The sequence below is a fragment of the Parasteatoda tepidariorum genome, chromosome 4, assembly GCF_982258835.1.
Source record: "Parasteatoda tepidariorum strain Cologne lab strain chromosome 4, Ptep-v5.0, whole genome shotgun sequence".
Classification (NCBI taxonomy): domain Eukaryota; kingdom Metazoa; phylum Arthropoda; class Arachnida; order Araneae; family Theridiidae; genus Parasteatoda; species Parasteatoda tepidariorum.
In genome coordinates this window covers 81,874,484-82,135,764 of record NC_141758.1, presented here as the reverse complement: position 1 = coordinate 82,135,764, position 261,281 = coordinate 81,874,484, and the positions used below count along the sequence as shown (strand labels likewise).

General features: G+C 29.4%; 6 protein-coding genes and 1 pseudogene across 11 annotated transcripts in view; 3 read left to right on the top strand and 4 right to left on the bottom strand.

Moving 5' to 3' along the window:
- The first annotated feature begins 30,272 nt into the window (after positions 1–30,272).
- On the top strand, positions 30,273–117,331 carry LOC107439403 (uncharacterized). 4 transcript variants are annotated; one of them, XM_087161476.1, is made up of 4 exons: positions 30,273–30,370; positions 87,054–87,174; positions 88,003–88,818; positions 116,198–117,331. In XM_087161476.1, the coding sequence occupies exons 2-4, from the start codon at positions 87,118–87,120 to the stop codon at positions 117,281–117,283; spliced, it is 1,959 nt and encodes a 652-aa protein (XP_087017602.1). In that variant the 5' UTR covers positions 30,273–30,370; positions 87,054–87,117; the 3' UTR covers positions 117,284–117,331. The 4 variants fall into 4 exon arrangements, with proteins under 4 accessions (XP_087017602.1, XP_087017601.1, XP_087017603.1 ...); XM_087161475.1 differs by lacking the exon at positions 30,273–30,370 and adding an exon at positions 82,243–82,465; XM_087161477.1 differs by lacking the exon at positions 30,273–30,370 and adding an exon at positions 82,381–82,516.
- Positions 117,332–126,951: 9,620 nt separating this feature from the next.
- LOC147811834 (uncharacterized) lies at positions 126,952–130,644 on the bottom strand. The gene is made up of 3 exons (XM_087162232.1): positions 130,035–130,644; positions 129,136–129,846; positions 126,952–129,012 (listed from the first exon to the last, which is right to left on the bottom strand). The coding sequence occupies exons 1-3, from the start codon at positions 130,548–130,550 to the stop codon at positions 126,952–126,954; spliced, it is 3,288 nt and encodes a 1,095-aa protein (XP_087018358.1). The 5' UTR covers positions 130,551–130,644.
- Positions 130,645–182,304: 51,660 nt separating this feature from the next.
- Positions 182,305–198,790, bottom strand: LOC107457244 (ankyrin repeat domain-containing protein 13C-A). 2 transcript variants are annotated; one of them, XM_087161473.1, is made up of 13 exons: positions 198,383–198,790; positions 195,656–195,697; positions 195,386–195,490; positions 194,097–194,228; positions 193,946–194,012; positions 192,526–192,670; positions 190,523–190,654; positions 189,442–189,509; positions 189,272–189,365; positions 187,187–187,333; positions 186,189–186,217; positions 184,298–184,398; positions 182,305–182,677 (listed from the first exon to the last, which is right to left on the bottom strand). In XM_087161473.1, the coding sequence occupies exons 1-13, from the start codon at positions 198,492–198,494 to the stop codon at positions 182,544–182,546; spliced, it is 1,308 nt and encodes a 435-aa protein (XP_087017599.1). In that variant the 5' UTR covers positions 198,495–198,790; the 3' UTR covers positions 182,305–182,543. The 2 variants fall into 2 exon arrangements, with proteins under 2 accessions (XP_087017599.1, XP_087017598.1); XM_087161472.1 differs by having other exon boundaries at positions 192,517–192,670; positions 198,383–198,778.
- A 220-nt stretch (positions 198,791–199,010) lies between these two features.
- LOC122268235 (28S ribosomal protein S15, mitochondrial) lies at positions 199,011–207,748 on the top strand. The gene is made up of 6 exons (XM_087161471.1): positions 199,011–199,400; positions 199,911–199,986; positions 201,781–201,829; positions 203,763–203,847; positions 203,945–204,006; positions 207,326–207,748. The coding sequence occupies exons 1-6, from the start codon at positions 199,130–199,132 to the stop codon at positions 207,665–207,667; spliced, it is 885 nt and encodes a 294-aa protein (XP_087017597.1). The 5' UTR covers positions 199,011–199,129; the 3' UTR covers positions 207,668–207,748.
- A 1,187-nt stretch (positions 207,749–208,935) lies between these two features.
- On the bottom strand, positions 208,936–211,558 carry LOC122270924 (uncharacterized). The gene is made up of 4 exons (XM_087162230.1): positions 211,318–211,558; positions 210,879–211,251; positions 210,258–210,337; positions 208,936–210,167 (listed from the first exon to the last, which is right to left on the bottom strand). Exons 1-4 carry the CDS (start codon positions 211,556–211,558, stop codon positions 208,936–208,938), a joined length of 1,926 nt encoding a protein of 641 aa, XP_087018356.1.
- Positions 211,559–231,313: 19,755 nt separating this feature from the next.
- Positions 231,314–232,120, top strand: LOC147811833 (uncharacterized). The gene has a single exon (XM_087162229.1). The coding sequence runs from the start codon at positions 231,314–231,316 to the stop codon at positions 232,118–232,120; it is 807 nt and encodes a 268-aa protein (XP_087018355.1).
- A 15,592-nt stretch (positions 232,121–247,712) lies between these two features.
- Positions 247,713–261,281, bottom strand: part of LOC122272369 (RAD50-interacting protein 1-like) — a 35,325-nt pseudogene continuing 21,756 nt past the window's right edge. The window contains exons 9-15 of the transcript XR_015433410.1: positions 260,104–260,241; positions 258,144–258,340; positions 257,244–257,304; positions 254,338–254,533; positions 251,897–252,077; positions 249,600–249,718; positions 247,713–247,985 (exon numbers count right to left, since the gene is read on the bottom strand). The product of XR_015433410.1 is annotated as an RAD50-interacting protein 1-like (transcript). The remainder of the gene's footprint in view (positions 247,986–249,599; positions 249,719–251,896; positions 252,078–254,337; positions 254,534–257,243; positions 257,305–258,143; positions 258,341–260,103; positions 260,242–261,281) is intronic.

The window sequence follows — 261,281 nt, the reverse complement described above, 5'->3', positions numbered from 1 at the left end:
TGAAATTGCATCACGATTCTCCTACTGCTGGTCATTTTGGAGAGAAAGGAACTTACCAACGTATTTCTCAGAGATACTATTGGACCGGCATGAGATCTTATATTGAAAATTATGTCAAGAAATGTCCTGAATGCTGTCGTTTCAAAGCAACCAATCAGAAACCTTCTGGACTCCTAAGAACCCCGGCGTACGCTCAACGATTCGAGACTTTGAGTATAGATTTATTTGGACCGTTACCAGAAAGTAAAGAAGGCCACAAGTGGATCTTTATTATTGAAGATTGCGCAACTAAATGGGTGGAACTGTTTTCTCTTGTCTCAGCCACTGCACATGAGTGTGCAACTAAACTTATTGAAGAAGTTTTCCTGAGGTACGGAATCCCAAGGAAATTAATTAGTGATAATGGCCCACAATTTGTTAGTGCTGTGCTGCAACAGGTTTGTTGTACACTGGACATTGATCAAATCCTAACTCCACTTTACCATCCACAAGCAAATCCAGTCGAAAGAAAAAATCGAGACTTAAAACCTCGTCTTGCTATCCTTGTGGGAGATTCACATGATTCTTGGTCTGAAAAACTACCAAGCATTCGTTTCGCTCTTAATTCTTCTAAATCAGATACAACTGGACATACTGCTGCATATTTGCAGTTTGGGCGTGAATTGAGGACAATTGATGATGTAGCCTACGATCTAAAAGCTGTTCTGGACAATGATAACTTTGTTCCGGAAATTACGCCGTACTTGAAGAGATTGGCCTCAATCTCTAAGACTGTTAAGGAACGCGTTGAAATGAAACAGGACCAGAGAAAGACTTATTATGACCGGAACCGTAAAAAACTGTATTTTACTCCTGGCCAAAAGGTTTGGGTTGCTTTACATCCAATTAGCAGAGCTCACAACAAAAAAACAGCAAAATTTATGCCAAAACGCGACGGCCCTTATGTGATCCTAACTCAAAGATCACCAGTTTCATACGAGGTGACCAGTTTGGACAGTCCTAACACACCTATAGGAACTTACCATGTTTCGGCATTAAGACCGTTCGTTGAAATGGAGACTACTCCAATTGCTCCTCTGCGAAAAAGAGGAAGACCGAAGAAAAATGCTGTTTTAAAAGCGAGACGCTAATTAAAACAGAGGGGGAGGATGTAATGCCTGGTTTGCCCGAAAGAGGGAGCTAGGGAAAACTTCACCCATGATCCTCTCGGATTTTTTCTGTAGAACGTTTTGTTTACAAGTAGATGTGTATATGTAGTACAAAAATGTTGTTTGATATTTGTTAGTGTTGTGTTTGTATTTTTTTATATTAATTAAAATGTTTGAAAAATAACATAGAGAGCTAGCCTGGTTTATTATACATAGATTTTTCTGAGCTATTTTAAGAAATCATGTTGTTTTCTGCAGAATGTGAACGTCTTAGGCCAAAATATTAAATTAAAGTAAAGTTATATACTATAAAGTGACGAATTTGTCTTTATCCAGGCTTATGAATGACAGGACATTGAAGTGTTACCAGAAATTTTTTTAATTGCTAATACTTTAAGGAGGGAAAGCAAATATTAAACTAATGCCAAGTTTAGGTATGATTGGAATATGCTTGGATGTTATCAAAGTTATTTATTTATTTCATGATTGATTATTACACAATTTTATTCTGTACGTATCAGCAACAAATTTTTTTTAATTATTTGTACAGAGGATAAAAAAAAATTAATTTAAGTTATTTATGGTCCATCTAACATAAAGGCTTGAGTTACTTACTCTTAACTTAAAATAACTGTTTTTTAAACTTTTTAGCTAATATGTCATTTTCCTGGCATTCAAGATTTGGTGAATTTCTATTTTATTTTTCTATTGAGCAAATGTCCATAAACTATACTGCAATCTGTAAGATATTAATAAGTTTAACTAAAGAAGTGTACAAAAAAAATTCTGATTATTTTAAAGACTTTAAATTTGAAGAAATTTTTTGGTCCAATTGTCATGTTTCAAAAGAATCACCCATACACTGTAAAAAAACTCGGTTAACGTTTATCCAATACTTGGTGCAAAGTTTGCTAACTGCACCATAAGTAGGATAAATCAAAAATTATTTTATCTAGGTTGCACCATAAATTGGAAAATATGATCAAGAAATGCGTTTATGGCGCAATCGATTGCACCAAACTTTCGTACTATGACAGGCACGTGACCGATGACTTATTTTGTAGTTGTTGATAAGATGGACGATGTTGTTGAATCTTGATATCATCTCATGCAAGTTGTCTTTGAAATTGTCAATTTCTTTTGAAGGTAAGTAAACTTTTCTCAATTATTTGCATTAATTACAGTTCATTTCTTTAATATCAACTTTAAAAATTTTGTTGTCTGTTCTGAAAGTGTTAGCTTCAAATTTCTTATAAGAAACTGTTTCGTTGTATGAATAATTAAATATTTTAAAATCTATATTAGCTCTTTTTCAGTAAATAAGGAGATATAACGATTTTATGTGCACAGAAAGTGCATTTACAGTTTATTTGGCTAAAGGAGCATAGCTTTCCGCCAAATTCACTGCCGGTGAAAATTTTCTAGGTTCGTGTTTTTATTTAATTCTTCCGATCAAAAGTATTCGTATGTGTTTTCTGTTAGGATTAAAACTTTTTATCAATATCTCTGCTTTTGTTTTGATTTTCATGTTCTACTTTGCTCATTTTCGTTTGTAATGCCACATAATTACACGAATTTTGGTCTATACATTCTAAAGTGCTTCTGTTGTAAAATTTTCAATGCGAATTATTCACCTCAAATTAATACTAACCGTTGTCATGGAAACTAGATTTCTCTTTACGCTCTCTGAGTGCACGAGGTAGGAGAAAAGCATAGTGAGTAATATTGGCGTTAAAGAAAACAAAGCGATCTTTTTTTTTAATTCGCCAAGAATACCTTACTGAAATTTAGAACAAAACATCGGCAAGAATAAGATTTGTTTTGGAACATTTAGAAATTAACTGATTTCTTATAATTTTTTCTTAAAATATATTTTATTATTTATATTTTTTAACTAAGAGAAAATTTTTTTCAATGAAACAAAGTATTGTATTTAGAAAGATAATAAATACATCTTTTTTATTAAATACATGTAAAAAATACTTTGATACTCATAGATACTCTGCTTTAGATGCTTATTTTTCTATGTTTTTCTATTTTTACTTATTTATTTAATTTTTTGTAGCTTTAAATATATTAATTTATCCCACATTTGTGTTTTGCGGGTGAGGGGAAGGATAATATAACCATGAAATTGAACGTTTTCATTGATCCTCAAAAATGTCATGCGTATTCTTTATAATATTTACAGTTGTTTTTGTTTTTTTAAATAATTTTTTTTTTGAAAAGTTTCATTTTAATTATAAAAGTGAAATTTTTTTATTCTGAAATATATGTGCTTCTATGAAACAAAAGACCTTTAGTTAAAAAGGCAATCCTCACAAACAGTATACATGTGGAGTTTTAATACTATCCACATGACTACTGCTTGTGTGTTAATCATCAGCCAGATTCCACCCTCATAGACTCAACATGAACTCTTTTATCTATACAGGTGATGATCAATTTGTTTATTTATTATTTTGACTGTTAACAGTTCCTTCAGTAAATTTTTTACTGTGCCGCTCTGCATAAAATTCAATTCACAATTTCTCAAGTGGAGAAATTCTATTTTGGTGTTTTAGCACATTTTAACAAAAATAATAATGATAATATTTTAAAATATCAATATCTTTCATTCCTTTCCGGGATCTTTGTGGGTAAAAGGAGGCTTAAGATAAAAATCCCCCTCCCCCCTGTATAAATAGCTGGTCTCGAAATTTTTGTTTTTTAAGGTACTGAAATGTTTGAAATTTTTTTTACATGAGAACTACAATTTCTCAATTTTCTTTATATTGTATTTTAAAAATAGTAATTAAAATATGACTTGCTTTGATTTATCTTTCTATGTTTTAAAAAAGTAAGGATTCAAATTTTGTTTCTTCTGTACATTTTATTAGCATAAATTACATTATTTTTAATCTTCTTTCATTAGCATAAAGATGCCAACAACTTCAAGGATTTTAATTGAGAAAGAGACACAGGAAAAAATATTGTTATACCCAGTGCCGAACCAATTGATAAAAATATTTATTCTGCCAAAATCACCAGAATTCCAGAAGGTTATAAACAGTTTTTTCACACCTGAAAAGTGCTAGTTTCAAGTGCTAGTTTCAACAGCTTACAAACAAGGAATGTGTATAGTTTCAAGTTTTGAGAAAGAAGAACATGTGCTTGGAAAAACAATTATTCTTCTGTAAATAGGCTCCAAAATTTTATTTGTGTGTAATCTGTTTAAAACTTGTTGTGTTTTTTACAATCAACTAAAAAATGTGATATAGTTAAAGTAATAGCATCAGAAAATCTATAATAATGAATATGTAATAAAAATATTGTTTTTTCTTAAATACTCACCATCATTTACTAATTTATAAAAAAAAATTACAGTATTTTTTTCCAAACTGTGGGAAATTTTACTCTTTTTATCAAGTAGTAAATTATGCTTGTAAAAAAGTAATTTAGCTATATTGTAGATTTTAATTCAGATGAGGCAGAATATATCAAGAAATTTAGTATCTTATTAAAATATAGAAAATTATTTTCAGATGATCCCAAATTTCAAAACTCTAAACATTGGGGCATAACATAATTTTTATTTTAAATTACTGTAAATTTAAAATAAGTTTGAATTGAATGCACTCTCTTAGTAACAAAAACATACTATCGATCATATTTCTGAGTGAATATTTTATATATTTTTTTAATGAATGCTGTGATATGTATAAAAAGTATAATATATTTAAATTTTAAGATTTTGCTTAAAAATTATTACATTCTGTCTATGTATACAAATATCAAAGTGATTGTAAATGAATAAATTATGTTTAAATATTGATTTGTATATTTTTTGTTAATATTTCCAAGTTATTTATTATTTTTACATTTCTTAATTTACTTCAAATTTAATGTTTCCATACACCAATGTAATTAATATTGGAATGTTTCCTTAATTAGAGATTGGGGGTTAACCAATACAATATTAGTCTACTTTTTTATATAAATTTTTGCTTGTGAAAGTAATATATTTTCATTTTTAAATAATAAAATAATTTCAAAATACATAGTAATAAGAATTTGATTCAGCCTAAAATTAAAATTCTTTTTATTTACATGCGGTATTAACTCTATAGCATCTGTTCGTGCTTTAAATGAAATGTAAAAAATGATTCAAATTTTACATACATCAATTTGAAGAAAGAAAAAGTTTTTATATGAACGAAAATATTTATAAAGCGCCAAAAAGCAGATAAAGTTAGCATCATTAATAAATATTTATTGAAAAAAGAGAAGATAATTTAAATCAAATTATAATTTAATTATTTAAATATATAAAAATTCAAAAAGCTATTTTTATTTTAGGTGTATTATTTAATATATATTTATATATATATATATATATATATATATATATATATATATATATATATATATATATATATATATATATATATATATATATATATATATATAAACTGCTGTTTGTAGAAAATGCAACACCATGAAAGAATCATCAGAATCAAATGAAATTTAATGCAGAAACGACTTGTACTGATACAAATAAATGATGAAATTTTCAAAACAAAAGAAACAAATTAAGCGTCCGAAATCAGTATTTGGTGCAGCCACCACGCGCTGCAATAAGTGCTGCTATACGACGTGGCATGGAGTCAAACAGATGTTGAATATCTGCTTGAGGAAGAGAATTCCATATCGCTTGTATGCGCAATCAAAGTTCGTCTTTGGAAACTGCAGGACGCGGATCACGAGTGAGACGCCGACCAACCATATCCCACACGTGCTCAATAGGCGACATATCCGGCGAATAAGCAGGCCAAGGAAGAAGTTGCATGCGTTGTGCTGAACAGAAGTCTCTAACAGTCCGCGCAACATGTGGGCGTGCATTATCCTGCTGAAAGATAGCTCCAGGGATGCCTTGAAGGAAAGGAACGACTTCGGGCTGTAGCACTTCACGGACGTATCTGTTGCTATTGAGATTACCCTCAATTCGTATCAAATTGGATCGTCCATGATACGAAATCGCACCCCAGACCATAACTCCGGGTGTTCGACCACTATGTCGTTCAATAATACACTCAGGAAGGCAGCGTTGACCGGCATAACGTCTAACACGAACACGGCCATCATGGGTCCACAAATTGAAGCGTGATTCATCTGAAAAGACAACTTGGTGCCAATCAGCTCGCCAGTCTCTGTGCTCAAGAGCCCACTGCCGACGCAGCCGTCGATGATCCGCCGTGAGGGGAATCCTGTATAATGGCACCCTTGCACGCAATCCACGGCGCAGCAGACGACGACGAATTGACGAAGCCGACAATTGTACACCTGTAGCAGTAGACCAATGTGCTGCCAGCTGCCTGGAGGAAGCTGTGCGATCATTCACCGCCATGCGGAGCAGGTGTCGATCATCGCGCTCTGACGTCACCTTCTGTCGTCCAGTGCCTGTTTTTCGAGTTGTTCGGTGCTCGTCGGTCCACTGCTTCCAAACTCGCATCACTGTGGAACTGTTCCGCTGCATACGAGCTGCTATTGCGCGATAGGAAAATCCTCCTTCTCGAAGGCCGATTATCCTCCCTCGTTCAAACTCCGTAAGTTGCTTGAATTTCTTATTCTTCCGTCGTGGAGGCATACTCAGGTCTCACTAAACGTTTGCCACTAACAAATAATCATAGACTATTTTCAACGTCCCGCTACAGCACTTTATTTATACGCTTTCAGCATCAATTCAGAGGGCGCTGCGCGCGCCACGCACGCGCGATGGCTCTGAAACTTTATTAATTTGCATAATATCCTATAATTGACATTTGCTGCGAATTTCATTTGATTCTGATGATTCCTTCATGGTGTTGCATTTTCTACAAACAGCAGTTTATATATATATATATATATATATATATATATATATATATATATATATATATATATATATATATATATATATATATATATATATATATATATATATATATATATATATATATATATATATATTACATAACACATCTAAAATAAAAATAGTTTTATTAATATTTATAGATTTAAATAATTTAATTGTAATTTGATTTAAATTATCTTCCCTTTTTTCAATAAATATTTATTAATGATGCTAACTTTATTTGCTTTTCGGCTCTTTAAAAATATTTAATAATGGTGCAACCTTCCTCGCTTTTAGTTCCCTTCAAAAATACCAAAGCATGGTGCAACCTTCCTCCATTTTTAGCTCCCTTCAAAACACTTATTTTTGGTGCAACCTTTTGCCGCTTTTAGGCTCTTTCAAAATTCCGATTTTTGGTGCAACCTTCTCTCGTTGTTTGGAACTAGAGAAAGCACCAATATATAGTAAAACTGAGCACGACTTAATGTAGCCAGCAAATGAATACCAATATTTGGTGCAGCATAGTTCGAAATTTTTTACAGTGTATATTCGTTTTGAGGAATTGTGATCGTAATTTTTTTGATAAGCATTAAATTCGGAAATGCGTCAGTTATGAAAACTAAGAACTTGATAGATGAATTAAATTGCAATATTTCTTTTTTTTTCTTTTCAAATGTCTAATTTAAGCAGCTGAAAAAGGAAATTCGAGTTTCCAATTCATCTGTTTTGTAGCAGATAAAAATAAAACTCCCGCACCTAATATTAGAAAATATCAGAAAATCGATAAAATCTAATGTTATCTTGCTCAACTTCTAACTTTAGATAGATACAAGAGGTCGCTGTTTATTGTATTATATAATATTTGATTCTATGCAAACTAATATTATCAAGCGTTCGCCGTAATATTATTTTGCATTAGTTTTAATGCTATATAATATTAGATTTTGTATTTTCTGATATTATCTTGCTTTGCTTTTTTTTAGGAGTAAGCAAGGGGAAGATTTGAATGGTAGTAGGCGATATAATTATTTTTCTGTATTGCTGTGAAACAGTAAAACATAGAACATTAGTTATACAATGTCATTCCATGCATTATTTACTTAGTAATTCAGAAATAGTAAATAAAATTATATTAGTGAATTCTGCTACCATCCATTTTCCTCCCTTTTACTCCAAAGAATATTTTATGTTCAGCTGATATTTTTTTATTGTTTTAAATTTATTTAAGAAATACTATGTTGCAACTTTTATTGGTATTTTTTTCTTCTTACAACGAGTTTTCTGATGAATCATTATTAATTTTCAAGTCTTAAATTATAAAATTCATTCTTAATTTTTTTTTTTTAGAAATGAGTCTATTTTATCAAAATCGGAATTGAGTTAGTTTTGTAAAATTTGTAAAACATGCTTTATAAAAGTCGTAACTTGAGCAATTTGTAATTTTCTAATTATCATTCATTACTTATATTCTGAAATAATATAATAAAAAAACCACAGTACATAAATAAATTTAAATTTACATCTGATTTGAGTTGAAATTGACGTTTATAACTTCCAAAAATATTAAACTGGAATATTTTGAATTTTTAAATTATCTTTTGTAATAATCGAGACAATAAAGAAAATTTAAAAATATTCAAATTACTTACTTGCATAAATTTTTCACTGAAATAAAATGGAAAAATAATTACGTAACATAATCCTTTTAGAATCTGAAATTTTACTTAACAAATCACTTGAAGCAAAACTCAAACTCACCCGTAGAAATATTTTCTGGGAGTGCAACCAAGAAAACCTTTAAGAATTTTAATTAAAAATTTTGCCAATTATTTCTTGTAATGAAAAAGTAACTTCTGCTGTGCCAATGTGAAATTGGCACATCAGAAATTTTTACGATTTGATAATTAGTTTAAGGTACTATGTATTAACCAACAATTTTAGCCAAAAAATTTAGGTAACATTTAAATTTCAAAACCAAAAAGGAGTACTAAAGTTTGCATTATATCAAAATTAAATTTGCACTAATATTTAATTGCACGCAAGAATAGACGAAAAAACATAACATCTTTTTTTTGCTATAAGCTGCCTTTACTATTAATGATAAAAGTTTTACTACTATGAGTTACTTTTTGAAAATGTTGCAATCATAAAATTTTTGTCCAAAAGCAATCAATTCGATTGTTTGTATTTATCTGATAAGAGATCAGGCATTAATAACATAATAAAACAAACATATCATTATATGTAAATGTCTTAAATGGGACTTTAAAAAAAAAAAAAAAAAAAAAAGAAGATGCAATCGCAAAACGTGTTTTCACAAAGTATATACAAACCTTATAGATGAAAGTTTAAGCATTATTCTTTTCTACATTGATTGGGAATTTTCATTAAAATATAAATGTCTTTCAGCTTAAAATGAAATTTTTAGGATTATTTATATTATTTTAAACATAATAAGAATGAAAAAATAAGCTTTTTGTCTCAAATGAACAATTACGTGAAAATTTTCTACATTTAAATGTTATTCAGCTTGAAGTCAAAGAAAGTTTTAAGATTCAAATTATTTTGCAATTATATTATTTTAAACATGATAAAAATAAAAAAGCAAACTTTTCGTCTCAAATTTCAAATAAATAATCATGTGAAAATTTCTGAAATTAAAATAATGAAAACAATGCTGATAATAAAAATACTTAAAATTTTGAGAGACTTAAATCAGCGTTAAAAGAAAATTGTTTCCGGTTTCATGCTGACTGATTAAAATAACCAAATTTTAAATATATTCAATTGTTTTCATGACACTTAAGCACTTATAAAGATTTGCTAACGTTACATTTTATAAAATTTTATCAATAGAAATATCATACCTGAGAAATCAAATTTTTTTAAATGTTGAAGATTTATTACAAAGGCGTAGAATAAATTACACACTACAGTAATGAATGAAAAAACATCTAAGATAAACATAATTATTTCGGTTACATGTAGTTTTCATCCTCGCATCGTGTTTGACACCCCCCTTCCAATCGCTGAAAGGGAGTGGCTGGGTAGGGCAAAGGGGTTAGTGTATGTTTGTAGTCATTGTCATGCCAAGATATAGATACAAATTTCGCCTGAGTGGGGAATCGCAACTTGGTAGCGCATAACGTAAAAATATACCCCTATTCTCCTGAAAGAGTTGACTGCGCGTGCTCGAGAAATCGAAACTGCAAAATAATGGAAAATCGCACTCCTAAGCAATATTGATATCATAAGTAGAAATCGATGTTTATAAATACTCATTCCACAAACGTACGAGTTCGCAGCAGATTATTTTGCCAAAATATTAATCTAAAAAAAAGATGTAGATCCCTTTCTCTCTCACAAAATCGCAAAACTTATCCTCTATAGCCGTTTATTTTTCTTGGCTAAATATATTATGACATTATATTTCCTGCAAACATCAAGAGAGGCTAAAAACCTTATATTAGATACAACCCCAGAAGTTCAATTATTTGTATTCGATTTTTATAATAAAAATAAGTAAAATATGAAAATAGTGGTTTTTTTTCCATCGCTTTTTTTTAACACAATGCTAAAAACATTAATTGCAGAAAATGCTTGGTAATGAGCTTTCCTTAATTCCAGCTAATTCAAAAAATTTATTACAAGCACTTGATAATGACTCCCAGTTCGTCCGTCCCAAAGTGGGAGCTTTGGTTGGAAGTGTGGAATTATCTATAAAAGTAAAGCAATTTGTTTCATACAAAATCTTTTTTTCTGCTTTATATGTTCATTATTAAATGCAATAATTCTAAGAAATTGAGAAGAAAAAGAAATATTCTCAATCGACATAGCAGCACCCAATTGGTTTAGTCCTTAAATTAAATTATATCATACTTTTTCATGAATCGTACTTATTGCATTAAATTTAATATATATTTGAGCAACTCGATATTAATAATTTGGAAAATTTATTCTCTTTTAATTCTGATTTATTCTCTTTAGAGGAACATCGTACTTAAAAAATTCCAAAACTAAAGGAATCTTATTTTTAAATTTTTTTTTTCTAGAAATCATATGAAAACTTCATAAGAAATTTTTTAGGACATCAAAACTTGGTCAGTTTTTCCCAAAGAATGTTATTTTCTGTTACTAAAACATAGCATATAAACTTTTTTTTTAATGAAGGTTTGGATTGATATTCATTTTAAAGTTGGAGAAATTTATTTAATTCTTTCTTTTTTATTTAATTGTCGTTGATTGAAATCATTTGAAGCATTCAGTGAATTAAAATTATTTTTACATCATATATTTAATAGATATTTTACAGAGATATGGGACTTATTTTAACTATTTAAAGAAATATTAAAATTATTTAAAAGAATTTAAATAATTATTGAAATTTTTTTTGAATTGTTAAGATCTCTTTAATATTATAGTTTTAGCAAGGGGTTCAGACTAAGACTAAAACATTCTAAAAAAATTTTTTTTTGTATGTTCATTGACAAGGGTCATGAAGTTCATTGACAAGGGTCAGGAAACTTTTTGAGTCTATCTAACCATTTATGTTATTAATTTTAATCTATTTTTATTATTTTATGAGTTATTAGACATCAAAATGGATCCGGGACTTTATAAACACCCAGTATAATAACAATCAGGCTTGTATTACAGACTAAGACTAAAATATACTAAAGAAGAAAAAAAAATTTTTTAAAGAGGTCTGTCTAATATGGCTTTACCTAAGCTAATTCTTACTCATACCTTAATCCTAACTTCATTTTTATCAGCTCTAATTCATTATCCAAATACTTATTATACACATTTATTCCATATATTAATATTACATTAATAAAGGCTTGTTTACTTGTCATGATTTTTTGATCTAAGAATATTTTATTTCGAATTTCAATCGGGTAAAAATTTTGTGAGTTGGAATTTTTAAGATTTCAAAATTTTTGTAAAACACTTGTATATTTAAAAGTGCGTGATAAAAGCGCATGATGTTCATGGGTCAAGTATTAATTTTACTTTATGCTGTATTATTTTAGATTAATTCTTATTCACTGACTTATATTTTGATTGTGAGAATCAAGATATGTCATAATCTATACATAATAATAAACGCGGCTGTGTGTTTGTGTGTGTGTCTGTAATCACAATATATCGCCCCAGAAGCCTCGCCCGGGCACGAAACTCGGCCCATAATTGTGTTTTGACATAATGAAGAAGTATTTTTTTTCTTTTTCAAAAATTTTGATTAGTTATTTAGTTATCAGTCATTTTGTAAGTCTATGCTTTTCGTCTGCTTTTTCGTCTTCAAAGAGCCATAGTCAAAAAACTATTAAAAAATGCATATACTTTTCCCCACTCTTATAAATGTATGCTAATGCGAACTTCACAATTGAAATATTAATTTTCGACAACTTAAACCAATAATATACGAAGGAATTAATAATTTAATTATAAAGTTCGCATTAGTTTACATTTATTAAAGTGGAGAAAAGTTTAACTTTTGTATTAAAAATGTGGCAACATATTCGATACGTAAATAGAACGCTTCGCTTTGATATATTTGTCGCTGTTCATAATTGTTATAATAAGTTTTTCTTCTTCTTTCTACGCTCTATTTTTTTTTTTTCTTAAGCGAAGACGATAATTTTTATAGCGATAATGTAGTACTTTGTACAACTAAAAATTCTTTTCACAACACTTTAAAAATATTTACTTTATTTTCTTTATATATACAGAGAACAGTCGGCAAAGAATTCGATTAGGTTGAAAAACATTTCGCTAAAAAGGAACGAATTCCAAAAGAAAAAATAAACAACTTAGAGAATAAAAATGCTGATGCCAGCCAATTTTTTGAAAGTTAACTTAGAAATAACAAACCAAACGATGTTAAATAACAAACCAAACGATGTTAACAAAATGACGTAGAAAGCGCAACTAGATCAAAATTATACAAGCACAACTAGATCAAATTATAATACCTGAGTGCTTGACGTAACAGATATAGAAATAGAATTTGATACCATAAAAAATTATATAGAAATAGAAATTGATACCATAAAAAATTTATTCGTTTTCGTGTTCTTTTCATGTATTTAGCATTTTAGTTTTTTTTTTCTTAAGCGTTGTAGCTATATAATTTCAAACATCCTCAAGAGCTATAACACATCTGCAGCAGAACTGGATATGAAGACAAAATTGCTGGACAGGAACACTTTAATTGTCCACTAATCTTCAGATTTCCTGCTATGTTTTAAAAAACTTTATTTGTGAAAACCTTCAGAGTGGCGGACAGCTGGCCGCCTTAGGTGGCTAGTATGTTAATAAATTCTTAATAAACTTCGTAATTTCTTAATAAAATTAGTAGGTGCAACTTTCATAATTTCACTTCATGAGTAGTACAATTTTCTTAGTTTAGAAAAAGGAAGATTGGCAAAATAAATGTGTAAATAGATTTTTATTTTTTTGAACAGCTTTTTAAATAGTGTTTTTAGAGTATATTAATAATTAGTATTTTTTAGATGTCAAAATTGACTAATTAGGGGATTAATTATAAAAAAAAACTTGTCAAAATGAAGAAATAATATTTATTTTTATTTATTACTAAAAATCCATTCGTTTATAGCTAAGAAAAAAAGGATTAACTGATTATAAAACAAGATTAAAAATTTAGAATATGATATAAAATTGCTCGATATTTTTTTTAACTGTATTTACTTTAACCGAACTTTAATTTTAACTCAAATAACTTCAATATTTTCATACTTCAAAGTATCCGTAAAATACACTTTACAAAAATTATAAAATAGTATTATTACTTAATTGAGATTTCAGTGTTTTCATTTTTTCTTTTTTTCCTTGAGCAATTTTCATAATTATGCTTCATATTATTAAGTGAAAGTTTTATTTAAATATTTCAACAAAAAGAAGTAAATAGAAGTAAAATTTTCATTATTTCTTTCAAATTTATGAAAAATTGCAAACTGAAATTCAACCATCAACTTCGAAATAAACTTTGTAAAAATAATGAAATATTAATTTTAACTATTTTCTTTCTATCAATGCATTTCATTTATACATTTTTCAATGCAAATAGCTTTGGATAATTTCAACCAAATAAGAATAAATTTCATAATGCAATCCATTTAAGAGGCCATTGCATTTAAAAATCTTTCATTCTTAGGTATTTCAATTTTAAACTTTTCATATGTTTAGTCCCACTTCAACTCCGTATCCTTGTTACTTTGAACCCAATCCAGAAGACAAGGGAATTCCTGAACCAAGTGTTGGGAGAAATGTGTCTTCGTCGAGTACTTTTTGATGGAACTAACCCGCATTTATGTTACATGGAGAGGAAAACCACGAAAACATATCATGGTTAGCCTGACGGCAAGGGGACACTAACCCTTGATCCGTCTACCGCTTAGGATGTTTATTCCGCTGAGGATATTGCACAGTGGTTAGTGCAAACCGGATGCGGAATCCGTATCAACCAGCCATCCCTGGGATTTGAAACCTGTTCATCTAATTTGAAGGCAAACGCTCTTTTCACGAGCCATCATGGCTCTTATCATAAGATTGAAATATTCAGTTTAGTGAAGTTCAATTTAATATTCATTAGTTTGCAGTTCAGTTAAGTTTGCAACCATGTTAGTGAGAAAGTTTTTATTGTGGTTTTAAAATGTTATGCAGACGACTTCTTTCTCCTATTTCTTTGTCAGAAAGTAGCAAAAGATTTTTTTAATTCCTTTTTTGGGGTATATTGCACCAGTTTTTTTTTTAAACTTTTTTCACAGACTATTCTATAAAAGTACCTAAAGAGCATTTTTCTGATTTTAGGTTTAAGCATTAAAACAAGGTTTAAAAAGGTTACTTTTCTAAAAACTTACTAAAACAAGTCAAGCAATCATAACTATTATATGATACTAACTTAATTTGAAAAATATTTGCAATTTTAACCATGTTTCTATAACCCTAAAGCCTATATTACACGAGAGGAAATATGTGCAACTGTAAGTGTAACCGCAACTGTAAGTGCAAGTGTAACTACAATTTCTCCTAAAATTGGGTATAATATGAAAAAAACACAACTACTTCGATTTAGTAGGAACAACATATGACGCAATGCTAAACGAATGGAATTTAGTTGTTGTTTATTTAGTTATTGTTATTAGTAGTTGTTGTTATTTGTTTTAGTTGTTGTTGTTTATTTAGTTGTATTTAGTTTCAATAACTTTTCTTTATAATGCAATAAAATCTGGCGAGCAGCTATTTAAACGATCAAACACTTCGTTTGTTTATTTGTGGCTTGAAGTTAGGCTCGCAGAAAATGCCGTTCATGGGTTAAATTTAGTAGGAACAACACAACCTGTGACGTAGGCTATATTATACCCAATTGCTCGAAAAATCCTCGTGTGATATAGAAATCACGGTTGCACGAAATATCTGCAACTGTTCAGGCAATTTCTTATATGAACCAATCAGATCGTTTGTTTTTTATGACGTTTCAATTTTACGTGATGACGTATACAAATGTAAATAAAAATGGCGGCGACGTTGGTGAAGAGGATGATCGGATTAAATTTTTTTATAGACGAAACGGAACAGTTTTTTAGTTTAATAATAACATTTCCTTTAAAATTAAAGCATTAAAAATACTTTCACACGATGAGATAACCTTCTCAATGCAGTTGATGTACTTCCATAACAGGAACCTGCACATCATTTTAGTATCGGTGAGTATAGTATACTATTTTCTAGATAAATTTTCTTTTAAAATATTTATTTATTTTAAGCTAATAAAATTAAAACTTATTATAATTTGTTCCGATCAAAGTTTTAATTACTTTAAATAGAAATAATTTCTATTTTTATAAATGTAAAGATTTATACTGGCGAAAAGCTTTACTTTGAAATATTCGCCAAGCAACTCGCCAAACTTTGTTGCATTATTATAACATAAAATATAATAATGATTATATTTCTTTATTTTTAAATTTTAATCTTTACTTTTGTTGATTGTAAAAGCATGTGTCCGAATATTTGAAATTTTTTTATTATTTTAATTATTTGTGAAATACTTATTTTATTCTTCCCTAACAATTCTTTTAATTTTTGAAAATCTCATTTTAAAACAAGTTAGAAAATATGTGTGGTAAATATTTACCTTGTCTCTCACAAAGTTACCCCATTTTCTAGTAATTATTGAAAAGTACTTAAAAAAGGTAGTGTATTATATACAGGAAGTAATTATTAAAAATGCAAATTCCCAATCTCCTTGTCTGTTTCTACACTCATCCCCTCTATTTCTTTTCCTTTTTTTTTTTTTTTTTTTTTTTTTTTTGGTGTATGATGATTTGCATAATATTTTATTTATAATTATTCAAAGTCAACTAATGATACTTTACTTTTTATTTATACTTCACACTTTTCTTTTGATACTTAATTTTTCTACAATGACAGTAAGTATGAAAGTGTACCTTACTAATTTTTCAATGTACTTACATTTTTAATAGTCTTCGTCTATAAATACAATTTATTTTTCTTAAAACAAATTTCAATCCAAACATAAGAACTACAAAACCAAATATACCTGCCATCTTTCATTAGTGTAAAGAATAATCTTAGAACTATAATCAAAATATCTGTCAAACTTAAAGTAAGTTTAAAGGGGATACCTAAGGACTTAAATGATTTCAAATTAATGGTATTTAATCTCCCTTATTCTAATAATGTGTTGGTAAAATTTTATCATGAAAGTGTTTTCTTTCTTTTATTTCAGATATTTCGTATAATCCTGTAAGGTTTGTCTGGTGAAGAAGGAAAGAGATGTAATACTGTTTTTATGAAAGAAATTAAAAAATAGGAAATGAAAATGAATAATGTTCTAATTGTTTCACTTGACAATAAATGTTTTATTTTTTAAATTGATTCTTGTATTATATAAAATGCTAAACAAAACACGTAAAAGGCTATAACAAAGTAATATGATACGTAAAAAGTATGTTCTTAATAAAATATTGTTTTTTTCTTAGTTATTAATAAATTTTAATTTATATACTATAAATTACAATAAATTTGTCCTAAAATAAATAGTATAATTTTTAATTAAATTTTCTTATACCAATAATGAATGTTTTAAATTTTACAATAATAATTTGTAAGTATGACATTGAAAATCCTCTTATATTTTAGAAAAAATAATTTTCATAAAAGTCATATTCCTGATATGCAATGTGTTAATGAATAAAATTGATGATCCCTTAATGCAATGTAAATTAATTTGATGACAATAAAATTCTGAGGCATTGTAGTATAGACAAGTCTGACATTATATATTATGTATTTTTTAGACTAAATTTTAAAAAAAATAGAATTGATTTGATAGCTCTAATAGTTTTGATGTTATGAATATTTTATGAGTAAAAGGTAAGTCAAAAATTGTATTTTTCATACATTAAACCCTCATTTCTTCTAAAGAATTATTTCAAAGGACTATTTTTTCTTAATTAATCTTAAAAAATTAAATTTGAAGAAATGCCTTACTTGTTTAGATAGCAATGTCAGTTGCAAAAATTGGTATAAGTCATAAAATTGTCCTTTCTTCACATGAAACTTTTATAAATTTTCGAATTGCTAAACTATTAAATCAGACAGCTTGGTTTTATACTCATTCGATTTAGCGTATACACAGATAATGATACGCCACTTGCCTAACTAGCATGTTAGATAGTAAATATATATAAATAAACTATGCGTTTACAGGGTACGGAGCCAAATCTTTCAACAAAAAATAAGCAACTTTTAAAAACATTTTAGGCACTAAAAAAATATTTTTAAGCACTATGTGAATTGACAAAATGCAAAATAATTTTCTAAGACTTTACATGATCATGATAAAATAACTAGAATTTGACAAAGAACTCTTTTCTTGATTATATTAGCCATTAAAAAATGATCAAAAGATTTTTCGGTTCGATTTCAAAGGATGGAAAATGAAGCCTAAAATTGAGAAGATCTTGCAAAATGGAGAATCGTCAAAATTCTAGATAGTATTTAAGTCCATCCCCCGTTCACCCCCTTATCCTTTTAGGGACGCAACATGAAATTCATCGATATCTTAATATCATCTTATATTATGAAATAGAAATCATAAACCTTTTTATACTATGCTACTTCACTTAAAAAACCCTTTTTAAAAACGCTACGCACCATATTTTAAACCTTAGTCACTCAAATCATGATAAAAAAAAAATCGTCAAAATTCTAGATAGTATTTAAGTCCATCCCCCTTTATCCTTTTAGGAACGCAACATGAAATTCATTGATATCTTGTTGTTGTAGTTAATTTACGTCGCAGTAGAGCAGCACGATGGGCTATTGGCGACGGTCTGGGAAACATCCCTGAGGATGATCCGAAGACATGCCATCACAATTTTGATCCTCTGCAGAGGGAATGGCACCCCCTCTTTGGTAGCCCGACGACCTGCACGCGAAGTCGAGCACTTTATGGTAGAACAGTTTAACGAGGACCAATACCGCACACCCTCGGTTCCTACGCAGACTGATCCAAGTGGTCACCCACCCGCACACTGACCGTAGCCAGTGATGCTTGACTTCGGTGATCTGCTGGGAACCGTGTCTTAACGATCAGTCCACTGCGGGACCATTGATATCTTAATATCATCTTATATTATGAGGTAGAAATCATAATCCTTTTTATACTATGCTACTTCACTAACGGGGAAATAAAGTTTTCAGAATTTTTATTTGCTGCTGAAAAAAAGACTTAACACAAATACAAATGTAAAAAATTTAATCAAAATCAATCAATATTCTACAGCGTCTGTGATTTCTTTTTCCTCCCTTTACGAACGTCGTTGAGAAACTATGATATAATAGAATCATTTGATAAAATAAAATATGAGCCAAAAGTAAACATAAATAACAAAATATGGTAACCCAATTACATGCAAACGTTCAGGCAATTAAGCAACCCTATCGGCAACTCCGAGCGGAGGAATTGCGCTTAGAGTTTCACTTACACTTACGGTTGCACTTATTTTTCTCTCGTGTGATAGAGGCATAACTCAGAATTTTATTGTCATCAAATTAATTTACATTGCATTAAGGGATCATCAATTTTATTCATTAACACATTGCATATCACTTTTATGAAAATTATTTTATTGAGGATTTTCAATGTCATACTTACAAATTATTATTGTAAAATTTAAAACATTCATTATTGGTATAAGATAATTTAATTAAAAATTATACTATTTATTTTGGGACAAATTTATTGTAATTTATAGTATATAAATTAAAATTTATTAATAACTAAGAAAAAAACAATATTTTATTAGGAACATACTTTTTATGTATCATATTATTTTCTTATAGCCTTTTACGTGTTTTGTTTTGAACTTTAAATAATACAAGAATCAATTTAAAAAATAAAACATTTATTGTCAAGTGAAACAATTAGAACATTATTCATTTTCATTTCTTATTTTTTAATTTCTTTCATAAAAACAGTATTACATCTCTTTCCTTCTTCACCAGACAAACTTTACAGGATTATACGAAATATCTGAAATAAAAGAAAGAAAACACTTTCATGATAAAATTTTACCAACACATTATTAGAATAAGGGAGATTAAATACCATTAATTTGAAATCATTTAAGTCCTTAGGTATCCCCTTTAAACTTACTTTAAGTTTGACAGATATTTTGATTATAGTTCTAAGATTATTCTTTACACTAATGAAAGATGGCAGGTATATTTGGTTTTGTAGTTCTTATGTTTGGATTGAAATTTGTTTTAAGAAAAATGAATTGTATTTATGAACGAAGACTATTAAAAATGTAAGTACATTGAAAAATTAGTAAGGTACACTTACATACTTACTGTCATTGTAGAAAAATTAAGTATCAAAAGAAAAATGTGAAGTATAAATAAAAAGTAAAGTATCATTAGTTAACTTCGAATAATTATAAACAAAATATTATGCAAATCGTCATACACCAAAAAAAAAAAAAAAAAAAAAAAAAAATAGAGGGGATGAGTGTAGAAACAGACAATGAGATTGGGAATTTGCATTTTTAATAATTACTTCCTGTATGTAATACACTACCTTTTTTTAATACTTTTCAATAATTACTAGAAAATGGGGTAACTTTGTGAGAGACAAGGTAAATATTTACCACACATATTTTCTAACTTGTTTTAAAATGAGATTTTCAAAATTTAAAAGAATTCTTAGGGAAGAATAAAATAATTATTTCACGAATAATTATAATAATAAAAAAATTTCAAATATTCGGACACATGCTTTTACAATCAACAAAAGTAAAGATTAAAATTTAAAAATAAAGAAATATAATCATTACTAGGAAGCTCCGCCCCCTACTCGCTGGCGCTCGCCAACCCCCGGAACTGTTTTCGCAGTTCATTTCGGATTGCTTCGCAATCCTATGCTCGCTCATTGGATACGTTCTTAACGTCTAGCTTTTGTATACTTTTTTGAATACTGAAGTTCCGAAAACTTTTCACTGTGGAAAATTCTAAACCTGTACATTTCAATATTAATTTGAAATTGCAATTGTTAATTTGGGCATTTGGCGATGCAGCACTTATAGAATTGAAAGATTTGTTACGTCAAGCTCTCAAGTATCATAATTTTGATCTAGTTGCGCTTCTATGTCATTTTGATTTATGTTGCTAAGTTAACTTTCAAAAAATTCTATGGCTGGCAGCAGCATTTTTATTTTTTAAGTTGTTTACTTTTATTTCTTTTAGAATTCCTTTTTTAACCTAACAGAATTCTTTGCCGACTGTTTTCTCTATAAATGAAGAAAATGAAGTAAATATTTATTTAGTTGTACAAAGTACTTCAGAAAAGCGCTTTCGACAAAATACTAAAATAGAGATCTACTACTCACTTCTGCCTAGCTTAATAGTATGAGATTGCCGCAGCTGAATTGAACAACCTGATAATGCTCACTCTGGTTAATATTTCCGTTTTTAAAAGCGCTATATGTTGAGCCACCTCATCTAGATTTGCCATGTGACATTTTTAGCAGCAATCATCGGTCTATTTTCTAACGTTGCCATTCGGGGAGTTGTAATGAGGCTTTTTTTTTTGGTGCCGTGTAAGAGAAATATATATATAGATTATATTTTATGTTATAATAATGCAACAAAGTTTGGCGAGTTGCTTGGCGAATATTTCAAAGTAAAGCTTTTCGCCAGTATAAATCTTTACATTTATAAAAATAGAAATTATTTCTATTTAAAGTAATTAAAACTTTGATCGGAACAAATTATAATAAGTTTTAATTTTATTAGCTTAAAATAAATAAATATTTTAAAAGAAAATTTATCTAGAAAATAGTATACTATACTCACCGATACTAAAATGATGTGCAGGTTCCTGTTATGGAAGTACATCAACTGCATTGAGAAGGTTATCTCATCGTGTGAAAGTATTTTTAATGCTTTAATTTTAAAGGAAATGTTATTATTAAACTAAAAAACTGTTCCGTTTCGTCTATAAAAAAATTTCATCCGATCATCCTCTTCACCAACGTCGCCGCCATTTTTATTTACATTTGTATACGTCATCACGTAAAATTGAAAATTCATAAAAAACAAACGATCTGATTGGTTCTTATAAGAAATTGCCTGAGCAGTTGCAGATATTTCTTGCAACCGTGATTTCTATATCACACGAGGATTTTTCGAGCAATTTTAGGAGAAATTGCAGTTACACTTGCACTTACAGTTGCGGTTACACTTACAGTTGCGCATATTTCCTCTTTTGTGATATAGGCTTTATACTTATTTGCAGTATAACTCGGTTGCACTTATTTTTCTCTCGTGTGATAGAGGGATAAGATAGCCATGAAATTGCAGTATAATATGCACGTAATTCAGTAGAAAGATTATTTGTATGCAAATTGTAGAAATAAAATGTCGTTGGTGATGCAAGTGTACGTAAACCTTGTGGATCGGCGCGCGCAGGTCAAAACTGTGATAAAAGGATGAAGAGCACCGTAGTTAAAGACATTCGCTGCAAATGCAAGAGATTTGTTTTGTGAAACATGTCATCAAGAAATAATTTAGACGACTTTTCTCGAGGAAGAATGATTGGGAAGCTTGAGGAGGGGCGTAGTGTGACCAGTGTCGCCGAAGAGTTCGGGATCAACAAAAGTGTTGTTTCTCGTGCTTGGAATGTCTTTAAAACTACTGGTACAGCTGTTCGGAATGTAGGTGATGGCCGTCCAAGGAAAACAACACCAAGAGATGACCGTTACATTGTCCTCCAGGCGAAAAGAAACCGTCTTCAGTCAGCGAGCGCCATATCTCAGTAGATGTGCACAGCCACAGGACGATAAGTATCAAGATTTACAGTGGCCAGACGCCTCCACAAAGGTGTCTTATTTGCTAGACGTCCTGAACGCTGCATACCTTTAAAAGTTAGCCATCGGCAGCACCGTTTAGAGTGGTGCAGAGAACACGAAACCTGAACACCTCATCAATGGAGTCGCGTCCTCTTCACAGATGAGAGTCGTTTTAGTGCTACAAGCGATTCTCAACGTCAGTTGATCTGGAGAGAGGTTGGAGCTCGATTTCATCCCAATAACATCGCGGAAAGAGATCGTTACGGTGGTCCTGGAGTTGTCGTCTGGGGTGGCATTATGTTGAACGGGCGGACTGAGCTTCAGATCTTCGATCGAGGTTCCGTAACTGGAGACCGCTACTGCAATTAGGTAATCCTACCCCATGTGCGTCTGTTCCGAGGGGCCATTGGACCAGACTTAATTTTCATGGATGACAATGCCCGGCCACACCGTACTGCTAATGTTTAAGTGCTACTCGAAAGTGAAGATATCACATGAATGGATTGGCCAGCTTACTCTCCAGATTTAAATCCCATAGAGCATGTGTGGGATGCATTAGGGAGACGTCTTGCGACACGACAGTATCCTCCTGGTAACACACATTAACTGAAAGATGCGTTAAAGGAGGAATGGAGACGTTTACCCCAAGAACTCCTAGATAATCTGGTGCTTAGCATGGAGAGACGATGCCAAGCAACAGTTACAGTAAGGGGAGAGCATATCCCATACTAGGGAACATCTGCCAGTTGTACTTACGCTTCTTCAGGCAATCATGTGTAACGCCACTATATGTCAAATAAAGCCTTTTTTTGTTCCATACCCTACTTTAAGCTTTATATTCATTTCTGCGCCATTATTCTTTTACCATCGTTTAAGTACAAAATAATGTACATCATATTCAAATTTCATGTCAATCGGATGATTACTTGTAGAGTTATGACAAAAAACTCACTTGTTGCTTAAGTTTTGCACACCAGTGTACATAAAGTATGTATATATGGGTCATTATCACAAAAACAGTCATTTTCATGTCCCCAGTATATTTTATGTTTGTTTTACAGCTTACGAAAAAAAAAATTCAGGGAAAGTGTCCTTCAGAATGCAAGCTAACAAAAGAATAAAAATAAAATTATCAATTTTTATTTTTTATTTATTTTAGGTAATTAAAATATACCAATATGTCATTCCCTCACTTGTCCCCACTGCTGATTTAAAAAAAGAAAAAAATTGTTTCTGAAATAAAATTTCTTTTTTTACAAATTCGTGTTTTTTATTTCAGAATACTGAAATATAGAATTCAGAAAATCAATCTTAAATTTAATTTCTGATAAAAATATTAACACAGCACTATTTTAAACTTTGTCCCCAGTGTTTCGCGTCATTCCCTCACAACAATGTTCCTATCACCTGCAATCTTCTTAGAATAAAAATATTTTAATAAAAACTTCAGAAGTTAACAATTGGCATGATAGAACAAAATTACAGTATGTTTCCATCTTCAACTTAAAGAAGCTTTGCTGTGGAATAAATTTGAATGAATCAAACCAGGTAAAATTTTTTACATTTGTCATTCCCTCATGTCCTTTTTTAGAGTAAAATAAAATATAACTTCATCGAGAAAGTGGATAACTATATGTTGCTTTCTTGTATGAATATAATTGTATGTGATTGACTTCAGAAATTAATTAGGCCTAACTGTTATTTTTAAATTTTATTGAATTCGTCATTCCCTCACTAGTGTATAAAGTGAGGGAATGACGCTGAAGTGAGGGAATGATTCAAGATGAGTATATTATTAAATTTTTTTTTTGTTCAATCGTGCCAGCCAATTTTATTTCCCAAACCTGTAAAAACTATTAAGTATATAAGACTAATTTATAATAAATATTAGATATACTTAGTATGTTATTTTCAAACTTTAGGTAGATGCAACTTAGATAAAAACATGCATTAAAATAAAATATCATTCCCTCACTATTAGTGTCATTCCCTCACTTTTTAAATAGTGAAAATAATTAATTTACTTAATAATTAATTTGAAAAATAAATTAAAAAATTAATAAATTAATTTATTAAATTAATTAATTTATTTATTAAATTATTTAATTAATTATTAATTATTATAAATTAGTTATTTAAAAAATTAATTAATTTAAATATTAAGTATAATTTATAGGATATATACTTTCCTTATAATGCCATTACATATTTCTATTAATATAAAAAGTTTCAGAGCTTTTTATTCACTTTACTTTTTTGGGATTTTATGAACTGAAAAATGACAGTTTTCGTGAGAATGACCCATATATACTTTAAAATTGCGGATAAACGAAGCAAAATTCTTCCCTGTTTCTGGATACCGGATAAATGGTTCTCTGCTGTATATGTATAATTTAGTCTCGGCTTCCAATTTGCGTTTCTGCCCAGATCGCTAAAAACAATGTCGTTTACAAACTATTTTATTGAACCTTTATCTGGACAATATTTTTAATTCCAACATGTAATTCTTAGTTACGGCGTGTCATTAAGCTGAATAAAATATCTATACATATTTGCTGGGCGTGTGCCTATTTTTCTATCAGTTATTTCATAGTCTAATTAAATATTTCAGAGCACATTCTACTCTTATTAGATTTCATTCAAAAAACGCGAAAATTTAAATTAGTTATCGAAAACATATTTTAATTTTAAGAAATTCAAGGTTTGAAGATAAGGTTTTTAATTCAAAACATGCAGTAAGTTCCATGCACAATTTAAACTATGTGAAGAAAGAAACAAAACAACTAGCTTTTATGAAAATTATTGTACTATGTTGGAAAAAGGCATTAAAATTAAAACAAAATTCATATTAATTCATAAATTATTACCCGAAAAAACTACTATCATTATATAGTAGCAAAAATGCTTGAACTTTGTTGCCTTGAAATAGATGCGCTTGAATTATAGCAATTTCTTTTTAAATCCCTTAATGATTTTTAAATATTATTTACACGAAAAATATTATAAGGATTTTTTTATTGAACCGGGTTGCCACAGAAAAAAATGAGCAAAGTAGTTGCTTTTTGTTTCCTAAAGCAGTAAAATAGTTTCCCAAATGAGAACAAAATATTTTCAATAATATGACTAAACTTATACTAAATGATTTAATTCTTCTATACCATGATCCCTTTAGTCAAGTTGTGTGGAGAATATGATATTTTTTATAATAACCGTTGAAAAGACAATCAAGAAACAAAATAAACTTACAATGGAATCTGTGCAAATTGAACGCATTAAAAAGTTATAACTCAAATTTGCAGTTCAAAATTTTTAACAAAGTTTTTTTAAAAAAAAAAAACAAATACACACACTTTATTCTCTAATTGTAAACCATGATTACATTTTATTAACGTTACACTAATATTGCAACTAAAATACACATATTACTCGTGCTTCATTTTTACACTTTGCTGGAGTAGCACTTTCAAAAGCCTATATCTTTCTTTCTTATCTTTTGCAACCACTCTTATTGGCAATATTAAACCCACCATCACTTCAATAAAACACACTCATGAATACACTTCAATAATTACATAATTATGAAAAATCAGAGAAACATTTAAAAACTTTATCTTGTAAGTAAGGTCTTAATGAAACATCAAAGCGATTTTCTTATCAGTTTCACAAAAATAAATTTCTTTTTTTGCTATTTTCGATATTTGCTACATTAAAAAAAAATCAAGCACAATTTTTTTCTCTGGTTTGAATTTTTTTTTTTTGAAATATTAGCTAAGTATTGATAATTAGCTAAGTATTATTAATTTTTAAATGTAAACCAATATGATCTGTTTTATTCATTGGTCATTATTATGCTAGTTTTTTTTTTTTTTTTTGGTTTTATTCAAATAATATTTTAAGTTATCCTGATTGATTCAGTTAATTCTAATTCAAAAAGTCTTTTACAAATGTATGTGGCATTTAAAACAAATTTTTTTCCAAATGATATTTTTATAATTTATTTACATATACAATCGTAAATGATGTGGAAAAAAATAAAATCCAGTATTAAATATAAAAACCATTGAGGATATTTTGAAATTAAAAATTTGTTTAATTAAAAGTATCAAAAATATTTGCAACGAGTTAAACTTCAAACACGAATTTGTGATATATAAAAATAATAATAATAATAAAAATCACGAATTACCCTTATGGCTTGAACAACGACAGCGAAATTTTGTAACTAAAAACTCTAGCACGAAATTCTTAAATAAAGTACGTCTACTCGGCACCCTTGTCTTCTGAGTTGGGTTTAATGTAAGAGGGTAATAAAAGGTAAAAAATTAGCTGCAGAGAATTTTTTTCCAAATCTAGTTCAATATAACACAACGGTTGAAAATACCATTTTCTAAAAAGAGATAAATTATAAAATTTGAAAAAAAAATTATTGTATTATTTGTGTTGCGAATTGTAATTTAGTACAAAGAATATTATAAAAGAGAAGAAAATGTTTTTTTTTGTTGAAAAACTAGCGTACAATTTTGTTTTTAAAATGTATAAGTTTGCAATTCCGAAAAAAAAAATGTCATAACCAAAAAGCAAAGAAAAAAAATTGAAAAAGCAATTTTTTTTAATTGCAATGCAATTTTTTTTAACAATATTTAAACTACCAATTATTTAAAAAATGCTAGTTTAAAGTTAATTTCATGTATTCTACCTATTTATTAAAGTTTATTTATTGTACGTTATTTTGATACTTATTGTACCTTTGAAACTAAAAGATTTTTAGTAGTATAAAGGTACGTATTTTATCAATTGCAAATATAAAATTAAATAATTATAAATAATAAGAAAGTAACAAATTAATCATAAGTATAATAAAACTTTTATAAATAATAAAATAAATAAAAATGGAAAGTTTCAAAATTTTGTCAAATTAAATAACACGCATTAATTATTAGTTCGTTAAATCTGAAAGCTCTCTATAATATATGTACGTGGAACCCGCTTAAAAAGTTCCCTTTTAAGAAGTTTTCCCGCGTAAGAAGTTATTTTTAAAAAAAACCAATTACCATAATGTTAAATTTACTTTTATAAGAAGTTTTTTTCCCGTTTAAGAAGTTTCCACTCCTAATTTCAATTTTTTAAAATTTTATTTAAAATGTCTTATTTAGTTTTAACTTGCCCTTACTTATGGGTACTGACCACTGACCTTCATCACTCCTTTGTTACAAAGAAAGGTGACTTATCAGGAACAGGTGTGAGCAAAGGAATGTGAACCTTTAGATGAACTATGAAACTGATAAGAATGTAGGAAATAGCTTTGTCATTGTGTCCACCTTAAATGAATAGCCTGGTGACTCACGAACTTCACTGCTGTCCACACCCATTCAATAACTGAAGAGAAAGATACATCTAAACATTTAGCAGCATTTCGTTGAAAATTTTCTTAGTGTAGGCGCTTATGTTATCTTAAAAATCATCGTAAAAAGTTTGATTTTTGTGGAAAATGTCCTGTAAAGGCATTAAGCGTAAAGCTCTATCTATTGATGACAAAGTAAAAATTTTAAAAGCTGTTGACAGCTATCCTCAATTAACACGAGTTCAAATAGCAAAAAATTTAGATCTTCCTGTTACTACGTTAAATGGCATTATTGCTAAGAAAGACATCATCTTAAACTCTTCTTGTTCCGGTGCATCCCAGAAAGTAAAAAAAGTGAAGAAAGGAAAATACGAAAATATTGAAGAGAAACTGATGATATGGTTTAAACAAGCAAGATCCGCCAACATACCTGTCAACGGAACTCTTCTTAGAGGAAAAGCATTAGAGATTGCGGAGAAATTGAATGTTGATTTTACGCCTTCCAATGGATGGATTGATCGGATGAAAAAAAGAGCTGGTCTAGTTTATAAAACAATTAAAGGAGATTGTAACAGCGTTGATTTACAAGAAGCTGAAGAATGGAAAGCTAAATTACCTGAAATTATTTCAGGGTATCAACCAAAGAACATTTTTAACATGGATGAATGTGGACTGTTTTTCAATCTTTTACCAGATAAAACTTTTGCCTTTAAAGGTGAACCCTGTCATGGCGGAAAAAACAGTAAAGAACGTTTGACAATTTTAGTTGGGGCCAGTATGAATGGTATAGAAAAATTACCGATTTTAGTTATCGGTAAATCGAAAAAACCAAGATGCTTTCGAAATGTTAAGTCACTGCCTTGTGATTATGACAGTAATCAAAAATCCTGGATGACAATTAAAATTTTTGAAACGTATTTGAAAAAATTAGACAGTAAGATGCGAAAAGAAAAACGAAACATCATAATCTTCGTAGACAACTGCGCTGCTCATTCCAAGGAGAATAAGTACACTAACATCAAGTTGCAGTTCTTACCACCAAATTCTACTTCTGTTCTACAACCAATGGATCAGGGAGTTATTAAGGTATTTAAGCAGCATTATAAAATGCGACTTGTGAAACGGATGCTGGAAGGACTTGAAAATACTGGAGAGCTAAAAAAAGTCAATATGTTAGAAGCGATTGAGTTAATTGTATCAGCATGGGAATTAATAACACCATCTGCCATTGCTAACTGTTTTCGGAAAGCTGGATTCTCTGACGGAGATACAACTGAAGAATATCTCTTAGAAGCTGAATATGAAATATCAGATGAAGACGAAGAAACAAACGTAAATTTTGTTAATGATTGGAAGTCATTCAAAAATAAACTTAATTTCACAGCATCGTTTGAAGAATATGTATCCGTTGACGACGAAATTTTACCTTGTGATATGCTGACATTAGAGGATATTTGTGATGTTACAAATGATACAGAAGAATTCAGTGAAACTGAAGAAGATATTGCTAAACCACCTAGCTTTTCTGATGCCAGGAAAGGGCTGGATACTTTTAGGAAATTTATTTACACTGTTGAAAATGTACCCCCGGAAATGTTTAAATTTTTACAGCAGTTGGACAATTTTCACTTAAAGGTAGGTGAGAAAAGACAAAAACAAACCACTTTACACGATTTTTTCTCACAGAAATCTAGTCAATTATTGTAACAACGTATATTACATTGTATGAAACAAAAAATAAAGTAGGTTACTTTGTTTTTATTTATTAGCAATTTTTTTTCTAAATGAATATTAAAATTCAATATTTATTTCATTAGGCTGAGAATTTAATATAAGTTACACAATTTCAAATTTTTTAGTTTTTTATTAATGTGTTTTTAAGTTTCACCGTTTAATAAGTTTTCCCGTTTAATAAGTCGTTTCTTTCCACTCCCTTGAAAAACTTCTTAAACGGGTTCTACTATATATAATTTCTAAAGTTTTATAATCTAGTGATGATATTTCTAACTGAATTAATTACACTTATTTTTTTAAAAAAAAAAAAAACATTCAAAGTATGATTTTCAGAAAAGGTAATAAATAAAGATGTATTTGATTTGTAATCTGATGTTTTTATTTATTTATCTTTATTTATTTAAAGAATATTTCTTTTTTTCGCAAACTGTTAGTAAATATAGTTATAAGTGAACCGATTCTCTTATAATAAATACAATAATGCAAACAAGTTTAAAACAAATACTCCATATTAAATTCTTGAAGAAAATCAAAGATTAAAATAAATAGATATTTATTTCAAACTATATAATTGTCAAAATGAAAAAAGAGTTCCATTCCCTTTCAGAAACAAATCTGTGAGAGAGGTCACAATCCCCAAGAGAAGGATTAAAAGGATAAACAAAAGCCATTGGTCACTTTCTTATAACTATCAATACACAACGTCACTTACTAGGGGGAGGGTCGAAACCTTTTTTCGAGGGTGGGGATTCGCTGCTCTCTTCGGGGGTTGCGCCTTTAGGATTTTGGGGTCCATGGTACGGACACGAACTTCCTCTTATGATGATGAACATTAGGGGGTTTTGTTGTCTTAAAACGTTTCTACAAAACAAGGGTAAGTGAGTCTTCCTAATGTGTATTTTATTTATTAAGTATTTTCTGAATTATGTATTAAACACTCATATTTTATTTATCGTTTAATATAAGTTAATGAATGGTGTTTTCAATAGAAATGGGAAGAAAAAAAACATGCTCTTTATGATGCAATTTACCGTCATGATTTCGGGAGACAAGTTACATCTGCTTTTAATATTTTATTGCGCGAGGCGATAATTTCAATCAGATAATGTAATTTTTAATAAAATTTAGGAATTTTTAATTAAATTTAGGAAGAAAAAAATCTTTTAAATAAATAAATTAACAAAAAAAAAGTTTTGACATTTTTTCTTCTTTTTTCAAAGATGCGCATCATTGTTTGACAAAATACATTTTAAGACTGAACATTTATTCCATCTTATAAAACCGACACTGTTTATTGAGACAAAAAATATTTTGCAATTAAATATTAAAAAATAAGCAATTGTTGTTTTTTTTAAAAAAATTAATGTTGCATATCAGCATCAAATAAATTCTCATCCATGATTCGTCTACCTATGATGATATTTTACCTCAGCGTTTTGATCAGTGCGAGTCACCAGTAATGCTGAAACAGGATGTACATTATTCATGTCTAGTTTAAAATGTTAAAATAAAATTAGTTAATATTTTCTAGCATTTTATAATACAATTGGTGTTAGTAAATTAATTCCAAATGTTTTACTGCTTACCGCTACAACCTCTTAAGTTACATTTTTTTCAACCTCACATAATTCATAATATTAAGCATAAGTTAAAACTACTACTATCTGTAATATTTTTACAGCTATGCTTGTTAAAATCGAATTGTTGATTTTTTTAATAAAAATTATCTACATTTATCCTCACATAAGCCTCACATAATTTAACGTCACATAATTCATAAATTAGTTAATATTTTCCAGCATTTCATAATACTATTGGTTTTAGTAAATTAATTCCAAATATTTTCCCACTTACTGCAACCTCTACTACTATAACTACAACCTCTAAATATAACTACAACCTCTTAAGTTATATTTTTTAACCTCACATAATTCCTAATATTACACATAAGTTAAAACTACTACTATCTGTAATATTTTTACAGCTATGCTTGTTAAAATTAAATTGTTGATTTTTAAAATAAAAATTATCTACATTTAACCTCACATAATTCATAAATTAGTTAATATTTTCTAGCATTTAATAATACTATTGGTGTTAGTAAATTAATTCCAAATATTTTCCTACTTACCACTACAACCTTTTAAGTTATATTTTTTGACCTCTCCTAATCCATAATATTACTCATAAGTTAAAACTACTACTATCTGTAATACTTTTACAGCTATGCTTGTTAAAACCAAATTGTTGATTTTTTTTAATAAAAATTATTTACTTCTTTAATAGTCTTACCTACAGAAGCATTAGATTGCTAAAAATTGTCAATTTTGAAGAGGGTGCTTTATGATGACTGCCCTTAATATATATGCTTTTAATATGCTGATTATCTCGTAGATAAATAAGCAGTTAAATGAATCTACAGTCAATTGTTAAAGTTAATAAATAATCAGAGATTAAAGAAGCCTATAAATTATTTTGTAAATCAATAAATGGTAGGTTTTGTGTTATTTTATTTATCATATCATCAATCCGATTTTCTTTCATTTATTGATTTAATGACTCATTCCTTTTCTCTTTCAAAGATTAATCCGTGATCCATTCATTTTTCATTGTTTTCTGATTGATTCGGTCATTTGTTCACTGATCCGCAAAATCATTTAGTTGTTGATTTAATGAGTCTCTTTATTATAGGAGCAGGGCCGTCTTAATGGCAAGCAGGGCCCCCGGGCAACGAAATGTTTTGGGTCCCTATTACATTTCATACTGTTTAAAATAGAACTAAAAAACTTCACATGCATAAAATTAAGCATTTTTAAGATATGCAATAATTTTAACAAAGTTAAACACATTTTTATAGCCCCAATAACTCAATGCACATAAAATAAAGCATTTTTAAACTAGGCATAATTTTTCCTAAAAAAATGAGATGCTAACAAATTGCAATCCTCAAATAGTAAGTAATTTTCAAAACGAAGAAGCTAATTAAAATAAGTAAATTAAAAAGCATAGGGGTATAATTTTTTTTTTTTTTTTTTGTATTTTATATTGTAACCGTCGCTGAACAGCCGACCCAATTTTTGGGTTTACGTCAACCAATGTTCAATTCCGCAGCCTTGTAATTTTGAACCAATCCAGAAGACAAGGAAACTCCTGGATCAGTACCCCCAGAGGTATGACTTGTTATGGGAACATGGAGGACTTTGTGACTCGACAGACTTAACGTGCATTAGTCACCATTTACTACACGGGGAGTTTTCGGCCGCCGGAGATCGAACACACGAACATGGGCCCAGTGCCCTACCAATCAAGCTATCCCGACCAAGGGTTAAACAATTTTTTCATTTTTTATTATAACCGTCATTGGGGGCCGGGATAGCCTGGTCGGAATTGTTACCAGATGAATATGGGCGCTGGGCCCATATCCAAGAGGTCGTGGGTTCGATCCTCGCCAGCCGAAGACTCCCCGTGTAGTAAATGGTGACTGATGCACGTTAAGTCTGTCGAGTCACAAAGTCCTCCATGTTCCCACAACAAATCAATACCTCTGGGGGTACTGATCCAGGAGTTTCCTTGTCTTCTGGATTGGTTCAAAATTACAAGGCTACGGAATTGAACGTAAGTAGTCGTAAACCCATGAAATTGGGTCGGCTGTTCAACGACGGTTATAAAATAAAATAAAATATAACCGTCATTGAACAGCCGATCCAATTTTCAGGTTTACGACTTCTAATGTTCAACTCTGTAGCCTTTTACTTTTGAACTCAATATAGAAAACAAAGGATCTCTTGTATCAAGCATCGGGAGAAATTTTGCATTCGTGGAGTACTTTTTCAGTGGAACTAACCCGCATTTACATTACATGGAGATGAAGACCACGAGTGCCTCCCACTGTTAGTCTGACGGCAAAGGGACTCTAACCCATGATTCGTCTGCCATTGAGGATATTTCACGTCAGCACTGTGGTCCGTGCAAGCCGGATGCAGATTCGTATCGACCAGCCATCATTGAATTCGAACCCGGTTCACCTCATTGGAAGGCGAACGCTCTATCCCTTGAGCCATCGCGGCTAGGGTATAGCAATTAAAAAAAATTAAAAGGTATGAATTGTTTCGTCAAACTATTAAAAAGTCAGTTATTATAACATTAATATTTAAACATCTTTCAATGCATATCAGACGTAACCAGTTTAAAAGTTGCTGTCGTATGATTCGAAACACTTTCAATTATTACTTTAATTACCTGTAAATACTAAACAGAGTTGGTGGTTGTCAAGCATATTTAGTTGTTGTTGTAGTTCATTTACGTCACACTGGAGCTGCACAACGGGCTATTGGCGACGGTCTGGGAAACAACCCTGAGGATGATCCGTAGACATGCCATCGCAATTTTGATCCTCTGATGAGGGGATGGCACTCCCGCTTCGGTAGCCCAATGACCTGTACGCGAAGTCGAGCACTTTACGGTAGAACAGTTTAACGAGGACCCATACCGCACATCCTCGGTCCCTACGCAGACTGATCCAAGTGGTTAACCACCCTCACACTGACCGTAGCCAGTGATGCTGACTTCGGTGATCTCAAGCATATTCAGAGGCATTATCACTTAGGGAGTTAAGCTCCTAAAAACTTCATTTTAACGAAAAAAAATAGATTTCGGCTGACTTTTTATTTTTCCTAGTGATAAAATATTCAAACTATTGGTGTTTGCATGGTAATGAATCACTATTCTTAGGAAAAAAATTCGCACTTTTTACTCTAGCATATATCCCAGAAAGCATGCAACCTTACGGCTACCTTCTGTCAGAATTTTCTTCTTATTGTCGAACGAAAGTGTTTGTACTAAAAACGTTTTTTTAATAAGGCAAAAATATTGCAGTTTTTAAACCTTTCATCCTAAAAGGATTACAAATTATTTTTTAAATAAGTGTTTTCTAAAGTGTGACTTTTTTTCTAAATAAGTGTTGTCACTTAAGTAAAATGGTCACTTAGGTCCATAATGACGGTTTAGCTGACGTCACACTAACGATAGGATCAAACTGCATTGCTCATTAAAATTTCATGACAAGGTGGATTTTAGCTGAGCATGCAAGACTTTGTGAGAAGAAACCTTATAATTACCTAGGTTTAAGAGTATTTTCCCCTTGAGACTAGCTTTACTAAAGGATTTTTTTCACGCTTGAAAACTCTAAGTCAACCTCGATTTAAGGTTTTTATATAGAAGGTTGTTTTCCAAGGTTTTGGACTAGGGTAATGTGCGTAGAATAGAGCAGATTGTCACAGATCTCGTTTTAAGGTTAGAAGATTTACACGTAAGCCGCATAACCAACCTTTTTAGGTTTACATTAAAGGTTAATTTTTAGGTTACTATTTGGGATTTATTTTAAAAATTGTATAATGCAAAGTTGTTTATTCTTAGTTGCTTTTTTTTATACAATTTATAAAAAGTAAGATTCTCAAGGGCCCCCCGAGTGCCTGGGGCCCCTGGGCACTGCCCGGGTGTGCCCATGCGTAAAGACGGTACTGTATAGGAGTACTGATTTTTATTAGAGAAAGTTTGAATTATTAGTCGGATCTTCCTTTGTATTACTCACCCTAATGTTATTTTATTTTATAACCGTCGTTGAACAGTCGACCCAATTTCATGGGTTTACGACTACTTACGTTCAACTCCGTAGCCTTGTAATTTTGAACCAATCCAGAAGACAAGGAAACTCCTGGATCAGTACCCCCAGAGGTATTGATTTGTTGTGGGAACATGGAGGACTTTGAGACTCGACAGATTTAACGTGCATCAGTCACCATTTACTACACGGGCAGTCTTCGGCCGGCGAGGACCCTAATGTTATGTCATTTTTCTAGAGGAGTAATTTTTTTTTCTAAAAAAATTATAATAATTTTTTTTAATTATATCCAGGGGCTCTCGCGGGCTGCACATGAAAAGTTAGCTGGCCTCAAATCGTATCCCCCTTATCTCCCCTATCATTGTCTATTATTTTTGGATTGTTGACTTTGCTTTGTCTTCCACTATTGGGTGATTTAACTGTTCCTTACTGCTATCATGACCCATGAAATTAATTTATTTCTTAGAAAAATATTTCACAAGTATGTATGCTTGAAATAGTAATGTATAAAAAGTTTTATTCATAATCACATAAAATCCTGAAAGAAAATTAGAATTTCTAATTAAGTTTTTACCTTGAAATTACCTTATTATGTTAAATTCTTATACGTGTAATTGGTCAAATTTAATTGGTCACCTTGTGGCAATAAATTAGTTTTGAATTTAGTAGTTTTTCAATTTTGATAAATAAACCAGCTATATAGGCTATGTTGTTTTATGAGTTATTAAATTGTGTCGCAAATCATTGTTTTTACTTTACAAAAATTCCAACGCTGAATTAAAGGCAGCTTAAAATCGATTTAAGTAAGCACTTTTAGAAAACCAACAGACTTCTGAGTGAGGTAGTAAACGATCATCATTTTCCAAACAAAGTTGAGCAAATAATATCTCATTGAATGCATTTTTTTTATTTACTGCTTTAATGGCATTAATTATTATCAATTTAAATATTATTTTGTGCTACAATTTAAGCAAAATTTTTTGATTAAGGTGGTGGTCAATAGACCAAAGTGGTGGCCACCACTTAGGTGTTAACTGTCTAATCTCAACTTATAAGAAAAATTTTTTTTTATTCATGTTTGTAATTATTACTTAAATGCAGGTTTAAAAAAAATGCCTTATCATGCGAACGAGGTTTTGAGGGAATTTCAAGCAGCGAAAGGAAAAATTTTCGGTTACAAAAAAATCCTATAAATCTTTTTATTCTTATAAAATGTGTCAGTTTCATTCAGCGTAACATTTCAACTAACATTAAATCTCAAGCAAAATAATTAACTACAAAATGTTTTTAAACACAATGAAATGGCTTTACTGATAACACTGAATGTTGATCTCAATAATTGGCTATAAGATGGATAATAGGCTGCCGTGATTAACAAAAATAAAGATGCATTATTCTGAAGTATACAGCAAAATTTCCGAGGAATTTTTCTTTTAGGGATTAAGATAACTTAGTCGTTGGTCGCCTACATGCTTGCAACATAACATTTCAGTGCAAAATTGTAAGTGAAATGTTTGTTTTTCACTTTTCTGTTATTGATACGAGAACTCAAAAATGTATTTTATTTATCTCTATTTCGAATGTTCATTGTATCCGTGGAGACTCAGACAGAAAGTAAAGGTTTATTAACAAAGAGCAGACTAATACATGCAAATTTAAAAAGAACGCCTTCTAAGGCGTCTAAAGAACGCCGGTATTAAAAAGAGGAAGACTTTATAGCAATTCTTCCCTGGAAAGGACAACAATCTTCCCCTGCGAGAAGGATTTTACTTTTTAACACCTATAACAATATAAATAAAATTATTAATTCTCTTAATACAAATTTCAAATTAAACTTATTTTTTCCAAAGAGAAAATTAACTTCTCAAAAGTTACAGCTTTAGTTAAAAAATCAGAAATATTATTAGTATTGTTATAAACGGTTTTTAATATTTTATCTTTAATCATACCAGTATCTCGCAAAAAATGAAATTTAAGATTTACATGCCTGGTTTTGTTAGAAGATTTACCATTATTCAACCAGTCTATAGCTGCTTAGCTATCAGAAAATATAGTAACATGAGCATTAATAAATTTTCTGCAGTTAATCTCATTTAACATATTTATTAACCGAAAAAGATCTCGAGCTGTGTCAGCTGCAGCAAATAATTCAGCTTCACATGTTGATAGTCCAACACATCTTTGTTTTCTACTTTTCCATGTTATAAGAGAATTACCTATCATAATTACACAACCAGAAAAAGATTTTCCTCCTTCTGCGTTGCTCCAACTAGCATCCGCACTATAATTAAAAAATAAAAATAAAAAATTCTTTTCTGTAAAACATGACCCTATCTTTGGAACAGTTCAAATATTTCAAAACTCTTTTACTCCCCACGTTTTCCCGGAATATCAAATATATTTCGGAATTGATTAGGCATATGAAAATAAAACACGCATCCCAATACTAAATTGTTTAGGTTCCTTTCCTGACCATTAGGTTCCTTTATTTTTACGCGGTGTAAGATTCGAAATGTGAGATCTAAAATTTATCGCATCAGCCCAAAAGTTTAATGGGAACTGACTTTCATACAATAATGTCCTAGCCCTTTCTACTAATACTCTTATGGCTCGCTCAGTACGTCCATTAGACGAAGGATTATACGGTACTGTACTTTCATGTATGATGCCGCATTTTTCTAGAAAACTATCAATCTTGTTATTAACAAATTCTAAACATTTATCTGTTCTGAACCTTTTGATTTTCTTTCTCATTTCATTTTCATACCTTTCTTTGAACATACAAGAAATTTCAAATACTTTATTTTTATGCTTCAAAAAATAAGAAAAGTACATCCCAGAAAAATCATCCTCAAGAACTAAAAAATATCTTGAATTCCGTAATGAATCAGAATTTAGTGGGCCTACTAGGTCCGTATGAATGAACTCTAATATTGAATTACTTTGTGCAATATTAATTGTTGGATGACTCTTATGGGTTACTTTACATATGTCACAAGATTCACAATAGTAAACTTCAAAATCTTTAAAATTTATGCCAAGGACATTTTGCATTTTAACCATTGTGGATTTAAATAGCAAAGTATCTTATGCCAAATATTATAAGTATCTAAATTACTTACTTCATTACATTCTAACTCAGAATTATTTACATCATTATAATCAAACAAATTAGGTGAAATGTTATTACACGGTTCCATTAAAATTTCAAAACTATTGTTTACTTTACAGCTTTTAAAACAATGCGATTGTCAATACTTAAAATCAAAATATCATTACCATTAGATTCAATTTTATAACATTTTCCAATTAATTTAGATATTGAAATTAAATTGTTTCGTAAATCTGGTTCATATATAACATCATATATACATTGATAGATTTTTTCTGTAATTATCAGCTGTTGTAGTAGCTTTTAAAGTACCAATACCTTTAGAAATTAAATTTGACTTCTTACCTGCTAATTGTATTTTTAAATTAACATGACTTATGTTTTCAAAAAAGTTTAAATCTTTTGCTATGCGTGAAGTAGCACCAGAATCCAGAATGAAAGTAATTTTGTTTTTACCTGTAGAACTAGAATTTACGTGATGTTGTTCTAATTCAGCGGAAAGTGCGAAATTTTCACTACAATGTTTATCTTGATTTTCAAATGCACAAAAAACGTTATTGTTTTTCGTTTTGTTCAAGCCTGATTTATAGTTCGAAAATGTTCATATTTCTTGAGATGTTGGGTTTTGACTTCCTTCGTTGTTGTTTCGGAAATAGCAGTCTTTAATTCGGTAATATGTTTTATGACAGATGAAACATTTCTTCGCGCTTCTATTTTCATATTTATGTTTTACTTCAAAATCTTCTGTTCTTCTAGGAATATCATTTTTTAATTTTGATACGCTTTTTTCTTCATCTCTCAGTATTTCTAAAATTCCAACCATTTACTTTTCACGTTTGGTTTTCAGGATTTATATGATTTTTCAAAATCTCTAACAGTATAAAAAACAAATTATCTTTCTGAAATTTCCAGTCCCAGTGACGAACACTTCGTTTGAAGTCCACGTGATCTTGCAATATAGTCTGAAACATTTTCATTTTCTTTCATTTCAAGATTTTTTAGTTCCTTAATTGCATCGATTTTGCTATTTTCGGTTTTACCAGTAAATGTGCTTTGAATTTTTTCCAGTAGAATTTTTGCATCGTTGGCGAACTGGAGACTTTGGTCGTCAGAAAGTTGAATGTACGCTACAGCGTCATCATTGTTACCGCAATTTTGGATCAACGGGGGCCTCTTCAGAAAGGACATTTGCAATTTTCTTGTGTGTTAGCAAAGCCTTATCTTTAATACGCCACTGATAGAAGATGTCACTGTTAAGCAGTGAAATACTCGGCAGATCCCTATTCATTTTGGAATCTAAACGATGTAAATCACGACGAAACTTAGTGAAACTTTTTACTGCGCCATAATTCTCAAAACCACGCTCTTCTACCAACTGTAGTCCGTGGAGATCGAGATTCAGACAGAAAGTAAAAGTTTATTAACAAAGAGCAAACAAGCATACAAATTTGAAAAGTACGCCATCTAGCGGTATTAAAAAGAAAAAGACTCCATAGCAATCCTTCCCTGGAAATGACAACACATTGCTTACTTAAAAATAACACGCACAAATTGTTCGCTTAGTACATAGGTTCTCAACCTTTTTAACGCTGCCACGAGGGCGCAAAAATAAGAAATCTAGATCCTCTGGTGGGCTGTTTCTGAGTCTGGGGGAAGAATTCAAGAAAGGGCACCGCTAATCCCTGAAACAAGTCAAGTGATGGGTGTTAAACATCCCGGAGAGTTTTATTCTCCCTCTGTTATTCCAGTTGCTATCTTTTACACCACCGCAGTTCGGGATAATAGAAATACCACTGGTGGAGGATTCCCATTTTTTTTTACAACTGAAAAAGCGCGGGAAAACTTCTTTGGTGGTTTTATACGATTCAGTGAAAAAAACTACATTCCGAATGTCACATGTTGACTATTTATGGTGTTTTACAAACATTCAGATTAAGTGTATATATATATATATATATATATATATATATATATATATATATATATATATATATATATATATATATATATATATATATATATATATATATATATATATATATATTTGCGGTTTAAAACAAATAAAAAAAAAGAAAACTATAGATTACAGTGTCAATATCCATTCTAAACTATATTAATAATTAAAATTTCCATCATAAGAGTATTTTTATTGAATTTTTTTATCTTTCCCGCGTTTGATTTCGATTTAAGGTTATTTAAAAAAAATTTTTTCGTTCTATCAAACATTTTTTTATCATATATATACTTTAAAATTATTGTAATTGTGGTATGTCATTGCTCTCTGGTTTACATTACTATTTTCAACGTATTATTATGAAACATTTTAACATTTCACTGATTAAAATGCAAAACTATTATTACGCATAACTATTATTAGTTAAAAAAAACCTGCTCTTTGAGATATTATTTCAACAGTTAATTCAGTTTTTGAAAATTTCAGTTTGGTATTACAGGCGTTATTTATATCAGTTATTAAAGTTATATCTATTTTTTATAAGCTCTTTGATGCCATATTAAAACGATTGGTTTATTTAAATGTTTCCGCAAAAGATAAGCAAGTTAATGAGGTGTACAGTGATCATAAACACACTTTTATTGAGATAAAAAACGTCGGAAATTTCGAAGACCAAAGGGAAAAGCTCGGTTTATATCCATTTTTCACATAAATAACGAATAGATCATGCTCTTTCGCATTTATAGGATTACTATGTTTTAAGTGTGAAATCAGTTTTTCCCGAGAGTTATCATGCAGTGAAATTGGGTCATAGTGCGGAAAAATCTTATTTTTTGGGCGAGTAAAATCGATTTTTCTTTGAATCTATTCTTATATGCAAAATGAGTTCGTTTTCGTGATCTTAATTTAATTATAAATATCTATATTAAACATTATAAATATCAAGATTTTACTTATTAAATATTTGTAGCATTGCAGATAATTTATAATTTTATCGAAAGATTATAAATCTTGGGAAAGGATATAAATAGTTATAATGTCATATTTTTGTAGACAGGCCTCTTGAGTCTGAGTTATTAGTGAAGGGATTTAAATCATAGCCGATGGAAGAAAACATAGGAAATTTAATTTGATATTAACACTTTGACTGAATTATTTTATTTTCATCTATCGACTTATGAAAAATACCGGTCACTTCAATAAATGATAAATAATTTTTCTCTTCATTCATCAGGGTCATTTATTTATTATTGTTATTATTACTAATAATAATGAAATAGAAAAGCAAGGTAAATGACGATAATTTTGCCCTAACTCCCAGCTAATTTGAAAGATCCTCTTTTTTTCAAGAAAGCAAGATCATTTCGATCGAAAATATGTTATTGTAGCACCCACATCGCTAAGCTACAACAGCGCCACCACATACAAGCCAGTGAATGCTCAGACTTCGAACTGAATGGACCTTATACTTATTTCTCCTTTTCTTAATTAATTAAATTTATATTTGTTTGTCCGTGTGCTATATGTATATTAATAAAATATTTGGCACTAAGCTTTTTCCCTTATTTTAAACCCCCCGAGATCTAGCAAGGGCCACACTGGCGCCCAACGTCTTCTGTTCGAAAATAGTCTGAGCGTTTGCTCAATAATTTTTTCAGGTAGAAAACCAGGGAAACCCTTTCCCGTTCATCAGTTGTTTCGGAAAATCCCTTTCCTGCAAGAAAACAAACGATTTGTTCTGTACCAGTGGTACTGGTTTTCCTGAAGATTGAATAAAAATACTGTACAGGGTCCCGCATCCGTTGATAAGTATACTTTTATAGTAAAATATTAAGTTAATTATTTTCAAACTATTGAAACTTTATGAAAATATTAGTGTTATGTTTAAAGTGTATTTGTGCAAAAGCTTAGAAACTGCATTCTAAATATTTAAGCATTGAATTTTCTTCTTAAAAGAGAGTTTATACAAAGTTTTCGAAAACGGAACTTATGTTGATGATTATCAAGAACTAATGTCTTATTCGAATTATATATATTTTATACTTCCTAAAGAGCTTATCCAAAGCTCTGTAATATATGTGTATTACTTTGAAAAAAAAAATAAGATAGTAAATTGCAAACGCTCATCCGAGTTTATTTTGTTGTTATTGCACAGTTACTTTTTACACGATTAAAATTTGTTAACGTATTTCTGAATATAAGTGCATTATTTTAATCATAAAAAGTATTTAAGAATTCACCCCGAATTCTATAGTTTCAGTTAAGAAAGTAACAACTGTTCTTTTTTTGTTTCTTGAAAGTGATAAAAGCAAATATTTAGTTTCATAAAACATTTTTATATTTATTGAATGTTTATTAAAGATGGCGACGTAAAGTTAGAAAGTTTCAGTTTCACTTTCAATCGCCCACGCAATAATTCTTAAGAAGTATATTCATTCCAACCAGGAAGTTTTGGATTAAAATTACTATTTAATTCATGAATAAATGAGAATAGCTTATTTATTACTGTTATTTTGAAAAAATGTTAACCCAGTAGAAGGTTTATGAAATGAGTATTTTATTTTATTTTATTTTATTTAATTTGGTGGTTTAAGATGTCATTAATACTAAGCTCTCGTAACATTTATTGAAATAAATTGGATGTTTTGATTTCTCAAAAGTATTAAAAGAAGAAATCAGTTCTTTATTTTGTGCTTATATTTAATAATTATAAGAAAAAGATACGTGTTATGATGTAAACATTTAGTGTCATCTATTAAATTGAACTTTATATTTCTTTTGAACAAATATTTTACACATTAACACACTGTTTAATTTTTACAAAATAAATAAATATGGTATGTTTTAAAAGTTATAAATTTCATAAAACTGTAAAAGTATTATAATTTGGTTTTCAAGTCATGTTCTCTATTGCTTCTTTTAATGATTTTTTTTAATCTTCAGAATAGAGATTTATTATTTTGCGATCTTTTTTTTAGCTTTTAAAGAAGATTATTAGAACTTTTATTTTGGTTTTATTTTCGTATAGTAGTGTTTTCTGTGTTTAAGAATGAATAATTTTATAAAAAATTATCTTGAATCAGTATTCATGCATAAAAATGAAGGTTGTTACTACAGTTAAAAATAATATTCCTTCATTGAATTTAATTCATCGTTCTAAGTAAATATAATTTTATTTCTATCATTGAACTTAGTATTTTATGTGGTAAATACAACTTTTTAAACATTTTTGCAATTTTAAAACTCTTCAGAAAATGTGAATTTATTACATGTTTTCATATTTAAATTTCAAATATCAAATTGGAAGTGAAGGTAAATTTAATTTGAGGTATTTTAACTGATTTTAAAATAAATAAGTGGTACTTATATTAGAATTTATAGGACACTATAAAAAAAAACACGAACTTTTACAAACTGTTATTTTAAATATAAACTTTACTGGCATTGCAACTATTACGAAAATTTCGAACTATTCTACATCATGGCTTACCTTGCGAAAGGTCGAAAAGAAGACTTACGACGATTGGCACAAGAATTGGGTTTGGACGTAGGGGACAATCTAAAAGTCATCCAACTAAAGGACTTAATTGTCGAGTCTGAGGGGTACGATGAAGAGCTAACAAAAAATTTATTAACCACTTTAATAGAAGAGAGAATTTCCTTTGAAAAGGCGTCTGAATTACAAGATATCGCTACACAAAAGGCAAACGAGCAGGCTCAAATCTCTAAACAAAGGGAAATGGAGCAGGAGCGAATCGCCAAAGAAAAAGAAATTGAAGATGAGAGAATAGAAAAAGCAAGAGCTCATGAACTTGAAACTCTTAAGCTACAACTTGAAGCCCAAAAGTTGTCTTCACTTTCACCGGCATCACCCGTTCTGAACGCCGATTCACCAAAACTTGAATTGAAAAAGTTGATCCCCAACTTTAATGCAAAAGAGGATGACATGTCATTGTTTCTCAATCTCTTTGAAAGGCAACTAAAGTTTCTAAAAGTTCCAGAAAAACAGTGGGTTGCATATTTGGTAGGAGTCCTACCCAGTGACGTTGCAAAGATCATCGCTCGAGAACCAGATGAAAAAGCTGAAGATTACAACTTTATAAAAGATATCTTACTGAAAAGATTCAAGTTAAGTGCCGAGCGTTTTCGACAGTTATTTGCAACTCATAAGAAAAACCCTGATTGCACATGGAATGATTTTTATTTTGAACTTCGAAGCTATTTCGAAAATTGGATTAAGGAGGTTAATGTTAATACATTTGAAAAGCTAAAAGAACTCATAATAACTGATCAGATAAAAAAGAAATGTCCACCAGACTTCAAGGAACATTTTTTGGATGATTGGAGTGAAATCATCTCGCCAACTGAACTTGTTGAAAAATTAGACGCATACGACAATCTTCGTCATAAAACAAAAAGAGAAGGACCAGTGGTTACCACTAAGAGACCATTCACAAAAGCAAGAGAAGACTATCCCAGATTCAACTCTGCGAAGAAAGAGGTCTTGGTCAGAAAATTCGAGAAGCCCAAGCAAGAAGAACACTCCTCTGTTTACTGCTATAATTGTGGCACGCCAGGATTTATCATATCGAACTGTCCAAATTGTCCTAAAACTGAAAAGAAGATTTCAACTCGTTTCCATAGCATCCAGCTGAACAGTCTGTCAACATCCAGCCAGATGGCAATCCTCGAAGTAAACATCAATGGAATGTGGGGAACAGCATACGCAGATACTGCTGCAACTCATACCATAGCTGGTGAAAGCCTTTATCACCTCCTTAGAGAACAAGGGACTCGTTTCGAAAAGTCAAACCTTACCATGACTCTGGCCGACGGTAGCCAGTCAAAAAAGGAAGTTTTCAAAACCTATGTAAATATCTATCTGGAAAGAAGAAGATTTTCAATGCCAATTTTCGCCATTCCAGAGGCCCAAAGAAATAATACTCTGCTTGGAATTGACTTTATAGAAAAAGCAGGAATCGTTCTAAATCTCAAAGAACACTCGTGGTACTTCAGTAATAGGCCATATAAAACTTTCCCATTTGTGATACTCGATATTTCAGAAAATCCTGATGTACTTCAACCGGAAGTCAAAAATCATTTATCAGCAATTGTGGACGACGCTACCCCAGCGAATCTCTGCAAAAGTCTGCCAGAAGCTGAAGACCCTTTCTTTGAAGTTACGAATAACGTTACACCAGCAGAAAGTTTTCCACTCCAAACAGGGGTTACAGAACAGTTTGCCGACTCTGTTGAGACTAGTAAGGCAAAGAATTCTACTTTTCTTCAACCACATGAAGGAAAAAACCTTAACTCTAACCAGAGAAGACGACTCAATGCTTTATTGAATGACTACGAACATATCTTCCGTCCAGGGGGAGATGCTACACCATATATCGAACACCGAATCGAAACAGGGAATGCAGCTCCAGTTGCATCGGCACTCTATAGACTCTCTCCTGCCAGAAAAGAAATCTTAAGAAAAGAAATTGAAAAACTCCTTGCTACAGGAGTTATCGAGGAATGTGACTCTCCATATGCCTCACCTGCAGTTCTCATTCCAAAACCAAATGGAGAATTCCGTTTATACATCGATTACCGAAAGCTTAATGCGGTCACCAAAGCAGATCCATACCCATTACCTCGTATGGACGACCTTCTCCACAAAGCCAAACATACATCATACATGTCAATTATTGATTTGAGTTCCGGTTACTATCAGATAAACATGCATCAACCAGACAAAGATAAAACTGCCTTTGTATGCCAGTTTGGGGTTTTCCGATTCAAAAGAATGCCCTTTGGTTTAAAGAATGCCCCTGCAACATTTCAGAGGCTTATGGACATTTTTCGAAATGGCTTAAAGGTAAACACCCTTGCTTATTTAGATGATATCATAGTAATGTCACCCACACTTGAAGATCATCTCGAAGATCTGCGTTTAGTGTTTGAACGTCTTCAACAATTCAACTTGTATGCTAACCGAGAAAAGTGCAATTTCTCTTGTTCCAAAGTCAAATACCTCGGACATTATATTACCAACTCCGGTATCGAAGTAGACCCAGCCAAAGTTGAGGCCATTGCTAGTATCCCGCCACCAAAGAATGTGAAACAGATTCAATCCTTTTTACAAACATGCAGCTGGTATCGAAGATTCATTCCTCAATTTGCTGCGATTTCTTGTCCTTTGAGCAATCTTACCAAAAAGCGGACCACGTGGAAGTGGGGTAAAGAGGAACAGTCTGCATTTGAATTCCTTAAGAAATGTTTAGTTTCTCCACCAGTTCTCAAGCAACTTGATGAGTCACAACCTTTTGTCATACGATCCGATGCATCCAATTATGCATTAGGTGCTGTTCTTCTTCAGGGACACGGTCCAGATGAGCATCCGTTAGAGTATGCAAGCCGTTTGCTAACCCCAGCAGAACGAAATTATTCCACAACAGAAAGGGAAGCACTTGCTGTGGTCTGGGCACTCGAAAAGTTTAGAGGATATATCGAAGGAGCGGAAGTTACTGTGGCATCTGACCACCAGCCCTTGAAATGGCTTCTGAGCCTTAAATCCCCTACAGGTCGTCTTGCAAGATGGGCATTACAGCTACAATCCTACAACTTAAAAGTTGAATACATCCCTGGTAAAGCGAATGTCATTGCGGATATGCTTTCCCGTCCTAATTGTGTGCATGAAAAAGCGACCTGTGAAATCTGCACAATCATCGTGGACTTACCATCTAAAAGAGCCAGTGATGTTCGAGCAGAACAGTTGAAGGATGAAGATGTGAAGAAAATAATAGATAGCTTTGAAAGTGGTTCAAGAGACGAAAATTTTGCAAATTGGACTCAAAGAGGTTATGTCATGAACCAAGGTGTCTTATACCGTTACGCCCCAGATTCTGATTCAGAAGAAGCGCAGTTAGTCGTCCCCATTCACGAACGAGAAAGAGTGATGAAGGAGCATCATGATGCCCCAACCGCAGGACACTATGGTGCAGAGGGCACATTTCACAGAATTTCAACCAGATATTACTTTCCTGGAATGCGCAAGTACATCATTGATTATGTGAAACACTGTCCCGATTGCAATAGATTTAAGCCAAACAATCAAAAACCTGCAGGTCTGTTAAGAACCCCAGTACACTCTCAACGTTTTGAAACCTTATCGATTGACCTGTTTGGTCCACTACCCGAAACATCAAATGAAAAAAAATGGATTTTCATCGTAGAAGATACCTCTACAAAGTGGGTAGAACTCTTTTCCCTCCAAAATGCCACTGCGAAGGAGTGTGCTATTGTTTTAATGGAAGAAGTATTCCTACGGTACGGAATTCCGAGAAGACTCATAAGTGACAATGGACCTCAGTTTGTCAGCTCTGTACTTCAGCAAGTATGCCATCTTCTTGGCATAACCCAAATTCTTACTCCTGTTTATTTTCCACAGGCAAATCCCGTGGAACGGAAGAACCGTGATCTGAAACCGAGATTGGCAATCTTGGTTGGTGATAAACATAATGAATGGGCACAGAAACTCCCAATGATTCGATTTGCCCTAAATACAGCAAGGTGTTCCTCCACAGAACACACAGCTGCTTTTCTGCAGTTCGGACGAGAGCTTCGAACTCCTGATGACATCCAACATGATCTACGAACTATCATCAACAATGACAACTTCGTTGCCGAAATTACCCCGTATTTAAGAAACTTCGCTAATATCTCGAAGGAAATTCAGGACATTGTTGAACAAAAACAGGATCAACGAAAGAAATATGCAGATCGAGAAAGAAGAAAATGTCCCCAATACACACCTGGTGATCGCGTCTGGGTAACCTTACATCCTCATAGCAACAAGGCCAAAAAGATCACCGCTAAATTTGCACCTCGTCGAGATGGACCTTATGTGATACTAGCGCAACGTTCTCCAACAAGCTATGAAGTAGCAAACCTTGATACACCACACGTTTCTCTTGGAGCTTATCACACATCTGCCCTGCGTCCTTGCCATGAAAATTTCCAAGCAAACGTGCCAATCAATCCTATAAAAAGAAGAGGTCGACCTCCTAAAACTCCTAAAACTCCTACAGTAAACAAATAGCCTATTACCCAACAGTTTTCCTGGCTCCTCACCGAGACGTCGTCGGAGCCAGAGGGGGAGACTGTAGCACCCACATCGCTAAGCTACAACAGCGCCACCACATACAAGCCAGTGAATGCTCAGACTTCGAACTGAATGGACCTTATACTTATTTCTCCTTTTCTTAATTAATTAAATTTATATTTGTTTGTCCGTGTGCTATATGTATATTAATAAAATATTTGGCACTAAGCTTTTTCCCTTATTTTAAACCCCCCGAGATCTAGCAAGGGCCACATTATCTAATAAATTCTTTTTATTTTATAATTTTTTAAGATTTCTTAAAAAATTATAAACTATAATAACTATGTTAATTATTTAAAAATAATCATACAGAATTTTTAAATTAATTTTCTAAGTAGTATATAATAGCTTAAATTATTCATTTAAAAAATATTTTATGCGTTAACGGAACTCTAAAATTAAAACACATTTCTTAGCACATTTATCCCATGAACTCTTAGTTAGAAACTAAAATGCGTTCTAAATTTCTAACAATATTTTTCGTCAACTTCCCTTATGTCTTTTTAAAATAGTTCCAAAAAAGCGAAAACTCAGAAATATTTCAGTTAATGTGTTACAGTTGTAATTGATTAACATAAAACAATCAGGCTCATTTCTCTTATTTTGCATTAAATTTCGTGAAAAGTAAGCACTTTATTGAAACTGCGTAGCAAATATAAAAATATTTCTTCTTCCTCTTTTACATTATTTTAAAAATATAGTCATTCACAATTGACTTCAACTTACTCATGTAATAGATTTATAGAATTTTATTGTTCAAAAATTTAGGTTTAATCTTATAAAAAGTTACAAATCTGAGATATTTAAAGAATTTCTAGAACCTATAACTAAAAGTTGAACTGTGTGCAGAATGAGGGAACGAAACATGAAAATTGCCACCAAAGGATGAAGAATTTGTAAAAAAAAGTCAAAAATAGCGTTTATGATTTCAATTTCTTAAACATAGAAAATACATTAGTAATTATAAATTATATATTTATAAATGTGACATTTAAAATATTTATTAATCCTAAAGTATGAATAAATACTCCTGCGTAGTATTAAGTATATATATTTTTCTTCGGAAATGCAGATATTTATTTAAAATCATGTAAGAACATTTTTTTTAAACTGCAGGAATTATAATCAAAATTTTAAAATTCCAATAACTATATTTATAACACGAATTTTAAATATAACCTAAAAAAAAACTATTTATTTGAGTTTATGTAAAATATATTGCTTTGATATTTTATTTCAATTTAATTTAATTTACTTAAAAGAACTCTTTTCGATTCTGATTATTCCATATTTTTTATATACAATGGAAAATATTCGTTAAATTATATTTGTAATAACGAAATCAATTTGTTCAAAATATAACTCACAACTAGAACGAAAAAATTTGTACAAAAAAATAGCAACAATGAAACTGACTAAAAAAGACGTAAGAAAACGGCGGACAAACAAAAAAGTACCCAAACTTGGAATAGATGTTTGAAGGTAGGTGGGAAATGTAAGGAAACTTTTCTCCCCTAAAAGTGAGACCTCTCGTAAACACTAAAACAATAAAACACGTCCCGCTGTAACTTGATCCTGTCTCTTAACTGAGGAGGAGATTTTTTCCCCCATTCTTACACTGCAGGTGTCACATGCCCACCACAGGACCCCAAGTTCAGATGTGACAACTGCTGTCACAGCCCCCCGGAAAAGGTTAAGGAGCAAAAAACATTTCAACGCCCCGCTTTGTTATTTAGACTAGAGCATGTGGACGGAGGGACGTGTGCTGAGTTATAAGAGACAAAATTTTTGAGCAATATTTTTACGCTTTAAATTTGTTTGGTTTAAATTTGGCTTTAAATTAACTCGATAATTTTCTCATGGCAGGTAATCACAGTCTATTTGTAATGATCAAAATAAATACGTTCAATGAAAAAAAAATACAACAAAGAAACCTATACTTAAAAATAATAATTTATTCTTAATTAGATAACTAAAAAAACACCCAAAATAATTTTTTATACTAAAAAGTAATATCAACGAAACATTCAAGTAACTATGTTAGTGGGATGATTGTACTTAATGGTTCAGACAGTAATTCCTTAACGCTCTGTTTAATACTTTTAGTGAGATGAAGACGCAAATACCCTCGTTACATAATTTCGAGTCGAATACTCCTTTTTGTGACAAGATCCGTAACAGCAATGAATCCCCGTTCGACAAATTAGGAGGTAGGGAAGACAATTAAAAAAAAATTAACGATTGTCTACAGTCCAGGATAGAGACGACTGATGCTACCTTTTAGCAAAAATTCTGTGAGACGATCACCATTTTAAAGTTTCATTAGTTAAAAACTCGACCAATTCCTCGTAAATCTGAACCTCTTCTGCTTCAATATTTACAAAAGGGTTCAAAACCCACAAATCCATTGAGGGACTTCTAGGGAACAAAACGTCTTTAAAAGGGTCAGAAAAGTTCATGTGCCAAGAGTCAAGGTGTTGACAATATTCTTATGCGTCATCAAAGAGAATTTCGCCTGCTTGGCTGAACTCTTTCCAACCAAAATTCTGCTTCCACAAAATGAGTTTTTTTTTAGAAAGGCTGAAATAACTGATTTTGTAGGGATCAAATTGAGTTCGTCGCCTTGAAATTTTAAATTAACCGCCATTAAATTTACAGATAAATCAGCCAAAGTCTTTCATAAATTCTAGCAATCTGTCTCTCAGAGCTACATTTCTGTTTTTGAGGAACTCAAGCACAGTGTCGACAAGATTCCAGTACCTATTGAGACAGAAGCTTTTGAAAAGCCAGTGAATCTCGGTGTATAGTAGCAAGCGTCTGAATAATCAATCGTAGACAGCATTACTGTGAATTTTGTTCACAGCAGATATGGCATATTGCAATGATTGATGCAAACGATCACTGAGATTTTTTTCTACTAAATGCTGTCTGTCAATCACGCAGTGAACAGTTAAAATATCTGGTGCCACCCTTTCCAAAAGGACGATAAACCCACGATGTCGACCCACCATTGCAGGAGCCTATCAGTGGCAATGGACATAATATTCGAAAGAGGAATGTTTTTCTCTTTAAAATAATCTTCGACAGTATTAAAAATGGTTCTAGGGGTGTTTCACCGAACATACCACCTGTGGTCTTTACCCCCACCCCTACAGAATGAAAGGAACTCCTGAGGTAGGTATACTGACATCGAAAACAAGCGCAGGGGTTAACATAAGATTGATTTTTGGCATAACAATATGAAGTCAAAAATCTCGCCAGTGATATGTTTGTAAACTACACCTTCCCTCTTACACACGAATTAGTTGCGCATGCTCGACAAATCGAAACCAAAAATCGAAATACTAGATCAGTTGTGACTAGTATTGACAGCACTGATCTAGTAACTAGGTTTACTCTATATCCACGCCCTCGAGTGAGCTGTGGTGCTTCTTTATTGTAATTTAATCCTTCTTTTATAAGTTGTAATGATTAATATTAATTCATAACATTCTGTCTCGTTGCAGAAAAATAGGAAAATTCGCAAATTTTATAACACATTTTTTATCTCGAATTTTTTAAAGATTTATAATTTGTAAACCTTAAAATTAAACAAAAAAAGAAACTAATATGTTCTTAAGATTTAATTCTTTATATTCAAATTCTAATTTAAAATTCAAATACTTGAAATAAAAAAAATCTCAATTTATGTACTTACAAAAAATAAATAAATTAAATTAAATAAATAAAATAATGAACATTTTAGTGAGCAATCTCAGCTGCCCAAAACATTAATTTTCATATAAAGCACAAGAAATTGGAAAATGATAATAATTTCTGATATATAGTCTCATTATTATCTGTTAGCGTTCAATTAGTTTGTAAAAAGCGTTTTTCTGGTTTTTCTACGGCAAGGCCAAGTGCCGCCAATTTTTTGGCGACCTATTTGGATAGGTCGCCAAGGGGTAGGAGGAAAAAGAGAAACCCGATCATGACATCACGACGGAAAGGGGGAAGATGGGGGAAAGAAAAGGCGCTCTCTAAGAGGAGAGGGCCAAAAAAGAACGGTGTTACCGTCGTGATATCAGGAACGGGGAGGAAATTGAAATAACAGGTACAGAAGATAGAAAAAAAATCGCATGCAAAATGTAAACTTAGTTCAAGAGTGAAAAATCTGGGTTTTAAAGAAACAAGGATAACGAAGTAGAAAATCAAAGATAAACATAAATAAACACTTACTAATGGAAACTCTATTCAAGTAGGCTAATCCATTTTAAAATTGTTAAGTTTTAACTGTTAATTCGAAATGGAAAGTTTGGCAAACGTAATAATTTTTATATTTATTGCATATTAAATACTATGCTTTTAAGGTAACGTTTTCAATGAAACAAAACTATTTTTTTCTTTAAATAACTAATTGAATTAAACTTTCTCGGAGAAATTTCTAATTAAACTTCAATTTATGGTTATCGATTTCTAAACAAAATAATTATTATATTAAAACTGAATACATAATACTTTTTCTTCCAGTATTTAAACATTATAATACTCTATACAATTTAGATCTTATTTAAACAAATTAAGCAAAGTAAATGGTGTTTTTTTTTAAACATAAATTTTAAGCAAAATCATACTAACTTTAAATTTATATTTACTTTTTAAAAAAAAACAATAATTAGTAAAAAATAAAGATGCATTACGTCTAAATTATACACTATAAAATTTTTAAAATACAGGGAAAAAAACTTACTTCATTTACGAATAAACATCGAGTCGAAAGAGAAGGGGGAAAATAAACAGTAACTTTTTAATAATCTTAAATTAACAAATCTTAATTAACAAATCTTAAATTAACAAAAAAAAGGAGTTTGAAATTAAGAAATAAAATTATATTTATTACAAATTAGACAATTTTAATAAATTATTAATTCAAATAAAAACTCTTAAAAAAAAACAGTTTGCAAAACTTTCCACTCAGCCATATTGAAAGACAGAAGTGCGCGCTTTTCTATCGAACCAATCAAAACGTTAGTTTTGGCGTGTTAGGCGGGAAACTTGCCAAAGCATCACATGATCTTTTTCTTAGAAGGCATTCCTCCCACAGCTGCTCTGGGGAAAAAATTCATCAAGGTCAAAGTTCATCTTCCAGAAAGGACCGTGAAATTATCACGCCGCCTTCAATGGGACTTTGAGGAAAGGAAATTTATTACCATTGCAATGCTTTCATGACTGAAAAAATATTCCTTATCAACTAAATTTTTTATGACTTAAATTATTTCGTAATAGTAACTTCCATTAATAATTAGGGTGAATAAAATTCAAAATAAATTACATTTTTTTAGAATAAGAGCATTCAATCAAGTAAAAAAGTATGTATTACGACAGCGATTCCCAAATTTTTTTCGATTATGAAACCCTGTATGATCCAACTTTTTTCGACGGAACTCCGATTTTGAAAATGTAATAATTTTACGCATGTAACAATTTAAAACGCCTTATGTAAACATTTAATGCATTGATATCCACGAACTAATTTTCAGAGGCACTAAATAGTTTAAAAATTATTGAACTCCTAATAATTAACATTTCAACATATTTTTTGCTCAAATAATTTCTCGGTATTAACTTCTGTTTCGAATTCTATAAATAACACTTATAGTCTTCAATTAATTATTAAAAAGAAGTTTTATCTAGTGTCAACAGAAAAGGGTTAATGGGTTCAATCATTTAATCTTTTTTCATGGTTTTTCAGAAATCTAGATTCTGATATTTTATTAATACTTCAGCGAGCCTCGGGGGGGGGGGGGGTGCCAGGAAGGAACTGCCATGTAATAAATCAATTATATGCATTTGCCTTCAATAAAATTGACCCAACCTAATATTTATTTCTGAGTTCAAAAATTGATCTCAGAAATAAATATTGGGAATAGAAAAAAATATTCATATAATAAACTAGTTTTAAAGTCCTGCTTTCACGAATTCGCCTCTCCCCTTCTATGACTTCTCATTTATTAATTCCATATAGCTGATTACGACCTTAAAGGTTTTTAACAAAAAGGATGGAAATAGTGCACTTAATCGTCGTTGAAGATTTATATATTTGCTTACCAATCTGCAGTGAACGTTAACACATCTTAATTACATATTAACTGAAACTGAAAAATAAAATTAAAAAAATTTCTTTTTTATTATTCACTTTCGAATAAGGTTCCTTAGTTTAAGAAATTTTAAATTGTTACTTTTATACATGTAATATAAAAGAAATATGATAAAAAGTCATTAAGAGTGGTGAAATACGATTCCTCTAAATTTTTCTCATCAATCCCACAATTTCAATTGAAAAATTCTGATGTCGGTGAAAATCTTCTTGTTTTTCGCATTTGATAAGTTATTTATTTTCTGGTTGTCTTTCTTTGAAGATTGAAGTCTTTCGAATTTTCTATTTTGAAGAATTCAAATAATAAAATCAATAATACAGAAAGTTACATTAAGATTGAGAAGAAGGACACATCCATAAAATATTATTAAAAAAAATTAATTTCTGACATAATAAACTTTTTTCGGGAAATTTTATTATTCGTGCTTACATAAAACTGAAGCACAACGGAATAAAATTATCTATTGGTAGCGATGCAATGTGTTCAATTTCTCTCCGGTTGAGTTCCCTTACCGTCAGGCTAACAATGGACGGTTTTTCTCTTCTCCCACGAATACGCGTTAGTTTTAACTACAAAATTCTTCACGAAATCGAATTTGGTCGACTTGATAAGGTTGCTGGGCTTGACTTAGGAATCCTCTTATCTTCTAGGTGTAGTTGAAAATGGCAAGGTTTAACATTAACAGCTGCAAATGCTTTAGGTAGCTCCCATCGTCCATCATAAGTTACGTCTGTAGTTTATGGTTCATTGTAGACCTCGCCCAAACTTCAGCTGTCAAGATAAGGATAATTGCTTTCAGGTGCGTTAAAAAGCCCCCCTAGAACGGACTTGGCTTAATACTCTCTTGGCATGATATAGTTATATTCTCTTGGCGCTTTTCTTATAACAAGGTTACTATTTTTCCTGGTATGAAGAAGGATTTTTCCTTTCCGCAAGAGTGAGATCGAAGTCTTAGTCATGAGAGGGAAAAGTCTTAGCTATCAGAGGGAAAATTTTCTAAGAATGAAAGAAGCGAAAGAGATGTACCTTGACTTACCGCCATTTCATGAATAGCTTATCTTGTCTAGCGAATTGAAATAGATTTATGTAGTGTTTCTGCAATTTTAAATAAACTATAAAATTAAATAAAATTTCAATTATCAGAACATTTTTTTCTAAACATTGGAAGTCGTTATTAACAATCGCATTAAAGAAATATTTGAAGTCTTTAGGAATTTTTTTAATTGTACTTCAAATCTAATTTTTCATTGAGTACAATTATCACGTCAATTAAATTTAATGAAATCGATCATAATGTTATTATTATGATTAATAATTTTAAACCATAAAATTTATCGTCTGTATGAATGAGGTTTGAAAATGCAACACATATAAGAATTTAACATAATATAGTAACTGCACCGTAAAAACATGATTAGAAATAATAATTATTTTTCTCAAGATTTTATGAGATAATGATTGAAACTATCCAAGCCGTGATACAGACTTGCGAACTAAAGAACTAAATTAAATTCATGTTCAGTACAGAACTGGGAAATCATTCAATAGTCTTTAATGGTATTAACAAAATATTTTCACGTCAATTTTATTTATTATTATTAAGCACAACATTGTTAAATGCGGTTTTATAATTAACTCTCCTTTTTTCCCAAATCCAAAGTTTTTTTCTTACTTTTTCAAAAATCTTGATCCTGAAGCTTTTCTTTTTAAAACTTAGTTGTTCTTTTTCGCAAATAAATTTTTCTACAATTTATTAGCTTTCAGAAAAATCACCTTTTACTAAAATAAATTAACTATAGTTAGTTGGTTTTTGTCATACGAAATGAAGGATTGTAAATCAATTTGCCCAATCCAAATTTTTTTTTAATTTAAATAAAATTATATTTTATACAAAAAGAAGAAAAAAATACAGAAAACCTTTTTTTTCACATAGAATATCCCAATAAACAACACCCGTAAACTACATTTTTAAAATTCTTCTAAAAGTAAAGTTGAACTTTTAGTTTTTATTAGATGTCACAAAATAACATTGAATCATGGAAAAATCTAATAAAAACTGGACCAATAATTTATGAGGTAGGAGACATTGAAAAAAGTTTGAATAGCAGAATTAAAAGAAAGTAGTTTAAATCCAATTAGAATTATTTCTCAAGAAATACTTTAGTCGTGTTTAGGTCATGAAATTTCTCATACTTAAAAAAAATGTTTCAAAGCTTTCAAAGAACAGCAATGAATTACAAACGAAAACAAGTATTTTTGAACACCCTATGCCAAAAAATAAAGCAATTAATTTGAATGAAAGATTAAAAAAAGATTGATGATGGATAGATGAAATAAAAGATTTTAATTTGCATTGATAACTTTGGTTGTTAATTGCAAACCCCTCCATACTTAAAATTTGAATAAAATAGTAATTTTTTTCTTGTAACTTTTCGGGCTATAACTCCTCAGATAATCAACGAAATTTTCGGAACCATTTTCAATCACTATTGAAATTGCTATTTTTAAGTTTATATAAAAAATTGTTACAAATTTCTCAAGATATGGGGTTTTAAAGTAGTTTTTTCAGACTATGCATGCGCGGAATAGTTTTAGAAATGTTTTTATATATTTAACATTTTCATTTATTTAACATTTTTATATATTTATTATATATTAAACAGGTGATTAAGAATTTAATGCATTCTTTAAAAAGTAATGAAAATCACGTCTCCACTCCAAATTAATCATCATGTAGATTAGGGAGAAGATATACCATGTGATTGCTATTTAATCATGGAAGACAAGGAAACCCTTAATTTCAGAACTAAATTTCTTGTGAAAGGTCTTTAAGAACTGAGTTTGCGTTACTTGAGTGATAATTCTATTCATATTATACAACTAATTCTATTAATATTAATTTTGTTAAATTTTCATGTGTACTAAAAAAAATATACAATTCTAAAGTTCAATTGTTTTAAAATTTGTCTACCATATTAAATGTAATGACAATTAAATGTGGCCCTAGGACGACTAAATTTTTATTGCTAAATTAAACTCTACGAATGACCTAAGTATTTCTAAAGTTATAAAATAATCTTAGTATTTCTTGAGAAATTAATAAAAATGTCAAAATCTAAAAGTGTCTCACCCATCATTGTAGGGCAGTATGTATTATTGTTACTCAATAGTTGTATTCTCTGTTGAATAATTACTCGCACAAACATGTGGAAGTAGAGCGTCTATCAATAATCCACAGTAAATCATTCTTATCTCTAAGAATATTTTAAAGTCACATTAAATTAATTTTGATAGACTATAATCAAATGATCACTGACAAAGTGTCCATCTTAAAGGTTTAAAAGACCTCAAAAATTAATAATTTCTGATTATTTTTTTAATTTTAATTTTTATCTATTGAGAGATATTTAGAGATTATTCTAATGCACAAAATATTCGTAAAGGTTCGTAAGCATTAAAATTAGTCTTGAATGTATGCACAAACTGTAATTTGTTTCAATTTTTGAATTTTTAATTGATTGACTTGTATAATCAATAATCTGAAGAATATGTAAACTACTATTAATTCCATTTCACATAGGATCAATATTTCCCCCCCCCCCTTTAAGTTTAGAATATTTGGTAAATTTGACTTGACGACTTTTATTAAACGATTAAAAAAATAATGGCCTATCGGGGAATATTCACGGGCGGGTATTCAGAACATCTGAAAGAATTTTTTAATTTAATGAATCCAAAAAAACTGGTATTTATAAGGAAGTAATTACTGCAGACAAAATTTAACTGCGTGGAACAATCAGAACTATTAAAAGAGGATAAAGTATCTGGACGAGCATCACAAAGAAAACAAAATGGCGATACAAAAGAACATTAGCGAAATGTAATAACAAATGAAAAAACAAAGATGTTGACATTGTTTGAAATATGTATTTTTTTTTTAAATAATTACATGCTATACAACTTTTGATAAACCAGTACAGTTGTAAAGCTCAGCATACCCACGCGCCTTGTCAGGCGCATGGGTATGCTGAGCTTTATGACGTATTATATGATCATTTTCTAGAATTAAGGAAGCTTTGCAATCATCTGAAATACACTTATAATAGATTTTCGCTCTGTGTTTCATCCTTATTCTACATAAAAATGCATTAAATAAAACTAATTACCACCTCGAATTGATTCGACATACTCAAACTGAGCCATTTTGTTTGCATGTAAATCTTGGTGCCAACCTTAAAAAGTGATAAAGATAGTGGTGTTATCTCTCCCCTCTTTTACAAACAAAACTGGAAATTCAACTCCTTATCAACCCATACCCAATATAACAAGTGCTCATAAAGGAATTTTTTTTTGTTTTGTTAATTTTTAATACTTTTTATTCCAGTACTGATTCACTCTTTCACTTATTTTACACTACAATATTTTAAATCGTTAATTTTTTAACTGGAATTTTTATATTTTTCTCATTATTTTAGAATAATTGAAGTCAAAATAAGTGAAAATATTATATTTAGCATTTTAATAATTTATGATTACGAAATACAACATGAAACACCGTTGTTTTTCCTGCGTTAAAATTAAAATTTTCTAAACATGACACTTCCAAACAATCTTCAAATGTGCACATATTTAGATTTAAATTAAAAAAAACAATTATTCATTATTGAAATTACAAAATTAATTATTGATATACTTTTGAGTAAGAATTATTGATACAATTTTAGAAAAAATAAAAAAACTTTCGAAACTCGAACGCTTTTAAAAAAAATGCACAAGTTATTTCCTGATAATCTAAACGAATTTTTAGTAACTATTCGAGTGCTTTTTATAATTAAAAAATACCTAAATATATATTTGCTTATAATTAGAGCATCAGAATTTTTTTTTTTTTTTAAACGGACACCAGTCTCCAATCTACGTCAAAAGATTATTAATATGCTACCTTTGTAATTTTTCGCCTACATTTTACGACGACGACAAATGAATCAACAGCAACGAAAGCATTCTTTGAAAAAAAAATTGAAAGCATTGCTTTATAAAACTGAAGTGCCACAAATATCTTTTTCTTTTTTTTTTAAATCCTTCTCTTTATTATTTTGTAAAAAAAAATTTTTTTAACCGAGTCTTTTAATGTTTATGAGTTTTTTGAATATAACATAGTAAGAAAATTTTAATCATAAAGCATCTTTTATGGTAATATCATGTTACTATTCATAAAGCACCTTTTATGAACGGTAGCATCTTCACTTGAATTCCATAAATAACTATCATTGTGGTTTACTGATTTTTTTTTTTACTATCATTTTGAGGTTTCGAAAGAAAATAAATAAAAAAGCAAATGCTACTGTTTGATTATTCCCAGCATTTTCAATCGGATAATGCAATGCAGTATGCCCTTTAAATTTAAGTATAAAAAATGAACGAAGACACACGATATGTATAATCTTCAAAAAGTTAGCATCGGAGTAATGTCTCAAATCCCTAAAAATCCCTTGCGCATCCGAAAAATTCAACAAGTTTCACTCTCCCACTAAAGGAAGAATTAATCAACTATGGCTCTCAAAATCGAGGTAAATCCGTTTTCCATTTGAGACCCTTTATCGTCGTTGGCATCATAAAGATTTGGCGAGTAATGATCAACGGGAACAGGTGCGGTTTTTCAATAGAACCCCTCCGCCCACTCCATCAATCATTCAGGTAGGGGAGAAACTTTTAGGCGAGACCTATAAGACAGCGTAGTTTATACATATATACACCTAGATTTTTTTTTTTTTCTGTTTAGTTTTGAATAACTGGACCCAGCCAAGTTTTAGGACCCGCTACGTATTATTAGCATTTAATTATTATCATATTATTAGCCTAATTATTAGCATTTATTTATGATGTGCTTAAACTTCAGGTGTAGCCAATAATTCCAAAACTCATAGCTTTTCCAAAATGAAAAATACTGAAGCTGAATAGATTTTCCCGAATCGACAAATTGTTTGGTTATTTGCGGAACAGATCAAAATACCGTGTTTTTTATTATTATCAAATCAGTAAATAATTCTTTTCTTATCAAGTCGACTCCAGAAGTTGATTTTCTTAGATAAAAATATTTAAATAGTCAGGGCTGATTGTGCTCCGGAAAAAAATCCGGATTTTTCGCTAACAGAGTGATCTTCGATCTCCGGAAGTTTCCGGAGATCGAAGGTCTAAGACGTTTCAAAATATCATTGATCACAGAAGTTTCCGGAAATCAAATTTTCAAAGGTGGAACTTAAAAACACAGTTTTTTTCATTTGTTTGTAAGGGAGAGCCAGAGAGATACTTTATAAGCTTATATTCATGATAAATATTCATTTTTTATCAGTAATTAGTTGTTACAATCATAAACTCCAGAAAAACATATTTGTAAATTTTAATTACTTCTCATGGTCATCATAGGTATGTGTAAATGGTATAGGTATGCGTAAAATTTTAAAAATAACTCTTAAATATAAATAAAAATTTTAAATATAAAAGTAAACTCAGAAATGTTGAGAAAAAGGAAAAAAAACCTTGTTTACATTTGTTTCAATTTACGCTTTTTCTTTTTTTGTTTTCTTTTTTAAACTCACGACATTTTTTGGAATTTTGACTTGGGCTCACAATTACCCCCGAATAGCATTCATTACATCCTGCTTCACTTGTAATCTTTATTTTGTCACACTTTATTAACGTCATTTTTTGATCAACGTATCTACACGCTCTGTAAGATAGCCTATTTCGAAACTTCTGTGCTTATGATATTAAACTATACATTTATGATTTAAATTAATCTTAGCAAGTGTTATTTTTATAACCATAAGTTTAATGACTACAATGAAGATTTATAACATAATTTACCCAATTGTAAAAATATAATATTCTGTATATTGTATATACCAGTTATGTAAGTCGACCCACTATATTTTTGATTGCGCACTTGTAATTTTTGGTATGTCAGGTGTATAAGTTGACTGCTGAAAAAACCAAATAAGAAAATTTTTAAAACGAAAAAATATGAAAAAATTTTTTCTTAAAGTCAATAAAGACTATTAAGTCTAGAAAAAAAAAAACTATTAAGTCTAGTATCTGCAAAATTTTCTTTAGTTAAAAATATTCCACATTGTACTCACTCGCATTTATGTTACATAAAATGAATTGTAATTACTGTAAAATCTAATAAAAAATGTGGAATTTCGAATTCTTTGGATGAGGGTGGAGAAAATTTTGTGTGGAACTCAGTAGTTTAAATTTGAAGCTTTATGGTATTTTTCTAAAAGTTTTTTATTGTGTTATATTTTTTGAAATAACTTCTCTTATTTAAATTTTTCTATCTGAAAGTAATTTAAAAAACGATTTTTGAAAAAAAAAAAAAAAAACTTTAAAAGTAAAATTTATTGCAAGCATATTAAGAATAGTGTTGTAAAGGGCAAATTGATACAGAGTTATTCATATCTATCTCATTGAGTGAAATGCATCGATATTTCATGATCAACGAATGTCCGACTTTATTACTGGTGCATAAGTGCCTGATTTACGTCAAATTTTGAATTCTTTTATTATTATTTTTTACTCTTTGTTTTATTATATTTTATTCTTATTTCTTTTATTATTTCTATTTTATCAACCTTATTTTTATTATTATTATTTCCACCATACAACTAAGATTTTTCTAATAAATGATTATTATTAAATTTTATATTAAATGAATCTCCTACAATGTCAGATATTAGATTATTCAAGATTTCAAGGTACTTCTGCCATGGGGATTTATGCACCTTGAACTCTTTCTCGACATAAGAAAAAAAAATTGTGCCAGAAACACACGAAATAAAGTGCCTTAAAAAAAAACTGGAAAAAATAAATGAGTGATAGCTAAAAAATTTTCAAGACAACTGAAAAATGCTTAAATTTATCTTTCATTCGTAAATTCGATTCTTGAGTTATTTTTTTCACCAATATATATTTCCTTTAAATTAAATATTTTTTAACTGCTTAAAATATCTAGTTTTATCCCACATTTGCGACCACTTTGAAAAATTTTCCAGACCGTGGGAACCCTGCAGCAAGTAAAATAAAATTTTATGCGTTTTTTTCAACTTTTTAATTTTTTAACTTAAAGCAACTTTAAAATAGTTATTGATTAACATAAAGGAAATGAGAGATAAATGTGCGAAAGATTTTAATAATAATAAAAAATTGGGAAAAAATGCTATTACAGTTGACCGTCTTAATAGAGTATACTACAAATAAATTTCTTAGTATAAAAAAGTCGATTTTTTCTTATCAATTATATTTTTTAGATATTTTAACTCTTCTTTCTTCTCAACATAAAGTTTATTCTATAATAATTTATGCTTTTTCCAAAAATAAATTTAATTTTTTCGATTTAACAAAGTCTTAACAATGCGCGGATACTTCGAATTTACTTCACCAGTTTTTAAAAAACCCATGCAGGAATTTTTAATACATTTTTTTACAATTAATCGTTTTATATATTTAGTTAATCTTTAAAACAGTTTTTCATATTTTTCGAACCATAGTTGTAGAGTTGGTAGTTGAAATTTTCGACTCCGAATTTTTCAGAAAGCCAATCACCGACTTATAATATATTGAAATTTTCATTTAATCTTAGATTCAAGACATGCATTTGTAAAAAATATTAATGCACAATCACGCATAACAAATAAATGTCTTAGCCCAAGCTGATTCTTTAATAAATATTGAAGGAAACTAACCATGATACATTAAATTTAATTTTTACCTTTAGAACTTAGCTTAATAAATTTGACTTAGGAATTTTATGAGCTGAAGGATACCTTATTTGTTAAATATTTAATTAAATAATTTATAAGTATGTATTATTTGCTATGAAAATCGGTGCAATGTTAACATGGATTGTCATGAAATCATAATTATAAATACATTTTTAATTATAAAAGTGTATTAGGATGTAATTATTTAAAAAGTAAGTAATTTTACAAAAAAAAAAATTTTTAATTATGCGTCAATGATATGAACCTATCAATCTAAAAGATATTCGTTAACTTTATTATTTGTAATGTATTTATGCTTTTAGAAATAATTACAGCTCCATAGACAATATTAATTTTAAAATAATCCAAATCAGGAATTAAAGTTTGTAAAAATACGAAATACTAGTTTTGAAAGATCGCCTTGAAGGTGAAAATAGAATGAATTACAAAGAATAATTAAAGTAACAGAAACATTTCGTTCCTCTTTACAATTTTCTTTCTATTTAAGTTCCCTCCCCCCCCCTTTTTTTTTCTCAATGGTGATTTATATTTTCGCAATTAATATTATTTATTTTCATTTAATCATAACGTTTTGCCGTTTCCAGAAAATCAATAGCTAGATTGTCCCTCAGTCTCAATAGCTTTATGTGTACTTTTTTAATATTTTAGTAAAAAAAAAATAGGCTCAAAAACGTTTAAAGATTATAAATTAATTTTGTAATAAGTAATAATTTAAACGATTGTAGTAAGATTAATAAAAGTAATATTTCTATCCTCATGATTATAAACATTTGTCTAAATCATTTTCATAATCGGAGTTGGGCTAATTTTTTTACAATTCCGATTTATGGACATGATTATTTTGAATGCAGAATTTATTGAAAAGTTAAGAAAAGGTTATTTAGTTTATTATTTTTAGTTGAGTCAGATTACAAATTCTCTCTACGACCCAGCTCTTACTTGATTTTTGTATTTATAAACTTTAAGAAAAGCTTTTTATTTTTTTAATTTTTGCAACTGATTTTGCTCGATTTGAAGATTTAATTGATTACACCAATTAAATATTTTTCCTTGAACAAATTTCAATAAACTACACTGCGGTCTGTAAGATATTAATAAATGTAACTAAATAAATATACAGAAAAAAAATGATTATTTTGAAGACTTTAAATTTGAAATTTTTTTTTTTTTTCAATTGTCATGTTTCCAAAGAATCACCCATAACTGTCTAATATTAACATTTCAAGTTACTTATGCTTACATATAAATCAAATGCCTTTAGTCTGAATCTATTGTCTGCAACTGGATCGCAATATTATTAGGCTTGCTTAATTTTTAGTGGGATGATAAGTGGTTATGAAGAAAGTTTGAAATAAAAAATTTATGATAGAATTTTTAAATAAAAATGAAAGTTTAATGCAAGCATTACTTTTTATAAGCATTTATGGAGAAAAAAAATTTGCTAAATCTATGTAAATTATAGGAAATTTTGCCATTTATAATGGACATTTTAAAGGAATTATTAAATATATTGTAAGAAATGGTGTATTATATTTATATAGTATTTGACTATTTCGAAACCAAATCTTATCAATGAAGACACAAGAAGGCCTCCCATCCATTATCATATGGTACTTGGGAACCTAATCCCCGCACCATGACGAAAATGCTACAGCGGATGTTAGCAATAAAGCCCTGACCTTGGAATTTATGGTTGTTGGTTGATAATAGATTACTAAAAGTTCAATGTAGATTGTTAAAAATTAAATTTATAATTATTATATAAGATTACAAATGAGATGAGCTAAATTATAATCATTAAGATATATAACCTGAGTTTCATGTCAAAATTACTGAGTTAAATAAATTGCAAGTTGCATTTTATTTAATAATAAAAAATACTATTTTCGACTATTCGAATTATTTGTAAACATAGCATAATTTCTCTTATTGTTTATTATACTTTGCTTAGTTCAAGCCTCTCTTTACAAACTATTTAAATTAAACCCCCCTCCCTCTCTCTCTCTCTTTCCATTTTTAAATTGAAAATAATACAGAGATGAATGTGCTCCGGAAAAAATCCGGGTTTCCAGATGTTTCGCTATCCGCGATCAGGAAATCCACAGTCCAGAAGTTTACAGAAATCATCGATCACATTTATGTATAAAAACTATTGTATATTTTATTTAAAAATATTAGAACTAGAATTTATTCTTGGCATCTCTTTCATTCGTAAATATTTTTTCTGGTAAAATAATAAATGTGATTAGAGATAAAAGTAAACTAAATACATAATTATTAATTTAAATTATGCTGCATATAATTTATGTAGACTTTCACGTTGTGAAAATATCAATGATTTAAATTTATAAAGATATTAATTTTTTGAAATGCGTCATTAATGATTTTCTCAGGAAATTTTCAGGACTTTTTAATTGGGCTCACAATCACCCCTAATAAGAATAGGGGTGGAAAATAAGACACTACTCGTAAGTGGAATAAAACAAAATTTTTCATTTGTCATGCTGCTCGAGAATATTTCAATTAAGAAGTTAAAAAATTCTGTAGAAAATTTGCAATTAGTTGTGGTGCAGCTACATTTTCTTGCAACTCTTAAATCAAGAAATAGATCCTCTTTTGTATTCTTAGCAATTGCAATCGGAAATCTTCCGTTATAAATAATGTTGCTTGCTAGTTGAAGGCATCACATATGATTGTGATTTTTGGAACTTACAATAACACTGTATGGCTAGATTAAAACAAGAGAAAAACAAGCTTAATTTCCTGATACACAATTAATTAAATAATTTTTTTATACATATTAAATTGGATTTTTACTTACTATATTGTAGATTTAATAAGATAGCTTATCCATACGTTTTTAATGTTTATTAACACATCATTGTTCATTTTAATTGAAAGTTTATAACAGCAAAGATATATTTCATTAATAAAAACTAGTTGGACAAAATATTACTCGTACTAAGATGCAGTTTCCGTGTTTTGAGAGGCACATGTAAGATATGCAATTTAATCACTGCAGGTGCACATAATTTAATACACGATTTAAAACGCAAAATCATACTCGTTTTTCTAACTAAACATTCCTTCAGATTTTTGACTTTATAGCTTGAGACGAATAACAAAACATTTCTAACAGTGTTATTGATAAAGATATTGAGCCATAAATACTAAATAAAAAGACTCATTCTTGTATTGATATCTTTGTTAATGAATATATTCGGACTTCTCTTTTTGAATTAAAATTTGCCTGGTTTTTGGGAAAGTACTGCACAACTTTCTCAGATTTTTTTGTCCACTCTTTTTGGAAAGCTTATTACGTGTAAAATAATAAATTATATTGATTTTTGAAAAGGGCTGTTTTAAAAATACAAGCTAGAGTGGATACGCAATGCATGCGAATCGTCAGACATAATTTCCATCCTAGAGCCTTTGATACATCAGATACTGTTCAAGCAATTTTCAGTTTGCTTCTATGTAATAAAATAATAATAAATTCGAACTCATTGAACTTCATAGCTTCGAATATGGAAAAATCATTTTAACACATTATTTTACCCAATATAAGATTTCTAAAAATGCAGAAAAGGAAAAGTTACGTTAAAAATACATCAGGGAATAGAAATCTTAAATACATATTTAATATCATAATAAACAAATAGCTGTCTAAGAAATGGGTAAATAAAAAATGCTTTATAAAAATAAATAAACTTACCTTCCTCTCTCCTTTGTCATTGTCTAAAAATGGGAAAAAACTGCTTCTCCCCCCTCTCTATTATAAAATAGCGGCTGACAATGAAGATTTTATTTATTTAATTATTTCAACGAAAAAAACATCTTAAAATTTCCTTTAAAGAAATGTAAGGTCAAGAGGAATTTAAAAGAAATTACACAAGTGAATGAAATGTTTCTTATGAAACTCGTCTCTTAAAGAAAAGATTAATATGTCATTAAATATTATTGTTTGAAGTTTTTGATTATCGGAATATGTCTCACAAAAGTGGGATACTAATTTATTTTATTTTGTTAAAAAATCTTTAATGTTACGAGATGTTTAAAATATGATTTTTAACATTATTGAAAAGAAAGCTCATTCGTTTTTACGGGACGTGGTGTAACGCATGATACTCGTCGCCTCTAACACATGATCTTATGAAAATGAAAAAAACAAATTTGAGATAGTAATAATTTCTGTTATATATGTCAGGAACAATGATAATTACCATATTAGCGACTTGGTTACATTTAAAACGAAACATAGGACTCAATGCGTTTTTTTTTTTTTATTTATTTATTTATTTTAAATATTGCGACAGTTTCAGAATTGAAAATATTCATTAAAAGATTCGGGGAATTTTTTGCAAATTTTCATAAGATCATGTGTTAGAATTTTCATAAGATCATGTGTTTTGTGCTTTTATAAGATCATGTAACACAAATATTAAAACACAAAATTCTCTTTGCAATATTTAGTAATAATTTTAATTAAATCTTTCGATTTTAGTTCGAATCTTAAACTCTAAGCTGGAATTTAATTTTAAAATTTTATGACTGGGAAGAGCATTGACCTGATGTCGTATTCTGATGCATTGATTGTATTGACTTGTTTGGGGTTCTCTCAGAAATGTTTTTTATTTTCAATTTCTTAGTAAAAAAAAATAAAAAATAAATAATTAAATAGATAAATGAAATATTTTTTTTACTGATTTGATTTAAATTTTAACAAAATCTTTTTATCGCGTTTAAAGTTATAGTTTTTTTTAAAATTAAACTCCAAATTTATAATTGAAATACGTGCAATGGAAACTAGTATTACTAGTACTAGTATTATACTTTTGCGAACAACTTTTTTTCCAAGTTTAAGTGTTGTTTATTATGATGAAAGTTGAGATTGTTGACAATGTAATTTTCTCTATAAATCAACTACAGATATTTCTTAAGATGCAAGCATTCATGATGGATAAAACAAATCAATTAGGTTAAAAATAACATAAATGCTAAAGAACAAATAAAAGCAGCAAAAGTTCTCTTAGAGCCCTAAAATGTAAATTACATTTTACTTTTATATATACTAAAGTGCAGGTTGGTATAATCAAACTGAAGAAACAAAGAAACACTGTATTGACTTATGTCAAGACACTGTAACTAATTTTATAATACATGTTTATTTAAGTTTTTAAAACTATATACTAAAATATCTGAAATATATTTCTTATTAACAAAATAGTTCACTGTTGCCTTCTAAGGATAAATTATTTTAAATGTATAATTTGCTTTTGTAGATCCATTTACTAAGATATTCTCCAATTAATTATTTTTTATGTAAAAATATTGATTTTTCTGTGAAGATTTTCTTATTATTTATTTTGAATCTACCATTCCTTTTTTTTCTTATACTATTATATAATATCTTATTTAGTAATGTTATAAGAAATTGCTCTCTTTTTTAGTCGTATAATTATGAAATAAGACTTGGTTCTTGTACTTTATCACTTTTGAAATTGCATTTAAAGAAAACAATGTTAAAGTAAAGTGCTGCGTATGATAATGAAATATATATAAATATTTTTTTAAAACTTTTATAACTTTTGAAACTGTAAACAAATGAATAAAATAATAAGGTTAAAGTAAAGCACTTTAAATGTATTAATTGCTTTCTCAGGTCTATTCCTTGAGATCTATTTTAATTTATTATTTGCGTAAAAGTATCGATTCCTTTGTGAATAATTTCTTATATATATTTCCAATTGAAAATTATCACCTTTTTCTGATTAAATGTTTAATTTGACTGTACTGTTTATTTTGAATGTATAAAGTGTTTCCTTAACTCATTTCTCAAATCTATCATAGTTCATTATTAGCGTAATAATATGTATTTCATTGTGAAGAATTTTTATTATGCATTTGGAATAAGAAAATTTAATCTATTCTTTTCGTCCTAATTACGCATCTGAAATGCTGAATTTAGCGATAAAAGCAATAAGTAATGTATTGCAATAAAAATACATTATAAAATTTCGTTACATTTGAAATTGCAAACTTTTAAGGTAATTGCCATAAGATCATCATCCTAATTAAAAAATAAGGTTAAAGTAAAACATTTAAATGTCTAAGCTTTCTTAGAAACGTTTTCCTCAGATCCATCTTAAATGCATTTTGTATTGAAAAATGCATAGTTCATTTAAATCTTCATCCTATTGAAAAATGAATAAAATTTTTAAATCAAATATGAATTATATTTCAGAAACAAAGAAAAGAAACTGTGGTGCATTGGAATAGGAAAATTTAATCTATTCTTTTCGTCCTAATTACGCATCTGAAATGCTGAATTTAGCGATAAAAGCAATAAGTAATGTATTGCAATAAAAATACATTATAAAATTTCGTTACATTTGAAATTGCAAACTTTTAAGGTAATTGCCATAAGATCATCATCCTAATTAAAAAATAATAAAAATAAGGTTAAAGTAAAACATTTAAATGTCTAAGCTTTCTTAGAAACGTTTTCCTCAGATCCATCTTAAATGCATTTTGTATTGAAAAATGCATAGTTCATTTAAATCTTCATCCTATTGAAAAATGAATAAAATTTTTAAATCAAATATGAATTATATTTCAGAAACAAAGAAAAGAAACTGTGGTGCATTGGAATAAGAAAATTTAATCTATTCTTTTCGTCCTAATTACGCATCTGAAATGCTGAATTTAGCGATAAAAGCAATAAGTAATGTATTGCAATAAAAATACATTATAAAATTTCGTTACATTTGAAATTGCAAACTTTTAAGGTAATTGCCATAAGATCATCATCCTAATTAAAAAATAATAAAAATAAGGTTAAAGTAAAACATTTAAATGTCTAAGCTTTCTTAGAAACGTTTTCCTCAGATCCATCTTAAATGCATTTTGTATTGAAAAATGCATAGTTCATTTAAATCTTCATCCTATTGAAAAATGAATAAAATTTTTAAATCAAATATGAATTATATTTCAGAAACAAAGAAAAGAAACTGTGGTGCATTATAAGACTTTTTAAAACTATTATTCAAATGTTATCTCATTAATTTTGAGTCAAACAGATTTTTTTTAAAAAAAAGAATAAAAGGATTAATAACTTTAGATAAGACGTTTGCAAAACGTGTGTTTAATCTTTAGGAACTGACACCGTACGTTATTCAAGAACTAATATTTTGTATACGTTATTTAAGAACAAGAAATCGGAACCGGTTACTTAATAACTGATATATCTTAACCGATAAGTTCTAAGGAGTAGTCAGGGAATTTGAGCCAATGAGAAGGAAGAGGCGTAAACGTCATGATTCCAGGAAAACTGGTTCCCTCCGCCAGAAACGTTATCTTCCTTCCTCGGCGACTCTTCGCCAACTTGCCGTAGTTATGATAATATCCCCAATTTACAGATAAATCAGCCAAAGTCTTTCATAAATTCTAGCAATCTGTCTCTCAGAGCTACATTTCTGTTTTTGAGGAACTCAAGCACAGTGTCGACAAGATTCCAGTACCTATTGTGACAGAAGCTTTTGAAAAGCCAGTGAATCTCGGTGTATAGTAGCAAGCGTCTGAATAATCAATCGTAGACAGCATTACTGTGAATTTTGTTCACAGCAGATATGGCATATTGCAATGATTGATGCAAACGATCACTGAGATTTTTTTCTACTAAATGCTGTCTGTCAATCACGCAGTGAACAGTTAAAATATCTGGTGCCACCCTTTCCAAAAGGACGATAAACCCACGATGTCGACCCACCATTGCAGGAGCCTATCAGTGGCAATGGACATAATATTCGAAAGAGGAATGTTTTTCTCTTTAAAATAATCTTCGACAGTATTAAAAATGGTTCTAGGGGTGTTTCACCGAACATACCACCTGTGGTCTTTACCCCCACCCCTACAGAATGAAAGGAACTCCTGAGGTAGGTATACTGACATCGAAAACAAGCGCAGGGGTTAACATAAGATTGATTTTTGGCATAACAATATGAAGTCAAAAATCTCGCCAGTGATATGTTTGTAAACTACACCTTCCCTCTTACACACGAATTAGTTGCGCATGCTCGACAAATCGAAACCAAAAATCGAAATACTAGATCAGTTGTGACTAGTATTGACAGCACTGATCTAGTAACTAGGTTTACTCTATATCCACGCCCTCGAGTGAGCTGTGGTGCTTCTTTATTGTAATTTAATCCTTCTTTTATAAGTTGTAATGATTAATATTAATTCATAACATTCTGTCTCGTTGCAGAAAAATAGGAAAATTCGCAAATTTTATAACACATTTTTTATCTCGAATTTTTTAAAGATTTATAATTTGTAAACCTTAAAATTAAACAAAAAAAGAAACTAATATGTTCTTAAGATTTAATTCTTTATATTCAAATTCTAATTTAAAATTCAAATACTTGAAATAAAAAAAATCTCAATTTATGTACTTACAAAAAATAAATAAATTAAATTAAATAAATAAAATAATGAACATTTTAGTGAGCAATCTCAGCTGCCCAAAACATTAATTTTCATATAAAGCACAAGAAATTGGAAAATGATAATAATTTCTGATATATAGTCTCATTATTATCTGTTAGCGTTCAATTAGTTTGTAAAAAGCGTTTTTCTGGTTTTCATTTATGCTTAATGGAAATTCTAATTATTTTCTTTCAAAAAGTCTTTCAAAATGTGATTTTACTCCTCTGTTTCAATTACAAGTTATTTTGTTATCTGCGTTGTGTACAAAAAAGTGAAAAAAGTACAAAAATAAGAAGAGCATTTCACAACATTTACTAAGATGATAGACTATATATCCAGGATGATAAAAAAAAATATTGATTATTAAAAAATAATTTCATTGCTATAATAAACACTGAGAAGAAATCCTATTATATATAGGTTAATATATAGGTTATATATAGGTCATAATACATAGGTTACTACAATAGCTTTTATATTACTCTGATACTTAAACTGCAAGTTACTTTGATTTTTGGGTCGTGTTAAAAGTTAAAAATATAAGAAAAGTGTCTCACAACATTCATTAAGATGACAATTTGTCTGTCAAGGATGATCAAAAAAATTAATGGTTAAAAAAATAATTTCATTGCGATAAAGAACATTTAGCTAGAATCTTATTACCGTTCAGGAATCTAAAACACTTTTTTGTGGTTTTTCCTTGCATGTAACGCAAAATTTGATTATTTTTATTTAGTCTTAATTGAAATAAGTTATTCTTATAACTTTAATGATTATGATTGTACTCCAAGTAACTTATGAGTAATTTTGATTTCTGGGTTGAATTAAAAATAATGACGTTTCCTTATATTCACAAAGATGATAAACCATCTATTAAGGATGGGAAGAAAAAAAAACTTGATTATTTAAAAATAACTTCTTTTAGATAATGAATATTTGGCTGGAATGCCTATTACCGATAAAAACAATCTGAAAACATTTTTGTAGTTTTCTTTAGCATGTTACGCAAAATTTGATAATTTAATTTTATTTAAAATAGATTGTTTTTATAGCTTTCATAAGTATATAATTGTATTTCGATACTTAAATTGTAGCTTATTTTGTTTTACTGGTTGAGTTAAAAAGAAGAGCTTTTCGTTTATATTCAATAAATTGATACAATATCTGTTTCATAATTTTATAACCGTCGTCGAACAGCCGACCTAATTTTGTGTTTACTCCTACTGATGTTCAACTCCGTAAATTCAATTTTAAATCCAATCCAGAAGACAAGGATAGTCCTGGTTCAGGTATTGAAAGAAATTTGCCTTCGTGGAGGACTTCTTGATGGAACTAACCAGCATTTGCGTTACATGGAGAGGAAAACCACGAAAACCTCCCACGGTTAGCCTGACCTCAAGGAGACTCCTGATCTTCTGAGCCACAACGGCTAGGCCTAAATAATAATCAAAAATGGTTGCTTATAAAAAATTATTTCATTGAGATAAGGATGAACATTTATTTGAAATCCTATTACCGCCAAGCAATCCGAAGAACAATTTCGCGGTTTTCCTTTGCGTGTAACGCAAAATTTGATTATTTTAATTTCAACTTAATCTTGGTTAAAATAAATTATTTTTGTAACTTTTATAAACATTGTTTTACTCCGATATTTAAATTGTGCGTTACTTTGATTTTTGGGATGAATTTAAAATTACAAAAAAATATGAAGAGCATCTCGTTATTTTCACCGAAATAATTGGCTGTCTGTCAAAGACGCTGAAAAAATGATTTATTGCATAAAATTCGTTACGATTACTGAGCATTTCGCAGGAACTCTTTAAGCGTCAAGCAATCTGAATGATATTTTCGTGGTTTCCCTTTACGTGTAAGGCAAAATATGATTGTTTTCTTTAAAAAAAAAAAGACATTCACAAAGGCAGCAATGGTTAAATATTTACATAAATTATAAGTTATTTTATCTTTTTTCCTTGTTAAAGCAAAACAAAATGAAGAGCATTTATTGATAGTGGGCAATTCATTAGCAAGGTAGATAGTCTTACGCGGACTAAATTATTATATATATATATATATATATATATATATATATATATATATAAAAATTTAACAAATATAATATAACGTATATAAATTTAACAAATTTACGGTTGCATGGCTTATATTTTGTTTAAAAAAATTTGTCCTTTATGTGCATTTTTAATTATAACGATTTTAAAACTAAATGTTTAATTATTCACATCCAGCAGGAAAATTAATTTACGAATTTTATCTATCTTTAATTAAAATTCTTAAAAGTATCCTTACTATTCGTTACAACGCCATCCTCACTGGATGCACTTTTACACGCGAGCGGCAACGTGATTAGTGAGTTTTGAGGATTTCTGTCGCATCTGAAAAAAATCACATTCAGTGCAAACGGTCCTTTAAAAATCTAAACAATTCTGTTGTGTTAGTCATGAGCGTAGCCAGTGGAGATCACGGGAATTATTTTTAAAAAACTGCTCGTCTATTTTAAGTTTTAAGAATACATTTATATTTAAATACATATATATAAAAATAAATATGCATATGTGCAGTGCATAATAAAACGAACCACCCGGAATTACTTTTGGTCGAATAGTCGGATCTTAATATTTTAAGACTCAACCTAAATGGCTCGGTTGAAGGGTGAGCTCAAATTTGCTAATTAATAAGGGTAGACGATATTTTAAGTTTCTAAACCAAGCACAAAAACATTTTTTCTCTAAATGAACATACATTTTCTTTGACGGATTTCGATTTTTGATATCCCTAAAAGAAGGAGGTAATCGCTATCTCGTAAATATGGTTGGACTCTTGTACGTACTTTAACTTTATGCGTATTTTAAAATATCTCGAGAACATTTTAAATGAAATAAAAAAAATTGCATTGAATTATAATATTCGTTTATCCAAAGGTTATTTTATGAAGGCTTAAGTAAGTAGTACTAAATATGCTAACATATGTATAAAATATTATACTTATATAATTTAATCATTTAGCACTTTATTAGAGAGTATGATAATTTTTTTTAAAATTTTCTTTTAATATTATTAGTTAATTAAAATATATTATCAAATATCACAATTCTTTTGTTTTTATTTTTAAGAAATTAAACTTTACTTTGTTTTTCGTTCATAATTCGGTCATTATTCAATTTGATTCAATTATTTATGTGAAATAATAATAATAAAAAAATGGTGTTTTGAAAGCGTTTTTTTTAACTTTATTTAGCACTTTGTTTTAAACATACAAATATTTTTTAAAGAACTTATTTTTTTTAATTTTCTTTCTATACTGTTGGGTAAATATATTGATAAATTTCAATTTGATTTATTTTTAAATTAAGAAATCTTTCGTTATTTTCGTGATCATTTTTAGAAAATGTAGCAAAACTTGTAGCAAAAATGTAGCAAACTTTTTCATTTAGAATTTGAAGATTACGATCGAACTTAATAATTATGTAATTATTTATGCAAAATAGTACAAGGAGACATTGATTTGTAAAAAACGCTTTTTTTTAAAAATAAACAAAGTTTTTAACACTTTGTTCTAAGCGTATAATGAATTTTTTAACAAGCTTTTTTTTAAATTTTCTAAATTTTCTTTCAATAATTTTAACTAGATATATTTATAAAATTCCCTTCTTATTTTTAAACTGATAAATCTTTCAAGGAGAGAAAATTTTGAGAAATTATAACAAAACTTATGTTTACTTTTTAGTTTAAAACTCGAACCTTGCTCTAGTCAAACGAACTTAATTATTTATGTGAAATAATAATAGTACATAAAAATTAGTGATGTTTCAAAAAGCGACAGAGAGGGTGTTTAGTACTGGGGGTAATGTTCGAAAAAACAGAGCATCTTTTATCATTTAAACATTCGGAAATGTTGATATATTTTTATTTCAAAATAAAAATTTCATATGAAGTTTCAATTTCGCTCAATTGGCTATGGCTCATTTAGTAAAATTATTTTTTATAGCTTCAAACTTTTTTTTTTCAAAATTTTATTCACTTAAACTAATTGATTTCCGAATAAATTCATAAACCTATCGTTTTAAACTTTCTTTGATTTCTAGTTAAAAGCTTAGTAAAGTATCTAACTTAAATTAAGACTGCTTATACCAGGGGTGGCGAACCCTTTTGCACCAGCGTGCCATTTTTTCTAAAAAAATTGTTTAATGTGGTCATAGACGTACCATCAAATAATTTTGATTTCGTGATTATTGGCAAAACTCTTTAGATACCATGGAGAGAGAAAAAATTTTGCAATGTCTCAGTTATACGCATAATTCAACTTAAAGTAACATCAGTGTGACTTCTGTTGTAGCAAATCAGATGACAAATAACTTATATTAGATTGTATGTTAGTTTCAGCAGGACTGTTAAACTTTTTTGCTAGTTATTTATTGTTAGCTTGTTTTTTATGGTAATTAATTGAGTTTTTTTTTGGCATAAAATGTTAATTTTTTTGTTAATAATTTTTTTTGTGAATTTTAATTTAATTGTTAATATGCTTCATAGTGAACTTTGTGATGGGTGGCGTGCCCAAAATATTGCGTCGCGTGTCATGAATGGCACGCGTGCCATTGGTTCGCCATCCCTGGCTTATACCTTATAAACGATAAAGAGGTGCAAATATTGTATCTACACACATTTTTTCAATAAATATTTTAAGCAAGATTTGTACATTGTAGTCAATTTATTTAATATCTTTTTTAGCAAAACATATATATCTTCAAATTTATAAATTGATTTAAATCAATTTGAGCCTGGAGTTTTGATAGAAATCTGATTTTCTGTGCCTTACAAGTAAATGAAATTAAATAATACTATATCGCGATACAAAATACAAAAATACTATATCGCGATGCAAAACTGACGATGCATCACGATATATAATTTCTAATATCGCCCAGTCCTAGTCATGACTATTCGTTTTGAGCTCTTTTGGGTAATTTATTATATCGTGAGAATTTTATTTTATTGATTGTTCAGATTGCTTACAGTCAGAAACTAGCAGAAATTAATTATTTTTTATTAAATATCAGCTTTCTTTAATTTTTAATAAGGAATAATATTTTATTCTAAATAGACAAATTGTTCTTTCTATTACACTTAGACTAAGATTTTCATGTGTGGAAAACTTTAAATTGCAACTATGAATAATTAAATCAGTTTTCCATAATTCCTCCTTCACCATTTTAACAGAGTTAAATCAATTTCCTTTTTGAGTTATCTGAAGTGAAAGTATTAGAGTCTGATAAAAAAATTTTGTAATCTATATATATATTTCTCTTACACGGCACCAAAAAAAAGCCTCATTACAACTCCCCGAATGGCAACGTCAGAAAATCGACCAATGATTGCTGTTAAAAATGTCACATGGCAAATGTCACATGAGGTGGCTCAACATATAGAGCTTTTAAAAACGGAAACAATAACCAGAGTGAGCATTATCAGGTTGTTCAATTTAGATTTATGCCCTAAAAACATGATAATATTTAATTTAAACTGGCTCAACATATAGCGCTTTTAAAAACGGAAACAATAACCAGAGTGAGCATTATCAGGTTGTTCAATTCAGATTCATTTCAGATTCAGGTAAACATGATAATATTTAATTTAAACTCAATTAGGAATTAATTAGGCCGGCCTTCTCCGTGACTATAAATAAGTCAGAAGGTCAGACTTTTGAGAAAATCTGTTTAGTATTGACTAAACAAGTTTATAGTCATGGACAACTTTATGTTGGCCTGTCAAGAGTTAAGTCATTTGACAGCCTTTCAATAATTGTTCCAAGATGCCAAATCTATAATTGCGTTTTCAAAGAAATTCTAAATGCTTAGTGTTAATTTCTTAGAGCTTTGCAGAAAGAAAATGTTTTTTGGAAAAAATTTAATTGAAACTTCTAATGGCAGTAGGCAAGGGGAACTGCCAAAATCAGAACTCCCCGATTAGAAATGCAGCATGGCGACCTCCACGTGGTATTTCTCGGGTAATGCTAACAGCCATGCATTTTAATTTATTGTGTGTAAAACATCCTTATTTTGTTCTAAAATGTTATGTACTTTATCGCAAATGTTAATTAATATAGAAATTGATTTCAATAATGCTGATCACCAAAATATATTTCATTTGGCGATAAAACAATTTTTTGTGTTCTTGAAAATGAAAGACTTTTTGAGGGTTACTATCTCACAAGGAAAAGTTAGGGTTTAAAGTTTATATTTTTAAATAATAAAATTTTTTTCTAAAACTTTCAGAATTTCTAGCATTAACTAATTTATTATACACATTTAGTTGAATTTAGGTGAGTAACTGCAATATTTGATAATTTATTTTGCTAATATGTTTCTCATTTAGCTAATGTTTTGATTTTTTCACCATGTACAATCTAAATAGCTAATATACTTTTTTAAAAGCCAATAAGAACATTGATAGAATTCTTCTACATAAGTACAATACTACGTCTTTGATGATAAAATACTATGCCTTTGATGATAAAATACTATGTCTTTGATGATAAAATACTATGTCTTTGATGATAAAATACTATGTCTTTGATGATAATATACTATGTCTTTGTGCTAGACCATTGTGTTCATTGGCGAGCGAGCGCAGCGAGCCATGGTTCACGGCGTGAACCACATAGGATAGCGTAGCAATTCTCGGAGGTTGGTGAGCGTTAGCGAGCAGGGGGCGGAGCCTCCTAGTTATTTTATATTTCTAACAATAATCAACTGCGACATTGAATACGCTTAAAAGCAATATTATTCAAATAATATTGCTTTTAATTAATATTGCTTAAAATTGTTATAATTTCAAACAAGTCTATTTTTGATGCTTTTTTTAATGGCTAGGCCAAGATGTTTACTCACATTAAATAATATTTCTATTTAGAATCGTATAAAAATAAATCGAATAAAAAATATAGAATACTTTATTTCATATCGTGTGCTAATTCGGGTTAGGAAGCTCTTTACCGGCACAAAATGAAGCAGGAGAATAATTATAGTTCTTCAGAAACAAAGATGTCTGCAAAGAAGTTATAAAGTGAATGGTCTTTACTTAAAATAAAAAAATAAACTTTCGTGTCAAGAAACAAAAATCAATCAAATCGGATGGAGAGGACCCTTGATCAGCGTAATATCTTGTTTTTAGGATATAACCTTTTTTAATGTCATTTTAGAAATAAAAACTTATTATACCTAATATAACCTTTTTTAATGTCATTTTAGAAATAAAAACTTGTTATACCTAATATAACCTTTTTTAATGTCATTTTAGAAATAAAAACTTGTTATACCTAATATAACCTTTTTTAATGTCATTTTAGAAATAGAAACTTATTTTTTAAAGTAATAAACAAACAAAACCAAATATAATAAAATAAATTAATTATAAAATAAATTAATAAATAAAGTAAAAAGGGCTCACGATACAAACTTTAAAAGAAAGTTTTGAGATTTAGTTTTTGTTTTAACCATTGAAATTATCAGCAAATGCATTAATAAAGCAAACGTCTCAGTAACGTAGCTTGTGATCTTTTTTTCCTCAGAATATGAGAGTTCTCGAGAATCATATACACATTTTCCTGGTACTTCGGCAGCAGACGACTACAAGCAAATATACCGGTTGTGTTTTACGAAAGAGCCATTCCTTCCTATAAACTTACCTCTTTGGCGATCATCATTTGGCATATAATGGGGCGAAAAAGAGTGCCAATCTAGTAGGTAATAAAACCTAGACTTAGTTGAGAGTATTGTGATTGATCATCCCCATGCCCATGAAAAGGGGGAAGCAGAGATATTCGGTGAAACACCCCTGACACGATTAAAAATAGATTTACCTTTGATATCTATATAATCAAGCTTCTTGCAAAAAGCATATCTTGAATAATGTTTCCTACCTTTACAAACCGGACCTATGCCTGTAGTAAAGCCTACATTACCTGGCAAGGTTGATTCATCAATTTGAAGGGAATATTCGATGGATATCAAAAATTTGCATAAAGAAATTTGAACGTCTTCGGCCATCTCATCATTTCGTCACCGTACTGAATCGTTGCTTATGAGATGTTTTTTTATTGCACTGGATGCCGCTGGCTGGTGTAAAACAGTTTCTTAAACTTCCTTGACAACCGGTAGTATCAACTCTACTTCTATGGTATGAGCTTTCCCAGATTTAGCAATAAATTTTTATATATTATAAGAAGCTATCAAACCATCGTCGCATTTTTGTGATGAGGTTGCTAGTAACCCTGAGACCGAAGATGTCTTCAGAAACGTGAAACAAGATGTGTTTGAGAAAAATGACAAATCTATAAGTTTTTTGCAAATGCTGCTGCTAACGGTATGATTTCATTACCTCATTAGATAAAACTTTATTACAAAGTAAACACATGGGTAATTGGGAGTTCAATAGTGATTGTACAAATCCTAACTTCAAGCACGTGGCACTGAATTGATGACACTTCTTTTTGTCAATCGACATTGTTAGTGTAAGCAAAATACAGACGATGAAAGAAAATCAACTATTTCTCAAAATTAATAAATAATTTATGATAAAGAACTAATTCGTGCACGTACCTGCCAAATAAACTATGAGATCTAATCGAAACTGGGCAAAAAACCGCAAGGAAGCTTAAGAAACACGGGTCCAGTCAAACATTCATACTGAAAGCGCATGCTCTTCAATTTCCACCAAATGGCTTGAATGAGTCAGAGGCAAAAACTACTGACTCATGTGCTGAGCTGTGTTGGTTTGGATCGAAGAATAGGTGTCTTTTAAGTTCGTTTTATAGCTGGTACAACGGTGTATCGGATAATACTTATTTATTATGTTAATTTTATCTTTTTTTCCTTAATATTAATTTTAGATTAATTTTATTTATAAATAAATCTTAATTCAATAATTTTATTCATAAGTTTTAAAATTAAATTTGAAAGACAAAACATGCTCATCGCCCCCATTCCGCCCAAAACATATCCAACGCCCCCCCCTACCACCCAAAACAAGTTCACGGCCCCTCAGCATACTTCCACCGCCCCCGTTGAGAACCAATGGCTTAGTATATATTGGTCACTTAAACATACGAAAAATTTTTTTTTGCAACATCGAAAAGCTAGTAATATTTAACCTGTTACAAACATATTTTTTCTAAATCTAATATAAGCATTTTGAACAGTATCTTATTATTTGTCATACTTTTTTATATTAAGTAGTATAAAGAAGTAATAATAGGGGCTCTATGGCAGAAAAAAAAGTTAAAAAAGACAAAATATGTTCTATTAGGAATATCAAATAAATTTTGATCCTTGCAAAAAATTTTAGAACTTAAGTTATTAAAATGATCATATATTATACTGCAATGTTTAATAAAAGATATTTTAACTACGCTCTGAATTCTTGTTTTAGTACTACTTTTATGCACGCTTTTAGAATGTTTACAGATATAGCAGAAACAATAAAAAAGTTTTCTGAGGATGGGAAATATGTTTCCCTTTAGAAAACAGGGAGGAATTTTTTTTTTTTATATATAGAGGGTAAAAACCATGGTAATTACCGTGCCAAACCTGTTTGGTGTGCGTTTATTACCCCGTTTTACGAGGATTAATTTCCTTTCCATCATCAACGATAAGTCTAATGCCAGCGTAGGTTTTCGATTTTACTTGTGCAGGAAGATAAGTCGATTGTAATAATCGAGAAAGTGAGGCTAGAGCGAATCACTTGCGAAAAATCGTAATAAGTATTGGTCAAAGTTCAATGGTATGACCGCACGGAAAGTGACGCATCATGGGTGCCTCAATCTGATTGGTCAATGAAATGAGGCATTTGTTTAAGTTAGCAACTGTCCTTTCCAGTCTATTTCGAGTGAGCTATGCCCGTCAAGTATTGATTTTCTCAGGTGACACATTCTATATCCTTTCACAAAGAGTTCAATTCCTTTTCTACATATTTCTTACATAATACAATAACAGACACAAAGCCATGTACAACATAAACAGAATAATTTTGCATCCAAGTAACAATACAATATATTACGCTTACAATACAATAGATAAACAAATAATAACTCAAAGTTGTGTGAAAGAAGTAAACTAGAAAGAATTATATTTCAACAAATTCGATGTGTAATACGACGTTCTATTTAATTAACTTCATGTTAATTAACATTCTTAACATGTAAAGAAGCTAAATTTTAACACACCATTTTGCTTATAAATTAGCTGTCAATGACGTCTTAGGTCACATGTTTGGGTACCTGTTATCTTCTTCATGAAGTGTAAGTATCTAATTGCCAGATATAAATTTGCTATTGTTATATCGGCCGGCCATATGTGCCACTAGTTTCCAACCTCACAGACTTAAAATAATATGTGGTAATCAAGAACATACTTTTTGTAATTATATTAGTAATGGAGTGAAAGAATATTTTTGCCTGGAGTGGATAATTAACTCTTACATTTTAGAGAAACTTCTCCTCTTCTGACGCATGCAAGCGTTGAACATCCGTTCGACAACTAAAGCATGACGTAGCAACTTGTTTGACCAATCAACAATTTGTAGTAGGTCGCCTGCTCTACCCATAGGAAAAATCCCCGCCTCTTTTTCCCAGCAGTCCGAAGTGAGAGCTGTACGTGAACACGCAGTTGGACGTGAACGGTGGATCCACCGGCGATTTCAGAGGACGCCAAAATGTAAATTACTTTAATTTATTTTTTTAAAATTCTTCCTTAATAATTGCCTAGGTAATTCAAAATTTTAATGAATAATAATGTTTTTCTAAATTTGATCTAACAAGTAATGGAAAACGTGATAATTAATTAGTTTTTTTTTTCCTCCACGTGCACATTTTTTTCCCCACGTGCACATATTTTTTTTATCAACTCTCTCCACTCCAGTTATTATTAAATTATTTTTGCCTTATATATCTTTTGTATAATCATGCGTATCTTAATAATTTATCTACTGATTTTACTTTGAAAAAGTAAATGATTAATGTAACGAAAGTCATATAAAGAAGTAGTGTTGGAAATCAACTCGGGGTATATTTTAATTGTATCATTGATGATTTTATATTGATTCTTGAAATTATTTATGATTACTAATTTTATTTTTCTTAACATGCTCTGAATCTGGTTCTCAAATGATATTTTATTCAAATAAACTTTAGTAAATTAACTTTTATAAGATAATTAATTGTTAATTGCATAAAATTTAATTTAGCAAAAATTTATTTTTCTCAAGAGCTTAAAATAAAATTTATTTTTACACAGCGCAATTTAAATAAGATATAAGAATTAACAAAATTTGAGATTTAATAATGCTTTTTAATGATAATGTTAGATTTAATAATGATGAATAGCTGACTCAATTTTGTGTTTACGACAACTGATGTTCAACTCCGAAGCTTTTGTAATTTTGAACCAATCCAGAAGACAAGGAAACTCCTGGATCAGTACGCGTATTGACAAAACATACCGTAGATAATAAACGCGGCGATTGCAGGTTGAATTGGCGATGGATTACGCGTAAATGTGGTGGGAGAACGAAATTACATTAACCTAAACAGTGCAATTCGATATTCTTTTTCTCCTCCTCCTCGACTAGCCATAATAAATAAAAATAACTCATTTATTCTTTTTAGAAGAGAATTAAAAAAGAAAATAACCTTTTTATTGTCAGGATCACTTTACAAATACCCTGTATTCATATTTTATTAAACGCTATAATTTATATTTTATAAAACGATCTAGTTTTTTGATATAACAGATTCAATTTTCAATTTTTTTTTTACAAGAATTGTGTCTGCGGAGAAATAAAAATAATTCAGTACTACTGAACCAATCACAAAAAATAACATAACATTTTAATACTATGTTTTATTGAAACGCTATTTTGAAGAATTAACTCTATTTAACTTTTATTGCAAGAAAACATAACCTGTTTTATTTTAGTGATATTTTCTATTAAATCAATATTCTCTATAAAAGAATAATGTAAGCTTTTTTATAAAGATTCTTTTTTTAGAAATTAATAAAGACATATTATTTACTAGAAAAAAACTAGAGTATTCAAAAATGTTATCACGCTTTAAAGTAATAGTTTTTTGTAAACGAAATAATCAATATTTTTAAAATAAAGTTTGAAAGCGTTTGTTTCATTACTAGAAGCATTCCTTATAAAAAAAAATATATTAAATTACTTTTTTTGCATAATTTGATTAAATAACTTTTTTTGCAATGAGATGAGATCTTAATCTTTGTGAAAAATTGATTCAATGCCTTAATGTATATAAAAGTCGGTAAATACTTCATTCATTATGGAGGTCATAGATAACTTGATACCTTTTCAATATAAGAATAATAAATGCAATTAATAGAAAATGCACAATTTTAAAAAAATATTTTATTTACATATATTGCGTAGAGGTTATTCTGCAACTATCATACGTAACATAAATTTATAGATTCCTAAGTACTGTTATATGACTTTGGTAATTAAAAATATAATTAAAAAATAATATAATTAAAAAATAACATAATTAAAAAATAACTTAATTAAAAAAATAACATAATTAAAAAATAACATCATTAAAAAATAACATCATTAAAAAATAACATAATTAAAAAAAATAACATAATTTAAAAAAATTTCAACCTTTAATTACTTCATGTAGTCAAATATTATTAATAATTATAATTTTTAACAACTTTTTTGGGCACAAATTTTTAATTCTCGAACTTAAACTATCCTTCATATAAAAATATCAGAAAATTTATAAAAGAAAAATTATATTTTAAAATTGAGACATTGACGACAACACAGGTTAGATGTATGTGCTGAGTTTAAATAAATTATATGTTATAAAACTTACATTTAAGATTTAGATCAATTTATTATCAGGTCATAAGAGTGTTTTTTAATAAATAAATGTAGTGATTATTTGATTTACAATTGTAAGGTCCTGGGTGTTTAATGTTAAGTTATACATTTCTTTAGAAATAATATTTGAAATATGCAAAGCAGGTCGGCATTCATTTCAACTTAAAAATCCTCAACCTAACTTTCAATAACTATAGTTAAATAAAAAACAAAAGTTTGATAAAAAACTTTAAAAGAAATACTTTTAGATAAATTCTTTCTAAATAATATTTAAATAAAACACAATCACTTCGCCTGAGTGATTTTGTAAGGAATTCTAAACTTTATAATTTTGCAAGTTAGGTGAAAAGCAAATATCTACAATGGTGATAGGGAATTAAGGAAATTCTAAATCTAAAGTTTGAGTCCTAGAACGTAAACATCTGATCATTAGATCAAAAGTTAGTTTTAGATTTTTCGTTTATTGCTCACTGTACACTAAAACGTGATTTTTTTTCTTTTGAAATTTTGATTTTAATGCCCTTACTTCAACCTCCTTCGAGTTATGCTTACTTTATAAATTTAATCTCAACTTTATTTTTCTTTTCACTTTTAAACTGTAAAAGACTTTTTCTCCATTTGTAAATTATGAAAAAAGTTATTAATCTGATTGCGTAAACAGTTAATTTATTAAAATTGAAGATTCTCAATTAATTCCTTTTAATAGTTATTTATATTATTAATAATAATTATTTGCACAAAATTATAATAAAGGAAAGTTTGATTAGAAATTTAAAAGTTCTTGCTGAAATAATTAAGGAATTTCTATTGACAAATTCAAGTAATTTTTTTCCGGAGCAAAATGCATTTTCATTTAAAATGGAACAGTACTGACTTAATATTTATACGATAAAACACTCTCTAATCGCTAACAACGATAACAGGAAAAAAATTTCGTTTTTTTTTTTCTTTTCCACAAAAAGTTTAGAACTTAAAATGTTGTTCTTTCATTATAAAGCAATAGTATGATATTCTCGTATCATGTAAAACTTTATAACGAAGTTGCTTATCTACCGTTTTACAATTATAAAATGAAATGATTACTTAATTCTACTTCATTTTAAAATGTAATACTCAATTGTTCAATGAATTTTACGATTATTTTTATAAAACTGTGTATAATGAACATTTCAACTAAAATAATTAGTACAAATGAGCTGCTAAAAATTCTCTTAAACATTTATAAATATTATACATTCATAAAATTCAGCTTTTCGCATTATTGCTAAATAATCTATACGTCGAAAAATAGTTAAAGAATTCCATAATAACCGAAAATTAAATAAAATTTAAAAAAAATTGTAAATGGTTATCGAGCAGAACCATTACGTTTAATTAAAACAAAGTGACTGCTGAACAATAATTTTTTTTTAATCTTCTAAGTAAACAAACTTTATTGTAATAATCATTTCATTATTAAGGATTAGAGGTTATTATGAAATTATTAATATTAATTAGTGGATGAGTAGGTAAAGAAGTTCACTACTGAAATACATTTAATGAAAGTTATGAAAATTCAGAAGGGGCTATGGAGGTAATATATAATTTTTTTTATCTTAGTTTTATTACGACCTTCTAAAAAACGCTAATAAACACAGTTATGTTAACAAATACAAACGATTATGTCGGAGCTATAACAAAAAAATACGCTTTATATTTCATTTAATGCAGAAGAGTCTAATGAAGATCAGCTTATTTGAAACTCTGAAATGCCTCACCCAAATATAACTTGGTGAATGATAGATACGTGATACCAAAAACAAAACAAAAACATAAGCACACAGCTGTTTGGCGATTTGCGAGACGCTCCTTCAACGCCGATAGAAATTTTCGCCAACCCTTTTACAATCTCCTGTATGTTTTGTCAATACGCGATCAGTACCCCCAGAGGTTTAATTTGTTTTGGGAACATGGAGAACTTTGTGACTCGACAGATTTAACGTACATCAGTCACCATTTGCTACACGGGGTTTCTTCGGCCGACAGGGTTCGAACACACGAACTCTTGGACATAGGTCCAGTGCCCTACCAGCCAGGCTAACCCTGCCTTCCCTACACTTTTATAAACACATTACACTTGATTAATTGAAACGGATAAAAAATACTTTGTCTAATATACATTTAAAGATTATTAGATACATTGTTTCTGCTCCAATTCGTCACGTATAATTTGTCATAATGTAATTCAAAGTAGGCGTAAATTGTAGTTGCGGCAATTTTACTAATAGAAAACTTTTTTTGAGATCATTCGGGATAATCTGGTTGATCGAGAGTTTACTTTACAAATTAATAAGGTATGGCTATAAAGTCTCGTAATTTCTACATAGTGTTTGCTTACTAATAAATCTTTTTTCTATTTAGAAAACTAGTGTATACTTGGTTTAGTGAAGAAGTTGTGTGGAACATTTATCTGAAGTTATATACGATGTATCGTCAGGCCATTCTTCAAATTCTCCCTAAATGGCATTTTTGGAACAACAGAGTAAGTAGATTTCCACTGTTAAGTAATTTAGGATCGTTGTACTGGTAAACCTAGTAACGATAATGAATCTGCTCAAGATGAACCTAACCTAAAGCACATAAAAGAGAGGGGGGGGAATTCCCTGCATATCAACATATAGGTGTACTAACAACGCCTTCTATGACTGAAAGCCTCCACACGGTTTTTTGTAGGTTGTCTGATCAGACCACTATGAAGACAAACCAAGTAGAGAAAGAACCATTTAATTTAAAATCTATTAAAAATCAGAATTGGTAGCAAAAATGTGTCTTAACATTTGTTTAATTTATGAATATAATTGGGTTGTTTTATTTACTTGTCAACCACTATAGATTCAGTTCTAAAATATATATAATAAATTTCTCTCAAGTATTTTTAAAATAGAATTTGGGTACATGCGCACAAGTAGTTGACTTTTTAAGTACTCTGCGCAGACTTCTTGTAAAAAACCGTGTGGAGGCTCTATTTAGTGGTAAAGTGTTTTCTTCAATGTAACGGCGCTTTCTACATTGTTATGGCGTTTTATAAATGGAGTTAATACAATTGAACATTTAAGTATAATGGCGCATAAAGAAAGAATTCTTGCTCGCAATTCATAATTTAATTACTATAATAACGAAATATAAACATTCATAGACTTAAAATAAAGTTACACAAATCTCAACTTTTTCTGAAGGTGTAACTTTGGTTTAAATTTTACAGCTATTTTAATGCAATAAATCTTCCTCGGATAATTCAGGGCAAAAAATATCATTAAACTTTTCATTGACAGGCATTACCGGGTCTTAATTATAATTTTATTTTATATAGGTGTGTTTTTCGCATGTGCGACTTAAGGAGAACTTTCAGAAGACCTTAGAAGTCATCAAGGAAAACAACAGAGCTCAAAAATTCTGTAGTATTCTCATAAAAGCTAAAGAAGTCACTCAAGAATCTGATTATATCTCTCTTCACCCTCCCGTAGAAATTTCCCTGAACAAAGATGAGTTAGAAGCTCATTCAATTATCTGCGAGCTAAAAGAAATCATTCATACAGATAAGCCTGAATATATTCTAATTGATACAATCTTAAAAGCGCTTAGAAATAGCTCCAATGAAACACGTCAGCAGCTTATTTCACTTCTTTTTAGTATTGATACGGTTAATTTCTTGAATCCCAAGACCCAGAGTTCAAAAGAATACTTAAAATCTTTTATAAGTGATGTTGAATGCTTTTTTAGAAATGCAAATGAGATAAATCCTGATAGGATTTTAGATACCCAAGGAGCTTTAAAAATGGTTGAAGATAGATTATTTGATCATTTTGAGAAACATGAGTCAAATGATGGATATCTGCCTACAGTCTTTATTGAGCATTCAATCTCTTATCTGCAAAAAATAGTGCTCAATGTAATTTTTGACGAAGGTAATCACTCTGATGATCATAATAGAGAAATCGAAGCTTTAATGTCTGATGCTGTTTCACTAATTTCAACTAGGTTGTTACTACTGCACAGTGCCTCAAAATCTATTATAGAGAAATGTTTATTGGCACGAAGATCTTCACTTGCTATTGACGGACATGATTTTGATTGCGAAGAGTATTATTTGCAGCAGTTTAGATATTGCTACTATTTTTTGGACGAGGTAAATATGAACTTTTTTGAAATATTTTTTTAAAAAGTGACTATTTCCTTGAACACTTATATTTCGTGTGCCGTTTACAGGGGTAGGGTAAGTCAAGCTTTACCTTCTGTGAAGCCCCTCGGTAGATATTTCGCCTCTCTATACAGCATTTTTGTCTTGATAGTTCGTTCACCAGGAGTTGGCACTTGGCTCCGCCTTCATCACGTGGTACGCAACGATACTATTTCGCTATTTTTGAGAGAAGGATGAGAACAATCTTAAAAAAAGTTGTTATTTTGGCGATCGTATGACAAAAATATTTCGCAATCTTTATGTACATTTTCTTAACATTAAATATTTTATAAATCTGATGATATTTCTCTCTTTGGAGTGAATAAGTTTGTCTTTTTTAAAGCATTTTGCTGGGCACACAGCCGTTTTTAAATTTAAAATGTATTTAATTGGATAGAGTAACGAAAGGTATAATAGCAGATGATAAAGCGAAGTAAGTGACTTAATAAGAATTCACTGTTAGTGTTTGGCGTGCATGAACGGTTGTTTCAGTTTTAAGCGCGGATATGTTTTTCCCTCTTACTCTCGCTCTGAAATGAACTCTTCTTCCGAGGAAATTATGGAGCAAGTGTCAACCCCTGGTGAACGAACTACACTTTATGTAACAATACTAATATAAAATTAATAATCAGTTTTCCCCCTCAACCAAATAATTCCCACAGAGTAGGTGGCCCTTAAGCCTGCCAGCGAAAACATAGAGCCACGCAATTATAATCAGTTTTGCAACTTAGTCCTAGATTGTAAAACAATTATTACTGCAATTTTATATTAATAATTATTACAATCAATTATAAAATAATTATTACAATATTTTTTCAATTAAGCAAACCATTAGTTGTCATCAAATAAAAGGTTGAAAAATAATTATTACAGCAATTTTTTCAATTAAGTTAACCAAGGCTGGGATAGCCTGGTCGGTAGGGCATGTCCAAGCGGTCGTGGGTTCGATCCTCGCCGGCCGAAGACTCCCCGTGTTGTAAATGGTGACTGATGCATGTTAAATCTGTCGAGTGTCAAAATCCTCCATGTTCCCATAACAAATCAATACCTCTGGGGGTACTGATCCAGGAGTTTCCTTGTCTTCTGGATTGATTTAAAATTAAGATTCTACGGAGTTGAACATCAGTAGTCGTAAACCCATGAAATTGGGTCGGCTGTTCAACGACGGTTATAAAATAAAATAAAATTAAGCTAACTATTAGTTGTCAATAAGTAAAAGGTTTGGTTGATAAACTATTATCGAAAAAGTACTATTAAATTAATCATTTATCTTGGGGATAATTTACAATTTAAAACATTATTTTATCAAAAGTAAAATATTGAATTTATGGGCCCGAGACGAAACAATAAATTTGTATAATGGAAAGTACAATTACTACTGCATTACCTTTTTTTTCCATTTGCGAAATTAACTCTATTGATATACAGTTATTTTAAAGATGGCAACGACAACTGAAAATCTTTCTTAGACAGTTTCGGTTCTTCCTTTTAAATAAAAAGAAATTAAAACTGCAAAGCACAGGTATTACTTTTTAGTACTTTAGTATTAAAGAGCGTATTTTTCTCCACTAGAATCTGTTATCAATTTTTAACCTTCTGTAAAAATAAAGCAAAGCGGAGTTCCATGTTATCGTTTATTCAAAATCAAGAAGCGAAAGCTACAGAAAATGAAATTGTTGCGCTGATTGGATAATAAATTGAAATATGAATACGATCCTCTGATTGGATGAAAACAAACTGAAATAGGAAAAAGAAAGTTGAGAATCGAATTAATGATTCAATGAACTGTTTGCTTCTCTTAGCATCAAATGAATCATTAAGTCAAATGAATCGATTCTTTCGAACTGTATCCTATCTCTTAACATTATTATTGCCTCAAAGAGTTGATTTGTGTGTCGATTTTTAATACTTTAACATTACAGTATTTAAATGATTCTTTGAGCTGGTTGTTCGACTCATTTGAGCGATTTTATATCTTTTATCATTAAAAGAACTGTTTTGTGAAACTAATAGATTCTTTTCAGTATTATCTTATCGTCTAACATTAATGGGTACTTTTGGAGGTTAAGAAGAGGGGCAAGTCATTTTTAGAAAAAGAGGATTTTTGAAAGGAAAAACAATTGTTGAATATTCAATTCGCATCTTAATGTTTTCAATTATAAATATAAGTGTATAACCAGTAATTATGTTACACAGAAAAAAAAAATATTTTTTTGAATTTTTTTAAGGGGTGGGATGATTTCCTATTGTTAGGTAGTAGGCTACTGTTATCAATCAATCTAAATTAAAACGTTTAAAATCTTATTTTTTTAAAGAAAACTATGAAATGTACCTTCACTGGTTGGTTTACCGCACATAGTCTCAATCTTAAAAGAAATTTTTTAATCATCTGTCCGGAAGTGTTTCGCATAACTATTTTACCAACTATTTAATTCAATTTTAACATTTTTGAAATTCTTATTCTTTACCCTACAACGTTTATTATTTCTTCATTAATATACTAATTAATTTTTTTAGTACGTTAATTTAGGTTTTCTTTAACGTAAAGTTCCTTTTTAAATTATAGTCTAGTTTTTTTTTTAAAGAATTATTGTCTGCTAGCTAAGAATAAAACCTTGTTAAGAAATAAAAAACATTCCGCTGTTAAAATTATTTAATGCAAAACAGCTGCTTGTTTACTAAGCATACTATTTTTTTCGAAAAAATAACATAAATTATAGATTTTTTTTTTTTGTGACTTCAACATAGATTATCTAAAATAGTGTTGATGTTTTATTAGTCAATACAAAGAGTATAAAGTTACTGAATATAAAAAGCTGTCGAATACGTAGCCAAAATTTTTAAGCATCTTAATATATCTCAGTACCTTAAATGACGTCTTAACCCTCCTGGCGTCAAGCCCGTTATTTTACGGGCTTGATTTCCATGCTCAAAGCGGCTTGCCCGTGTTTTCACGGGTTCACGATCTGCCTCTAGAGCGGCGAACCCGTCTTTTTCTCCTCTAGAATATTTCCTTCCCCCTCAACCTCCTACTGCTCACAAATTGAGAGGCGTATAAGCTGTCATCGTAAATCACTCACTGTGCTATAGTATTTCTGTTTGAATAGATGTGAATATTTTGCATTCTTTTTGATTTTTGAACCCCCACTCAAACTAAAAGTTTACCTTTAATAAACAGGTTATTTTTTTTTTTGTTCAACTTATTCGATAGATTGAATTTTATTCAATATTTATTGCTTAATTTATTATACTAAATCTTTAAATGTTTTAAATCGTTTTGTATTTTTAAATTTCAAATATTTTTCGAAAATTCATTTAATTTTAGTGTAAATTCCAGCAAATTATTTCTTCTCTATATAATAATGTAATATTTAATGAACTAATTTATGAATTTTTAATATTACCAATTTTCTATAATATTTAACTAATTTAGTTAAATTAATTAATTGTTTTTTTTAAAAAAAAAGATTTTTTTTGCTTACAAAATATATTTCAAAACAATTCTTGCAATTGAAGTTAACTCTAAAAACATTCTCTCCTCTTCATGTAATGTTCTGGACTTTCTCGGCGTTTGTCTAAAATCCCATCACCTATGACACTAGTTTTATTTGTACTTTAGTTTAATGATATTGAAACATTTTCATGGATAGAGAGGAAATCGAAATTCTTTTCATTTGTAAATACGTTTTATTAAATTAGTAAAATTACAAGCTGTTAAAACTCCAAATAACTAAGTGAGTTTTAATATACCAAATATTTTTTTTCCATCCACCCAAATAATCAAATGAATTGTAAATTTTTTTGTCACTCACATTACGATATACATTTTGAAGAAAATGATTTATAGCTTGTTTTAGTAAAAACAAATAAGTTTAATAATAAATTTAAATTTTCTTAATAAACTATATTAAAAAAAATTACAAGCTGTTAAAACTCCAAATAACTAAGTGAGTTTTAATATACCAAATATTTTTTTTCCATCCACACGAATAATCAAATGAATTGTAAATTTTTTTGTCACTCACATTACGATATACATTTTAAAGAAAATGATTTATAGCTTGTTTTAGTAAAAACAAATAAGTTTAATAATAAATTTAAATTTTCTTAATAAATTATATTAAAAAAAATTACAAGCTGTTAAAACTCCAAATAACTAAGTGAGTTTTAATATACCAAATATTTTTTTTCCATCCACACGAATAATCAAATGAATTGTAAATTTTTTTGTCACTCACATTACGATATACATTTTAAAGAAAATGATTTATAGCTTGTTTTAGTAAAAACAAATAAGTTTAATAATAAATTTAAATTTTCTTAATAAATTATATTAAAAAAAATTACAAGCTGTTAAAACTCCAAATAACTAAGTGAGTTTTAATATACCAAATATTTTTTTTCCATCCACACAAATAATCAAATGAATTGTAAATTTTTTTGTCACTCACATTACGATATACATTTTAAAGAAAACGATTTATAGCTTGTTTCAGTAAAAACAACTAAGTTTAATAATAAATTTAAATTTTCTTAATAAATTATGTAAAAAAAAATTACAAGTTTTTAAAACTTCAAATAACTAAGTGAGTTTTAATATACCAAACATTTTTTTCCATCCTTGCAAATAATCAAATAAATTGTAAATTTTTTATGTCACTCACATTACGATATACATTTTAAACAATCCGGAATTTGAAAGTTGTTGTTAACGAGGGTGAATACAGTGTTGATTAAAAATAAAATCTTGCTAACAAATACCAACTGCACCGAAATGACCTTACTTTCCACTCCCCCTAATATTCCATTAATTTAACACAATCAAATTAAGTATTACAGTACTGTCATTCGTACTAGAATATTCATCTATTGACGGTCTAAATACTAAAGTAAATGATAATTCTAGTTACGTGATGATCTTGTTAAGTTATTGAAATCGTTTTTAGAAGTTTCATTTGAAATAAGCAATAAACAAGCCTTATTGTGATGTAAATATAATCTAGACTCCGCTTATAAGTGTTCGGATGAAGTGAGTTTCGCCTATCGCTTTCTTTTCTATTTATGATCAAAAATTGCATTAAGTTAGAGAAATGTGAAATGCAGAGAAGATTTGTCACTGTAATTTCTGCGATTCTTTTAGAGAAATTCTCGACTGCAGGAAAATAATAAAACTTAAAATAAGAGCTTCAGTAAATTTAGAATGAATAATAATAATATTTGGGAATAAATATGAAAGACATGATGTTTTTTTTCATTCTTAGGAATTGTATATCTTTGAATTCATAAATGACGGTGTAATTTATTTTATAAGGCATAATGCAACCTCTTATATGTTTTCGTTTTAAGTGATAACAAGTTCTTGCGCCCTACCATAATCTCAAGTATATCCATAACCCACAAGCTCCTTAAATACATTGCTAATTACTATAAATAAAATATTCTTAAAGTGTTACTGTTATAAATAGTAAATATAGTGGACAGGGAGGCAAGTTTTATTACACGAAATATTTCTTAGCACATATAATTTGAAACCATAGAGTAATACGTATAATACTTTTTTCTTTAAAAAATTTAATTTTTTTAAAAAAATTGTTATTGCAACTTTTCATTAGTTGATATGTTACAAAAGTAGTGCAATAAGGTTTAATTTTTTTGCAAATTTGAAGCTAAAGATCCCGAAAACTTTATTCCTAAATTTGATCTGCTTAAATGTATTAGTAATAATTCAAAAATAAAAAGGAAAATTAGATGAAAGATAAAATTATACTGATAACCTCGTTAGAAATACAAAATATAGCAACTTCATTAAAATTCATTTATATATAGCTTACTTTATTCAATTAAATAGTATTTATAAAATACAAACGAAGTTATGCAATAAAATATTTATTTAAATGAGAAAATGTTAAACAGGTTAATGTTAATTAAAATATCAGTTGAATTATGTTTAAAACATGTGTAAAAATTACAAATTCTCAATTGTATGATATGCTTCAAAAGTTCATAGGTTCAGGTAGTTTCAGTTCTTCCTCCGCCACCCCCCTAGAAAAGAAATCCTACCCTTATCTATTCTGAATAGAAGGAGTGACTAGTTCGATGACGTTCGACTTAAAAACCTGAATTTGCAATCCCATAGCTCATTTCCTATTATACGTCAGTCATTTCCTATCTCTTGACTTTGAAGAGGGATGAAAGAATGGAATTCGGGGGAAAGCAATATTTATATTTTAATAGATTTTTATACTTATACACATAAGTTTTTTTTAATTTTTTTTTTCAGCTAAGTTAGGTTCTATAAAGAAAAGAAAAAAAGCAAACATATCCTACTTATAAAAATTAAATATAGACTAATGAATATAAGAATATAAAGTAATGAATATATAAACTAACGAATAAAAATATAAAACCCCATATTCATTCTATTTACCATTTCCAATTTTGAAAATATCTTCCTTTTTTTGTGTAATTCTTTTCTATGTCATTTAATTGCCATACAAAAGGTGTGCACCTTGAATAATGCATAATCGTAGTACTTTTTTATGACAAAGTATTTTTATGTCATGTTTACAGGTTGTAATTATTGTCAGTTTGTTTCACAGAAAAAGAAAAGCAGAGCAACGATTTTTTTTTCCGATTTTGCATGCACTATATTCTATTCTATAGGCGGAAAAAATTAGTGTTGTCAGCTAGAAGTATAGTTATTTACCTTTGAGTCGGAGACAATATATCTAAATGGTGTCTCAGAAACATATTTGGAATAACTGATTCTATAGGTCATCATGGTGCAAAGAGTTAATTTTTTTCATGAAAAAAATTTACTTGATATTAATTATACTAAATCAATACAACCAAAAATTTTTAAAAATATGTTTATTTTTGTATATTTAAATTCTGTTACTGTGACGTACTTTTTTTACAATATATATTATCGTTTGATTTATATTGTAAAAATCATTCACACGAAATTAAAGCAATTGACAAAATAGCAAAGAATCAATGCTATGATAAAAAGAATCAATGCAAGAAAATGATAAAAAAGATAATAAATTAAAAATATTTTGTTACTGTTTTTTTTCCGACTGCATATTTATTGTGTTAATTAAAATATAAACCTTGAATCCGAATAAGTAAATGATTTTCCTCAATTAATAGTATTTTTTAAAAAAAAAGATTAAAAAATTAAAAAAAAATTTATTTTGTTCTTATACTTTCATTTTGCTTGAAAATTTCAAAAAGAAATTATGTGATCACATAAACCATTGATAAACACATTACATAAAAAAGAATTCGCAAAGAAGAGGACCTGTGTATCCCCTTCTCAGTTTTCCAGAAGAAAGAATAGCAGTTTGAAAGATAAGTTTCCAAGAAAATGAAGATGTGTCTGTGGGAAAGGATTTCTACGGGACTTCGAAAAGTCTTCAATTTCACCTATGTCTAATCGCATCCAGTCTCTAGTTTGACAATGCACAGGTAAAGTTATGGGTAGTGCAGTGAAACTATAATTACGTAGAATTCACAATATATTTTACTAATTTTTGTTACTAATTCTTAAGAATAAATAGATAAAAAGTCAACTACAAAATTTTTTATTAGGCATTTGTAAAAGAATTTTTGACATAATTTAGAAAAAAATGTGACCAGACTATTTTCCGGGCGAGACTTTAAAATTTTCCCGATGGGAGGGGGGGGGGCATGCCCGACAGGGGTACAATTCCCCCTCCCCTGATCCCGCCCTTGCTTGAAAAAATATTCTTGCAATGATTCTTGTACTGATATTTCTGTATATTCGGCTTATATGCGATACCATTCCTTGCATGCGAAGATTAGATTAGATTTTGATTCTTGTACTGATATTTATTCCTTGCATGCGAAATTTAATAAGATTTTGATTTGTTTTCATTCTTAATATTATTTTTACTATGAAAAAATATAATGAAAAATGCAGTTTTGCTTAATAACTACTAGTGTAAATAGAAATTCGTATTTTTTGAAGTTTTATAAATCGCTATTAGAATACCTAACGATTTTTACTCAATCGCGTAAACGATGAATTAAAAATGGATATTTCGTTTTGAAACAGTAGCGCTTAACAAAAGCTTTTTCTCCCTCTCAAAGAAAAAGAGCCATTATACATGAATATATAATATCCACTGAATTGCCGTTATATTTCGTATCTATAGTACTATTATATAAGTACTATATAAGTACTATTAATTATTTCTTTAAATTCAAAGATATCATTAATATGGATTAAAAAGGTAAATATGATTTGTTACTAACACGTATATCAACGAAATTGTTCTCATCCTACATGAACTTAGAACTGAAGTAAATTAAAAAGGATGCACATTTTTTTTTTAAAACTTGGCAATTGTATCTGGGAAATAACAGAAATCAAAAGAGCTAGGAAGGAAAAAATATCAGTAGAAAGAACCTATTCAGTACCATCACAGGGGATATTGATAACAACCTTTGATGTTATATATCAACGTTATCATTGTCAAAGCTCAAAGGACAAGAAAAAGTGTAATTTAACCTGAAAGCAATAATCTTATCAGTAAAAATGTCTTCTTCATTGCTTGATATTTCAGAGGAAAGTGCAATGTTGACTACAGTTCAAAAATGACTTTCGGAAAAGTGAATCACATACGCGATTCATCCATCAAACTGTCATGACCCACCTGGACCTCCTAGACCGATAATCACCCCTTTTAACCACAAATTGAAGTGGAAAGGGGAAAGCATACCTTTTGTCCGACCCTCGACACTTTTGGCAGCATCTTTCTAAAATGTGTCTGCCGCTTGTTAAGAAACTAAGAGAGAGGGAAACGCCAGGAGGGTTAAAAGGGACATGTTACAAATCTTCACTTTCGAGAAAGAAAAAAAAGAAAAAAAACTATGTCAATTATAGAGAGATTGTTCTAATTGCTTCCAAATTGTTGGATTCTCCTCTTTAGGCAGTCGGGAAAATTTCACGGTATTTGATAATCGGTGATTGATATTCTAAAACCAACAAAACACTTATTTTCGTAAAAATGTTACATACTTTCTTTTAACTTTAACCGCTTCAACTGTAATTAAATGACAGTAAATAATATTTGGTTAGAGTATAAAAAAATTCGTGTTGTAATTTTATCGTACTAATCACTACAGTGGTTTTTTTTATATGTTTTTGTGTTTTACAAAAGAATTATTTTGCTAATAAATTGGAATAGTTAGCACAATTTAAGTATTTGAATACATTACTAATTTTACATGGCACAATACAAAGTTTGAGCGTAGTTGGTTAAATAGTTCCTGAGAAATGAAATTTTAAATGTACGACTTTTTGAAATTTCGATTGCTCAGAAACTATTCAACTGATTTCGATCAAATTTGTATTTAGCCATGTGAAATTATATACTTCAATATGATGCAAAAAATTGTATACCTCACAGTTCAAAATTTTTTCGACTATTTAAATAAACTAATAAAGTAATAATAAACTGTCTGCGGTAAGTGTGCGGGTGGTTGATCACTTGGATCAATCTACATAGGGTCTGAGGGTGTGCGGTATTGATCCTCGCTAAACTGTTCTACCGTAAAGTGCTCGACTTCGCACGCAGGTCGTCGGGCTATCGAAGCGGGGGTGCCGTCCCATCTGCAGAGGATCAAAATTGTGATGACATTTCTTTGGATCATCCTCTTGAATGTTTCCCAGACAGTCACCAATAGCCCATTATGTAGCTCTAGTGCGACGTAAATCAACAACAACAAGTGTATTTAGTTTTTTAAAAACACACACCAATTAACGTAATATCAGTTGCACCTATGATTAAAATTAATTCAGCATCATTGGTGTCAATTACAATAGGTTAATTTTTTATTGTTTATATACATGAGTAAGTACTTTTTTCCGTTAATCTAGCATTTTAAAACAATACTTTTTTTAATTTGTACCTATTACCAAAATTAATCAATTGTAATACTCGATAATAATTAGTAAGAACATTAATATTTTCGTAATAATTTTTGGCTAGCGAACTATCAGTGCTTATTTCGAAGGCCACACAAAATCGTCAAACTAGTATTGATGCCAGTAATGCTAAATTAAATGTGTCAGTATAGCCATTATATGTACTGTGGTAATGAGTGGCTATTATACCAAGATGCGTTATATAGATAGTGTGGTAAAACAAATTTTACCGCCCTCTGAAATGGATTAAGTACCCTAATATCATCTCCCTACACACTCCTATCACCTAATATACAACCTTCATGTTTTTATTATTATGTGTTGTTTATTACGGCGCGTCTTCATACTATTAGGTTTAACATAATCTGAGTTCAACTCACTAAAAGAAACATAAACTATACCCATAGTATCGTTTAAAAAGTGATATTCAAAATTTACCATAATTTTCCTATGACTTAATAGATAACTTTAGTTTTATTTCATTGGTTCTTGTAGATTTTCTACTAATTAAATTTATAGAAACACACTTTAAAAGCGTAAGTATCAATAAAAGAAACACATGGTTTCATGTACATTTAAAATGCTAATTCGGTGACGTCATTCCCATGCATCACGAAATTATCAACGTTGATATTACTTCTGATTAAGGTTCCTCTACAGTTATAAAATATACGACCTTTTTAAGGTTCGATTTTTCAAAAATTCGATTTCTCTATGTAAAATTAGATACTTTAAAGTGATGTAAAAAATTTTATGCCTTATAATTCAAAAATTTTTTGACTATTGCTAGATGAAATAATGAAAAATAGTAAATATTTACTAAAATTTATTTTTTGCATAGGTCAATCTTTGATTAAACGAATTTTATAATTGTGTGTAAAGAATTTTCAATGTGCTTAAAAAGTTCTCCAGATATGGCGCCATACACAAAAAATAAAATTAACATTAAAGGATCCAAACTTTGGATCGCTCTCCTGACCAAACTATGGGGACCATATTTTCCAGATTGTTGCTACCCCCTATATTTTGGGATCAGAAACCAGAATCCGTTGAAATAAAGTATGTTTCAGAAAAAGTGCACTTTTGCGTCTGATTTCATAGCTTAAAATATTGCCTGCATCAATTAATTAGCCTATTTGAGACCACTCCCTCAAACCGTTAAGATGGAGTCCTAGAACGGAAAGATCTGATAATTAGATCAAAAGTTATTCAGAGTGGCCAGTTTTTTATTTTGCTCTCTGTATATACGCACACAATACGTATGATCTACTTATATAGACAAGAAATCTTCAGATTTCCTTATAATTAAAAGTAGTTTTAAGTAGTCAGCGTTTCCCAAGTTTTGTTCCCCGGAACCCTAGGGTTCCGTGGGAGAGTTAAAGAGGTGCTGAAAGTAAGCTGTAATTGAATTAACAATAAAAAGAAAATTCACTTTTAAGAAAAAAATGCAATATACAATTTTAATAATAATGTCATGAATAAATTATGAAAAAGAGATGCATTTAAAAAAATGCAATGACATTTGTCGCCAAGCTTTTCAAATCAAATTTACCTAATTTACTGATAAAGAAATATGCTTCCCTAATAATCATATTCAAAGAGAGAGGGGAAACGCCAGGAGGGCATCTTAGTTGCGAAATTAAATTTTTAATTAAATAACCACGTGTGATTCACTAATTATGTCATTATATCTTACTCTTTCTTTATGCAGATTTTTTTCCGGATAATATATGATACTAAACTATTTTGTTTAATTTTTTACTTTAGCACGATTCCTAAGATATTATTGTAGTATAATTTGTTATCAGGAAAATACCTTATTTTGTTAAGTAGGAAAATGCTAAAAATTGAATATTGTAGTATACTAAAAATTGAAATTTGTAAGAAGATTTCGAAACCGTGCCAATTTTAGAATCATCTGATTTTTTTTTTTAAAAAAGCAATAAGAAATACGCAATTTCCGAACTTATTTTGATAAAAAAAAAAAAATGCCATGAAAGCTAACATACTTTTTACAGAAACTGTGAAAACCAATTTTTTCTATATTTCGTCAAAGGAGGATAAGAATGATATTGCTCCAAGGGACATCTCAATAATTTCGCTATTTTCAGAATGAAATCTGTTTGATTGAAACATATATTTGATCGAGTAAAAAATTAACTTTTATTACTTATCTAAGCTTATTCCATTTATTTAATGATAGCGGTATCAATTTTAAGAATATGCGATGGAAGCCCCGTTTACTATTATACTACAGGGTTCCCGCGGCCTTGAAAAAGCCTTGAAAAGTACTTGAATTTCATTTTGATTTTCAAGGGCCCCTAGAAATACTTGAAAATGATATTAAATCCTTGAAAATTTCGAAATGACCTTGAAAAGTATCGAAAACTCAGGAAAACAGCCATATTTCCAGTATTTCTATGTTTAACTTTTGACGCGCGTAAGTGTGATAGAATGATTTCCCCGTCTTTCAGATGATGACACGTACTGTTTGATTTTAGGATTTTATGTACGTTTGGCTGATTTTAGGAATTTTAAATATTGGGAACTGCGCCAGATTCTGACAAAATCTCGATTCTTATTCAGGCGATTTTAATATCAATCACCGATCTTCGTATTATACTTATTTAATTATTATGTGTTGCAGGGATGAAAGACTTCCACAAAAAAGCGGAAATCCGCTTTTTTTCCCCAATTTTGAAAATTTCCGACCATGTTCCAAAAACTAAAATTTTTGGGAAGTCCTATTGGAGAAACCCAAGCCGCCCGAACGATAGTCGGATTACCGGGACTTCTGCTATAAAGTGGAAAGGAGTCTAAGCGTTTCGTTACGAGCGCCGATATTTTTTTTTTTTTTTTGACTGATTTTTGGAATTTTAAATATTAGGAACTGCACCGGAATTTGCTAAAATCGCGATTTTTAATCAAACGATTTTAATATCAATCATCGATTTTTGTATTTAACTGATTTAAAACTTACGTGTTGCAATTTTTTTACGCGATTTAAAAATCGTACTAGCAATTCCAATTCACTCAATTTCAAAATCCAATATCGCGATTTGTATTTAAGCGTTTTTAAAACCCAATATCGCGATTTGTATTTAAGCGTTTTTAAAACCCAATATCGCGATTTGTATTCTCGTGAGTTTAAAATCCAAATTTACTCCCTGCGATTCGTATTCACGTGATCTAAAAATTATGCATCGTGATTCTTATTTTCGCGATTTAAAAATTCAATATCGCAATTTGTATTTTCGTGTCTTTAAAATCCAACAGCGTGATTCGTAATCACGGGATTTTATAAATCCAAAATCGCGATTCATATTCACGCGATTTTATAATCCAAAAACGCGATTCATATTCACGCGATTTTAAAATCCAAAAACGCGATTCATATTCACGCTATTTTAAAATCCAATATCGTGATTCATATTCACGCGATTTTAAAATCCAATATCGTGATTCATATTCACGCGATTTTAAAATCTAATATCGTGATTCATATTCACGCGATTTTAAAATCCAATTTCGTGATTCATATTCATGCGATTTTAAAATCCAATTTCGTGATTCATATTCACGCGATTTTGAAATCCAAAATCGCGATTAATATTCATGCAATTTTATAAGCCAATATCAAGATTCATATTCACACGATTTTAAAACCCAATATCGCGATTCTTGAAAGTAGAAGTAAGCTTTCTCTTGAATTAGTTACTGTAAAGATGTGATATATTTTTCATTAGTAAATAATTTAATAGTCGCGCCTTCCTATAATTGCTTAATTTTTTTTAATATAGTAGTGGTCAAAATTTTAAAATTATATTTAAGAAAAATTTAAAGTTAACTGTCTAAATGCTTCTGCCACTTTAAATATTGAATAAAAATCTCCCAGCATAGTTAAAAGTTGCTTTTATAAATCTCAGTATCATATAGAACACTCCCCCCTCCTCCTAGTGACCTGCGTTGTAAAAGTTCTGCTTTTTTTATTTTTGTCCACTTTAATGCCTGGTGTTGCAATTCGTTTTCGCGTGATTCAAAAATCGTACTCGCAATTCCCATTAAAGCAATTTAAAAATCTAATATCGCGATTTGTACTTAAGCGTTTTTTTAGCGCAATTAGTTTTTCCGCGAGTTTAAAATCCAATGTCGCTATTCGTATTCACGCATTTTGCGATATCAAACATCGATTTTCGTATTTATACTCGATTTGAAAACTACTCATTGCAATTCATATTCACGTGACCATGTCAAGTGCGTATGATCGATACTACTGAAAAAAAGTTAATTCAAGTATGAGTAGTTAATTAAAAAAGTCAGTGACCAAAATTGTTACTAAGAATCTATCAGAAGGTATTGGGGTGAAAGTTGGCATCTGTTTCAATTTAAAATGGTTGACTGGTAATAAATTTAAAATGATAATCAAGCCGCAACATCCAATAATTGATTAATTTTCTTAAATTGAAAAGTGGTCGAAATTTCAAAATTATATTTAAGAACAATTTAAATTTCACTGTCTAAATGCTTCTGCCACTTTAAATATTAAATAAAAGTCTCCCGGCAGAGTTGTTTTTAAATATCTAATTGATATCACAGTATTACATAGAACATTCCCCCCTTTTACCCGAATCTTTGCTTATTCAGGCTTTGTATACCTAGCTTAAAATAAGCCTTAATGCAAAATTCAAACCTGACGTTTTTATGCATCATGAATTTTATTCTCGACTTGATGCCAATCACCCTTGTTTTTTTTTTGTTGTTTTTTTATATATATATACTTAGATCACTTTCCGAAATCAAGAGAGAGAGCAATGGAAGTCTTATTTTTCAGTACTGCTATTTTCGACTAACATTTATCGTCAAAACATTTTAGTTAAAAATGTTAAATTTTAGTCTATCTTTAACTAAAATTTAAGTCCTTGAGAATTTTATAATAAGTCTTAAAAAGTCCTTGAAAAGTACTTGAATTTTATTTTTATAGTAGAGCATGAACCCTGTACTATAAAAGCATTAAATCATATAGCTTGAATAATTTATTTTGAGCAAATTATTTAATAATTTTAAGCAAATAAGGGTGTAAAAATAAACTCGATCGAAATACTCTGAAAGTATACCCTAAAATATATGTAGAATAAACTTTGGAATCGATATATAAAAAATAACTTTTCAAACAACTTCGAGTAGTTCGGAAACGCTAGCTTGTTTGAAATATTTGTCCTTGTTACTATTTAATTTCGATTCCTGGTGCTAGGGGACATTCCATTTTCACATTCGACCTTTGAAAATTCAATTGTAAACGGAATTTTTTTATGTCCTTAAATTAAAATGTTAAGGCTTGCAACAAAAAAAAGAAAAAAAAATTGCACTGCATTCATATTTTTTACAAAGTACTGAATTATTATTATTTTTCTATCGAAAAACCTGTGCTTATAACTTATGTAAAACTTATTCTAATATCGATGGAAATAATTTTATATGTTGTGTAACTAAATGGATAATCCCAAGAAACTGAATCGAAAAAATAAAAGCTTCATTGATTTTAAAAATAATAGATGATAATAAAAATAGACATGTTTTGAGCGTCCAATAATAAAACTCACATGTTATTCAAGCCTGACAAGTCTTGAGAATGGGCGATTATATTTGAACGCTCGAAACATGTCGACTTTTACTTCCCTCTTCATGTTTTTTGAAACCAGTTGAGTTTTTATCAACAGTTATAAGTTATACTGTTTTACATTTGGATGTTGATCATTAATTTGATAAGGATTTTACACTCGTTAAAGTAAACATATGCATTTTAATATTTCAACAGGATTCATGTGGTCTTTAAAAACATAAGAGCATCAATATTGCAAAAGTTATATTTAACTTAAAAATTAAAATTTTGAGACCAGATATTTTGAGTTAAGGAAATTAAATATTTTATCTTTTAAGTTTTTGTGCCCCCATTTCAGTATCTTAAGTACCTTACGAACTCTGTTTAAAATGAGAGTATTGGATCAGATATATATTAGAAAAAATAATCATAGTTGCAGAATTTGGTGGTAAATGTAGCTTATCGTAATTGAAGAATATGCTGTGTGACAGACATTTTATGGTGAATTTGAGAACGTAAGTTTCAGAATGTGTCGAAACATGAGGATGCTATTTGCTAATCATCTTTATCATCTTTATTACCTAAATATCTAGCAGAACGAAGCGATTGTTTAAACAATGAATTATACAATATGAAACACCATATTATTTCAATGTCTTATTCTTAAACATAACATATTCCAATGTTTTTGAAATGCCAGTAAACATTCAGCAATTCCTTCAGTTATAGAATAAAAGAAATATCGTAAATTATAGAAAACCTTGTGAATGTGTATTAGAATTACTATACAACCAACATTTTATTTTTCAAGCACTTTTTTTTTTGTTCAATCTTTTTTGCCTCTCGATTAAAGCTGAAAAATGATTATCCATAAAATTTTGTGTACAGTTATAATAAGTTATGTTAATTTGTTTTTAGTATGAAATCCTCGAATAAATATAGCAAAGACAACATAATCTAAATAATATCAGATAAAAAGGTCATGTATTTAAATTCTAAAAACTTAAAAAATCATAAATAATTTATAAATTGATTCAAATTTTCTTTTCAAAGGAGCCGAGCAATTTTCCGAGCAATCACAGAACATTATTTCAATTTTTTTACAGAGCTTAGTTGCTTAGCACCCTAGTAAAATTAAGTATTCCTCCTTTGAATTAGTCAATGGTGGGTTATCTTGAAATATTAATTTGCGCTGGCGACTTTTTTTAGCTGTTTTCTAGACTACCACCAAATATATAAACCTTTATTGCGACCCAATTTTTTTCTAAATTTTACTCCCCCCCCCCTAATAGAAGCGTCTAGATTCCAAATATGTAAATATATATATATATATGTCCAAACTTTGAATCGCTCTCCTGACCAAACTATGGGGACCATATTTCCTAGGTTGCGGCTTCCCCCTATATTTTGAAGATAAGGAATCCAAATATGTAAAAATATATATATATATATATATATATATATATATATATATATATATATATATATATATATATATATATATATATATATATATATATATATATATATATATATATATATATATATATATATATATATATATATATATATATATATATATATATATATATATATATATATATATGTTTATTCAGAGAAAGTACGTTTTTGTGTCTGATTTCGTAACTTAATTAATAGATAGCGCTGATTAATTAGCATATTTTAGGTCACCCCCAAGAACTATTAAGATTGACACTTAGTTCGGGAAAATCCGATCATTAGAACGAAAGTTTGTAAATTGTTTTTTTTTTTATTTTTTTTTTTTATTTTTTTTTTTTTGTGGACGGCACATAAGTTAAAAATAAATAAATTGAAATAAATAATATAAATAAGTTCAAATAAGCTGAATTATGGATTACCTCGAAATGAAAATTTAGAAAAACTGCAATAAACGTTGAAAATGGTTATTAAAGAAGCATATTTCTTTATTAAAGAATATAATTATTTTAATCGGAAAAGCTCGATGAGAATTACTAATGCTTGTCGTTTTCATAATTTATTCATTATATTGTTGCTAGAAATATTATATTTTATTTTAAAAGATGCCATTTATTTTTAATGGTATTTTATTAGAAATAATTTCTTAAAGTAACCGAAAGATTAAATAAATTATAGATTGTATCTAAATATAATCTGAGGTTTCAATACTCATCATTAGCTATAAAAAAGTACTAACTCGTGGATCCACTGTAGCTTTTCTGAGGTACCATAAGGTTCCGTGGAACACCATTTTGGAACCTATGTCTTAGACATTGGACTTCAGGGTGCAGAAGCAGGTTGTTAAAGTTAGGTGGGCAGCCGTCTGCGGCTGTAAAAAGTACTCACTATCAGAACTCCTGCGAATCTTTACGGAACCCAAGGGTTCCGCGGAACACCGTTTGAAAACTGCTGTCCTAGGCAATACTAATAATTTTTTTTTTAGTTTTAATGTCTTTTTATTGTTATTATATTTGTATAAAGATACAATTTTATTTCAAATATTTTTTTTTGTTATAAAATTGATCTTTATATTAAAAATATTAATATCAATAATTAATAATAAGGATATTAGTAAAAAACTTAAACGGTAAATTCACAAATAATAACGTAAAAAAATCAAAATGCATGACGCGAAAGAAACAAATAAATAATTTAAATTACGTTTTCAATTTGATAAAAAACCTTTTTAATAATCAAAATAAGCTTAATTAAAAACAATAGATTCAAAATCCGAACAACCAATTCCTTTTAATCGATCAATATTAGTCCGGGGCACCCATTCCTCCGAGGCTGGTGGGGAAATTCCGTACCTCCACTACCCAAATAAATTTTCGCTTTAAGAATACAACAAAAATGCATTGATAAGAACATATACCGACACATTTCTTTTTATTAAAATAAAAGAAAAAATTTTACTAATTTACGAAGCTATGAAAATTTAATATTTCATCGTTTGCCAATTTGAACTTTATTTTCAAATGACAAACTACAGTACGGAAAAACAATTATATAGAGTGATATGACATATAACTGATCACCTCCATAAAGAGATTTTAAAAATAGCCGCCTCCCACCCCTTAAAAAAATTCAAAACAATATATATATTTTCTGTGTAACATAATTACTGTTTTTTTTTTTAAAACTCCTCTTTTCTAAAAATGACTTAGGTTACTTGCCCCTCTTCTTAACGCCCATCACTCTGTAAGTACCCATAAATGTTAGAGGATAAGATAATACTGAATACTTTATTTTTGCGGGAGTTTAAAAATTGATAACAGATTCTAGAGGAGAAAAATACGCTCTTTAATACTAAAGTACTAAAAAGTAATACCTGTGCTTTACAGTTTTAATTTCTTTTTATTTAAAAGGAAGAACCGAAACTGTCGAAGAAAGCTTTTCAGTTGTCGTTGCAATCTTTAAAATAACTGTATATCAAGAGAGTTAATTTTGAAAACGGAAGAAAAAAAAATGGTAATGCAGTAGTGATTGTACTTTCCATAATTCAAAGTTATTGTTTCTTCTCGGCCTATAAATTTAATATTTTACTTTCGATAAAAATAATGTTTAAAGGTATAATTTTCACTGATTAAAACTCAATTAAATTGTAAATTATCCCCAAGATAAATGATTAATTTAAGAGTACTTTTTCGATAATTGTTTATCAACCAAACCGTTTATTTGATGACAACTAATGGTTAGTTTAATTGAAAAAATTGCTGTAATAATTATTTTATTATCTGGGACTAAGTTGGTTGCAAAATTCGATCATTAGAACAAAAGTTATTCAGGGTGATATCTTTTTTTTTTTTTTTTTTTTTTTTTTTTTTTTTTTTTGTGGACTGTACATAAACTAAAAACGAATCCTTCATTAGACTGCATGTAGCACAAGAACTAGGAATCTAACTTTCCGACATAAAACCTAATTTTAGATTATTAATGATAAAACGATGAAAATTAGGTCATTAATAACAGCTTCAAGGCATTGTTCAATTGCTATTAATTCACTTTTGAAGACCGATGAGAAGTCAGGGTTGAGGAAGCAGATCCCCTGGTTTCTCAATGTAGATGCCACTGCCTGCGTAGTCGTCCAGTTTAGGCAGATAGACAGTCTATCCCCTGGTTTCTCAATGTAGATGCCACTGCCTGCGTAGTCGTCCAGTTTAGGCAGATAGACAGTTTATCCCCTGGTTTCTCAATGTAGATGCCACTGCCTGCGTAGTCGTCCAGTTTAGGCAGATAGACAGTCTATCCCCTGGTTTCTCAATGTAGATGCCACGGCCTTCGTAGTCGCCCAGTTAAATGCCGTCCGTAAAAATTTTTATAGCATTGTATGGGATCTTTTTTATGATTTCTAAAGTCAACTGTCAGAGATGAGCTGGAATGAAGACCTTCTTGGTGAGCGGGGTAGTAAAATCGAAGTGGAAATAAATTCTTGGGAGACCCTCTGAGGGATTCAGGCAAAATTTTAAGGAGTGGGCCTCTATTTCATTATAAGGCAAACACAGAAGCTTAGCCTGACTGAAGAAGCTGTTTTTCTTAAGTCTTTGATTGTTATTCCAGTTGTTTAAATATAGGGATGTTCTATTATGCTGACCGTTGTTATAATGTTTGGTAAGGTTGGCCTTTCTTCTAGTTTGGAGAGGTTGCAAATTAGCCTAATAGAGAACTACTTCTCTCGGACAGCTGCGTCTTAGTTCAGTAATATTTCTAGCAGCACTGAGTTGAAGCTTCTTCAATTTACCCAAGTTGGTGACTGAGGCACAGTTATAAACAGGGAAACCATACTGTAAGATGGGCCTAATTAATGTCCTAAACGCATCCCCCCTTCTCTTCCTAGGTTTCCTTAGGGTCAACGGTCTGATGGACCTTGTCTGACTTTGTCAAACATTTGGAGGAGCTGTCTTATAGGTCTCGCCTAAAAGTTTCTCCCCTACCTGAATAATTGATGCAGTGGGCGGAGGGGTTCTATTGAAAAACCGCACCTGTTCCTGTTGATCATTACTCGCCAAATCTTTATGATGCCAACGACGATAAAGGGTCTCAAATGGAAAACTGATTTACCTCGATTTTGAGAGCCATAGTTGATTAATTCTTCCTTTAGTGGGAGAGTGAAAGTTGTTGAATTTTTTGGATGCGCAAGGGATTTTTAGGGATTTGAGTTAAAACATTACACGACATTTCCGAGTGTTTTTGTCATGGGTACCGTTCAAATGACGAGGGGGGGGGGAGGACTCCGATGCTAACTTTTTGAAGATTATCTATACATATCGTGTGTCTTCGTACATTTTTTATACTTAAATTTAAAGGGCATACTGCATTGCATTACCCGATTGAAAATGCTGGGAATAATCAAACTGTAGCATTTGCTTTTTTATTTATTTCCTTTTGAAACCTCAAAATGATAGTAAAAAAAAATCAGTAAACCACAATGATAGTTATTTATGGAATTCAAGTGAAGATGCTACCGTTCATAAAAGGTACTTTATGAATAGTAACATAAAACTCATAAACATTAAAAGACTCGATTAAAAAATTTTTTTTTCAAAATAATAAAAAAAAAAGATTTAAAAAAAAAGATATTTGTGGCACTTCAGTTTTATAAAGCAATGCTTTCAATTTTTTTTTTTAAAGAATGCTTTCGTTGCTGTTGATTCATTTGTCGTCGTCGTAAAAATGTAGGCGAAAAATTACAAAGGTAGCATATTAATAATTTTTTGACGTAGATTGGAGACTGGTGTCCGTTTAAAAAAAAAAAAATTCTGATGCTCTAATTATAAGCAAGTATATATTTAGGTATTTTTTAATTATAAAAAACACTCGAATAGTTACTAAAAATTCGTTTAGATTATCAGGAAATAACTTGTGCATTTTTTTAAAAGCGTTATTCGAAAGTTTTTTTTATTTTTTCTAAAATTGTATCAATAATTCTTACTCAAAAGTATATCAATAATTATTTTTGTAATTTCAATAATGAATAATTGTTTCTCTTAATTTAAATCTAAATAAATGCACATTTGAAGATTGTTCGGAAGTGTCATGTTTAGAAAATTTTAATTTTAACGCAGGAAAAACAACGGTGTTTCATTGTTGTATTTCGTAATCATAAATTATTAAAATGCTAAATATAATATTTTCACTTATTTTGACTTCAATTATTCTTAAATAATGAGAAAAATATAAAAATTCCAGTTAAAAAATTAACGATTTAAAATATTGTAGTGTAAAATAAGTGAAAGAGTAAAAGTGTGAATCAATACAGGAATAAAAAGTATTAAAAATTAACAAAACAAAAAAAAATTCTTTTATGAGCACCTATTATATTGGGTATGGGTTGATAAGGAGTTGAATTTCCAGTTTTGTTTGTAAAAGAGGGGAGAGATAACACCACTATCTTTATCACTTTTTAAGGTTGCCACCAAGATTTACATGCAAACAAAATGGCTCAGTTTGAGTATGTCGAATCAATTTGAGGTGGTAAATTAGTTTTATTTAATGAATTTTTATGTAGAATAAGGATGAAACAAAGAACGAAAATCTATTATAAGTGTATTTCAGATGATTTGAAAGCTTCCTTAATTCTAGAAAATGATCATATAATACGTCTTAACCTCAGCATGCTGAGCTTTACAACTGTACTGGTTTATCAAAAGTTGTATAGCATGTAATTATTTTAAAAAAAAATACCTATTTCAAACAATGTCAACATCTTTGTTTTTTCATTTGTTATTACATTTTGCTAATGCTCTTTTGTATCGCCATTTTGTTTTCTTTGATGCTCGTCCAGATACTTTATCCTCTTTTAATAGTTCTGATTCTTCCACGCAGTTAAACTTTGTCTGCAGTAATTACTTCCTTATAAATACCAGTTTTTTTGGACTCATTAAATTAAAAAATTCTTTCAGAATACACGCCCGTGAATATTCTCCGATAGGCCATTATTTTTTTAATCGTTTAATAAAAGTCGTCAAGTCAAATTTACCAAATATTCTAAACTTAAAGGGGATGGGGAAATATTGATCCTATGTGAAATGGAATTAATAGTAGTTTACATATTCTTCAGATTATTGATTATACAATTCAATCAATTAAAAATTCAAAAATTGAAACAAATTACAGTTTGTGCATACATTCAAGACTATTTTTAATGCTTACGAACCTTTACAAATATTTTGTGCATTAGAATAATCTCTAAATATCTCTCAATAGATAAAAATTAAAATTAAAAAAATAATCAGAAATTATTAATTTTTGAGGTCTTTTAAACCTTTAAGATGGACACTTTGTCAGTGATCATTTGATTATAGTCTATCAAAATTAATTTAATGTCACTTTAAAATATTCTTAGAGATAAGAATGATTTACTGTGGATTATTGATAGACGCTGTACTTCCACATGTTTGTGCGAGTAATTATTCAACAGAGAATACAACTATTGAGTAACAATAATACATACTGCCCTACAATGATGGGCGAGACACTTTTAGATTTTGACATTTTTATTAATTTCTCAAGAAATACTAAGATTATTTTATAACTTTAGAAATATTTAGGTCATTCGTAGAGTTTAATTTAGCAATAAAAATTTTGTCGTCCAAGGGCCACATTTAATTGTCATTAAATTTAATATGGTAGACAAATTTTAAAACAATTGAACTTTAGAATTGTATATTTTTTTTAGTACACATGAAAATTTAACAAAATAATATTAATAGAATTAGTAGTATAATATCAATAGAATTATCACTCAAGTAACGCAAACTCAGTTCTTAAAGACCTTTCACAAAAAAATTAGTTCTGAAATTAAGGGTTTCCTTGTCTTCTGAGTTGGCTTCCATGATTAAATAGCAATCACATGGTATATCTTTTCCCTAATCTACATGATGATTAGTTTGGAGTGGAGACGTGATTTTCATTACTTTTTAAGTGCATTAAATTCTTAATCACCTGTTTAATATATAATAAATATATAAAAATGTTAAATGGATGAAAATGTTAAATATATAAAAACATTTCTAAAATTATTCCGCGCGTGCAGTCTGAAAAAACTACTTTAAAACCCCATATCTTGAGAAATTTTTAACAATTTTTTATATAAACTTAAAAATAGCAATTTCAATAGTGATTGAAAATGGTTCCGAAAATTTCGTTGATTATCTACGTGAGTTATAGCCCAAAAAGTTACAAGAAAAAAATTACTATTTTCTTAAAATTTTAAGTATGGAAGGGTTTGCAAATAACAACCAAAGTTATCAATGCAAATTAAAATCTTTTATTTCATCTATCCATCTTCAATTTTTTTTCAATCTTTCATTCAAATTAATTGCTTTATTTTTTGGCATAGGGTGTTCAAAAATACTTGTTTTCGTTTGTAATTCATTGCTGTTCTTTGAAAGCTATGAAACATTTTTTTAAGTATGAGAAATTTCATGACCTAAACACGACTAAAGTATTTCTTGAGAAATAATTCTAATTGGATTTAAACTACTTTCTTTTAATTCTGCTATTCAAACTTTTTTCAATGTCTCCTACCTCATAAATTATTGGTCCAGTTTTTATTAGATTTTTCCATGATTCAATGCTATTTTGTGACATCTAATAAAAACTAAAAGTTCAACTTTACTTTTAAAAGAATTTTAAAAATGTAGTTTACAGGCGTTGTTTATTGGGATATTCTATGTGTAAAAAAAGTTTTCTGTACTTTTTTTTTCTTTTTGTATAAAATATAATTTCATTTAAATTTAAAAAAATTTTTGGATTGAGCAAATTGATTTACATTCCTTCATTTCGTATGACAAAAACCAACTAACTACATTTAATTTATTTTAGTAAAAGATGATTTTTCTGAAAGCTAATAAATTGTCGAAAAATTTATTTGCGAAAAAGAACAACTAAGTTTCAAAAAGAAAAGCTTCAAGATCAAGATTTTTGAAAAAGTAAGAAAAATTGGATTAGATTTGGGAAAAAAGGAGAGTTAATTATAAAACCGCATTTAACAATGTTGTGCTTAATAATAATAAATAAAATTGACGTGAAAATATTTTGTTAATACCATTAAAGACTGGAATTATTTCTCAGTTCTGTACTGAACATGAATTTAATTTAGTTCTTCAGTTCGCAAGTCTGTATCACGGCTTGAATATCAATACATAGAAATAGTTTCAATCATTATCCCATAAAATCTTGAGAAAAATAATTATTTTTTCTAATTATGTTTTTACGGTGCAGTTACTATATTATGTGAAATTCTTACATGTGTTGCATTTTCAAACCTCATTCATACAAACGATAAATTTTATGGTTTAAAATTATTAATCATAATAATAACATTATGATCGATTTCATTAAATTTAATTGACGTAATAATTGTACTCAATGAAAAATTAGATTTGAACTACAATTAAAAAAATTCTTAAAGACTTCAAATATTCCTTTAATGCGATTGTTAATAACGACTTCCAACGTTTAGAAAAAAATGTTCTGATATTTGAAATTTTATTTAATTTTATAGTTTATTTAAAATTGCAGAAACACTACATAAATCTATTTCAATTCGCTAGACAAGATAAGCCATTCATGAAATGGCGGTAAGTCAAGGTACAGCTCTTTCGCTTCTTTCATTCTTAGAAAATTTTCCCTCTGATAGCTAAGACTTTTCCCTCTCATGACTAAGACTTCCACCTCACTCTTGCGGAGAGGAAAAATCCTTCTTCATACCAGGAAAAATAGTAACCTTTTTATAAGAAAAGCGCCAAGAGAATATAGCTATATCATGCCAAGAGAGTATTAAGCCAAGTCCGTTCTAGGGGGGCTTTTTAACGCACCTGAAAGCAATTATCCTTATCTTGACAGCTGAAGTTTGGGCGAGGTCTACAATGAACCTTTGGAGGATAAGCTACACAAACGATGACAAATCTTCTTTCCTCTAATTCTGAGAAAGGTTGCTATTTGGTGATTCCTTATTTCGCTGCTTATCTTATTTGCATTTCTAAATCATGATTTTTATAGAGTCAAGTAATTTCTTAAATTCTGATATATTGTATTAGAAGTATCATTATGCATAATAATTCTTTTTATGTGAGGACAAACATTAGCTATTTTAAAACTTCCCTCTAGTTAAATTGCAAATTTAGTATTCCAAATAATTTTGCTGAAAGGCAGTTTCAGGTAAAAATAGTTTAAAATAGAGAATTCTAAAATAAAAATGTAGAATTCTCAATTATTTTATGATTTAATTAATATTATATTAGTATTATTTTTATTAATATTATTTTCATTAAATAAACAATAAATAAAATCACCCTACAACTCTAATTAGCGAATTGTTCATTCTTTTTTTAATTCTGTAATTTCACGTTCGTAAATGTTTTTTTCTTACTTCACAAAAGAACTTAGAATATTTTTCCATTCAAAAAACAGTGTTATAAAAATAGAGTTATACAAAAATACGCATAATTTAAACCTTATTAAAAACAGTTATTTGTTTTTTACTATAATACCCATCGTAAAATTCATTCACTTGTCAATAGTATGCTATCTAATTAATATATTTTCAAAAAAACAGAAAAAAACTTTTGTACTTAAATGAGAATTAAAATTCATCCATAGTTTTTAAATCTTGAGAAAATACTGAAACACAAAAACTAAACTGGCTTTATCTCTGCAAAGCATTTTTATATTATTTATTATATTTCTCTCTTTTGACAATTTGCTCTTTTTGGGATAAGCTGTTAAAACAACAGTTTTTATTAAATTTAAAATATATTGGACTGGCTGGAATTACGAAAGGTGCAATATTGGATAATAAAACTAAGTAAGTGTCAGAGGAAAAAAAATTCAATGATTGTGTTTGTCGCACATATAAAGTTGTCTCATATTCAAGTGGTCAAATTTCACTTATATGGTTTGTCTATTGAAAGAACTCCCCTCGCCACGAAGTCTACGGCCATCTGCTGCTATGGAAACAAGAAATAGTGCATTTATAGAGTGGAGCATCTTTCTTCCTTGGTTCTCTTTCTCCTGCCTGCCCGACTCAAAAACTGTCTTAAATAATGACCCAACTTACCCTTGAAATAGTTGAACCTCGTAACTATAGTCACCGCCACCACTCCAGACGAATGGCTATGGAGAGTTTTTTACAAAGACAAACTATACATTGTCCACTGGACATGCGCAATATCAAACTCCATCTACATCTGGAAAATCCTCATACATTTGAGTGTGAATGGGTAAAGGCATTGATGATTGATTATATTTAAAACTAAACACCCCCTACAATGCCCCTACATTACCTGAACACCAATTTCTTATCTTCAATACATAAAAATTTTTAAATATTCCTTATGCTTATAAGGTGTCAAAGCCTTTGTAAGTAATCACGATAGCAACGCTCGATTACGCCATCTGGGGAGAAAACCGGTTCCATGCTTTTTACCCTCCTCCTTTCCCTCTCCTCCTGTTTTCAATTATGTAGGAATGTGTGTACTACGATTTTTTTTTCTTTTTCTTATTATTTTTCGTATTTAATCATTAAAAGTATTTTTTTTAAATTTCTATTTCTCTTTCTTTTAAAATCACGGCATTTTTTATAGCCATCAAATCTTGAGAAACTAATTTTTGGCATGCTCAAATTGAGACAAAATTATTTATTTCCTCGAAATAAGTTTTTCAATTTTTAACTTAAATATTTTTCACAAAATTTCAAGACACCATTCCAACGAAGAAAATCTGTAATTTGGACAGTCGTTATTTTTATACTATTTTTTGTTTCTTTTTAGGTGCCTTTTTATTATATGTCAAGAAAAGAGAGACTCCTGCAGCACTTGAAAGACACCAAGAGTAGTAACAATGCCTGGGAGTTTTGTGAATTGCTTAGCTCTATAAATAAACTTAATTCGGATACTGATACGAATAAAATATCTTTAAATAGTGATTTACTTATGTATCTTCATAAAGACATAATTCCAACTGAAAAACTTAATTCGTATACTGATACGAATAAAAAATCTTTAAATAGTGATTTAATTATGAATCGTCTTAAAAACATAATTCATACTGAAAAACCTGAATATAACATAAATAAATTTATCTTGATGTCCCTAGAGAATAGAACTCATGACTTAAAAGAAGTAAGTGAGTTTTTATCTCGATTTCTTTTGGATATTGATAACTTTGACTGTGGAAAACAGAATTCAGAAGAGTATTTAATGCATTTCATTCAAGAATTCAAACGTCTTATCAATTTGTATGGTTCTAGTCTTAGTAAATTTTATAGTTATAATTTGCGTGACAGAAACTTTAATGCTTTAGAAGAAATTTCTACTTCTTTAATGGATATTACAAGGAGCTGTACAGCAGACCTTCTAAGAGCATTACGCCATAAATACCAATTGCATTTCTTGGACGAAGAGAAGAAAAAAATTGGATTTTTGATGGTAGAGGCTATTACACCTATTGAAAAATATGTATATAGAACCGGTGGTAATCATACCTACGGTAAGATAAAAAGTTTTTTGTTGTTACGAAGATCCTCCCTTCAGTACTTCAGAGATTTTTTGGATTCATTTCCTGTTGATGAAACTCCATTAAAACGTTTTGATATGAACAGGATAGATTTGTGCATCGAGGCATCAGATAGGAATATTGATATTATGTGTAAACGTGCTGAATTTTGGGCTTATCTGGAAGATGAGGAAGATGAGGATGGGGAGGGTTATTTCAGTGATTACGAGGAACACGATGACCTCAAAGAAGATGGCGCATCTACAATGCCTGAATCACATGGGTGGTGGGCTAAGTGTTCTCAAACCCTAAATAGTTTAAGGATTAATCAATTTCTTAATCAACTTTGTTATTTCTCTTGAGCTGTAATATGACATTCTAATAAAAAGAAATTTCCGTATGTAACAATACTCTGGATATTGAACTTTGTTGTTGTTGTTATGAATATAGGGCTGCTATTGGCGACTAAATCGTTTATTTTAAAGCAATATCATCTAGGGCGACTAGTTTAGTAGAAATATGAGTAAAAACAACTAATTTACAATGAGTTGCGTAAAACCGGCGACTTTTTTTTTAGCCAATTAGCGACTAAAATGAACAATTGCTTCATGAGTTTCCTCCTCCCCACTTTTTTTTGCAGCGCTTTCGTTTTATCGGAACTTTATTCTTCCTCAGTCAAATGCAACACAGACATGTCTTACCAATCAGACTAATGAAATTGAATTGCTCCTCCTGCTTCAGGAAGCTAATGTAATATCTCTGAGGATTACGTTTTTTTACCCTCTTTTAATTTAAACGAAGAGCAAAATTAAAACAAATTGTCTTTAAATACACAAAATGTGCAGTTAATTTTTGTAGAGCGATTTAGAATAGAAAAAAAGGTACATGGTGATATATATATATATACAGTCAGTACCGCCTATATGGTCATCCTATTTTTCGAGTTACCGGTTATTTGGTCAGTTTCCTTTTTATTTTCTTTTGAAAAAAAATACATTTTAAGATATTTCTTTAGACAGGAAGCCAAGAAAAAGGACCAGAAGGTAAGCACATTCCTTCGACCCCCGGAGAGAACTGGAATTTCCCCCTCTATTTAGTCACCCTACCCTCTTTTCTCTTTTACATTCATTGATGCCCTTACCCTCTCCTCATTTGACCACTCGCATTCTTTTCCTCGCCCAAGGGCAAAAGGTCTTTTGATCATTTGAAGTTATCTCTCAGAGCTTGAAAAGCAGTTGAAATTGAGAAAAAAGAACATTTTTATTGGATTACTGAACAAATAACGTATCCATGCTTTCATGACGGCTTCGAAAAGAAAGAATTTAACAATATCGAAAAAAAATGAATTGGTTGAAAAGTTTAAAAAATCTAACCTCCAAAAGCTACTTTTGCCAAAGAAAATTCTATACCGAGAACAACTTTAAACAACAATTTAGAATCCAACCGTAGCTCTCCAGAGGTTTCAATTAGCGACCGAGAAAGAAAACGTCAGCGTGTGTCACCTTATGAGAATGTGGAGAAGGATCTTCTTTCATGGATCAAATGTACACGATCACAATATGCTCCTATATCCTGGAATATTCTAAAAGAAATAGCTAAAGAACTTGGAGAATCAAATTTTTTTGCAAGCAATGGCTGGATACAGCGATTCAATGCAAGAAATAACCTATTCTATAAGAAATTGTGCGGAGAAGCTGCTGATTTTGACAACAGTTCTTTAAAAGAGTAGAAAGATGTAGTGTTGCGAGATATTCATGAAAGATATGAACCTGCTAACGTGTTCAACGTCGATGAATGTGAACTTTTCTATAGGATCTTATCCGACAGAACCCTTTGCTTCAAAGGAGAAAAATGTATAGGCGGAAAGAAAAGTAAGGAATGCTTAACAGTTTTGTTATCTTCAAACATGGATGGTTCGGAGAAAATGATTCCTTTGGTGATTGGAAAATTTCTGAAACCGAGATGCATGAAAAATTGTAAATCTTTGCCCCTTTTGTACGTTGCCAATTTCAAAGCATGGATGACCCAAACGATCTGGGGAAAAACTCTCAGAAGGTGGGACCTACATTTTTCAAAGAAAAACAGAAAAGTTGCATTGATTGCTAATAACTACACTGCTCACTGTCCTGTTGAGGGCTTGAAATCGATTGAACTCGTATTTTTTCCTCCAAACAGCACATGTGTGTTGCAGCCTCTAGATCAAGGCATAATTCAAAGCTTCAAGTCTATGTATAGAAAGCTTCTTCTACGGGATATGATTACCGCCATAGACAGAAAAGAAGAATTTCACGTTTCAGTTTTGAACTCACTGTTCTATATTGACCAAAGCTGGAACATGGTGTCGTCGAAAACTATTGAAAATTGTTTCCGTCACGCGGGGTTCCACAGTTCTTCAGACTCTTCGTTATCATTAGAGGGCTCTGAGGAAGATGTTCCATTAGCTGAAATGGCAGAAAATCTTCGAAACCGAGGCTATGCAATGCCGGACGTAAATTTGTATTCCCAAATAGACGTTGATGTCCTCACTAATTGTGAAGCAACTGTGGAAGGCATTGTATCTAATGTCTTAAATCTGAATGCTGAAGGAAGTGACGATGAGGATGATACTGAATGCAATAAAAAGTCTGTATCAACAGCTAATGCTCTTAAGGCTATAGATGACTTAAGGTGTTTTTTTGCAAATTCAGATGCAGCAGGATGAACATTTAAAAACTATCAGACACTTAGAAAAAGTTATTTTAACTACCAAGAAGAAGAAACAGACAAGCTTATTGGAATATTTTTTTTGAACATGTACAGTCCGCAAAAAAAAAAAAAAGAATCACCCTGAATAACTTTCGTTCTAATGATCGGATTTTCACGAACTAAGTGTCAATCTTAATGGTTTCTGGGGGTGACCTCAAATATGTTAATTAATTAGTGCTAACTATTAATTAAGTTACGAAATCAGACACAAAAACGTACTTTCTCTGAATAAACATATATTTTTTTTTACACATATTTGGAATCTAGACACTTTCTACTAAAAAAATTGGGCCGCAATAAAGGTTTATATATTTGGCGATAGTCCAGAGAACCGCCAAAAAAAGTCGCCTGCGCAAATAAATATTTTAAGATAACCCATTGACTAATTCAAAAGAGGAGTGCTTAGTTTTACTAGGTTGCTACGCAACCAAGCTTTGATAGTAAAAAAATTGAAATAATGTTCAGTGATTGGTCGGAGAGGTTTAATTTATTGTTAATAGAAAATATCTCGAAGTTTCTTGGCAATAAACAATTTTTTTAGGGGATTTCTGTCCAAAAAGCAAAAAAAATATTATTTTAATCTCCTTTGAAAAGTAAATTTGAATCGATTTATAAATTATTTATGATAGTTTTTAGAATTTAAATACATGAACTTTTTATCTGATATTATTTAGATTACACTGTTTTTACTATATTTATTCGAGGAATTTATACTAAAATCAAATGAACATAACTTATTATAGCTATATACAAAATTTTAGGGATAATCATTTTTACAGCTTTAATCGAGTCTTCTAGGCAAGAAAGTTTGAAGGAAAAAAAAGTGCTTGAAAAATAAAATGTAGATTGTATAATAATTCTAATGCACATTCACAAGGTTTTCTATAATTTACGATATTTCTTTTTTCTATAACTCAAGGAATTGCTGAATGTTTAGTGGCATTTTAAAAAGATTGAAATATGTTATGTTTAAGAATAAGATATTGAAATAATATGTTGCATATTGTTGGATTCATTGTTTAAAAAAATCGCTTCATTCTACTAGATATTTAGGTTACATCGTTTTCTTTGGATAAAGATGATTAGCAAATAGCATCCTCATGTTTCGATACATTCTGAGACTTATACGTTCGCAAATTCACCATAAAATATCGCACTTGATTTGCCACTGCCCAAAATTTCATGCACAGCGTGGCATGGAACTCCAGAACAAAACAGAACACCAGCTATACTCAAATTTTACATGCAGAAGAATTATTAAAGAAATCATCAAAATTACACTCGAAGACATGTTAAATCCACCAAATTCAAATAACAATATAACCTAGCTGTCACTCATTCTCATATACTTAATTTTTAAATGCATTTTAAATTCTGTGCTTCAGTTTAAAGTTAAGTTAAATTTATTTACTATGCTTTTTGCTTAAGGCATTTCACCATAACTTTGTATTTTATGTTGTAAATATTTTCATATGTTAATTTACTCTTTGTATGTCTATGTTAATTTATTCTTTATATGTCTATATATTTGTTGCTATTATAATTTTTCATGTTTTATGTATGTTTTGTCTGTAGAATGTTTGTTCTACTCTCGTGTGCCCTAAATTGGGCGGGACGAGGAAAAAATAAACAATAAAATGTCGCACAGCATATTCTTCATTTACGATAAGCTACATTTACCACCAAATACTGCTACTATGGTTATTTTTGTTTTCTTATATATATCTGATGCTCTCTTTTTAAACAGAGCTCGTAAGATCCTTAAGATACTGAAATGGGGGCACAAAAACTTAAAAGATAAAATATTTAATTTCATTAACTCAAAATATCTGGTGTCAAAATGTTAATTTTTAAGTTAAACATAACTTTTACAATATTGATGTTCTTACGTTTTTAAAGACCACATGAATAATGATGAAATATTAAAATGCATATGTTTACTTTAACGAGTGTAAAATCCTTATCAAAATAATGATCAAGATCCAAATGTAAAGCAGTATAATTGGCGATAAAAACTCAAATGGCTTCAAAACATATGAAGAGGGAAGTAAAAGTCGACATGTTTCGAGATTTCAAATATAATCGCCCATTCTCAAGACTTGTCAGGCTTGGATAACTTGTGACTTTTATTATTGGACGCTCAAAACATGTCTATTTTTATTATCATCTATTATTTTTTTAAATCAATGAAGTTTTTATATTTTCGATTCAGTTTCTTGGGATTATCCATTTAGTTACACAACATATTAAATTATTTCACTCGATATTAAAATAAGTTTTACATATGTTATAGGCACAGGTTCTTAGATTGAAAAAATAATAATTCACTACTTTGTAAAAAAATCAATGCAGTAAAAAAAAAACATTTTTTTTTTGCTGCAAGCCTTAAAATTTTAATATAAGGTCATAAAAAAAATTCCGTTTACAATTGAAATTTCAAAAGTCGAATGTGAAAATGGAATGTCCCCTAGTACCAGTACATCGAAATCGAAGAAATAGTTACAGATAGTAGATAGTATTCGAATCGAAATTAACTAGTTACAAGGACAACTTTTTTACACAAGTTAGCGTTTCCGTCCTACTCGAAGTTGTTTGAAAAGGTATTTTTTATATATCGATTCCAAAGTTTATTCTACATATATTTCAGGGTATACTTTCGGAGTATTTCGATCGAGTTTAATTTTACACCCTTATTTGCTTAAAATTATTAAATAATTTACTTAAAATAAATTATTCAAGCTACATGATTTAATGCATTTATAGTATAATAATAAACTGAGCTTCCAACGCATATCCTTAACCTTAATACCGCTATCATTAAATAAATGGAATAAGCTTAGATAAATAATAAAAGTTAATTTTTCCCTCGTTTTAATTTTCAAGGAATAATATGTTTCGATCAAACAGATTTCATTCTGGAAATAGCAAAATTATTGAGTAGGTCCCTTGGAGCAATATCATTCTTATCCTCTTTTGACGAAATATAGGAAAAATTAGTTTTCACAGTTTCTGTAAAATGTACACTGGTTATCATAAATTAAGGAAAAATCACAAAAATAGCGATAACTCTTTCAAAAGTAAGCCAAACCGTGCAAAATTTGCATATGTTGTCCACTAAGAGTAGCTGAGTAAAATTGCAATATGCAAATTAGTGGCGCTGCACTCGGCTTACGTCATCTGCCTGGAGCATAAAAGTCCAAGTTTGAGAGAAAGCACACAAATTTTACTGTGATTGCGACATTGAAAATCTGAGATAGCCAATTCGTAATAATGACCTCTAGGCATCATTTGCCTGAAGAACTACGATGGAGAGCCATCGGGAGACTAGAGGCAGGGCAGAGTCAATCAGAAGTGGCCAGATGGCTAAATGTGAGTCCATCTGTGGTTCATAGACTTTGGAGGCAATTTCAAACCACAGATTCGGCATCTAGGAGGTTCAGTCAAGGACGGCCAACTGTTACGACCAGTGCCGATGACCGATATTTGACATTAAGTGCACGCAGGAATAGAACCGCTACTCCGACACATCTTAGATCCTCTCTTGCTGCAGCCACCGGAAGGTTGGTGTCAACGTCAACTGTGCGCAGAAGGCTCCACGAAGGTGGTCTGTATGCGAGACGACCAGCCATTTGCGTGCCGCTCACATCACGCCATAGGAGAGACCGTTTGCAGTGGGCCCGACAACATGTCCACTGGACGTCAGATCAATGGAGGCCTGTTCTCTTTACGGATGAGTCGGGGTTTAGTCTAGAAAGTGACAGTAGACGTTATTTGATATGGAGAGAACCTGGGACCCGTTATCATCCATCAAACATCCGTGAAAGAGATGCATACGGAAGAGGCAGTGTCTGTGTTTGGGGAGGCATATCCTTAGGAGGGCGCACATACCTCCATGTCTTTCCAAGGGGAACCGTGAATGCTCAGGTTTATCGAGACAACATCCTTGATGCTTATGTGCGCCCATATGCCGGGGCAATTGGTGATTGCTTCCTGTTACAGGGCGATAATGCAAGACCACACAGAGCTCGCATTGTTGATGATTATCTTCAACAGGAAACAATTACTCGCATGGAGTGGCCAGCTCGATCCCCGGACTTGAATCCTATCGAGCACGTTTGGGATGCTCTAGGGAGGCGTGTATCTGCCATCAATCCGCCCCCTCAGACCCTTGCCACGCTTGCAACTGCTTTACAAGAGCAATGGCTCTCACTTCCTATTGAACTGATAGACCGCATAATTGAAAGCATCACACATCGCTGTTTGTGCTGTATTGCTTCTAGAGGCAATCATATTCCATATTAAAGGTACTTTTTCTATTGCAAACCGATACTTCCAATTTGTTTATTTTATACATGTGCTAATTTCTATACTACTATTAATGTCTGATAATTTCTTTTTATGTTGTTTAATACCTTACTATGTGTTGTATATTGTGGGTAAGTTTCATAAAATTCCATGTGTAATTTCTTGAGTTATCGCGATTTTTGTGAATTTTCCTTAATTTATGATAACCAGTGTATGTTAGCCTTCTCGCCACGTTTTTTTTTAAAAATTTTTTTTTATTAAAATAAGTTCGGAAATTGTGAATTTTTTATAGCACTTTTTTTTAAAAATCAGATGACTCTAAAATTGGCACAGCTTCGGAATCCTTACAAATTTCAATTTTTAGTATTTCCTGCTTAACAAAATAAGGCATTTTCCTGATAATAAATTATACTACAATAATATCTTGGAAATCATGCTAAAGTAAAAAATTAAACAAAATAGTTTAGTATATTTGTCATGTGCACTATTGCTTTAGAAATATATCCAATGTAACAGCAACAAAATAATATTTATTAATATTTAAAACGATAAACAAAACAATTATGAGCATATTATAAGGGCCCTCAGCGGCCAAAATAGAATTATAAAAATATTCTCTTATCGAGGAAAGACCAGCCTACGCGCCGGCTCCTCTTCATCCTTCTATTCTTAAATCTTTAATTGGGTTAGTGATTAACTCGCCCTCTAGCGGTGAGCCAATCACTACAATATTATCAGGAAAAAAAATCTAATTGGTATCATAAAGAGTAAAAGATGTAATGAAATAATTAGTGAATCACACGTGGTCAGATAATTAAAAATTTAATTTCACAACCAAGATAGTAGGACGACATTTAAGATACTGAGATATTTTAAGACACTAAAAAAATTGGCTACGCATTCCACAGCTGTTCGGTATCGTTATCCTCTTTGTAGTGACTTATAAAACATCAACACTATTTTAGATAATCTAAGTTGAAGTCACAAGAAACAAAAAAAAAAAGACAATCAATAATTTATATTCTTTTTTCAAAAAAAAAAATAGTATGCTAAGTAAATAATCAGCTGTTTTGCCTTAAATAATTTTAAACAGCTGAATGTTTTTAATTTCTTAACAAGGTATTATTCTTAGCTAGCAGACAATAATTCTTTAAAAAACAACTTGAGTATAATTTAAAAAGGAAACCTAAATTAAAGAAAATCTAAATTAAAGTTCTTAAAACATTTATTAGTATTGTAACGTATCATAAGCTATATCAAGAACTGTTCAGTTTTTTTATTATAAAAAACTTTTATTAACAAACAACACAAACAGTAACAAATATACAGTACCCGTAACGGGATAGTGAAAGGATCATAAACAACTAGAAAACCCCGTAACGGGATATACGGAAACTCAAATTCCACAATAAAACTAATCTTAAAAATAATCAACAACTTTCTTTTGGTGTTCTAATTTTATCGTCTGTTTTTTATTTTTTTAAATTTATCTCTTTATGTGTTTATTTATTTAATTTATGCTTTTGCCAACCAATTATCTTTTTAATATTTTCAGACTTTACAACTCCTCTCCCCTTGGAAGAACTTTTCCATAGAAAACAAGGGAAAAGTTTATTATGAACTTTTTTTGTGTCCTCTAAAACTTTAGGTTGAAACCAATGCATTATGTTATAATCAAAACATTTAACTTTTAAATTTAAATTTTCTAATTGTCAAATTAAATGCAAGATACAATTTTTACATTAGAAGTGATGTATGTACAATAATTAACTTTAAAACTTAAAATTTCTAAATTATTTTTAGACTCTTGCAGTAGACATTAATAGACAATTCACTTGTAACTCAATTTTGATATCAAAGTAAAATATTCGAAATAAAATTAGAATGTAAATAAATATTATAATTTAACTTCACACAAAATAAATACAAATTAACATAACTATTTACATATGTACAACAATATCTAAAACTGAAGCTAACCAGATTTTTTTTCAAAGTGCTTATTTTTTTTATCTTGGTATGACTATTTTTTTTTTAATCCAAACAATATACTTAACATTTTTAAGCTTCACATAATTAGATTCTACTCAATCTTGTTAATATTTATATGCATAAAAAATAACATATTTAAGAACACTAGCACTTTTCTCTACAAACAAATTCGCTTAACACCTATATTTCATTTTCAATATAATCATTTTTAAACACTTTCTTAAGTTAAACTTAACTGGTTCAATTTCAAAAACTTCAATACATTTTTATTTTATATTTTCACTTTAATTAGAGCTTTAATTCAAACTTTAATAGCAACTACTTTCTTTACGAGTTATTTTTTTTTTAAATAAATAAATCATACATATGAATAAGGAAATAAGACTAATCTGTATCAATATCAATAAGAAAAACAAACATTATTTACATATTCCTCCCCATCAATTAACTTTTGTCTAATTCAAATCAAGAACTTAAAGATACTCTACTGAGACAATCTGCATTCTTGTTCTTAGTACCAGCTCTATGCACAATTTTAAAATTAAACGGTTGTAATGCTAAAGCCCAACGCATAAGTCTGGCATTTGAACTAGCATTTGTTTTAAGCCAGGTTAGCGGGTGATGATCAGTCTGAATAGTAAACTTTTGCCCATCTAAATAGTGTCGTAATTTTTTGATGGCAAAAATTATACTGGCGCATTCTTTTTCGGTAGTACAATATTTTTTTTCGGACTCATTAAACTTTTTACTCAGATATATTATGGGGTGTTCATGGCCTTCATTATCTAGTTGTGTTAATATCACACCCATACCCATTTCCGAAGCATCTGTTTGCAAGATAAATTCCTTTTCATAGTTGGGAGAGAAGAGTATAGGTTGGCTCGTTAATTTTTCTTTCAGTTTCTTAAAGGCTTCTTCGCATTCAATCGTCCAGGTAATTTCTCCCTTTTTTGTTTTGCCTTTTAAAGGTGTAACCCGGTGTAAAGGTTTAACCTGTTAATGGTGTAACCAGAACAGAGAACATTGGTATATATCGACTGTAATAGCCCGCTAGTCCCAAAAATGCTCTGATCTCAGTTTTGGTCTTAGGTACAGGAAATTCGGCAACTGCTCGTGTTTTTATATCAGAGGGTTTCCTATAGCCTTGTCCGACAATATGTCCTAGATAAAGAACATGATCTTGCGCAAAACGGCATTTTGAAGGTTTCATTGTAAGTTCTGCTTCTTTGATACGCTGCAATACACAATTAAGATGTTCTAAATGAAGATCCCAGGTATCTGAGAAAATTGCTATATCATCAAGGTATGGCACTGCAAATTCTTCTAAACCCTTTAGTAGTCGTGCCATTAATTTGCTAAAAAAATAAGGGGCATTCTTCAACCCAAATGGAAGTCGTAATGGCCTATAAGTTCCGAAACTGGTAACAAAAGTAGCTAATTTTTGAGCGTTTGGACTAAGCTTAATTTGCCAATATCCCTTGGCGAAATCTAAAAGACTGATAAATTTTGCCTTGGCTACCTCTTCAACTCGGTCTTCTATGTTCGGAAGTGGGAAATATTGTGTTACCGTTATTTCGTTGAGACGACGGTAATCAATGCAGGGCCTTGGATCTTTATTTGGTGCTTCTACTAGGATCATTGGAGAAGTATAATCACTCTCACCTAAATCAATAATTTTTAAGTCCAACATTTTCTGTACTTCAGTTTTTAAAATTTCGGTTTGTCTGGGTGAAGTTCGGTAAGGCTTGGAAATAATTGGCTTATTTGTACTAAGTTGAATGTCATGCTCAATTAAGTTAGTTTTTCCTGGGTTATTTGAAAAACTTTTCGAATATCTTCTTAAAATATTCCTCAATTGGTTGATTTCATGTCCGTTAAGGCGATTATCTAGGTGACTGTCTTTAATCATTTCGGATACATCAAATTCATCTGGTGAAATATACACTTGTGGAAAGTCAATATCTTGTTCTAAAGATGAAGAATCGTTTTCTGCACAGGATAGAAAATTAATTATTGCAGGCCGTTTATAATATGGTTTAAGCATATTTACGTGATAAATCTGTGAACTCTCTCTTTTTCCTGGAATATTCACTAAATAATTAGTTTCAGACATTTTGCTTTCTATCTTCCCCGGGCCAATCCATTGAGCAGACAATTTATTAGCTCTAGATGTAGCCAAAACAAGAACCAAATCTCCGGCACTAAACTCTCTCCTAATACTATTTTTATCGTAATACGATTTCCTTTTTAACGCTGCATCTTCCATCTTGTTAACTGCAATTTCTTGGCATCTTTTTAAACAGTTTATTAGGTGAAAAACGTATTCCGTCGCAGGAGATTCGTCTATTTCTCTTTTGGTCCACTGTTCATACAACAAAGTTTCAGGAGTACGCAAATTTTTTCCGTGTACTAACTCTGCTGGCGAAAATCCTGTACTTTCATGTGTTATAGTTCTCAAAGCCAAAAGGGCAAATGGTAAAAACTTCTCCCAGTCAGAACTAGACTCCAAACAAAGTACCCGTAAGATCCGCTTGATAGTTCTATGAAATCTTTCTACGGGATTCGACTGTGGGTGATGAACGGAACTATGCCGAACCTTTATGCCAAATCGATCAAAAAACTCAGTTGTTAGCATGCTCATAAAAGAAGTTCCTTGATCGCATTGGACTTCTCGTGGGAAACCAGTTCTACAAAAAATATTAAGTCGGGCATTAGTCACCGACACAGATCCTATATCATTCACTGGGATTGCTTCTGGATATTTTGACGACATACAAATGGCTGTAATCAAGTATCTTTTTCCACTTGGCGTGGTGGGAAGAGGACCAACTGCATCAACGTTTAGTTTTGAGAATATTTCCTGTATGACCGGTACAATTTTTAAAGGAGCCTTTTTTTTATCATTTGGTTTCCCCGCTTTTTGACAACTATCGCAGGTTCGTACGAATTCTTCCATCTCTTTATAGCATTTTGGCCAAAAATAATATCGCGCCAATCTATCTTTGGATTTGGTTACGCCAAGGTGTCCGGAAGTACTTTCATGACATAACTTTAAAATTCGGCTTCTAAATTTCTCAGGTATAACTAAAAGTTTTTTTTCTTCTCCTAATCGTCCTTCTTGGCATTTAAAAAGAAGTTTTCTTTCAACCAGATAGCGATGTTTTTAAAGTACCACAGTTTTAAAAACTGATTTTAACTCGGCACTTTCCTGTTGAGCTTTAACGAATTCATCGTGATCTACCTGTATTAAAGAAGGTTCATCAGAGTTGGCATTTAGAATTGGTAATATCTCTTCCATTTCTGAACTGACGGCATCCGTTTCTAAAACTGGCTCGTCATCTTTTTCATCTAAAATAATTTCTTGATTTTTATTATCTTGTTCAGAAGAGTTTTCGGTATCGTTCGAATTTTGTTGCTCATATTCTTCATTTTCTGCTTTTAAACGAGCTTGCGATCTGGTACTAACTGCGTTCAACTCTGAAATTTGCATTGGCGTCATTTGCAGATTTGGCAATCTAGCCGCTGTTCTATTCCCAAGGAGATATCGACCTTTATCCAACTCACTTCTAACCACAGCCGCTTTGGTTACAATGTTTCCAAACTGACCAGATAACGAAACTTTTGCTAATGGTAAACAAGTTGGGCCTTCATCTAATGGTTGTTGTACCCACACAGTTTCGCCAGTAAACATATCTGGAGTCACATATTTTCTGCATATGATATCAATAGTTGCACCTGAATCTCGAAGAACTGGCATCCTAACTCCATTTACTTTCGCCATAAGAGTGTACGGAGTTAGTAATTTGTCTTCTTCGTGTCCTACTCCGATTCGATTAACTTGAGCGGGTGGCTTTTGGTACTTAAGCTTCGGGCACTGAGGTCGTGATTAGTAGATCCACATTCGTAACATTTTAAAGGCGTACGTCTATCAAATTGATCATAATTTTCTTGCTTGTACTCATATTTTCTTTTATTTTCTTCATTTCGGCTATTCTTTGAAGTAGCTCCCTGTGAATTTTTCCGTGTGGCATTTTCTTCTCGCCAATTGAATCTCCGATTTTCAGAATTTACCTGCAAGTCAATTCGTTTGCGACTTCCACGTACATTCTCGTACACGTCAAGTATTTCTGCCAGCTTTGTAGATGAAGTTATTTTTGACCAAGTGTCTATAAAATGATCACGCACTTCATTGGGAACTCTTCGTTTAGTTTGATCAGTAACCATTAGATCCAGCAAGATTTCAAAATCTTTTACTTCCAATCCTTGAACCCATTCGTTTAAATAGTTCCTTAATTCAAAAACGAAATCTTTCCAACTATTATCGAACTTCTTTTGATGCTGAATAAATTTGATCCTAAATTTTTCTGGACTTAGTTTAAACCTCTTCATTAAAATTTCCTTAACGTGATCATAGTTGCACGTTTGTTCTTCAGATTCTCTTGCTATTAATTTTGTTATGTCCGGTGAAAGAAAAGATAATAAATGAGTAACCCACTCTTCTTTTGGTATTTCTGCTCGTTTTGCTTGACGCTCAAAAATTACCAAATAAAGACTGATTTCATCTTCCTTAGGATCAAAATTCTGCATTAACTTATGAATATCCAACTTATTCCGCAGAGTAGTACCAATATTTTGACTTGAAGGGCCACTTAATTGGGCACTAAGCCTTAATTTCTCGAGTTCAAATCGGCGTTCTTCTTGTTTTTGCCGTTCTTGGCGTAGTTTTTCTTCCTCTTCTTCTTGGCGTTTTCTTTCTTCTTTTTCTTCTTGGCGTTTTCTTTCTTCTTTTTCTTCTTGGCGTTTTCTTTCTTCTTTTTCTTCTTGGCGTTTTCTTTCTTCTTTTTCGATACGATTTTCTTTAATTGCTTCTAATATTTCTTTAACTAGATTCACTTCGTAATTTTCAGATTTTTTTATTAGATTTATCAACTCACATACTGTAACATTTTCACTAATAGTTTCACCCAATTCCTTACATAATTCTACCAAATCACACTTCTTTGCTCGTCCCAAGAAAGCCATAAGGAATAATATTTGAAGCACAATTCCTTTAAATCAAATGGTAAGTCAATCCCGACGCTGCCACCAATTTAATATAGCTGTAACGTATCATAAGCTATATCAAGAACTGTTCAGTTTTTTTATTATAAAAAACTTTTATTAACAAACAACACAAACAGTAACAAATATACAGTACCCGTAACGGGATAGTGAAAGGATCATAAACAACTAGAAAACCCCGTAACGGGATATACGGAAACTCAAATTCCACAATAAAACTAATCTTAAAAATAATCAACAACTTTCTTTTGGTGTTCTAATTATATCGTCTGTTTTTTATTTTTTTAAATTTATCTCTTTATGTGTTTATTTATTTAATTTATGCTTTTGCCAACCAATTATCTTTTTAATATTTTCAGACTTTACAGTATATTAATGAAGAAATAATAAACGTAAAATGGTAAAGAATAAGATTTTTAAAATGTTAAAATTTAATTAAATAGTTGGTAAAATAGTTCTGCGATACACTTCCGGAAATTTCTTTTAAGATAAGGATGATATAGAGTAAACCAACAAATGAAGGAGCATTTCATAGATATTTCTTAGAAATAAGATTTTAAACGTTTTAATTTGGATTGATTGGTAACAGTAGCTTACTACCTAACAATAGGAAGTCATCTAACAATGCATTTAGTTACCTGGTCTTTGAGTCTTCTCTGGAAAAAGTTTTGAATTTGTTAGTATCTGTTCAACGCCTTGTTTCTTTGACAAAATTATAAGGTCAGTGTTTGTTGTTATCCGTTTAAACTACAATTAATTGCATATAATAATGCTTTTTTTTTCTCATTGTGAAAAAAAGAATTCAAAATATGGTCATTGAAGTTACGTTTTATTTATTTTAAGCATCATAACATAAGCAAGTACTGAGATTAGGGAGTGTTTATTAACTGGATTACCGAACGATGAAAAATCAAAGAATAAACAAGTGTTCCTTTACTGGGATTTTTTCAAATTAATGAAAATAAAAGAAAATTTTAATTTTCTTGTACCTTTTGTCATATTATAAATCAAAATTATGTTAAAAATAAATAAAAAAACAACTTCTAACCAGTGAAGGAACAGCCATGTTCCTTCACTCACTGAGAATATATTTCCCAGTGAATGAATAGTATGTGTGAAATATGATTTTACATGGATAATTACTAGTTCAGCGACATAGAGGACTCCCAAAATTCAGTTAAATGTTGTATGAATAGTTCCTATAATAATTTCATTTAAATATGCAAATTTAATTACTAAATTTATTTAAGGAATTATAATAATAATTAATTTATTATTTATCTTTATAAATGCAGTGATTAGTTATTACATCATACCTTAGACACCTTAATAAACTATGTTTATTAACTAAATATAACAACTAAATATAATAATAACAGCTTGAATGGAAAATTTCTTTGCAGGATTTTGTGCCAATAATTAGCTAAATTATTATCTTATTGCCGTCTTTAATGTCCTAACGGGAACTGGTAGGAAAAATCCATTTAAAGACAATTATCTAGGTGAAAAATGGATGAAGTTTTTTTTAAGGCGACATTCACCGATAACTCAGTGCAATGCGAAGATAATTTCAAAAGGCAAAACTTCCCTTGGAGAATAATATTCGAAATACTGGTTTTAAGAACTTCAGAAGAATCTTTGGGAGGGAAGTAGCCCTGGCATCCTTTTATAAAGTGATTGCAGTTACAATGCGAATGAAACAAGGGTTGAATACTGCCCTTAAACGGGAAAAATCTTCGGCCTTAAAAATTATAAGGATTTATATTCTAAAGTACTCAGGAAAGAAGAAGTACCTCCATTGGTAGTTTTTCCTTACAGAAGAATTCGTTGAGATATTACAGAATCAGTCTCTGCTACATATTTCATTGGAAAAAGCTATTCATGAAGTGAAACGATGACCGCAGCAACATTTTTCAAATGTATTGCAAATGTTTCTACCCATGGCTAATTAAAAATGCAATCAAATTCCATATTTTGCTTCTTCTGGATAGGTATAAATCTTATATCAATTTGATACAGAGCAAGTTTTGTTCCTCAAAACAAATTTTCTGGTTTAGTTTTCTACCTAATTCATGGAAATCTCTCGTTAGATCTTGAAAACAAAAGAATTGTAAAACAATATGTCTAGAAAATTTTACATCCATTTTTAAATAATATTTGAGGCATCAACTGATGAAGTTAAAATGCTTTTATGAAATGCGATATTTTTCCATTCGATGTAGAAAACGTTGACTGTAAGAAATGCATGCAAAGCAGACACCAAGAGTTAATGAGTAAGACAACTTATCAACAAAACACATGCTTCGAGAGTAACGATGCGCTATTTCTTCAGAAGCTTGAGAAGGAAATCTCACAAGTTATGTTGCAAATTTTTAAAGGAACATTGACAGAAAAGTTTAATCTCCCAAATATCCAATAGCCTGTGCTTTTCTCAATATTGAAGAATTTATTTCAAAAAGAACAATTGTATAATCAAATTTTGGCTCTGAAGCTGAGACAACTAACATTAATAATGAAAGTATCTTGAAAACTGATTTTGAGATAAGTCCTCTTGAGGCATTGTTAGTTGCAAAAACAATTGGTTTCATACGTAACTACTAGATATAAGTCAATGAGAGATGGGTTTTACTCAAACTTCGAAACTCCTTTTTCTCATTTACTATCTAGTGAGGAATTCTGGAAATGGAACTGGAAAATCAAAAGAAATTTCGAAGATACATTTACATTGGCCAAAAATTTGGAAGAAAGAGGAAGGTTAAGTCAAAAGAAAAAGAAATAAATTACTCATGACGAAGCGAAAAAAAAAACTTAAAAAGATTTAAAAAAAAGCTTAAAAAATATGGGGAAAAGAGTAAACACAAAAATGATCGAATTATAATAATAATAAAAACATCATCGGATTACATAATGATAAACATTCATAATTTAGAACGGACTATTAAACTGTGAGAAAAAAATGAAAATTTTTTTTTTTAAATTATGTATTCAAACATATTTTACTTTCCATTCCATGACTGAAAAAAAGGTAATATTTTCCACATTAACTATGGTTATATGTCGTAATTCCAAGAAAAATCTTGTTTTTAGACATTTGTGTGGCCTATGGATTCCTAACGAGCATCAAACATTCTCAAAATTAAGTGTTCATTCACTGGAAAATTTAGTGTTTATTCACTGGTAAGAACTGTTCCTTCACTTGGTCATCTTACTACTTATTATTTAAACCACCAAAAGCTTAAAACAATATTATGTAAGTTATCTAACTTTTTTTTACATAATTTGCATTTAATAACAAATATGTCGACACCATCATTTAGCTAAAATAACAAATTTTGAAATTTTTATGAATTTTTTTTAAAGGCACTCTAAGCTTAAGTGTTCCTTCATTGTTTAGTTTACCCTATAAGATGTTGAGAAATGTGCGATGTTGTGAGAGATGTTTAAAAATGTTGACTACGTATTTTTATTAATATTTATAAAATATATATTCAAGAAATTGATAAATATATTATTCCAAATCTATCCATACGTATGTATATTATTGAAATTGTATCAGTTATTGAAAAACAAAATATAAAAAATAATCACAATAAGCACAATCTGGTGTATTCTATCAGAAGCACGCTTTTTTAAAACTAGACATTTGTTGAATAAAGTGTTTTTTATTCATAATTCTTTAATAAATTGCAAATAAATTATTAAATGACTAAAAAAGAAACATCGTATTTTATAGTGTGAAAGAAATAAAAATAAAAAAATTAGCAAACGATTATTAGCGAAAAAAATACGAATGAAATTTTACGCTACGCGCGCGAAGTCAAGTTCCTCCCAAGCTTATCACATTTTAATATTAATCGCCCCAATTAGTTATTTCTTTATGGTCGCCAAATTAATTTTTTTAAAAATAATTAATTTTAATTTTTCTCAGCTTCTAATAAATAAAAACAGTTGAAACTTTAGATTTTTCAATTGAAAAATATGTAGATTAATATGGTATAAAAAATTCATACCTTATAATTCAATATTTTTTCATCCTCACTTTAATTAAATAATAAAAAATAATAAATAATTGTTAAAAATTATTTTTTGCATGAAATTATCTTTGGGTAAATGAGTTTTATTAGTGGGTGCAATTTTTTTTTGAATTGCTTCATTAGTTTCGAAAATATGACTGAAAACGCAAAAAGCGAAATTAACATTAAGGGGTACGAGCTTTGAATCGCTCTCCTGACCAAACTATGGGGACCACATTTCCCAGATTGCAGCTACCCCCTATATTTTGAAGATAAGAAATCCAAATTTGTTATAAAAATGCATGTTTATTCAGAGAAAGTACGTTTTTGTGTCTGATTTCGTAACTTAATTAATAGTTAGCACTAATTAATTAGCATATTTGAGGTCATCCCCAGGAACCATTAAGATTGACACTTAGTTCGTGAAAATCCGATCATTAGAACGAAAGTTATTCAGGGTGATTCGTTTTTTTTTTTTTTGCGGACTGTACATATGCTAAGGTAAAGAATTAAATTTTTCTAGAAGTATAAAAATTATTTTTGCATTCTTTCTTATTATGCAATGCACCTTAATAATTAATTTTTAAACGTTTTTGAAAGTTGAATTATTTGTTTAAAAATACATTCTGATTCCAGAATATATTCACGCCATATTAACTATACTATATATTTGGTTATCGCATATATGGTCATAATATTCTGGTCCCATGAGCTGACCATATAGCCGATACTGACTGTATATATCTGAACATGTCTAGTTGCATGAATAAAGAACCAATTTTCTGGTTTAAAATCTATTTAAAAATTTTTTTCAAGGTGATTAGGTTTTTGTGTTGTCATTTTCCTGGCTTCTTGAAATTATTAATAACATTATGTTACATGGATTTTTCTGAGTTATTTTAAGAAATCCTGTTGTTTTCTGCAGAATATAAATGTCTTAGGCCAAAATATTAAACTAAAGTAAAGTTATATGCTATAAAGTGACGAATTTGTCATTATCCTGGCTTATGAATGCCATGACATTGAAGTGTTACCAGAAATTTTTTTAACTTCTAATACTGTAAGGAGGGAAGGCAAATATTAACCTAATACAGTCAAACCCCGCTATAGTGAACCTTCAAGGGACCGAAGTTTTGGTTCACTATAACCGGGAGTTCACTATATCCGTTATGCAGTCAATTTAACTAATGGTTCCTTAACTCCTCCCTTTTATTACACATTATTCAAATAAATGGCTGTAAAATATCATGTAGCGGCAAAAAATTTGTTATTTTTCATTACTCTTCGTCTTGCGTACAAAAAAATTTGTAATCTTCAGCTGATGAGCAATCCTCACCATCAGATATGGAAACACTTCCCGACTCTCAGATAATTTTTCCTGAATTTCTGTTATTCCGCTTTTTAAACCTGTCTAACCTGCCATTCGAGCACATAAAAGTAGTTTCATAAAATCGCTTAGCAAATTCATCGACATTTGCCAGATACTGGAAGATTGCGGCTTCTTCGATTGGTGAACCACTTCAGCAATGTTTTTTCATTATCCTTGTGATCTGCTTTTCTCAACTTTTTTCCACCATCTAAATTTTTTTCATGAGCAGAAATCATTAATTGCCTTTTTTTTCCATATGTTACAAACTGCAGATTTGGAAAGTTTATATTCCCTGCAAATATCAGCTTGATTGCATCCACTTTAAATTTATCTGATTGTACCCATTTTATCATCAATGGAGAACGTTTTACGTTTACTGCTGGACATAGTTAAATTTGAGACACTTGTTTGCAAGATTTATTTTAACTGAACTGAAAGCAAAAAAGAGTTGAAATGATGGCCTTATCAACTCATATTAGTGTCCAACTGTTTGACCAATAATGAATAATTACTCATTCCTTCTGAAAAAAATACATATTGATCCCGGTGACACCTTACAGGTGCATTGTCTGCCTGGATTGGAAACATCTGCTTGGTTTGTTTAGGGATGGGAAAGTGAGATAAAAGAAGCAAACAAGAAAAAATGCTTATCGCTACATTCCCCTCTATAGATGGTTTTGAAAATTGGTATATGTATTTAATTTAAAGTAGAAATTTCAAAATTATTAAAAAAAAAAATTTTTAAAAATCAGTCGAAGACAGAAAAAAGTTCACTATATCCAACTTCCTCACTTTTTTAGTTCACTATATCCACAAAAAATAACATTATCCGAGTATAGCAAGGCACGGGACCGAACATTTCGTTCACTATATCCGGGAGTTCACTATAAACCGTGCTCACTGTAGCGGGGTTTGACTGTGCCAAATTTATGTATGATTGTAATATGCTTGGATGTAATCAAAGTTATTTATTTATTTAATGATTGATTATTACTTATTTTTATTATTACTAATTTTATTCTGTACATATCAGCAACAAATTTTTTTTTGATTATTTCTACTGAGGATAAAAATAATTAATTTAAAGAATTTATGGTCCATCTAACATAAAGGCTTAAGTTGAGTTACTTACTATTAACTTAAAATAACTGTTTTTTAAACTTCTAGGCTAATATGTCATTTTCCTAGCATTCAAGATTTGGTAAATTTCTATTTTATTTTTCCCTCGAGCAAATGTCCATAAACTACACTGCTATCTGTAAGATATTAATAAGTGTAACTAAATAAGCGTACAAAAAAAAGTTTTAGATTATATTGAAGACTTTAAATTTGAACAAATGTTTTGGTCCAATTGTCATGTTTCAAACGAATCACCCATATATTCGTTTTGAGAATCATTCAAATCCGATAAAATCTAATATTAACCTGCACAATTTCTAATATTGGAAAGATACAAGAGGTCGCTGTTTGTTCTGCATTATGAAATATTCGATTCTATGCAAACTAATATTATCTAGCGTCCGCCGTAAAATTATTTCGCATTAGTTTTGCTATACAATATTAGATTTCTGATATTATCTTGTTTTGCTTTTTTTGGAGTAAGCAAGAGGATGATTTGGACGGTAGTAGAATAGTTCGGCGATATAATTTTGATTATTTTTCTGTATTGCTGTGAAACAGTAAAACATAAAACATTAGTTTTACAATGTCATTCCATGCATTATTTACTTAGTAATACAGAAACAGTAAATAAAATTATATTAGCGAATTCTGCTACCATCCATTTTCCTCCTTTTACTCCAAAGTATATTTTATGTTCAGCTGATATTTTTTAAATATTATAAATTTATTTAAGAAATACTATATTACAACTTTTATTGCTATTTTTTTCTTCATACAATGATATATATATATATATATATATATATATATATATATATATATATATATATATATATATATATATATATATATATATATATATATATATATATATATATATATATATATATATATTGTTTTTTTTTTTTTTTTTTTTTTTGGAAATGAGCCTACTTTATCAAAATCGGAATTTAGTTAGTTTTGTAAGATTTGCAAAACATGCTTTATAAAAGTTGTAACATGAGCCTTTTGTAATTTCCCAATTATCATTCATTATATATATTCTGAAATAATATTATAAAAAACCACACTACATAAATAAAATTAAATTTACATCTGATTTGAGTTGAAATTTACCTTTATAACTTCCAAAAATACTAAAATAAAATATTTTGAAATTTTAAATTAACTTTTGTAATAATCAAGACAATAAAGAAAATTTAAAAATATTCAAATTACTTACTTGCATAAATTTTTCACTGAAAGTAAACGGGAAAATACTTACATAACTTAATCCTTTCAGAATCTGAAATTTTACTTAACAAAACACTTGAAGCAAAACTCAAAGGCACCCGTAGAAATATTTTCTGGGAGTGCAACCAGGAAAGCCTTTAAGAATCTTAATTAAAAGTTTTGCCAATTATTTTTTGCAATGAAATTTTTACGGTTTCGCATCAGAAATTTTTACGATTTCATGAATAGTTTAAAGTACTATGCATTAACTAACAATTCTAGCCAAAAAATTAAGGTAACATACAAATATCGAAACCAAAAAAAGTAGTAAATTTTGAATTATATCAAAATTAAATTTGCACTAATATTTAATTGTACACAAGAATAGACGAAAAAACATAACATCTTTTTTTTTTACCATAAGCTGCCTTTACTATTAATTATAAAAGTTTTACTTTTATCAGTTACTTTTTGAGAATGTTGCAATCATAAAATTTTTGTACAAAAGCAATCAATTCGATTATTTGTATTTTTCTGATAAGAGATTAGGCATTAATACCATAATAAAACAAACATATCATTATATGTAAATGTCTTAAATGGGACTTTTTTTTTAAAAAAAAAAAAGATGCAATCGCACAACGTGTTTTCACAAAGTATATACAAACCTTACAGATGAAAGTTTAAGCATTATTCTTTCCTACATTGATTGGGAATTTTTATTAAAATGTATTATTCAGCTTAAAGTCAAAGAAATTTTTTACGATTATATTATTTTAAACATGATAAAAATAAAAAAGCAAGCTTTTTGTTTCAAATGAATAATTACGTGAAAATTTTCTACATTTAAATGTTATTCAGCTTGAAGTCAAAGAAATTTTTAAGATTCAAATTTTTGTACAATTATATTATTTTAAACATGATAAAAATAAAAAAGCAAACTTTTCGTCTCAAATTTCAAATGAATAATCATGTGAAAATTTCTGAAATTAAAATAATGAAAACAATGTTGATAATAAAAATACTTAAAATTTTGAGAGACTTAAATCAGCTTTAAAAGAAAATGGTTTCCGGTATCATGCTGACTGATTAAAATAACCAAATTTTAAATACATTGAACTGTTTTCATGACACTTAAGCACTCTTAAAGATTTGCTAACGTTACATTTTATAAAATTTTATCAATACATATATCAGACCTGACAAATCCAAATTTTTTTAAGTGTTGAAGATTTATTACAAAGGCGTAGAATAAATTACACACTACAGTAATGAAGGGAAAAAGATCTAAGATAAACATAATTATTTCCCAGCATAATAATTTTATTGAAAAACAAAACATACTATAAAATAAACTTCAACCAATTATAAATGCAATACATTACCTTCATTGTTTAAAATTGACGTCGATAACCTTTTTGTAAAACACAAATTAAAAATACATAATTGTTTTTAAATAAAAATAACTTTTTTTTCATGACATTTGCAAGTCTTTATTTACTTGAAAATATATTTCCAAGCAGTCTTAAAATGTTTTTATGAAAATGTTCAGCAACAATTTATAATGTGTGTACGAAAAGTCACATGAGGATTTTCGCCACAGCAGATTTATAGCGGTCCTTGCTGAATAACTACACTGGTTGCTTCATTCGTTGTAAGGATGGAACTGAGAACTATCCATCATAGTGTGCAATTTCCCTTCATCCAACTGTTTTTCTAAAATATTGAATCGGCTCAGAGAAGAAGTTTCTTTCGAAAACAAACAACTTTTTCATAGTAAATCTTCTTGAAATCTTCTTTCTCAGAAATTGTAAAAGAAAATCAATTTTACAATGATAAAACCAAATTTAAAATTATTAAACAATGTTATTTATTTGAAACTTAAATTAGTTTATTTGAAAATGCTGAGTATATTCCGGTATCGATACTTGTGTCAAAAAAATCTCGGTAGAGTCACACATAAAGTAACGGGGAAAGTAACATAGTGGAAGGGAGATTAACAAAAAGAGGTTTGCTCATAAACACTCCCAAGCATTTTTTTTTTTTTAAAAATTCAAACTGCGTAACTCTTTAATCCCTTTTACTAGACCTGAAAATAAATACTCGCTATGTGACAAGCCAACAAAAAAAATTGGCGAAAAGTGTTAAATAAGGAATTGCTCATTTTAAAATTCGATTAATGTAAAAGAATATCATTGTAAAAGGGTACTATGAGAATTCAAAATCATCAATTCAGGGTTTGAAAAATCACGTAAAGGGAGAATTCTCTAACAATTCACATATTTCAAAGTTGTAAATATAAAATATAGTTCGCCCCTTCCCCCAAATATTTTGACTTAACGTTCTTTAAAAATCTGTAAGCATACCTAAATTTTGTCAAACAAAATTTTTTTTTATTGGTTAACTAATTTTTACGGCATTAGGATTAATTCTAATAGGAATTTACTTTGAAAAAATAATTTAATCAAAGCTCTACATTCATCATCACCATTTTGAATAAACCATATTATTGTTTATTTTTAACCATTTACCAACTAATACAAATAATGATGCATCAAAAACATACAGATCAGTCTACATTCAAGAAATTTAAATAAAAATGTTGAATTCATTGCAGTACAATATTTTAAGCATGAAATTTTAATATGCTAACAATATTGTTCGTATTAAACTTTAAACATTCTATTGGTTTTAACTGCGCTAAAAGTAGAAGATTATATATATATATATATATATATATATATATATATATATATATATATATATATATATATATATACAGTCGAACCCCGCTATAGTGAACCGTCTGCGGACTCAGTAATGTGTCCACTATAACCGATGGTTCACTATATCCAAATTTTTTGAAGAATATTTTTTGCATAAGACAGTTGAATGATTGAAAATTGGCTTTGCAATTTTGCATAAGTTATTTAAAAAATTATTAAGTAATTAACAGATAATTAAGCAAAAATTGATGGAAAAAGTAATTACGTCGCTAAATATTAGTTTTATTTTCACTTTTTATGAAAAAAATTTGTGATTTTTGATTGAACACAATTTGATTTTAAATTGAGTTCATCAATTTTCTTATTTACAATGTGCAAAGAATGCAAGATTTTAACATTTTGAACAAGATTTCGAACCATCTTAACAAAGCATCTTCTACGTTTTCTCTTTCAGCTCCACGCAGTTTTTTCGATGAAACCATGTTTTTGTCGTATGCCGCAAGAATTGTACTTCGATTTTTCCAAATGTTTGAAACTGTAGATTTTGACTAGGAAAATTCCTTACACAGTGCCAATTGATTGGTTCCATCATCAATACGCTTTACAATTTTAACTTTGTCCTCTATCGAAAACGCTTCTCTTTAGAGAATTTGCTATTTTCACTGCTTTTGAAATAAAAATCTTGTCTGAAATAGATAATGTAAGAATATGAAGAGAGCAGCTGTAGAATGAGTTAAATTGTTGCCCTTCTTGATTGTTAAGGGGTGATTTGTAAAGAATATGGTTTGAACAGATAAGAAAATTCCAAAAATTCAGCAGGTGGCCAAGTTAACTAGTTGTAGAGCAAGCTTGGGGAAAAGAGATATAGCGAGGCTTGTCAGGGAGGGGGGAGTATAAGATAAATGATCTGTTTGACATTTATTACAGTATAGTTAAAAGTGATAAGCATAAAGGAGAGTAATATGACACATTTTATAGGAATGCATTCATTTTCAGTCCCAACACCTACAAGTTTAAAGATGGAGGACTGAAAAAGATATTTAAAGAAATGAAATTTGAGTCCACTATAACCGAGTTTCCAAGTTCTAAGCTGTTCACTATAAGCGTTAAAAATAACATTATTTAAATAGGAATACGGACGGGACCGCTAAAAAAGTTCACTACATCCGAGTGTTCACTATATCCCAGGTTCACTATAGCGGGGTTCGACTGTATATATATATATATATATATATATATATATATATATATATATATATATATATATATAAGTTTATATATATATATAAGTTTATATAAAAGTTTTTTGAATTCACTCGTTCGCAAACTACCATTAACATTATCTTGCGCTTTCTGGCATAAAATTGCATTGGCTAAAAATGATATTTTAAGTAATATTTTACTTATAGTTTTCTTTCATAAATAAATGATTATTTATGAATAATATAGGATGCCCTTTCATAAAAAAGTGGTGCTGGACCAATCGTAATGAAATAGATGATAATTTTAAAAAAATCGAATGTTAGATTGAACATTATTTAATGTTATATAATATTAGTTCTAATATTAGAAGATAGGATTCAAGAGGCTTGCGTTTTCTAGCACGGCAGTATTATATTGCATCTTTCTAATATTAGATCATATCTTTTTGCAGCCTGGGTCCCTGTTTTCATGCGCAGTGAGAAAGAATAAGGGTCCATCAGTTAACAACAATTTCGGTTCGATTTGGAATATTGAAGTTTGCACGGACCGCAGACCTCCTATTTTCCCTACTTCTTCTATTATTTCAGCATTCTTCCTTTTTCCCCCTTCCTGTTATTTCCTATTTTTCTTTTTGTAAATCATCTCATCTCTGCTATTCCTTCTTTAAAAAGCATAGTGACAGCCAAGAAAACGGAATAATGGCTCAAGGTCAAGTATTGCAACTGTACTTGTTTTTCAATTCATTCATTTTGAATGGGGTGTGAATAGCAGAACGCGATAGAACATGAATTCTTTTTACTACGTCAGCTTCTGTGTCTGCTTGCCAATTCATGTTTCACTGGAGTGGAGGAGAAAAATAATTTGCACAGCTTTCACGTGTTTTTCCTTCTGATTTTGATTATTGTTTCAGGAAAATATTGAAACCAAAGTTGAACTCTAGATAATATTAATAATCCTGAGCAGAATCACGGCGACATAGTCGCAGAACGTTACAGAGTTTTTGCAGAAGGATTTTCCCTTTAAAAAGTAAAAAAAAAATTAATTTTTCTTTCTGCAGAAATTTTTGAAAGTTTTTTTTCACTCACCAGAATTATATTAAAAAATTCATTTATATGCAAAAACATTATCGTGTTGTTTTCGATTATGGATTTCGATTGGATTCCGGAAAATTTTTATTTTATTTAAAATGTTTCCAACCAGATGAAATCGCCAAACCAAAAAGCTTGGATTACGCATGTTAAATTGCCAAGTGTCTTACCTTTCTTGGTATTGAAGATCTACAAATCAGAGATGAATGGCTAATTTTGCAGTCTCAACTGAGTGAATTAAAAACAGATCATCTATGAAACAAATTCAACAGGATAAGTTAAATATCCTACTCTCGGACTTTTTGTTAAAGCTTGTCTGGCTTATCTCACGGCAATAGCGATGTTTCTCTATATTTTCCAGGGTACTTTCTCAAGAGAAAGCATCAATGTCTGAGAAAATGGAAAATATAGGCATATTTTAAAAGATGGTATCCAGAAATTTAAAAATGTTTCTGCAGTACCAATTACAAAAAAACTTTTAATCATAACCTGTAATTCGTATACACCTGTAAATCGCATAGTGCCTGTAATTCGCATTTTGCATATTTAGAAGAACAGAAAAAGGTTTAGGTAAGAGAAAAAAAGAAGGGATTAAAAGTTTTGATAAAAAGGCTCAAGTTTTAATGGAGAAACATCAAGAGATGCAGTTGTCTGCAGACTCTTTACTTCAAGAAGGAAATGAAGGTTTGAAAGATGCCATTAAAAATAATCATAGTGTTCAAATAAGAATTGTTCAGGGATTATCGGAAGCTGCTGAAATATTGCGAGTAAAAGAGGGAGAACATGAAATTGAATCGGTTAATATTAGTAAACTTGTTCATAAAAGGAAAACAAATTTAAATGATTTCTATACTAAAAACCCTCTAGAAAATGTTAAAAAAATAATAAATTTCAGATTTTATACTACCTTGTGTGTTTTTTTCCCCATTTCATTTTCAATAATAAAATTCTTAATTTTAATCTATTTGTACCTGTATAACAATTTTCCTTTTATATTATTGTTTAAAATTATTTAAGTACTTTTAGAATGCGGATTCTGTTTATTATATGCTAAATTTTTATTTTATAGTAAGGTTAAAGAAATTTATGTATGAAAGTAAATGTCCTTTCTTCTTCATTTTTTATAATGCCTAGAATTTTTAGTCCCTAGCTTTTTTTTCAATATTGTTCAATATTGTCAATATTTTAATTGCAACTATTGTTTCTTATATGTTATCTGAAGCTTTATGCTTCATAAAGAATAAAGCTAAAAACAGGCATTTTTAAAATGTTCAAAAATTTTGGAAATTTTCTACAGCTGTTGGATTGAAGGTAGTTGTGATAGCTTTTAACTAATTGTTTACATAATTATTATGTTGAGCTTCTTTTTTCTTTTTTTTATCTATGGGCATTTAGAGTTTTATATATTTTTTTTTCTAATATATTTTATAATTTTAATATAATTAATTAGGTCAGTTTTTTTTAAAAAACAATTATTCACTTCTTAATAACCGTTACTAGTTAGCTTAATTCGATAGATGGCACCACCACGGTTTACCGATCTCACGTACCTAGATACGTCGTGGAGGAAGGAACCAATCAAAATCCATTTCAATAGTATCGCATATAGATTTTGGAATTAATGGCACTGAAGACCAAAGAATGAGAAAGCAGAAGCAGGAGCTAAGTGGTAGCGTCGACACTGTGGATCGCCATTTTTTTCATTCTAATGATTTTTCTTTCAATTGTAGGTTGCTGTCTATTTTAGCCATTTCTTTTGGCTTGAGCCTCCCCGGGGATGGAACCGAAGCGCGTCAACGAATCGATAAGTCTTATTTTAAAAACTTAATTTTTCCTCTCTTTTTAAATTAGAATATATTTTTTTTTTTATCTAAGCCCAATTTCTTTTAATGATTGATTAATTTTAATGATTATGTGTGTTATATCTGAAATGTTAAGCTGCCTGATCCAAATGTTCCAACTTATTTTACTCTAGAAGAAATAAATTTAATTATGTTTAAAATTTAAATCCATCTTAATCTCAATTATTTTGCTTTATCTTATTATTAATGTTTCTACTATAGTTCATCTTTTTTAGCCACGATGTTCCAAGATTTTGTTAGGGTTATCGTTGGTACCGTATGGTACATGTTTTCGAATAATTCCTTAGTAACTTTTTCCATATGTTGTATCTTAAATTTTAAGTAACACAACGCATTTTTTTTATTATTCAATAATCTAAATTTCTATTTTTAGATATTAATTCAAATTGTACTAACCACTAATTAGTTTACCTATACAACATATTTGGTGCCGCGACCAACGCAATACTTACTCACACGCGATCAGATTTAAATGTATAATGAGATTAGATTTTTATTTTAGAATAAGAATTTAAATGTTTTAGTTGCTAATTTATGTTTATAATTATTTAGGTAGTTATTAAAACTTAAAGATGATTTATGATTACGATTATCGTAAAATTTTTCGGCGTCGTTATTAACATGAGCACGTGGCTAGTGCAAACATTTTCTTTAAAAAATATCTAAATGAATTAACTAAATATTTAGTTTTCAATATGAATAGAGTTGCAGTTTAAAATAAATAATTTTAATACTTTAATTTGTTGGATCAGTGCAAGCTCGCGTATGCTTTGTCGGGTTTATACATCTGCTTATATTCCCAAATTGTTCTCTCTCTCTCAGTTTATGTTAATATTTTTGTATAATATTATTGATTATGTTTATATATTTTGGGGGAAAAATTATTATTTGATAGATTGGTTTACAACCCCGCTCAATTAATGTGTTTACATGAAAAAAAATTTTTTTAACTGTTAACGTTTGCAATAAATTACTAAATTTTCCTAAGTAAATAATTAAGCTAAATAATTTTGATGTATACGTACACCGTTAGATAAATTTGAATTATTAGTAAATTAAATAGTTAGGGAAATGATAAAGACTATTTTGATAATTTTTATTATCAATTTGAATTAAATTGATTAACCCTTCAGTGAGTTCATTAATTAGTGATAGATTATTATTTATTTTTTTTGAATGAATTAGGCACTTATGTTGGTAGAAATTTATTGTTGCTTTTGTATTTATCTAGAGTTTTGATTTTGCGAACATAATGGCAGAACCAGTCCCACCCCAAATTTTGTTAGCTACCAATACTTTAGCTGAATATCTCCAAGTTATCCCAAATTTCAGCGGCTCAGGACCCATCGGTCCTTTTCTTGATAAAATTGATGAAATTGCAGATTATTGCGCATGGCAGGATAGAGACTAACTATTGGCGTCAAAATTGAAATTAACGGGTGAGGCGTTGGAGATTTACAATTCACAAAGGGATTTGAGAAGAAATCAAAATTATTCAAAAGTCGCAGAGGGTTTGCGTACACGTTTTCAAACTACTACATCGATAGCCACGTCAATTACTAGGCTTACTTCAGCATATCAGCTTCCAAATGAGTCCGCTCGACAATTTCTTTTCTCGATAAGAGGGATTGTCTTATAATTGCGTTACAGAAGGACCAGCTGGTTTTGAAGACTACCGTTTGCAACACCTATTGTCAACAGCAAAGCAGGGTATAAAAGGCGAAATATTAAGAGGTATTGTTTCGTCTGGAATAAATACATTCGCAGAATTTAAGCAACACGCTATGAACTTCGAGGAAACTTTGGCGATCGCTCGCCCAGTAGATATCGTCAATGCATTGAGACCTCAGGAACAGGGCGAAATAATAGAGCTTCAAAGGCAAATTGATGATTTAAAAGAAAAATTAAGAGAATGCCAACTGCGAGAGGACACAAGTGATAACCGAACCCGTCATATTGACGACCGACGCGAAAGGAGAAATAACGAACGAAGCCACAACCGTACACAAATTAAAGAATGTTTTAGATGTGGTGATAGGTATTTACGAAGAGATTGTAAAACATTAATGTGTAATTATTGCAAAAAACGTAATCATACCGAAGATAGGTGTTTCAAAAAGAACCGGATTTTAAACTAATTAGGGGTGAGAAGTCGCAGGTGCACGTTTCTCCAAAGGAGCCCCTCATTGTACCGGGCTGTGCTCTGTCCATCCTAGGATTTTCCAACCTGAAGGTGGGGTAGAGGGTCATAACAATAGATATGATCCATCAATGTGTCAAAGGGGAAAATGCATTGTTATGAATAGATCTTTGAAGTGGGGACTCTTGAATTTTAACAAATGTCCATCGCCAAGCATTTGGCGAATGAAACATCTCTTTAGCAGCCCCTAAAGATTATACCACCACGTGTTGTCAATATAGTGTTTTTAGCAATCAAGATGGATATATTTTTTCAAAATTTGGTGAAAAAAAATCCTGAAACATGAAAAGTACCTCTATTATTTTCATGGGGAATTGAAGAACAAGATAGCTTGTTCTTGTATCAGAAAAGAAAACGGGTGTAGAGCATAAAACAGCAATTTTTTGTTAATTACTTGATGGTTCATTACACTATCACTTCGTTTAACAAGTCCTATACATCTATCTGAATCGTTTTAGTTTTGTTTCTTCCTAAAAATAGATTAAAAAAAAGATTTTGTTTTTAAAATTCTCGTTACTCTTTTCAGCACATTTTGTTAAGATTTAATTTTATTTGTTAAAAATTTATAAATATAACTTTCTATCATATAACTGTTAAAATTACTAAATGTTTAAATTTGTTGTTAAAATGTTTAAATTTCTTGTTAAATGTGAAATTGAACTGTTTATATTTTAAAACGTTTCGATACAAATATTAACTTTTAACAGCATCAAATCATTGTTTAATTAAAATGTTTCAGTTTTTGTACCTCTTGACATGAAATCAAGTGTTAGTACTCGCGTCCAAAATGAAAATTTCGAGAAAAAGAAAAAAATAGATATAATTTTAAATTAATTAAAAATAAAATTTATACCTTTCAGAGGTTTTAGAAACCTATAATAAGTAATGAAAAATTACAAGTTTTTTAACACCCTATGCCAGATGCCAGAAAATCAAGCAATAAGCTTGGAACTTGTACCAATTACTTAAGTTGTTGTTTTAGTAACTGCATAACATTTCGTAAACCTAGCGTAAATATTGCTCGAGATATGATTGTTTTTTTATTAAAAAAAAGCTAATTATTTGTTTTATGGTTTTTTGTTATAACTTTAAAACTATTCAATGGAATTAAACAAACTTTTTGTTGAAATTTAAAATTAATTACAAATGTATTAAAAAAAATTGCGAAAAACCGCGCAAGATGTGAGTATTTCAAGTAGTTCTTTTATGCTGCGCATGCGCTAGAAAGGAATTTAAAAAAAACATGATCTGATTTTATAAATTCAAAAAGTTTCAAGCAGTTCAGGCCTCGTAGTCCATTAAAGAAAAAAAGATCACGCAATTTTTTTTTGAAATAGTCTACATACACCATACTATTTTTAAAATTAACTAAGATAAGACACAGTTAATAAGATTAATATTTTAAAAATATAAGTTCAATGAAATTTTTGGGAACAATAATTTACTAGACTTTTAATATTAGTTAATTTTTTAAACTACTCAATTTTATACAATATGACTTTGTTTAAATTTGACAGTAAAATATTGTGTTTTAAAAACAGTAGATATCAGTGTACAGAATTACATAGAAAAAAATATAATTGTAATTAATTAGTAAACATGATTGTTGTAGAATATTTCATTATAAAACAATATTGATGTAATTTTAATTTTCAGGAAAGATAAATTACCACTGTAAAAAAGAGAGATTGTTTACTTTTTATATTAAGAATACATTTGAACAAGATAAATAATCAGTGGCGTGAAAACTTTTTTTTGACTGGGGGGGGGGCGATGCCAAGTCCCGCCCGATTGTCCGATTTAATATTTTCAAATTAGTTGTATAGTTGTATATATTGTTACGATTAAATATATCTGTTTCATAGTTTTCCCATTTATCCTCTATCAACAGCATTTATAACTTCAACATTAAAATTTTTAAAAATTAATTCTTTAAATTCAAAAAAATTATTCATGAAAACTTTCACAAAGTTAATTAGCAGAATTCGACCATCCTATAAAATTAATAATTAATCATATTAGAAATGTATAAAGAAAATTTTTAATTGTGAAAATAATTTTTACATTGCAGTTCTAAATTTAAAAAAAAAAAAAACACACACACACATTAAGAAATATTTTTTATGTACAGATATTTTGACTGGTATTTGTTTTTATTCGGCATCGCCATTTTTTTCGCATGTTCTTAGCTGCAAAATTTTTGTAACTACAAATCATTGAAGACGACTACTTTACAAGTGATTCATAAGAAGGCGGCCATCAGTTTCATCCATCTAGATTTGGCTTTATTTCGCTATTCTGGCGCACACGCTTAAAATTTTTATGCGGCAGTCGATCTTGAGCTGATAGGAGGGTAGTTAATCGAAGGCAGGTGGTGTGAGATAATTATGGGGTTAAATCCAGGTAGGAACTTCCGAGGATGGATAGAGCTGTACCCATTGTACCAACCTTAACTATTAACACAACACGTTACCATTCAGTCTCTTTACCAACAATTAATATTAATAAAACAGATTTCCCAGTTTTATTAGACAGTGGCTCATCACTAAACATAATTTCGGAATAAATTTTACCCACTTTAAACTGTAAATTATATGTTGAAAAATGTAATCTAAACGTGCAAAATTTTTCAGGGTCAAGTGTTAAAATAAACAAACAAGTACTCATTAAATTTCGTATCAAAGGTTTTAAGAAATTTTAAGGTTTCAAGATCAATCAAAGGTTTTAGAAATTTTATTTTAATTTTATTTTTTTAATTTAAAGAAATTTTTTATGTTACTCCTCGCTTGGGTTCATCTGATTATTATGCTATTTTAGGGACTCCATTTTTGAGCAAAAATAAATTTAATTTAAATTTCGATACTCAAACTCTAACAAATCAAAACGTAGCCATAAACTTCTTGAGCCTTTCTAATACTCTTGATTCCTGTAATGTATGTGTAGAAGACAAACAGATCAATCTTTATGCAAAAAGTAAATATATCATTCCTCCAAATTCTGAATCTATAATTTTTGTAAAGCCTAGATGTAAAGTTGAAATTCATTCAGATGAAGTATTTATTCAGCCTAATATGAAATTTTTAAGTAATGGATTATTAATAGGTAGATCAGTTAACACTAAATTAAAAGAAAATACATATCCAATTTCGGTAATTAATATTAATGAGGATCCTTATCACATAAATAAATTGAGTAACCTGGCTTTTATTGAATGTATAGAAAACGCACCTAAGCTAAATTGTAATGTAATTGAACAAACATTAGAGGATTTTGACTTTTGTGGGAGTGATATCAAACTGGATCATTTAGATGCTGATAAGCAGGAAGCTTTAAAAAATTTTTTGGAAAGTTAAGAAGATTTGTTTGCCACGGGTATTAGAGATCTTAATGGGTGCGATACATTGTATCACAAAGTAGACTTAACCGATGATGTACCAGTCAGGCAAAAACATTACAAAACAGCACATCACCTTAAAGGTGAATTGGATCGTCAAATAAATGAGCTTTTAGACCATAATATAATAAAGAAAAGCACTTCCCCATATGCAGCTCCGGTAATTTTGGTAAAAAAGAAAGATGGCAGTTATCGTTTATGTACAGATTTTCGGAAACTTAATATCAAAACTCAACCAGACTCTTTTCCGATTCCAAACATCACTGAACTCGTAGACAATTTGTCAGGTTCTTACCTATTTACGACCATACGACCCTAGATTTATGTGCTGGTTTTTATCAAATGAAAATTAACCCTAAAGATACCTATAAAACAGCTTTTGCTACAGATACTGGACTCTACGAGTGGAATCGCGTACCTTTTGGCCTAAGAAACTCCCCAAATTCTTTTCAGCGCCTAATGGGAATCGTCTTAGCAGGCCTTAAGCCTTGTCAAATTGCAGTCTATCTGGACGACATTATAATAGCATCTAAAAATGATATAAACGAACATGTAAATAAATTAAAATTGGTTTTTGATAGGCTCAGGCAACATAATTTAAAATTGAAACCTAGTAAATGTAAATTCCTTATGACCAGTATTTAGGATTTCAAGTAACTGACGGTAAAGTTTTCCCTGATGACTCTATCAACAATTGATAAATTTAAAATTCCAGACAGTAACACCAAAGTTAAGTCATTTTTAGGTCTAATTGGTTTTTATCGAAGATTCATTCCAAATTTTGCACAAGTAGCCCTTCCTTTAACTAAATTGACTAAAGAAAGCACGAAATTTGATTTTAATAAAGATGCTTTAAATGCATTTAATAAACTTAAATGTTACTTAAAAAATTATCCATGCCTATATTTACCGAATTTTGAGAAGGAATTTGTATTAAGTACGGATGCATCAAAATATGCTTTGGGCGCTGTTTTGAGCCAATACGACGAAAACAAATTTTTGCACCCTATCGCATATGCCAGCAGAAAACTGAAAGACCCTGAAGTTAGGTATTCCACAGTCGAGAAGGAATTATTAGGAGTCGTCTTTGGTGTTTCTTACTTTAAACAATATCTCTTGGGAAAGAAATTTACTATTTCTAGCGACCAGGCTAGTTTGTCCCACACCCTTAAATTAAAGGACCCAACATCTCGAATAGCACGGTGGGTAATGACTAGACAGCGGATTATATGCACTAAAAAACGGACAAAATATGCATGCAAATATGCACTAAAAACTTGAATATATGCTCTTAAAACTAGAAATATGCATTTAAAATGGAAATTAAAAGTTCAACTTATTTAAATACTACTGCTTACTTTTTCCAACAAACAAAGCTAAAACATTTTTTTTCTTAAAAAGAAGAAAATCAAAATATTTCTTACTTGAATCTACACATTTCTGAAGAAAAAGCCTAAAACTGAAGTATGATAAATGAGAGAAGAAAAATCATCGCATTTTCCGGAAAGATTTTATTAAACTGAATAATTTTTGTTGCAATACACAACTAAGTGTTTTTCCAAATTTTCAAGGGTGAATTGATGTCGTCGGTCATCAAAGATCATTTTGAAAGCAGAAAATGACCTCTCCACGCCAACCGATGTTATTGGACAAAACATTGGTTTTACTTTCTCTGGAAGTTCAGTTCCGTTTCCATTAAGAAAATCATTTATCTTCTTCACTGCTGCAAAACCCGAATTTTTGTTTTGAACGAAACACCATTTTTCTTTTACTTTCTTCCCAACTGAGTCTGGAAGAGCATTGATGCACTGTTGAATTTTTTCAATTTCGGATATGGCCTCAGCCAGGGGAAGACCTCGTGTTTCGAGCTTTATTATTTCTCCACTTAAGAAAGAAAAGTGAGTGTCAATTATGGCCAAGTCCTTCTGCAAAGAGATATCCTGTAGTAATTCTTTTGTGACATAAACTGAAGAAGCACAGGAACTGTCAATTGCATCTACAACTGACTTTATTGCATCAAAATTATTAGCGTAAAAACGTGCAGCTTCAATCCATGTACCCCACCTAGTTATCACAGGCTGTGGAGGTAAGGGCAAATCAGGATACATTTCTTTATACAATTTTATGAGCACAGGTGCCTTGAGAAAAACTTTCTTGATACTGGAAATTAATTCATTCACAGAGGAGAATACTTCTTGAACAGTCTCAGCCAGTCTGTGAACAGCATGAGCCAAACATGTGATATGAAGAATTCTGGGATAAAAAATTTCCAGTGCTGCTGCAGATTTGACTATATACGGTGCGGCATCACTGACAAAAATCAAAACATCTTCAGAACCATCTCTATCAGGCCATAATAATCTGATAGAATCATTGACAAACCTTGCTATGGTTGAATGATTGACTTTTTCAAGGGCTTTGCCTGTTAGAAGATGTGGTCGAGTAGGCATATTATTCATTTTTCCACAAATAAAATGAGCAATATAGCGACCGCACTTATCTGTCGTCTCATCGACTTCAATCCATATAGGGCCATCTCCAATATCTCGTCGAATACCATCCAGTACTTCGCTATATATCGGTTGAAGGTAGTTCTTTCCTAAAGTCGATTCATCGAGAATGATCTGATTGGTACAATATTTTTTTAAAAACTGTCTTAAGTTTGGATTATTTAACTTTTTTAGAGGAATATTGCTGCTTACTAAGGCTTTGCATAAATCACTAGAAAAATCACTTTCCTTTTTAGCTGCTTGAACAGGAATAGTTAATAAACTTTGAACAAATCCTTTTGTATTCTGCTTTTTCTTCGCAGAGTGAGCATTAGTCTTTATATGTTGATCGAATTGGTACTTTTTTTTCACAGGAAATGTGTTTTTGACAAATCACACAAAATACTATTTCCCCATCTGTCGTAAAGTCCTTCCCATAGTCCGAAATCCATGTCTCCATTAAATTTGATTTAGTCTACTTAATTTTTGGCATATTATAAAATTCAGCAGTCAAAAATCACGTTCGAAGCTTCACTAACTACGTATTCAACTGATGGATGTCGAAACTATCTATCTATCGGATGGACTATCGAAATATGTTAGAATAGCAGCTCTCTCCGAAAATGTATTCACTTCACCTTTTAACTAATCAATCACAGGAAAGGGAGGTACCTACCACAGAAGCCTTATTTTTCCCACACAGATTGACAATTATTTATTCCAGGAAAAGACATCCCTTCATAGAATATCTGACCATCCCTTTCTGAGGTTTCTATGACGAATGTCTGTTTGGGTTGGCCCTTTGTACCCCCCTTCCCGACACACACATCATTTCTACATCTTTTTCACGTGATTGCAATCATCCCCAGCAACATCAATCCAGCTGACCCTTTCAGGTGATAAAGAACGACAAAACAAAATTTAAAGCGTTCCTTATGCTAACATAAAAAGAATAGTGATATGGTTTTAGGAGGGAAAAGCCATAAAATGCTGAAAATATGCATTTATAAGAGCAAATATACCTTTTTATGCTTTTATATGCACAAATGGCAAAAAGTGCTAAAATATGCAATTGCATATGCACGTATGCAATTGCATATTATCCGCTGTCTAGTAATGACGTTACAACAGTACGACCATATAATAGTCCATAAACCAGGCAAATTAAGCATAACAGCAGATTATTTGTCTCGTGGCGTAGAACAAATAAATAACATTAATATCACTTCGATTCAACCGGTTTTGTTAGACAAAATTAAATTAGGACAACAGTCAGACCCTTTTTGTACTAAAATAGTGAATGAAATCAACAGTAATTCCGACATGTCTCATCATAAATTAAAGTTCTTTATTGAAAATGAAATTCTTTACTGTTCAAATGCAAATTATGAAACAAAAAGTAAATTAGTTATCCCAATATCAATAACTCCTGAAATCTTAGCTTTGTGTCATGATTCGCCAACTGTAAACCACCAAGGATTTTGTAAAACCTTACGTAGAATTAAATCGTGTTATTATTGGAAAGGAATGTATTCACAAATTGCTAATTATGTCAAATCATGTAACTCCTGTAATAGTAGAAGAGCTCATATACCATCTAAATTAGCTCCACATCAGCGAATGCCGATTGCATCACAACCAATGCAATATATAGCCATAGACGCAATGGGACCTTTTCCTGTAACCTACGATGGAAATAAATTTATATTGGTCATATCAGATTATTTCACACGTTGGCCCGAAGCTTACTCTACGCCAAATATTAAAAGTGAGACTGTATCAAGGGTTTTAGAACAATTCATCTCCCGAGACACGGTGTTCCTAAACATCTGATTTCTGACAGAGGTTCTAATTTCTTATCGAACTCGATTTCAAGTGTATATAAAAAGCTAGGAATAAGTAAACACTCAACTAGCGCGTATCATCCTCAAACAGATGGAGTAGTTGAGAAATTAAACGCCACTATCATAAATGCATTAAGTCATCTTGTCAATGAAACACACAATGATTGGGACAGACATTTAGATTTCGCTTTAATGGCTCATAGGTCAGCTACTCATGCCACAACCGGGTTCTCACCTTCACAACTTCCTTATGGTCGCGAAATTAACTTACCTCATCAAATTTTAACCGAAGATCAAAAATTTTCCTATTCAGAAATTAAAGATTACACTCACGATTTAACCGTACGTTTAAAAAAATCGTTTGATATAGTTAAAAGAAATTTATTAACAGCGGCCGAAAAACAAGAAAAATATAGGGAAAAATCAGCAAAAGTTAAGGATATTAAAGTTAACGATTTAGTGTTTCTCCACGAACCTCTCACTAAACCATCTCTCACGTAAGTTGTCAAAACCCAATGTAGGACCATTTGTCGTTACTGAAATCTTATCCCCTGTGAATATTAAAATTCAACTACTTAAAAATCCTGATGTAGTTAAGAAGGTACACGTTGATAGGGTTAAACGAATGGAAAAGAGACAGCCAATTAACATTAGACCCAAAAATGAAAGTGAGGTTGCACATGAGGATGCTCCGGAACGAGAATGTGTACCTGAACAACATGGTCAGCTATTACCCAAAAGTCGTACAAGACGTCTCATTTATCATTTTCCAATTCGACCTGCCCAAAATCATGGTTATAATCTGAGAACCAGAAGATAATTTGATGTGTAATTCTGGCGAGCGGCAATGAATTTTTATTAAATCATTTAAGTATTAAATTGTTAATTGTATTAAATTGTTAAGTATTAATTGTTGCATGACAGGTTTTAATTTCAGATGTACCTATATATAGTGTACAATAAAAGGAAAAGAGAGTAGATAAATAAAATTAATACTAACATTAAATTTAAGGTAAACTCATTGTAATGAAGAAAATTGGCAGTAATTCTAAACTTGTTATTTTTGTTTCATTGTCCAAATGTGACATTTGAATTCTAACTAGATTTCCCTTGTGTTTTCTTGGGTACATCTTTAATGTGATCATGTATTTTGATATCAAATTCCTTTTTTTTTTTCTGAGTCAACTGTATGATTTGAATTTTTTCTTTAAAACAAAAAAAGAAAAGAAAAAGGTTAATCTTTTGTTTGATGTATCTTACCTTACTGAAATTTTTCTGAAAGAGAGAGCGATACGATTTTTTTTGTGTATTGTGTTCAAGTATTTTTTTTATTGTTGTGCTACTGGATATTTGGAGTGAGTGTGTGTCACAAACTATTTCTATTACAAGTAACTCGTTAGGTGTTCTATTACTCGACAAGTGTTTAAATTCCTATATTGGGACAAAGTCACCAGCATACTAAAGACTTTCCATGCAAGCAGCGATTTAAGTTGTAAGAAACATTTATGCCAAAAGGTTCTGGTGTCAGTCAGTTAACAAAGAGTAGAAGCCTCCGCTTCAAAAATTTCCTTCCTGAACAGTTAATTGCTCGAAGTGAAGCATCATTAAGCGAGATTCAGTAGTACCATTGAACTCTTGATAATGAAACAGAAAGTCTCCAGGAAGTCTAAGTGAAGCATCGTTAAGCAAGATTCAAGAGTACCATTGATAATGAAACAGAAAGTCTCCAGGAAGTCTAAGTGACGCATCATTAAGCGAGATTGAAGAGTATCATTTAACTCTTGATAATGAATCAGAAAGTCTCCAGGAAGTCTAAGGAAGCATCGTTGGTGTGAGACGCAAAGACTCGACACGTAAACTACAGAGGTGTTTCAGCCTGATCACCTGATCTCTCTAAAGTATTACAAAAGTCTATGTTTTGAGACTACCTATAAAGCTACCATACCCAGTCGGCTGACGATGATTCCTGCTGGTCGGGTTGATTCTGCCACACAAGTCGTCTTATACTGTGGATGTGTATAGTCCAAACATTATGGTCTATGGCAGGGGTGGCGAACCTTTATACACCAACGTGCCATTTTTTCTAAAAAATTGTTTAATGATGTCATAGACGTGCCGTCAAATAATTTTGACTTCGTGATTATTGGGAAAATAATAATACTAAATACTATCCACTCAAAACTCTTTATTTACACTGAAAAAAAAATACATTTTGCAATGTCTCAGTTATAGGCGTAATTCAACTTAAAGTAACATCAGTGTGACTTCTGTTGCTGCAGATTAGATGACAAATAACTTATATTAAGTTGTAAGATGATAGTTTAAGCAAGACTGTTAATTTTTTTTACTAGTTACTTATTGTTAACTTGTTTTTTATGTTTATTAATTGTTTTTTTTTAGCATTAATTGTTAAGTTTTTTATTAATAATTGTTTATTATTTTGTTTGTTTTTGTGAATTTTAATTTAATTGTTACATATGCTTCATAATGTAATAACATTTGTGTAATAACAATTCATAGTGCAATAACAATTGCGATCGGTGGGGTGCCCAAAATATTGCGTCACGTGCCATAAATGGCACGCGTGCCATTGGTTCGCCATCCCTGGTCTATGGTCTAGTCCAAACATCTCAAAGTTATGTCCTCAACGTATTAAGCAGTAAGAGAGTCCAGACTATCCTTGTACTGAAAAAGTCTTCTGGTATTGTACAACAAGTGCAATTTGAGTTGCAAGAAAACAGTTGAGTTGTAAGAACAAGTGCAGTCCTTACCCATTGCAAGTCACACTGACTGAACCAGACACCTGTGCCGATAACGTAAGGAAATTTTCTTGATGAATAATGATTTTTCTTTTAATGAACACTTATGAACACTAACCAACCTATACTTGCCACCGATGTATCTTTGTGACATTCTGAAATTGACGCTCACTCATTCCAGTGTCCTCCTTCCTTCCCATATTCCTTTACAATTACCCTTTTACTAAAGGTAGAATTAAAATTGCAAATGAAATTAATTTCTTTAGTTTTCTTTTACTCGTTTGAGCCGGATATGTTTTTCTCTAATCAAAGAAAAAATCTTCGATTTTTTTCTTTTTCCCCTCGCCCTATGGAATGTTGGATTGAAGGTAGTTGTGATAGCTTTCAACTAATTGTTTACATAATTTTTATGTTGGGCTTCTTTTTTCTTTTTTTTAATCTATGGGCATTTAGAGTTTTATATATTTTTTTTTCTAATATATTTTATAATTTTAATATAATTAATTAGGTCAGTTTTTTTTAAAAAACAATTATTCACTTCTTAATAACCGTTACTAGTTAGCTTAATTCGATAGATGGCACCACCACGGTTTACCGATCTCACGTACCTAGATACGTCGTGGAGGAAGGAACCAATGAGAAAGCAGAAGCAGGAGCTAAGTGGTAGCGTCGACACTGTGGATCGCCATTTTTTTCATTCTAATGATTTTTCTTTCAATTGTAGGTTGCTGTCTATTTTAGCCATTTTTTTTGGCTTGAGCCTCCCCGGGGATGGAACCGAAGCGCGTCAACGAATCGATAAGTCTTATTTTAAAAACTTAATTTTTCCTCTCTTTTTAAATTAGAATATATTTTTTTTTATCTAAGCCCAATTTTTTTTTAATGATTGATTAATTTTAATGATTAAGTGTGCTATATCTGAAATGTTAAGCTGCCTGATCCAAATGTTCCAACTTATTTTACTCTAGAAAAAATAAATTTAATTATGTTTAAAATTTTAATCCATCTTAATCTCAATTATTTTGCTTTATCTTATTATTAATGTTTCTACTATAGTTCATCTTTTTTAGCCACGATGTTCCAAGATTTTGTTAGGGTTATCGTTGGTACCGCATGGTACATGTTTTCGAATAATTCCTTAGTAACTTTTTCCATATGTTGTATCTTAAATTTTAAGTAACACAACGCATTTTCTTTTTTTATTATTCAATAATCTAAATTTCTATTTTTAGGGTGGAATTCAACTGCAACATCGACTGTCTTAAGACGGGTGAAATCGTAACTTTCGCAATGCATGATGGGAAATCTCGTAAGTTTCAATTCAACTGAAACACTTACGTTGAAAATGACTAATCGGTCTTAAGACGGGTGGTTCGACTGACTTAAGACGCTCTAATCCAATATGGCGTTTGTGTTGTTTTGTTATGATGATCCGTTGGTGATCATGAAACAAAACTTACTTGTTAATTCTTAAATATTATTGATTTAATCCTTCTCATTTATCAGTCTGCACTTGTTATTAGTAATAATGTCTACAAAATTTGTTTTAAAAAGATAAATAAGTACGAACCTAACACCTTATTTTTACTCTTATTCCTGTAAACAAAAAAGTATGTTTAATTTTATTTTTCCTGAACTGAAGTAAAACGTAAGAGTTCTATTGTTTAATGTGTGCATATTAAACTCTTTTGTATGTAAATTTTATTTGACTATTTTTTATATCTTCATCAAAGTTGTTTGCTGTATGTTTTGAACTAAAACTATTATCGAATATAAATTTTTCTTAAAAGTACACGTTTCATACGTAAGTAATTTATTTGGTTACAAAGCGAGTAATCTTACGAAATTTAGTTAAAATTGTATCGATACACATTATGTTATCTTTATTATTGTACAGTTATAAATTATGCTTATTTTTTATTGATATGCTTACGGATAATCTATTTGAGTTCTTAGGTTTATAAAATTTTAAACCCTTTAATGATTCTTGGTTTATAATAATTATTATTCATTTTAATTGTTAATAACTTTTAACTCTTTATCTTTTTAGATTTAACTGTTGCTAACATTTAATACTACAAAATGCACTAAATTTTTACCTTTAGAACTAGGAATAACTTTTTTCATTGTTTTTTTTAAACTATTTATTTTTGTAGAAAAGTTGCTTTTGTATAAAGATATATTTATTGAAATCCTATCATAAAACACGTTTAACAATTTTAGAAATACAATTACTGATTTTTTAAACTTATATGTTCATTAAAAATATGGGATTATTTCTGTATCATGATTTGTCATGCCAACTACAATTGCTGAAGTCCCAAATAGCTTTTAAACTTGCAAATTTTTGTGAGAAAAAAAACGGGTAGATGTTGCCCGGGGGTGGCTACGAGTTATTCTTTTTGTGATGTTTTTGTTTCTTGTAGGCCGCTGCCCAGAAATTGCTGAGACTTGGCAATAAATTACGATCCGAAAATCTCCCAATAAATATTGGCTGTGTGAACTTATTTTATTACAGACATAACTGCTGTTTATGGATGTAAACTTTACAGAAATTAGGAAGTGAAATGCTTACAAGCTTGGTAATTTATGCTTTTGTGATGGTGTAATAAAAAATTGCCATACACTCTAGCAGAAATTTGTTGGCTTGTTTTAAAACATCCAGGAGTGATTGAAGATCAGGATAGAATTATTACCTGTTTCTGAAGTTGAATAGACTGTCTTTTATTGTTAGGTAAGAGTGCTTATAATTGATTCAAACAATTATTTAAATTTTTTAATTAAATCCCAATTAATAAAAACTGATTGCAGATTTGTAATTAGTTTTTATTAGTTAGGATTTATAGGTCTCTCTATTGGGTTATATTAAATGAATAGTATTTAGTTGATGACTTGTTTTATATGTGTATCAAAAATTTTAAAAATACTGTGATCAAATTTTAAATTGCCTTATCACATTTAGTATGCAAAATATATGTATTGTATTCTCTGTTACGAAGAGCATACTAATTTCCATAAATAAGTGCTGTTATGTATGAGTACTTGAAACAAATCTTGGATAATATACCAAAGGCGTTTCTCAACAGATATTTTTTTATACAGATTTCATTATTTATGTTACCTATTGGTAAAATTATAAAGTAAAAATAATCTTAATAATTTTTTAATGGTGAATTTTAACTCTAATGCTGAACTCTTAATGTTGAATAATGACACAAAATTTTTAAAAACGAAAAACGTTAATATTCTAAACTCAAAATCATGGAAAAATTTAATGAGCACTTTCAAGCACATTTACTGTTTCATGGTATTTAATTTAAAAGATGAGACTTGAAAATTTTTAACAGAATTATTTCCATATTTTGATAGCTATTCCTCTTTGATTTTACTTGAATAAATTTGGGTTAAGAAATTAGCTCTTGTAATTCTGTTGCTAAATGTTTTGTTTTTTCTTTTAAAAAATGACAAGTGGTGAAAACCCTAATTAATATTTAAAATTACTATTAGTATTAATATTTGTAATGAAAATTTCACTAATTGAGAAAAAATTTAAAGTTATATTACGTAAATAAGATTCAGAAGTAGTCTATCCTTTACTGTTAGGTACATGTTAATAGTAAATTGAAATTTATAATTTTTAAAATTTTTCAGTTCTTGCAGATTAGCATAAAGTAGTTATCAAATATGGTTTTTAAGTCAGTTTGTTTATATACATAAAATAACTTGTATATAGCACTTAGGCTATCGAAATACATTTTTCTCACAAAAAAGATCAATAATATTTAACCGATTTTAAAATCTATTGAGTACTGACCTACTGATTCAAAGTCTATCATAATATGATTAAATCTAAGTTTGACTAACTTCAAAATATCTGTTAAATGCAGTTTTATTCTAAACCAAAAAACAAGTTTAGAAAATAACATAAATTAAGTCAGAGTTAATTAGTTAGAAATTTTACTTTTCTGAATAATGATTAGTAGTATTGAATTATAGTCTTTTTCAATTTTATATCAATATAGTCTTTTTCAATTTTATATTTATTTTCATAGTTATTTTCAATTATTTTTAATTTATTATCTAAAAAGTTAAAGTGGTCTAAAGTTTGTTTTTTATTTAAAAAGAAGCAAGAAGCACTGATAGCAACTTTAGAAATAAACTATAATATGGATTTTACTAAATTAAATTCCAGCTTTTTTGTTCAATTTATAATGGTATTCATTTGAGAATAAAGTGCTTTGAATCATGTTAAAAGATAAGTTTTTTTCTTCCAAAAATTATTCCCCTTGAAGTGCATTTCTGCTAAAAGAGCGACAGGTTAACTTAATGTGATAGAAATGGATATATAAAAGGCACAAGATAAATTAAAGCATACTGATAAGCTTATACTCATGAATGTCATTCTTAAGAGTAAGAATTTGTTCAAATAAACAATTTCACACTCAACTAACATATATCTCATATTTACTTTTGGCTAATGTAGGATTCAGTGTTACGATTTAATCTCATTAAAAGTAGCATACAACAATGCATTTATTAAAATATTAATAGTCATTAGCTTCATTGTTTTTCTTTTTTAAAGTGATTAACAACAATTCATTCAAAAGTACACTCAACAACAAACAGCACCGCATAGATAATTAAATTATTATTTGTAATTGAGTTGTTTAAAAATATTGTTTTTATACATATAAAATGTGCTATGAGAAATTATTATTCTCATGTCTAGCAAAATAGTTAAATATTTTATAAAGCCTTTCTACCTTAGAATAAGCATCAGTAATTTTTGAAGTTAATATTAATATTGATAATTATTTGAAATATGTTACTTTTCATTTATAAGACTATGCATTAACCAATAGGAAACTAAAAATTAATTCAATGCACAAAATAAAGGTTCTTTTTAATTTATTTTATAAATAAATGTTTTTTCTTTCTCTTTTACTACCATCATTAAATTTATTTATAAAAATTTTTAAACACCTTAGAACTAAAACTATTAATAATAAAAATAACAATTGTTATTAGATATGTGTATGATTTTATTTAAATCTTAATTGTTTTTCTTTCGTTGGATCACATTGAAAATTTCTGCAATCACTATTGTTTTCGTAAACATTTTTCGAATTTATATTTTTATTTTCAAATAAATTTAAAACATCAACGATTAATAAACGGAAACTAATCATGGAGCTTTTAAAGAAGCTTTATTACGCGATATGCGATATATGCTTGTAGCTTTCTTTCCTTGTTTATTCACTGTGCAAAAGAATCTGATTGGACAAAAATATTTTGACGTCACTGCTGATCATAGGGAGAAACAGGTAACGAAATCCCCGTCTTAAGCCAGGGTACATTTAAGATACGACGCAAGTGTTTCACTTGAATAGCTATTTAAGACGATAGGCGTAACTTCCCGAACTTAAGACCGTCGCATACGTCGAGTGGCGTGTCTTAAGACTGTTTCAGTTGAATCCCAGCCTTAGATATTAATTCAAATTGTACTAACCACTAATTAGTTTACCGATACAACACAGCAGTTCCTCTCTCTCTCTATAAATAATAAGTAATGTAATTAGTTCAAAGTATGCTTGTAAAACGTTTGCATATATATATATATATATGACAAATCCGCAAATAATTGTAAATTTTTTATAAAATATGAGTATCTAACTGCGTATTATATGAATTTTTCACTATTACAGTACAAATAATTACAATTTTGTTAGAGGAGGATACGGCAACTATTTTATATATCTTGGAGACTATTTAGGAGCTTTTTTTTCATATATGATGCAACTAAAGCAACTATTTTTCCTGTTTTCATCCAGTGGTAACCCTGTTAAAAATGCTTCCTAATGTAAGCTATGGCGATTCAAGCGAAATTTTCAGGCAGGGAATGCGTTTCTTTCTTTCCAGTGGTGCCATCTATGGTCAAGAATGATTTCAGCCGCAAACACGCCACAACCCGTTTTACAGAGATGATCCATTCATACTCAGATTGCAATTTTGAACCTGAACCAGAAAATAATCAAGATCCAATTCATAATCCCTGTATTTGTCTTGGGAACTTGAAGGACAAATACAATAGATTTAAAGTGCACCAATCAACATTTAATGCACATCATCTAACTGCATATTATATGAATTCTCTACTATTACAGCACAAATAATTTCAATTATGTTTGAGGAGGATACGGCAACTATTTTATATATCTTGGAGACTTTTTTTCACATATAATGCAACTATTTTTCCTGTTTTCATCCAGTGGTAACCTTGTTAAAAATGCTTCCTAATATAAGCTATGGCAATTCAAGCGAAATTTTCAGGCAGGGAATGCGTTTCTTGTTTTTCAGTTGTGCCATCTATGGTCAAGAATGATTTCAGCCGCAAACACGCCACTACCCGTTTTACAGAGAGGACCCATTCATACTCAGATTGAAATTTTGAACCTGAACCAGAAAATAATCAAGATCCAACTCATAATCCCTGCATTTGTCATGGGAACTTGGAGGACTTTGTGGCCCCAATAGATTTAAAGTACACCAGTCAACATTTAATACACATCATCTAACTGCATATTATATGAATTTTTTACTATTACTGCACAAATAATTACAATTATGTTAGAGGAGGCAACTATTTTATATATCTTGGAGACTTTTTTTCATATATGATGCAACTATTTTTCCTGTTTTCATCCAGTGGTAACCTCGTTAAAAATGCTTCCTAATATAAGCTAAGACAATTCAAGCGAAATTTTCAAGCAGGGAATGCGTTTCTTGTTTTTCAGTGGTGCCATCTATGGTCAAGAATGATTTCAGCCGCAAACACGCCACAACCAGTTTTATAGAGAGGACCCATTCATACTCAGATTGTAATTTTGAACCTGAACCAGAAAATGATCAATCTCCAATTCATAATCCCTGTATTTGTTAAACTTTCAGGATTTTGTGGCCCCAACAGATTTAAAGTGCACCACTCAACATTTAATACACATCATCTAACTGCATATTATGTGAATTTTTTACTATTACAGCACAAATAATTACAATTATGTTGGAGGAGGCAACTATTTTATATATCTTTGAGACTATTTCTCATATATAATGCAACCAAAGAAACAATTTTTCTTGTTTTCGTCCAGTGGCAGCCCAGTTATAGTTACTGATAGAAGAGGGAAGAATTTTTTGTACAGTTCAGGCCAATACTCTTAGCCAGAAGTTCCTTAACTCGGACATTCATTGATATGCCTGTGCAATGCATTTACCCCTCGTAAATCACCAGAGAAACTGCGCTGTTTCTCTGGTGATTACGAGGTGATTTACAAAACACCTTATCAGCATTTGCCCCCTCTCGGTCTTCAAGGTCAGGAAGAATTCCTCCCTTTCCCTCTACTAAACTTCAAGGATGAGTCAAATTTCTCTCTTTTTTTTTTTTTTTTAAATTTTATAGTCGTTATACTTTAAAATAGAGGAAAAACCAAGCAAAATTCTTCCCGGTTTTCTGGATACCGGATAAATGGTTCTCTACTGTATATGTATAATTTAGTCTTGGCTTCCAATTTGCTTTTCTGCCCAGATCGCCAAAAACAATGTCGTTTACAAATTATTTTATTGCACCTTTATCTGGACAATATTTTTAATTCCAACATGTAATTCTTAGATACGGCGTGTCATTAAGCTGAATAAAATATCTTTACATATTTGCTGGGTGTGTGCCTATTTTTCAATCAGTTATTTCATAGTCTAATTAAATATTTTAGAGCACATTCTACCCTTATTACATTTCTTTAAAAAAAACGCGAAAATTTAAATTAGTAATCAGAAAGATATTTTCCTTTTAAGAAGTTCATTCTTTAAAGATAAGATTTTTAATTCAAAACATGCAGTAAGTTCCATGCACAATTTAAACTATGTGAAGAAAGGAACAAAACAACAAACTTTTATGAAAATTATTGTACTATTAAAAAGAAAAAAGTGCATTAACATTTAATTAATTTTGTAATTTTACTCCTTTAAATTTGTTAATGTTGAGCAAGTCATTTTGTAGACGCATTCTAATCATAATGACATGAAATGGTTTTTCGCTCCGCAAAAACATATTGAATCAGAAATAATTTGTGATTTACATATTGATTCTGACATAGATTTGAATTTTATCATGAATATAAATTTTCAGTATACAAAAAATTAAAATTAACTTTATGATATTAATTTAATTTTAATGATAAAGCACAAGGTATAAAAAAAAATAAAACAAAGGAAGGACGTAAAAGCGATTGATTTCTCAAACTGAATTTTATTTTAAAATGACTTTGAATTTTAACAAGTCTTCAGATTTTTCTGCTTTATTCCAACGAGAAAAATTAATTCAATTTTCATGATAAAGGACAAGGGATGAGGAAAATTAAAGCAAATGAAGGAATTAATTTTCATTTTAAAATGACTTTTAATTTTAACAAGTCATCTGATTTCTCTGATTTAGTTTAAGATAAAAATTAAGTTTACATAAAAGGAAATATATATATATATATTTCCACAAATATATGTATATATATCTTCCAGCGTGCCATATTTAAATATGTTTCTTATTTAACGAAGTATAATCTTAACACAGTGTTAATTCTTAAATGATAACCTAACATTTATTGCATATTAGAGTGTATTGTATATTAGAGTACATTGTATGTTATACATGGTTATTATTATTATTTTTTTTTTTTTTGACTTAACAATGTAATATTATTTTTCGAATTATAGCTATTCGAAACAAAATTGGATAGCTAGATAGCGAAAAAGACTAATGAAAATTTTAAAATTTTTTTTGAAAAACCTAATGATATTGGGAAATTATGTTACATACTTTTAAAATATTTAAAAAATTTCAAGTATAAATTGAATGAAATATATTTAATGACTTTAAATTATTCTAAAAAAAATATAGAGAAAACAATTTACAAAAATATCATTAACATAAACAATGTAAAAGCTAAAATCCTATGAAAATGAAGTTTTAAAAAAATATTTACAATTAAACAAGAAATAAATCTGAAAAATTTGTTGTACTCCTTAAAACTATTACAGAGTTTTCATGAAGACTTATTTTATTTATAAGAATTAAGAATTACGGGTTACAAAATTAATCCCAAAAATGAGCAAAAAGTACCATTTAGTTTAAAAATGTTTGAAAAATAACAAAGACCGAGGAATAAAAATTATTATAGAGAAATTTTCAAAAAATATCATTTTCTTCGGATTTTCATTAACTAACAAAAAATCAAAGTAAACTACGAAGTTTGAAAATTAAAATGTGAGGAAAATGCATTTCAAATTTACATGACTAAATGTAGAAAGTAATAAAGTCAGACAAAAATAATTACTACACCAGGTATACTGACAAAAAATGCATTAAACTATGTCTGACGCACAAGGAAAGGAATAAATTAAGAGATTACTGAGCAACCTTAGAATCGTCAGCCCTGTGTATAGCTAAAAATTGCAATGCTAGTAGTATGCTAGTGAAAATTGAGGTACGACTCTACTATCAATTATGGCAATCAAAATAAAATATCTGAAGTCTTCTTTAACGGAAATTAGAAATATCTATAATCAAAATTTCTTTTTATATTTTTTTTCTTTTTTTATTTTGATAATATAATATATATATATATTCGCACGTGTTCATCTCACCCTATTGATAAATCTATTACGTAAAAAATTAAAATTTTCAAAATTATAATTAACTTTAGTATATAAAACCAGAAATATATGCAAATTAAGAATAAAAAAATTTAATTTTAAGCAATATTCTATTTTGTATATTTTATTAACATAAAGTTTTGTTGACGAAATTATTCTGTCGACATCGGCGATTGTATACACCTTGGCTATTGCATTGGCACTTACTGGACAAAAGCAGTGATGGTTTTTTTTAGAAAATAATAAATAAAGATTTATTTTTCAGTTTTAAATTATAACATTAAAATATTATTTTAAATTATAACATTAATATACATTAATTAATATATAATTATAGCATTTATAGCAATAGGAAAGAAAATTTAATTAATACAAAAAGTAGGTTTTTGTTAGTAAATGATTGTATTATACCCTAATGGCGACGAAAAAAATTAATATAATAAAGAAACAAGGTTCTATTAGTTTTTATAATACATTAATTATTATCCTTAAGATTTGAAATGAAAAGTCATTTTTAAAGATTGAGAGTTCGTTAAAATATGCCTTATATTGTAAAAATACTGACTGTACTTACTTGTAATACTTACTGACACAATTATTTATTGACTAAATTTTTTCAAAGGTAAGGTATGTATGTATGTAGCATAATAAACAAATACAATAACAGCAAATACAAAATTTTCTGCTTTTCAGTAAGAAAAATTTGCAATGAATAAAATCTTTCGCAGGGCATGACATATACTGGGATGTATATATTGTGCAACTATTGAAAGCCCGAGCATAATTTTTCATTTTATAAACCCTTCCTGTAAAGAGATAAGACTTTCGATTTAAATAAATGAATATATAACTTTTTTTCTCGATTTCCATGTGTATTTCTTATAATTATTAATACATTTTGTTAACCGTTAAAAACAGATTTCCGTAACATTTACTACTTTAAGAAGAGATTACGAAATTATTCGTATAGGAGTTATGCTACAGATAAATTTCCACGCATAGCCATGATTGAAAAATAATAAAAAATCAAATATAATCCAAATATTCACAAAATATGTTTTTAATAAAACAGCAGTATAATTGTAAATTAACGAATAAATAAATATAGATGGTAGAGATAAAAAATAAGTTCAAATAACATGACATCAAAATAATGAAAACTTTTGACATTTAAAAAAATTGAAAATTTTCCTGAAATTTTTTTACAAAATGTTGATAAAAAATCACTATAATTAATAAAAATTTGTATTGTACGTAAATTAAACTAAATAACTACAATTAGGAGAACTTAACATTAACATCATTAAGTTACAATCGAAATAATGAAAAAAACTGGTATAAGTTGAGTATCATAACTAAGAAAAATTAAAATGTGCATAAATGAAAACCAAGGAAAAATTGAAACCAACATTAAAATCTTTGAGAACTTATACTTAAGAATCATTACGCAATGTTTATAAGAAATTAATAACTGAACATTAATAACATAACATAAATTTAATTAAATAACTGCAAACTAAAATTATTAACTAACATAAAGTTATAATTCATGGAAATGTATGATTTTTAAAACACCATTTATATTAAGTGATAAATATAGAATTATTTTATTTCATTTTTGATGAATTGTCTGAAATTAAATAATTTAAACATAAATCAAGAATAAATTTTTGAAATTTTAAGATAATAACTTTCAAAAAAGCACTTTCTTTCCTCTACTAATCAGCATTATAATCAGCTTGTTATACACAATTTGCAAATAAGAGGCGATAAAGGATAATCCTCTAGCACCCCTCTCCAAGCTTCATCTTTGGTCTTCACCCCTCCGATTTTGACAGTTGAAGATTGATTAAGGATTACGCCCACTGAAGAGGGGGAGAATTCGTGTGACGAAGGAGCACGAACGCGGTTTTACAGAGAGGACCCATTCATACACAGATTGTAATTTTGAGCCTGAACCAGAAAATGATCAATCTCCAATTCATAATCCCAGTATTTGTCATGGGAACTTGGACTTTGTGGCCCCAACAGATTTAAAGTGCACCACTCAACATTTAATACACATCATCTAACTGCATATTATATGAATTTTTTACTATTACAGCACAAATAATTACAATTATGTTGGAGGAGGCAACTATTTTATATATCTTTGAGACTATTTCTCATATATAATGCAACCAAAGAAACAATTTTTCTTGTTTTCGTCCAGTGGCAGCCCAGCTGCTATAGTTACTGATAGAAGAGGGAAGAATTTTTTGTACAGTTCAGGCCAATACTCTTAGCCAGAAGTTCCTTAACTCGGACATTCATTGATATGCCTGTGCAATGCATTTACCCCTCGTAAATCACCAGAGAAACTGCGCAGTTTCTCCGGTGATTACGAGGTGATTTACAAAACACCTTATCAGCATTTGTCCCTTCCCTGTCCTCTTTCGATCTAATGATCTTCAAGGTCAGGGGAAGAATTCCTCCCTTTCCCACTACTAAACTTCAAGTATGAGTCAAATTTCCGCTTTTTTTTTTTTTTTTTTTTTTTGATTTTTATAATCGTTATACTTCAAAATAGCGGGAAAACCAAGCCAAATTCTTCCCGGTTTTCTGGATACCGGATAAATGGTTCTCTACTGTATATGTATAATTTAGTCTAGGCTTCCAATTTGCGTTTCAGTCCAGATCGCCCAAAAGAATGTCATTTACAAATTATTTTATTGAACTTTTATCTGGACAATAGCATTCATCACAATTTTTAATTCTTAGATACGGCGCGTCATTAAGCTGAATAAAATATCTATACATATTTGCTGGGTGTGTGCCTATTTTTCTATCAGTTATTTCATAGTCTAATTAAATATTTACTAATACTAGATTTCATTCAAAAAAACCATACCCGAAAATTTAAATTAGTAATCAAAAAGATATTTTCCTTTTATGAAATTTATTGTTTAAAGATATTTTTAATTCAAAACAGGCAGTAAGTTCCATGCACAATTTAAACTATGTGAAGAAAGATACAAAACAAGAAGCTTTTATGAAAATTATTGTACTATGTTGGAAAAAGCATTAAAATTAAAACAAAATTCATATTTCTTCAGAAATTATTACCCTAAAAAACTACTATCATTATATAGTAGCAAAAGTGTTTGAACTTTGTTGCCATGAAATAGATGCGCTTGAATGATAGCAATTTCTTTTTAAATCGTTTAACAATTTTGAAATATTATTTACACGAAAAATATTATAAGGATTTTTTTATTGAACAGGGTTGCCACAGAAAAAAAAATGACCAAATAATTGCCTAAAGCATGAAAATAGTTGCCGAAAATTATAAAAATATATGACTAAACTTTTACTAAATGACTTAATTCTTGTATATCATGATCCCTTTAGTCTAGTTGTATTTTTTATAATCACCGTTGAAAAGGCGATCAAGAAACAAAATAGACTTACAATGGAATTTGTGCAAATTGAGCGCATTAAAAAGTGATCACTCAAATTTACAGATCAAAATTTTCAACATAGTTCTTTTTTTTTTTGTTGAAAAAAATAATAATGATAAGTTTATTGTGTTTAGAAGCTCCCTGGGCCGCAGGTTGTCAACCCAATTTGTGCTAAAAAACATCGCTAGGAGTACAGAAAATTCTCCAAATAGTCTCTTTTTTCCTGAAAATAGTTGCTTTTCTGGCAAAAATGTTGCCATAGTCACCTCAGGTCGAAAATAGTCACATTTTAGTCGCCCGTGGCAATCCTGATTGAAAAATTCAATTGCCCCTTTGTACTCTGATGTCACCTCTGAGGCGCCGTCAATAGCCACAACTCAAAAATTTTTGTACTTAACCACAGCATTCTAATTATTAAAAATACTATATTGGATATTTTGCCACGATGGCTCAGTGGTTAGAGCGTTCTCCTTCTAATGAGGTGAACCGGGTTCGAATTCCAGCAATAGCTTGCACCGATCACAGTCGTAGACGGATGAAGGGTTAGAGCAGTGTTTCCCAACGTGGGGCCCACGTCCCACTGGGGGGCAATTTGATTGTTAAGGGGGGCAATTCGAAAATGGACTCGACAAGAGTTTTACATATTTGCTGCGGGCCATTTAAATACAATGCTAGATTTCGGTGCCAACATTGTAAGAAAAAAAGCAAATTCTTAAATAATTGCGGTCAATGAATATTATAAATTCGTTTGATGAGACCAAAATATCAACTGGGTTTTTGGCGTCGTCAAGTTAACTAACCTCTCTGCGGCATATGGCAGCGTACACCCCTTGACGCTTTAAAATTTCACTAAACAATGCAGTCGTTCAAATCTGAATGGCCCGTCGCAACTTCTTTAGTGTTTCGCAACATTCAGTGATAGAAATCAATACCATACTATGTCTCTTATGCCTGCAATGCAACAGTAAAGTCTTTATTTACTGCTCACACTTCAACCCATAATTGTATTCTTGAGACTAGTTATGAAATTTCTTTATTCATCGCTAAATTTGGAAGAAATCATACTATAGGAAATAATTAAATAAAACCGTTAATATCAGCATTTCTTAAAACGGTTCTTGAAAAGCAGAAGAATAGACGAAATGAGTGAAGATATTGAAAAACAACTTGTTGACAGGCTAAAAACAAGAAAATTCTCAGTGAAAATGGATGAATCAACTTTGATAGACAGTGTGGCAGTTTTGATAACTTACGTAAAATATATTGATAAAGGGCATTTTGCTGAAGAAATGTTGATATGTAAAAGATTAGAAAGCACCACTACCTCTAAAGATATTACATAATAAGCTAAAAAAACTACCTAGATGTCAATAATATACTAATGAAAAATATAACATCTTGTGCTGCAGATGGTGCTCCTAATATGATGGGCAAGAAAAATTGCTACTTAAAATTGATGAAAGATGAGAATCCAGAAATGATTCTTGTGCCTTGTGTTATTGCATAGGGAATAAAGTTGTGCATAGGGAGAAACTTGGTAGCTAAAAACAACTCGCCTGCTCTAAATGAAGTACTTACATTCAGTAATAAAGTGTATCGATGCTATTAAAGCTAATGCCAAATGTGAGCTCCTCTTCAAGCTGTTTTGTGAAGAACAAAATGCAGACCATGTGAGACTTTTATTTCACTCTGAAGTAAGATGGCTCTCTAAAGGGAACTGCTTGATACTCTTAGTGATTTTTTAAGCGACAAACCTGATATGAAGTATCTGTTAACAGTCGAAGGTAAAGCATTTGTGAGTTATTTAGCCGATATCTATGAAAAACTAAATATATTAAATAGGCAACTTCAAGGTACAAATAAAACTCTTGTTGATGCAAAAACGAAGATATTTGGTTTCATTACCCTTATTGAGTTAAGTCTGAAAACAAAAACTTGGATCAGTTTAATTGTCCCCAAAAATTAAAAGTAAATGATGCCGCTTTTACTTGTTATTGTCGATCATCTGAAAATTCTATCGGCTGATTTAAAAGAAAGATTTTCTGATTTAAAAACAAATAGATTTTTCAACACGGATGATGCAGCCAATGTTAGTGCATTTGACTGTTATATGTAATATGCAGTATCAAGAAGAACTCTCAGAAATGCAAAATGATAAGTCAGTTAGAACTTTATTTTATATAAAAGGAGTGATGGCATGGCTTTGTGAGGAAACAGAAATCAAATATCCAAATTCAACCAAATATGCAAAAAAACTATTGTTACCGTTTCCATCTTCATATTTAACTGAATGTGGATTTAGTGCTGTAAATGATTTACTGGTAAAAAAAAAGAGAAATCACCTGGATATAACACAGTGGGGAGACTTGAGGCTGAAGCTAACCAAATTGGAAACTAACATAAAATCTCTGTGCAGCAAGCGCAAGGATCTCTCTAAATTAAAATATTAAATTATTATAGAAAAATCTTTATGAAAATTATTTCGAATTTGAATTTTAGTTTTTTATTATAAGTCAAAATTTTACTTACTGTGTTTCGTCAACAATTTTCAAGAGATTTCTCACTGAAACCTATCATTTAAGTTTCTTATGTGAACAATTCAATTTTTTAATATTAAAAATTATATGTATGTCACATAGGGGGGCATAAGAATTTTTGAAAGGCTTGAGTGGGGTACGGTACAAAAAAGATTGGGAAACACTGGGTTAGAGTCTCTTTGCCGTTAGGCTAACAGTGGGAGGTTCTCGTTGTCTTCCTCTCCATATAACGCGAATGCAGGTCAGTTCCATCAAAAAGTACTCCACAGAGGAAAATTTCTCCCAATACTTGATCCAAGAATTTCCTTGTCTTCTGGATTGGGTTCTAAATTACAGAGTTCAACACAAGAGGAATGAGAGTAGTCAGAAAGTAAAAAAGAGGAAATCCAAGAATATATATATATATAAACAAACATTTGACAAAAAAAAGTGCGATTTTTAAACTTGTAAACCATGTGATTATAAATCCCGATATGAGGCTTTTAAATCACGTGAATATGAAACTATATCAAATTTAAAAAATGCGAAAATACAAATCATGATGCGTAATTTTTAGATCAAGATGCATAATTCTAAAATCGCGCGATATTACAACAGCAAAAACGAATCACGACATTGGATTTTAAGCTCGTGTAGCTACATAGGGTTTTAAAAGCTCGTAAATACAAATCGCGATATTGGTTTTTTAAATCTCGTAAATAAGAATCGCAATGTACAATTATTTAAATGGCCTGAATAAGAATCGCAACGTTCAACTTTTAAATCAGGTAAATACGAAAATCGATGATTGATAATAAAATCGCGATTTTAAAAATGAAAATATACAAAACACGATATTAGATTTTTAAATCGCGTAAATACGAGTCATAATGTACGATATTTAAAAAGTGTAAATAAGAATTGCAATGCGCAACTTTTAAATCAGGTAAATACGAAAATCGACGATTGATATTAAAATCGCGTGAATAAAAATCGAGATATTTGCAGAGTCTGGACTTGGGATTTCTAAAAGGTTTGTTTGAATTGTTTTTTGTTTACACAATATATAAAAATTTACAAGACTAATTGAATGAGCAAATAAATATTTTCACCGCAAATCCACCTCTATTTTTTTTCGCTTTTTTTGTTTGCTTTCACTCCAGAATACAAGAAGCAGCGACGTCTAAATTACGAAAATCCGAGCTATCCCGCCGACGGATAAAAAATACGGAAAATCTTATTTTCTGTGCGTGAAATTGGAGAAAATAGCTAATACTAAGTAAACATGCGGAAAGGTTAGCAGCTAGGACGTAGTTTGAATTTTCTGTTTTTCTTTGAAAATCGTAAATAAATATAATTATTTGACTTCAACAACTGAATTTTTTTAAAAAAAAAACGGAATATTTATAAATAATTAAAAAAAAACGAAACTTTTAGAGAATCTGAGTTTTTGACAAAAAGGCTGAAATTCGAGAAACAAAAGCGAAAAAAATCTCATCCCTTTATAAAGGTCAACCAGTTTTATCACAAGGAAATGATTTTTGGAGAAACTTCAGAGAAAGGAATGAGGACTTCAATAATTTCGCTCCGCGGAAAATGAAATTCCTCATAAAATATTTTAACTTGTGAAAAAAAAAATTTCAGCGGAAATTAGCGGGAAAAATGGAAAAAATCTGAGAAAAAGCGGAAATCTGCGGAAGAATCTCATCCCTGTCAACATTAATAGTCGTAAACTCAAAAATTGGATCGGCTGTTCAACGAGGGTTATAAAATAAAATATTACATATTTTAAATGGTTTAGTGCTTACATTTGTTCAGAGTATTTTTAAAGTACTCGGTTGCAAAGGGTTAAAAATAAATAAATTATAAAATAAAATGAATTTAAGAATAAATTATTTTAAGTATATTTAAACAATCTAAACTTAAGAGTTTTATGAAAAAATTGAAATAACATAAAATTTTTTTAAATTTTGGAAAGTTTCTTAGGGGGGGGGGGTGCACGTGCCCAGCCAACTCTTTCCAACATAGTTTTTGGTCCCTTCTATCTCTTAGCTTCTGACTGTCTTAATTGTGTGTTACTTGATCCTTGATTGGGGGGGGGGGGGAGGGAAGTGAAGTAAGAAAGAGTCTGTTTTAGAAAACAAGAATAAAATATTTTATTCGAACTTTTTTAAAAGTATAATTCTTAAAATTCAAACAATATTCATAGATAACTAATAATAAAAACAATTTGCTTAAAATCTGATATAAATGAATTTACATGATTTCTCTCAACAGAACTGAAAACATTGGTTTAGTCAGGCACATCAAGGTAAACCAGTAGCCCATGATGCATTGTGACGAGAAAGAACTTGAGAAAGAAAAAAAAAGGATGATGCTACAACAATCAATAAATTCCTAATATGCAAAAAATTATACAATGTTTGATCATTAATCTCATTAAATAAAATTTATGACACTTATATCGCACTCCTACTTTCAACAATTCACACAGAATTTTAAATTGTCACAATAAAGCTATAAGGAGTAAAAGTCTAAATCACTTTCTTTTTTAACAAAAGACACAAAAAGAATTGTAGCCAAATAAAGGGATGTCAACTTTCAGAAAATTTATATCCTTACAGTCTTTTGGTGTTAAATGTAAATATATGTGTATATCTTGACAAAAAGCTGACATGTGACAACATTTAACAAACTTTAAAATGCACTTGAAAGACTGTGGGAATCGCAAGTCAGTTGATGAAAAGATCAAATTGGGACTTTTCTGTAAGTCCAACTTAAACATTATTAAAATTTTCACAATTCTAGGAACATATTAATTTAATAAAAGTTGTAAAATTTTAATTAACCTTGTATTAATTTTTCTATTTTTTTTCCAATTTGTAATATTGGTGAGAGGTAGTACACAGCAGAACTCTTCATTATGACTTGTCTCTACTGACGATATTGTGGATAGTCATAGGAGTATGTTAGTTTCTATCTTGATTTTCAAAGTAATTTTTTTTTTTAAATGTGGAACTCAAAACTGCAATAAATAAGTATTGTGAAATTTTAAAAAAAAAAAAATTTTTTTTGTTGATAGAACAATAGCAATAAGAGTGTTATGGATCGGAAAAAAATAGATTCATATATTCCCATAACACAACAAGTAGAAAAAGAGAGTAAAAGAAAGAGGTTCAAAGCATGAAACCGGTGTTCTCCCCTAAAATTCGAGCACAGCGAATAACTTACAGTACTTATTTAACGAACTGGAGCCATGACAGTTTGCTTGACTTAGATATCACAGCTCTGGTGATAATCCACATGCAATTGTTTACCTTGTTTCATCTAGTAGCTTAAGAAAGCTTAAAAATCCAGAAAACCGGTAAAGGGAAGTTTAACCTGGCTAATGGAAATAAGTTTCTGGAATTTCCGCTAGATAATACTAAAACACAGAGAAAAACTTTTTTGTTTAGACGGAAATCATTGTGTTTTCATTAAAATCACTTTCCTGACTAATTTGAAAATAATAGTTTAAACATATTGTTCCATCATTTCCTTAATTTCCAATCACAATCAAACATTGCATTGAAATGATGCTATTTTTACTAATTTTCCTCATAAGAAATACCACAATATAGATTTTATTTTAAGAGTCTTTGTTAGCTTTTTGTTTCCTTAGGTTTATTAGTTTAAATTTGTACAAATTATGAAAAAATTTCTTGTGGTTGACACCCCTTTTTTGATAATTCTATTATGGCAGACTACGGAGAAATACAGATAATTCACTCTATATTATTATTTCTAAATTTAAAACAATTGTATCCAAATGGATTCTTACATTTATGACAAATAATTAATAAAAATGCATAAAACCAAATTCAACTTCAACGAGGGATTAAATTGTTTGGGATGTGGTTTAGCAACTAAATATTTTTAAAATGTATACAATAATTTTATAAGCAATTTGCAAATAATATTTAATCCTAAAATTTTTTTATGATTATGAAATCATAAGCAAAAAAAAAAAAAAAAACAACATACAAATGATGGACAGGTATGACAAAAAAAATTATATGTTTATAGCTATTGCAAAATAGTTTATTATTTAGGTAGGATGTATTTGCTGTAAAATCTTCTCAATTCAAGTGGAAAATTTGTATGAAAATCTACAACAAATTTAATATTATACAAGCCAATAATTATTAATTGAGTAATTTCTTATCTCGATACTAAAACAATAATCTTAAAGACTCTTTTACTTTTTTAAAAAAAATAATTATAGCGAATGACACACATATTTTCTATCACTTTTTTGATTAAATTATTATCAGATAGTATTTGTAATAGCAATAAAATTATAAATTGATTAAATTATTTTCAAATAGTATTTTGCAGTAGCAGTTTATGACAGAATATGTTATTAATAACATGCATGAACACTATTGAATCTAAAGTAGTGAGAGTTTAGCTTAAATTTTGACTGAAAATGAAATGTTATTTTAGGAAACAAATGGATAACTTTAAACAGAAAACTCCTTATAGAAATCTGATTTTTTTTCCCCAGTTAAATAATGAATAAATTAAGACAAGAAGTTAATATTAGGAAATTAATCTGTATGAACAAAGTCAAATTTGTCATAAACTTTATCTGTTAAAATATTTTTTTTGGACTTTTTCACTAAACATTAGCAGAGGGGAAGATAATAAATTAATATTTTTAGAAAACTGGTAACTTATTTTTGGTACATATGCAGTTGAAATTTAATAGATTCAGGAGATTAAATGTTAATAGTGTCATTAAAACACCAGTTAATAACAACAATAAATTTTATTCATAATATGCTGGAGAACAATATAACATTCTAAGTAAATTTTAGGAGATAACCTTTGTTAAAATTTTTTTATTATTTCTAATGTTAAAAATGATTTTTTTATTGTATTATATAAATAAATCTTTAAAAAACATCCATTAACAACAATAAACTTTACTCATAACATTAAGAAATAACATACTAACATTAAAAATAAGAAAGGTTAGCAATTTATATTAAACAATAAATTTATATTACTAGTTATAGTGTTTAAAAAACAGCTAATGAAAAAAATAAGTTTCATTTATTTAACACACCAGACTAGTACAAAATGCAACTTATTAATTGCAAATTAAAGTCTGTTACTTATGTTACACATTAATTTTAAGCAGAATTTATAATATTAATTTTTAAAAAACAAACCACTGATTGGATACTGCAAGGGAAAAACAGGGGGAAAATTCTATTAAAAAAAAGAAAAGAAAAACTTGAATATTTTAAGCATTAATTTCTTCAGGAACTAAATAATATCAATGCTTTTAAAAAACGGGCTTACCACATCACATACTAAAATAGCTGCATAGGAAAAGCAAACAAAACTGTAGGAGTAGGATATAAGCACCGAAAGTTGTTCTGTACACAAAAAACAGCGAGTTTAATCCATGACTAAACATAAATACAACTTGGTAACAATAGCTTTCTGACATGAAAGTTACACAAAACACATTATTTTGGGCCAAAAGTGTATTGTACAGTGGTGCGATTGCGACAACATCAGGAGATATGTTTTTTTGGTATTGGAAGTGGGTAGAAGTTTTGGTGGGTTTTTTGTTAAAACATTCATTTTTACAGAAGATTTTCTGCAAAACACATTGTTACATACAAGTATTACATAACAATCAACAATCACAGCAAGACGGGTAATTGTAACATCACTGTTCACAGGGAAAGACCAGTGGCTATTGCTCAAAATACATGTCTTTAAGAAAGAACTTCGGATTATTCCAAGATTGATTTCTTCGAAAAATAACTTCTTTGATTGAATAAAAACAAAATGGCCTGAGCTGCGCGTGATGATCCCAATAGCGGTGAAGATAGAAGTGTATGGTACAGGCGATTGATTGTTGATCACTTTAGACCATAAGCTTCATAAATCAGATCAGTTTGCTGATTAATCATGCAAAAATGATTAAGGATGACAATTAGTGAAGTACATGAAGAAAAAAAATTAATTAATAAATTTTGTACCATTTGAGAGAATTATTTAAAACTTAGTGGTTGAATGCAGGCTATTTTAGCCAGGCAAAGTATTGTTGCTCATTTTTTGGTTAAAATATTGTTCTGGTCAAAGGGTTCATAAAGGTCACTGGAATATGAATTGATTGACCCCCATTTTCCACAGATCTTAACTTCAGTCGATCAAAGGTCAAAATTTTCACTCAGGAAGTTATCAAAAGCATCAATATACTAACATTTTATCAACAAGCCTAGTTGCATAATACTTTAGTTTTTGAAAAGTTTATTTCTTATTTCATATCTATCAATAACTGCCATCCTATACATAGTAAGAATAGATAATTTTAAAAGCAAATACAACAATGAAGATTTAATTTGGAATTTCAAAATTTAATGTGCACCTAGAAGTCATTTTGAAGTAAAAATCAAAATATTAGATTTAATGTTTAGTTTCAACTGTTAAATTTCAATTGTGTATGATAGCAAGAGTTTTAAGTAAATATCTAATATTAAAGAAAAAAAAATTTAATTAATAAGTTTTGATGATAAACAGTAGCGATTTCTTTAAAACAAAGTTACATTAAATTTAAAATAAGTCAATAAAAATATATTAATAGTTGAAATCTTTGTAAAATTTTATATAACTTAAGTAAATTTCATTATAAATTCGAATTCTTGTAAATAAATTTTGTTTCACTTTTCTCTTCTTTTCTTTCGTTATTCAATGTAGAAGCTATGGTCAGCAGGGCAGTTTTCATAAAAATTTGCACAAGTAGCTTAAAGTGGATAAAAATTATTTAAAAAGCAAAAAAAAAGATCTAGCAAAAAAAAAAAATATCAACTCTCATAAAAAGCATTATGTGACTAGATATCTCTTTAGAGAGAAAGCATTTCATTACATATTTATATGATTAATTGATATTTTACATATTTTTTGATACATATTAACTGATCCAAATGAAGAACACAAATTGGTCAGGCGTCAATCAAATGCCTTTTTTCTTTGTGTGCATAAGATAACTTTAATTTTAAAATATAATTTGAAGAAGATTTTTAATAAAGCATCAGATTTAGAAAGACTCAACTTTTTAAAGTCAAACTAAATAATAAGAATCCGATTTGATGATAATAGAGATGCACTGAGTACTAATTTGCGATTAAGTCGTGTACATGCTGAGCATAAGGTCTGTATGTTTAAAGTCATAAGACTATCTGCCTTAGTTTACTCTGAATAATGTCATAAATTGAAATTTAATTTTCTAAAATTAAATATATAGTCAAGTAATAAAAAATATTAAAGTTTTATAAGCATTTTAAAGCGAAATTACTTAAATTTCAGACAGATATTTATTGCAAAGCAATTTATTTCACAAAAATTTATTAAAAATATAATTTGAAGTTCATTCCAGATTATGAAATTTTATTTGATTGAGCATTTACTATGCCAACTATACTTAATGTTACTATGGTATAAGAATATCTAAAATAAAATATTTTAATGGGAATTTAAGAGATTTTTATAATTAATGAAATATGAAAATCATATTGCATTAACACCTGCAAATTTATAATTGACGTTAAATGAATTTATACCTAAAGCATTTTAATAATGCTTACTATGAATATTTAACTCATTTTAGATAGTTCTCACATTCTTTAATTATGGGTTGAGAGCTTTGAATATGAAAACATTAGAATTTTTAAAAAGTAAAAGCTTCAAACTGATTTCCATAGATAAGGCTTTATAATATAACGTAAAATTTACTTAAACACTCAAGCAAGCAATTTTTAATGTATATATATATATATATATATATATATATATATATATATATATATATATATATATATATATATATATATATATATACATACATATATATATAGATATATATATACATACATATATATATATATATATACATACATATATATACATATATATATATATATATATATATATATATATATATATATATATATATATATATATATATATATATATATATATATATATATATATATATATATATATATTACAATTTTAATTTTTCAAAGTTAGGGAATTTTCTTAAACATATGAAAAACCAGTAATTTTTTTATTAACTGTTAAACCATTTTATTTAACCGTTAAAACCTGAAAATATTTAGTAGTATATTGAAAAATTCAGTAACGTCAGCAAATATGCAATATTTAGTACAGTACTGGTACTAGGATTGATAAATGACTGAATATCGGTTACTCAACACATCTCTGAACAAAGATAAATATACCACAATGAAGTTAAAAAAATAAGATCCTGCAATAAATCGCATGTTCAAGACACTTTAATCTAAACCTGTACATGAAAAACCGATAGCTTCTTGATTAATGGCGATACGCAAATGATTGAGCTCTGTTATTTGATTGATATTGATTGGACACAGGTAAATATCAATTGGTGAGAGTGGATAATAAATAAGAAAAAAAAATGAGGGCACAGGGTTATTTTCTTTACACAAACATCAGTGCAAGTTCAAGAGAGATAGGGCCAGGAAACGAGTACGTTAATCATAAATCAGGAAATCGAGTAGGATCCTCAGTATAATCAGAGGGAATTTCAAAGTAGTGGTCAGGTATCTCAACATTAAACTGGAAATCCTGGAATGTGATACAAGCTGTCAAAGTGGGAACAATGGGGATATCTGGAAGAGAAAATAACTCATTTTTGTTGGTACACAGTAAAAAAAAAACAATGCTTTATATAATTAAAAAAATTATAGATAATTAAGAAATCACTCCTTAAAAAATTTACAATTTTACACACAAATGAAAGGTAAATACAATTAAAAGGAAATTCAATTTTTTCTGTTGAATTTTTAATTCACTTCACAATATAAGAATAGGAAAAACAAGTTTCAAGAAGTTCAGTTTATCAGGAAAAAAACTGACTGTATTCAGTATCATTTAAAATGTTACTATCCATAATTAATTGCAGTCTACAACATAACAGTTAAGATTAACCTCAATCAAGTAATTTGCCTGATAGTTTTGCTTTTTTCAGTACGTAATTTAATTTTATTTAGATTATCGATGACTTAACATCATTCATCAATAGAAATTTTTTTTCAAAATACTAATTTAGTGATATACTTCCTACATGGCACAAAAGTTGATTTTACTATCTATTTGACAGGATAACTAAGATAAAGAATGTGCAATAAACTCTCACCTAAACTCAATTTTTCACTAAATTAACTCCGCTGAAAGCTGGCAAAGGTTTGGATAATGTTATAATTAAAATTAAAAAAGCCAGAATTGACTTTAATTTTTTATTAACGGCCAATGTTAACTAATTAGAGCATTCCATTTCTCATGCATCTCTTCTGAACAATTTAATAAAAATTTTTAAAAAAATTTCGGAACAGGGTCTAAAACTGGATGGTTTCAAATGATTTAGGGGTTAGAAGAGAGAGACAAAAACTATTCATTTTATCATTTTAGATAACAAATTTATTCTACTCAGATATTTCTAAAGTAAGAAGAGATACACATGATTCCAGGTCTATACAATTATAATAGCACAGCAACACATTAATGATGACTTAAAACAGCTCATAAAACCTTCGAGAAGTAAGATTTTATCATTTTGATGAAACAACTTAAAAATTTTTGATATTGTAACTTAAAAATCAATTTTGCTTTTAATACAATTAAAAAAAATTCTAAAAGAAAATCACAAGAAAATAAAGACATAACACTCGTTGCATAACTTTTCCATAGAATAGATAGCAGAAAATAAGATGGACAAATACAAAGCTACAGTTGGCTAGACAAAAAGAAAAAAAATTTATTTTAGGAAAATGAATTACGTCTATTATGAGTCACAAAAGCTAAAATTAAAAAATATTATTATGACATAGATTCAACTGGCAAGCACTCTTAAAAATGAGTAAAAAGCAAAGTTAAAACATTAATTTATATTAGCACTGGCATTTAAGTGTGTGTGGTTTCTAAATTACAATAATAACATAATTATGAGCTGTATTTCCATATTTTTAAGAAAAATTGTACAATAACAATTAAACAAATAGCTTTTTAATTGAATTATAACACATCACACCCACATTTTGTAAGAACAATAAAAACATCAATGTTAAGATTTGTAATTCACACATGAACTGGGAGAAGCAAATGAGTGTAGATAATTTTTGTGCAACTGATAAAGTCTTAACTCTGTTTTAATCTTGTATATAGAATTCTTCTGTAAGAATAAACACATATCCATGTTCAAAATAGTTCAAGAGAGTAAAATAAATAAATACCTATTTTTACAGGGAAACCAACGGGCAGTTTCATTCGAACAAAGTCCCTCAATTTTTTGAAATGCTTGAAAGGAGCAACAACCTCTAACACATTTAGAAGCCTAAAAGATGAAAAGAAAAATCAAATTTAATTAAAAATTATATATATGTACAATACAATCAATAGATAAAGAAAAAAAAAAGAGAGATTAATGAAGAAAATTAAGGAAAAAAAAAAAGCTTTATTTGCTGCACATAAGTTGTAAGTATATATATCCCACTATCCTCTATTTATGCTTTCAGTTTCAGACTTTGTTTCTGGCAAATTTATTACGGACATAATTTAGATCATTTTTGCAAGATGCTGGTAAATGGAAGAACATTTGATTTCACTACTCACTTTATATATTATATTTGGGGTTTTATTCTGTATTTTTTTTTTTTTTTTTTATTTTCTATTTTTTGCTTTATATGTTTTATTTTGGTCTAAATATTTTTGGTGCTCCTCATACAAATGTAATATAATGTTTTGCTTATTTAATATAATATTAGAAAGCATTCTTTTTGTGGATATAATCCTGTGAGCTGAAGACGAGATTATATCTGTGGTTTATTTTTTTATCTGGCTTTTTAATTTTCTTTATTTTTAACATATATATATATATATATATATATAGTGTTTTGAACATGAAATTGATTGTTCAGCATATTAAAAAAAAGCACATTAACAAATTAGAGGGAAACAGAGTCATCAGAAGGTGTTACTGAAATTAAAATAGTAACAACATATTAAATATACAGGGAATCACTTTGAAAAACCATAGGGTAGTAGCATAAACACGATCAAAAAAACAAAGAATGTTCTTCATTAATTAAGAAATTTCCAGAAAAGTTAATTCCATTTTTCACAAAATTGGGCCCTAAAAATAAAATCTGGATCGAACCCAAGTTATTACAGTATTGTTTAATAATTTCCATGTGGATCAGCAATATCAATGCTTCTGCGAGCTATAACTAGTTTAATTAAATTCATTTATCGAACTTTAGTGAGAATTAACGAAATTTAAAAAACATTAATGATTTGTAAGAGATTATAAAACACTTTTTATCCCAACAAATTTCTTAATCAAAAATACAAATAGACAATCTGAAGTCCATCTACCCCTTCTATCTGTTGTGGAGCTTATCAAACAATAATCCCTTTCCAGCTGAAGCCACAAAACCCTGACATGCTGTGGTTCTGTAAAATTAGGTTCCATGACGAATTTGCGAAACTTTTGCACACAAAATGTGTACTGCGGAAAAGGTTTTCGAAAAGATGGCATGCTTGGCCCTCGCTTAAAGAATCTCTCTGACTTTTTTTAGATTTTAGCTCAAAAATTTTATATTTCCTTTTTTCTGGACACTTTCGAAATTCCCTGACTTCGAATCCCCTAGCAACCCTGTGGTGGTCATACAGGAAATAAATGTATAAATAATGTATAGAATTTTGAAGATGAATTTATATCCTCCACATGCACACATTTTTATCTTAAACTAAACTATTAAAAAAAAAACTTATTTTAAGGCTGTTACAAGCATAATAATTTAAAATTTTATGAGGAAAAATAATGTGTTTACATTTGAACATACTTTCAGTGAATATAAGTGTAAGTATTTTTAATTAAATTTTATCCAAGATAGTTTAAAAAATTATTTTTATGACTGAAGTCAGAAGATAGTTAAAAGGATTCAATTTTATATCTTATGTTATTAATTTTTTTTTCAAATTCCTTTTCATACTTCAAAAAGTGTTGAGGAAAAAATATTTTAATAAATTGAAAAATAGTTTTTTTTATTATCACTAAAAAGAAAAAAAAAAATACAAAAATGAGTACATATTATTAATCATAAAAATATCAACAACACTTACGATTCCACAGACAGGGGGAAATCTTCAGACTGAAAAATGAAACACTAGTTTAGAGAGTAGCATAAAAATGAACACTATTATAATCTATAACATAATATTTATTAGCACTATATACATTAACAAAATGTAAAATAATTTTCAAAGACTTTACATGATCATGATAAAATAACTAGTTTCTTGATTACATGACTCGTTATAAAACGATAAAGAGACTTTTTAGTTCGATATCAGGGGAAGAAAAATGTCTTGCAAATTTCAGCAGAGTTGCACATGAGGGCGCAATAATCTGACCAAAACCAGCTTAATAGACGGATAGTCTGTCACAAGTATTTCCTCAAACATGCAAAATGATTGGCGTTTTCACATGCTATGGACTGACAATACACAAAATGGATTGTGATTGAATGAATTGTGAAAACGTTGAATAGACATAATACATGGCAAAAATCGACATAGTAAAGAAAAAATCTCACTTTCAAAAAGGAAAAATTAACAACTTTTTAAAAACACCAAATGAAAAAAGCACCCTTAAGGGCTCTTAAAAAGCGAAAATGAGCACCTTTAAGCACTTTTTAAAAACGATATGCACCCTAATCGCAGATAACCAACTGTAATTGCCGACTGATCTATCTAATTAAGATAGAAAAGTTTAAATAACAAACAATTTAGCACAAGTTAGTGAAAATGAATAAACTTAAATTCAAGTACAAAACGGTGCATAACAAACGAAAACAAGATAACTACAATAATCAGAGGAACTACAATGAGCTGTAGATATTCCTAAACTGCAACATAAATAAAAAGAGTGATGCTACTGCCTGTCACAATGTTGCTAAGCCAACAAAGGTTAAAAATTTATCCTTGAGTCACCAATTTTATATACAAGGAGCATAGTTTTGTAAGTTTACTAAGTACATTTTCATCAATTCATCGTAATAATTGAAAAATATTGCAGTTTTACTTTCTAAAAAATTATCAAGTAAAAACATATCATTTACCATTGCAACAGTTGCCTTGAAATGCTTCCTGCTTTCTTTATATACTAAAGGCCTTCCAATATGAACATATTTATCATTGTAGTTTATGTATTCTTCCCAAGCAATGGGTGGAACTTTTGGGGGTGGAAGTGATTTCCTGCGCTGAATCTGTCACAAAAGAAATTTTTAACCGTAGAATACATTTTAAAAATAACTTTTGAAAATAATTGATTACTTCGGTTTTACTATTAAAGTATAAAAATTAAGAAATTTATTGTTGTATAATATATTGCACCTTTCCAGAATATTTATTTTCTAAATTACAATAACATAAATTATAATAATTAATATAAAATCATATGTGCAGTGAAAAACAGTAGAAAAAAATAAAAAACAAAAAACCCCACCCTGAATAATTTTTGATCTAAGGATCGTATCTTCATGCTCTAGGATTCAATCTTAATGGCATGAGAGGGTGATCTCAAATATGTTAATTAATTAGTGCAGACTATATTTTAAATTAAAAAATCAAACTGAATAAGCATACCTTTCTTTAACGGACTCGGATTTCCGACTCTCAAAATATAGAGGTAGCTGCAATCTGGGAAATATTGTCGGGATATTTTGGTCAGGAGAGCTCTCCAAAGTTTGGACCCCTTGATACTAATTTTGCTTATTTTTCTATATCTTGAAATTTTTTTTAAAGCGAATCAAAAAATGTTCGCAGTCAATTATAAAATTCGGTTATCCGAAGGTAATTCCATTAAAAAAAATAACTTTTAGTAATTATTTATTTACTTTTTACTAAATAAAGGTATATAAATAATTTTGAATTCTCAGGTATACAAATTTTTGCATTATTTTACATAGCAAAATATAAAATGTGAGCAAATTGGTTGAATAGTTTAAGAGAAACCAAATTAAAATAAAAAGTTTTATGTTTAAAATTCAAAACTTGAAAATAATATGAATATAATTCAGAGTGGTTCATTTTTTTTTTTTTTGTCACACTGTACACATATACATGTCTCATAAAATAAAAGAAGTATTTTTGATAGCAGATAACGTTAAAAGAAGTTCATACAGTGACACAAAAATAATCTTAGAAATATTACTTTTAAATATTAAAGAATTGAACAAAAAAAAAAAATCAAGTGAAAGCTTTTAAGATTAAATTCATTAAAAAAAAAAAAAAATTAATTTACGAAATTTTTCTGGTGCTTTTACAAGCAATCACAATTTAGTTAATACTTTGCCTAGAAATAATTAAGCAATCACTAAAAGTAACAAAAAAAAAAATAATTAAAATATATATAACAAAAGTTACTATAACTTAACATTGAATTTTTCAATAAACGTAAGAAAAGTTTTAGTTCCTTTTTACAAAAAAAAGGCACATTTGACCATTCCTGTACTCATAATAAATAAACATGCTAATAATTTTCCAAAGTAATTTTAGACACCAATATCAAAATCTATGGGAGTCAAGTTTGCTGTTTAGATTAGTCAGATAAAATGAGGTTCTTTAGGCAAAAAGAAGTCAGGTCCTTAAAAGATGTTCAATAAGTAATTAAGAGAAGATTTTGAAGAGGTATGGTTGATCGTAATATATAGAATAAATATAATAAGAATAAAATATTCTTAAAAATTAAATGAGGAATCTAAAAGTTAAAGTGAACATTATGAACTTCATCTAACAAAATTCATAAAAATAAACTTATTCCACAAAAGAATGCTAAATTTAGGAAAGAAAATTAGTAGATTTAATTGCATAACAGCAAACAATAAATCTACACATACTTTATTTTCTTTATTATCTATGTATTACATTTAATCTATTTTAAAAAGATGCTGCTTTATCATTACAGGAGAAATTTTATATAATACTTACAGCAATTTTAAAATCATTAAAAATAATAATAAAATTCATCAGGAAATAATGTCTAATAGTCTATCAAATTTCAAGACTTCACAATTAAATTTACACTAGTGCGTTTAAAATTTTATTACAAAACAATATTAATTTAATTGTATTTGAAAAATTAGATCAAGTAAGAAGAATAAAATAAAACTAAAGAATATTTTTTTAGAGAAATCTGAAATTACCTCAGCATTATCTAAATTTATATTGCCACTCCTAGTGATTCCTTCAAGTAGGGCCTTATTTTTATGTAAATCTTCATCAGTTAAATGTTCTCGCCTATAATAAATATAGTACATAAGCATTCATTCAAAATTCTTAGAAAAATTATTTTTCAAAGAAATAAAATCTTAACCTCTTTCTAGATTCCAGATAAACACCATTTATAGTATAAATATCAGCAAGAAACGGACCAATCATTTCCTGAAAAATAAACAATGAAATTACAAGGAATTCAATTTTTCTTAAAAAGAAGATGGCAAACTTCTGAAACATTTTAATGTTTGAAAAGAAATAATGCAGTTTTTATATTAGTATACAAAAGTTATTTTAAAACAAGTTAATTTCTGAGTTGTATTATACAAAAGACATAATAGTTATTACAATGTAGGCTTTCAGTTACAAAAATAATATAAACTAAAATAAAAAACCCTAAATTTCTTTATTGAATCATTAAGTGAGGTATGATCATTGGTAATAATAAGCATATTCTAACTTTTCTTAATTCAAAAACAGTTTTTATCAAGATTTATTAAACACCTCCAAAGTTCGTAATTTTAGAACTTTCCCTTCATTTCTTTTAAGAAGATTAATGTACACCTGCAACTTTGTTTTTCGTTTACAGGGGGGGGGGGATGAAAATTCAAATAATTCAGACAAGAAAAAGCAAATTTTTTGATGGTAGTCACTACATTTCTCTCTCAAAACTCTAACACCACAATCAATGAGAGAGCTTTCAGCCATGAAAGATCTAACATGCATCTTGCTGCATACACACACTGGTTGTATGAAGCAAGATGTATATTAGATCAGGCAAGATTAAATTCATGAACCCAGTTCTTAACTAGTAGAGTGACCTTTACTGAATGCACTACTATATCCATTGACGACATTGCTTTTTGATGTAAAATGATCAGGATATTGTTAATACTTCAAATAATGTTAACTGTTGACACTGTTTTTTATTTTACGCTTCTTTATTTGCTGCAGTGTTAATAAGTAAAATTAATCCAATAAAATTTATAAGAATACATATCTTTGTCTCACACAGACATTAAAAAACATCAGAGCTGCTTCCTGAATTATCAGAATTACTATTCAGCCATTGCACACAATACACACTGAATTCAAAGCATGATGTAATATGAAAATGAGTAAATATGAAAATCTTTGTTTGAATTTACATTGGAAAAAAAGAACATTAAAAGGTCACTTACGGTTTTGTCTTCTCTAAAAAGCCAACCACACTGAGCTCGAGTAAAAGTGATGGATTTGGTGGATATTTGTGCAGCCACAATATCACTACTCATTAAAACATCAACCTCTTCTTCAAACTCAGCTTCAGTTTCCTGAGGAAAAGATATTAATCAGTATAATAAATTTTATAAAAATGAGTACCGTAAACCGGGGCGAGTCTACCCATTTTTTCAGTTTGTCAACTTTCAAGTGGTTAAACTTTTGTAAATATTAAAGAAAAAAGGCTTTTAATAGGTGTTTCGGAATCGCTATTTATCCCTCTTTAAAGCTGTGAAATCGATTTTAGAAAATATTAACAGTTACGCTGTTGCTGTATATTGTTATAGAACTGCTGACAAATCTCTCGCATGGGGCGAGTCTACCCATTCTACCCATTTGTAAATAATCAAATTTTACTAATAAATTGTTATTTTAGTTACTATATAGGATATTTATGAAGTAAAATTCATAACTTTATTATATATTCCATTTTTTTATTCATAAAATAACACAAATTGAGTATTTGATCGATTATCACATTTTGATCACAGTTTTGTTTTTATAATCATTAACATTATAAAATAACATTTTTTTCTGATTATTGTTGATGAAAATAAATTAAAATTAATATATATTTACAATTAAATAATTAATAAATAATTAATAAATAATAATAATTAAAGATTATTAACAAAATCGAAATTCAAACATTGGGAATCATGAAAAATCCTCTTCCCATTCTTTTGGGAGGTGTGATTTTTCATACAATGTTTTCTCGTTGAATGAGCTCTCGTAGTATAAAAATTGAAATATAAAAATCTTGTAATATAAAAATTGAAAAAATAGGCAAAATAAACATATTTTATATTTACATTTATATTTAACCTATAAATTTTCTTATTAATGATAAATTTATCAATGCAGAATTAAAATAATATACTCAAATTCATTTAAAATGACTTAATTTTTATATAAACAAAGTTCTAAATTATATTATTATGCTTTATTAAAACTAAATACGAATGGGTAGACTCGCCCCGCGAATTCTGGCTTTTTGTTTACAACAGCAAAACTTACATTCTTTTTGTTTTTTTTCACATAAAATTAATGTAATCATAGTCTTAGATAAGTTTATCACTTAACCAAAGTGAAAATAGTAATAATAATAATATACTTACGGAGCACCATCTAAAAGTTTGCTGATTTTCAATACAAATCTCTCAAAAGACGTTTGAACAGGTCGGTTAAAAAGACACCAAATAAATAAAAACGGATCAAACTACTACAGCGCCATCTTCCTTAGAGTCTGAACTAAGTCCTCCATCGGTAAAAATTTTTTTATTTGCAATTTAAAATAGTGAAAATTAAATAAAACTAAAATGGGTAGACTCGCCCCTGGATGGGTAGACTCGCCCCGGTTTACGGTAGCATAAAACATAAAAAAGGCATAGAGTTAAAGAATTTAACCCTAAGTAATGAGAAGAATAATCTGGTATAACTTTTTTTAAATGCATAGAATCATTACTGTCCTAAAAAAGTCTTAACTCAAGAAACTCATGTGGCCCTTTCTTGATTCCAAAAAATTTAAAGATCGCCTAATAGGAACAACTGATAAATATAATAACATACAGAAAAATTATATGTAGCCATATATTAAAATATAAGTCATTATCAGGACTAGTTTACACAGTTTTTTTTTTTTTAAACCATGCAAAATATAAATTAAATTTTTATAACACTAGGTAGAAGTGAATATGTTTATGCTTCTTATAGAAAAAAAATTTGTTTTGTAAAAATGGTTTTATTTATTTAAAGGTTTATTTATCTCTTTTCTTAGCATTAAAAGCATATTTGATTCGAAAAAAATTTAGTCTTTACTACATAATCACACTTTTAGTGTTTCTTACAACTAAACATACAAAAACAGTTTATCCAAAGCAACAAAAAAGAAAATTCAATGATATTTGATACTAACAGCAATTACCTCATATCGAATTTCTTGATAAACTTTCAATTTGTTGTCCAAAACAACTAATGACTTAGAGGGTTTGTTATCACCTGAAAATAAAAAACTAATGTCGCCACGCTCCCACTTCATATCATTGAAGTCTATAAGAGTCGTGTCAAGCCTGAAAAAAAAAATCTTATAATACAGTCACAGTTTGATTCCAACATAATATTTAGTTGCATATTGTTTTATTTAATGCCTTCTTTTTGTTTAAAACCAAAATCTTTTACACTGATGCAATGATCAGCAAAATTATAAATAAATAATTTAAAAAGCAAAACATGTATAAAACTTTTTACTAATAAGTTTAAAAGACAATATGAGGTTATTAAAAGACAATATGCTACAATAATAAGTTTAAAAGACATGTAGTAATATAAAAAGTTATTTTAAAGGATATTTTGTATTTTTGTTTCTTGTTAGTGTTTGCAAGAAAAGTACACCTCATTTAGTTCTAATTTACGGATTAATAAATAAGAAAGTAATTTTTTATCAACTAGCGAAATTACTAAAAGTAGTCCCTTTTTCATGTTTAAGGTAAGGTTAGTCTTAGATTAATTCAGTCTGAAAAGCTTAAATGCAAATTCACAGAACAACAAAGTATTAAGTTTAAATAATATACATATATTTTAGGAAGACAGCTGAGTGACTGCAATTTTCAAGCTGTTACCTAGCAGGTAGCAAAATGAAATACTTTTAAATAAAATGTAAAATAAATGTGATTAGCAAAACGACAAAAAATAAATAAATAAAATAAGGAAATTACTGTTGCATTGTTTGAACAATTTTTTTCTCTTCACAGAAAATGCTTGATGACTGAGAAACAAAAGAATAAGAAAAGCAAATCAATTACAGTTAATAATTTTTTAATTTCAAATGTCATCTCATTTGAGATGCTGATTTTTTTTTATTAACAATTAGTACAACTTATATCACCATAGTAAAAAATTTAATTAATAGGTTGAAAAAAATATCCAAATATCTATTTTTGATTTAATTTTTATTTCTTGGTGCATGACATTGTAAATAAGTTCCATAGCAAAAATGTGAAAATTTGAAGTGTAAGTTTGAGAATTTTTATAGAAATTTCAAATACTTTTAATTGATTAATCTGAGACTACTCTTTACATTTCAGACACTAATCTTTCAAACAATTATTACTAGACTTGCTTTAGACTTGAAAATTGAGTAAATATAGAAATGTAAAACATACCATATTATCACTTTAAGCATTAAAACCTAAACCATAGCAATTTCATAAATTAAATTTAACCAACCTAATCATAAATTTATCCAACAACTTTTATAGAGCAGTTAGAAAAAAAAACTAATTTTCATTTTGGTTAAAATTTTTTATTATTTAAATTTGGCAAAGAATAAACTTTAAAATTTTTACCTGATGTTTGATCCTTTCTTATGGATCCGACAAATATCAGATGGTAAGATTTTTGACACCAATGGCACTGGAGAAAAAAAATGCAAATTTGTTAATTTAATAAAAAATTCAATTTGTTAATTTATGAGAAATTAGGAATAAAACAACTAACCCCAGCTTTTGAAATCCCATTTTAGTTCCATGTAAAAATTTCCCATCTGTTCTAAAGCAGAAATAAGGTCAGGCCTTCGAGTTTCAATTGCCTCTCTGGACTGTTGTTTCATTTTACGAAGAAGAGATGATACTAGAAAGAATATATTAGAATCAACAATAGACAAAAAGACATTGTAATGATATGGTAGTAGTTTAGAAAAAACGTGCAGAGTTGGAGAATTGTCTTTGTTCACTTACTATTGGCTAATTTTATTCTCAAATAACTTCTACTGAATCTATCCAGGTTAAATCCCAGCACTATTGACATGCTTGACAGCATGTTTAAGTAAATTAAAGCAGTTGACAAAATAGTTAAATAAAAAATCACCAGGATTGTTAAACTCAATACAAATTGTAATGCAAAATAAAACATTTAACTGAAATTCAATAGTTTATATTTTATACAATCAACATTATAATTAAAATATGTTTAGTTTCATGAGCCATAAGTGATTCATAATGATTTGAAACTGATCTTCACAATGTTAAAAAAAATAACAATAAAACTGAGAGATATTTAACAGTATATATTATAAACAATAATCAAAAAATTGATAACTCTACCTATTTTGATAAAAAAAAATTTACATAAAAAATCAGTGGCATCTGATAAATGTTTTAATGGCTTGGAAGACATTTAAAATGGAATCAGATAAGTAGGAAAACTAAGATCATACTTTATAAATTTGATCTATCCTAACTAAAGAAGAGGAAATATTGACAGATTTTGAACAGAAAATAATTTGAAGTATTCTAAAATGAATACAAAATAACGGTACTTGGCATAGAAGAACCAATTCTTGACTGTATAACAGTTGCGAAATTTATTAAAAAACGAAGATTAAAGTGGGTTGGACACCTCATAAAAATGGAAGAAAACAGAAATGCAATAAATTTGTTTTTATGGCTAAACCACATGATGTATAGCCTAGAAGACCAAATCTATTATATGCTGATTGTCATGAAAAAGATCTTAAAATACATCAGCAGACTTAGATGAAATAAAAAAAAAACTCTGTTGACACAAAACCTCAATAAAACTTACTGCAAGCAATTTATTGATTCTTATAACTAATTCCAACCTAATCATCACTACCTAATTTTGATAAAAATTGTTGACTTTTATAAAAAGTGTTTTAATTTAAATTTATATATGATTTAAACTGGATTGTTGTGCAAAAGAAAAAACAATAAGTACAATTAGAAATATTTTTTTTGAAGGAATAAAGAAAAATTATAAAAACATACTGGTTTGACGATCACCAAAACTTATTGCTTCAGCTAAAGGACTCCAGCCCAGGTTATTTTTAACTTTTACTGGGGCATTATGCGACAGCAATAATTGAACAATATCTGAAATAGATTATAAGATAGATAATGTATGGATAAATTTTTATTTAAAACTATTTAAGAAGTATTAGTTACACTCATTTAACATTTTCTTAGAAAAAATTATTTGATTGCAAAATAATAAAACTTTATAAAATGCAAAATAAATTCAATTATTAAAATTGATACCTTTGTGTCCTTTTAGAACAGCTAGATGAAGAGGTGTGTTTCCTATAAAATAAATTCATTTAGAAAACATTACAAAATGCTAAAATAAAAACTGTGTTAATTTTCATGAATAACGTTTCTTTTTAATAAGGGATTAGATTTTTAAAAAATATAGAACTGTAAAAAGATGATAGAATAATTATAAAGGCAGGCAGAGTTTTGAAATTATTATTCAAATACTTATGAGTATTTTAAAAAGCTTATTTTTGTTAAAATCATTTTGAAAAAATTAGTAAAATATATTTTTTTTAAAATTTAATTTTAAAAATATTGTTTTATAATACAATACCTTTCATTTATGTGATTTAATTTAATTAAATTTAATACTAATAAAAATTATAAATTATTTATCAGTCAGTTATAAGATTAGGAATAATAAATAGAACATAAAAAATTTTGAGACTTAAAAGGATAAAATTTTTTATTTGCACTTACTGAAAGGTTACTTCCAATGACAAGAATTGAAAGTTTTAAACACAACAGATGATGATAATACACACATGATTGGAGTAATATCATCAAAACAAATTAATTTTTTTATAGCTAAATCATTTAGTTAAATATACTTTAGCAACACATTTAATTAGCAAGCTTTCCCTCTTTACTAAAGATAACAATTTTTTTTTTTTTATCTTTGTGAGATTTTATTTAAATTCCAACTCAAATTTAGAGCTAATTTTTAAATACATACTTGAAATTAAAAAAAATTTCCTCTATGGAGACTTAGAGCTATAAATTAAATTTATTTTAAGAAAATCTGTAAAATAAAAATACCATTTTTTTAACAAAATAATAAAAATATTTAGGAGATATTTCAATTCAAATAGAAAAAAGTTCTATTAGCTATAGTATAATGATTCCAACCAACATAGAGAGAAGATTTATTAGCTATAATAGAGCTATATTTCGACCAAATAAAGAATAGATGCACCAAATCTCAGTAGCATTCAAGTTGTAAACATTTCTTTCACATTTGGAATAATCCTATTAATAGTTACCATATGCCTAAAAAAATTAATATTTTTTTTAATACCATAAATAATTTTGTATGAAAATATATTTCATCAGTATACAAAAAAGCATAGTAATTATCTTCTAAAACTTGGAAACATTCTTACTAGATCTGGTTCCTACCTTCTCCATCAGTTAAATTGGTCTATATAACACCAATTAGATGCTAAACTTGTAAAACTAAATATCACATGAGTTTTAACTTAAATGTAAAAGTTACAATAAAAATATAATTTTATAATTTGTCCAGAGTTATAAATAAAATTTAATTCTAAATCAATTGAGTACATAAGAGAAAGGAAAGAGTATAATTTTTAAACACTTCACGTAACACTTTAAAATATGAAACAGATTTTATTAGTTTTATTTCAAAGAACTTGTTTATTCATCTTTATAACTGGATTTCTTAAATTATTTTTAAACATCTCTGCAAAGAACTAAATTTTAATTAAATATGTGAGAAAATTACTTATAATTTTATATTTGGTTAAATAGATGAAGATAATCTCCATGCTTGATTACTCTCAATAATTTACCATAAAAATTATTTGGAGTCATAGTCATGCAAGGCTGTTTTTCTATACAATTCGAAAATCAGGTACATTCAATTAAATATTTTGTTTTTGTTTTAACTTTTAACAAAAAGTCCAGCAAATGTAGAAAATTCTATCAAAATATTAGTTGAGTGAGGAGTATTAAAATTTTGTATCAGTATAGCATATTTATACTTTTTATTACTCAATTGTCACTTTTTCTTTTCAAAATATTAAATTAAAGATATTGAAAAAGAAATATTTCGAAAAAGGTATGGTAAGATTTAATATAATACAACACTATCAAAATAACTTTAGATTAAAAATTATTGATTTATTTTCAATTATGTGAATTATATGGAATAACTAAAATCAGGTACATTCAATTAAATATTTTGTTTTTGTTTTAACTTTTAACAAAAAGTCCAGCAAATGTAGAAAATTCTATCAAAATATTAATTGAGTGAGGAGTATTACAATTTTGTATCAGTATAGCATATTTATACTTTTTATTACTCAATTGTCACTTTTTCTTTTCAAAATATTAAATTAAAGATATTGAAAAAGAAATATTTCGAAAAAGGTATGGTAAGATTTAATATAATACAACACTATCAAAATAACTTTAGATTAAAAATTATTGATTTATTTTCAATTATGTGAATTATATGGAATAACTATAAGAATTTTAAATAAAAAAAATAAAAATTAAATTATTTCTTTTGGTACTTACATGGCATAATTGTCACAGGGCCAGTAAAATAAGTGCCTTCATAAGGTATGCAGACACATATTTTCTAAACTATTAAGGATATGAACTTTGAAATGATTGGAACAAATAACAATATTCTTTTAAAGAAACCTAATTGAAATCAATAAGAAAATCTTTATTTTCACAGGACAATATTTAACCTTCCTTTAAATTTTAAGCGATGCGACACATCAATACGCATAGGAAAGAAAATGTTGCCTCACGAATTAACAATTCGAATTAATTCTATTTAATGAATTAAAGCCTCGCCATTTAACATAATCGATTTATCATTCGGATATATATAAATCACAAATATCTAAAAAAATATATATATATAACATACAGCCAACTTAAAATAATTTGCATTTTATTCCATTAAAAATATAATACCATGTATATCTTTTTGGGCAACGTCGTGAGTCCTAAGACTAGAAGCTACTCTTTTAAGGTCGTTTTTAAAAACCCCTTCGTGCAACTCATATCTTACACAATTGTCAGACATATTATAAAATCTTGAAAAATTCAAAGCAGTGAGAAACTTTTAGTAACAAATATACAATAACAAGGTGGAACGACAGCACAGCCACATATCACGAGTGTATAAAAATACCGGTTGATTATAAATTGTTTACAAACGGTACGTATTTGTTATGTAAGTAGATAAATATAACTCATTAATTGTAGAATAAAAAATCTGTTATATTCTTTCATGATTGGAAATTAATAGTTTAGATTGTAGTAATTGAAGACCAGACGACCATTTACAATCAACAAAATTCATTTTCTGTTTCATATTTCACTTCACTTCGATATCTAGCTAAAAGAAATTAATAAAAGCATTAAATATATAAAAATTAAATAGATTGGTAATGGATTAAGGTAAACCCCTTTTTATGCGGAATTTATGAAAATGATTTAATACAAAAGAATCTATTTTCACAATTTTTGTTATTTTAAATTAATAGCCTTTAATGGCAATACATTTGAATAATTAAATCAATCCATCAATGACGAAAAATAATCAATGATATTCATTGATATTGTTGATATCGCGCTTTGTAAACATCGCGAATGAATTTTCAATTTATTTAAAATTAACTATTTTGAATTAGTTAAAAACTCTAAATTTATGAAAATATGAGAATGAATAGTTTAATTTTTCACAATTTAAAAGCAGTATTTCCCATTAATAGTAATTTTTCCAAATTAATAACTGTAAATAAAATTCTTCCCATCCATTATGAACCAACCTTGTGCGAAAGATTAGGTTCCCTTTCTTTTCACTCATCTAGTAAGCTTGATAAATTTGCACCACCTAAACCTCGTCCAACAGTGTACAAAAAACCTGTAGATTGGCTACCATTTCCTTGGCATCGGCGGGAAAGGTATAATTTGTATAAAGAAGGTGGTAAGTGCACTAAATCATTAACTAACAGTTTTTGCATTAAATCGCTGAATTTCATGTAAAATCTTATCACTGGTTATATCACTTAATTATCACTGGTTATTATAAAAATGTTAACTATTTAGCCCCTACCCACATTACAGAATTTTTCTTTATTTATATGTACCTAATAAATTTCCTGAGAAACTAAATATCTTAATTATAAGCATTTATTCCAATATACTTTTGCTTTGTCTTAGTTTGGTACCTTTTCCAGAAAACAATGTAACATAGAAAACCAAGATTTGCAGTGCTGAAGTATTCAGAATTTTAGTCAACCTGGAAATGCCAGATTCCCCTCTAATCTGAATTTGAGAAGATGTGGAGCCTCTAATATTTGATTTTTGAAAGTCAAACTTTTTTTGTTTGACCTATAACTTTTAAATTAGCGTTTTAACTCTTGTCTTCCATTTGTGTAGTCTAATTATATTTTAAGCCTTTTCTTCAATTTATTAACAGAATTTTAAATTTTAGGTGACAAAATTAAAGAAATTTCTCCTGATCCAAATGCTCCAAAACCAGATTTTGAATTCTCAGAAGAGTTAAAAACGTAAGTTTTTTTTTTCTTTTTCTTTTCATTTGTTATATGCAGGGTGCTGCAAAAAGAAAAAGAATTGGATAAAGTTATTGTGCATCATAAAATAGAAGTTAACTAATTTCTTTTTAAGTTGCGCTTTTATTTCTTACTTATTTTAATTAGAAAACTTTTTAAAATATATCTCTTACTTTATGCCTTGTTTTTTTTTTGGCTTTTCTACAATTTCAAGTGAAATATCTGCTATTTTAGAGCTCTTTAAGCAAAAAAAAGAATAAAGACATTGTCTAATTATTCATTTGCTCTGTGCACAAAAGATTGGATACTATAAAGCAACCACTGCTACGGAAACAGGAAAAATCAAAAGTAGAAAGCTTGTGACCCATTGTTGAGAATTTCAATACATATTAGCTCCTCTGCAGCGCTGCAAAAGACGATACTTTGAAACCAATTAAATTTGTTTCTTAATAAAAATCCACTCTGATTATTATTTGTTATATTTTGTAAATTTTTTTTATTTTAGTAAAGTTATTTTAAAAATTATTTTCCTGGATTCTTTTTTATTGCATCCTGTACAATGCTATGGCAGGTCAGAATGGCCCAGTGGTTCAAGCATAGAGCTGTCGTTCGTAAGATTTGTAAATTGATTCCTTGTGTAGGCTAGAAGCCTATCCGACTGGATTGATTTGTACCAACTTGTCTAGAAAGTAAGGTGGTTAGTGGGTAATACCGACTACATTGCGACCGTGCTGTAGATAACAAAATTGCAAAGTCTTAACCTTCTCTACCCTTGGCTCACTAAAGGCTGTTGCAAGAATGTTGTTGTGGCTTTATCTTCTAATGGTCTGACGAAGTCAGACAAGGTCCATTAGACCGTTAACTCTCAGAAAATCAAGAACCAGAAGGGGAGAAGTGTGTAAGTCTTCCCCGGAAAGACCCAAGCAGTCCAGATTGTGTTCAGCAGAGGCCTGCTGAGCTTGGCATTTAGAGCAAACTGCAAAGATCTTCCTACCCTCAAAGAACGAGGAGACTCTTTGTGTGTCAACTTGCCAATCTTAAAAATGCCACCATGAGACTCCATTAAAGTTGAGAACAAGCGTAGAGCCTGTCTCTTTGCCTGCATATCAGCAGTGACAGGGGATTCTTTCACTCTTTGGAAATTTCAGATTTAATGTTCTGGGTAGGTAAAGGTCGAAGAGGAAGGTGTATAATGACTGCAAACCTCCTTGGCTAAACAAGAAGGCTTTAATAATGCAGTAGTGTGTACATTAATTGGAACGAGTACAAAATTTTTGCATCTATGGTTTGATTAGTATATTTTCCATTATCTAGTGGAAAACATGCTCTTTTTTAGTTTTGATGAATTTTGAATTCATTTTGGCATTTACATATAAATGTTTGATTTCATTACCATGAAACTAAGACTCTATGACATTAACTAAATTATTTTTTTCTTGGTTGAGATATCCACCTTATTCAGCTGTCTCCTCACAATGCTCTACAAATTTTCTGTTAATCTTAAAACTGTTATTTTCACTTCATTCAATTTTCTTTAGCCATCTATTGAACCAACCATCTATTTACTATGGCATGGAACAATCTTGTTTTTGGCATAGGTGCCAATTATTGATTTTAATTGTGTCAATAGTCTGATATCAGTATAATGTTTGTTTTGATATGTAGTATTAATTTTATGAACAGATAAAGCTTAAAGAAAAAATTTTCTCTTTAATAATGTAAATATCTTTTTAAGGTGATTTGAAAAAAGCATTATGAAAAAAAGAAAAAAAATTGTCCTTTTTATTTCAGAGCAAATGAAACTGTGAGGCGAACATTTTCCATTGCCACAGCATCAAAGGTAATCTATGATAAACTTTTATATTTTATATGCAGCTTTTCTCTTTTCTTTAAGATGTAGTTTACATTGAATATATTTGCATTTTCTGTTTATCTTCTATTTAAAAAAAAAAAAAAAAACTGGAAAAAAAGTATTACTTATGTTTAAGACAAAATATCAAATCGATTAATTGCAAATAAAACAGCAATCAACATTGTTAGGCAATCATGCAATGAAATAGATTTGGTGATTTTTTTTTTTTTTTTTGAAAGAAAGTTTGAATTTTGTCTTTAAAAAATTTAAACTGATTTTCAAATTTAGCTTCATAAGAAAATGTCTTTGTTCTAATGTTTAAGTTTTTACCAAAAAAGTAATAATAATGTGAGAAATAATTAAAGATGTGTGTAGAGAAATTTTTTTTCTTTTATGTGTGTTTACCTCAACAAAAAGTATACTAGGACTGGGTTAAAAAGTAGGACTAAGAAAAAACTTTTGACCTACTACAACTTGGCTTGTGACTAGGGGGTGAGGGTATGCTTACAGATTTCACCTTAATCAGTTGATTAAATACGGGGTGGTTAAAATTAAACACTCAGAGGCTTATAGCTCCGGCTCTATTGGATGAATTCAAATGAAATTTAAAATATAGGTTATGTAGAACATGCGCTCAAGGTTTTTGCAATAAAAAAGGTTGAAATTTTTGCCGAAAATGTCGTCGAACTTTGAAATTTTTGTCGAAAATTTCAACTTTTTTTTATTGCAAGAACCTCAAATGCATGTTCTACATAACGTATTTTTTAAATTTCATTCCGATCCATCCAGTAGAACCGGAGCTATGAGCCTCTGAGTACTGTGCGTTTAATTTTAACCACCCTGTATTTTTCGCTGATAAATAAATAAAAAAATTTCATCCTATATTTTAAAATGTTGAGATCTATGTTTTCTTCTGATACATTTGTTTTGTATTCTGGTTCATTTTATTTTTTATTGAAAAATTTATACTAATTATGGTTTAAATTAATTCCTCAATAAAAGTTTAAACCTGAAAAAACTTTTATGCTTTAAAAGATAATGCAGGTTTTTTTTTCATAAAATCTGAATAGTTTTAAAAAAAAAAAGAAACAAACAAATGAGAAAGAAACAATTATGGAATTAATGCTGCTGAACCAGAAGTAAATAAAAGTTCATCATGGAATTCCTCTCTCTATTTTATATTTTAATTGCTACTGTTTTCTAATAGCTTTCTTTTATTAATATTACATTTCTATTGTCTTTTAAATACATTTTTGGTTGTAAGCCTCAATTTTATTTCATGCAGAATAAATGCATGCATAATCCCTGTTATTTTAATGTTCATTAATTTTGGTTATCTTATCTTAAAATCATTTAAATATTTGATGAGATAGAAGAAAAAATTATTAACTATGAGAAAAATTTATAAAATGATTAAACTATAGCTGGCTTTCTATGAACTGTGGTTGACTTATCTATTATGTTTTGGATCATAACCAAAAGCCCCAACAAAAGAAGGTGAAAGTTGCAGGAATGTATTGAACAATATTTCTTTTCACTAACATTTCCACTGTATTTGAAATTCGTTCTACGATCTTCAGTTAATTTAAATTTACGTTAATTTTTATTGTTTTATATAGATTTATATATTTAAATGCAGCATTGAAATTTACATTAATTCTATTTCTTTTATGTAATGTCACATTGTATATTAATTTTACGTTTTCTATAGTCTTTTCAATATTTATTTTAAGATTTGCATAAATTGAATTTTGCGAAATATTTGCTTATCTAAAACCAACATTTCTCTATCATATCAGTTACTTGAGAGTCTACTGTATAAATAAGAAATTTCATACTTATTGAAAAAGTAACATTCTGTGTTTGAAATAAATTGTCTTTAAATGTTGAAACTATTTGCATTACTTATTTTTTAAAATAGGGTGAGAGAAAAGAAAGGGTGAAAAGAGATTTATTGAAGAGAATCCAGCGCCATCCGTTTGATTTTGATTCACTTGAAGTTAAAAGTATATTGATGTTTCTGTTTCTTTTTATAGTGCCTTACATTTAAATGCTGTAAAATATAACATGTTTAATTCTGAATTTATAAATTTAAAATTTCAGTTGCCTTAAAGACTATTAAAATCAGATCTCTTTATGAACATCATGCAGAATTTTATAGAAAGGTAATTTTTCTGCATTTTTTAAATCTATATTTTTAAATCTGTATGTTTTTAAATATTTTACAAGCACTTATTAAGCATGCTGTTGGTTTTTTAGCCACTTTATTTTAAAAACCATTTTTTAAAAGAAATTTTCAACAAACGAGAAAAAAAACCAACAAGAATAACTCCTGTTTTGGGTTGTTTTATATGCGATTCCTAGTAACAAGATGTCACATCATTTACATATTCGCATTTGTGCAGTTGCGCCTACACATTTTTTTAAAAAACAATTTTAAATTTGTTTCTTCTCAGCAAATAACAAAATATTAAACAAAATATATGTTAATTAATAGAATAATATTTGTTATAATAAGTTAATAAATTAAAGTAATAAATAAATAAAATGTTGAAAGTTAAATATTATTTTGCACATCTTGCAACTCAATGTAACTAATTTTACAAGTTTCCCCCTTCTTTGAATTTTACATTAAGAAAAGTCTCTGAAAAGTTTCTAATTGTAAATTTTTTTTTTTTTTGCCTTTAAAAGTCTTTATTTTGCCATTCAAAAGACTTAAATTACTTTAATAAAAAAAATTTAAATGTTTTTCATAAGTTTTTCCTACTTTATTGCTTAAGTAATGAAGAAACATTTCAATTTTACATTGTAAAACAAAAATTGCAAAATTTCAGTTGATTATCTGAACTGTATCTGTAATTATGTATTTAACTGTATCTGTATTATTTTATTTCTTTACTTAAATTTTTATGTAATGACATGATTTGAATGACTTTAAAATATTGAAAAGTCTTTAAAAATTCCTTAAATTTATTACCATGTTTTATTAACTTAAAATGAAGAACATTAAAGATTTTCTTGAAAGGCGGGGGGTAATGATTCGTGGTTAGTGAAACAGTTTAAACAATTTTAAAATCTCAAACTGTAAAACAAACTACAAATAAATTTAAAGAAATAATAAACTAAACTCCTAAAACTCCAGATTTTTAATTTTAAAAATATTATTTTTTTAAATTTTATATATTACATAAATGTTTTGATGTACAAATTGTTATTTTACTTCATATATGTAATTTATTTTACACATGATAGCAAATATTGTATTACACTAATACATCATTTGATCATCAATACATCTTACAATTTTTTTTACATAAAAATAGTCTTTTCATTAGACTATTTTTACATAAAAATAGTCCACATCATTTGATCATCAATACATCTTACAATTTATTTTTTTTTTTTACATAAAAATAGTCTTTTCTGTTAAGGTCACAGACAAGTCTGAATTCATTAGCTATTGCTTGTCTCAATGAATTCTGCCACTAGGATTATTATAAGAATTGATTGAAATTAGCTATTGTTGCACTTATTTGCAGGGATGGTAAAAATCTTGATTGCTGCAGTGCTCTAAAAGTTGTAACTAGTACATAATTTTTTAATAGGTTTTAATATTGCCCAGAGCTCGAACATGAATTTAAAAAAGTACAAATTAAGAAAAGGGTGAACAGGATTGCGTTAAGACTATTGATGCCTTTCAAATACATAATCAAAGGAAACAGGAGAATGGAAGTTGTATAGGCAGTCTATAAATACAATGAAACATGCTGATGTTTACCAACCTTAAAAAGTTTACTTCTTGATAATAGTGTTGGAAAGATGGATGCACTCATGTAAATGCTTTTTAAAATTATTAGACTCTTGCCTTCACAACTCATTAATGAATGCAAGTTCAGCAACAATGGCTTGTTTAAATTATTGACAGACTACCTGTCTCTTCAAACTTCTTCACCCAAGACAATGTGGTATTTAGAAATATAACATTACTAGGACGCTCCGCCCCCTGCTCGCTAACGCTCGCCAACCCCCGAGAATTGCTACGCAATCCTATGTGGTTCACGCCGTGAACCATGGCTCGCTGCGCTCGCTCGCTAATGAACACAATGTTCTAGCACAAAGACATAGTATTTTATCATCAAAGACATAGTATTGTACTTATGTAGAAGAATTCTACCAATGTTCTTATTGGCTTTTAAAAAAGTATATTAGCTATTTAGATTGTACATGGTGTAAAAATCAAAACATTAGCTAAATAAGAAACATATTAGCAAAATAAATTATCAAATATTGCTTCACTAATATTCTGCATTTTAAAGCGTGAAAATTCAATGCATAAATAAACGCGAAATATATAAAAAATTCAATGCATTCAATACAAACACTTAAACGTTTTTTAGACGTTTAGGTAGCTCCCAGTAGAAAAATATCAATTCAACAGCGGCCCTTTAAAGCATTCTCACTTCAATTAATTAATTAATTCCTAATTGAGTTTAAATTAAATATTGTCATGTTTTTAGTGCATGAATCTGAATTGAACAACCTGATAATGCTCACTCTGGTTATTGTTATCTGGTTGCTCACTACGTGCTCTTGCGCGCCGAATCCAATCAATTAAAAATGAAAACTGTTGCCAGCGCGAGAAAAGAAATATCATCGGTTTTATTGATACATACATACGTACGTATTAGCGTTTTATATAATATAGATTATATTAAATGTTACACTTAAGTTACCAATTTAGCTTCATAATAACTATGTACTTAAGTTACACAATTTTCTGTGTTTCATTGCATCTGACCATATAATGTGGAAATCCTTTTTCCGTTTTCCTTCACGCCAACCATTATATGTTACACCTGCTCTATATATAAATTTGAAATGTCCCAGGGGGTTCATGTCTCTGTTTATTTAACATAAAAATTCACCTTTCTAATAAAATTTGTTAGAGAGAATTTTGCTAAGTGTTATTGTTTACCCTGATTTTAACACTATCTCAGATTCATAATGCATACTGGAAAATTTCCCTACAAATTGCAGTATCGCTAATAGAGGGAAAATGAATTAGTGTTACAGTTAACTTACAGTGTGATACCAAATCTTGATTCTTGAGTTTTAGTTCTGCTATTTCTGAACTAAAGGCTCTTTTACTTAAAAAAGAATACAAGTTTTTCCTGCGTGAATCAATTTATATTTTAATAAATAGTGCATAATCAATTTTTTTTACAATTTTAGCTGTTGCACGTTGAACAATTGCCAAAATTTGGCTGAAGGTTAATTAATAATGGTTACCCAGTTTTTAAATAAAAACTTGTGCACTGTAGCTTTTACCATTGAAAATTTCAGATAACTGTGGTTTATTAATGAGTCTTCTGATTTAACTAACTGATTTCTACAGTTGTTCCATTCTCATTGTAAACTAGTTCAACTCTATTTTCTTTTCTTCTATATTATGTTTATTAGCAAATAAATAGGAAATTTTTCTAGGAAACTCGAATCAGTAGAAAAATACTGCCTATTTTGATCCAAAGGCGAAATGGGCAACTGAACAGACTGCGTAAAATTGACGAAGCAAGATTCAATTGGCTTCTGAAGGAATTGGATCTCTCTTTCACGCCTCCAAAGTTGGGTTTGAAAGTAGATAGGTACTGTAAAAAGTGGGATTTGCGTAGGCTAACTAAAGAATACTGTGAGAAGACTATAGCAAGTAAAAAGGAAGCATACCACGAAGAGTTAAAGAAAGAACAAGAAGCATTTCTCGAAGAGAAGAGGCAAATTTTAGCCTGGATTGAAGCTGAAGAAAAAGTCTTGAAATCGGACAATGTATAGTGATTGCATAACTACAGCATTTCATTATTTAGTACATTAATAAACAATTTATGACGCTCATGTCAAATTTTACTCGTAAAATCAAGAGTAACATTTATTTGTGTTATTTTTACTCAAACAATGTTTTGACATTATTGAAAAATGTGTGACCTTTTTGTTACATTGATGAACACATTTTGAACACATTAAAAAGGATTATTTGTTATTTAAGTGCATTGTTTTCAAACTTTAAAAAAATGTCAATTTAACTACATATCCATTTTAACTACATATACATTTTAACTAACATATTTTTTGCAATCATTTGACATAAAAACAGAAAATGCAACTTTTTAATATCGTTTTTTTATGACGTTTTATAATCATTCTGCCAATCACATAGTCAAATTAGGGGTTGAAAAGGCATTCAAAATGACTAGTCTTCAAAAAAATTATGAATAAGTAAGAAGTCATTTTTGGAGATATCTGTTAGCTTCATATGAAAATCCCTGGAGAAATATAAATGTGCAGTACAAGGTATTTTTTCAGATGTAGTTTTTTTCCTGCTAGATAGAATGAAACAAGCTACTGGACAATAAAACTGAAAGTTTATAAAGTTATAAAGGTTTTATGTACAAAAATTACAAATTTTTACTTTTACTTGTTAAAGTGTCTGACATTCTTATCTAATTGCAATGTAGGTTAATAAGATATTTCGTATGTGGAATAAAATAAAATTAATCAAAATACAATAATTGTTGAACTAATTGTTATAAGTTACAAATATTAGTATAATTGTCAACCAAAATAATATACAACGAAAATAAAGATATGAAATAGCATTTATTGATTAGAAAATAAATTCCCATTTGAAATAAAGCATCAATCTTATAAGTTTTTGAAACAGCAATTATATATACTATATATTTTAAAATTAAACCTGAATGGAATAAATCATTTTTAGATGATAATTTCCATATTGTAAACCTGTCAGAACATGCAAACTAAGTTGAATTGATAACTTAGTTTACATCTTAGAATGTGTCGGAGCTAATAGAGTCAAGTGGTCTGTAACGTTTGGTAATTTTTTATTGAATGAGAAAAGAACGCTAGAAAGCTACGTTTTGCGCATTACAATCTCGCCAATGAGGGCGCGGACATCCCGGCCCCCATTGAAATATTCAGATATTTGAATGTTTCAATAATCATGAAAATAACAACAATCAAAATACAAATTTAAGCAATATTAATGCAATTATTTTTTCACATTTTGAATTCAACATATAAATTTAAGTATTGTTAACAATTGGTAATACAGCAATATTTGAAATGCTTCTTTTGAAAATTCCATGAGGTGTGCGTACGAAAACCACAGGGACATTATCATCCTTACCGGTGATAATTTCAGAAATTCGTCCTATAACCCATTTACATATAGGTAAATTGCTTTCTTTTACCAGAACCATCATACCTGGTTTTACATTTTGTTTTTGAAACAACCATTTTGATCTTTGTTGTAAATGACTGAGATAAGAGTTACACCAATTTTTCCATATTGTTTGAACAATTTTTGGAGTTTTCTGCCATCGGTTAAGCAAATTTTCTTTAAAATCAATCAAATTTTGCTCAGGAAGTGCATTAATTGCTCTTCCAATTAAAAAATGTCCAGGAGTTAAAATTTCATAATTTTCTGGATCAGATGACATAGGAGAGAGAGGACGGGAATTAAGTATACCTTCTATTTGAATAGTTATAGTAAGAAATTCTTCTATTGTTAATTTCGTAGAACCAATGGTTCTTTTAAGGTGATACTTGAATTGTCCGACTCCTCTCTCCCATAATACACCAAAATTTGGTGAACGAGGGGGTAGAAATTTCCACAGTACTTGCTCCGATGAAAGGAAACCAGATAAATTATCTTTTTTAGCATTTAAAGACTTTAAGAATTTGCTTATCTCAGCCGAAGCGCCAACAAAATTGGACGCATTGTCACAAGATATAGTACAACTTTTACCTTGGCGGGCAAAAAACCGTTTAAGTGTAGCTATTAAAGCACTAGTTGTTAAATCAGACAATAATTCAAAATGTACAGCTTTAGTGACCATGCATATGAAAATAGCTACATATACTTTGTTATATAACCCCTTTCTCTGGTTACGATATTCAATCCAAAATGGACCACACAGGTCAAGTCCTGCGTTCGAAAAGGGTGGGCTAGGAACCACCCTCTCAGGAGGGAGATCACCCATTATTTGAGAAGAGACTGTTGGCCTTATTTTAAAACACTGCACACAATCATGCACAACTTGACGAGCTAATTTTCTGCCACTAATTGGCCAAAAAATTTGTCTTACCGTATTTAATAGTCCTTGAGGACCAACATGCAAATCTCTCAAATGAAAGTAAGAAAAAATAATCTTAGAAAGTTTATGACCAGGTGGTAATATTATTTGATGAACAGAATTATAATTCAAATTAGAATTGGTCAACCGACCACCAACTCTGAGCAAACCATCCTGATCTAAAAATGGATTCAAAAATTTCAATTTACTATTTACAGGAACAGGCTTACCTTTTTTTAAGGCTGAGATGTCTGCAACAAAGTACTCACCTTGCACCTGTTTTATAATAACATTTCTGGCTTTATCTAATTCTTCGACTTTGAGAGGACCCCTAAATTTATTAACATTTCTACAATTTGAAAGAAACCTAAAAATAAAGGCTAAAATTCTTATTAGTTTCAGAAAATTATTTGTAACACTTAGGCATTTATCAATAAAAGAGTCATTTTTATAGTCATTAGTGAAGTCTCTATAGGTTTCAGCTCGGTAGAAAAGAGTTCATCACTGAAATGAGTTTCAACTTGAAAATTTTCTTTATTTAGAAAATCGGGACCTGTCCACCACAGTTTATTGGATCCAAGGGTTGTAGCGTCTGAGCCTCTGGAAATGATATCTGCTGGGTTCATTTCTGAAGGTACGTGTCCCCAATCACAATTAGACGTTAAGTTGTTGGATTTGTGAGACTCTATTACTCACAAATGTTTTTAAAAGGTGAGGCGAAGTATTAATCCACGCTAACGCAATAGTTGAATCTGACCAGAGTTTGATATGATCAAATTTAAGTTTCATAGCCTCTACAACCTTTTCCACAAGTTTTGAAAGGAGTAGACACGCAGACAGTTCCAATCTAGGAATAGTCATAGTCTTGATTGGTGCTACACGCGACTTGCTGCAAAGAAGCTGGCAGCTGGCTGAAAGATTCATCAGGATCTGCAACTGTCTGTAAGTAAATTACCGCTCCAAATGCTTTTTCTGAGGCATCTGCAAAACCATGCAGAATAAGTGTGGAAAATGTCTCCTTCAAAACGCAACGAGGTACTTGAATAGTTTCTATACTATGAAGTGTTTTAATGAACAAAGTCCACTCTTGGGCAATAGGGGATGGTAACCTTTCGTTCCAGTCTAGCTTGTGCAACCAAAGCCGTTGCATAAAAATCTTCGCTTTGCTGATGACTGGACCAAGTAGACCAAGAGGATCATACAAACGAGCAATTTGAGATAAAACATCTTTCTTAGTAACATCTGATTTTTCCGTAACTGCAACTTTGTAGAGAAATGTATCCCTTTTATTATTTCATCGCATCCCTAAAGTCTTCACTGTTGCATTACTGTCACGATCAAACGAAAAGTCTGCGTCTTGTGAATCAAAGCTAGTACACCATTTGTGTAATTTCATTCCTCCCCTTCTAAGTAGTTCTGTTAAATCTTGCTGAAGCTTAATACATTCATTTAAATTAGAAGTACCGGTAAGGCAATCATCCATGTAAAATTCTTCCATAACAACTTTCGATGCCAAAGGAAAATCCTTCTCTTCATCCTTTGCTAATTGTTGAAGAGTCTTCTGTGCCATACGTAACGGTTTTGAGTCTGTAGGATTCAGTAGGCTCACTTTCGTGATTTTTCCAGAGTATTTTTAGAAATTTGGTTTGTGAAGGCAGTATTTCGATTTGTCTAAACATTTTCTCAATATCTGCGGTGAAGGCATAGATGTGTTTTCTAAATCGAAGCAGAATAGAGAACAGTTCATCTTGTATCACTCCTCCCTTGCATAATAAATCATTCAAGGAACAGCCATTTGTAGTTTTGGCGCTTGCATCAAACACTACTCTAAGTTTAGTAGTTTTGCTATCTGGTTTTAAGACACCATGATGAGGAAGGAAATATCCATAACTGTCATCAAATCAGAATTGTCTGCTATCCTTTCCATATGGTTCAAAAGTTCATATTCCTTTAAAAACGGGACATACAATTCTTTCATTGCAGGATTACTTGACAAATTCCATAATTGATTAAGTCTTTTTTCAGCAATTTGTTTTGAATCTCCCAACGGTATGTTGTTTTCACTAATATCCTTCCTAAATGGCATCTGAACTACATATTTCCCATTAGTTTTTCGATAAAACGAGTTTTCAAAAAGTTCGTTGCAATAATTTAATTCTGAACTGACGGGAGTTTTTGTTTCGTTTACATCTTCATTTTCCTAAAAGGAAGTTAACGCCTTATCAAGATTTTTGGTTTCAACAAGTAAAAAACACGAATCGTTAATTTTCTCTAAATTAGAATTTAAGTTGTTCGCAACTCCCGATACAACATGACCAAAAAACGTTTCAATTAATATTAATTGGGAATCTTTAATTTTAATTTTATTCGTACCCAATAGTTCGAAGAATAATTCTGCTCCTAAAAGATTATCAATTCGTTTTGGTTTATTCCAATTATTATCGGCAAGTTTTATTTTTTCAGATAAACTTAAATTCGATATGTTTACAAATGTGGGTGGAAGAACCGCAATTTTTGGAAGTCTAAATAATAAGATTTATTATTTTCTTCATTTGTTTACTCGGTACGAACAAATGATTTAGCTGTAATGCACGAGTCATTATCATCAGAAATAGGAACATTTGTTTTTTGTTTCTTTAAACCCAATAAATTAGCAGCTCTACTGCTTATTAAATTTGAACTTGAACAGCTATCTAAAGTGGCTATTGGTCTAAATATTCCCTGCCCATCTTTAATATAAACAACCGCCGTGTTTAAAATCACGCAATTAGCATTTTCGTTTTTATTCGTAAACAGAGTGAAAGGAGGGGAGAGGGGGGACAAGATGTCTGTCTCCCTTTTCTCTTCTACTGCTGTATCAAATGTAAATGACTCATTTCTCATATTTTCATGAAGTAAAGAATGATGATCTTTGCTTTTACAAAAGCAAGTGTATTTAGACATGCAAGGATTAGGAAAGTGCTTATTTAAGCATGAAAAACACAAATTATGAGTTTTTACTATTTCAATTCGCTGATTTACACTCATTCGTTTGACTTTATCGCATTTATAAAGTTTATGGCTTTCCCTACAACCTAATAAGCATGGGTTATTCAATTTCGATTTAATTAAATACATTTTCTCTGTATTTGGCCTTGAACTAAAATGGGGCTTCTTTCTTTCCTCTTTAATACTAAGACCTTGCATAATTCTAGAACGTTCTTCCAAGAAACTTAGAAAATTGTCTAGTTTGGGTATTTCGTTTTTCGACAATTTCATTTCAAAACTTTTTCTAACTTCTGGATAGAGTTTTTGGAATAAAATGTGCATAATCAATGTATCTGATAGTTCATTTGATTTAAATTCAAGCAAGTTTAACGCTCGTAAATTACACTTAGTGTTATCGATTAATTGCATGAGCTGATTAGGAGAGTCAGGGACGTTTGTTCTCGTATCTATGTTCAAGGGAAGACCATAAAGATTCAAATGTATCTTGGGTTGACTCAAGGCGTTTTGCTTCACCTTTGAGGCAGCTTTTAAGATAGCACAATCGTTGCGTGTCGCTCAACTCTTTATTATTTCCAATAATAGAATTAAATTGAATTTTAAAATTTTGAAATTCTTCATATTTTCCGGAAAAGAAAAGTAATGGTAAATCAGGAATTTTATATATGTTGGTACATAAAGCATTTGATTCCGTTTCATTAGGTTTATTAATATCAATTTTAGAGAGTAAAATGTTGATTTTTACCTCTATCTCTTCGATTTCATCTTCTATATCTTGAGCAACATCTAGATTGTCTTTTAGATCAATTTCTTCCGGAAGTAGCGTATATCCTTTTGTAAGGTTCGCATAAGTTTGATTTTATTACAGCAGAGAATAGTTTAACTTTCTTATAAAAAGGTGGCAACATTCAGAGATGTAAATAGAACGCTTCGCAAACGCATATATTTCGCTGTTATTATTTTTCATTAAATACTTTTATAAAATATCTCTTCGCTTATTTACTGTATTGCATATTAATTAAATTCCTTGTCATTCAACTTTATCTTATATGGCGCAGCCGTCTTTTTAAAAAAGAACCTTTTTACAACTTCTTCTTTGAACATCGAACTTCTTCTATCGCTACATTTTAAATTCCTTCCATGAAATTTTGACTGCCAACGAAGCAAAAAAGTGTTCCTCATTGGCTGAAACTCACCCAGGTAAACCTATTTTGACAAAAAATAACATTTAACCGAAAAAAAATTTGAAAATTGGATTCCATTACATATTGATTTCTTCTCGCCAAACATACGTCGCCAAAACAGATTCGCTGCACTTTTCTCGCCAAGATGTCAACAGACGTGAATTCTGTTTTGAATGCCTTGAATGTGGAACGACTGACTCAATTAACTGTCGCCCAGTTAAAATCAGACTTGCGTTTAAGAAATCTTTCGCCCAATGGAAATAAAAATGACTTAATATCGCGCATAGTTAATGATAATATAAAAAGAACAGATGATGGAACTTTAGATGAACTTTTAACTCTTCGCATGCAATCGCCAAATAATGACAACAATACACAATATTCCGAAGAAAATTGCTTCGATAACTCAGAATTATTGACTAAAATTGAATTACTTCAGAAACAAGTGGAATTTTTAAGCAGTCAACATATTCGTCAACTCGCCCCTTCACCTCCTCTCTCGCAAACTGATTCTAATATTGCAGCAATTCTCGCTACATTTATGGAGACTCAAAAACAATTACTGGACAGACAAGTAAGTCAACCAAATATCATTCAAATTACATCCACTAATGATACCGCAAATTCCATTTCAATATTTAAAGGAGATGCTATTGATAATGCTTCTGAATGGATAAAAGAAGTAGATAGAATTGCGACACTAGCTAATTGGTCAGATGATCTTAAGTTAACTAATGCTATTTCTCGCCTCGCTGGATCTGCAAAAAATTGGCAAATGACACGAGGTAAAATTTATAATGACTGGACTGAATGGAAAACTGCCCTCGCTGCTAGATTTAAAAGGCGTATTACAATGCAAGAATTTTTGGCTCATCAGAGCACTCGTAAATTGAAAATTAATGAAAGTTTAGTTGATTATATTTATGCTAAGGATGCTCTTCTTGAAAAAGCTCCGTTTACTATACCACAAGCTGATCGCATTTCTATGATAATTGGTGATATTACAGAAGAAAAATGGCAGATTGCATTAGCTTCTCAGAATTCCATTACTGTCGAAGAATTAATTGACAGAGCTGCCGCACTTGATGCAATTCGAAGTTTCAAACAAGAAAATATGTCACGCCAATCAGCTAACAATTTAATTTCAGTACCTAAAAATCAGTCAAAAAATTTCATTTCGCACGTTGAACAAAGACGTAAATATAACCCTGCTACTGACGATGTTCAAGATATTACTTGCTGGCGATGCGGAGAAAAAGGTCATGCTTCTTTTATGTGCAGTTTACCTCCTCCTCAACGAAATTTACCTACAACTCAATCACGAAATTCTTCACGATCCGTTCAAGAATCCCACAACAAACCGAGAACTCAGCTCCAGTCAACTAGACATTCACTTAGTTCCAGTAATAATGAACCACGCAGCTCCACCAGTTCAAATTATCCAAATTTACGTCGCAACACAAATCGCAACATTCCTCCCACAAGATCTGAGCCTGCAAATGAAAATGATCATTCTATAAACTGTATTAAAACTCAAACAAATAAGCGTGCCCTAATACCTGTTACTATTGACAATAACACAGAAATTCAAGCCCTCTGTGATCCGTGTGCAGATATTACCGTTATTCAATATTCTTGCGTTCCTATTAATGCTGTTATTCACCCATGGACTGATGGACAATTTCAAGTCGTCGACCATTTAATAAACCCTATTGGATGGATTTCTTTAAACATAAAGGTTGGAAACATTGACCATCTAATGACCAAGGTTGGAATTTGCTCCGAACTTCCATTTTCGCTCATTTTGGGATTTGATTGGCTACACCAAGTGCAAGCTAGATGCACTTACGACTCTAATGGTTCACTATGTATTTCTACGCCGTCTGCACTCCATATATACGAATGTGTTCATTCTTCGAAACCTAGCATCAACTGCATTGCTTCCAGAGAACTCTCAGTACCATCATTAGACGACGTTGTTAAACCAAGAAAACATCCTCCTCAAATTGAACTTATTCCAAAATCTGCAGGACTATCTGAGCTTCAGCAAACTCAACTTGATGCTATAATTGGACAATTTGCAGACATATTTTATTCTGACGATGACAATATTGGACTATGCCCGTATGTGGAATTCAAAATAGAATTGCAACATGACAAGCCTATTCGTTGTCGTCCATATCGCCTTACAGAACCAGATCGCCAATTTATGAACACTCAAATTCAAAAATGGTTGAAACAAGGAATTTGTCGTCTTTCTAACTCGCCTTACGCCGCCCCTGCCTTCATCGTTGAGCAGCCCTTCCATGAAAGCACTCCAAGACGAGTTGTTGTAGACTTCTCACGCACTATCAACTCCATCACCAAGATTGATCCGCACCCAATCGACCAGATGGAAGATGTGATTAAACGAACAGTAGGAAAATGCTTTAATTCTAAAATGGATGTAAAATCCGCATTCAATACCATTCGTATCAGAGAATCTGACATCTACAAAACTGGTTTTGTAACAGCTGACGGACATTATGAACTTCTTCGAATGCCATTTGGTGTCACTAACGGCCCATCTACGATGACAAGAGCAATAAAAAGTGTATACGACCACCTTGCTGAACATAATGTAAATACATATATTGACGACATTTCAACTTCGCATGATAATTTTGATTACCACCTTAAAGTTATTTACAATATTTTTCAAGCTACTCGTAAAGCTGGATTCAAGCTAAATCCAGGAAAGTCGCAATTTGCTGTATCAGAAATTTCTCTTTTTGGTCGAATTCTTTCCCAAGATGGCGAACGCCCTGATCCAGAACGCACAGCAGCAGTTGAACGTTACTCTACTCTAAAAACAATTCATGAAGTCCGCAGTTTCTTAGGATTTGCCAATCAGTTTAGAAAGCACATTCGAAATTATGCTGTTGTTGCAAAACCGCTCACAAATATTCTTAAAGGATTAGAAAAGAAGACAAGTAATGCGACAATCACTTTAACTGATGACCAGCATCGAACATTCGAGACTTTGAAAACCAAGATCACTACCGCTCCTATTCTTGCGTACTTCAAACAAGGACTACCAACCTTTGTAGAAACTGATGCATCTTATTCAGGACTAGGTGCATGTTTATCTCAAGAGCAAAATGGAAAACGATGTATCATTGAATATGCATCACGGACTTTAAGAGATGCTGAAACACGCTACCACAGCAATGAGCTGGAGTGTGCTGCTGTACACTGGGCACTTACTGAAAAATTTCGTTTATATCTTATTGGTCACAAATTTCAGCTGATAACAGACAACTATACGACAGCATATGTTGTTACGAAATCATCTCTCAATCGGAAATTCGCTCGATATTTGGTGGATTTTGCACAATTTGACTTTACAACTATTCATCGACCTGGAAAAGAAAATGTTATTGCCGATCATCTCTCACGTTATCCGAAACCAGCTATTTGTGTAACTGTTACTGCAAGCCGTGAATCTCAGATTTGTGAAAAACAGAACAGAGATGACTTTTGTCAGTACATTTTTCGCCTATTCAAAGAAGATAACCCTAATAAAAAGACTTTGTCAATTATATCCAATTACAAGATTGAGAACAATACGCTTGTAAGACTTAAAGACAATGGATTGAAATCTGTTGTTGTAATACCGAAATCCATGAAAGACAGAACATTGATTGCTTGCCATGATGATGTCGGACATATGGATGCCAAGAAAACCCTTCACAACTTGCAGCAGCGCTATTGGTGGCCACAAATGCGAAAGGATACCAAATTATATGTTCGAAGTTGTCATAAATGTCAAATTGTTAATCGTCGAACTGCCAACGCTTATGGCTTATTACAGCAATTGCCAATTCCTACAACACCATGGGAAATTGTATCTGCTGATCACATAATTTGCTTACCGCAATCCAAATCTGGTAACACCAACATGCTCGTTCAGATTGACCATGCCACACGCTATGTTATTGCGACACCTTCTGCTTCTCTCGCAGCACATACAGTGACCGACGCACTATATCACAACATCATACTTCGATATGGGCCGCCCAGCATGTATTTATCAGACAGAGGAACTGCATTTACAGCGCGCCACACGCAGCGCTTTTTACAAAAGTATGGAATACAACAGTCCATGACACCACCATATTCACCACAAGCTAATAGCATTGTTGAACGCGCCAATGGTGTCATTGCATCCACTTTGAGAAAAATAATTGATGGACATCCAGAAAAATGGGATGAATTATTACCTAACGCTTTACTAGCAATCAACACCACACGACAAAATTCAACTAAAAGATCCCCATTTTATTTGCTTCATGGATATGAACCACGCCTTCCACGTGAATTGCACATTGCAAGTTTCATCGATGACACGCCACGTGAAGATCAACTTGACCTTCTTACTTTAGCCAGGGCCGAAGCCGTAAATAATGTGTACGAAAAACATCTAGATAATAAGCGCAGATTCGATCTTCACCGTCGATCTCATTCATTTAAGACAGGAGATCTCGTCTTGTACGACTGGCCTAAACAAGGAGCTCATAAACTGTCTCCCATTTATAGAGGACCGTTTCTGATTGTTCGTCCAGTCGGGGCCGTATGCTACGAGATCAAGTCTATGGATCAAACAAAGAATCTTTTGAAAGTTGTTCACGTACAACATCTTCGTCCATATCACATGCGAGATACGCCAGTCACCCAGGAAGAAGAGAGCTCGGAAGAAGAGGAAGAATTCGTTTCCGAATTACATCCAGTAGAAAACATCCAGGATTCTGAAAATTACCCGAACATCATATCGAGCCGCTACGATTTGCGACGCAATCGACGCCAGCCTGAAAGACTTATTAGACAAAATCTGTCCTAGAACTTTAATGTTTACGCTTCAATGTAAATATCTACATTTAGCATTGAGCGGGGCCGAATGTAAGGTTCGCATAAGTTTGATTTTATTACAGCAGAGAATAGTTTAACTTTCTTATAAAAAGGTGGCAACATTCAGAGATGTAAATAGAACGCTTCGCAAACGCATATATTTCGCTGTTATTATTTTTCATTAAATACTTTTATAATATATCTCTTCGCTTATTTACTGTATTGCATATTAATTAAATTCCTTGTCATTCAACTTTATCTTATACTTTTATCAGTTCTGATATCGATGCTTGCAGTTCCATTGCTACTTTCAATTTCTTTTTGAGAATGATGGCAGCGGCGCTTGCATCCTGCTGCGTTGAATGTTCTTCCAAAAATTTTTGGATTTTGTTTATTTCTGTTTTAATTGCCTCACGTTGGCGATTAAGACTTGTTATTGAGTTAATTGTGCTCATATTGAGCTGGTTCTGCTCCAGGTCGCTAGGACCAAAGATGTCGGAGTGGACTGTAACGTTTGGTAATTTTTTATTGAATGAGAAAAGAAAGCTAGAAAGCTACGCTTGGCGCATTACAATCTCGCCAATGAGGGCGCGGACAGAATGTAAGAAGGACATTTTTTTTTCTTCAGGAAAATTATGTGATAAAAATAATTAAAGGTAAATTTTTACTGTGCAAACAAAAATCCTAATTGCATTTTCTTGAAATCAAGTATATGTACAAAATAACTTAAAAAGCATTTATTGTTTGGAAAGCTCAGTTTAGAAATACAGCATGAACATAATAAATTTTTTTAAAAAAACAAGTGTTTTAAATTTTCTTTTTGATTTAGAAAACTTATTTTTGAAGAAAACATATCCTAATATAGAACTTTTTGTTTTTTTCTTGCCGGTAAGTACAAGGCAATGTTTCAAATATTTTACATTTATATACTTTTTCACCAGCTTTTTATTTTGAACGAAAGCACAAATGTGAATTTTAATATCTAATAATATATTTAATATAGAATTTTAATATTGTGCCTTAATATAAATTATTCATAAGCTAAATAAAGGACTGCCACATTAATTTTTTTATGAAACCTGTGGAGTTTCTACAGTTTGAAAGTTTGATTGAGATTGGTTCGATGAGAAAAGAAAAGATATTTGCGTGATCAACTAGAACGTTGTTAAATTTTCTTTAAAGCCACTTTAATTGTAGAATTTAAAATTTAGTTGACAAAGGCTAACGAGAACTTGTTTTGCCTACCAATAGTAAAAATTACGCATGGTTAACACTCCTTGAAAAGAGGATTGTAATCTAGTTTTGAAATGAGCGTACGAAAGTAAACTCCTGATATTTTTATTTTATATGCTGAAGTATCATATGAATTGGTATAGGGTAAATCTTCTATATTCCACATGTTTTTCGAAGTAAAAACGAAATTATTTTATTTCCAAACGAGGCATCGGGTACAAAAGCGTATTGTTGAAGTTATTTACAGAAAAGCTTCCACTAGAATGCCCTCTCATAAAAGTCGTTATTTCAATTTAAGTTGAATACCCCATTATAAATATTTTTGAAAACCATTTGCTGGCTTATGCTGCTTGAGTGTTTTCCCAGGTTAGCCTTAAATTTTGTTTTATGCTGCATTTTAAATTGATAAGTTTATCTTGAATATTATTGGATTATTTTTTTGTCATACTGTTTTACTTGACTAAAACTAAAACTGTCAAACTATATTCGCTTTAACTCCACGCTTTAAAAAGTGAAGAATATTATTTTACAAGCAGGGAGTATTCAAGGAATACATTAAAAATACACCAAAACGATCAGTTATTTTTGCGGGGTAGAAAAAACATGTCACTTTGTTTATCCGTGTGTACAGTAATACATAACACATAAGTGTGAACAATAGAATCTTTGCGATAATAAACACAACCATCAAAAATCATGAAAACTGATATATGAATTATTGAATAACAACTCTTTTCCCTTATTAATCCTTTAATGGGCCCTTTATTTCTAGTAAAGGTAAATTAAAGTATTTTTGGAATTGAAATTGCTTCAAGAACAGTAATTGATATAAAAAAATTAAAAAAACTCATTTAGTTTATAAAAATGCCATTTTGCCATTTTTCTTGTTTTAATGTCTTAGTTGGAAAAAAATAAAGATTATTATAAAGTAAAACTGGCAACTACATTCGTGAATATTATATTTCAGCGGCTAGATCAGCTCTGCAAAATCCTGATTTCTTCGAAGGTGACATAGCTGGTATTGATGGACCCTTCGTAAGTATTATTATTGTGGAAAAATGAAATTTTTTAACAGCGAGAAAATAACTTCATTTATTAAATATACAATAAAGAAAACGAAGTAAAAAAATAAAAATATGACCACCGAAGCCAACGTCTTCAGGGGATACAGGGCTCGGAAGCCATAAAAGAAAACCTTTTCCATTGAGAGAAAGGACAAATGCCAAAATTAACTCTCTGAGTACCCCGGTTACTGGTTTGGTAGAAGTCCAGGAAAAAATACATGAAATAAATAAAACCAATTCAGAAAAGAAATTCGAACAAAATCTTGAGAAAATAAAAAATCACATTAAACAGGTCAAACAGCTATTTCACAAACAAACCAAATGAGAAGGAAATACTTAAAACAAAAGAAAACAAAGTCCTCTATTAAAATGCGTAGAATGAAAAAAAAGAGAAGTAAAAGAAAAGATTACGTAAGAAATTAATATAATGCTTAAGACTGTTTATCATAGGCTCTGTAGTTTTATGAATTAAAGCTTTATAGTCATTACAGAGATGCCAACTGCTCCGGATACGACAAAATAATTTAAGAAACGGTGAAGGAACTAAATTTGCACATTTTTGGTTAATTTTTCGAACCTTTAAAAGGCTTTGCACGGCTTAACTGTGACAAAGAGGCGTACCACTTAAATTTCAAAATCATTTAGAAGTAGTGGTGATTAAAAACTCTATAAATCGAATTTACTAAACCAAGAATCAAACATTGAAAGACTAGAAAATATTTATCTGCTGTCCGGAGCAAGATGGCATCTCTGTATTAACCCATTATTGTCCAGCTAAAGTACTAAATAAAATAAAAAATAGTAATAAATATTGGTTTTAAGAAGTGGATTTTTCTTTTTGTTACCTAATAAACATTGTGTTTTTACTCAGATCCAAACATAAAAATTTACATCATTTATATACTATTATAAGCCAGTTTTTCTTTCATTTCTTCGTTTAAATTCTAATAATAAAACATTTGTGCTACAAGTTTTGCTTTTTCTAAAAAAGAACTGTTTTTTTTTCTTTTAAAAAAAAGGAGATGAGGCACAAACTGGTCAATATGTTATATTTATGACTGCAAAGAGTTAATAACAGCAATTCATTTGTGTCAGATTGTTTTATCTATTTTTTAGCCAGCACACTCAATGATAATTACAAGAATGGTGCGAAGTGTCAATAGGAAAAAAAGCTTAAGTTTTGCAGAAATGAAAGGCAATTATGATCTAACTTTATCATACAAAAAATTTTGCATGATATTAGAAGGCTGAATTATTATTACTTTTTTTTCACAAAACTGGCCGCAAATTGGGAATTAATTATTGATTTAAGTCTGTGTTTTTTAAGGCTCTTTCTCTATAGGAAAATTTTTTTTTGTTTAGCCGGTAATGAGGTATTTTTATAATTTCAGTGAGTTTGCAAATGTTTCATAACAGTTAGAGTATATTCTGCCCATCTCCAGTCCGTACTTTTTACACTGATAATGAGAATTATGCAAAAAGTCAACATGAAGAGAAAGAATACAGGTTTTCTTTCTTTTAAAAGTGTTTGTCACATAATTTTTTAATATCAAAAAAGCTACTTGAGCAGTGCACTGTTTGGAAATGGAGTAGTATGAATAAGTTGAAAATTACGCACTGATTTGTATGATTTTTCCCAAAGAGCAAAATTATTACTTTTTTTTAAAAAGAAAATTTTTTTAATAATTGTTAAATATATTTCAGCTTCAAGACCAGGCAATTCTTCTTAGTAATCATTATTGAAGCTTTGCATTCAGAGTATTGTTATTCCCTTATATATGTGAAAAAATATGGATGGAAAAACATCCTTCATCTCCATCTACACTTGTTACTTTATGACAAAAAAAAATAATAATAATAATTACAGGTTAATAAATTATTTAATAAGGATAGAATAAGAAAGAATCAATAGAAACATAGAATAAGAACTATTGAACTTTTATGAACTATTTAAATAAGAATTAAACAATAAATTTTATTTGATAAAAATTTACTTCGCAGAAAAGCATCAAAAACTTAAAGGATATTAATCTAGATTCAAAAATGATGCCAAATTATGAGTTTAATAATTATTTAAACTAATTTATAATTTTGAAATTGGGTTGTCAAATAAATAATTTCCTAAAGAGTTTAAAAAGAAAAACATCCTTTATCTCAATCTCTAAGGTTGTTGCTTAGCAGAAAGAAAAAAAATGTTTTTCTGCATGTAAGTACAATATAAATATTATTACAGTGAAAAAGAACATCTCAATAGAATTAAAGAATAAAATTATTAAATTTATAATAAATTCAAATGAAAATGGAACAATAAGATTTATTCAAAAGACATTTAGTCAGATTTATGAATGAAGGGCTAATGCCTTTTAATATTCCATGCGTAATGCATCAAAGTGTAATTTTGCAACAGCATTAAGAACAAAATCATAAGCATTTAAAGTGCATATCTGCGGGAAGCTTGTTATTGACAATGTCAATTGTCATGGATCAAGAGGTGACTTCACAGTGAGTCAAGTTTGATACTTGATTTGATAGCTCGGTACTTGCTTGTGGTAGCTCGGTATTTGGCGCGAAGCGCCAATTCATTGATACTGGTTTGCCATATGCTCTCAGGTCAAAAGGAATATTAAAACTTATATTATTACAAGGGATAGGGGGAATTCCCCCATCGATAAATACATATAAAGAAGCAAGTATAGGACAAGGAAAAAAGAATTATCAAATGGATATAATAACATAAGTTGAAGGTGCATTATTAAAATAAGATATGTATGTCATACCTGCCAACTTTCATTCTTTCCGAGAATGGATTTTCAGAGTGGTTGTAAAACAATAAACGAAAAACAATCTGACTCAATAATATATTTATATTTTGATCCCGTTGAAATTCGCTTGCGCAAAGATTATTACGCTTTCATATATTTATTGTAATTATTTATATGTGGTGGTGGTCAAACTCATTTATAATTATCATTATAATTCAAAAAGTTAATTGGAATAACCTGAGTATTGCTACCACTTCAAATATGAAAATAAAATCTTCGGGAAAATCCGGAAGAGTTGGCAGGTATTGTATGTAAATAATATTTACAAAATTATATACATGTTTAAGTCACACTAACGGATGATTAAAGTTGGTGTAGGGCTCTGCTACTACAGTGAATTGTTGGTCAAGGTAATTTTTTTTATATAAAAGAATTTGAGTTTAATAATTTTACTGGTAGACACACTACACATCAACAACACTATGTATTGAAGCAAATAATAAAAACAAAATTAACTCATATCTTTAACTTTAGTTACCTTTTCTTTTGTAATGCTAAAGTTTCCGGTAACACTTCTGGAGGAGGTTTTTCAGCTTCTATAATATAACATCTTAACTTATCCATACAATCTGCTAAATTTAAAGTCTGTGTGGTGATGGGTTCGTCGCTCATCGTAAAATCAAGTTTATTTCATATTGTTATCTGTTTGTCTTTAATCAATTGTGTTTTTACTTATTTTTGAAGTGAACTGAAATAAGAGTTCTGACGTCATATTCTTAGAATTGTATAAATACCAGCACGCACATGACAGCCTGTCAGTATTTTCTCCCATCACCTGCTGTGATGAGGTTTCTTGTAATTCAAACCAACTTGTATATAAATGTAAATATGTAGAATAAAATTTTAGTATCTCGAAGGAGCTATCTTCGCTTACTTCATCTGCATACGAGTTTTATCGGATTTCAACACCATGAAGCCATTTTTAATTATATTATTATGATGCTGTAAAAAAAAAAAAAAAAGAACACAGTTATTATTAGTTATTTTAATTCATTTGAGTATACTGTTATCAATTTAAACTTAAGTTTCAATTTATAATTATGAGTTTTTCTGAAGATCAGCGATGAAAGTTTTGTTGGAAAAAAATTTTATCTTGTTTTTAAAATGCAAATAGCATTTTACAACACTTGCTAGCTTAAACCTAATGAGCAATGGTTTTGACCAAACAAAATTAACAGCTATTCTAATTTTCAAGAAATGTAAAAAAATTTTATAAAAACATGCATCTTCTAAAATAAATATATCCAGCAAATATTTACATTAAGTTAGCAACAAAATAAATAAATAAATAGCAGAGCAACTGTTGCAGACAAGATAGGAAGAAGAAATTATTTGCGATATTTTACTTGTGCAATTTCTTCTTTTTGGCACCACAGCCCAGAGCAGATCTAGGCTTTCACAATGAGTATTTTCCATGACATTCTATAAGATACTTGCGTTCAAGTCGATAACTTTTAATGTTTTCTAACCCTTCTCAACATTATCAAGCCCAATCTGAATGGAATTTTGTGCCACCTGGGTGGTCACCTGCAGGGATAGCAGAATCAGAGGGAGGGAAAGAAGGAGCAAAATTCAGCAGCCTGCAGGTTTGTTATGATTTTACCCAACCTGAAAAAATCAGGTGGAGTTTTTGAAAAATCTCGCCTGAGAAAGCCATTAAAAAAACTCAAGCAGGCTTTTACAAAATTGCATTTAATTATTAACTAATTAGCTCTACTAAATATTAAGTTGATAATCAAATAAAATACAATATCCACACATTGAAATGCTTATATTTAAATTAATACCATATTCTGCTGTTCTTTAAAAGTTTCAATCAACTCTCTTAAAAACATATTTAATTAGAAATCACGAATAATGTACAGAAGTATTTTCCCAAAAATTTGAGATACTAATTCACAACACAATTGTTATAACAGATAATAATTGTTTATATATTACAAGATCCAAATTGTAATGAAAATTTTATTTCAAGAATTGTTACAACAATTCATGTTATAATAGGATACAATACATAACATTTTTAGAATCGCAATTCAATGAAATGGGAAAATTGTTTATAAAAATATACTTTAAATACTATCTTCTCAGACCTGTAAGTCTTGTTTCATGCGGCTTCAAATTATTATTTTCATTTTAAATACAGATAAATTAAATAAAATAAAGGATATGTAGTAATACTGCAAAATTTACTCCAAGACTAAAAATAATTTTAAAAATATGATGAAAAGAGCCAAAGAACTTTTAAAAATCTCAATAAAAACTTTAGAACACCCCCCAAAAAGCCCAATGGGTTGGGGTTTATTTTTCAACACTGGTACTCTATTTTGGAAATGATTACTCAATTTCCAGTTTCTTTCCAAAGTCATTGAAGATTACTGGGTCAGATTAATATTTCATACATAATATTGATTTTCTATTATTCAAGGTTGTCGCTCAAATCTGGAAAAATAATTTCCTGTACATACAAGACATTAAGAGGAAACAATAAGAGGAAAAACACGACCACTGTGCTCTTGTATGAGCTGTATTTTTCTAACTATGCTATAATTATAATTGCTGGAAAAACTTAGGGGAAAAAAAGGAATAGCTGAACATACTTAAATAATGCTATAGTAAACGAAATAGTTTAATATAGTTGGAATATCATACTTAAATATCCCTTAGATTACGTATTGAGAGGTTACTATTTTTTAAAAGACAAAAATAAGAAACATAATTTCTTGTATTTTCCCAGTTTGTAAAGAAAATTTTAAATTCACTGCATCTTCCCTGTTATTTTAGATGATTTTAATATTCCTTGTATTTTCCAGGTATTCCTTGTTCTCCCTGTGGAGTGGCAACTCTGTTATTGATGAATTGTGATCTTAATTAGTTTTTAAATGCGTTTGTTTTACATCATAAAGCATCATTTCATTTTTAGTGGTTTTGTTTGCTTTTTTCTGTACAATGAAATCCAGGTTTTTATTTTAAAAAATACACTGCATACCGATCAAAAACTAAATTACATGATTCAATAAACAGTAGCAGTCCTGGTATATGAGGCCAATGGGACAATACATCCCAAGTGCCCGCCATTAAAAAAAATATATAATTCATAATTTTAATTTTTCAAGGGGTTAAAAAAAATCGGATATAAATAAATTCAAAATCAAGTTCACTAAAATACTCTTGTTAAATTATTGAATAGATTGTAATATGAATCCTAAAAAACATTTTTTTTAAATCTAAAATTTCAAGTTAATAAAAAGTTGTCACAATGTTCGCAAGCACACACAAAAAAGTTTTTAAATCAGATTTTAAAAAATATTCAGGAGATAAATAATTAAAAGTACGAAGGGAAACTTTTTAAGGAAGGAAAAGTATGACAGAAAAAATTAATAAAAAGCAATGTTTATAAGTTTAACCCCTTCTCTGCCTGATTTCTTTCTTAAATTTCCAAAAAAGTGCTTTTTTTTATTGCTGAAAATTAATAAATGTTCTATCCTAAATCTCAAATGCTAAATATTTTTGACAGCAAGTAGTTCTGCTTGACCAATTGGTCATGAAATATGTGACGTCCTGTCCACTGATCACCAGTTTTCTCTGCAATGCACCCAAGTTTTATATTAAAAAAATACACTCTGATAACATATTTGTTAACTCTTTTGCTTTAACCTGTTAAAGATCAATATTTGTATGAAATAATTATTAAAATTAGGTAAAAAAATACCTTGGAAAAGAATTTTAATACTGATGAAATAACTAATACTAATTAATTAATGTAATTAATTAATGCTAATAATTAATTTTAATACCAATGAAATTATTTTAATGCTAATGAAAGCAAAATTACAGAAAGTACAAAATGATTATAATTTTAATTTAAGGTAGGAAATCTCACTTCGAAAATTGTAAAGAAAGTGTGGTTACTTGCACCATTTCCAAGCAATATTCAGAAATACAAAAATAATTGTGTGATTTAAAGAGAAATGTAATAAGCGGCAATTTTAATGACAAAATTTTTCTCATCCTCTCATGACATGCGATGCCAACCATATGGGCACAAAAAAACGGTAGATGTATGAGATCTGATGCCGACAGAGGAGGATTTAATTCTTAAATTATACAAAAAAAATTATAAATTTTATTGGCAGACTACATAATTGTTCTCAAAATGCATAAAGATTCACAAAATTTTTTTTTATTAATCAATAATAAATAAAAATTAAAAATTACCAGTTTTAAAAGTTTTTCTCTTGCTACTTCTGGTATCCATGATGCTGTTGCTACATGAAATCGCACTTCAACTTTTGTATTATCTAAAAAATTATAATTATGTACAGTCCGCAAAAAAAAAAACGAATCACCCTGAATAACTTTCGTTCTAATGATCGGATTTTCACGAACTAAGTGTCAATCTTAATGGTTCCTGGGGGTGACCTCAAATATGTTAATTAATTAGTGCTAACTATTAATTAAGTTACGAAATCAGACACAAAAACGTAATTTCTCTGAATAAACATATAATTTTTTTTTGCATATTTGGAATCTAGACACTTAAATTAGGGGGGGGGGGTAGACAAAATTTTAAAAAAATTGGGTGGTAAATTGGGCCGCAATAAAGGTTTATATATTTGGCGATAGTCCAGAATACCGCCAAAAAAAGTCGCCTGCGCAAATAAATATTTTAAGATAACCCATTGACTAATTCAAAAGAGGAGTGCTTAATTTTACTAGGTTGCTACGCAACCAAGCTCTGATTGTAAAAAAATTGAAATAATGTTCAGTGATTGCTCGGAGAGGTTTAATTTATTGTTAATAGAAAATATCTCGAAGTTTCTAAGCAATAAACAATTTTTTTAGGGGATTTCTGTCCAAAAAGCAAAAAAAAAAAAAAAAATATTTTAATCTCCTTTGAAAAGTAAATTTGAATCGATTTATAAATTATTTATGATAGTTTTTAGAATTTAAATACAGGAACTTTTTATCTGATATTATTTAGATTACACTGTTTTTACTATATTTATTCGAGGATTTTATACTAAAATCAAATGAACATAACTTATTATAGCTGTATACAAAATTTTAGGGATAATCATTTTTACGGCTTTAATCGAGTCTTCTAGGCAAGAAAGTTTGAAGAAAAAAAAAAGTGCTTGTAAAATAAAATGTAGATTGTATAATAATTCTAATGCACATTCACAAAGTTTTCTATAATTTACGATATTTCTTTTTTCTATAACTCAAGGAATTGCTGAATGTTTAGTGGCATTTTAAAAAGATTGAAATATGTTATGTTTAAGAATAAGATATTGAAATAATATGTTGCATATTGTAGGATTCATTGTTTAAAAAATCGCTTCATTCTACTAGATATTTAGGTTACATCGTTTTCTTTGGATAAAGATGATTAGCAAATAGCATCCTCATGTTTCGATACATTCTGAAACTTATACGTTCGCAAATTCACCATAAAATATCGCACAGCATATTCTTCAATTACGATAAGCTACATTTACCACCAAATACTGCTACTATGGTTATTTTTGTTTTCTTATATATATCTGATGCTCTCTTTTTAAACAGAGCTCGTAAGATCCTTAAGATACTGAAATGGAGGCACAAAAGCTTAAAAGATAAAATATTTAATTTCATTAACTCAAATTATCTGGTGTCAAAATGTTAATTTTTAAGTTAAATATAACTTTTACAATATTGATGTTCTTACGTTTTTCAAGACCATATGAATCCTGATAAAATATTAAAATGCATATGTTTACTTTAACGAGTGTAAAATCCTTATCAAAATAATGATCAAGACCCAAATGTAAAACAGTATCATCATCAGCATTGGCACGACAGCCCTTTGTGAGCCTGGGCCTTCCTCAGAAGTTTTTCCCATTCTGCCCTTCTCCCAGCAATTGTTTTCCAGTTCTTTACTTTTAGGATGGCAAAATCCTCATCCACACAGTCCTTCCATCTCTTTTTGGGCCTTCCTCTTGGCCTTTTATTGGAGGGGGTTGCATTAGAGACTCTCAATGCTGTTCGTTCTGGGCTCATTCTCACTACATGCCCGGCCCATCTCATTCTACTTAATTTAATAGATTTAATGATATCATCGCCATCGGAGATTCTATATATTTCAAAATTATATCTTTTGTAAAACAGTATAATTGACGATAAAAACGCAACTGGCTTCAAAACATATGAAGAGGGAAGTAAAAGTCGACATGTTTCGAGATTTCAAATATAATCGCCCATGCTCAAGACTTGTCAGGCTTGGATAACTTGTGACTTTTATTATTGGACGCTCAAAACATGTCTATTTTTATTATCATCTATTATTTTTTTAAATCAATGAAGTTTTTATATTTTCGATTCAGTTTCTTGGGATTATCCATTTAGTTACACAACATATTAAATTATTTCACTCGATATTAAAATAAGTTTTACATATGTTATAGGCACAGGTTCTTAGAATGAAAAAATAATAATTCACTACTTTGTAAAAAAATCAATGCAGTAAAAAAAAAAATTTTTTTTTTTGCTGCAAGCCTTAAAATTTTAATTTAAGGTCATAAAAAAATTCCGTTTACAATTGAAATTTCAAAAGTCTGTGGCGCCAGGCATGGTGCGTAGGCGCCAAAAGAATCAACGGGATTACAAACACACGATCGGCAACCTTGGATCTTCCCCAGTATTTAAGAAGCTTCGAACTTTACTCAGTCTCTATCCCACACAGTCTTACTTAATTTTATGTTTCTGTTTTAGCTTGTTATGTTCAGTTGTTAAATAAATGTTTAGTTTATTGTTGCCATAGTTGTCTTCAACTTAATATGAGAGGGTTCCTCCCCCTCAATTGGTGACCCTTGTGTTTATTATGTTTTTGGAATATATATTTGGATTGGAATTATATATATATATATATATATATATATATATATATATATATATATATATATATATATATATATATATATATATATATATATATATATATATATATATATATATATATATATATATATATATATATATATATATATATATATATATATATATATATATATATATATATATATATATATATATATTTATATATATATATATATTTAGTTTGAAAATTTTCATAAGTGAATCTTTAACTAGTTTCTTAGTTGGTGTTACAATGACTGATAAAGATAAAATGGGAACTGAAACTGAAATTCATAAAATTGGCCTTCGCTTACCTGGATTTTGGATTGAAAATCCAAGTCTATATTTTACGCAGATTGAGGCTAATTTTAAATTATCAGGGATTACTTCTGAATCTACTATGTATTGCTGTTTAATCTCTGTTCTTGATCAGAATATTATGCAAGTAATTGCGGACTTGGTCAGAAACCCAAATTTGGAAAAGCCTTACACTGCCGTTAAGGATAGACTTATTGCAGAATTTTCCTTGTCCGAGAGTAAAAGAATTCAAACTTTACTTCAGGACCTTGCATTGGGGGATTCTAAGCCGTCTGCCTTGCTGCGACATATGCGAGAATTAGCAGGATCTAATTTTTCAAATGAGGTTATTAAATCTATTTGGCTATCTCATTTACCCTCATCTATTCAGTCTATTTTAAGTGTTAGTACGGAAGGTTTAGACACTTTATCAACTTTGGCTGATAAGGTTTCGGAAGTAACTAGTTTTTCTGCTGCTTCAAGTTGTAATGAAGTTGTAAATAGAGATTCACTTAATGAAAAAATAGCTCAAATGTCTACGGATTTGGCAGAGTTGAAGAACGAAATAAAATCTATGCGTAAAGACCGAAGTCTATCCCGTAGTCGTTCGCGTTCCAAACCAAATGTTTCGAAAAGTTTTTCTCACACTTCTAAAGGTGAAGCAGAGAGTCAAGCTAGCGTAACGAAAATTTGTTGGTATCATAGGAAATATGCTGAAAAAGCACACAAATGTATAGAGCCTTGCAATTTTAATTTAAACTGATGAGCTCTACTATTAGTCTGGTGGTTAATAGTAGTGAGAATTTAAAATTTAGCCACCGACTTTTTGTTTCTGATCGCAAAACTAAGTTAATGTTCTTGGTCGATAGCGGATCTGATGTAAGTTTATTGCCTATAACATTTAAAGGTTGCAGGCCAACATCAAATTATGTGTTACATGCTGCTAACGGCACTGCTATTAAAACATTTGGTGTCAAACTTATGTCGCTAGATTTCGGTTTACATCGAAAATTTGATTTTACATTCATAATTGCGAATGTTTCAAAACCAATTTTAGGCGCAGATTTCTTATGACATTTTGAGTTGTTAATCGATCTTAAAAATAAGAAATTAATTGATACGAAAACGTCTTTGGCTCATCAAGGTAAAATCTTTCCTTCCTCAATCCAAAGTGTTAAAACAATATTTGGCAATACTAAATATCACGATTTAATTCAGGAATTTTCTGAAATTACTAGAATTAGACCTAATTATCTTAAAATTAAGCACGATACAGTGCATTATATTAACGCGATTGGTCCTCCGGTCGCTTCAAGAGTTCGCAGATTGAATTCTGTTAAACTTCAAGCTGCCAAATCTGAATTTGATTTCATGCTGCAACACGGTATTTGTAGGCCATCTAAAAGTTCTTGGGCCAGCGCCCTACACATGGTCCCAAAAAGTAACTCTGATTGGCGACCAACCGGCGATTACAGAGCTTTAAACGCCTGTACTCGGCCTGATAAATATCCTCTACCAAATTTGCAGGATTTTTCTCAAAATCTGTTTGGCAAGAAAGTATTTAGTATTATAGATTTTGTTAAAGCATATACAATCAAATTCCCGTAGCAGAACAAGACATTGAGAAAACTGCAGTTATAACACCTTTTGGGTTATTTGAATTTTTGTATCTGCCTTACGGTTTGTGTAATGCACCTCAAACCTTCCAACGAAGTTTTATATGGTTTAGATTTTGTATTTGCTTATATTGATGATATTCTCGTGGCAAGTGCTAACGAGACTGAACATTTGTATCACTTACGTTTAATATTTGAACGTTTAAAACAATATGGTTTAACAATTAATGCTTCTAAGTGTATTTTTGGATCTTTTGAAGTACCCTTCCTTGGACATTTAGTAAATGAGCATGGTGTTAAACCCTTACCACATAAAGTAGATGCAATTGTTAATTATTCTAAACCCAAAACTCTAAAAGATTTACGCAGGTTTCTTGGGTGTTTAAATTTCTATAGGAGATTTATTCCCAAAGCGGCAGAATTGCATGCCCCGTTAAACGCTTTACTTGGGGGTAGTAAAAAAGGCGATAGTAAAACTATTAGCTGGACTGCAGAGTTAGAACATTCTTTCGAAAAATGCAAAGAAAGTATAGTAAACATTACTCAGCTATCTCACCCGGCACCTGATTGCCAGTTAGTGCTGTTTACGGACGCTAGTGACATTGCAGTAGCAGGCACCTTACATGAAAAAACTGGATCTGGTTATATACCTCTATCCTTTTTCTCCAAAAAGTTAAATAATGCCCAAGTTAAATATTCTGTTTATGACAAAGAACTTTTGGCGATTTATTTGTCAATAATTCATTTTCGTTATATGTTGGAAGGAAGGGTATTTCATGTTATAACTGATCACAAACCTTTGACACACGCCTTTGCCCAAAGTTTTGAAAAGTGCTCTCTTAGACGTTTACGACAACTAGAATTTATATCACAGTTTACTTGTGACTTACGATATTTAGCAGGCGCAGAAAACTTAGTGGCAGACGCGTTGTCAAGGGTTAAAGAAATTGCTTTTCCTGACAAAATTGATTATGTGCAAGTTGCAGCTGAGCAGTTGACTGATGAGGAATTGCAGGTATATTTAAAAAATCCAGATGTTACTAATCTTAAATTTAAATTAATTGTTTTGCCTAATTCTGATGTAAATTTGTATTTTGATGTCTCCCAACCTAGTGCTCGTTTGTATGTACCCATGAAATTTCGAAAAATGATTTTCGATTCTGTACATAATCTTGCACACATCAGTGCCCGATCTACTTTAAGACAGTTATGTAGTACATATGTTTGGCCTTCAATTCGAAAAGACATTGTTCAGTGGTGTCGCACTTGTTTAAGTTGCCAAAAGGCTAAAATACATCGACACGTAATATCACCATTGGGAAAAATTCCTGTGCCTAATGCTAGGTTCCAGCACGTGCATTTGGACCTGATTGGCCCTTTACCGGTGTGTCGAGGATATAAGTACTGCTTAACTTTAATTGATCGGTTTACACGATGGGTTGAGGTGGTACCTCTGCAAGATATCACGGCAAATACAGTAGCACGAGCAGTGATTTTTAATTGGGTTTCACGGTTTGGTGCTCCTGTTAGAATTTCAAATGATCAGGGAAGACAACTGGATTCCTTCACTTTCAAGAAATTAGCACAAATTCTGGGTGTTGAAATCATACGTACAACTGCATACAATCCTAAGGCCAATGGGATGATTGAACGTGTTCATAGCAGCCCTTATGTGTTATACTACAGATTCTTGGCTTGATAATTTGCCACTAGTTCTCCTGGGTTTGAGGACTGCTGTTCGGAAGGATTGGAACTCCTCTTCTGCTGAGTTAGTCTATGGGCAAACATTGAGAGTTCTTTACTAACTCGGGAAATGACATCTCGCAGTCTGAATTGATTTCTCAGTTGCGTAAAGCATTCAGTGAGGTCAAGCCTGTAGCTTCTGTTTGGCATGACAAACGAGTCGTTTATGTACCTAAAGATCTTCAGACTTGTACGCATGTGTTCGTGCGACATGACGCCGTACGGAGACCATTACAACCTCCGTATGATGGTCCATATTCAGTTCTTAAAAAAAATCTAAAATCTATCTTTTGCAGATCTCTACGAAGAAAAAGTGGATTTCTATTGACAGGTTGAAGCCAGTGTATTTGCCTGTGGACGAGCCCCATACTTTATTCCACGATGATTCTCCTTGCCAGTCTGACCTTTCTTCAACTACAACTACCGAGTCTCCTTTGCCAGAAAAGGTATCGGACCCAAAGAAGTACGTTACTCGGTATGGTAGAAGAGTTCGTTTCAGAATCTGACGACCATGAAACTCCGGTGGGGAGTGATGTGGCGCCAGGCATGGTGCGTAGGCGCCAAAAGAATCAACGGGATTACAAACACACGATCGGCAACCTTGGATCTTCCCCAGTATTTAAGAAGCTTCGAACTTTACTCAGTCTCTATCCCACACAGTCTTACTTAATTTTATGTTTCTGTTTTAGCTTGTTATGTTCAGTTGTTAAATAAATGTTTAGTTTATTGTTGTCATAGTTGTCTTCAACTTAATATGAGAGGGTTCCTCCCCCTCAAGTCGAATGTGAAAATGGAATGTCCCCTAGTACCAGGAATCGAAATTAAATAGTTACATTGACAACTTTTTTAAACAAGTTAGCGTTTCCGTCCTACTCGAAGTTGTTTGAAAAGGTATTTTTTATATATCGATTCCAAAGTTTATTCTACATATATTTCAGGGTATACTTTTGAAGTATTTCGATCGAGTTTATTTTTACACCCTTATTTGCTTAAAATTATTAAATAATTTACTTGAAATAAATTATTCAAGCTACATGATTTAATACATTTATAGTATAATAATAAACGGAGCTTCCAACGCATATCCTTAACCTTAATACCGCTATCATTAAATAAATGGAATAAGCTTAGATAAATAATAAAAGTCAATTTTTCCTTCGTTTTAATTTTCAAGGAATAATATGTTTCGATCAAACAGATTTCATTCTGGAAATAGCGAAATTATTGAGTAGGTCCTTTGGAGCAATATCATTCTAATCCTCTTTTGACGAAATATAGGAAAAATTAGTTTTCACAGTTTCTGTAAAAAGTATGTTAGCCTACTTGCCACGTTTTTTTTTTAATTTTTTTTTTTATTAAAATAAGTTCGGAAATTGTGTATTTTTTATAGCATTTTTTTTTAAAATCAGATGACTCTAAAATTGGCACAGCTTCGGAATCCTTACAAATTTAAATTTTTAGTATTTCCTGCTTAACAAAATAAGGCATTTTCCTGATAACAAATTATACTACAATAATATCTTGGAAATCATGCTAAAGTAAAAAATTAAACAAAATAGTTTAGTATATTATCAGAAAAAAAAACTACTTGGTATCATAAAGAGTAAAAGATATAATGAAATAATTAGTGAATCACACGTGGTCAGATAATTAAAAATTTAATTTCACAACTAAGATAGTAGGACGACATTTAAGATACTGAGATACTAAAGGACACTAAAAAAATTGGCTACGTATTCCAAAGTTTTTTATGTTCGGTATCTTTATCCTCTTTGTAGTGACTTATAAAACATCAACACTATTTTAGATAATCTAAGTTGAAGTCACAAGAAACAAAACAAAAAAGACAATCAATAATTTATAGTCTTTTTTCAAAAAAAAATAGTATGCTAAGTAAATAATCAGCTGTTTTGCATTAAATAATTTTAAATAGCTGAATGTTTTTAATTTCTTAACAAGGTTTTATTCTTAGCTAGCAGACAAAAATTCTTTAAAAAAAACTTGACTATAATTTAAAAAGGAAACCTAAATTAAAGAAAATCTAAGTTAAAGTTCTAAAAAAATTTATTAATCTATTAATGAAGAAATAATAAACGTAAAATGGTAAAGAATAAGATTTTTAAAATGTTAAAATTTAATTAAATAGTTGACAAAATAGTTCTGCGATACACTTCCGGAAATTTCTTTTAAGATTAGAATGATATAGGGTAAACCAACAAATGAAGGAGCATTTCATAGATATTTCTTAGAAATAAGATTTTAAACGTTTTAATTTAGATTGATTGGTAACAGTAGCTTACTACCTAACAATAGGAAGTCATCTAGCAATGCATTTAGTTACCTGGTCTTTGAGTCTTCTCTGGAAAAAGTTTTGAATTTGTTAGTATCTGTTCAACGCCTTGTTTCTTTGACAAAATTATAAGGTCAGTGTTTGTTGTTATCCGTTTAAACTACAATTAATTGCATATAATAATGCTTTTTTTTCACATTGTGAAAAAAAGAATTCAAAATATGATCATTGAAGTTACGTTTTATTTATTTTAAGCATCATAGCATAAGCAAGTACTGAGATTATGGGGTGTTTATTAACTGGATTACCGAACGATGAAAAACCAATGAATAAACAAGTGTTCCTTTACTGGGATTTTTTCAAGTTAATGAAAATAAAAGAAAAATTTTAATTTTCTTGTACCTTTTGTCATATTATAAATCAAAATTATGTTAAAAATAAATAAAAAAAACAACTTCTAAGCAGTGAAGGAACAGGCATGTTCCTTCACTGAGAATAGATTTCCCAGTGAATGAATAGTATGTGCGAAATATGATTTTACATGAATAATTAGTAGTTCAGCGACATAGAGGACTCCTAAAATTCAGTTAAATGTTGTATGCATAATTCCTATAACTGTTTAATTTAAATATGCAAATTTAATTGCTAAATTTATTTAAGGAATCATAATAATAATTAATTTATTATTTATCTTTATAAATGTAGTGATTAGTTATTACATCATACCTTAGACACCTTAATAAACTATGTTTATTAACTAAATATAACAACTAAATATAATAATAAAAGCTTGAATGTAAAATTTCTTTGCAGGATTTTGTGTCAATAATTAGCTAAATTATTATCTTGTTGCCGTCTTTAATGTCCTAACGGGAACTGGTAGGAAAAATCCATTTAAAGACAATTATCTAGGTGAAAAATGGGTGAAGTTTTTTTAAGGTGACATCCACCGATAACTCAGTGCAATGCGAAGATAATTTCAAAAGGCAAAACTTCCCTTAGAGAATAATATTCGAAATACTGGTTTTAAGAACTTCAGAAGAATCTTTAGGAGGGAAGTAGCCCTGGCATCCTTTTATAAAGTGATTGCAGTTACAATGCGAATGAAACAAGGGTTGAATACTGCCCTTAAACGGGAAAAATCTTCGGCCTTAAAAATTATAAGGATTTATATTCTAAAGTACTCAGGAAAGAAGAAGTACCTCCATTGGTAGTTTTTCCTTACAGAAGAATTCGTTGAGATATTACAGAATCAGTCTCTGCTACATATTTCATTGGAAAAAGCTATTCATGAAGTGAAACGATGACCGCAGCAACATTTTACAAATATATTGCAAATGTTTCTTCCCATGGCTAATTAAAAATGCAATCAAATTCCATATTTTGCTTCTTCTGGATAGGTATAAATCTCATATCAATTTGAAACTGAGCAAGTTTTGTTCATCAAAACGAATTCTCTCTCTTAGCTTTCTACCTAATTCATGGCAATCTCTCGTTATATCTTGAAAACAAAGGAACTGTAAAACAATATGTCTAGAAAATTTTACATCCATTTATAAATAAGATTTGAGGCATCAGCTGATGAAGTTAAAATGCTTTTATGAAATGCGATATTTTTCTATTCGATGTAGAAAACGTTGACTGTAACAAATGCATGCAAAACAGACACCAAGAGTTAATGAGCAAGACAACTTATCAACAAAACACATGCTTCGAGAGTAACGATGCGCCATTTCTTCAGAAGCTTGAGAAGGAAATCTCACAAGTTATGTTGCAAATTTTTAAAGGAACATTGACAGAAAAGTTTAATCTCCCAAATATCCAATAGCCTGTGTTTTTCTCAATATTGAAGAATTTATTTCAAAAAGAACAATTGTATAATCAAATTTTGGCTCTGAAGCTGAGACAACTAACATAAATAATGAAAGTATCTTGAAAACTGATTTTGAGATAAGTCCTCTTGAGGCATTGTTAGTTGCAAAAACAATTGGTTTCATAAGTAACTACAAGATATAAGTCAATGAGAGATGGGTTTTACTCAAACTTCGAAACTCCTTTTTCTCATTTATTATCCAGTGAGGAATTCTGGAAATGGAACTGGAAAATCAAAAGAAATTTCGAAGATACATTTACATTGGCCAAAAATTTGGAAAAAAGAGGAAGGTTAAATCAAAAGAAAAACAAATAAATTACTCATGACGAAGAGAAAAAAACACTTAAAAAGATTTTAAAAAAAAGCTTAAAAAATATGGGAAAAAGAGTAAACAAAAAAATGATCGAATTATAATAATAATAAAAACATCATTGGATTACACAATGATAAACATTCATAATTTAGAACGGACTATTAAAATGTGAGAAAAAAATGAAAAACATTTTTTTAAAATTATGTATTCAAACATATTTTACTTTCCATTCCATGACTGAAAAAAAAGTAATATTTTCCACATTAACTACGGTTATATGTCGTAATTCCAAGAAAAATCTTGTTTTTAGACATTTGTGTGGCCTATGGATTCCTAACTAACCTCAAACACTCTCAAAATTAAGTGTTCATTCACTGGAAAATTTAGTGTTTATTCACTGGTAAGAACTGTTCCTTCACTTGATCATCTTACTACTTATTATTTAAACCATCAAAAGCTTAAAACAATATTATGTAAGTTATCCATCTTTTTTTACATAATTTGCATTTAATAACAAGCATGTCGACACCATCATTTAGCTAAAATTACAAATTTTGAAATTTTTATGAATTTTTTTTAAAGGCTAGCTAAGCTTAAGTGTTTCTTCATTGTTTAGTTTACCCTATAAGATGTTGAGAAATTTGCGATGTTGTGAGAGATGTTTAAAAATGTTGACTACGTATTTTTATTAATATTTATGAAATATATATTCAAGAAATTGATGAATATATTATTCCAAATCTATGCATACGTATGTATATTATTGAAATTGTATCAGTTATTGAAAAACAAAATAAAAAAAATAAAAAATAATCACATTAAATAAGCACAATCTGGTGTATTGTATCAGAAGCACGCTTTTTTAAAACTAGACATTTGTTGACTAAAGTGTTTTTTATTCAAAATTCTTTACTAAATTGCAAATAAATTATTAAATGACTAAAAAAGAAACATCGTATTTTATAGTGTGAAAGAAATAAAAATAAAAAGTTTAGCAAACGATTATTAGCGAAAAAAATATGAATGAAATTTTACGCTACGCGCGTGAAGTCAAGTTCCTCCCAGGTTTATCACATTTTAATATTGATCGCCCCAATTAGTTATTTCTTTATTGTCGCCAAATTATTTTTTTAAAAATAATTAATTTTAATTTTACTCAGCTTCTAATATATAAAAACAGTTAAAACTCTAGATTTTTCAATTGAAAAATATGTAGATTAATATGGTATAAAAAAATTCATACCTTATAATTCAATATTTTTTCATCCTCACTTTAATTAAATAATAAAAAATAATAAATTACCATTAAAAAATATTTTTTGCATGAAATTATCTTTGGGTAAATGAGTTTTATGAGTGGGTGCAATTTTTTTTTGAATTGCTTCATTAGTTTTGAAAATATGACTGAAAACGCAAAAAGCGAAATTAACATTAAGGGGTACGAACTTTGAATCGCTCTCCTGACCAAACTATGGGGACCACATTTCCCAGATTGCGGCTACCCCTATATTTTGAAGATAAGAAATTCAAATATGTAAAAAAAATATATGTTTATTCAGAGAAAGTACGTTTTTGTGTCTGATTTCGTAACTTAATTAATAGTTAGAACTAATTAATTAGCATATTTGAGGTCATCCCCAGAAACCACTAAGATTGATACTTAGTTCGTGAAAATCCGATGATTAGAACGAAAGTTATTCAGGGTGATATCTTTTTTTTTTTTGCGGACTGTACAAATATAACAATGAAAGCTAAATGTATCACCAGTAAAAAGAAATGAGGAGTGTGTAGTCTTAAAAATAAGCTTGTATGCAACCAAAACTTCATTTAGAAATTATAAAAACTATCATAAATATCAACCTTTATTCATAATGAAATATCATTAATGAAACTTTTTTTCTCAAATTTCTCTATTTTCAGCAATGCAGTCAGTAAAAGATAACGTTAAAGGCTGTTCAATTCTTTCAATTAATATTTTGTTTATATTTATATCGCTGCATCAGAAAGAAAACAAGAACTGTCGATGTGTGATAAATGTAGAATGTGTGTTGAAAAACACTCATAAAATTGGTTATACCATTTATTTTCATTAGAAATGACATTGAATGCGGACGATGATATTTTTCCACAGTATCCCCTTAATTCTGAAAAGAAAACTCACCTTTGTGACATATGTAATAAAATATTCACTAGTAACTGGAATTTAACTCAACACAAAACTATTCACACAGGAGAAAGGCCATATTCATGGCGATAAAACATTTTCACGTAAATCAGTTTAAAACAGCACAGTCATGTTCACGAAGAAAAAGATTTCAATGACGAAAATAATTTAACTTTAGATTCATTTATTGCGACTGAAAAGAAAACTTACTCATGTCACGTGTGTAATAAAATATTTACCGCTAAAAAGTATTTGAATAGACACTATCTTATTCATACGGGAGAGAAACCCTATTCTTGCGACAGGTACGATAAAACATTTGCTTTTAAATGTAGGCTAGACAATCACTATCGTGTTCATACCGTATACATGAAGTGTTTGTAAAAAAACTTTTAAACATCAGAGTACATTAACTGAACACAGCCGTCTTCATACCGGAATAAAAAAGTATATGTGCGCTTTGTGTGACAAATCATTTGTACGAAAACATGAATTAGTGACACATAACCTTCGCCATAATGGAAATAAGCCTCTCGCATGCACTATGTGTGATAAATCTTTTTTGTGGAAGAATCACTTAAAAGTGCATTACTGCACTCATACTAAAGAAAATCTTATTCATGCAGCGTGTGTAATAAAGCTTTCCGGTATAAAAGTTGTTTAATGCAGCATAATAAAGTTTGTCCCCTCGAGAAACGAAAACCTTATCCATGCAATATGTGTGACAAATCGTATAGCCACTTTAAAACTTTAAAAAAACATTATGTTATAACATAATTCTCCATTTGATAATTGCATAACACAACAAAGAAATGTTCATATACCTAAGAAAAAGGAAATACACGCATGCAGTGTGTGTGGAAAAAAATATAGGCATCTCAAAAGTTTAGAAAAGCATGACACTATACATAAGTCTATATTAAAACAACCACTGGTAAAAAGTGAATCTGAAAAATGCTCTTTTTACTATTAATAATGGAAAGAAAACATGACATTCTGTTGTAAATATCAGTTAAATATCCATATTTAACATTCATTTGTAATTTATTATATTCATTATTACGTTTATTATAATATATGAGTATAACATATATTAGGGTGAAACCCATTTGTGCAATCTATGTGATAAATCATTGATCATAATCATCAAAACATTATCTTTATCATATTAAAAAAAACTTATTTATGCTGTAAATATGTTCATTAATCATTGGTGAATCATATGAAGGTCCACTATTGTATTATATTTATACGAAAAGGAAACCTCTTGTTTATCCGATAGAAGAGTATCATATTAGTACCTGTTTGTATCAACTACAATCATTGTTGTGACTAGGACTGGGCCATATTAGAAATTATATATCGTGATGCATCGTCAGTTTTGCATCGCGATATAGCGATGTATTGCGATATAGTATTTTTGAATTTCATTTACTTGTAAGGCACAGAAAATCAGATTTCTATCAAAACTTTATACTCAGATTGATTTAAATCAATTTATAAATTTGAAGATATATATGTTTTGCTTAAGAAAGATATTAAATAAATTGACTACAATGTACAAATCTTACTTAAAATATTTATTAAAATGTTTGTTTAGAAATTCATAATACGCGTAAAACAAAGTGTTAAAAATTTTTTTTAAAGCGTTTTTTACAAATTAATATTTTCTTGTACTATTATGCATAAATAATTACATAATTATTAAGTTCGATCGTAATGTTCAATTTTTAAATGAAACGTTAAAAATTATTTGTATGTTTAAAACAAAGAGCTAAATAAATTTTAGAAAAAAAAACGCTTTTAAAACACAATTTTTTATTATTATCATTTCAGTTATTATAGTTCTATTATAGTTCATTTACGTCACATTAGAGCTGCACAATGGCCCATTGGCGACCGTCTGGAAAACATCCCTGAGGATGATCCGAAGACATGCCATCACAATTTTGATCCTCTGCAGAAGGGATGGCACCCCCGCTTCTGTAGCTCGACGACCTGCACGCGAAGTCAAGCACTTTACGGTAGAACAGTTTAACGAAGACCGATACCGCGCACCCTCGGTCCCTACGCAGACTGATCCAAGTGGTCACTCACCCGCACACTGACCGCAGCCAGTGATGCTTGACTTCGGTGATCTGCAGGGAACCGTGTCTTAACGATCAGTCCACTGCGGGACCTTATCATTTCAGATAAATAATTAAATTAAATTAAATAATGACAGAATTATGATCGAAAAACAAAGTAAGATTTAATTTCTTAAAAATAAAAAAATTTTGATATTCGATAATATATTTAGCTAATTAACAAATAATATGAAAAGAATATTTTTTAAAAAAAATTATTATACTCTCTAATAAAACGAAGTGCTAAATGATTTAAAAAAATGAATAAAATACGCAAACTTTTAAATTTTTTTTTGTATAAACAAAGTTTATTGACTTATGTCCAAATCCAAATGACAAAAATAAATTTTGTTTTAACTTTATTTCTAAAAATAAAAACAAGATTTACAAATTTAAAATCAGTAATAAAAACTCATTAAATTTTTAGAAGTTTCATCCAAAAAGTTTTTAATAAATTAAAAGAAAGTAAAAAAATAACCTAACAAATTCAATTCTTTATGGGCGCCTAAATTAGATTGCCGATAATTTTCACATTTAAAAATAAAAAGAAGTTTTTTTTTTAAAAAAAAACTTATCTAATTAATGAAGAAACTCTTCTTTATATATTCTTTTCAATAATAGATTGCCTTCAGAACAAGGTAACATCGGCGATCACGAAGTTAGTCCCACTGAAAATAATCTACAAGAAAAGTCGCGACAAAGAAAAAAAAAAGCTAAGAGGTGCGAAAAGGAACATGCGATATAACGATATGTGTTCTCAAAACTCTGATTCTACAGCTCACCAATCAAGGCCATTTCAACATAACGAAACGAACATCGTCTTCCACAGCGCGAGTCAACATCGGAACACAAGAGAAGAGTCTTATATCGCTATATCGTTATCTTATATCCTTGAGTGTCTTATATCGCTATATCGTTTTGCGCTCGTTGTCTTTACTCGACGGCTTAAATCAGATTTCTGATGCATCGCCTTGAATGAAAGTCGCTGTATCGTCTTGCCGATATATGCGTTAAATCGATATGTCTCGACACATCGATTTATAGCCCAGTCCTAGTTGTGACAATAGGTTTTTGCTTCCTGTTTTGGCATAGTTACAAATATAGAATAAATTCCCATGCAATGTGTATAATTACGTTATTTAATTATGAAAATTTTTTACACAACACTATGTCAACCTTACTGTTAAGAAACTTTATGCAGGCAGTGTGCATGACATGTTACAACACTGTAAAAAAATTATAACTCTGTACATAATTCTGAAATAAATTCAGGCCTGATTTGATGTTACTACATTTTTTTTATCCACATTTGTGTTGCATAAATTGTTGTCAATAGAAAATTTTAAAATGGGAAAAAAAGTTAGAAATCTTTAAGTGTTTAGACAAAATTAGATCAATATTAAAGTATTAGAAAAGTTGATTTTTTAATACTTAATGTGTTAGCAAAGAGAAATTGTTACTCATTCATTAGCTTGAAAAAGAAAAAAAAAACAAGCTCAGAGAAAATCGACAACATACCTATTGATTTGAATACCACTTACTTTGGCAAATACTTACAGGATAAACCATTTGCATTTAACTTTGTGCCTCATAGTTGAAAACTATATCTTTTAAACTTTTTTTGAATGATACAGCCAAAATTGTCACAAGATTGTTTTTTTTTTGTGCTTAAAATTGGTAAAAACTGGTTAGGTTTTTGTCTTACTTTTAATTTAAAAAATAACATTTTTTTCACACTTTAAAAAGAAAGTTTAAAGGATACTCGCATTTGATAAAAGTGAAATGAATGTTTTGTGTTAAATGGTTGTTCATTTACTTAGTAAAACATTTTTTTTTTTAAAAATTTACTGTTATTTTTAGTAGCTGATGTCTATATTTTTGCTGAAATTTTAAAGGATTTCCAACTCTTCTTTCAAAACATTCAGCTTTTCATTTAGTGTTACTACGTTTATCTATGATGGATTTGTGCTGTGATCCTGATTCAACAAGTTAAACCTTACTATTTTTGCTAGCCAATCTTATGGTGTAGGTAATTTATATGCCTGCGATTATTTCAATAGCTGTTTAATGCTTTGTAAGCATACTCAAACTAAAGTGTTTGACATTCATCTATTTCTATTAGAACTATTTATAAACTATTAAATCTATTATCTTAAAATAGTTACTTTTAACATTGTAACTACTGTAATGAATTTTTTTACATTTCTTAAACTGTTTTTGTTTTAAAAAAAATCAGTAATATTGGGGATAAAACTTTAGTTGTTTAAAATGATTTTAAGGCTATAAAATAATTTTACAATAAAAAATTTTATAGTTTAGTTTTAAATAGAAGAGATACAACAGATTTTTATTTTAAAATTCGTCTGTGACCCCAATAAAATCAGAAAGTGTACATGTAGATAGCAAAATTTGTATAGATACAGTTTTGCACTGAAAATTATATATATTTTTATTTTGAATTTTATACTTGTAGTATTTTTTAGAAAAGTGTAATGAATATGTACAAAACATATATCCTGTAAAACTTAATTTCTGATTTAATTTTGCTAGTTTTTAAACTCTGAAAAAAATATTAACATATTTTTAAAAATTGACTTTAACAAAATGAACTATTTGAAAAAATGTGTAACATTTTCCTGTTTTCAACACTATCCTTATCAATACTTACTATTGCTTACAAATTAGCTGTTTGGTTTATGTTTGCAAATAAATATTATTTCAAAATGTTTATACTTTGAAAATCTTGATCAGGTGTGGGTAGATATTTTTAATTTACCTTTGTCGTTTTCATCACTATCATCGGGAGTAGGTAATAAATGAGACATGGAATGTGTCGCAGTCAATATACAAATCATTGACTTCCAAAGATTTTCTACCATGCAATTTTATTCTGAAGGGCCACTGTTCCGGTTGGATATCTTTTTTAAACCAATTTGTAATGCATTTTAGTCAACATTGTATAAATCAAAATCAGAGCTTCCAAAACTGTGGGGGGAAACGAGTAATAAAATAAAACTAAATTGCCAAAATTAACTATTTATTAAAAACTTTAAGATAAAAACAGACCTAGATGATTAAGATAAAAACAGACTAATGACAGGATTAAGATAAAAACAGACCTGAACTTCCAAAATAGCTGGGAAAAGGAACTATGCACCCTGAAGCTCAGATAAAAGCTTAATTAATAAAAGTAAAATAAAACCTTGAAGAATTCGACGATTAAATTCTAAGGTAAACACGCTATCCGAAATCGCTAATCCAACTGAGAAAATATTCCAGTTAGCAAGAGTTTCAGAAGGCATAGGTTACAATGCAACAAATAACACATGATTTCTTCTAACTAGCTATTGTTAAATTATTCATCTACAGCTCAACAAAAACATTTATACAGGACACAAACAGAAAAACCCTGAAAATTTTATGGGCAAAATATCGATATTAAATTTATATACCAATCATGTTTCAAATTTTAACATAATTTTTTTAACTAACATTTATAATTAAATTACCTACCTATGAAGAATATTACTCCTTTATATTAACTGATTAAAAAAAAACTTTTTTATTATAAGGATCGTGAAATTGGATTTTAAAATCGTGTGAATATGAATTGCGATATTGGATTTTAAAAAAGTGAAAATAGAAATTGCGATATCAAATTTTTATACAAATCATAATACAAATAAGAATCATGCATATCCGCTTGAATACGAATCACAATATTGGATTTTAAACTCGCGTGAATACGAATACTGAAAATAACAATCGTGAACTAATTTTAAAAAGCTATTGGAACTTTAAAATATTTTTTATTTTAAATAAACCTTTGTGATCTACTCTCAGCCCTTACATCATTTTACTGTTCATGTCTGCCTTTAACCACTTAGTAATTACTATTGATATAAGTTACACAACTGAGTTCACTTAAATTGATAGGCATTTAAAACTATATAAAAATAAAAAATTGTATTTAAGGGCAATAGCATTTCTCCTGGGAAAACAAAAGCATATTTGTTTCTTTATCAACCAATACATAATATTCCATCGAAAATTTAATCCAACCAAGATAATAATTATAACCTGAAAGGGTTAAAAATATTGAATTTTGTTTTGCATTTACAAAGAACAGTTATGTTACTACCCATTTTATACTATGTTGGTACTTAAAAATTGGTCATGGTTTCCAAAAATTTTTGAAGAATGTATAAGATTGAAATTATAGCAAACTAATTAAAGAAATAAAATATTTTATTTCAAAGTCTTATGTACAAAAAATTTCATATATTACACTGAAAGAAATAATTTACAATACAGTATAAATGTACAATTATGTAATTTCTCTGAGAGAGAATGATGAGTGCTTGAGATGGACTAAGACTAAATACTCCAAGTTCTTCCAATGCGCTACTTTTACTCTTAAAGCCATCTTCATGCTTTAAAGTTTCTCTCAATAACATAGCAGGTGCACTATTCAAGCTTAGTAAGGTAAACGAATCTTTAACACTAAAAAGGAAAACAATATATCAATACTGAATATAAAGTAAATAGTTTTAGTGCATAAAAGTTTACAAATATAGTCAATTGGATGTACTTAGTCTTAACTTGATGTACAATAACTCAATTATTTCCTTAACTCCTATTTCATGTGATGACTTGAACCTTTTGATTTTAATTTCGTATTAATTAGTCTCAATCACTCAACTTTCACACCTTTTCATTAATTTTTTTAAAAAAAAAAGACAAAAAAAAATTATCTATAACCACGGGGTCACCTGTTCTTTTGCTATCTATGAGTTGTAGACTCAATAAGTCAGAAAATGTTTAGATGGAAATCAACCAGTCAGAAAAGAATGAAAGGAAAGGGTAACATTAACCTGTTTTTCAGGGCTCTATTTTTTAATAGGTATGGTAGGAATGCCACATAATTTTGATTCTGAAAAGATGACAAGGAAAGCATCTGAGCTGGTACCCTTCTTTCCAAGCATCCATACCACAACCAACGAGAAGACTTTCAGCCACAATCCCTGATTTTTTCGCTTTAACTTTGACTTTTATTGTAGTAAATTAATTTTAGAATTAAATTTAAATAAAAGATGTAATTTTGCACAAAACAAAATCCATATTTTCATTCATTCTATAAAATTTTGAGTCTGAGAAATATTTTGTGTTTTCTTTCTGCGGAGAAGTAAAAGGAATCTTTTGTGTGTTCTTTCTTAAAATTCCTAACTTAAATCTAAAATTGAAACTTTTTCCAATCAGATCATAATTGTTTTGTTAATTTTTTCCTTACTAATAGAAAAAATGCTGAAATTAAGAAGATTTTAATGTCTTATATTACACTTATAGTGTATAACCTCTACCACTTCTCTCCTCTTGTCCGCAAAAATAAATCAAAATCTCTTCCTTCCATTAGGTGTTTACATAATATTTGAACGACCCCTTTAATTAAAAAATGTCTGGAAAAATATACAAAAGTGTACAATTAAAAGATTTCTATTTTACTTTTGCAGTAAAAATTTACTTTTATTACAAAAGTAGATTAAACTTGAATTTATCCGTATGAGATATTTCTGATGTTTATTGTGCCAAAAAGGAAAATTTAAACTTTGTGGCATAAATCCATATCATAAACTAATTATTTCATATCATTATTTCAATAATTTTGATTTAATGTGTAGAAAATTTATAAGCAGTTTTTAAAGTAAATGTTTATTCTCTTTTATATATAAACTTAGATCTATAAAAATATGAAACAAATAATTGAAACTCAGCATCTCAATATTACTAAAATAGCAAAAACTTTCAGTTTGTTAGTTTTCGAAACAATTCTATGTTTAATGATAAAACAATAATGAAAGAAATTCTACATTGTTTCAGCTTCTGAAAAGACTTTCATTTTGACAAATTATATGCATACATATTTTATGTTTTTGATCATTAAAGCTTTTTTTGATGCAGTGCTTTCCTAAGCAAACATCCTTAGAATTACTGTTTGGGATTTTATTCTTTACAGCAAATTTAAATTTGAAACTAGTTGTAATTATTTTAAAATGACATGCATCATTGAATAAATTATGAATAATAATAAAGTATAAACAATATGAAGTAAGTACTTACAGTCGAAAATAGTTTTCTGGCTTAATGGTGTAGCTGCCAAAGATTAGAAACAAATTACGAATCATATCAAATTGTAACTGTGCTGCTCCACCTTCGCTAAAACTGTTTTGAAGGATTACCTGAAACAAATATAAAATTATCAGCTAACTGTAACTTGGTTAACAGAACCAATAATTTAATTAATAGAACCACTTGACCCTTCTTAGATTTCTTGTTAATTATTCAGTATTTACTCAGCCTTGCATTTTGAAAAGATGAATTGATAATAATCAACAATGAAGCAGGTGCCCCCCTTTTCCAAAATCTATACAGAAGATTGAACAATTCAGAACATGGTCAAGTCAGAGTAAGAGAAAAAAGTTGGTATTTATTTGCACAATGGGCTAATCCTCTGCGCCAGGAAATTCCCCTCTCACCACTTTGGTAGCCCAACCACCTGCACGCAAAGTCGAGCACTTTATGGTAGAACAGTTTAACAAAGACCAATAGCACACACCATCAGTTCCTTGATCAAAGTGGTCACCCACCCGCACACTGACCACAACTAGTGATACTTGACTTCGGCGTTCAACTGGGAACTGTGTCTTACGACCAGTCCACCGTGGAAGAGTAAAAGAGAAAGTGATAATACGTGTGGTGGCTCAGGGAATAGAGTGCTCGCCTCCCAATGAGATGAACCGGGTTCGAATTCCAGTGAAGGTTGGTCGAAACGAATTGTGCGACCAGTTTGTACCGAGCATAGTGCTGACCTAAAATATCCTCAGTGGTAGACGGAACATGAGTTATAGCCCCCTTCCCATCGGGCTAACCATAGGAAGTTTTCATAGTTTTTCTCACCATGTAATGCTAATGCGGGTTGGTTCCATCAAAAATGTCCTCGAGGAAGGCGAATTTCTCCCAATACTTCATACAGGAGTTCCCTTATCTTCCGGATTGGGTTCAAAATTACAAGGCTACGGAGTTGAACATTAGTAGTTGTAAACCCAAAATTGGGTCGGCTGTTTTTCCTCACAGTTAGTTTGCTCACAGTCTGCCTCAGTTTGCTCACAGTCAGCTAAAATACTGCACACAGTATTGCAATGAAGTTTTAAAATTATGCATTCAAATTTATCTCATTTATTGCAAACCTTCAAAATTCTGAATGAGCAGTTGCTGTGTTTGTCACAATAATACCGAAGGGGAGGTAAAGATCGCTTAACTTGCAGGATAAAAATCAGTTATATTGATGACTTGAATAGAGATCCAAACATTCAGAAGAAAGATATGTTTTTAATGCTATTCAAAAAATGTGTTTTTTAACAATATGAATTTATGAACCCTCATAAAAAAGAAGGGAGATTTGAGTTTCAAGGTAACAGTCACTCTCCTAGTTAATAGTTTCAGCTGAAAAAACGTCATTCCTAAAAGTTAGGTTATGATACATAAAAAAGTGATAGATTTTGCTATACAGTAAAAATAGACAATACAATAATTAAGTGCAGTAAAAAAAATAAGCTTACATACCCTACAATATAATGTTTTCTAAAATTATATAAAAGTTTAGAAGATCTACAGCTAACTGAAACCAAGGAACCAGAAATACCAAAACTAATGGTAACTCAAACATCTGATAGGCTAAAGTTTTATTTTGATCTAATCAGACTTAAATTATATTCATACCTAATATTTTCTTTCTTAACATTACTATTTCTTTTTCAAAAACTTGCAGTAATTATGAAAATTCATTCTTTAAGCATAAAAAGCATATTAAATTTGAATAATCACTCCCTTTAAAATCCTCTGTGTAATCTAAAAAAAAAAAATATGTAGCCAAATTTTTTCATCATAGAGAATACTATTTAATTAAATTTTTAGTGCCACTTAAAAAAATACATAAGTAAGAAATAAATTATAACAATAATAAAACAGAAATAGCATATTTAGTGTAATTAATTTTTTTAATTGGTATCTAAACTTATTGACAGTATTACAATTATTAAAGAGTAAAAATATTATAAATTTTTCTTAACACGGTTTACGTTTATTAAGTGCGACTGCACCCCTCAATGTTATGACCCTTCCAATACATGAAATCTCATTAGCTAATCCATTGATGCAAAGTTATTTTAAATAATTATTCAACTAAACCGTTTATTTTAATATGGTGACTAAAATTTTGAATCATTTCATTTAGCAAACATAATTCAGACAAAAATATTTTTAGGAGAATTCGGTCCTGAGTGCCTAAACTGAAGAATAATTACTAACTGAAATACTATAGTAAACATACATAAGATTTAAAAATAAATGACACTTGCTTCTTCATATAAGTAACAATTGAGTTCACTTGCGATTTGTTGCCATATTTTTGTAAACAGTGGCTTGGCTAACAATTCTTGAAGACTGTTTAAACTTGTACTTATTATTTCCAACATTGGATAGGCGGCTAAAGAAATTTCCATAGCTTTTTTATCTTGTACCACGGGCATACAAAACCATCTGTAAATCACATAGATATAATTTATATTTATAAAAGAGTAAGTAACATAAATTTTAAAACCAAAATATTTACACAAATTGGATGATGCATGAAAGAAGATCTATATGAAAATTGAATCGTGTGCACAAGACATTAAGCATAATATGGGGAAAAATAGGATGGTGATTTCACTTTCTCTGTAAGGAAAAAAAACATTTTTTTCTTTTTCATTGATAAAAAGAAAATGCAGCACTAAATAATGCGTTTTAAAATTTGGATTTGATAAGATTTTCATCATAATCCATACTCAATCACTACTTTTCACAGATGCATGCATACATAAAAAAACTGCATTAAATTTTTTCTTTATTCTTAATCAATATTTTGCAAATTCCAAAATAATTTTAAGATTTTAAAGAGGCTGTAATTTAGCACTTTATTACAGATTAAATACAAATGTACTTTTGGTAACTGAAATTTAACAAAGCAATTAATACAGCAATGAATTATAAAAGTTTGAAAATCAGTATAAATTTTATATAATCCTATATTAAAATGCTTTGTTAGCTTGAATTAAACAATCTGCAATTTATTTTTTATGAAATCATTTAAATTGTTTCAAAAAATACTTGAACATAATCGGTAGATTTTAGATGAAAGATTATGCAATTCATAAAAATAATCATTAAATTTCAAAAATAAATAGAATTAAAAATATTCTTTGGATTAATAATAATGTTTATTAAATATGTGATCTATGGGATTAATTATTGATCAAAAACATACAATAATACATTTTTTAGGTAACACAATTAGGCAGTGTTCTGTTTGACATAAAAAGAAACAAATGGAAACAAAAACCATGAAAAGAAGAGACAATGGAGCACTTTAGGGTGGTATCTTAAGATAAAAATTTCCTTAAGGGAGTGTGTGTACTTAGTTCAAAAAACTGGAAAACATTTTCCAGTACAGTAAAGAAAAAAAAGTTACATCAATAAATATAAAATTGATGACATTGATCACTATAAAATTCTTTACCATCATTTTTAAATCATTAAAGTCAGATTCCTATTAGGAATGGGTATACTAATTTTTTAGTTTAGTTACAAGCTGATACTAAATCAGTCAGTATAAAGTACTTTATCAAATACATATTAATCTTTAGATCTGAAATGAAAGTGGGATTGAGAAATTAAGTAAAATTTCTATTGCTTCAATTATAGCTAAAAGTCTATATTGAATTTTAAAGCCTATCTTTAATTTTAATTCTCTTAAATGGTAAACTTAAAAATAACTTCATACATTAAAACATTACAGTCACAGGTTCATACACTAAAAATAACTGAAAAATGACCTAAACCAATTACTAAGCAAAAGTAAAACTTCTTCATCTTATAAAAAACAACTTTGGGAATCAAATTGAAATGAATTACTCTTGCTAATTTCATATTCAATCTTTTAAATGACATAATTTTTTTTAAAAAAAACTGATACATAGGAATCATGAAGAAAGACAAACATATAAAAATAATTTTGAAATTAACTTTACAATAAATATTTTTGAAAATTTAAAGAAAACTAAAATATCATACGATTAATTTTACAATCATCCAGATCAGACTAAATGTAATCTTCCAGAAATGCAATTATTGTGAAAATCTCTGGCAAATCAAATCAGTATCAAATGGAAAATATCAACTTCCTTATATCAGGTTTGTAATACAGAGAAACCTCTCAGAAACGATCACTCTCCATTTCACAATAAAATGGTCGTTCTTAGAGGTTATCTCCATTGACTTTAAAGTTGTTATCGAAGGCACCTTATTTTTCAGAAATTATTTTACTTTCAGTCAGTGTCAATTTTTTTGGTGCAGAAATGCTACTTCTGATAGTGCCATGAAAAGGTGGTTCGATGATTAAAATTTAGCATATATAAAAATTATCCCAGCTGATATAATTATGAGTAAAAACAAATTTACTAATTATCGAGCTTTTCTAAATAAATAAAAAATTATGTTTTTTGTTTAGGTTTGCATTTAATTTTATATCGTAAAAATTAGTTAGTTCTTAAAAGATGAGAAGAGGTTTGTTAGAGATGCTTGTTTTTTTTTCTCTCTAGTTTAACTTTCAACTCTTAGAGTAAATCATTGATAGCATCGTCTTCATACTGTAGCTGCTGTATGGGAAAGAGAAAACTCTAAAAATAATATTTTTTAAATCCAATATTATATTTTTCACTTATATACAAATCTCATCAGGGTCTTAATACGAATATCTTACTTCTCTTTTCTATAAGGCCTGCTCTTAGTTTTGATATCCAGCATGACTCTATCACACATTGTTTGTAAGAAAGCATTCTGCACGTGATTCAATAATCCGATGGCGTCGTCAAACACGGACGCTTCTATAAGTTCTTCTTCTGATGCTGTCCGATGCTCTCCGCCCTTCATGATACTCAACTGGGACTTATCCAAATCTGCAGAAGTACAAATAACTTAAGCAACCACAATTAGTTGTATCGTAAGGGTTTCTTCAAAATCTTTTTCAATCAAGAAAATAAAAAATCACAGAAAGCTTAAACTCAAAGAAAAGTTTTTTTTTAAAACTATGCATACTACCATGCTGAAAAAAATTGTCTTTACTTGAAAATGGATATGCAGTGAAACCTCGTGTTATGGACACTCAAACAAAATGGACGCCTCTCAATACGGACATATTTTTAATTCTGTGTGATAATATCTGAGTTAATAGAAGAACTATACTAATTTATCTATAGCTATATCTTTTTTTTCTTCCAATACTCACCTGGAGAAGGACCTATCATCATACAGACACATGAAGAGCAGATTTGCAGGCCGCACTTTCAGGGGCACCCTATTAGGTGGGGCCAAATTTGCTCCCACTGCAAGGACGGATAGCACAGAGAATGAAAGAACATCCATGCCTTGCATGAGATTCGAACCCAGAACCTTTTTGATGCAAGGCCAGTTCTCTGACCCTTACACAGGCCAGTCGGTAAGCTACATCTAGAATTATGTAGTTATATCAAACCATTTTATATATTTTGTATAGAAATTTTCTTTTTATGGTTTAAAGAAATATTGTTATAGATTGTTGTATTGTTTCTATATCATTGAAAATATTCGAAAAACAGTTTATGGTGTTAAATTTTGTTATTAGGGTTCCTTTCTCGTAAACAGACAATTTTTTTGGTTCCAAGAGTGTCCGCTCAATTGAGGTTTCACTGTATATCTTAACCCTTTATAAGGTCATGGTAAATTTTTTCCCACCTAGTACTTGTGTAGCCCTCTCCTGATAACTTCAAAAAAAAATACAAAATAATAATAATACTAAAGAAGGGCTTTCTTCATGTAAATGAGGGTAACAGTTAAGGCCGTGTGGGGTTAAAAAGAAAGGTCAACACTGTGGAATTATTTTCCCTTGTGCATTCTGTGGCCGTTCATTTGATCATTTCTCATCAAGTTTATTGATTACACATGGAATTTATAAATTTAATTCTACAAAAGTTCAAGCTTATGACCAGTTCTTTACAATAGGTAAAATTTTGAAATTCCCATAAGAAAAAATGGTTCAAAAATTCAAATCAATTTCAAGTAATAAGGTAAATGAATTTATTTTTATAAATATTTTTAAAACTCAAAAATATTTTAGAATAAAATTGTTCGAAAAATTGCCCTATAAAAGGTTAAATAGTTTTAAAATAAATAATTCTTTCTTTATTTAAAATAAATAATTCTTTCTTTATTTAAAAAATTACAATTATTTCAGATTTTTTCATCAAAATCAATTTCAATTTTGTAAATATTTTTATGAGCCTAAACAATAATACATTGGCATAATTTATCACATTAAAATAACAAATATTTTTCATTTTTAAAAAAACAGCAACAGATCTTCATATTAAAATTTTGTACTATTTTAATAATCTACGCAATTAGGACTAGCTATACAGATTAAAAAAATTTAACCTAACAGTTATAGCAGTAAACATTCTATATAAAGCATTTCTACAAACCACAATTCTCCATAATCCATATTAACTTTGGAGTGTAAACAATAAAAATTACTTTGAAGAAATTTCTGAAGCACTAACTGTCCGAAAACTTCGAAAAAATTTTTGTTAAGAGATTATAATCTTTTAAGCAAATCAAAATTATGTTCGTTTTCTTTTTGTTGTTGACTTTAATAATACTACAGAAATATTTAAGTACATGATTTAGTTTGTAAACACAATTTGCATTTAAAAATTACTTTAAAACATTTCCAGTTACTAAATGATATTGATTTGTTCAAGATATGTATTGTAATGTTTAATAGGTAAGCTTAATGATATGTAAAATGATCTATATACAGTAGAAGGGTCATACAAAACACTTCTATAAGCTGTAGTTCTCCATAAACTACACTAGCTTTGTGGTGTAAACAATGAAATTTGCAATCCAGAAAAGTCTATAACTAGACAATTAGCTTTTTACATTATTTGCTAAGAGGAGAAAATTTCAAATGTTAAGCAAATTAAAGTTGATTATTTTGTTTCTCATTAAATCGAATCATATTTCACTTTTTTCTGAGAATAATAAATACTTAAGTAATTATTTTGTATTTTTAAGTATTTGTATCCAAAATTTATTTTAAAGCATTTTAAGATCTTCCAGACTAATCTTGCTATATTTAGTAGGTGAGTTTGAAGATAAGTGATATAACACAAAATTCTACAAAATAAATAAATAACATAGAATTCCATAATCAAATAACAGAAAATTCTATAAAATAAATACGTATCACAAATTCCATAATCTAAATAACACAAAATTCTATGTAATAAATAAATAACATACAATTCTATAATCTATGTAACACAAAATTCTATAAAATACAAATGTCCAATTGAGGTGATTTTTTGGTCTGTGTTATAAAGATCTGCTAATGTAAATACAAAATTCTATCTAACGCAAAATCATGCATATGTTAGAAAATGGCTTTATGATATCCCAATATGATGACAAATTCAAATAACAGTTTTAAGAAAAACAAACCACTAAAAAAATATATTTGTTAACAAATTATATAATATATTATGAAATTACAAACGAAATATAAAATTTTCTAATAAAAAGCTAAATTAATTTTTCAAATGATTATATTCCTTAAATAAAAATTTTTACCTCTCATAATGGCTTCACAAGCTAATTTTTTCTTCTTATAGGTGTGGAGTTGCAGAAAAAACTACAAAAAAAAAAAAAAAAAACTAAACTAAACAAAAACATACAATTTTTAAAAGATTAGAGAATTTGCTACATCTATCAATAGTCATAAACTCAATATCAATAAACTCAAACTCAATTAAAATTAATACTTACAATTAACCTTTATTCATAATTTTAATAATAACAATTTTAATAATTTAAATACAAAAATTAGGATTCCACCTAACTAAACTTGATTTTTCCGGGAAAATTTTTCGATTTCCAGACTTTAGTTTTATTATACATGACAATATAATATCCTCAGAAACAAATAATTTTCTGTGAAATAATCAACTAAAATTACTTTTTAATATATAAAAAAGATTAACTATTACATTTTGTTAGAAACAAAATTTCCCTGAACCATGGTTTAACATGTCAATTGATTACATAAAACATTATAATACATAAGCATATAAATTATAAATTGAAATGGTTTGCACAATAATAAAAAGAATTCAAAAATTCACAAATGCAATATCATATATAAATAGAGCCACATTATTTATAAAACCATCATGCATCTTACTTGTGATTAAGATCAAGAATGACCAAAAATAACTTAATCAGAAAACTTAGTTTTTAAAAATTACTGATCTTTAAGTAATATTTAAAAGGCTGAATATATATATATATATATATATATATATATATATATATATATATATATATATATATATATATATATATATATACTATATAAACACACACACACTGCTCCAAGAGCAATAGACAATTATCAGGCTTTGGAAAAATCGAATTTCAGGTTTTTTAGATCCCGTTAGAAACATGGTAAGTACATGTTTTAAAAAAGCTTACTGGTAAGTTGTTCCATTCCTCTAGCACCATAGCTATGTAATGAATAGCATTCATGATACCACAGAAGTTGGGCTGAATAGCTTCTTGCATTTCACATTGCGATTGATGCAACCTCAAACGAAAGTCATCAAGGAGTTCCAATTGTAGCTCCAGGAAAGATACTTGGCAGTCTTTTCCAGATACATTACAATACCTTTCTAGAAATTGAGAATTGTTTGAATTGGAATTTGTATTACATTTACTAAATCATATTGGAAACTACATAAAACTAAAAATGCAAAAGCAACCAATATGATATCCCATTATTTCTATTACACATGCTAACAGGACAGTACTTAAGAGTTTTAGCAGCTCTTGGTGAACCAAAAACTATTTGTTCCATTTGACACTATGCACCTTAAGGTTTTGAAAGTTATACATATTTCAAATTTATAAACATGTAACATTGAAAAAACATGATTATAACTAAAAATTAAAAACTGACTTATGCAATAGCATTATGGTTTGAAATTAGATAAATATGAATGTATTTATTAAATTAGTTTCAGGTTGCCCTTAAGTGATTGTTCTATTCACCATCCCACAAAGAACAGAAAAAGTTTCTTACGCTTAAATATAGCAACATTTTTAATATCTCCCTTAATGAGATGTACATTTTAAATGTCTGAATTATATTTTTTTAATAGAATGATCTAAGTTTTATATATATTTCTCTCTCTCAATTAAAAATGAAAACTGTTGCCAGCGCGAGAAAAAAAATTGGGACCCGAGACAAGATTACCAGATCCTTGAGACTCTTCTTTACCCGATTGTCATTGTTAAAAGACTATCGAAAAGAAAAATAAAGGAAGTGTAGTTACATCACTTCAATTTCCCTTATTTACATTTAACTTTACTAAATTTTTTAACTGTTTATTTTTACTCCAACTGAATTAAAATAATAAAACTTAAATTAATTAGTAAAATATAAAAAAAAATTTTTTTTAAAGAAAAATATGTATATTATTGTTACATAATTGGATGAATTAGTAACATTAACCGAATATTTTATCTGCAAATTTTGATAACTTTTTAATGACAGAAAAGATTGAATTTGGAAATTCATATTCTATTAGAAAGAAAGCTTATGAAGATTTTCACAATTTCTAATAACAATCTAAGTAATATTTTTTGAAACAGGAAATTTAAAAAACATAGAAAAATTTAAAATATTGTATTTAATTACATTAAAATGATTATTTTTAAAAATATAATATTTAAATATAATATTTAATAACATATATTTTATTTTATATTTTAACCATCGCTGAACAATCGTTGCGTTTATGACAATCAATGTTCAACTCTGTAGCCTACTAAAATTAACCCTTTGCTTACAGCACTTAGCATGGTGAAGCCAGTCATGATGGTTCATTTATAGTTCGTAGCAGCCGTAAGGAAAAAGTTGAACCCAAATACAAAAGATAAGGGAACACCTTGATTAAGTATTGAGACTTTGTGGAGGATTTTTTTAATGAGACTAAACCTATTCGCTTTTGTGATACTAGGAAAGGAAAATCTGAAAAGCATCCCACAGTTAGCCCAAAGGCAAGCAGATTTTTACCCATGAACCCTTCATCACTGAGGATATTTTTAGGTCAGCACTGAGGTTTGTTTGAGCCTAGAGCAGAATTTATATTAATATTCACCTCAATGGGGGCTGAGAGCTCTATCCCCTGAGCCACTATGATTCTCATATTATTTTTACAAAAATTCTTTGTATCATTAAACCTGCTTGAGCTTTCTGAAGGCTCAGATCAATATGCATTGAGCCATTATCTTTTTTGTCTGGCTATCTTGTCTTAGGTTCCGAGTACAAAAAATAAAAAGAATTTTTATGAAATATAAATTTAACTTTCAATTCATTTTTTTTTACATTGAGTTTCTTATCTTCTATGTCTGAAAGAAATATTATGCCTACCAGTGATTGTTAGAAGAAGAGTTATAAAGAGTTTTGCACTTTCTGGTGCATGCAGAGCGTCAATATCACTCTCATCTTGATATCTGGATTTCCAAGAGGTGTCCAGACTTAAGAATTTATCCATTTTCTCTAATACTCCTGAAAAATATAATACACCGTATTAAAGATAACATGCATTTACATCCTATTTTTAAAAAACACAAGAAAATTTTTTAAACAGTCAATTAAATTGGAAGAATGAGCGACACAAAAGAATACATGTTTGCTCTAAATAGCAAGTACAATACACACTTAACAATCTTTACTATATACAAACACTTCAAAGCTATAAAAATAAAATATTAAACCCTGAATGTATTCAAGTAAAAGGTATCCATATTCCTATTTATATATATTCACAAAAAATGTGATAGGTTTAAAAATAAAAATTTAAAATTTTTTAATATTGCAGTTAAAAATAAACCAAGTGAAATTTAATTATAACTTGTGGGATATTTCTTTCATAACAATTCTAATGTATTACACCTATACATTAGAACATAAATAGTCGTGGGACATTGGTATAGACAGGGGAAAAAAAAACAAATGTAAGGTCAACATATAATAACCAATAATAACTCGAAAATGTATGTAGAGAAGTAATAGATTTAATTACTTATAAATTTACAATAAGAATATAAAAGTTTTAAGAAAAAAAATATGTAATTACGGAAAAAATATTTATGATGCCAAAGAAAAATGAATAAACACGTTTATTTAATTAAAATATTTAGAAATTTTGGCTTCAACACTTTTTTTCTTTCTCAATGCAAACAATAACTTTCCCACATTTGTAACTGATTGTTCTCTTTCTGTCAGTTTGTTTTAATAAAAAATTTTCCTCATTGTTTTAAAGGCTTTGAGGTTTTCCACGGACACTGATTGTCTTTCGTCATCTTCATCAGTGTCACTTTGCACTTCTTTAGCTTCTGAAACCCTTTCTTGAATTGCCCACAAATTTCAACATTTTCATCAACTCATGCAAAAATATCAAATGTGTTTTAGGAGCGAGTATCTAAACTTTATTTTTTTATTATAAGTATCAGGAGTTACTGTTTTTCTCCTAAAAACGAAATAACTTCCTTTTTCTTTTTTTTTAAAAAAAAGACCTGATAATTTCTGACCAATTGTTGCAAGAA

What these genes read in the sequence shown, in the direction of transcription:
- LOC107439403 (XM_087161474.1), top strand. Translation starts at nt 86,192, where the DNA reads ATGAAAGTTATGAAAATTCAGAAGGGGCTATGGAG. An exon ending in GGCATTTTTGGAACAACAGA is followed by an intron (nt 87,175 to 88,002) that starts GTAAGTAGATTT and finishes TATTTTATATAG; the next exon opens with GTGTGTTTTTCGCATGTGCG. An exon ending in GCTACTATTTTTTGGACGAG is followed by an intron (nt 88,819 to 116,197) that starts GTAAATATGAAC and finishes GTTTCTTTTTAG; the next exon opens with GTGCCTTTTTATTATATGTC.
- LOC147811834 (XM_087162232.1), bottom strand. Translation starts at nt 130,550, where the DNA reads ATGCAGAATTTTGATCCTAAGGAAGATGAAATCAGTCTTTATTTGGTA. An exon ending in GCAAACGAATTGACTTGCAG is followed by an intron (nt 129,847 to 130,034) that starts GTAAATTCTGAA and finishes ATCTACTAATCA; the next exon opens with CGACCTCAGTGCCCGAAGCT. An exon ending in AATCAGTTTTTAAAACTGTG is followed by an intron (nt 129,013 to 129,135) that starts GTACTTTAAAAA and finishes CGAATTTTAAAG; the next exon opens with TTATGTCATGAAAGTACTTC.
- LOC107457244 (XM_087161472.1), bottom strand. Translation starts at nt 198,494, where the DNA reads ATGTCTGACAATTGTGTAAGATATGAGTTGCACGAAGGGGTTTTTAAA. An exon ending in TTTTGGTGATCGTCAAACCA is followed by an intron (nt 194,229 to 195,385) that starts GTATGTTTTTAT and finishes TATTCTTTCTAG; the next exon opens with TATCATCTCTTCTTCGTAAA. An exon ending in TTTTTAGAGAAGACAAAACC is followed by an intron (nt 189,510 to 190,522) that starts GTAAGTGACCTT and finishes TTTATTTTTCAG; the next exon opens with GAAATGATTGGTCCGTTTCT.
- LOC122268235 (XM_087161471.1), top strand. Translation starts at nt 199,130, where the DNA reads ATGAGAATGAATAGTTTAATTTTTCACAATTTAAAAGCAGTATTTCCC. An exon ending in CCATTGCCACAGCATCAAAG is followed by an intron (nt 201,830 to 203,762) that starts GTAATCTATGAT and finishes TTTTTAAAATAG; the next exon opens with GGTGAGAGAAAAGAAAGGGT. An exon ending in ATGCAGAATTTTATAGAAAG is followed by an intron (nt 204,007 to 207,325) that starts GTAATTTTTCTG and finishes AAATTTTTCTAG; the next exon opens with GAAACTCGAATCAGTAGAAA.
- LOC122270924 (XM_087162230.1), bottom strand. Translation starts at nt 211,558, where the DNA reads ATGGCACAGAAGACTCTTCAACAATTAGCAAAGGATGAAGAGAAGGAT. An exon ending in CTTTTCGTTTGATCGTGACA is followed by an intron (nt 211,252 to 211,317) that starts GTAATGCAACAG and finishes TTCTCTACAAAG; the next exon opens with TTGCAGTTACGGAAAAATCA. An exon ending in TATTATAAAACAGGTGCAAG is followed by an intron (nt 210,168 to 210,257) that starts GTGAGTACTTTG and finishes ATCCATTTTTAG; the next exon opens with ATCAGGATGGTTTGCTCAGA.
- LOC147811833 (XM_087162229.1), top strand. Translation starts at nt 231,314, where the DNA reads ATGACTGATAAAGATAAAATGGGAACTGAAACTGAAATTCATAAAATT.